The sequence below is a fragment of the Dromaius novaehollandiae genome, chromosome Z (genome assembly GCF_036370855.1).
Source record: "Dromaius novaehollandiae isolate bDroNov1 chromosome Z, bDroNov1.hap1, whole genome shotgun sequence".
Taxonomy (NCBI): domain Eukaryota; kingdom Metazoa; phylum Chordata; class Aves; order Casuariiformes; family Dromaiidae; genus Dromaius; species Dromaius novaehollandiae.
The window spans coordinates 8,797,537-9,039,056 of record NC_088132.1 but is presented as its reverse complement, the minus strand read 5'-3'; the positions used below and the strand labels follow the sequence as shown (position 1 = coordinate 9,039,056).

Here is a 241,520-nt window from a genome sequence, read left to right as displayed (position 1 = left end):
CTTCTTCCGCTCACTGCATGGAGTTAAGTTCGGAGACATTCCAGTCACTTCCTTTGCCTGCGGGCTTTTACTCTAAAAGACGCATGAATGTGTCCCGCTCTTCGGTTCTAAGAAGTTATAGCAGTCTGGATAATCTGTTAGGTACAAGGTGGAAGATAAATGAATAGACTAAATTAAGGGATGATAGAGCTGATAAAAGATTAATGGTTCTCCATACACACATTTCGAAAGGCCATAAGTAGATGACTGTACCTTGATTGATTCCTGGAGTTAATTGCCTCTTTTGAAGCACAGTCACTTGTTTTGACAGCCCCTATTTAGTTTTAGTCATTATTTCTACATACCATTACTACATCCAGCACAAGCCAAACTCAGAAAGTCTGTGAAGTGCTAGACCAGGACAGAGGAGGACAGCAGCTCAGCCTGCAGGCATGTGCACCAGATGGGCAGCCTTGGCTGCTTATAAGACTACTTAAAACCAAGTTATAACATGTAGTAGGCTTTCTACTCATGCAGTAGCACCACAGCAGGAGTAACCATGCACTCTGGGCACAGGCATTGTACATACCAGCATCCTCTCTAAAGGAGAAAACCTATGTCTGGCAGGCCAGACCCAGAGAGAGATGAAGACCAAATTTTTTACCATGTGACTTCGTATCAGGTAGTTTTTTGAAAGATTATGTGGGAAAAAAAAGTAACAACCCAGAAGTTACATATTCATCCCAATAGATCACAGTGTCTTTTTGAACCCTGTAAGTATATGGAGGGGAGGAACTCCTTTGCCATGTGAGATGCTCAGCAGTCCTAATGCTGCTAATGGAGTTACATTAAAAAGGTTTTTTGCTACTTCAGGAGGGAACTCTTGCTCTTTTCATTCATCCAGTTGAGACTCAAGAAGCATATTTGGCTCAGCTTTGGATAAGATTAAATCTCTTTTCTCCTAATCTCACCATTGACCTTGGAGTTGCCAAAAGGGGTAGATGGTGTAAATTTGCAGCACATCCCCTCCCAGGGAGGCTGGGAGATGATTCCTGCTCGATGGCCTGCATCTGTGACTTATTTCCACACTTATGGTATTTTGCTGGAGCAATGAGTTGTCAAAAAGCTATGCTCTAAGCTATTCCCAGCTTATTTATTCACTTGTTTTGATCTTGAGCTTCCTCCGCTCTTCCCTTATCAGTAACTCCACATCCCTGGACAGAGTACCAAGTATTTAAGCCTTGGGCTATATATCTCTGAGAGACAACTACAGTGAAATGAGAGATCTCACCAGTGCATGGAGATATCAGATCTGGTCCTTGAGTGTTTATGGCATGAGGATGCTAGAAACATGCATGTGGCTGGTCCCAAACCCAAGTATCTGAGGGCCTTCATTACCGGTGGTAGCACTACATGATGACAGGGCAGAGCGCTCCTAAGGCAAGCCAAACTGTGTGCAAACACGGTTACAGGTCCCGGCAATGTTGTCCCTAGGATAACCGCAGCCTCTAATGCTGCTCCATGAAACGATGCTAAGTGAACTAATGTCCCTAGACCTGGTTACTATTTCTGATTGCTCCAGTATCACAGGGGACCACTGCTCAATGCCCATGGTTTAAATACAGTCAGAATCAAAGTGATCTATTGACTTATTAATGACATGTAATCAGTCGCCAATCAACTTGTACTTCTTGTCTCCTAAGGAATCTAGTGCTGCAGTCAGGGAGGGCAGTCAGCAGGCACTGCCTCAGGCTGGGTCCCAGGTCACAGAGGGGTTCACTGCTCAGGAAAAAGCCAAGCTGGAAAAGACAGCCATGGCCGGTCCCTGCAGGAGGAAGAGGAACAGCATCGGCACCTTCCTGACCCAGGTTTAGGTGCCCCCAGGCCACAAAGAGAGAGGAAAACACAGCCCTGGAGGGTGATTTGCCTTCTGGGTTTAACACCACACACATCAGATGTTCACCCTGTGCTCCAGGCCTCTGCCTCTTCTGAAAAAGGGGGTCTTGAGGAATCACCTGCTTGCAGGGCTAGAGGAGGACTGGGAAGAGGCAGGAAAGATCCTCCACACTTTACAGGAGCTGCAAATACATGCAAGACCGTCCTGTGGGGCTACTGAAAACACGCAGGGGAATGAGGACTAGTTTTCTTCAGTAAGGTCATAATGTGCTTTTCAATCAGAAATGTTTTTGTGCTTGGCAAAAAAAAAACCACATAGCAGAGTTGTAACCAGCCCCTTCCATTACCTGGCAGTGGTTTTTTTTTCCAGAGGCGATACATGCACAAGCACCCTTAAACCGATGCCAAAATGTGTCCTAACCTCTTTGCCAAGGAGGAGACAATCTCTTGCCCCTCAGCCACCCCTTATGCCTTCCTGCAGCTGCTCCCTGCTTGGCTGCCCATGGGCTTCTCAGGGTGTTGAGGCGTGGAGCTGGGTCTCCAAGCCCCCTGTGACGTCCAGCCTCCTGCTGCCCTCCCTCCCTGCAGCTGCTCCCCTGGGCTGTGGTCTCCCCTCCTGGGCACTGCAGGCTCTGAATTCATGTGGGGAACTGGGTCTTCCTTCCACATCCCAAAATACTGTGCCGCTTTTCATTTTGCATTCGTTAGTTCTGAGGAATTAGGTGGATGAGGTACTCCAGTCTGATTTCCAAAAGAGGCTTTGGATTTTGCAGGGGAAATCTTAGGACCCTGTAACAGCGCACACACCAGGGAAATTGCAGAGAGGGCCCAACAAAGCCCCTGGTCTGCAGATGATCTCCAACATGGGTATAGGTGGCGAGAGTGACAGTTTTGACCATGGAGTTCAAAATATTCAGTCCTAGCGGAGCAACCAAAACTTGCCACCCCAAAAACTCAGTTATTTCAGTCCCTTTCACCAGAGTTCTTCCTGAAGCAGTTGTACTAGAGCAGTGAGACCCAAGCCAAGCTCAGCTGAGGTTTCCATGCAGAATATTTGAAAGACTATCGTTGTCCATATAGAAAATGCCTCTTTCAAGCAGCACTGGTGGGGACAAGTCCCATGCTGGCCCAAGACAAGCTGCTCAGTAGTGACTGACCTGGTGCTTGGCAGTGGGTTGTTACAGCCTTCTCCATCAATCACTAGTTGGCAGCTGCAGTTGGTCTCCATGCAGCTAGCCTGCCCAGAGCTTCATCACAAATTTTTGCACAGCAGTGTATTTTTTAGTAGAGGAAGGCAAAACAGCAAAGGCAGCTCCTGCCAAAGCCTACACCATCAGTCTGGTGGCTAGGGCTTCTGCAGAGGGATCTTTGCTTCCTCACTGTTTTCTGAGGAGACCTGAGGAGGGGTTAAGATAAGAACTGGAAAGGCAACACAAAAGGAAGAGTCAAGAGACAAAAGGTCAAGGGGGAATTGACAACCCGAGGCCCATGGGAACAAGAATCAGCCATATGCTGCTGATCGCACCCAAGCTGGGGTGGCACCTGTCTTCAGGGCAAGTGTGGCTGCACGGCCCCAACCCAGAGACCCACCAGCAAGTTTTAGCACAAAGATATTTATAAGAGAGAAACCTTCATGATTTCCCACCAGAGACCATCCCCTCTAGCGTCAGGAAGATCTGAGCACTGGAGTCCAGCCTGACTTTCCGTCTGAGACCACTGAAACAGAGCCATCTCCTTTCAGCCCATCTGATTTCAAACCCACATCCAGACAACAAGGTGTCAAATTGAAACTACTGCCACTTGGACTGGAAACTTTGGTCATCTTCAGCCCCAGTGTCCTTGGAGAAGGCATATTTCAGAAAGCCATGGATGCCGACAGCACTCCTGATGCAAACACCAAATGGGTGGCTGAAGACATTGTTGGAGAAGTTGTTGCAAGGGTAAATGCTCAGAAGGGCTCTGTTGGCACTTTAAAGAAGGCTATGCTGGACCTCAGGGACTCTTCTACAGGAGTAGACAGGTAACCCTTACACAGGAAACTATGGCTCTGCCTCTGTTTGCGGAGGCAACCTACTCCTTGCACCAGGTTCAGGACATGAACGACACCGAGTTAGAGACCCTTTTCAGACGAGACACCTTCTTAGCCTGAGTAGCGATCAGTTACCCTCCCTGATAGGGTCCGTTACCCACCATGAGCACTGAACTGTGCAAAATTCCCAATAAATGAGTTCTCCTTTGAACAAAGCCTCTGGCTGTGCCTGTGCATCACCCCCAGCTTCCTTAGCACAGCAACAGAGATTCACGTTCTGAAATGCTCTCCTGAAGACAGAATCGTGTGGGAAAATGTGTTCCAGGGCAGGCCAGGTATGTCTGAAAGCCACCTCAATGTCTGGGATGGGGGAACCCAGGATGATCCCAACCCACCCACACCTGGAGCTGCAGCTGCTCTTGCCTGGTCCACAACCAGTTGGGACACACCAAGGAGCCCCACGGGGTCCTCAGCTGAGATCACCCGCTGTCTCCTGTTGGCTGGAGGGTCTCTGCAAAGAGGTAACTCAGCAGCCAAGAGGCTTGAAATGACCACCACCTCCTGGGACCAGAGGCAGATGGAAAAGATTCAGAGAAGACAGGTCTGCATGCATAACACTGTGTAGGACCCGGTGCTGACTAACATAAGGCCACAGCTTCACAAAAGGAAAGGAAAGAAGGGATGATAGTTCTTCCTGAGCTTGCACAGGTCCTCAACCATCTTGTTCAGCTTAATTCTTAGTCACTTCAAAAATGTAATTATAATTTAAAAAAACAGCAATCCTGCATGTATCAAAAAAGTAAAACTCTAAACAGATATTTATTATTCAGTTACATTTGGTATTCATTGCACAAATGTGTTTTATCCCCATTTTTAAATTTTTTTTTTTTTACAAAGATACAAGGACTTTAAGAAATTTTTGAAGTGAACAATTAAGTCTATTCAGGCACAGTTCATTAACACACAATCCATTTTCTCCACTTTTTTCCTTTCTGTAAAAGATCTATGGCTGCATTTCAGCTCCAAGTTGAAACACATATCAAACTCTACACTTACACAGGCATACGATCTAAAAAAAAGGTTCTACTGAAGTTCTGATTAAGTAGTCTTTGCCCTTATAAAGGTTGCTAGCAAAGCCTAAATGAAAGCAATTTCTTTTCCATAAATCAGCAAAACCCTAAGCTGAGAGCCATGGTGGCTGAGCAATTTCTATGCTATCCACAGCATGAACAAAGAAACAATTCTCAAAAGAACATAAAAATCCCTTGGAAACAAACTGCTTTATCTTGGAAATAATTTAAATAATTTATTCTGTATGAAAAATAAGCAAAAACAAGGCAGTGCATAAAACACGTATGGTGACAGGGAAACCGCCATATCACAGGGACTGCTGAGATTGTGTCAAATGATCTGATAAGGATCCCTTGAAAAGCAAGGAGTGTTTGTGTCACATCACTGTGGCTTCACTCTGTGATAATGGCTTTGAAGTTTCAAGCTGTCGGCCTGTTTGACATGGCTAAAAAATCACCGGCTTCTCAATTTCTTTCTTACTTATCTATTCCTATTGGTGAGAAAGCCTGACCACTACTGGCCTTGTAAGATTCATGCACTGCTTTAAAGCTTTGTATCTGGGGAGAGCTGCTTTTGCAGGTAACTCTGTACAGCAGAGTGTTCCCAGGGTGCAGGAAAGTCCATTTTGAAATGAGCTGAAGTTTGTTTCAACAACTTTGTTATTAATATATTACTATCCCCTTATTTTTTACAAAAAAAGTGTAGTGTTAAATAAGTGACTGGTGCTAAATGGCTTTTCCTGAATGACTATCCCCTCTCTGTAATGTCACAGAGAACTTGTTTAGAAGGAAACAAAAATGTGACTTTTTAGCACCCAAATACATTGTTGCTACATAGAAATGCATGATATAGATATTTTTGAAAGCTGGGTGAAGTCTCTGCAGTAGAGCAAAAGGGATGCTCAAGTCTTTCTATGATTCTCATATAGGAGCATAGGAGTGCCCATGAGCTCACTGCTGGCTACTGCTTTCAGCAGTAACCAGAAAGGCATCTCGCATGAGCACTGGCAGTGCACAGCTCTTAGTCTCCTTGCTAAGAAGCCCTCTTTGCAGGGGCTTCTGTCTACACAGATTATTTTAAGCCTCTTAGAAAACATCAGGCTTCAGAGAACCAGCCAGGCATAGTATTCATACCTACATGCATCGCAACAGATATGTATAGATACAGGTTGAGCAGCGGTTGCTTGTTCTGCTTGAGGTTAGGACATCTCTGTGACCTCGGCATTTAGGGATGGGAAAAGCCCTGCTGCACGGGAGCTGCCACTGTGCCCGGGCAGGTGCCAGCGCTCTCCCCTCGTGCCGTGTCCCTACCCCGGGCAAGGCGGCGTGCTGGAAAGCCGAGCACTGACGAGCGTGGCCACCGGGCACAGGGCGGTGGGAAGAGATGTCACTGTGTGGGCACGGAGGGAGAGGCAGCTGTGGGCACAAGGACGTGCAATAACCCAACACCCAGGGAGGGCTGTTCGGGGCCGTCCCTTGGTCTCGCTGTGGGTAGCACCATTGCTGAGAGGGCTGCAGCAGGCAGGGGGTCCGACAGCCTCCCCGCTGCTTTTAATCCTTCCCAGCTTTGGCTGTCATCCTCCTGTGCCTGATGAGCACCGCAGGGCCGTCGCCCCAGGTCACCGCAGCTGGGCTTTGGCAGAAGAAGAGCACTGTCGGGCAACAAGGCCACTGACTCGGAGGACCCAGAGGCCTCTGCTGCGCCTGCAGCTTCTCCAGCGGGAACCAGCCCTGTAAAGCAGGGCCTCCAAAAAGACCAACTCTCCTTCTATCACCAAAAGTGCTGGGGAGAATGACCCCCAGCACTAGGCTGAGGCAGTTGGGGCTTCACCCAGCCATGTGCGAGGTTGGGTGGTGAGGCAAGAAGGGCGCATAAGGATTGCTTTGGAGCCAGAGCTGCCTCTGAAGCTCAGCTGCAGGGTTGTCTTCCAGGGCAGGAGGACAGTGGCCACGGGAGCTGCGTTGCTGTGTCTGGGGGGGTGGGAAAAGAAGCTGTGTCCACTCCTCCATCCTTACAGACGGGCAGCAAAACAGGTCATTAGAGCTTAACTAGTCACTTCCTCAGGATCAGAAAAGCAACATTTCCCAAGGTCTCCACTGCTATTAACACATGAGCTTCTGACATGAGTGAATGGGCAAGCAAGAGGCAGGCTGAAGAAGTGCAGCAAGTCCATCGGTAACTGCCTGGTGATGATTAGGGAAATGTCACCACCGCGAGACAGGGAAGCACCGTTGCCTGAAACATCAGTCTTTCCTCCAGCAAAAAAAACCAAAGAGTTCTCTGCAGGAACTGAAGTCTGCGCAGTTGCCAGCAGTGCAAGGGCTGCAGGCCACTGCCCTCAGTACCTGCCTGCATCCTTGCAGACGTTTCTGAGCTCCAGCTCCAGCTGTTTAATCTGGATGTCTCTCTGGTTTACCAGCTCACGTAGTCTCCGGATTTCTTCCTGTTGTCGGTAAAACATCTGCAAGAGCTGTAAGAAAAGTCACACTTTATTTCTCTGACACAGAAAACACAGACTTGTGCTCTTAAATGCAATCAGTCCTGTCACATCACTTCTGGGAGGAATAGCCTCTAAAGGGAGATCTTCCTCGAACAGATTGGCCATCAGCAGTGCTCCTGCTGACCACTAGCCTGGGCGATGCATGTGGGTCCTTCCCAACACCATTTGTTAAAGGCACAGCCCTTAACTCAGCAGAAAAGAACACAGAAAACGGTCTTCATGCCACTGTTGACTCAGAGCCTTGACACAGAAAATCTAAAGCCTAAGTTTCTGGATCTGCCACATCCCCCACTGTTACTTTGGGCAAATCCCTTTGTTTCTCTGGCCTCATTTTTCCTTCTGATCTTCCTTTGTCCTCTCCGGCTGGGACTAGCATAGCCTTTCACTGTGTGGGCAGTAGAGCACCCAGCTCCACAACGGTCCCATTCCCGCTTCTGTAACCTCCAGGGGCAGACTTAGAAACACCCAGAAAAAGACCCTTCCTCACTTTCACATCATGAGATATTCTCACTCATGAAGTTGTGTATGCCAAAATTTTGCATAGACGAAAACAGGGTCAGAGCAAGGCTATGGGAAATTAATCCTTCTAGGGCTTCTAAATGCAAACAAGTGACCAGTCACTCAAAAATGTCCCTGAGCTCCAAATGACCGGGGGTTTGCAAACTACCACAGAGATCTACCACTGTGCACTTCATGTGTTGCACAGGGCAGGGCTGGCCATGGCTGAAGACAGACCACAGACCTTTGCTGGAAGATAGACCTGCCTGGACCCTTGCTGGAGCCATTCCCAGCAGCAGGCTCTGACCAGCAGCCAGGCCTCAATGGCACTGCACTGCCAAAGGGTCCCTCAGTGGTGGGCTGGTAAGGCAGGAGCAGAGCCAGCCCCTGTCCCACTCCAGGGGCCCACAATACAGATGGGCAATTCAGACCAGCCACCTCAGAGAGCCAACCCAGCAGGCAGTATTGCTCTCAGAGCTGTCTCCTCCATGGACTCCAACTTGCTTAGGTGTTGGAGGACCGGAGAGAAGGAAAAGGGAGATGCTGAAGCACCACGTGCTAATGGAGTGGAGCACACAGAGCACCTTCCAGAGGGGTCCCTCCCACCTCACCTGGCTTTTTGAGTGCTGTTCATGCAGAAGGCTGCATTGCATGAACTCTCACCTCCTCCAGAAACTGGAGGTCACAAGAATCTCCTTGCCAGCAATCAGGCAGGTCTAATTCCTCCAGAAATATTAATTCCTCTCTCCCTTTCCAGAGCCCCTCAGGTAGGGCGCTGCTGGTTCCCACAGCAGCACATTTCTGCTTTTCATGTGGCAGCAAGGGCATAAAGAATTTCTGCAATTGCAAGGAATGAAGAGCTCACTCTGTCACAGGGGACATGTAAGAAGGCACAGCTTGACCCTGACACAGCAAGTCCTTCCATTTCCATACCCTCTGCTGATGGTGAAGGCAATGACACTGCTCCACCTTTGAGGGACAGGGCTCATTCATCTTGGGAACCTGAAGATGCGTATTGGAAGTGCAGGCCTCAGAGCTGGGGGGGGCTCTGAGCTCTGCAATTGCCCAGGCTCTGCAACACAAACCCTTCCAGATCCCGACATTTCATGAATGGCATCTTTTTGCCAGCTGCTTCTGAATATCCCCCCACAGCCCCAGACACTTTCACACCTCATTTTCAGTTTTTGGTGGTGGACACTCAAATATGTCAAAGCCATTGGACAGGCGCATTTGCTCTTTTTTCAGCAATGTCTCTTCCACTTTTAGCTGCTTCCTGCTGCCTTGGACCTCACTTCGCTTCTGCATCCCCTCCAGTGGCATCCTTCTTCCCCAGTCTTGGTTTTGGCTTGGGGCTGTAGTTTTCAGGAGTGGCTCAGGCTCGAGAAACTGCGGTAAGGAATTCACAGCTCCAGAGCCTGGTCTCAAGGATACCAGCAGAGGCCCTACAAAGGAGGCAGGTGTCTGGTTAGCACTCACAGACCACACTCAGAAATCAGCAGTAAGCAATGCATTCAAACAATCTGCAGGGATAAATATGAAAGCACTTGACGGGAGAGATTTCCAGAGTTCACAGTGGGGAGTATTTCAGCCACCAACTTATTTTGGTTTATAGCTATAATTTTTGTGTCTCTCATTTTCCTCATTTCCCACGTCTCTGGCAGTTAACAGGCCAGAGAGCCAGTGGCAGCTTACCCAAGCCCCGGGGAGCTGAAGGGCTGGGCTGCTCTCCATGTGCTGACCTTTGTTAACTCCGTTTAGCCACTCTTGTGCTGTCAGTGCTGGCTGGGCTCCAGTAGTCAGGGGGTAGATGTCTTCCTGGTATGACTCCGACTGCAAGCAAACAGGATGTCCAGAGTCACTACTTCAGCCCCTGGGTACAGCGAGGTTTGGCACTGTGCTTAGAGGGACCACGCGTGCCTGTGCGTGGCAGAGAAGGTCACTCGTTCTACCTCAGCACAGGAAGGGTGTCAGGATCACTCATCAGCATGGACACAAAATCTTCTCACCCGCCCTCACCCTCCCTCCTCCTCACCCAAATCATTGCTTGGAAGCACAAATCATAAGGTGGTTTGAGGAAAACTGGCTGAGGAGATAATGTTGGAGGAACCTGCATGACTGGTGGTTTCAACAAGCCTTGGCTCTGCTTAGGGTACTCACACCTTCCAACATTTTTGGAAGCGCAGGGCACGCTGCTGGCATTTCTGATGTACATCTGTTCACAAACCCATGGGCCAGCTACCTTGGCTGGCTACATATTCATCACCTGGGACACAGGGACTGCAGGAGTCTGAAGCAGTTGTGACTGTGGTTGGCTACGCCGAGCTCACAGACACAACCTGCAGACCTGTCTTGGTCAGCAAGACACCAGGCCATCCAAGCCTGGCTTCCAGCCGCGCCAGCTTAGAGCCTGCTGAGACTTCCTTTTACGGCACTCACAGTGCAATGGGTCGTGTCCTACACACTGCAGAACATCTGCCTCTCAGGCGGACGTCTCCTGTGCCCACTGGGTACAGAGCCGGGCACACACCGTTCCTTCCTCCCCAGGGGATTTCGTCTTCCTCCCTCAAGTAGCAGCTCATGTATCCCCTTAACATCACCCCAAACCCCCATCTCCCTTTTGTCATTATGACAAACAGGTGCCACCGACTGATAAAGTTTACAGTCAGCCAGCTGACCCAGCAGTCAGAGCACTTGTCTCATGAAGGCAGAGCAGTCTGATGAGCATGTCTTACCCAAGAAAGCTGGCTTTCGTAGAGACATAACTCCTCAGTTACACAACCAGGATTTATTGGCAAGGTTGCCCCACAAGCTGCCCTGCTCTGTCCCTCCTCCCAGGAGAGAGAAAATCCCTTTTTCCACCTGCTCTCCTGACCCCCAGGAGCCACAGAGAGGAGGTACTGCCCTCTTTTTCAGCAATATCTGTCCCAGAAACAGGTGTGACCTGAGGGTAACTCACCCGTCGAGGCACAATCATGGAGATGGGCTGAACGAGATTTTTAGTTGGGATCAATTTGTAGAAACGGAAAATCTCACAGGCTGACACTTCGAGGCCTCTCTTTGGCATTATTCCTGATGGGAGAGCACAAGAAAAACGGTGCACAAATCTTCCTAGGAAAGTTAATGTCATCCACCAGGAAAAAAAAGTGCCACCAAACACAGGAGTCACAGCATCAGCTCCTTAGCAGTATAGTCTAAAATCTGCACCCAAAACTGGCTCAGCAGAACAAATCAACAGGTGTGATTCAATCATTTATTTATGTCTGACCACACAGTTATGCATAGTGTCTGTATTTCCCATGTTAAGCCTCATAGTCCTTATTTATTTTCATGAGCTGCAGATAGAGTGACCAGTACTGAGCAAAATGTGTAGGTGATGCCACAGGATTTAATTATTATGATCACTGGGAAGGGATTTCCAGACACCTAAACAACACCAGAATAGCTGTACAGGTCATGGCAAAGGTCCTTCCAGCTCAACATACTATCCCCAACAGTGGCTGAAAGCAGGATGGAGTATCACAGTGCAGAAATATAATCTTTCAGACAACAACCATTTGTGACTCAGGGACAGGCCAAGCCAGACATGGTGTCTAAGTACTCAGTATCCTCAGTGGATTTCTCTCCCACGAGCTTGTGCACTCAAAATCCTAGAACCATGTCAACTGCCTTAACAAAAAATACTGCCTCTCCTTATAAAGCTCACTTCACTGAGTCCTGCAGAAGCTTTGCTTAATAATAATACCAAGCAATTTCATTAAACAGTAGATTCTACATGAAAGACTTGCTTCTTATCTTATGCATTCAGCCAAATGTGACTCTAAAGTCCATTCCTCTACCTTGTACTTTTTTTTGCAGTACTGAGAAAAGCTATTCTGCAGTAAATTTAGCAGTATTTTTGATCAGCTCAGCAAATTGTGTGAGCAGATTTGATAGACTCATGCCTTTTAAAAGCATTTGTACAATTCCATTTAATGGAGTGATTTTAAAAAAAACTGTAAGAACACAAAATCAGGATGCTGTATATTGGGGAGACTGAAAAAAATGAATAAAGGAGAGATCTTCCGGTTCAGCTGTAAATGATTTATTCCTTTAGAACAACAGTTTTCTGGAGGGGCCCCGCAAGCAAAAAATCCAGGACAGTGGCTGCTAAACATGTATACCAATGTTCTGGAAGAATGGGAGCATCTACAGGTACTATGGAGGGGTGGCAAATGATCCTAAACATATATCAGTCTACAGAGAAATTTCACTTACGGGATAAACTGGGAGAAGTTCAACGAAGAACTACCAAAAGGGTCTGAAGGCTGAAAGCCAATTCTGTAGCTTTAATAGGTTGGGGTAGGATGCAGGTAGGTTAATGAGCAATGGTCTCCAAAGGAGGTTGACCTAAGCACAGCAGGTCCATTTCTAACTGGGAAATGCCAGCGCAGGAGAAGTTCGGCAAGAGATAAGAGTGAAGGTACAAAGATATGGGGCACCCATAATGCACTGAGAAATCCCAGAGTGGAGACAACATCAACAGAGTTCGATGCTGTAAATCTGGGAGCAGATTCCCTACAGGCACTCTGAACCTCTAAATTCAGACAACTCTCCCCTCCACCTTAACAGAGGATGCAAGAGTTAAGCTGCCCAGTCCATGCTCAGCTGGTCAGAAGAGACCCAGCCAGGCTGTGACCCTGTAGTACCACCTGGGATATATAGCTGAGCTGGGCTAAGACAACAGTGGTGCGCACATAAAACTGGATGGAGATGGCAGTCTGACCCACTGTCTTTTATACAGATATTTTGAATACTCCTGCATTCAGACAGCCTCTAAGACAAAGAAGCCACCACCCTGCTGCGACACTTAACATACACACTACCACTCACCAATTCCCTTCTGCGGTAAAGGAGAACGATATTCCATCAGGTAGTTCAGGTATGGTTTCTCAGGGCTTATCTCATAGTACCGTATATTTCCATCACCCTGAAGGCAAAAAGAATGAACATAAGCCAGGCTCCACTGCTCTGCATGAGGGTCTGAGAAGAGTGCCTGGCCCCAAAAGCTCTGCAAGGTCATGAATAGGAGCACCTCCTGCCAAAATATTTACCCCCCAACTCCCGTGTGGAAGGTTAGGGCTCTGTAATGCACCTCTCTGTGGTAAGCATGGCATACCTGCAGTGGAATATGTAGCCTGATTCTGTAGGACCTTCAGGCCCCAACCCATCAGCTTATCATCTTGGGTGAACGTGCCTCAGGAGCACCTTTGACTTCACCCTGAGTGAGGTGGGTGATGCAACGCAGGCTGGGAGAAGAATCGGACAGGCCAGCATTCACCAGCATGGAAAGCACTTACCTTTCCCACAACGTAAAGCATGTGTGTGTCTGAGTCGTAGAAGGGAAACAGGATCCCCGAGGAGCCATCTAGATCCTCCTCCATTAAAGGCACAGAAAGGTCATTCTGGGCAGGACACAGGAAAAACAAACTGGTGGAATTGCATGTCAGTGACCTCAAATCGGGGACACCTAACATGAACCCCTATCAGAGGAGCCGATGTGATGACCCCAAGCCATGGACAGTTGCCCTGGGCAGAGGACTATGCACAGACTGTTTCATACCTCTATGGGTGGGAGACAGGTGCTCTCTCCCTGGCTCCCTGATGTTCCCCCGACTGTTGACAGAGGACATCAGTTCCTACCTCAGTATCTCAGGCACCTGGTGACACTTCAGGGGAAGATACAAGGAGAAAAGTGGCCTTGACATGAAGGCCATAGGGGCCAGCACTCTCAGTGAGTGTCCTTCAGGATATGTGTGCATTGCACATTGAATGTCAGGCTCCCTCATCATCTCTAACTGAGATGGGGACCTCCGCAACAGCGCACCATCCACCCTAAGAGCAAGAACAGTCTCCACTAGCTGAGATGCCTCCGCACTACAGTGGGAAGTTGCCTACTGCAAGGGGAAAAGCCCCCACTGGCCGTATGTGGGTAGGCCTGGTAACAGGATGGTGCCACCACTGCATACACAAGGCTGGCAAGTCTTGTGCACAGCTACAGGGAAGCTGAAGGGAGCAATGCAGGGAGGACCAACAGGGTAGAGTACAGCAATCCAAAGACAAGCCTGGTTAATGTCACATAAATACGTGTCGAGTGCAGGGTTAACACATATTTTGTTCTGCAGAACTGCCCAGCTACAGACTCCAGAAAACCAGAGCTTCTGTTTAGACGTGACAATGACATGGGCAGATGTGGTCCTCCAACAGGTGCCTGCTGAGCAGCTACAGGGCCAATGCCTGTCTCTAAAGAGGCTGCACATACCTGGCTTCATCAGCCTTCCCACTGTGCTCTCTAACATTGCGGCCAGCGCTGTTGGCAGCTCTGAAGGCAGCAAGACCCTGATGTGAGATCCTTGTGTCAGATCACCGCTCAGCTTTGCAGAAAGCCTTTGGAGAGCAGCACAGTGCCACTGCCTCTCACTTCTTCAAACATACTGTGTCTGAGCACAGCCCAAGAGCAAATCAGAGACCAAGTCTGCCAGCTTGTCTAGTACAAGGGTACCAATGCCACAAAGAGACAGAAGACCATGCCACAATGCACTTGACACAGAGGGACGAAGTGAGATGGTGACGGGGGAAAGAGTTTCACTGCATATGAAACTTCAGAGTTAGCAAAGGACAGCAAGGTCTCATCAGTCTAGCAGCCACCATGATAAGTGATTATGTCTTGCAGGGGGCTCATAAGAGCCACCTCAATACTCTAGTATAAAGAATCCTATCCTCAGAAATAAACAGATCTTTTCCTCCCTTGAGGCTGTCACCTAAGTAAGCTGTCTCCAGTGCTCATTTCTCTTCCAGTGCCAATGACAATTTGCCAGTAAGACTGCTAAGAGTTTCTTTTTACTGAGAACTACACTGATCACCCAAAGGTCCTTCGAATCATTTCTTCCTGTAGTTGACACAGCATTGCCTTTGCTGTGATGGATTTCTGTGCTTAAAGTTTTGAGCATCCTAACAGTAAAATCTATCCCTCTTAGGAGTTCAACAAGCCCCTTCTGAATTGCTGTTACAGACCAATTATTGGGTATTTGGCAGGTAGAAAAGTTAAAGTGACAGCAAAAGAGAGAAAACTGCAGCTGGTAAGTTAAGATTGCTAGTCCAACTCACTTGATCCCATAATGCAATCTGCCTGTTATTCCACCGAGATGTTCCAGTAGAGAGCAGCTTTCCCATGTTTCCAAGAAACAAGACTTTATTGACTCTGTGAGACTTGTAGCTGGCTTCCTATAGAGAGACAAGGCACATCACCTGAATACAAGAAAGCACGTTCCCCTCCTGCAGTAAAAGATTGCATGGGAAATCATATCATGACAAGAAACCACCTTCCATCGCCCATGAACCTTATCTGGGCTGGCTAAGGCACACCAGGCCATCTTTGTAAAGGTACATTTCATGTTACATGAGATCTCTGACTTTGGTCACGTCCAAAAGATCTGCTCAGCCTGGTTCAACTAGTAAGCAAGGTTTCATGAGGGTCTGAAAAAGGTGGCTTAAACTCTTCAGAGCCATTCCAAAAAAAACAACCCTTCTCTCTAACTGGTGATTCACATATTTGCAAGGGGGCAATCCCAGTTAGGTTTAGGTAGGAGACTCTCCGTACACAGATCTGTGCAAATACCTACAAAGGTAATCAGTTTCACCATTTCAACAAATACAAAGTACGGACAACAACGACAACCCTGGCAGTGGGACAAACACACTTGCATCCACCTGTCCACCTGATCTCTACCCAGGCATCCCAAGGCATCCCACAGAGGTACTTAGAGCACTGCAGGAGAGAGCTATTAAAACAGTACACTTCAAGAGGGGCTTCAGAGAGCAAGGGGCTTAATAGCAGGAGGCAGAAACCCTGTTTTCAACAGCGGCAGCAAGTGTTTCATGAAGGCAATACCAACATCTGGTGTCTTGGGCAATGCAGGGCACAGATGTGTCTTCATTAGTGGAAGTGAGTCTACCCAGAAGAGGAAACACACCCCAAGTGAGATAAGTTGGACCACAAACCTCCGAAGCCAACCTACTTGTAGGACTGCTCCTGCACGAGGGTCTATCAGACGAATATTTCTGTCCCGGCAGGCTGTGGCAAGGAGACTGCCATCTGTGTTGAATGACATGGAGAGGATCACATCTTTGTGAACGTCGAGGATCTTCACTGGGTTTGAGAGGACAGCCTCCTTGGTGTCGAGGTTCCAGACCATTATCTGGGGCAAAGGAAGAAACAATTAGCCCTTTGCTAACTGAACAAGTAGAGACTTCGTGCACCCTATTCCCCTCTTCTCTACACGTACAGGTCTTACCATCATGCATGGTTGTTCTCCAGCATTTAGAATCATTCCTGGTACCTTACAGCAATATATCAGGGACATGGCATGTGCTCAGAGGATCTAATAATCTCATGTCCTTTGGGACCATATTTTCTATAGAAAAAGGGCCAGGATCAGTGCAGATATTTACACTAACACACAAGAATGAAGCCACAGGAAAGTGCATGGCATTGGATATTGCCCATTAAAGAAGAGCAGACTAGACTGAAGTTCATCAGAAGACTGGAAAAAACAGCATTTCCTTTCTGGAACTTGTCACCATGTCCCTTCACCACACGGTGAAGTTACAGAATTTCCCCCTGCAAAAGGCTTCTGAACTTTTCAGCATTCTCTTACAGCTTGAAATAAAAAAAAAAAAATTCAAAATACTGTGCCAAACAGAACAGCTTGTGCCTTGTCATGGACCTATTTTTCCTTTTACCATATCACCATCTGGAAAGGTTTGTTTAATCAACCCCCAAATTTCTCAGCATGCTTTGTCCCACGTAACAAGTGCAACAGGGTCTCCTGCATGGCTCAAGCTGTCAGTGCAGATAGCAGGTGGCAACTACTGAGAGACAAATAGATCCCACCTGCCTGAGAACTCTCTGCATTCAAGCGAAGATCAGGAACCTTCATCAGCAGCACCCTCCCACACTGCCCTCATCCTCGATGCAAGAGAACATCTGCCACAGGAACTATACCCATCTGGTATAGGGGTATGAAGACCCATCTGAGCGGACCTTCTTACAACAGGGATGTGGAATAATATTTAGAAGGAACATATGAAACCATTTTCCTTTGGACAGACCCTGTGACTCCCCACTCACCTGCACATGGAGCCAAGCTCACAGGGGAGAACTTCACAGAGAAGAGACCCACCTTGTAGTCATAGCCAGAGCTGAAGAGGATGTTACTGGCAGTGGGATGCCACTCAATGAGGCCTACTCTTCGTACGTGCCCAAGAAGTTCCTTCTTTGGACTGGTGATGTTTTTTGTTAGCAGGTGCTTGGGGATGTCCCAGATCTTAACCTGAATGGCACAAGATGGGTCTGTGAGATCCCTGAGAAAGGAACTGATCTGGGACTTACCAATAACAAGTTATTCTTTTGGTGGAGGACAGACGTGCCACTGCCTTTATTGAAGAAATACCAGAATTTCCATGGGCCTGAAGACTCCCCTTTACCCTCTATCTTTAGCCAGCAGTTCCATCAGCTTGTTTCAGTTCAGCAATCAAACTCCTGCAAACTGCAACCCAGCAGTTCACAAAATCACGTCTGCAGTTCAGCAAATCACAAAAAGCTATTCCAAAGGGGATGAACTAAGCCACAGATTTTACAGACACCAAACCACTCCACCTGCAGTCTTCTACCTTGTCTCCTCACCAACTTTAAACAGGAACAGGAAATCTGAAATAAACTTCAACAGAGAGTCCCAGTACACATTACAGCAGTGATTGATCCAAGCAGCAGCTGAAAACCTGACAGAGAAAAGGGACTGTGGAAAAGACACACAGTCACCCCTCCAACCACAAGAGAGAAGATATTCAGCAGGCTTAACTCATACATGCCTGAGATCGGCTAGAAGGAACAGGAGGGGTCTGAGCATGAGCCCTCTCCACATAATGTCCAAATTCTTGGCCCTAGGCCACTTGCTGTATCCTCAGCTCCAAGCCCACTTGAAGCAGCAGTAGGAACCAGGGAGGGCACTGAGTGTTCACAGAGGCACTCCATCCCCTTTGGTGCCCAAAAGCACCATTCCGCATGCTGCACCTAGGGGCACAAAGGATGGTTTTGACAGCACCACAGCAAGCTGCAGCAAGGCTGGCCCTTTTGAAGGGCCTGGGTGGTGGGAAATGTCCACCTCTCCAGGACAGGGCCTGGATAAGACAGACATTGAGCCTCTGAAGAGATTCCAGTGGAGGCTACTGAGATGAAGAGCGGTCTGTGGCACAGCACAGATAGGAAGAGGTGGAGAGAAGGGCTTTTGTTCAGCCTGGGGATGAGAAGGCAAAAGGGCACTCTTCTGTCTGTCTTCAACTCCCCTGTAGACAGAGAAGATGGGCCCAAACTCTTCTCAGAGATGCACAGTGACAGGACCAAAGGCCATGGAGGAAAGTGGCAATATGTGTACTCTTCAAAGATCAGAGGAGTCTTTTTGTCCCCAGCAGGGTCCTCAACCCCTGGAAGAGAGGCCCAGTGAGGCTGTGGGACTCCCGTGCTTGGAGATTTTCCCAACTCGACTGCACAAGGCCCAGAGCAACCTGATTCATTTGGCATTGCTTAGAGCAGGGCTCACACTGGTGACCTGGAGGTCCCTTCCAGCCACCAGGCACCAAGAGTCTATGAAAGAGAGTCTGCTAAGTAGTGGGGAGGGAAGAGGTGTCCCTGCATTGAGTCACTGTGCAGGGAACCCCAAAGATCCCATTTCCTGGTGCCACAATAATGATGTCAGGGCAGTACTGAAGTGAAGAGCACAGTCTCAGAGGCAACACATTTTAGAACAACTTTTGCTGCTGAGACCAGGTACTGTGCCAACAGTTTCAGTAGAAAACTGGAATATAAAGCTGACAAAAAGCAGCTCCTCTGCAAAGGCACTGAGGTCCTGGTGGACAACAGCCTAAATATGAACTAGTGGCATGCCCTGGCATCAGTGAAAGTTAACACCATTCTGGTCGGTAGCAAAGGAGGATAGCGAGTAGACGGAGCAAAGTGATTGTTCCCAGCAATCATTAAACCAGAACTAGAATATTGCATTCATTTCTGTGCCTCCCAGTACAAGAAAGGCTTTGATAAACTTATGCAAGTCCTGCAGAGACCAGTAGGATTGCTCAGTGGCTGGAGCATTTGCCTCTGAGGAGAGGCTGAGTTGGGCATGTTCAGTCTGGAGAAGAGATGGTTTTGGGGGAAGCAGATAGAAGCCTTCAATACTTACAAGTAGGTTGCTGAGAAAATGGAGCCAGACTCTTTATTGAAGTATACAGTGGGAGGATGAGATATATTAGTCACAAACTAAATCAAGATAATTGGATATAGGGAAAAAAAATCCCCATGAGAACAGTGAAGGACTGGAACAGGTTGCCCAGAGAGGCAGTGAAATCTCCATCCTTGGAGGTTTTCAATACTTGACTCAACAGAGTTGAGCAGAAGGTTGGGCTAGAGACCTCCCAAGCTACCTTTGAACACAAATGGTTGATTGTGATTCTGTAATTCTAGCAGGAAACTTTGAAGCTTGTGCTCATTCCCCATCTGGGGCTCAAAGAAAGGTCACGGTGGTACTTTCCAGACACAAACCATTTCTGAGACGGTGTGAACACCTGGAATACAGCTTGGAAGATAAAATACAACCCCACAGGCAGCCTAGAAATTGAAAGAAGCCTTCAGAAAAGACATTAAAATCCAAAAAGCAAAGAAAGGTCACTAAACAGGGAGGAAAATTCAATCATGGATTTCCAATTCAAGACAGATTTTGGGTACAACTGAAGTGACAGAGGACACACACCAAGCTATGGCTGGCAGTATTAACATGGGAAACCTCCCTGTTGCAATGTGGCAGAGAATGATTATACCAAAGGGAGAAAACATATGAGAGATCTCTGAAAAAGAGCATGGGAGTTAGTCAGACTTCCTCACTATCACAGAAACCACACCACACTCATGATAGCACACTGAAAGCAACCTTTCAGTAGCTAGATATGGGCTGAACTGTCCCTTACAACCATGAACTGCTTTTTTCAATTCCTAATAACTAGACTGCACCTACACTGAAGTAAAATATGAGACTGCATCTTAAGTATACAAACTCCAGCTAAACTACTTATTGTCTAAAACTTAAACCTCACTCAAGGTATTTGATATCTTTTTATTCAGTTTGTGTTAGCATTAACTTCAGCACCTCTGTAGTCTTCTCTTTTCAGTAGGAAAATACTCGTTCACTCATGCCTTGTGCATAAAGTATTACCCAGGCTCCTTGGCTACCTCATAACTAACCCAGCAAGACTTCACAGAGTAACCAAGGGCAGAAACAAGCTCAAATTTGCTATACAGGCAGTTACTCTGAAATAGCCATTCCAGATTATGTTGTGTTGATGCTCTGATTCTGTAGTAAAAGAGCAGTTTCAAATGGATTAGCTTTGAATAGTTATTCCATTTTAAATTCATACCCTGTCTTTCTCATGCAAACACATCCAAAAAGACTAAAGCCCCAACAAAAACAGATCTTCCTCCTCCCACTGATTTTGGTATCTATTATGGCATCATCTGGAAGGGATCACGTGGTTCTGACCTCAAGAGAAAGACAGGGGATTTACTCTTACCTGACTTTCTTTTAAGTATATACATGTTTTCAAGTCTCATGCTTGGGCCTTTAGGTGTCTGTTTTATTTCTTTCCCCAAAAAGCACATTAGATAGGTAATAGCAAAGAATGTAAACTGGAAAACTTACAGTGGCATCTTCTGAACATGAAGCTATTACAAAGTCATTGAACGGGTTCCACTTGATGTCCAGAACATTCCCTTTGTGCCCACATATTCTGGGATAATGCGGGTCGAGCTTGCCCGTCTGGAAAAAACAAACATCAAACCCAAGGTGAGGCATGAAATTACAGGACATTTTCAAGTAAGACCTGAGCTAGCTCCAGAGGGAAACCTCTTTCTCCTTTATATGCCTCAAATGGCCCAGGTGCTCTCCGTCTGTTGAACATAGTTTTTTGCTGTCCCTGAAAAGCAAGTCTTGATGATATCACTGATAAGAAAGGAAGCTGGTGCTGCTCAGGCCTTTCTAAACACACATGGTTATTAAGAAATCTGCACACACGCAACAACCCAGACTGCTGAGGGAAGGAGATATTATTATTGATTCAGACAGCAAAAGCAAACTTAGACAGGAAACACTTAGGAAAGATTTGAATCTTCCACATTTTTTAAAGATTTCTGGGGGGAAAAAATAAAAATCTCTTATTTTATCCTTGATAACACATTTCTTACAAGCAGGGAAAAAATATTTGTTTTTAGCTTTTCTTTTCTAGCCTCCTCAACTAGCATCTATTCTATTTTTAAGGAAAATGACATTTTGAAACACAAACTACAAATCCAGTTTTTCTCTCAACAACCTGTTTCATGCTGATGGTTTTCAAATCCAGTTACCCACCAGATTCAATCCGCATTCAGGACTCTCCAAAACAATGCCAGGTTTGGGCAGCGTGCCCATGGATAAAAAAATCACCCATAAAGAAGTGCATTAAGGAGTAGTGAGAACCTTGCACCACATGGGGGCTGTCTTGAATCAGGATAAATTCAGACTGCAAACACCCCAGCTCCCATTAGTCTCTGTTACAGAGTAAAGTCAGTAGACGCATTACGTTTTAGAAAGAGTGCTGAGGATTTGGTTAACATGGGAAAAGCACTTGTTTCTTCCTAGCAGGAGGAGGAGTTCGTGGGGCTCCAAGAAAAACCCTCCCTGTCCAGACTTGTGTCCAAGAGCAAAGGTCAGTCACTCCAGGACAGAGGCAAGCTGGTCATGGTGGCCTCTCTACTTTTATGCCACCTGGAAAAATCACAAACCAAAAAGAATGCAAATACCCGCTCTTCTGGGAAGCAAGCACTTCTGCAGGCATACTCCCCACACCTCCCTAGAGATGGGCCTTACAAGCGTACAACGGAGGGAAATCGTCTTGACCTGAACAGGACGAGGATTTCATTCCCAGCCCTGAACTCCTGCCAAATGGAAGGTTTTGGATGTTGAACAGAACATAATGTATAACAATTTCGGCTTTACTGGGAAGTTAGTTGCTCAGACCAGGACTAACCTGCTTTAACTGAACAGCCAGAGGGCTTTGAAATGGAAAAGACTGGTTTTTTCAGACTACAATCTAAAAAACTCACTTTTATAACAGGGACAATACAAAGTGACTGAGGAAGACAGAAGAGAGATTAAAGGGCTTTAATAACCAAGCTTCCCCCACCCACTGTGTCCTTTTGCAGGCAGGTTCTTGCTTCAGGGCTTGATTTCAACCTGGCAACTCAGTGGGCTAGGCATCTACCTCCGCGGGATCCCTTGATCGCCATGGGTCCCCTCCCTGCTCCACCCCACAGACTCTCAGGCTGCTCTGCTGCATCCTCACACCCTGCTGAGCCCTGTCTGCCTGCCCCATCCTCTCCTGCCCCCTCCACCAGCCCTCAGAAAAGGAGCGCCGTGGTCCCCCATGCCACTTCCACCTTACCCAGTGTAACCCAGCAGCCTTGGGACACAGCAGAGCCCACAGGAAGAAACTGCCCACAAACATGTATGACAGATACTGCTGGTCTCAGATGCACATCTGCATGTAGAAATCAAGCTCTTCACATGCTGGGGGAAATTTTACTCCATAGGGCAAAAACTGTCTTAGTAAGCAGATGTGTTACCCTTCATGCAGGGGTACCTGACATTTCAGGGTTATCTGCAGAGCTGGAAAACAAGTTTAATTTTTCAACCGCTTGTTTTCTAAGTTCAGAGCATTTTTGAAAAGTAGAAGACATGGTAGCCAAAAATGGAGTTTCTTGATGAAACCCACTCCTATTGGGACCACTGTTAAAATTTCCCAGTATATATATATGGGGTAGATTACCATGAGGTGAGTCATGCCCAGTTCTCAGATGTTCTCCAAAGGGCATTAACACACCTTGTCACAGAATCACATAGTAGCTGAGATTGGCAGGCATCTCTGGAGATTATCTGATCCAATACCTCTTCTCAAGCAGGGTGACCTACAGCAGGTTGCCCAGGGCTGTGTCCAGTTGGGTTTTGAACATCTCCAAGGGTGGAGACTCCACAACATCCCTGGCAACCTGTTCCAGTGTTCAACCACCTTTGCAGTGAAGAAGTGTTTGCTCATGTTCAGACAGAATTACCTGTGTTTCAGTCTGTTCCCGTTGTCTCTTGTCCTGCCACTGGGCACCACTGAGAAGAGTTTGGCTCCGTAACCCCCAATACTCACAAGTCAGCTCAGTTAGGTAGAGCCCAAGGAGTCATCACAGGTTTTGTTTTACAGTCATTGTCCTCAGAGAGAAGGGAGCAGGAGCTCAGTCACATATATCTCCCTGCCTCTCAGGACTTGGCTCTTGGTCTGCTATCCCTTTGTCCTACTCTTCAAAGGAAGAGACAGATGAGGTGCAGTCCCAAATTAGTCTGGTCATGAGATAAGGAAAAGTGAAGGCCTTCTTCTTCCAAAGGAAGGCCACAAAACTGTCCTCTGAGTCAAGATCCCTCCTTGCATGTTCCCAAGCATGCCTGCATCAGTCACCAATCTACACCCAGAAGGCCACAATGTGGGAAGGTAGCTCATCTCCCAGTTATGCTCACTCTGCCCACATGTCCTAGGACTTACAAGATTTACTAATTTATTCAGTCTGTTCTGGGCACCAGGCAGCCGCAGCACCCGCAGCCTGTTCCTGGTCAGACACGTTGCTGTTCCACCCAGCCACCTTCAATGGTGCATTCTTCTTGAAGACATAACTGACTTTTCCTGCAGCAGGAGACCATTTTCCAAGCGGTTCTCAGTTAATTGCACTTCGGTTTGAACACGAAAGCGTGCACTTTTAGGCCTGCTAAAAGGAAGGTATCTACAGCAGAGCGACTTTTCCCTGTGCAGAGCTCTGCTGATCCCCACCCCAACCTGATCCCCCAGCTCTCAGAAAGAGAGGAAGAATGGTGCAGAAGGCAAGAAATGGCATTTCTTCGAGGAGTAGTGAGAGCACTCAATTTCCGTGACTCAGCAGGAGCAGGGAGGCAGTGTTAAACAGAGCAAAGTTCAGCCTGCACTCCAGCACATCCAGAGGTGCACAGCTGCTCCGCAAGCACATACAGAACGAACACGCAAAGACATCAGAGGAGCGAGAGCAGTCTGTCCAAGCAGCTGTTCATCACCCCTGGAGCATGCGCTATAATATGGGCCCCCCCATCCTGACCGGCATCTACTGCCTTCCTCCAGAGGAAGCAAGTGACCAGTGCTAATGGGAAATAGTATTTTCTGCCACGAGCAGGCCTGCAGCTAGCAGTGCCTGGTGAGGGCTGGAGTCAGCGTGAACAGCAGCACCCACATTTGACGTGTGTGGGACACCTCGCAAAAGGGGAACCGTTTGTAAGGGTTAAAACCCTGGCTGAATGTTAAGTCCCTGGCTCTCAGGCTTTTCCTCCATACTGCGGCATATTTGGGATGTGGCTGTTCCCTGGGAATCCATTCAAAAACTACCATGGATCAGCTGTCAGTCACAGGAAGGCAATGGTATCCCAATCACAGATCTCCAGACTGGGCAGCATGCTGGTGCCTTCATTTGTCTTTTTTTCGCAGCCTGATGAGACCTAACTTCCAAAGACTCTACTCACACGAAAGGAATTTCACATTTTCATTTATGTATTTTAATTATTCTTTTCTGTATCCTTTTGAGTTCTAATATGCCTTTGACTTCCACAAGCAGTATTCCAGTTCTAAGGGGAATACTTAAGCAGGTGTTAATAATGGAAAAATTGTTACTAAGGAAGAGGTGAGAAGACAGAAGAATTAATAGTAAGCAGCGCAAATGTCTTCAGCTCGCTTTGCCAACACTTTGAGGGCTGGGTCCCACCCTCCGTCCCGCAGTCACCAGCTGCCTGCTCATAGGTGCAGCTCTATGATAAAGACAAGTTCTTCAGCCTCAACAGATCACGGTCAAGGGGCAGAAGTGACTCAGTCAAGAAAAACAAGGTAGTGGTTGATTTTAGAGACACCGTCTCTGAACAGCACCAGTAGTGAATGAGCTGAATAAACAGAGTCTAGAAGGGCCGGGAACTGTACTAGGTTCTTCAAGCATAGCCAGTTCACTTTCATCCTTAACAAATACATATTGAAAAAGTGGCATTACAGTAACACTATCAACTAACTTTTAATTAAAGACTGAACTTTTGCCTTTCATCTGGTCTGCCCTGATTCCAGAGAGCTCATAATCTTATACTGAAGTTAATCTACATTAGTGCATGACTAACTTTGCAGATGCAATAAATATGAGAGAACCAGCTTCTCCCTTTCACAAGATCCCTAAGTCTTCATAACCCACAAGCATGGTACTTATTTCTGAAAGGAAAGTTTTTCCATCATCAGTGCTTGCAGCTTAAGAGCTTCATTGTCTGATAACTGCGTCTCTTCTGTTCTTTCACAAAGCAGAAGGTAGTTAGAACAAAACACACAGTATCTGCCTTTGGTGACAGCAGGAGCCATGCAGCTAAAGCACCTTTTCAGTTTTTGCCCTCTGCATCTAATAATTGCTTTTTGATTTGCCATTTGTTCTAGGAGTCAAACATCTGAACAACACAATTCCTACTGATTATACAAGGAAGGCAGTTCAGATATGAAGTGAAAGTAGTTGTCCAAAACCCACAAGCAGCTACATAAGATGTGTGAATAAGAAGCACCTGCTGGGAACCTGGGGCCCGTTCTACACATTTTGCAATTCAGGTGATGGCATTAGCCAAATACCCTCTTTGGGATCTATCCACGTATGCAAAGCCCAGCTCCCCGCAGCACCGCAGTCTGCTCAAGGCAGCCAGCTCCGTGTGCCACGCTCACCTGATGAACGGGGATCACGAGGAAGGCCCCACCTCCGGCGCACTCAGTCACCACCGCAATGAAGTGGGGGTTGACGGCACAGAACTGGTTGTCGTGGACGCTGAGGGTGATGGGCACGCAGTCGTAGCATTTGTCCTTGCTGGCGGCCTTGCCGTAGACGTGCCGGAACTTGGAGCTGCGGTACAGGGGGTGCCAGGACATCTGCAAGGCGACAGCACAAGCATGGCACCGTGAGGACCACCCTGCCCTTCCCAAGCTCAGCCCGGGCACCAGAGGCTGGGCACGGCTTGCAGACCTCCGTTCCCCTCTCCCCTGCACCAGCTCACCCTCCTCTCACCCCTGCTCTCGTCACCACCCACGTTTTCCCCTTCTCCTCTTCTCCCTGTCTACTGGACCTCTGTTTCCGCACCCGATGCTCTTCTTCATCTTGCAGAGATGACAGCAAAAGGGAAAGAAGACAGCTCTGTCCATCGCCCACCTGCTGCTCCCACACGGGACATGCTCCAGCAGTCCGTATTGCTGGGACAGGGCCATATGGCAGCAAGCTTAGGAGGAGAAAAATGTCTCCTGGCACAGAGCTGAAGCAGCATAAAAGATAAAACATCTTGGGTGGGGAAAGCCTGAGAGATGGTGAATAAACATGCCAGTCTGGATGTACACTTCATTGAGCCGTCAGGTGGCTCAGGCCCAAAAAGGAGTCTAAATTTTGCTCATATGAAGGAAAAAAAAGAAGTTTGACAAATCACACAAGTAGTTACAGTCATCTGGGTTTCTTCCCCACTAACAATGACATTCTGCATGTCTGGTTTATAACCACACCACAGCCCTCTGACAGACAGCATTTTAAATGGTAGTTAAATGAGATACATGCTTAACACAAGAATCACTTCCTACAGGGAAGCTTTATGAAACTGACACCACTGATTTCAAACAGGAAACTACTAGTGTTGGACAGAAAAGGCAGTTCAGACTATTAACTCCCACTTTTTCCATAAGACCCAAACAGTGAGATGTGCATGGAAGGTGTGATCCTACTGCCCAAAGGAGAGGAAATGCAGACTGGGCAAAAAAGTTAGAGGTGAACTAGCGCCTCACAGAATCAGTCGTGAGGAAGGGCGAAGACTAGGATAGTGCTTGGTTTTGCCCAATGTTGGTCAGTCTAAAGTGCATTTGGTGAATAGTATTATTAGTGATGCTGGATCTTAAAAGAGTGATATCCCAGTTTGACAGGAAACCCAACCAGGCAGCATTTGAGTTACAGCAGGATTTACACCACTCCCTCATATGGGTAAGCTTTTGTAGAATAATCTGCAAACAGTGGCAGAAAGCCAGATACATCATCACCATTCAACTCCACTTGACGAGCAGGAGACTAAGCAGTTCTAAAGAGAAATGTCCATGTTTCTGGCACATTTCAAATTGGCTGAGGATGACTATTAAACCCTGTGAAGCTGTATTTCCTGATCCTGAGGATCTGAAAAGGAGATCTACAGGCACCTAACAACCAAAGATCCAAAAAGCTCTCATCTCACATTGCACTGGGAGATGTTGGACTGAATAACATAAGTCCTGTCTTCCTCCTAATCCCCTAGCACAGCTCTGAGCAAACCCCACCTTGAACAAATACTCATATCTGCAAAAAAAATCAGTCCAGGCACATCCCAGGTTGCTTTTATACTCCTTTTTGTTGCTTATTTTTACCCTGGCAAGTTTTACCTATGCTAACCCTGCACTCATTCATAAATTGATTAAATCTCTTGTGCAGAAACCGCTAGGTGCAGAAGATCTCTCACACAGTGACAATTACATACCTCAAACAAAGATAAAGAAAGGCAAGGTTATTACAAAAAGAAAGCAGTGATCTTGGGAAAACAATTTTAGGTGGAGGGGTGTTCACAGCCAAAAACAAACTGGCTAACTCTCCAAAGAGCTCCAGAGGTGCAGAGCTCCCAGAAAGCTTCATGCTCATTTGGTAGTTAGGTTTAGTCATACTGAAAAAAAACCCACCACATTGTTTGGATGAATGAAGTGGCTCCTAACAGCAGAAACACAAGTTTTCCAAAAGGAAATTATTTCCTGGCTCCAAGGAACTTCTACCTAAGCCATTCTTCAGGTAGGAGAGAGTTTGTGGTCTGGAAGTCCTAGGTTTCTCTGCGACAGTGATCTCAGTTCAGAAAGGAGTCACATGTAGATAAAAACTCAATTTGGGGGATCATTCATAAGAAGAAAGAGCAGGAACAGCAGGATACTGATGTCCCATGCAGACTACCTGTAACATTTCAATGGTAAACAAGTGTAAAAGGAATTAAATGCACATTTTGGAATATACTTAGGAAGTGATAACTCTATCCTACCTCAGTTTGTAAAGTTAAGGTTCAGCTGCCACAGGAACGGACTTCAAAACACCTGCAAATCTCCCAAGGGATAGGAGGGTAGGATATGACCAGAAATTCCAGCCAATTGGCAAAGATAGTCCCAGTGGCACAGCGTCGCTCTGACAACACCACTCCAGTCAGAATAGAAACCTCAGTATTAAAAGAAAAAATCTTGGAAAGTATATGGAGAAAATCCATCTGAACAGGTGCAGCCTCAGCAGATTGCATCTGGTACAAATGGAGAGGTTGATCCAAAACAAAGCAGACAGGTGGACATTAGGAAAAGCATGTTTGGGAGGAGTGTGGTGCAGCTCTAAAACGGGTCACCAAGGCAGAAGGGGGGCAAGAGTGGAAGTCTCTGTCCTTGGAAATCCCCACTGACATCCCCGTGACTTGGCTAGACAATGTCACAGACTCCCTGATCCAGCGCTGGCAACAGTCCTGCTCTGAACAGGAGGCTGGACTGGAGACTGGAGACCCCTTTCTGTCAGCAGTCCTAGGATTCACGTAAGCGAAATTCAAAATAAGGATAAAATTACAATGCTTAGATGAAATTCAGGCAAATGAGTGACAACAAAATGCAGAAAGCACGAGTGTGCTGCAAAGGACCTGTCCAAGACTGGGAGAGTGCCTGAACAGTAGTGTCTCAATATCTTGGCATACAAGCCACTGCCTATGAATCTGCCTTGGACTTTGCCTAGAGAGAAAGATCTGCGATCAACATGAACTATTACATGTAAAATCCCAAAACGTGTTCCTTAAGTGGCCATAGCACCAGCAGATTTACCTGACATATCCACAGACCAAGGGCAGGGAGTGAATTTGCAGGATATGGAAAACTGATATCCCATGCCTGATGGGACAAGACCATGTTCTGAGGACTCTGGAAGTTCATCCAGCTGCTCCTACGCACCACAAGGCCTGAAAGCGACATATCCATCCCTTTGGGTAGCACACAGAACTGCAGCCAAGGAAGTGACAACATGGATCCAAGCTCTCTACATGTATGGGAAAAAAGGAGGACTGCAGCCAACCTCTAGCATGGAATATCCTGTGAGGAAAACCAAGGACATGGTGCCCTCAAACCAGACTGATACCCTACGATTTAGAACTGAAAAAGTCACACCTTCGCTACAGAAATTAAGTAGGGTTTTTGAGAAAATGAAATGTCTTTGAAACCTGGGGCCACTGAAGAACCGTTTAAAGGGGACCTGGTCTGACACAGATGTTCCTTGGAGGACAGAGAAGCAGCAGCTTTAACACAACCAAAGCCTAAGACAGAAACTGCACAGTCCTGTCCAGGTAAAGAAGGTGGTCTCTGAGCTAAAGCAGGGCCCCAGAATGATCCACGTGGCCTCACAATAACACAGAAATGGAGTTAGATCCAGGAGGTACTGCCCAGGAGGTATCCAGTGTGGGGAAAAGGATGACAGAAATAAACAGGCCGAGTCTGGAACAACTATCATGTTAAGGAAGACAGCACCAACCACTTAGGTAAAAGAGGCAGGGAAAGGAAAGGTATTTGAAAGCAACAGTTTCTAAAGTGAGCATGGTGAGAAGTTCAAACAATAGTCTTGCTTTGTTAGCTTGAAATTATTCTGGAGAAAGGGGCGCGTAAAAGTTTGAACTCATGCAATCTCTTCTGCTCCATCTGAACAGATTGTTCAAAATATGACCAGAGACCCAGAGGCATAGTGAGTAAATCCAGGGCTGGGATTTGCATATACTGGACTGAGGCTCATTGAATCCAGAAGGTTAATTTTAGGTGACTGTAAGACATAGAGACAGCACTGGTCCTGAAGAAAAGGGCTGGAGAAAGTCCTTAGAAGGATGAATGAGGTTTGGAGCTGCAACCAGGAAATCTGTACCTTGTTATTCAATCCATTCCTTTGCAGCAAAGCCACATACAACAGAAAGCAGAATACAGAAGAATTCTGGAGGCTTGATAATAACAACTGGAAAAAGTCTCATTTGAATGCTGAAAACTCCTGTGACCCAAAAGAAGTACCAACACATGCAGAGGGCATCTCCAAGAGCACTCTTGGAACTAGGAAAGCTGCAGAGAGAAGTAACATCCTGCACGCCCATAGAGCTACAAACCTGTGTACAGGAATTGTCCCAAATCCCTGCAGAAACTGAGACCACTTCCAGCCCCTGTATATACAGCCTGTTTGCCACAAGCCCTGCAGTGGATAAGATGTGGTTCCTCAGCAGGAGACCATCTTCCACCTGGCTGTTAATGAAAACAGCATAACCAGGGCTCTGACAGATCTCACCTATTAGACAGTGCAAGCTCTGGAGCCTGCAAGAAGATCCTCAGAGAGGGAAGACCGCAGCACTCCCAGAAGTTCTCCATCAGAGCTGCCAACACACCACATGCTTTGTATGTGTAAATTCAGGCCCAACACTGAATGCATACGTGGGTGTATAGATAGTGAAAGGACTACAAAGATACTTACCCCCCAACAGGTCCCCAGTGCAGATTGCCTTCACCCAGCCTCACCAGATATATCCTTCCACTGGTGTCAAGGTGGCACAGGAACCAGTCAAAGGCCACTGATGGCCCATTTCCATCAATAGTCCTCATCCCAGCTCTTTGCTCAGCTATTATGGGAAGGGGCCTCAGTTTATAGCTACAACCATTTTCCCTGCTCTTCTCTTAAAGCAGCAGCTGCTCCAGTCATTTTTTCTCCTCCTCATCTTTCCATCTTCCATAAGGAAGGTGTTGGTTCATCTATTCCCCATCTAGTACATCTTGACCCCATCTGCTCTTCCTTCTGTTAGATAGAATACCGTATTTCTTCCTGGGAGAGGCAATCTGACAAAGCTCCATGTCTTCTCCCCAGGACTGAAGGAGGGACATTTTGGACTGGCTAGAGTGAGGAGAGGCAGCTCCACTCCTTGCTCTCAGCAAACAGAGCAGAGAGCTCCAGAACAAAGGCAGAGCTGGGCAGGAAACAGCTGTGGCCAGACAAAGGGAGAAAGCATGGTTTTCACAACATCTCCCATCCAAGCCTCAGAAAACCTTTTCTGGTGGGCTAGCAAAGAGCAGGACTCCCCTCCTTACACAGGTGCCAGAGAAGGTAGCTCTGCAAATGATGAGTGGAAGAGGAGAGTCTCATCAGCCCGCAGGGTGCAAGGAGATCCCAATCTCTGGTATATCTTTTGCTCCCAGAAGGAGCCGTAGCGTGGCCCAAAGTGTCATGACGCATTGCAATGCAGATGTGCAGAATGTTATTTCTGAACACAACTGGCATGAGCCACCTGAAGAGCCAAGTAGCAGCCCAGATACAGAAGCTGGGAAGAGCTGGGCTGAGCAAAACACTTCTCTACAGTGCTATATTTGAGCAGCTCTAAAATATCTGTTTGGAAGAACAACACAATGTTATCTGCTGCATTCCTGTACCAGCCAGAGATAAGTGGACTTTCTTCTTTTATTCTCTACTCCTGCAAGATTGTCACCTAGCCAAAACAGCTTCCTCACAGAAAAGATATCCCTTGGTAGCTCAGCTACTCCTGCAAGGTGACCTCTATCGCTGAGGCTTGAAAAGCCTATACCAAACTGAACAAAGAAAAAGCACAGTTTTGACCCCACTTGAATAAGGCAAATAATTCAGATCCAAACTGAGCGCCAGCACAGACATTTGCCAGCCAGACCCAACTCTACCTAAAAGCAGGGTTGTTTCTGAACCTACACTACTGTAGGAATGTGAACAATTACTAAGATAGTCACAGCTATTTTTCCTAAGTGAACACAACACACATGCGCATTTACTGTGCACAGGAAATTCTGTGGGATGGGCAAACTGGTGAAGACAGATTAAGAGACCGTGCAACTCATTAGCTCAGATTCAAGTCATTCTAATTCAGGGCCTGCCAAAACACTGAGAGTTGTACAGGCCATCCCTCTCCATGTCAAAGGTTCATTTCAATCACCAGAGATAAGTCATCCTGCTCCATCACGTGGCTGTCCATCACTGGGTCAAAGGCAGCAATAGGAAAATGCAGACAAGAACAGGATGCAGCTAAGTAGCATGTCTATCAGCCAGATCAGGTGTTACCTGAAACTCCACCCATTTTAACCACCCACCCCATCCACCCTCACCAATTGAATTTCCTGTAGCCATCAAGGTGGGCTCCATCCCATATGAGCCCAGCTGCACAATCCCCATGTCGTTCCACAGGTGACTGAGCCCTCACAGTGCACCTAAGGGTGGTCAGGCCTCATCAGCCTCACAGACCTCCAGGTGCAGTTCATGCTGCCCACTTGACTCACCAGCATCATTCCCCACCATCCACTCCCAGAAGGAAAGACCAGCCTGAATCCTCTCCTACCTTGGGTAAGTCTTGCAGCAGGGCAGCCCCCACTCACCTGGTAAGGGCCTCTGAGCTCCCCAGATGAACCCATACTTCATTTTGGCAGATTTCACATCAAACAGATCCATCCAACTCTCATCAAGCAGAGAGCTTTCCATGCTCATCTCACTTGCTCCATACCCCGAGTACCACCTAGGCACCAGAAGAAGGGTCTTCTCACTGCTGGGAGCTGAGGAGCCCCATGGGGCTGCAGCATTGCCTTAGCTGACTCCACAGCCCAGTGGCAGCTGCAAAACCCTCCCTGGAACAAGAGGCACAGGTGCATTCATGGGATCCCCCAACTCCTGAGGCTCCAGCTGCACTTTCCACCTCCTCATTCAAGGCCCCACCTAGTTGCAGGACTCTCTCACCAACCTCCTCCTGGCCCTACTCACACTGACTTCCACTTCAACACGAAGAGGGAGCTGGATGGGGAGATCCTGGCAATAACAGGGCTGTGTCTGCTCACAGCTCCAGACAGAGTCCCTGGGCATCCCCTAGCTCCCTGGACCCAGTCCAAGGTGGTGGGATCTGCTGGGAGGCTCTGCTCAGTGTCCCCTGCAGGGTCCTTCTTTCTCATTTTTAAAACTTCAATTCCCACCTCTGTTTTCAGTTTTGGACACCACAATTATTTGGGTTTCTTCCAGGTTTCCTCTCCTTTACCACCATCCCTAATGCAGAAGAATAGCAGAGACATCAGGCAAAAGAGGTGACCAGGAAGGAAAAACAAACAAACAAAAAAAGGACACCCCTCCTCTGAATACTCTCCCAGCACTCAATCATTTGCAACTCAAGACTTCCCAAGTCAGAGGTTTCTGTGTATATTGTAACCCTTGGGGCTTTCTCTGTCTTCCCTTGAACCTGTCCAAACTCTTAGTACCCACAGCACGCTGGGATGAGGAGTTGCACAGTTTAGCTAGGTAGTCAGCTCTATCAAGGTAAAACGCCAACTCCAAAACCAAACTGAAGTCCACTTACCCCACTGTCCTGTACAATATGCCACTAGCAGAAATTCTCTGAGCACCTAGCAAGACAATTATGTCTCAAATACAGAGTTCTTCTCACACGCATCAAAGAGCAATGACTGACAAAGAGTGTGTAAATTTAGGGAACACATTTTCATAGGCTCCATCTCTTGGTGCTTTTTGCTGTATAAATCCTTGCAAATAATGTCATATAAAATAACACTTTATTGGTGTTATAAACCAATCAATTTCCACACAAAGGCATTTCAAAGTAGGCAGGGATCCTAAGTTATGATTACCAAATCCAAAACAAGAAAATGAAACCACTAATTGCATTCAGATCAGTAATAACGTCTCAGCTCCAAAACTCCCCCTAGCTTAGTTTAACTCTGACATGCTGGTAAACACACTCCACCTTTGAACGTCTGCCATAAGCTGTGTTTGCTTAAACCTTCAAGATGGTGACTGAGGTGAAAAACATGCAGTACTTCCTATATTACAGGACTTCACCCTCCCAAATCACATATTTTCACCCGCTCTGTGCTAGTAAAAACAAGTTGTACTCTAACAGTAATAAAACAGAGATGTACAGAGCTGACTTTACAGGAATTATGACAAATGACATGTGATGAATGTTGCCCTACGGGCCACAGGCAACAGCATGGATCAGGTCTGAGGTTCTTCGTCACTTTCAGACAAATCCCACACAGGCAGAGTAGTTTACCAACAATTTTCCCCAGGCAGTATTTGATATTCAGTAAGCCAAAGAGGGGATACAGTCTTCTGGGCCAGATATTTAGAGACAACGAAGAAGTGGCTGGGGATGTGAAGGTCAGGGGCAGCCTTTGCTGCACTGACCATGAGATGGTGGAGGTCAGGATCCTGAGAGGAGGAATAAAAGCAAAAAGCAGGGTGACAGCCATGGATTTCAGGAGAGCAGACTTTGGCCTCTCAGGGATTTGTTTGGGAGAATCCTATGGGATATAGTTCTGGAGGGAAGAGGGGTCCAGGAAAGCTGGTCGATTTTCAAGGATCACCTCCTCCAACCTCAGCAGCAGTCCATCCCAACAAGCAGGAAATCAAACAAAGGGAGCAGGAGGCCTGCATGGGCAAACAAGGAGTTCCTGACTAAACTCAAACATAAAAAGGATCCGTACAGGAGGTGGAAGAAGGGACATAAGGATGTAGAAGGAATATAGAATATATGCCCAAAGTAGCCAGAGACAGGCTTAGGAAAGGCAAAGACCACCTGCAGCTGAATATGGCCACGGACATGAAGGGCAACAAGGAAGGCTTCTGCAGGTACACCAGTAGCCAGAAGAAGACTAGGGAAAATGTGGGCCTGCTGAGGAATGGGAATGGGGCCCTGGTCGCAAAGGACATGCAGAAGGCTGAGTGCCTTCTTTGCCTCCATCTTTGCTGGTAAGACGATCCTTCTGCAGTCCCAGGTCCTTGAGATCAGAGGGAAAGTCTGGGGAAAGGAATACTTGCCTTTGGTGGAGAAGGACCAGGTTAGGCAACATTTAAACAAACTGGACATGCAAAAGTCCCTGGACCCCAACAGGATGCACCCACGAGTGCAAAGAGATCTAGCTGATGTCACTGCAAGACAACTCTTGTTTATCTCTGAAAGGTCATGGTGATCAGAGGAGGCTCCTGAGGAGCAGAGTAAAACAATGCCACCCCTATCTTCAAGAAGGCCAAGAAGCAGGCTCTGGGGAACTACAGACCAGTCGGCCTCACATCGACCCCTGGGAAAGGTGATGGAGGAAAACCTCCAGGAAGCCATATCCAAACATATGAAGGGCAAGAAGGTGATTGGGAGTAGTCAGCATGGATTTGTGAAGGAGAAATCATGACTCAGAAACTTGATAGCCCTCTACAATGATGGCCGGGTGGATGAGGAGAGAGCAGTGGGTGTTGTTTCTATTACTTTAGTATGGCTTTTGACACTGTGTCCTGTAAAGTCACTGAAAATCGGGTGAGGTGGACAGAAAACTGGCTAACTCCCAGGCTGGGAAGGTTGTGATCAGCAGCACAAAGTCCAGCTGGAGGCCAGTCACTAGTCGTTGATACTGGGGCCAATACTGTTTAATGTCTTAATCAATGACCTGGATGATGGGACACAGTCCACCACCAGCAAGTTTGCAGAGGACACGAAACCCAGAGGAGTGGCTGATACACCAGACAGCTGCGCTGCCATTCAGGATCTCGACAGGCTGGAGAATGGGGCTGACAGGAATCTCACAAAGTTCAACGAAGGAAACTGCAAAGTCCCGCACCTGGGGAGGAATAACCACAGACTGGGGGCCAACTGCCTGGAAAGCAGCTCTGAAGAGAAGGACCTGGGGGTGCTGACGGACACCAAGTTGACCATAAGCCAATAATGCACCTTTGCAGTGAAGAAAGCAAACAGCCTCCTGGGCTGCGCCAGGAAAAGCATTGCCAGCACATTGCGGGAGGTGGTTCCTCTCCTCTCCTCAGCACTGGTAAGGCCACATCTGGAGTGCTGGGTCCGGTGCTGGGATCCCCAGTACTAGAGAGGCATGGATTTACTGGAACAAATCCTGTGAAGGCCCGTGAAGATAAATCTGATACAAGGAGAAGCTGAGAGACCTGGGACTGTTTAGCCTAGAGAAGAAATGGCCATGGGGGATCTTATACCACAGAGGTATAAATATCTGATGGGGGGACATATAGAAGATGGAGCTAGACTTTTCTTAATGATGCTCAGTGACAGGACGAGAGGCAAGGGGCACACATCAGAGCACAAGAAATTTCTTCTAAGCATACAAAAAGCTTTTTTACCATGAGGGTGGTCAAACACTGGAACAGATTGCCCAGTGAGGCTGTGGAGTCTCCATCCTTCAAAACATTTAAAACCTAACTGGATACAGCCCTGGGCAACCTGCTCATGCCGACCCTCCTTTGAGCTGGGGGGTCTGCACTACACAGTCTCTAGAGTTGCCTGCCCCCCCCCCCCCCCCCCAGTTATTTGGTGATTCTATGATTTCAGGGCCTCTGAACCTCTGTTACGTGTCTCTTGCACTGCCCTAAAAGATATATCTGGCAACATGCCAAGATGCACAGTCATATGACATGGACTTTCAACCCAATAAACCTTGAGTTCGCCCTGTGACCTCAGCAATTCTTTCTGTTTCTCTGACAGGGCGCAGTGACAACATGTTTCTTTCCCATTCTATGAGAATTGTTGTTTGAAGGGGCAATCACTTTCAAAACTCTATCAAAGCAGCAAATAACATCACGTAAAAGACATGGCAGGAAGGAAAAGGGGAAAAATATGCCAACATTTTGTCAAGAAGACAGGACCATTTTTTTATTGCAAAAACCTGCACCACCACCCACCAAAAAGTGTTACATTCATGTATTTTAGAAAGCCTAAAAATGAAATGTTTGCATCGTCCCACAGCAATATGCTTGCCCTGCATGTATTGTGGGACTAATGGGGGTAGCTCTCCCACTGCACTAGAGGGCTGGACCCAAAGTAGAGAGGGCCCCTGTCCCCTGCACAGTCATGTCTGAGCAGGGCGATCCAGCACAGCAAAGCCCAAGTTCCAGCAAATCCTGCTTGGGCAATACAAGACACTGTTTTCCCTTCATTCAGCTCTCAAGACCAAATCCTGGGACCTTGTGGGTGTCATTCCCACCACTTGCATCAAAGAATATTAACAAGGTTTTTTTCTTCTGAAGCAGCCAAGAGGTATTGGAGGAGGATGAAAAGATCTCTGCAAGCATTTCTCACATCTCTGCTCACCAGGTTGGAGCAGATGATCACCACAAGCTTGCTGGAGCTGAACAATTTTTCCTAGACAGCTTCTGTCCATTGAGCTGTGCAGCCGTAGCGCTGGGAGAAACAACATTCATATGAAATAGAGTAAAATGCATCCATTTGCTTCATAGTTCATCACCGCTGGTATAAAGAGAGGAGCCAGCTCCTATGCCTTTTCTGCCAGCAGGATGCAATGCAATTGCAAGAGACACAGCAGGGACATCCTGATCGATATGGAGAGCCTCATCTGCAGAGCAGAGGAACCTTCATGCAAGCTTGAAAGGATCTCTTGCCTGGGGTGCAGAGCACAGCAGGAATGAGGCAGAGAAAGTCAGGTTATGGCTGCAACTTCTCACATATGCAAAGAACAGGTGTCTTTCTAGAATCCAAGCAATCTGACCATGAAAGCTTTGTCTGGTCCAGTCCCCTGTAAGCAGTAGGGATTGGGGCCACTGGCCCAGCACAGTGGGGTGCTGACAGTAACCAGAGAAACCTCTGGAGATGACTCCAATCTGCAGCACAGTGTGGAAGTGTCGGTGAAATACTGGGCTGCAACAGGCCCTACTGTCTCTGGGTACACACAGGTTAAATCACTGATGCAGCAAGCACCATCACAAATAGCTCATGCAAGGAAGATCAGAAGGGAACAAACCTAGAACTGATCTGTAGAACTGATCTGTAAGATTCTGCAACTGAATCTTGCTGCTTTACAAGACCTTTTGTTGACTTTTTTGATTTTTTTTTAAGACACAAAGTCATATTGTCCTTGGGTCAGCAGAGGGATCTGATATTTTAAGAGAAGCCAATGAAGCTGGAGCCATTCTCAGCCAAGTGCTCAGAACAGGTAGGATGTCTGTTCCAAGTGCAAAGGTGCTTGGAAAACCACTATGATTCCTGAGGACCTCAAACACATGACTACTCAGTCCTTTTGTGCTTATCAGACTTGAAGGTGGAAACACTTACGTGACCTCTGCAGAGCAGACAGTTGAAGATGGAGGATCCATCCTTAGTTAGCTTTTCATGACTCATCTGTGAAATCTGACTGCAACAGTCCTAGCTCCTTGCTGAGGGCCTGAGCTCCTAACGAGCTGTGAAGTCTAGGGATGTCTGCACCACTGAGGAGCAGTCTTGGGAGGTGAATATTGAGCTACTCTAGGCATACATATTGCCATCCAGGAAATGCTGGATGAAACAAATTGGCATATGCATGTCCAGTTGGCTGCACATGTGTTTCTCTGTAGGCCAGCATGTTCCCACTTAGCCACTTATCCCAAACAGACAGACTTGCCTGCACTGTGCCTGAAATTTGTGAATTGTGGATGAATTTCTCTTGCTAGTAGACAAAATAACCAGGTGAAAAAGGAGATCACGTTCGAGGAAACCCCAACATATGGCAGCCTAGCCCAGCCTTAACTGAGAGCACCTTCTCTTCCAGTGCACAGTATTTTGCGAAAGACTCACAACTGCCAGGTCAACCCTAGTGGTCTGGAAACTCAAGACACTCGGAACATTTTATTCTGCTTTTAACTGTCTTGTTGTAAATACTGCCAGGAGGTGGAGGGCTTACAGACTAAGGAGTTATTTCCCTTATACCCTGAGGGAGGCCTGGAAGAAGACTGATGGGCACTAATCTCCTGGAAATACCAGCTCAGAGGTGTGGCTCCCTACAGTGCCTTGAGCTGACCTCTCTGAGCAAACACTCCTGGTCTATTTGTGCACTGGCATTTGCCAGTTCCCTCCATGAGCTGCTTTCACTTGCTCAAAGAGCAGAACATTCACCTGGGGAAAAAAAGAAAAAATGAAAAACGTAATAACCCATCTGAGTGGAATCAGATCCCAGAAGTATCTGATGTGAGCCAGATGGGACGCAAAGGGATGGGGTGGGGACACTTCATGGCTGGGAGCAGCGAGAGCAGGAGCCATTCGCAGCCGTGAGATCGGCTCAGCTCACCCAGGGAACCGCAGCCTCATTGCATGCAGCCAGGAGGTGAGATGTTATCACAGATTGGCCTCCACTGCAGAAAGGGAGAAGTAGGTGCCAACTGAACCTTTCCTCATTCACCCGTGAATATGCGTACACGTCCCCAGCAGTGCTGGGAGCACCCTCACGGGCGGTGCTGCACAGAGGTGGAGCAAGGAGGAATTTGGACTACTCAGGATCAGATGCGAGATGCGTGTGTAACCTGACCGAGAAGTTTGGGGACAGGAAAGCCCACTTGGCAGGCCCAGCGCTTACATTACACACTGTTCAGTACATGCCAGCCTTCTGCTCCTTCCTGGTCCCAAGGGGCTAGCAAACTCCAAAGCACTTACCATCTGCTGCCCAGCACGTCCTATCCTGTCATGTGCACAAAATGCAACATCAGATCACCGCTGTGAGAGAGGAGAGGTGAAACCAGAAGACGTGCAAGCCAGAAGCTCACTGCACCCAACTGCTGGCTGTCAGGAAGAGCCCTTGTTTTCCAACTCCAAGGCGAACAAAGCAAAACTATCAGTTACCAGGTCCCTATCCATCAAACAAATGCCTTGTGTTATGTGCACCTGCGTACTTCTGGAGTAGAGTGTTTCCTCTGCTCTCCAACCTGATTCAGCAAATTGCTTAACGTGGGTGACAATTTTCCTTTGAATTTGTGCGAGAGGAAATGTTGAGCACCTGCCATTTATGACCTGTATGGTTTCTACGTATTTTCTTTCACTCCCAGGCATGTTCCCTGCTCCGAACATGCAAGCGGGAGGAAAGGTAGGCTGTCTCTCTGCTGAAATACTTAATCACAGCATGAACTGTCTGTATTTCCAGGACAGCAACATGAGGCCTGTGACAGGCAACAAATGCAAAGAGAGGATGAGCACTGGATTGAGTGTTCATGCCGAAGTTCCTGCACTGGAACTTCAGTTCAGCTGGTGTTTCCAGTCATCAACAAGACAAACACCAGACAAAAGACTTCAGCTCTGGGCATTATACTCCATAAAAAGTGCCACAAAATTAGAGGAGAATTCAGTTCGACCAATAATAGAAGAACTGTGACCTGATAAGAAAAATGAAAAGCTTCAGAGTGGAGATGAGAGGGAAGCCATGATAATAGGCTTCAAACATGGAAAAAGTTGCTGCATAAGAGGATTTGAATCATCTGCTTTCCATGTCTAGTAGGAACAGAGAGTCAAAAATCATGTGATTTAACTATATCAGGGAAGTCTCCAATTAGGCAGTAGTACAACTTTCTAATAGTCACAGGAGCAGAAAAGAGAAAGGCATGAATCTCCATCAGTGGAGACTCTCAAACAGACCAGATGAAAACTAGCAGCAACAACACAACTACAGCTGATCCTTTTCTGGACAGGAGACAGACTAATAGAGCTGGAACAGTAAAATAACATAATATTGTGATTTCATATGCAGTAAACCTGCTTTGTTCAGAACATGACAGAATTACATCCAACTGTATTGGCTTCATTGTCTCCTAAATTGGCACAATCTTCTGGTATTTTCAGGAACTCCTTGCCCAGCTACCACCCCATTCTTCAGCACACGGGCAGAACACTCAGCATCTTAATTTTAATCTATTTGCAATAAGACATTCTTAACATCAATGACAAAACAGGTGAATTAGACACAGCTCCTGCAGAGCAACCTGTTTCGTTGCAGTACCAAGAGCCATGCTGCAAGCCAAGCTGTTCAATAACAGCCATCACTCCTACTGATAACATGTCCGAATAGCTTCTTTTGGACATTTCACTGTACAGGGTTAATTTTAACAGTGGTATAATAGTAGAGGAAAAGAAAAGTTTAATTTGAGCTCCTGTGTTTGAATTAGCATTTGAGTTTAAACCTTCTCTATCGTCCTCTCCAAAACAAGGAGGCCCTTATTTGCCTCAGATTAACCTTGACAACTGTATGGGATTGGAAAAAGGATGTATAGGGTGAGGACACCATGTAGATGCAGAGCTGAAGATGATGGTGGGCAGAAGGAGTCTGGCCTGATCAGACCTTCAAAAGTATAGATTACAAAATGTCATTGAAAAGAAGGGAAGCAGAGGCACAAAAGCATTCAAAGAAGCACAAAACATCATCCAGAGCACCCAGGAGAGAGAAACAAGCCAGTGGGAAGAAGAAATTTCTCCTCTTGGCTGGGCCACCTCCAGATTCTTCAGGGGAGATGTCTGAAGGCCCTGGCCACAGAAAATTGTTCAAGCTAACCAGGCTGGAAACCACTTCTGAGGCTCATGGAAACGGTGTCCAAGACCACTGGCTGAGAGTTTTTCAGAACAATTAGGCCTGAAGTTGCCCTAAAAGGGCTGGTGTTCAAAGTCACTGAGCACACAAAATGTTTTAGGTAGCTGGGCCCAGAAATTTCCCCTGGGCCCTCAGGCTGGTTTCCAAGGCCTCAAGGCACAAAAAAGTTTTTCCTGAACCAGGTGAGACACATAACTGGGAAAGGGTGTTGCTGCTGCCAACCAGATGTTATCTCTGGTCTGCCTACCTGGGCTCAAAGCATTGCGCCATCGCTATGAGGAGGCACTCACCGTTTGATTCTATTATTGACACCCAAACCACATAGGATTTTCAGGCTCTTCTGCCCTCCTCTCCCAAAACACCCACCGGTTTCCACTCTGCCTTAGCCCAGAGCCCAAAACCAACATGGGATACAGGCCTCTGAAACTGTTCTTGGGCAGAAAGTAGATGTGGAAGCCCCAATCTGTGATTCCTGCAGTTTCGCTTATCCCGCCAGGTATCTCACCTCCCTGCGTGCCACCTTGCTGTACCGGCAGACACTCATCCCTGTGCCTCAGAGCTGCCTCCCCGTATGCCCCCAGCATCCCAGCACCCTTTCCCTGCTCAACAGGGTGCCGGAGATGGATAAGCCCCGCTCTGAGCTCACTCCACCTACCAGGCACAGCACGTCTAGGCCAGCAGCACCCAACAGGAGTCCACTAAGACACGAGTCCTTCGCCCCTTCCCTCTCCTCACAGCCTTTCTAACAAGCTTCATCCAAAACCAAGCCTGTATAAGCACAAGATCACTGTATGCAGAGCAGCCTTTCTAGTCTCTCATGAGAACTGTCTGGAAGTATCCAAGGAGATTGCCACAAGAGATGGATATTTCTGAGTTCTTAAAAATAAGCAGACTAAAACTGGCACAAGGACTGACAACTAAAAGACAGGCTCCAGAGAAGACACACATCTCCTTCTCAGTCCTGTACCAGCACTTCATAAAATAAAATATTTATGTGCATTCAGCTCCAGGTAATAAACCAAAGCAGGAACCACTGACCCTTCCCAAAATCTGCCTAGGTCCATTATTTCCTTTGGCCACCTCTCGCCTGATTTCTTTGTCTCAGTTTCATTCTCCTTATCCTTCTTCTCCCCTGCCAAATCTTCTCTCCTCCCTTCCCTGCCCTTTCCTTCTACAAAGCTGATCCTCTCAAAACTCACCACACCCCATGGAGAAATGAATAATGTAACTTGCTGCCAAAATACAAGAGTCACTCTGGGAGACTCAAAAAGCCCATTTGACTGTCCTGTTTCTGCCAATGGCAATTAGATAATGCTTAGAGCCAGATAACATGAACAGGACACACACAAACTCAGCTTCAACACCACACACTTTCTGCACCACACACCTGCACCACAGCGAGGCTGGGCACAGGAAACAGGAAAGCAATTCCTATCCAAGTACCCAGGACTTGTAGAAAGGAAGCAGTTAAATATGAATTTTTAAATAAAGCAATTAATATATCATGAAATACTGCTGGTTTTCTGCCTGACAGCCTCTTACATGCTCTATAAATTTCATGACATGACTCCATGCAGAAAACACTGTACAAAAAGGCACCAGAGAGGTAACCACTCTCTGCTCCCTCTGCTGTCCCCAAAATGCTTCTTGGCTCTTGCTTCTTAAAGCAAGAAGACGTCTGCTACCTGCTTCCAAACCCAGCTGGTGCAATCTTTGCACAAGCCCATGATCTTGGTTTCAGTGTCTCCACTTTAAACAGACTATTGACCTTTCTTCTGAAAAGAGACGCATGTTCTTGGTGAATCTAGAAACTGAGGCTCTAGACCAGCAGAGGACCAGCTGTGGAACAAGCTTCTCCCAAACTTTCTTCTCTTACCTAACCTGCATCAGGACACAGCCAGGGAACTGTACAGTACAGATATCAAGTCAGCAGGGCCAATATTTTTTATATCTTCTGTAGAAAACGTTTTACCCCCAGATGCTGCTTACTAGCAAAACACACACAGAAGCACGTTGTACTGAGAAACAGCTGTTAGCAGCCAGCTAACACAAATTACAGCTCCTCCCTGCTACAGCAGGCAGTTTTGGCAATGAGAGAAGGATTCTACAAACATCAGATCATTATATTTATTTTAAATAATACTACTGACGCTTCTCCCACACGACGAAGATCTCTCTCCCCAAGAGCCAGTACTGCAGGACATGTGCTCCAATGCGCCCTGTCACCACGGTTAAACAAGAGCCTTCAAAGTGATAGACACTGGGGAAAGAGCATGCAGAGGAACTTCTCACTCCCAGATGGCTTTAAAACTTTCAACCTCCTGCTGCTCCATGTGCAATTCTCACCTCTTCTTCTAGCTTACGCAGAGCAAAGGCTGTCTGCCGCAATCCTGACGGGAGCACAGCGATCACAAAACAAGCAGTGAAGGAGGTATCTGCTTGCTGTGCTAGTCTGAAGGTGCAAATTTCTAGACACAAGTGAACAGTACTGGGGTGTCAATTCACATCACACAGGTCCTTGTTTGTCACCAGCTTTCATGGCAATGAAAAGGGCTCAGGTAGAAATGGCAGTGGGCAAACCTGTCCCTGTTGCTAAAACAAGTATTGTAACAAAACACGATTTTCTGCAAGTAGCATGCACTCTTCCCTGGAGGGTTTTGTAAGACTGGAGGGAATTCCTCATGTGAGCATGGACCAGACTCAGGCATAAGCAGATCATTGGAGGTTCCTGAGGAGCGGAGTAATGCAACGCCAGGCCTATCTTCAAGAAGGCCAAGAAGGAGGCTGTGGCTAACTACAGGCCAGTCAGCCTCACATCGACCCCTGGGAAGGTGATGGTTTAACATTTTCATAATGACGTGGCTGGTGGGATAGAGTACACCCACAGCAAGTTTGCAGGTGATACAAACCTGGGAGGTGCGGCTGGTACACCGGATGGTTGTGCTGCCATTCAGAGGGACCTCAAGAGGGTGGAGAAATGAGTTGACAGAACCTCATGGGGTTCAACAGAGGTAAGTGCCAATTCCCGGACCTGGGGAAGAATAACCCCATGTACCCGTAGAGGCTGGAGGAACAACAGGCTGAAAAGAAGCTCAGCAGAAAAGAACATATATTCATAACGTGAGTGGCCCTGGGCAACCTGCTGTAGCTGAGCCTGCTTTGAGCAGGGTGGTTGGACTAGACGATCTCCAGAGGCGCTTGCCAGCCTCAGTTATTCTGCAATTCTGTGTTTCTATGAAAGGAGAAACCTGATCAGCATCTTCCTTGTGTGTTTGCTATGGAAAATTTGGGAGAAGTTCCCATTGCAGAACCCTGCCTTGTGTGGGACTCATCAGAGGATCCATCTGAAACCAAAATACAGGCAGAAGATGTTCATGGCAAAACAGAATGAACACAAGAAATCAACCAGCTCACTTAAAGGAGCAAGAATAGCTGAACTGCAATGTCCCCTCTCTCATTTAAAAGTACCTCTGTGAGGCAAGCAGGATAGCAACATGTTAGAAGGTTTTTAGAGAACACTGGGGAAAAAGAAGATGAGATCAAAGTAAAACTGGGAACAGAATCAGTGGATACACAGATGAAGATGACATACTGCCAGCACAGCTTCTATAAACCTCAGCAAGGCTTGTAAAGCCTCAGCACAAATGAAAGCCAAAAAGTCTGCGACACAGTCTGCTCAGATTTCCAACAGGTTTGCACCATGGTTCCTCACCAAAGCAATTAAGCAGCAAGAGATTAGCAAGAAAAACCTTAAATGGATAAGTGATTTGTGGGAGACAGAAGGTATCTGTTTTCTGAGTGCTGCAGGCTTAAGTTCAAAACAGGTTCTCACCACCTTCTTTATGAGCCTGCATGTCTCCCAGGAGGATGAATTCATGGAACAGAAGCAGATGTTTAGAAGTCTTGGGAGTCCATCTTTCTTCCCATTCTTCTCATTCATTTCTCTGGATCTTTCCCTAACAATCTTTTTCTAAAAACTTCCAGTGATGGACAAACAATCACTTTCCTAAGAAACTTATCGCAGCACTCAGCTACCTTAACTATTACACAGTTTTTCCTTACTTTCAAAATTAAATCTCTTTTCCGCTCTCTCCATCTGATCTGCTTTTTTCCAGAACAGTTGTGCACCCACAAGTGGCATACACTTGCTATACTAATATGGATTAAGAAATGCTTCCTTTATAATTTACCAGATATTCTGTTGTTAAAATGCATTTTCTTGCTACAACATGTCACTGGGTCACGTTCAGCCTGCAACATACTCCAGTTCCTGGACAGTTTTCCGCAGAGCTACATTTTGGCCAGAGTGTTGCCCATCCTGTACTGGTGCTGCTGATTGTGTCATCTTAAGTCCAGAACCTGCCACTACCAAACTGCATCCTGTTTTTCCCATGCCATTTCTTCAGCTCGTCAAGGCCATTTCAAACTGGAGTCCCGTCCTTCTGCAGGCTTCCTGCTCCTTTTGGGTTCTCCTGTTTACGCTTTATCTCTTTGTCGTAACTGCTAACATAAATACTGAATAGCACCAGACAACAGGGAGACCCCTACAAAATTTTTCTTAAGAAATTCTCAATTCCAGATAATGAGTTGTTCAAAAGGATGCCCTCATGTGCTCACATAAGCTCTCTTGTACAGTTCCCTCACCCAATTTACATACACCTTACCATAGGTAGGTGTAACCCAGTGCATATTCCCTTGTCTTGATTGTGTGATACAGCATTGAAAGCTTCCCTAAAGTCAAGATAAATAACATCATCTCCACTGTCCATCAGACTCACCACCCTTCTTAAGAAGAAATCGGAGTGCGCTGACATGGTTGTATTTGCCATGTTCATTCTGTCCCATCCATCTCCTTATTTCTCCTGGATGTTTCACACTTTACTGTTGTTCTGGTATCCTCTTTCTGAAGAAAGCTTACATTTCCTTTCACCGAGAGTTCAGGAACCTGCCTGTCCTCTGCAAAGTTCTCAGAGACAGCTTGCTAATTGCTTAGAGTTTGTTTTGTATGCATCCTCGGGTAAACGCTGTAAGCCTGTGCTGACTGGGGTCCCCACGCATCAGCCACAAGCACTGCCTAACCTCATCCGCCCAACTGAAGCCCAAATTCCCACTCTTTCATTTCGTTGTTGCAGAGGAATTTAGCCTGGTTTGGGATGGGCTCTGCATTTATCCCTCCAAGAAACTAAAACGTGTACAAGCTGTCAGCACTGCCAGCTGGAACCGAACTGTCTGAGGTGATCGACAAGCTTGCCAAAGTTGCTAGGTAGCAAGTTACTGGCTAAGCAACCAGCACCAGCCCGCAGGGATTTGCCGGCATGTGGGACAGAAGACGGCTTGTTGTTCGTAACAGCGCACCAGGGGTGCCAGTTCTCCGCAATCTCCAAGCTTTACTTCTCTTGAGACTGTGTTTTGGAAACACGGTTTTTTCTCAATACGTGACACTGAGCTCAAGGTCCAGCAGATCCAGGCAGACCATCTAGCTGCATCGTGAGCAGGATCCAAACACCAGGTTATTCGTACAAAGCTGCATCTGCCGCAGGAGGAGAGCTCCTGTCTCAGCTGTGGCTGGACATCTGGAGCAACACCGAGGAGTCTCAGTGTCCAAATTAAAAACCAGTTCGCCAGTATGTCCCCTGTCATAACACACCTTCTCAGGCACCACAAAACTTTGCCACCATGGGAAGTCAGACTGGCAGCTCTGTACATCCCAGTAGCTACCTGTAGGACAGACTGGGTTACACCTCTGTCTACCCTGGGTTTTACTCAGCACGCCAACAAATGCCTCTATGTAGAACTATAGGCAAAAAGGGTTTGAAAAGCATCTTCACCTTCTCCGTTGGGATAAGTGACCCTTTTGGATCAGTTTCTGCACATCAAGATTGAGTCTAATCTGACCAGCAACACCGGTGTGACTGTATTAATTTAAATACATGCTTTAGCTTATATTGAAAAAGTATTCCCACACAGATAGGCCTGGAAATCCGAATGATAGTAACAGGATAAGTAAAGGTGGCTGAACATGCTTTGCAGAACATGGAAAGCAAAAACTCTAGAAATCCAGAGAGTAACTACAGATTGCACATTTCTTTTCTGTGGGTATCACTATCAATCCCATTTTCTTCTTTTTTCCCAGGCAAAGCTCTTCAATTTCAAAATAGAAACTGTGTTTTCCTGTGCAGGAGAAGAAGGGAGAGGGGGAATAGCTATAAAAGCAGATTCTCTTCAAAAGTAGAAAATGTATGCACAGCTGCCAATTTGATTGCTTTTGCAAGTAATCTATCACTTGTTCAGCATGTCTGACTGTTACCCATTGCCAGTCATTTCCCTGCATCCAGCAGCGTGGTCGGAGCAAGGGCATATGTACAGAACAGCTACACCATATGGCCCTGCTGGTCTGCTCTAGGCAGCTCATTTGCCCCACTATGTGGATTTGCTGCAACCATGCTACAGACTGGCGTGCTGGCTCCTACACCTATCCAGATAACATTTTTCACTAATCTGACTGCTCTCAGGTACACATTTTTGAGATTGTATATTTTAAAAACCCGCCCACATGTTTCCATCCTCAAGGTTTTAAAACGTAACGTGAGAGTGTCTTCAAAAAGGTACCCCTGCAGGCAAACTGCAAAATGACAGCATTATCCACAGTCTGTAAGACTTACACATATAGAGCAGTCTCCTGCTTTTCTCAGATGTTTTATCATTATTTGTATTGAGCTGCTGCTCCGGGACCCAGTCAGGGCCGTCAGAGCTCCATCACCAGCCAGCAGCCTACTGAGTCAGGTGCTCAGTAAACACAGACCTTTTTGTTTCTGGTCCAGTTTTTCTCAGTGCTGCCACACAAAATGGTCTGTGAGCTGCAGAGCATGAGCTGGACCCCCTTCAAAGCCGTGGCCAGTCTTGCAGGCACATGAGCGAGCGAGCCAGTCACATACCACATGACACACCTTGCTGTCCAAATTCCACTTCTGCTGTTTAAGAGCACTATCAAAAAGGAATTATCAGAAATAAATACCTTTGCATCCAAAGTCTATCAGAGAGCAGGATTATGCAGTAACCAGAGTTTTAAATGCCATCTGTATTTGTCACTCCAAACAATACTACAAGCTGGGGGTTTATAGATTTACTGCAACAAGAGTAATAAACAGTCCAGAGGCTTTTCACCTCTTTGTTGGCTTCACCTATCACAGGGCAAAGTCATGCCCAGCAGTTTCGTCTTCCACAACTGCAGACTGAGCTGTCCCTGAGGATCCCCTGCCCTGGAGCCTGGCACTCTGAACCCTGCACTGGGTCCTCTCACGGCAGCCCAAAAGCAGCGCTGCATGAGCTGCCTCCTGCGACCCTGCTCCCGCTGGTGCTGCGGCATCCAAGTTCACCTGTGGGAATCTCCACGGATAAAACTACCGAGTATGCGTTAATGGAGAACCCTGGAAGGGACACAGTTGCAGCAGATGCGTTGCAGCAAACTGCGTGTTGGCACACGTCGCTCACCACAGCCACTTGAGACCCTTGTGGGAAGCAGTGTAATTTTTGCACAAGAAGAGAACCAAGTTACAGATGAAGTCTCATGAACAGGCCCAGTCTAGCAAGCAATTTTATTGGAAGAATGCATTCAAAACTTTTTTTCTGGTGTGAGTTTTTTATAAACAAGAAAGCAGGTGGTTAGCCATTAGCTAAGTGATCTCATGTTCCTTGATGTGCTTTATCAATCTCAGTATTCACAAAACAAGGTTAAGAGTAGCCCAGCCTCTCCAGTGAATCAACAAAACCACACAAAGGACTGTACCACTTCTCACAGCCTCCAGGCTGTACATGAGCTTTTAGCAAAGGTATCTACCACATGAATAATGCAGAATGTCTTCCAGAGCATCTGTACTCCAATCAATCCACAGTAGCAAATAAAAACCCTTCAGCGTGCCTGTCTGTCAGGCGGCAGGACCTTTTTACAGCTGCTCAGAGGCACACTCCAGGAAAAATAACCCTATCTGCTACCAAAGCTGGAAGCCTTTTAAATCCGCCAGCTGGGAACCAGGCCGCTGGGCCAACTCCTGCAATGCGCCTAGATTTTATCAATTGCCTTTCACTGCCTTTTGTTCTTAAAGGATCCACACCCACCGCTACGGAGCTCAGATTCAGGATTCAGTGCATTTTAAAAACAGGCATGTGCCCACCGCATCCTGCAACCTGCCAGCCCCCAGTGCCTCTCCTCCCCGGAGAGAGCAGGTATCTCCAGCAGCCCTAGCATCTTCTCATGCTGCACTGGGCAAGGAGCTGCACCGCTTTCAGTGAAGCAGCCTCATGATGCAGGTGTCCTTCCCCAAAGCGGGAGCTATGGGCAAAGAACCTCCTGTCTCAGTCGTACGTGCAGACCTCTGGATTTTCACACGGAAAGTGGGCGACAGGAAGCAGTGTTTTGGAGCCAAGAAGGCAGTGGGTCGCTTGCACTGCGCCAAGCTGGGCGCTGTCTGTGATCATTAACACCAGTCTGACCATCAGCCCTCTGCAGAAGCACAGCGGTGCCTTCTCCCGTGGAGCCTGCAGGGACCTGCAGGCCTGCTAACGTCAGCCCATTGCAGTAGTCCAGCTTGTAGCCAAGTGACCCCAGAGAGGACTTACTGTTCGTGCTGATGGATAAGGATCTCGGAGATCGTTATGGATTAAAATAACTACAGCCAGCAAGATCACTGGGACACTCAGAGGAGACCTTGTTCTGGAGATGCTTTTCTTTCTTCAGAAACTCCATCTCTAAATAACCCTGCAAATACTAGCAGTTCTCCAGTGTGGCAAAGACACTTAAATATAGTGCCCTGGAAACCTGATTCTGAAGAACCGTCTCTGACTGAAATGTAAACATTGCACTAACGCAAAAGACGTGAAGCAGAGGGTGAAGGAATTACTCAAGAAGGAAATGAATTCATTTCCTCATTCACAAAACATCAAGGCCTAAACCCTTGCCTTGCTAGGTACAGCCCCACTGAACACAACCATCCAAGCAAGAACAGACCCTCTTGCTCACTTGTTTTCAGCACAAGCTGGCCAAGGGAGGATGTAAGCTGTCATGCACATCCCTTGGAGGAAGGACATCAACATTTCCCAAGTGCTATCAGCAGCTCAAAGCTTACACAGGCTTGCCTGGGGCAACTCTGTTGGACGTTCCCATGCAGAAGAGCACCAGATGAACACAACCTCAGGACTGGTGAGACAGGAGTCCCTCAGCAATGAGGCCTGGCCCTCAGCTGATGCAGACATCATCTGCTCAGACCATAAGCAGAAGGGAAGTCCAGTACTTTTGTCCCCCGAAATTTCTTCTTGAGCCAGAGAATTCAAGCATTTCATAGAAACTTGGCCTGCACTGAACAGCAAGACTCCACTAACACACTGTGACACCCAAGGCAGCCCTGTACCCCACAAATGCCCAGTCACCAGCAGGTACCACGTCATGTCATCTTTCTAGCAAGAGGCCACAAAGCAGTCCACCAAAAATCAAGGACAAACCAAAGCCTCAAACTCAGCAAAATGTACATTGAGCAAATTTTACTTACTATAGCACAGACACCAAATATTATGAACCTCAAAATAATTTTAAGCATAGATGTTCAGGGCTAGGCTATTGCTACCAGGAATGAAACAAAACAGCTCTCCATAATACAAGGTGGAGACAGTGAAATCCAGAGTGTGACCTTCCTGATTAAGCCTTCCTCCTGCATTTGTACTGAATCAAAGCAGAAACCACATTGGTCTCTTTGGTGCAGGGAGAAATATGTAACAGGGAAGAGAATGAAAAACCTCTGATGGTGATACCTGCTGGCAGTATTGCTGCCTCCCCACTGTCTGGTATTACTCTGTGGTTGTGCTCTTCTGTCACGCCAGCACAGCAGGGAGATGGACGAGGGAGCAGATGTGGCTCACAAAAATAGCTCGGCCAGGTTATTTTTAAATGGATCACTTAGCACAGCTAAAGGCTAAGACCAGAACCAAGCAGTAAAGGGAAGAGAAAAACTGGCTTAAACCACAGCCTCAGGCAGCTACCAAGACACTATCACAAGAAAGCTCAGATTCTCCTATCATCAGACCTGGTGAGTAACATAAGACTGTATTTTGAATAGGATCCTCTTGAACATGTAAAGTGAAGTCATATCATGAAGTACAGGTTGAACTGCAACCTGTCCTTTATTTTACTGCTGAGGTCACTTCCAAGCCTTACACTGGATCTTTATGTTGAGCCATCCTTAGAAACTCTTCATACTGTCCAGGAACAAGTCAGAGAAGCAAAAGCAAAGTGACAGCAATCAAGGATACAGAATCATAGAAAACTTGAGTCTGGAAGGCAGTTCTGGAGGTCTCTAGTCCTGTCCCCAGCCCCAAGCAAGGCTCACTACAAAGGCAGGCCAGGTTGCTCAGAACCTGTCCTAGCTGTTTGGAAGACCTCCAAGGATGGAGATACAACAGCCTCTCTGGGAAACCTCTCTGCCTACAATTTTGCAGAGGTGGCCCAGGGTGCAGTTGGCCTCCTGAGACACAAGGACGCCCAGATGGCCCTGGTTCAGCTTGCTGCCCACCAGGACTGCCAGGGCCTTTGCTACAGAGCTGCTGTCCAGCCAGTCAACTCCAGCCTGCACTGCTACAGGGAGCTGCTGCAGATCATGGACAGAACTTGACATTCATCTTTTCTGAACTTCATGAGGGATCCTGTTTCCACAGAGGCTGCAGATAGGCAGAAAGTGGGCTGCTGATCTTCCAGGTCACTTAGGAAGCCCCAGGGCTGGGAAGTGCCCATGGAGGGTCTGTTGCCACCTCTTGGAGTTTGCCGCAGTGGCCACAGACAAGCATCCCATGAACAACAGCAATGATCCTCCCCAGAGCTAGGAGCCCGAGGCATCCATGGCACTGTCCCTGTTACTGTCAGCGAAGCCTGGAGCTCCAGTTCTTGGAGATTTACGCCTCTCTCACCCAGCCAAAGGGAGTGAAATACCACCTGGCTGCCTGCAAATTCCCCCAGGCCACAGGATAAGTTGTTTCATGCACAGCGCTAAGTCAACATCAACCAGAAATCACACCGAAGGAAGAGGTCCACCCTCCGTAGCATGTGAAGAGACTTGCTCAGTCAATCCAAAGTCCTTTTGGGTGGTCTGGGTCTGGGTCTGGGACTCTGAGTATGATGCCACATGCAGTGGCAATGCCATTTTCTGGCAGTTTAGCCTCCCCCCTCCCTACGTGTCCCATGCCTGCAGTGAGTGGTGCCCCTACTCTGCCAGCTCTGACACTAAGAAAGACGACCCACTGAGAAGACAAGTGGCTTCAGTCAACAAGGCCTTCAAGAAATACAAAAGTGGGACAGTGGGGTGACAGGCTGGCAATGCTCAGAAGGATCCCGAAACGCAGCGCAGCTTCATGGTGTTTATCAGAGCTCCCAGGAAGGGCGGTGGGAACCTGAGCGAAGCAGAGAGCAGGGACTCCACCCCAGCTTCTTAGAAGGGGGTGCCCCTCCTTCCCCTGGTTCACTTCCAGCTTTGCAAGATAGCCCACATACCCTGACAGAAAAGATAAAGCTGTCTTGCCTGCGTTCTCCAGAGACAATACTCTCTTTCACTTCGTTGGTTACCTGGCAGCAATGAAAATATTATTGCTTATCAACTTCCTTGTAAGTACTAATGTACTTCTGAATTCAAAGAGAGGGCAAATTCCACCTTCCAGAGCTTTTCTACCCTGGCAAGAACTGGTTCTGTTGTGAAAGAAAAGCAAATACAATGAACCTGGCTCAAAAAAAAAATCTCAAAGTCTCCCCCCAAAACTCAGTATAAAAAAAGGAAGTGGTGAAATGCACAGGTTTTATGAGACATTGCTGCATTTCTTCAAAGAATGGCCTTGAAAAACTCATCATCCAGCCCTTTGCAAGCTCAGCACTTTCTCCCGAGGTCAGAGCACCACAGTTTCGCTCTCTGGTTTCACAGTAGTAAGTTTCCTGCAGTTCATGGCCAGGGCAGCTTTCAAATTCCAGGCACTGAGTTTCAGTTCCCCACTAAACAGATGCAATATGATGCAGTTGGGTCTCAGCAGCCTGCCATGTTGTTTGGGAAAGCAGGGCCTCTTGGTCCCACTGCACTCTCCTTATCCCGAGGTAAAGAAGCTCTGCAGAGCTCAGTGTGCCTGCAAACATCTGTGACAGACTGTCCAGTACTTCTGTGCAAAGTCTGTCTCTATAATTATCTCTGCTAAAGGCAGAAAGATTTCCTTGCAGCGAAGCTGAATGTCACTGGTTTTAAGGTTTTGGCCACTTTTATGGAATCCCAAGCCCTTTGTTTGCTGCCTACAGGTGTCCGGGTGGGCTCCACTGTGGTGGTCAGATGGCTTCCCAAACCTCTGCAGCTTAGCCAAAGAGCTGTGGGTGCCACCAGGACCGGGGTAGGCTAGGGAACCAGAAGTGCCCAGCGGGATGGTGGGGCAGCGAACAGACGCCAAGTGCAGATATCTACTCAGCTCTGGAAGGCTTGGAGGCTACAGGCTTCAAGTCAGCATTTGAAAATACAGCCCCCACATCTAATGTGATGAGAGCTAATGAAACCACATTCCCATGGGGCTGAGGGTTTGCGCATCACCAGTCCACAGGCTGGGATGCGTGCGGGACACGATTAGATTCTTGCCAGAGGGGCCAAGCCTGGCCTCGTGGTCTCATCTCCAAAGCAATTTGGAAGAACTGAGAGTCTGACCAACCAGGTGAAATGGAAATTGCTACAGAGCTGGGACACTGACTGGGCTCTGCCTGTCTGGATGGGAAAGCACAGCACAGATGCAAGGACCTCCCCTTTGGAGGTCTCCAGTCCCATCTCACAGGAAGATCGGCCACAGCACTAAATCAGGGCAGCTCTGCAGTCTCCAGAACCCCCAAGGATGACCTGCCCCAGGGCTGTACCACCCTCCTGGTGAAAAAAGCTTTCCCTAATGTCTGACCTAATTCTCTCAAGCTGCAGTTTAAGTCCTTTTCTTTCTTGCTACATTACCTGGCACTGCCAAGAATAGTTTGGCTCTGTAGCTGTCCTTCCAGTACCTGCAGGCTGCTATTAGCAAATCTGTCTGGCAGCAACAGACACAGGTTTCTACTAACGCAGACTAGACAAAAAAAGAGGGTGGATCCCAGCAAAGAGCCCAGAGCAAAGAGAAATGACCCCTGCCACTCCAGGAAAGACAACAGCAGGACCTTCTTCTCTGAAAGAAGACAGGCAATATCAGAGGAGTTCGTTGAAGCCCAAGACATGCAGAATTCTTTCACCTTACTTACATAATCTCCATAGGGGAAAAAAAAAAAAAAACATTTATGGGCCCAGACAATGGGAAGCGTGGGGAGCTCTCCCATATATGTGTGGTGCTCATGGAATTACTTTGTAATTCCAGTTGAAGGCTTTTCTCTTAGACAGGCTGCTTAAATCAAAACTGACATCTCTGTTCTCTGGAATACTCCTATCAGAGTGTCACTCACTTATGAGCTCTCTAATAGCGAGTCCCACTATCTGATGCACGACAAACTAGCAAGAGATTGTGGCAAAGGCAGATGTTACAGACAAAAAAGCCACTACTTTCTTCTGCCAAGTCACAAATTTGAACATCAATTCACCCATTAGAGCAAACGTAGCAGGCCCAGGCCTTTTCAGTTCTTACTCTGGTTTTGACTGGTGCTGATTAAGCAGACAACTACCTATGCTTTCCTTGCAAGAGAAATGAGATTTGGTATCCATTCACTCATTCACTGGCCTTGGCAAATGCACAATCCCAGGGCAACCAGTGGCCTCACTCACAACCCAGTCCACCAGTGCAGGTGCAGAACTACTGTGCTGTTCAGACTGGGAGCACGCTTTTGAAGCAAACCTCCTAATCACTGCCTTTACTACACTCCACTTTGCATTGCAAAGTAGTCTTGGAGCACACAGACAGGATTCCTTCCAGATGAAACTAAACACGCTCCAGGATCACAACCCCATGTGCTCCACCTGCTAATGGGACCAGCTGGGTCAAATTAAAACCTTCAAAATGCCTGTGGATTTTCAGTCCCGACACCACCTGTTTCACTCCACAGATCCACTCTTCTTGTGTTGCAGGTGTGGCTACAGCTAACATGGAGGTGACCTAGGTGATGATTTCAGTATATATAACAACCAAATGATCACAAAACTGATCAGAAAGCCAACTGATATGTTCTGCTCCTCTTCTGAGAAATGCTGGAATAATTCTGATTATAAATTTATAGCTTGTTTTTAAAGAGAAAGTTCCCCAAATATCATACAGTCCTCGTATCTCAATCCCAGTCTGCTTGGATCTTCATCTGAGACTCCTCACCTTGCTCTAGGACCCACCTCTCCATCTTCACAACCCAGTCTGCCTGTTCTTCTTCCCCTCTGCCTGCCTGGGCACAGCCAAGAGGCAGAGACAGTGGGAGAGGGAATCTCTCCGCTCTCAAGCAGCCAATGGGCATGAAATTCTCTTGCATGAACTTGGGTGTCTTGGACTGACAATTTAAAAAGCTAGAGCTAGAGAAGAGTGGAGAAACTGTGTCTGGGGAGGACACTCTGTCCCACTGTAACGTCCCCTTCCTGCAGTTCTTCAGGCTGAGGAGCACCTCTAGCAGATTTGCTGCGACCCATCTGAATTCCCCTTCTGCAGGTTCCCTCACCCTCCTACTACTGTTACTTTCCAAGACAAAGTTTCTCCAGCTGAGTTGAATGCCTAGAGTCTGATCTTTCTATCTGTCTTTGACTCAGCTTATGGCCATCTGCACCTCAGGGATTTTCTGAGCTTAGCTTTCTCTTTAGCCAGAAGTCCCTAACAGACTTTTTGCCCGCAGATTCATCTCATTTCTTTTCTTTAGCCACATCCTCAATGTTCTGCATCAATGAGTTCCACAGTTTACCTGCATCCTTACGCAGAGCTCAACCTGCAAGACAGGCAGGAACAAGAGCATAAACACTAAACTGCTATACTTTTTAATATGTAAGATACAAGCTGTCATGAAGCCATGGAAAAGTTCATGTTGCAAATCACGCTGTCAGGGAAGAACAGGTGGGACGCTGGATACTCTTCTGGAAAAAACAAAACCTTACATAAAATAACACTTCGGTTTCACTGGTTTCTTAAAATCAGAGAAACAGTGATTTCAACTTCTTCTTGAGTTATCAAAAAGATCTGCTCTCAATTAAGCTCAAGAAATTCTGTTCCACTAACAGCCTCACAGTGGGCTGAGCACCAAAACCAAGTTCAGAACAGTAAAAGATTCCCTAAAATAACAGCAAGAGAGGTTTACTGAAGTATGCTTTGAAACCTCCAGGCTGACCACAGTATTCTCAAGGACATCCTGTGTGATGGAGTGGACCTGTAAAGCAGATGTGTGCTGTGACAGAAGTTTGGGATCATTGCCATTCATTCAAGTCTAGGGCTCAGCAATAAACCAAGAAATTAAAATGGGAGATGGGGACTAAGGTTCCAGGTAGACTTTGGCTATGGGTTGCCTTGGTTTAACTCCTTGAAAGTTTGTTTCCTGATAGCATTATCAGGCTTTCGCTTACATTGTAGTCAGAGAATCACAGTCAAATTTAGGGGAGGGGAGCCTGAGAGGGCCTCTAGCCAAGCCTGCTGCTCAAAGCACGACCAGCTTCGAAGTTAGATCAGGTTGCTCAGGGCCTTGTCCACGTCACTTATGAAAATGTCCACAGAGGGAGGTGCACAGTCAAGTGAACTGTCCTGCTGAGCCTCTGCCTAGTCAATATCTGTGGCCTCAGCAGCCAACACACACCAGCCGTGCAGGAGGGTATCTGTCCTACATAGCGCGCTACCTCCACGAGGACTAACCATTTAACATTGCCTCCTGGTCAGAGGATCTTCAGCCAATTCAGTCAGTAGAGTCCATCTCCTCTCACAGGAGATGTCCAAAGCAGCTCAGAGGATTCCTGCCTTCAAAGTGTCATCCCTCCAAGACCAGAAGACAAAGGTAGCTGTCCTTCTGGGAAGATGGACCCACCTTGGGTCCCTAAAGGCAAAGCCAGGCAGAACATGCTAGGAACTTGGAGAGTGTATGCTCCACCGCAGTGAGGGGGCCAGCTACACAAGTGATAACGCTCTGTACCCTACCTGGGAAAGAACTCTCTGCTGAGGGCTGAGGGACATCATCTACTTCCAGAAAACATTGGTCTCTGCGCTGGATGACATAATTTAGGAAAACATCCTGTTTGATTTTAACGTTTCTAGCAATGAGGTAGCCACCACCATCATGGAAAGTTGTTCCAGTGATTGTTCCTCCATGCTGCTAAAAACACAACCACCTCATTATTTTACCAGGCAGTAACTTCTGCTTACATTTACTGGATCTTGGTCAGCTTTGTCAACCAAACTAAAGCACTGTTGTCTAAGAAGACACAACAGGTTTCCAATCTTTTCAACTCCACAGGAACAAAGGTCACACTAAAACACAACCTGGACACCAGGAAAGATGAAAACCTGAGCTTTTACTAATGAGATGTCAGGATGGATTTGCTTGCTTCAAGAATTTGTTCGCCTGACAGGGTGCATCACAGCCATAGCTCTTGTGTAGGCCCTTAATGTTTGGCATGGAGAGGGGGAGGCATGAATCCCGAACAGATACAAGGGACCATAAAGTTAAGCCCTTCAGTCCCTAGCAAAGCCTTTAAATGAGTGCTGTGTTTTTTAGAAAAGTGATGCACCTAGTTCCTACCTGTTTCTGTGGAAGCCGTTGGATGCTAGGCTATCATTGGCAAAATTAGTCTTTTCAATTAAGACTTCAGGCACCAGTTGCTGAAACTAAGACATCAGTAAATCTGAACAGAAAAATGAGCTGTGTAGCCGTGACCACAGGTGGGAGGGGTCAGCACAAAGACTCTGGTCCTCCCTTACTGAAAGGTAGAGTGCCTCCATATGTAGGAGGGGATGAATGTTATGAGAGAAGGACCTTGGAGCAACGCTCCTCGGATTTTGTTTTTGTTCCTCTGCGTGTGTATTTTGGTATTCAAATTACATTACAGAAAATAGCAGAGAGAAAAAATAATGGAGACTAATTACATTTACGGGGATGTTAGCGAGGCAATCTTTGACTTCTTCTATTTGTCTACTGCAATTACAGAGCTGTCTGGGTTTTTTGTGCCTATTATCCTGCAATCCTGTTCCCAGCACAAGCTGCTTTTAGGGACCACATCCAGTGCATGAAACTAAAGGATGAAAAGGAAGACTGGTCTCTCCTGGCATCTTTCACATTACCAGAGTTCCCAGTAACTTCTTTATGGGGTTCCTTAGAAAGAAGCACTGCAGCTGAGCTGACAGGTCAGGCCAAACGGTAGCTACACTTTTCTGTGGCTACATATTTTATATTTTCCCCAAGATTTGCATAACCTAACTCATGGCCAACAACGTGAAACACTGCTTTAAATAATTGAAGGATCCAGCTTTATTTTAATAATTCAGGACCTGTGTCTGACAGTCAGAGCCTCACAAACAACCATGTGGAGGGTGGCTGACAGCTGAACAGCAGCTGCAGACCCAAACCTTTGGCAGTCTGAAAAGGAAAACCCCACGAATATTTTATGGGAAAAGAGGTGCTGTGCTACCAAGAAGGGCGAAAAAGCAGCTGCTGGACTCGGCGTGACAGCGCAGATCGCCCACGTGACAATGACACCGGGTGGTATTCAGGAGAAGCACCGATTCGGGGTCCTTTTGGCAGAGGGGAAAAACGGGCTAGGTACAAGGGCTCCCTGGCTGAATCCCCCCAGGCTAAGCCGCAGCAAGGCGGGCGGCTCCCAGGAGAGGCGAGGTTGCAGAGCCCAGCCCACTCCTGCCGGCGCCTTATCTCCGACTGTCACTTCTCCACTTCCAGCGCAAGCTGGAGTCACGAGGCCTGGTGTCGTATTTGGTTTTGCTAGCGTAATCGTGACCTGGACAGCCTCGTCTATCCTCTTTTTCCCAGGAGGAGCTCTCCTTTAGAGTTGCCTCCTGTCCCGTTTAAGCACAGCTCCCAAAGCTGCAGGAAGAGGAATATGGTGGAGTTCGGCCTCTCCTGCTTTCTTGAGAATTATCTAATCAGTTTCCATGGACTTTGTCTCAAGCTCAGTCATAAAAATACCACAAAGACGAGTTTCTGCTTCATTTTTCTTTCTTATCATTATCCTCTGCGACTTTATCCCACACCCAGAAAGAGGCAGTGCAGCCGTCCATGCACTGTTCATCCTCTCTGCAGGCCGGAGCGTCTGTGTTTCCCGGGCAGTGATAAACAGCTCACCGACTCACTAGACTGGGAAAAAAAGGCCTTTGCACAAACCAGAACCCAGAGAAATGCCCAAAGAGAGAGGCAGAGGGATGCCAACCTGTGGGCGCTGCTCTGGAAAATGTGAGACCGTGTGAAATGAAGCAGGGAGCAGGTAAACAGGGAAAGGGAGAACGGGGTTGGAGCCGTGCGTTATCAGCGCCGCTGCTGTGGGCGGCTGCACGTCTCCCAGCTCCACGAGGAGCTTGACTTGGCTGAGGGTTGGAAAATCCCATTCATGAATTTCAAAGTGCTTTGGAAATAGTAAGCAGCAGCATTACCCTAACACAGCGCTGCAGGCTCTATTTTCAGACTGGGGAATTGCTGGCCAGCCTGTAGCACCGCAGAGGGGAAATCCCTGGAAGTACTAGGCCAGTTTGGCTTCTCCTGGCAAGCCAGAATAACCATGTGTGTGTCACACCCCCTCAGCCCATCCAGCCGCCCGGAGGCTCTAAAGGTCTTTCCTGTTTTTTCTGCAAAGAGGCAGAAGGTGCGTCGGTGTAATTGCTACGTGCTGCAGGCTGCTTGCCTCAATCAGCTCTCTGCAGCCCGGGCAGCTTAACGTGCACTCAGCAGGAGAGAAGCCAGGTAACTATTGCATGCGAAACAGCTCACGTCACTGGGGTGCCACAGCGTGCTCTCGTCGTGGGAGCAGGAGACCAGACTGTCTGTTGCGCCGTTTTGCATCGGGAGGCAGCTCGCGCCTGCTGCTTCAAGGAGCAGCCCCTGTCCAGCCTCCCACGGGACGGCCCGGCAGCCCCTGCTAGGTCCGAACAGGAGTTTAGCGCCGCTAGCCTTAGCAGTTCACCACCTCCCCCAGCATACCCACTGGTGAACGGTGGTATTGGGTACTATTTTTATTGCCAAGAAACACTGCTACTGTTTATTAATGGCAGATGTGAATACTCCGATAAGGTGAGGGGGTTTTCTTTGAAGGAAACAGTTCAAGCAAACTTTCTTGGAGAGGGTTTACGTCCGAGAGCGGAGGAGTGGGTCTGGCCATTAATCATCAGGATGGTGCTGGGGTTCCCGCGCACGGGTGCACAGCAGTGGGCAGGGAACTGCCTGTTCTGGGACAGCCTCCTTCCCCCAGTTTCTTCACAGAAGCGTTGTTTCACAGCCCACCCTCCAACTGTCCCCCCAGTAAAATCCCTGCTGTTGAAATCAGGGTGGGATGGAGGCATCATGACTCCATAGTCGATGTGGACCAAGGAATATAAAAAACATCAGAGGACCACTGCATCAGTGGACCACAACATCTGAGGAGTCTGCAACATCACACAGAGCACAAAATCTATCCTAGTTTGCCCCTAAGCCAGCTGTACCTCCCTGCAGAAACTGGGGATTTACACGAAGCCTTCAGGTCTCTCACTAATGCATTTTAACACTAAAACCTCCATGCTGCCTGGGCACCTGCCGCTCGCAGCATGTAGACCTGCTCAATACTAAACGCAGGCCCCCAATGCTCGGACAACCAAGAAGTACACGCAGCATCCAGGCATCCAGCACCCCAGATACCCCACAGACAAGTAAAACACATAGGGACGACAAACCAGCTCCAAAAACCAGCAAAGCCTGCCCAGTGCCGACCCGCCCAGAAACAGACTCTCTGGAAAACCCCAAGAAACACACCACGGAGGCAGGCGCCCCAAAATCCACTTATCGTCCAGCTACTAAAAAACTTAACAGACGCAGAAAGGTTGAAAATATTATCCACCTATTGAAATTTGCTCCAAGAAATCTGGTCACAGGGGACAGATAAACACATTTGAGAGACAGGCAGAAACCAGCCAGTGGCGCAGATAGCGCGAAACCCAGCACATCTCCGGACACCCTGAAATCACATTACTGAACTGGCGACAGGCAATCAAGCTGCTACATCCACATGACCAGCAATCAGTCTGGTCCAGGGGTCTGAAGTGAGAAAAGCCTCGTTGCCGGCTGGTTTGCGAGGCAGCCTGACGCAGCCGGCAGCACAGAGGGCCCTGCCTCCCCTCTCCATCCCCATCCTTAGGAAGCAATCGCCCTGCTGCTCGAAGCACTGCTCTGGAGTTCCCCGAGATGCTAACACCCAAACAGGAACTGCCTGCGCGTCTCCTGCAGCCATCCCCTGCCTCTGATCGCACCACGAGGGATCAGAGCTCTCCACAGAGGGCTCAGCGGGTGGGAGAACAAAGGGAGCAGGGACACAGGCCGGTCCTTTGTTAGCCCCGCAGGCAGCCTGCATTTTGAAGCTTAAAAGGCAACCAACATCCAGCTCCTCTCCAGAGTTCTGCAGTTTCTCTTGAGCACCCAGGAGGCCAGAAGAGGTTGAGCCTGTCCAGGCAAATTTTATAGGGATTGCAGCAAGCACGGTGCATCGTTAGGAAACGCAAGGGAGAGGAGGATTGGGAACGGCTGGGATGCTGCAAAGCTGTTTTTCCATGCTCCAGAGGTAGGCAGGGAGGGCACCACTCCCTGCAGGGCGAACAACGACACGGAGCACTCTGCAAGGCTCTGCATACGGCTGGCTTTCCCAGGCTGTCAGGAACTTGCCTGTAAAGTGCCACACTCATTTCACACCCCTTCACAACAACCTGCCTTAGCCCCGGAGACGCAGGGTCAAAGCCAGGCGCACAGGAAGAAGCAATGCTCCAAAGCTGTGCTGCTGAAGGTCAAACCCCCTCAAGGGCTTGCCTGCAAGCAGGGTACCCCACTGCCAGAGACCATGGCCCAGGTGTCCCTTAGGTGGCTGTCACCATGGTCTGTGCAAGATGCCACCTGCTTCGGCATCAAGGAACCAAAAACCCCACGGCTCCGGCACAAGGGGGTCAAGCGTAATCACTCCTCCATCCCTCTCCACGCATGCATTACGTTTTTCGCTGTATCATAAGCAAAGTTATGCAAATGCTAAACTGTGCCACTTGTTGAACCAGCAATCAGGGCTGACAGGAAGAAGTACAGGCTTTCCGGGGAGGCAGCATGATGCTGACTCCAAGCTGTCTTGAGCCAGCACAAATCCATGTTGCTCTGGGCATCTGCTATGCACCTCTGAGTTGAAAACAACTCTAAGCAGATGCCCCAGAAACCAGTGAGCTCCAGTCAAGGGCTGTATTTCCATCTGTAACACTCCGCATAAAAGATCACCCCACAGTTACCTACAGGAAAAGTCCTATAACATGATGTAGCTGGAAAGTGAAATTCCTGCCCAGGGAAGGGCACAAACGATACCCCCTGCCCCAGGGAAACAGGTATTACTCCAACCATCAGCTACGTCCTGCCACAACAGGGAAAGCTCCCATAACATGCCTGAACAACCGAGGGAGCAGAGCACAAGATGCTTCCCTCCCACATCGCTCCCACCAGCGCTAAGGCACGCCTCTGTCTCAGAGGGATGGCTGGAGCCCTCCAGCTTTCCAGGGTGGTGTTTCCCTGACAGCTGCAGGTTCAAAAGCTGCGGAAGGGTTAACGCCTCCTCTCCTCCTCCGGGGAAAGCAGCAGGTCTGCACGGGGCTTGGCGGGAGGGCATGGGGGGGCGAAGCGAAGACCTCCGTCTCCGTCTCCGTGCAAAGCCTCACCCTGCCTGCACAAAGCAGGGTGGGGCCCTGCGGAGGCTCACGCATCCCGGCCTGCCTGCTGCTCGCCTGCCCGGCGCACGGTCCGGGGACCGGAGAAGCGGGGCCTTGCCGGGACGGTGGGAGAGGCGGTCTGCCTGCCGTCCCCCGGAGAGGTGGTCTACCTGCCGTCCCCCGGAGAGGTGGTCTATCTGCCGTCCCCCGGAGCGGTGCCTCCGCCGGCCAGACATCCCTGCCCTGACAGCGGTGCCAGCCTGGACCGCTCGCAGAGGAAAAGCGGCCCGCCTTGGGCCGTGTGCCGGGGGGGACGTGGGGCGAGCTTTCCCCTTCCCCACGCAGGGGGGGCACGGCTGCTGCCCTCCTCGGCGGGGCTAGCGCCGTCCCCGCCGCCCCACGCGTGTCCCCGCTCCCCACGCGAGACCCCCCCGTCCCCGCGACACCGGCTCTCCCCCGCGGCAGGCGCCCCGCCGCAAAGCGCCCGCCGGCCCCACGCGTGTCCCTCCCACGCGTGTCGCGGGCGGAGGCAGCGCGGCCGGCGCCCCCGCGCCTCCTACCTACCTCGGCGGCGGGTCGGCGCGCCCGGCCGGCGGCGCTCGGGGCGAGCACAGCGGAGCCGCGCCGGCCCCGCCCCGGACCGCCCCGCCACGCCCCGATAGCCGCGACAGTCGCGACACGGCCCCACCTCCCCGCGAGCAGCGCGGACCGGGAGGCGCCGGCGGCGCTTTTGCAGCTCGCCCCGCTGCAGAGCGTGCGGGAGAGCTGCGGAGCTGCCGTCCAGCGCGACCGCCCCCCGGAGCGGGTCTCCCCGGGAGGGGCTGCCACCGTCCGCCACCAGAGCGGGGTGTTTGCCCTCCTGCCTTTTGCGGGGATGGGGGCTCCGACTGCGGCTAACACGAAACGCTCACGCGCATCTCCTCTCCCCAGGCTCTCCGACCCGGCTTGCCCTCTGCGGTAGGCGTGCACGGCCCCTAACGCTGCGACCGCAACAGGTAGGTCCCGCTGGACTGCGCCTGGCCGTGCGCTGGAGCGGTTGGGTGTGTTTTCCCTGGAGAGCATCCTGACGTCTGAGGGCTCTGCCGGCATCTGCGTAGCACGCTGCCCCAAGACCCTGCCGTAGTTCATGCAGCTGCTGCGGACGCCCCGGCGTGTCTCTGTATCTTAAGGGTACTGCGCGCTGCCGTGCGCTGCGCCCTGAGCACTGCGCGCACCTGCGTGACCTCCATCAGTGTGCCAGCCTTAGCGAGCAGCCGCTGGCGTGCTCTGCAGTCCTTAGCGGATGAGGATGTGCTGGCCCATGAGAGCCTAAATCTGCAGGCCTTTGCACATGCCGAACAGCTCCGGAGACCTTCTCGTGATTGCAAAATTCACACGCTTTCTGGGATTAGCTGCTTCCTTGGCACACCAGGAGCCCCCCTAGTACCCTGCATGAGGAACAGGGCAGGTAGATGGCAATGCCCAAGATCAGTGAAAAGGGCAAGGAGATTTATTTGGCCAGGTTACCCAGCCAGCCAACATCACTGCTCCTGTCCGAACGGAGCCTCAGAGACAGCTGGCTTTTCCCCACACCTTAGTGCTCCTCGTCAATGGGCAGCACTGGCGGTTCCAGGCTGCACCAGGGAGCATGACAAGACTGTGAAGCTGGGTGTCCTCTGCAGGTGAGTTGCTGCAGTTAAGGTGCCTCTACTCTTGATTCTGCTGTGGCAAGATGGGAGCCCACTTAGTGCCTCAGGGCAGCTGAAGTCCTTTGGGGGTGGAAAAGCAATCCCACCTAATCTGTCGAGGGAGCTGAGCAGAACTGCAGAAGTAACCATCGGCCCCCAAGAGTGATCTCCATGCTTGGTGCCAGCTTCCAGGCTGTTACAATCCCAGAGACTGGGGCAGTCAAGCAGAGAAAGAGCTGTTGAGAAGCACTGCCCATGGATGGAGCGCAAGAAACAAGCCAGCTGCTGACACCAAGCCGTGGTGCTCTCGCAGCAGCTGTATTGGGCTTGCCCTAGGTACAGGGAAGACATCTGGAACATCTTCGCACCCTCACCAGCATGTGCTCATGTCTTCACCACAGGAGAAATACAGGACTCGTCAGGTGAAGAGGTCCATACACATCATCACCAGTGCTTCCATTCACACACTCTGGGCTACATCAGCCTGATTTAGCCATGCGAGATTGCACCTCGGGACTGGCAGGAGGACAAAGATGTCTTTGCTTGGGGTTCTGGGTGGGACACCTTCCTCCTGACTGTAGCCCTGTCCATTGTAGTTATCTCCGGCTCTGTCAGTCATGAGGATTTTCTAGAGGAGTAATTACAGAGAAATAGGTGTGCAAAAGTGCTGTTTCCCAGACCTTTTTTAGATGTCGACCCTGGAACAAAGTGAACTGCTGCCCATTCCCCTTTGCAGTCTGTAAGTCTGGATGGCTGAGACCCTGGTGTCTGCATGGGGGTCCCTGGCAACTGGGATGGATCCTGCTCTTTGGCTTTCCTTTCCCGGGACTGCTCGGCTGATGATCCAACAGCAAGGGCCTGCCTGAGCAACTGCTCCCGGCAGCCTGTGCCCACGGAGCTGGCTTGGAACAAGAAACCCTCCGAGGTGACCCTGGGATACTCTTCCCCAGCACAACTCTCCTAGCCTGATTTGGCAGCACGACTAGCCCATCCACAGAGCACCCTCACACAGCACTTGTTGTGCTCTGTAAAGAGCCTCCAGCAGCTCCAAGAAAATGCTGTTGTTCGCTCTTTCTTTTGCAATCCAGAAGCAAAATTTGGAGCAATGTGCCCTGGGGCTCTCTCCTGCCTCACATCCCTAAGTATCAGAAATCAGGCCAAAAGCAGGGTAATGTGATCATTAGACATCTACCCCCAGATTGTCCAAAATTAATGACAAGTGAGAGTACCACCACAGCCAGCAGAGCTCATCATGAAGGGGAGCTTGACAAAAACATGAAAAAACACCACTGTTGGTCCATTGCTAGCTAGAAATGACACATGGCCATACAGCCTGCTGCAGGCAGCCACAAAGAACAGAGCTGGAAACCATTGAGGCTGCTCTGCATTGCAGGAGCTACATCAGTGTAGTCATATTTGTGGTGTCCATACAGCTACAGCATAAAGCATCCCTTACATAGCTGGGTGCAGTTCCCATGGAGCAGAGTCCTGGCTTGCAGAGCTCAGTTGCAGAAGAAGATGAAGAGACAGAAGAAAAAACACTTTCTGCTTGGTGATGCCTCCTGTAACCAGAGGATGCCAGGTCCTGTGGGCATGGCCAGTTTGCAGAGGCAGTATCCTCAAGTAGGCGTAGTCTGAGGCTGTGTTATAGCAGCTCATGGCCTGGTACATCTGCACTGAAGAGAAGCTGCTGCAACAAGCGCCGTACAGTGCATGATCGCAGCCTGCTGAGGAGAAGGGGCCTGATGTGCCTGGCTGTGGTCGGTTTGGATGGAGCCCTTCTTGGGTCACTTCTAGTAGTAGTATACATGCACCTCCCAAAGGCTGGCTAGGGTCAGATTAGACTGCCACATGGAGGAAGCCTCTATTTAGTTAAATCCAATTAGTATCACATTTAATAAGAATGTCCCTGCTTTTGCCATTTCCAGCTCTGCAAAGTTCAAGATTGCTGTAACACATACACTGGCAGGTGGTAAGGGGTAGGGCAGAAGCTGGGGCCACTCAACACCAACCAGCTTTACAGACATTTAAAATGCTGTTGTGATTACAGGATCAAAATTGGAAGTCTTTTCAGAGTTCATGGCATTGGCATTTTCCCTTCGTGTGCAAGGGTTTCCATCGTGCTGAAAAATGTTAAGTTACTGGAAGCTAAAGCAAAAAATGACAGTTGGTTTTAATTCCCTTTTGGAATTTTTCCTCCTCTCAAAGTGTTACCACAAACAATACTTATCTGCTAATAGAATCACTTTAAAGAAAAATTAAGGTATTACTTTAAGCAGAGGACTCTGATGTTGGGCCTAGTATTATTTTTTCTCAACAGACTTTGAAATTTAATTTTACTGGGAGTCCTCTGTGTTGCTATGTTAACTTGTATTTTGCCTGAAGTCTCCAAGCTTCCTGCCAGCTTGGCACCAGAATGTGCCAACAAGGTTTGTATTACAAAAATTAAGCTTAAAACCAGGGCAGATATTGATTCACAAACTGGAGTCTCAAAGCCAGGTTTTGCACCTGGCAGGAAGCCATTGGTTAATAAGAGCAAGAAACCGGGACTTTTTCTCACTAGTACTGGACTGTGTGACTGAAGTGAGCACCTGGCTGCAGTGGGATAGGGGATCCCTCACTCCAGATGTGCTTGCTATAGTTAGTGGTATCTTGTCTTCCACTTACTAATGTGGTGCGCTGTTTTCCTCTTTGAAGAGCTGCTAAGCCTGAGCAGAAAGTGTACGGGGGTATTCTCACACTTCTATTTTCAAGCGTGGCCCATAGCCTCTGGTTGAACTCTGTGGAGGGGATTAAATTGCCTCAGCCCTGCCTCTGTGGCCCTAGAGAACCCTGGGAAAGCAGTTTGCCTTTTTGCACCTGAAATTTCCCTAGGCAAAACAGAGCTAATGTTCTGCAAAGGAGCTCTTAACACCTTAGAAACAGGCGGACAGCTTTGGCTCAAAGGCTGGCATCTCCCTGAAGCGAGGTGATGGGGCAGAGAGCCAGCACAGGGCTTTAAATAAGTCTGTCATGGGGGAAGGAGGTTGGCACTGAGTGAGGAAAAGCTCAGCCTGTGGGATAGCTTCTGCTGCAGGGGGTTGTCCACCCCCTCCTTGCCAATGCCTGGTCATTCGGCTCTGTCCTTCCCCCTCACCACTGGAAGAGAAGCTAGAGCTTGGGATAAACATTAACCCAACACACCGACAAGCTCTCTGTGAATGCCTCTTTCTGGGGCTGCATGCCCAGAACTCAGGATACAGGGGTGCAGGGAGTGGCTTTGCTGTGCACCAGCACTTTTGCTGTGCACCAGCATTTTCGCATGCAAGGGTGTAGCTGCAGGATCTAGAGATAATGATGGTTAATGGTTAGGTTACAACTTTCGGTTGTAACCACTAGGATGGTTATAAAGGTCCTTCTAGCCCAATATCCAGTGTCAACATGGGGTTAAAGCAGATACCTAAGTCTCTCAGCTTCTACCTGCTTGCAGCTCAGTGACTTACTAAGCCAGCAGTGTCCATGTATTTGGCAGCCCTCCATGAATTTGTCCCCCAAGACCATGCAAACTCCTGGCATCCCCAATGTCCTGCAACAAAGCAATCCACAGATTAATTGCGTATTCTGGAAAAAACAAACAAACAAAAAAACTAAACCATCCTCTTCTGTGTCAGGACTGAGATCCCATGGCTTAGATTTATGCAGAGAGAAGGGTTTATTTAAAAAGCAATGTCAGGCATGCAGCAAAACTCACCAAGGGTTTATTCTGGGGTGGAAAGACACTCCTATTCACAGATGCCACCACAGGCAGAGAGAGCTACCGGCCTCTGCAGGCAGGTCACACTCTGCTTTCCAACAACAGATAGTTGGCTATGGCAATACAAGCTATCCTTGTGTTCTTCTGGCCAGGGTAACCTCCACTCAAAATGCCCTCAGCATTCACTGATACTTTGCTGCAGTTCCTGCAGAGGCCCAGGTGACTTGCATAGGGCCAAGCTAATCCCTGGACCTGGCTCACGTCTCATGACACGAGCTCAGGGCTTTCCAGGAGCTCCAAAGTTTGTGGAGTGGCATGTAAGTAGAGAAGGGTCCCCAAGGACATGGTAACTTGGCTGCACTCTGCAAGTTTGCACTGGCCTTGCAGATGTTCCTGTATCCACCACAGTTTGGGCAGGAACCATCAAAAGTAATTGGATGGCTCTATAGCCAGAGGAATGGCCCCCAGTAAACAGACGTGTGGAGCAAAAACAAGAGCTGGCCAAGACACACCAAAAAACAAAGCAAAAACAAGGGCTGGCCAATTTCTGCACAGAAAATAAACTTCTAACAACCCTGAAATGTCCTTCCCTTCCTACTTTGATGGAAAACTATTTTCAGAATTTCCCATCGGAGACAACCTCCACTCGAACAGCTCAGCTATGTTTTCTTTAGAAAAGTTTCATTTATTTTTTAAGAGGTGATTATATAACACATCTAGACCCATGCATTTATACACAGCCTGGGTATGTCGGACTGTGGCTTGGTCTGACAATGCATGTTTACAATGTCTTTTTTTAAAAATGGAAGGATGGAAGAAAAGATTTTTAGCTGTTGCAAAAGGTGGTAGAAAAAAATACACTTCAAAAGTATCCTTCTAATTTCTATTGTCTTGTTTTAAAAAATAATGCTTTTTGAATGTCCACAACAGGAACACAAATCTGTACATGTATGCACACATTATAGTATGAGTAAGTTAGATTAGCAGTATCATCTTTAAAAAAAAAAAACCTTCTGACTTTCGGGCTTGTTTTTTTGAGAGAATGTTGTCAATCTCCAGTGACGTTTTCTTTTACACTTTCAGCGTGTGCAGCTCTCAATGACATGTAGGGGATCTATCTTGCTTTTGCCCATCTAGCCTTGCACAGGGTTTCTGCTCCTCCCAAAGCCTCATTGCAACTTTTATTACATCCATACAGTGTACTTCGCATCCAGAGGTCTCAACTCAAATTTCCTTGACTCTTTGAAATTGCTTGATCTGCCGGATCATGTCTAAGGCAGAGCTCAGGCAGACCATACATCTCAGATGACTAGCAGGCAGCACCGTACCCATCAGGTCTGTGATTTCAGCTACAGTCCACCTGGCTGAGAACAGCATGGACTGCAAATGTTCCTCCTCTCTTTCTGTACAAGCACACATGACTTTATACCACAGGTGGTTTAAAGAGCACCAACCAGGAGGTACAATGACCGAGTGGGCTCTCATTTCCAGCTTAGTCTAAAAACATAGAGCAGAGGCCTCACTTAAAGTGGGAGTTGCTGCATGCTCTGAGTGCCAGCACCACAAGCACACACAGTTTATTCCCAGGAGTCCATAGGACAGTGGGGCAGCAGAATCTGGCGCTGTGTGGGAAAACCACTGTGCTTGAAGCACTTAGCACTGCCTAGATCTAAGGAGGAGTGAGGTGCAGTAGGGCAACCCTCCAGTCCAGGGAACAGGGAGGGCAGGCCTGGGAGGTGGGGGAGGCAGATATCCAATCCCACTGCCAGAAGCAGGCAGGGTATCTGCGTACATGAGATCCCTGGAGGCCTGCTGCCAGTCCTGGGAACATTATCAGGTTTTCTAAAGAACCTGAAGCTACATTTTGTAACCTAGTCCAAGTGGTTCAGGTCCACACTCACACTGCCATAACCTTTGTTTAAAAGCACCTTCAGCACTGGAAACTTCAGAAACAGCAAAAAGAAAAGCATGGATTCCTTCAAAACCACAGGGAAATAAAACCAGGCCAAAAAGACATCCTCCCTCCCATGAGGATTATGAATGGGACCCAGCAACATCAATGCAGAAACCCAGCATAGTGGCAACATAACTGCAAGGCAGACAGAGAAGGCCACAAACTGACCCTGGCCAAGTGCAAAGCAGTCAGAAGATCCAGGCATCACCATTAGCCAAAGTCCCCATAACGCAAGGCCATAACATCAAATAGGCTGTAGTTTCACATCGAGACGAGAGCTCCTCTCTAGAGCAAACTCACCTCTGGACAGCGCATGTCTGCCAAGGTCAAGCTAACCCACAGGTGGCTCTGCTAGAAGCTAAACAAAGAGGATGGGGAGCTCTGAGAATTTCCCAGCCCCACGGGGAGACATACCTAGTGCTCACTGGCGCAGGGACCAGCCACCCACAGACTCCCATGGGAAACAAAATGAATTGGGGATGCAGCTCCTCCCTTCCACAGCCCATTTCATTTGTCTGAGCCTGAGTTTCACAGACAGACATCTTCCAGCTCCTGGGTCTCCCTCAGGATCCACTGTCACCTGGAGAATGTGGCATCGCTCAGACAGTAACTTCAGCATTAAACACACAGTATCCTGGCAGACTAGTGAAAGAAGGCAGCACACATTCAAAAAGCAGGTTCTCCCTCTAACCAGTTCAGAAGCTTTAGGCACCAGTGAGTGAGTGCTCTTGGTTCAATATTTTTAGTGGTTTTACTCGTACATAAAGATCTCTTTCAAGCCTCCATCAGAAAAGGTGGAAAAGCCCTGCCTGGCACTATGGGTCATTTGCACCATGTGAACTTCTGACCCAGTACCACAATTAATACTTCCTATGGGTCTTCAACTAGAGTCCTGAACTGCACAGGACAATGTGCACTGGATGGGGAAAGTGTGGGGGAGGACAAAATCCCTCTGAGACCTTCCAAACCATTACAAAGCCTGGCTTGGTCCCCAAGTGGTCCTATATCTACAGCCTTGCTTCCAGGGGCAGATGAACTCCTACTGTGATCACCTACCCCCGTCTGCTTCTTCTCTTACAGAGAGTTGCTACTGGAGACCTTCTGGGAGGTGGGAGAGGAGTGATGAGGAACTCTCTTTTTGCTAAATTTCTTCTTCCTCTTCACTAACAACCTCTTTCAGGTCCTGAGGTCCCTGCTCTGCTCTCTCTTTTACATAGGCTGCCTTGATCTGTTCCAGCTCACACAGCTCTGTTTCCATCTCTTCCCTGTGCATTGTCCGCCGGTTCCTCAGCAGTTTCATGGGAAAGGGATTTAAGTCATTGAAGGCGATGTTCATCAGCTTCCTAAGATGGAAGAAAACAGGTCTGATGAATCCATTTACTGGCAGAGATGGTACCAGATACCCAAGTGCTTTATGGGAATGCAGTTTCCCAGACCATCCCACTCCAGTGCAGCTTGCTATTCCCTACCCCAAGATGCTGCAAAGTATGATCTCAGATTTCAGCTTTCTGAGCTCAAAAGTCACCAAGCAGCAGAGGCCTAAAGGAACCACAGGCAATTCCTTCTTACACTAAACACTGGCCCAAGCAGCACTTAGAATAGTCTTACACCACACCACCTCTAACAACTGGGACACCGGTGTGCAGAGATCACCAGTCTACCCGGAGATGGAGGACTGGAAGCCAATTCTGATGGCCTCATGGGGAGGAAGATTCCCTACATTCAGCTCTTCTGATAACAGAAACCTTCCTCTCAAGTGCATGTTGCCATTAAAGCCTGCAAGTGGTGCTGCGTTCCTACATTACCCAAGAGCTACAGCTGAGACACCCAAAAAACAGCAGTATAAGCCTCAGCTGCTGCGAGAAGGAAGCTGACCCAGACCCTGTGGCCTGCTCTGCCACAGCATGCCTTTGCCCAAGCCAAACAGGCTTGAAGTAACAGCATGAAGAAAAAGTCAAGAAGAGGCATGTTGCCTTCTGTTAAAGGTCTGCCCACAGCTCTCTTTAGGCTGGCATAACACATAGGCAAGGATAGTCGAGGGATGGGGATCTGTCTACAACCCACTATCCTACCTGCCATCCACGATCATCCTTGTGAAAAAACGTAGGTACTGGTAGATCTCCACATTGTCATGAATTCTTAAGATTTCCTCCTCATTGTATTTAAAAATCGCAAGAGCGTAGCGGAAAATCACCTGTAGGATTGAAAGGCATTTGAGTGGGCAAAGTATTTGGCAGTGGAAGGACCAGGCCCTCTTGCTGTAAAATGTGGGGTGGGAGGACACCACTGCAGTACAGGCTGGATAAGGGGACCCTTCCGCTGTCTATAGGCTGCTCTAGGACAGGCCTAAAAAAGCACGGAGCTAATCCCAAGGCAATGATCCTCAGAAAGCTGTTTTGCAACCCCAGAGTATTACAGATCCCCCACAAGGACCACACAGGGATTCCACAAGGTTCCTCCAGCTCTCTGTATGCACAGGATCAGTGTAAGACTTGCACTTTTTGGGTCATGCTAACTCCCTGCCCATTTTCTGTTCCCTCCATCTTTCATACTGATATGCATGTGGGTTGCGAGCAGAAGACACCATGGCCTGTCACAAAGCTGTTTCATAACAGGACTCCACACTAAATGATGCCAGGCATTGTGCACACTGTCAGAGACTATGTCTGCCTGCAGGCAGCAAGTACAGAGACAACAGAGAGGACTGTGGGCTATTGAGGCACCTCACCGACCAGGACAGAACAAAAGGCACAACGCCACGTCTTGGATGCATGTGCATGCCCATCACCCTGGTGTCATGTCATAGGGGTGATGCAGATGGGAGGAAGGTCTAGACTTAGGTTTGCACCTTAGTTCCCTCATACAAGAAGGCATCCCACACTCGCAGGAGGATGTCGCTGACCAAGCTGTCCACAAAGGCTACCAGAAACCAATTGAAAGTGATGAGGGAGACATCAATCCGGTACTGCTCAAAATGAGACATGAGGCGAGGCAGCTTCTCTGACAGGAAGTCTTTGAAGACTCTCTGATCTACCTAAAGTTGACAAAGAAGAAAACAATGAAGTATCTGGCAAGAGCAGTCCTGGTGTTGGAGGAAAAGAGCGGTGCAGCAGAACAGTAGCCCACACATGCTACAGTACTCACTGGTGCTGCCCTCCCACTAAATACATCCTAGGAAGGCCTGAGGATCACTTGTCTCCCAACACCTCAAAAGAACTGAGCACTGTACTCGTACACTACAGTAGTGCAAGGTGTGGCACTAAAATAGGGCCAAGATACAAGCAGAGATGTGTTCCTCTCACACGGAGGATTGTATTCCTTCCCAACCTCAAAGCCAAGACAGAAAATGCTGCCACATCTCCCCATATCAGTCTTATTGTGATTTTTTGCAATGTCAGGAGTATCCATATGAATGACAGGAACTAAAAAACCTGTCCAGGTCAGAATGGCTGCATGTGGCCCAACAGAGTAAGCATCTAGAATCCTTCTGTGACTTGGCAAGCAGGAGCTGATCTTCTCACCTAGCTTCTCTTTGAGGGCTGAGCACTGCCTGTGCTTCACCTCTGGATGCATGGGCCAAGACAAGGGAGCACCTTTGATTGGGTCCTTGACTCAAGTTTATACAGGCTTCATCTCAAGGAGACTATGGGGAAGTGCTGAGGTGCAAGACCAAGGTTAGTGCCTTTTCCCTGCACTGTATAACTCTACTGCCCCAGCTCTGATAGCCTTTTTAGCTGTGGCACTGCTGTACAAGCCAGGTGAGGTGATGTTCTTGGTCTTGAAAACCTGCAAGGGCTGAACTTTAATTCTCCCAGCCAGCTCAGAGCTTTGACTTGATCAAGCCAAACCCACAAAGCATTTGCCGTTTCCTCCTTGGCTGTCACTACGTGCCAAGTATTGAGCATTGCTTTCTGAATCCCACTGCTAACACTATCTACTCCAGATCACTGCGCCATAGACATTTTGCTGTCTGAACAGTGATTTGGCTGCTTCCCAAGTCTTTGTGAGTTGGCCTGTCTACCAGTATACCACTGTCCCAGTAAACATTAGTCAACCAATTCGGTGGCCCAGTCAACTATTTTGAACACAGAACTGTAATCCTTTTCTCTATGAAAGGACTACATGCAGTAAGGACACCAAAGTCATGGGCAGGCACTGTAGACTGGGCACTGCTGGGTGTTGGTAGCATAGTACACAATTACAATGCCACTGAACTATAAGGAATTTATCTTGGTCTTGTGCTTACTTGAGACTACATGGAATATCCAGTCCAACACCCCTTGGAAACTATGAAATACAGTGAGTTAGAACCAGGAGGGCGAGCTTTCTCATAGAACAACACTATACATCAGATGGCTGAAGGGCTTTGTGATTTGTGGGCAACGCCAAAGCCAGAAGTAACACTGCATTTGATCACAAACTGAGGCAAGAGCAATGAATACAGAAATCTCAGTATTTTCTTCCAACTGCCCATGACACTCCAGAGTTGAGGTGTGGTTTCCAGACACACCTGAAGGCTCCAGACTAGCCCTAGTTCACACTTGGTTCTACACTCTGTACATATCAGGGTTTGTCGCTTCACCTCTACTGGGCCTTCTTCACAATTTATAACTGTGCAATTAATGTGCACCTTCCTTCTGACTAATCTGACCCTCAAGTGATAGTTCAGTAGTAGTGCCCAATTTCCTAGTGCTGGGGATCAGTTTTGCTGCTCCTATGTGCACAATGATTGCGTACATCTTGATAACGGGAGGGACTGCAAGATGAAGTCATCTGTCCTGTGAGAAATCAGACACACTGCAAGTTGACTGCATGCTTTTAAACTTTTAGTGTAAATCACTGTATCAAAGTTCAAGCAGATGTAAGGGTGCTTGGCTCACCTGTGATGTTATCAGTGTGTTGCTGTAGTAGTCTGCAGGCATTAGATTCTCCACAATATGGACTAGGCACCAGAATGCACTTTCCTCATCTTCCAGTACCAGGAGAGCAACAGCTGCCAATCTGTGATAAACAAGACATCACGAGGCAATCACACTGCAGGAGGAAGCACAGGCCAGCACAGGGACAAAAGAATCCAAGATTTCTCTTGGCAAGTCTTTAGCTCCAGAAGTGTCCAAAATATCATGTGTGGCAGGACAGCTCGTCAGAGAGGCATGTGATCTGCTCTGCAAGTTTCTGAAGGCACCAAGGGATGGCAAATTTCTTTCCTGTGTGCCACTAACATCTGTCAGCAACCAAGAAGCATCAAATGCAGAGGCACTGTGACAAAGCCAGATTACCTAGCTAATGGATTGTCTGTGAATCTGCTGCAGTTAGTAAAGTGTGCTGCTTTTCGCTACTTCAGTAGGGGAAAGAGCTCACTCTGTGATAATCCATTCTACATGACATGGGCCACCTTCTTCCCATCCATCCTTCTACAGTCCTTACCTTCTTCAGCTCTGACTGGCTGAAGCCAGACTGAAAGGATGAAATCTAACAGTAAGGACTCTCTAAAGTGGAAAATGTCTTTCTGAAGCTCATCCAAAGAGTAACAGCAATAGCCTACACAGACTTTCCTCACATGAAAATGTGCAACCAGAATTTCCTTTCTTGAAGCTAGTGCCCAGTGCCACTTTTCCTTTAGCTCCACACCTTTCAGAGGTCTGGTTTCATCTTTTCTGTAATCTTCTTTGGGAAGTGGGAGAAGCATTTAGATCCCCCACGCCTTTTCTTCTCCAGGCAGAACAAGCCCAGTTTCCTCAGCCTCTCCTAATATGTCATGTGCTCCAGCTCCCTCATCTCTAGCACCTCCCAGTATTTCCTCCAAGCCTTCTGAGCAAAAACTGGAATCGCCAGGATGTTCTTCTCCTGAGCACATTAAAACTTGGAAATTTGTCCCCAGTTGCTGTTGTTTCAGGACTGCCTCACCCCACCTTCCATAGTGTTCCCTCCTATCCTTTAACTATGGGGATGCTGAGTAAGTGCCTCCTACTGCTTGTTTGATCCCAGCAACAGCACTGAGTGAAAAAACCCACCAAATGCAAAGTCTGCAAGAGACAGGGCACATCTTTAGAGAGACAGGAGCCTAGACTGTGATTCAAGCAATCCCAGAGTATATGCCTACACCTTCTCAGTGCCATCCTGTGCAGAAGTAACACACCTGACTCCTCACCTGTTCAGTCCCTGGCAGTATCCGATAGCAGGATTGTGCCAGGAGAAAGCCAGCAGCACCCTCCGGAGCTTGGGGATGAGCGGGGAGGTAGGAGAGGAAAAATGTTTGTTGTTGGTCAGTGTGCGGGGCAGGTCAAGCTCAATTTGCCGGCAAGCAGGGTGCTCGGTGCTCTCACTCTGCCTTAACAACCGCTGGTAGTGGTCAGGGGGGTGGCTACAGTGTCGGCTGACAATCCACCTCCAGACCCGCTGGCGATGTTCCACAGGAATGCCACTTCGGATCAGGCTCTTCAGCTCTGCAGAGGGGCTCAGCTCTCCAACACTATTCCACCTGTCACGGAGAGGCTTCTCCACTACCTCCTGGCTCCGCAGGTTGTTGGATTTTATCTCCAAGGCTTGGATTTTGGCCAGAAGTTTCCAGTCCTCAACTTCATATTCAGGCACAGTCATAAATCCATACTCATCATACTCACTAGAGGGGTACAAGGCAGAGGTTAATTCAAAGGCCAGTTCTAGTACCTGCATCCAGGATCACTCACTGCTTGGGGCCAGGTCCACACCACAGCTCAGGTGCTCCTCCTTTGCTTCCCCAGCAGCCACTGGTGAGAGCCTGCCCACTGCCTCCAAGCCTTAGGAACAAATGGGAGCCCGCAGCACTGATGTAGATGCATTGACTCAAGCGTCACTTTGCTCTGAGCTACAGTATGACCTCACCAGTCCCCCTCTCATCCAGTCTGCTGTTCTGTCCCCATAGTGAGTGACTTGCTCTACCTATGTACCTTCTCCCAGCTCTGTCTCAGTACAGCAACAGTTCTGTAGGAAGGGACTGCAAAGGCTTTGGGATTTCAGACCAAACAACAGAGATCCACAGTCCCTTCTGAGGTCTCCCTCTACATACTGCAAAATTCCGTCTAATTGAAAAATTCCAGGAGTCCTGACAGCAAGGCTCGCTGAGGGTTTGTGCATTAGCAGCCCCTGAGCTGGGATGCCTGCAAGACATGATCAGATTCTGGCCAGTGACACCAAACCTGGTCTTGGGGTCTCATCTCCAAAGCTACCTGGAGAAGTTAGAGATCTGATCAACTAGGTAAATGGAAACCACTACAGAGCTGGGACACTAACTGGGCAGGAAAGCACAAAAAGAAATGCAAGGACACAGTCTATGGGAGCCCAGCAGGATCGGTGACAGGGCCCCTTGGAGGTTTCCAGTCCTGCTCCTCACTCACCACACAATCTTTTCCAGCACTAGATCAGGGCAACCACGGCTTTGCAAGGCTGAGTCTAGAAAACGCCAAGCTATAGAGATCCAACACTTCCCAGGGGACCTCTCCCAGGGTGGCACCACCCTTTGTGGAAGCAGTTTATCCTAATGTCCAACGTAAACCTCCCAGGCACTTGGTGGCTGTTGTCTCTTGTTATACTGTCTGCCACTGCTAAGAAGAGTTTGGCTGTCATATTTAACTGCCCCTTTCAGCAACAATATGTTGCTATTGGACACCCAGTGGTCTCCTCTCCACCAGACTAAACTAGTTCCCTCCACCTCTCCTCACAGGTCATGGTTCCAAGTCCTTGCTCTGGAAATGTCCCTGGCTCATTCTTGCCTGCACATTCCCCTCCACTGCCAGACTCCTGCAAAGGAGCAAATGTCTCGCACGCTCTTGCCAATTACCTTACAGGGTTCAGGTTAAGACCTTCCTCTGCTTCTTCCTTCACATCCCACTGGAGTGCTTCCTGGATGAGGCTCCTCACCAACTCAGCATGGGAGCTGGGCAGGAGAGGCACAGCTTCCTGCAGCTTCCGCAAGACCATCAGGTATTTGCTCTCCATCTTGCAGTTTTGGGCTTGCAGGCAGGCACACTGATGTGGAAACAAGAGCAACTGAGCTGGCTCACTGATGCCTGCATTGCCACTGCGCCCTACTGAATTCCTGCACCAGCCCACAGCATCCAGCCCTGAGGACTCCCACCGTTCTGAATGACATGTTGCTGGTGCTGGGGCTGCTGACCCCAGATCCCCAGTCTGCATCGAAAGTGAAGACCCCTGAACAGCCCCAGAAAGCATGTCTAACAGTTTTATACAGCCAGGGGAATTGTAGCCATGGATGAACCACCCTGGATTAAGGCCACTGAGCAAACACAAGCTGCAGTAGTAAGCATGCAACAGAAGTTACTTATTGAGTGGGAAAACTACTACACAGCATCACATACATTACCTACTACATTGGAACAGTGGTTGGCCGTATGTCAGGCAGCACAATTAAACAGCTATCATTCTAGCTGAGTTCTCTGCAGGTTTTCCCCCCGCTCCTCAGACAAGTTCTCTACCCCATACTGAGCTCTATCCTGCCAAAGCATGCTGCTGCAGAGACAGAGCTGGGATCATGCCATTTCCAGGACACACAGCAGCACCACAGACAACACGGACACATGTCCTTCAGCAACACCAGTCCTATGGTCCTTGAATACAACATTTCTCAGCACAGGAGGACCCACTGAGTTCAAACAGAGCCACACAGTGTCTCTGTCACCACCATACTCTTGGGCTACACAAAAAGCAGTGGGAAAGATTAAAATCCCCAATCCACAACCAGGGCACTGCAGCCGCACAGGTGATAGAACTCACCCAGTGTCTCACAGGAAGCACAACGAAGACCCCTGCTAAGTGTGAAGCAACAGTTGAAAACAAAAACAAAAGAGAAATCACAGAAAGTATTAGGCTGCACATAGAGGGGACAAAAAAGAGCATGGGAATATTGTAGCACTACCACTTTAGTCAGGGTTTTGCCTCACATTGAGCATGTTGATCTAATTACTTCCCTTCTGAAGGTTACAGCAGCTGTGGGATCAGAGCAGGACAGTTGGGAGTATAAAATGTTTCAGAGGGCTAAGCAGCAGAGATATATAAGAACTGCAATAACACTTCAGAAGCATCTATTTGCCCTCATCCAGAATCCAAGACTGTAGAGATATCCTCTGAAACCCAGGAGGGACAACCCAGGGAAAACCCACAGAACGAATGCCAGCACACACCACCAACCTAGGGAAGTCTTTCAAGACTAAAACACAGTATACCTGCAGGCAAGGATTAGACAAGTCTGAGGGTAGCCAGGTTACACAGACTTACAAAGCTAGAAATACCACCAGAGCATAATAAAACATATGAACTGTGAACTAGATGCAGAGCTGCCACCTGACAGTGCCAGGCATGGTAGAAAAATTTAGACTAGATCGAGCCAGGGCTCAAATCAGCCTGGCAGCTCCTAGGAAACATTTCTGATTTCCTAAGCATAGTGTTGCTATTTTATTTTTATCCAAACCCACAGCTGAAATCCAGAAGCTTGGGGTATGTTTCACCATCCCTATGAATAAGCTTTGCAGGTATTTTACCTTTACTGAAGAATGAAAATGATCATATCTAATTTGGGAGCAACACAATGCAGAGAAATGGACACACTGAAAAATGATCTTGTGAAGAAAGCTTCTTCCTGACGTGTTTCAGATCAAAGCCCTTTTCACTACCTGCTTGGAAAGTATTAAATCAGTAACATTCAGCAAGAGTCATTGTGCCTCACCTTCATCAGAAGTGCTTTCTCATTCTCAGCAACGCTTGTCCAGAGTCGAGTAACCTGGTGGATCTCTGAGTTCAGAAACTGGTTCTGTGTTTTGTATGCATCAATATCATCCTGCCACAAAGCAAAACAGTCACATAAGGGGAGTTCTTCAGGGGCTCAGAATCCCCTCCCAGTTCAGTTTTTAAATACCAAGAGGGATGTCAGGCTTGGAGGGCATTATGGACAAGAAAATATCTCAGCAGTTTCATATTATGCAGGGAAGACATGTCTCCCCAGGACAAATACTGCCTCCAAAGGAAATCACTAAATAGATGTGGCACACATAAAGGAGATATGTGGAATATGTTTCAGGCACCTCATATACATCCTTAGAAAACACAGAGAGATGTTACAGATATATGAAGCTATAGAGGCACCTAAGTGAAATGAAAAATATTTATGTTTTGTTCTATTTTCTAAGATCTGATGTGAACCTCAGCCCCACAGCTGGCAGTAAACACTCTCCCACAACATAAGTGGCTTCTCTGGCAATTCTCCACCTCATGCTAGTTGTCCATTACAACTGTGCATATGCTGACACTGTAGCAGGCTGGATTTGAAAGAAACATGATGTGTTGGGAAACTGTTTACAAGTGGGAAACACATGAACAGAGCTAGATAAGGCAGCAAGTGATACTGCAGCTGTGAAACAAAACAAGAGCGAACAAAGAGGCAGGCACTGAATGCTGAGACCCAATCAAACAAAACAGACACTGGGCTGAAGCTGAAACTGACCTAGATGCTTTTGAGCACCCCAATGGTATCAGCCCAGCCCCTTCCAGCCTGCCTCTGATTTGGAGACACATGGAGCAACTGGCAGAAATACATCCCATGCTTCCCAGAAGGAATGCACTCTCACTGACCCACGGAGTACAGAAACAGGAGCTGAGTGACCTGTGCCATACCACACACCTTCAAGTGCTCAATCTCCTCCTGCTGTTTATACAATGTTTCTACAGCAATAGTGTTGGTTTCCTGCAGAGGATCAGAGAGCTCCCGGGCCATCTGCTCCGTCAAGGCCATGATGACTTGCTGTTTGGCATGGTTCTTTTCCATCAGAAGCTGCACATGCTCTTTGAGTTCCTGGATGTGGCTCTCTCTCAGGGTTAGTGTCTGCTCCAGCTCCTTCTTTTCTTTCTCAAAAGCTTCCAGTCGACTGGTTAGATCTGCAATCTGTCTCACTTTGTGGCGCACCAGCTCCAGCCTGTCCTTATCCTCTGCTGCAGTGAGGTACATGCAGGACACTCGCTTCTCCTGTTGGGCTGCCTCCAGAGCTTTGTGGAGAAGTTTAACCAGCTCCTGGGAAGGGAATGTGAAGCCATCACATCACAGTGATGTGCACGGCACTGGCAATACAGACTCCACTGATAGTAAGTGAAAGAAAACAGCTGAAGATCCTCAGGATCTGGATACTGACTCCTTTCAGAAGCAAAACTGAATCACTGTACTTACCTGCTAGAGAAGCTCTGCTGTCAGAGCTGGCCCTAAGAGGTCTCTGCAGCAGGCAATAGGTGACTTAACTTTAGGCAGACAGCTAATGGGGGAGCTGCTGCTCGCACTGCCTGACTTCTGGCTTTCTACAGTAATCTCTGCTGTGAGGCCCAGCAGAGACAAGAGAATCTGGAGATCTGATCAGCAGTATGGCAGAATGAGAGGGAGGGGAATAATGAAGTCTACATCTATCTGTGCTACCAGATAGAAACTGCTGTATCCATTTTGACTTTCCCTCTGCCAGAATCCTCCCTCACTCCATCCCACACGAAAGCACACCAACTTGCCCCGGCACCATGCTGCTGATTTAATCTCAGCCACTTAAGGGAGCAAAACCAGGATGTAATGTACTCCAAGCAGTAGAGCTGCACCAGCATGGCATTTGCAGAATGCCCTTGGATTTGCTCTTCCTCCCCTTTCCAGCCTATCTGCTGGATGTCCTTCCTAGCAACAGCTGAAGCACACCTGCCATTCTCCCTTGCGTTGGACACAGGCAGGCAGGACAGCTCCATGCACACTGGAGTAACGCTAGGAGCTTCAGCTGCCCTTCCCTCTGCCTCAGTGAGTGCTGGCTAAGCATTTCTCAGCCTAATAACAAAGTCTAGGGAGTCCCTGCAAGCAGTTTCAAGGTCCTGTCCTTAGAAGCAGCAGGCTCCCAGGCCACACTCACCTTCTGTGACTTGACTTCTTCTGTGAGTGTCAGGATCTGTTGCTGTAGGACACCCACTTTCTCCACTGGGCTCCTCTCCCGATGCAACTCTTCAGCCAAGCCTGGGAAGCCACTGTTCATCCACTTGGCCTTCCTGGTCCAGTTCAACCTGGGCTCTATCCTCCCATCCTCCAGAGTACCTTGCTTAACTGAAGGGAAAAAGAGTGATTTACATAAAACTGGGTTTCTACTATGGATTCCTGTGTCTTGCTATGGGAAGGACTCACAGCAGTTCAGCCTAGAAGGCTAGCACACAAGATAAGGAAAACTGACCTGCTGGGATCCACAGGGCTGGAGCACAAACAGTAGAAAATAGGCACAGGTACCCCCAGAATAAACAAGGCTATGGTATTTTATGGCACCTGTCTACCTACCCCACACCCCACCTATCTGTCTTGCTGCAAATGCAAATTGGCACCAGTGGAGAGCAGAGGCTGAACCCAGCAGCCCCACTGCCTGCCTGGGAAGAGAAGGTTGAAGAGGATGTGAGTGTGCGTCAATTAACTTCTATTTCAAAGAAATACCAGTATGGGCTGGCACCATGGGTGCTATTTTTCCCTCCGCTATAGGTGCCAGAAGGTAGGAGATACGATAGATCCAGCCTGAAGCAGAGTCAAAAGTGTCATTCCTGCATAAGCAACACAGGAAGGGACCTGAGACAGTATGATAAAGTTTTTCATGTCCCAAGAGGACTTGCCATCTCCTCCCTCCCTTTTCTGCTAGGCCTCATGCCCCACTAGAAGAGTTTATACTCAGAACACTTCACGCAGAGCAGTAACAGGCACCTGCACACCCTGCCTCCATTTCTGCCTCTTGCTCCTCATCCGGGTTCTCGGGATGCTCCTGGAATTCATCAAAATTAAAGACATTCCCATTGTTCCCCCAGAACTGCTTGGAGCCACAGATATTGTAGACAGTGTTTCTGAAACAAGAAGTCAAAGACAGCCTAGTGAACAGGAGAAGTTACGATCACTGCAGCCAGCAACTTCAGACTATTCAGTGCTTTGCCAACAGTCTGTGCTCAGGGGCCCAGGACTACCTGTGTGTTGTTTCTCAGCAGAAGAAAATTTCCCACCCCTCCTCCCAAAATCCATCTCCTCCACGTGCTAAGAAACTGAACCGTCAATCAAATTGTTGGAGCCGAGGAAAGGTCTTCACTGGTGTTAATCAAGAAGGTGCCACAAAATCAGCACCAGTGTAGCAATGTGAATCAGCTGCTGATCTTCCCACCAGTCCTTGAGTCCTGTACATGAAGGCACCAGGTTGGACAGAGGCATCAAAGGTAACAGCAGATCAACCAAACAGCCACGTTCCTTTCCTCCTTCTCTCCCGTTCCTTAGGCCACTGATGAAATCCCCAGGTACCAACAAAAGCCCAGCTCTCTACAGCACAGCCAAAGCTGCCACAATGATTACACGTGAAGCTCAGTAGACTTTGATGCAGTAGAGAGCTCCAGGAACAGAACTACAATCAGACCTAGAATGAGTCCATCACAGACCGTTTGTTACAGCTCTTGCTTTCAGATATTTTCAGGAGAGCTAAGAGATTACTCTACAGCATCACGTAGAACCACCAATATGCAAGTGTTTTCTGCAAAACCTCTACAAGAAAGCAAGACTGTGCCTATTTCTATACAAGTCTTTTCCCTTCCCCTCCAGTATCAGCTAAAAGAAAACAAGTCCCTTGTTTTAATTTCTGGAAAAGGCTTGTTGTCAGCTACTTCCTGACTGTTAACAAAGCTGCAGTTTAGATATTGCTCTCCTTTTCCCTTGTTACTGTCAGACTCTGCAACAGAAAAGCAGCCATTTCTGACCACAAGGAACCTACTGGCACATAAAATCAGCAGACCTGCATCCCCTGTAGTCTGCAGTGGGTAATTAGCCAATGCAACTTTCCTCCCTTTTGCCACCACATGCTACACTGCTTTTCCTCTGAGACAGCAGCAGCTCAGAGATCAGATGAATTTAATCATATCCAACAAATTACATTCATGAAAACCCAATCACGAGAGTGATGGAGCCTTCACATATGTTCAGAGAGCCAGGTGTGCCATACAATTTGAAACTGAAAAGAGGCAAATGTTATTCAAACCAGCAAAAGAAAGGCTGAGGAGGAGATATGGTTATAGTGTCTTTACACGAAGTGAGGAGGAGGAAAGAATGCATAGCCTGCAATATAATACATCTGGTTGCGATCCTCTTCAGTCCCATGCAGGATTTTTCTTCCTATCGGCATCAGCTCAAAGCCTTGGTAGTGATGGTACAAAATGAGAAAAAAACGCTCCTCTAAAAACATTTGGCTACCATATCTGTGACTACTTACATACTTAGAGTTATTACATAACTGGCTGGGTTAGACTTAAGGAGATACTAACTGGGGTTGTCTTTGAGCAATTGAAATTTGCCAAAGTCTTGTAACTTACAGCCTCAACCCTGCTACCCATTCCAAGTGTACACAGGGTGCCACTGGAGGTAGTGAGACTATTCAGATGCTTGAAACTCAGCTTAGGGTAACAAGTTATGTAGTGTCAGGGCCATATTACAGGCTCAAGGGCCTTGTTTCTGGAATTTCTGCTTTGCATATTGCACATTTGCACAGTGCAAGGTGCTTTGAAACCAGTGGAAAGAGCTAAGGGACTTCTATCACTAGCCTAAAGAGTACACCTGAACCTGCCCATGTGCCCTTCCAAAAGTGATGTGGAGACACACCACAGTACTCATGCAGATCACCACCTGCATTGAAGAAAGCTTAACCAAGCTCTAGGCCTACTGCTGTGATCTTTGCTAAGAGCACCGGATGATGTGAAATGGATTGAAACAAGGGGACAAGACAGAGCTTCTTGTAGGAAGTTTACATTCATGTAGAATAACCTTCATACAGCTGCATGGTTCTTCCACCCAGGCAAACATCCCATTTCACACAATACAGACGAAAGAAGAGGAAGGCACTAAGTGGCAGGCTAACATGTCAGCTGCACTGCCGTTTGCCTTGTGTACTTACTGTATCTCTGTCCAGGGGTGCTTAAGGGAGATGTTCTGCAAAGCAGTAGATGTTTGGGGTGCAGGCAAAGAGGCTGCCTTTAAACCCACCGCTTCTGTTGGTGTTTTGACTGGGGGCAGAAAGTCTTCACTGTCAACAACATCTACATAAAAATGAACCAGAACACAAAAGCAAGTGAGCAAGACAAACTTCCACTGGAGTATGGAGTTTCCATTAGGCTCCTTCACATGACTTAGAAGCCATATTTTCTTACAGGTCGAAGTTCAGTGCACAATAGGCCAGGTGGAAGAATGACAGCAAATCAGGTTTTCTTATTTTTAGGTCAAGTTACAGAAGGTTCTATCTACAAACACATTCATCTCTTCATGGACAGTCAAGTGACTGCAAACATTTGCATATTACAATGACTAACTCTAAACTTTAACCTCCTAAAGGAATAAGGAAGAGGGCTGTTTCTGCTCCTGCACCCCCCTTCCCAAGCAATATTTGATAGTTCTGTCATCTAGGTAACACTCCCACAAACACATGTTATTGACATATTATTGCCTACTACAGAGGAATGTCAAGATAATCAGAACTTTTTAAAGTAGCCACTTCTGGGGGCTTTTTGTTTGTTTCAAAGAAAACGTGCACCTAGCCATAGCTAAACAGGTGGATACCCCATCTGTACCATGCACTGAACCACCACTGTGCGCATTCACATTTCTAGCAACAGACATCCTTATCCCCCCCATCCGCACAGAATAACTTGTTTGCTGTAAGCTTCACAGGCCTGGTAAGGCGAAGGGGACATACCAAATATGCAGGCTTGGCACATGAGGAAAATCAAAAGGGAATCCATGGAAAGATACCTGAGCATCTCATCATCACAGATGAGATGTGGATCAGCAGAAAGCCTGTTCAAACTCATCCATAATAAGGCCAGAAATTCCATGTATTGATCCCTGCACTGATAGTTGGCACCTGCATTGAAAAACCTGGCCAGTACCTCTGCCCACTTACTGAGGAGGTACACCATTCATGACTGAGAGCTGAAAGCAAAAGAAAGGCTGACATAGATGACACCTACTTGTTCTGCCAAGCAGTGGTTCATTCACAAGCTGGGAGCTGCCCACAGGAAATCTGCTCTGAGCATTGCAAAATTCCCAACGTCTCATTTGTAGCTGCTGCAGCCAGTACATCATTGCCTGTTTGCTGATTGCCTAACATAACACAAAACAGGAAGAAGGAGGAGGAGGATCTCATCAGCACAAGGCACATCCTGAAGGGCTGATCATCACTTTGCTGCCCTGGTCAGCAGAAATAAAGGCCCAGCTGTGTCATGCCTATGCTGCACCTTCTGATCCTAACTCTGATTTGGAGAGTGGAGTAAATCTTCAGTGTGGTCTCAGTCATAGGACCTCAGGGCAGCTGATCTCATTTTAACACTTTTGTGGTTTACTATGCTCCAAGGCTAAGAGAAAATGGCAAGATTACTTTAGCTGACAGTCACTCATGGAGCTCTCTTAACAGATACCTTCACAGAGATAAATACCTAGCAAAGGTTCCTGCTGGAGCAACCACTTGATAAAGGGAAATGCAGTTCTCTTCAGCAAGGTACATGTGGACTGCGGGACTCCTGCATGATTTTAATTCAGCATCCAATTCACCTTTTAATCCCACTGTGTTAAAAAAACACCTTTTCACAGCAAGTGGAGTCCCAGTCTTGCAGAAGCAGTGCAAGCAATTTAGGACCCAAAGGTAACAGCCTAGGCTGGCACTAAAGTGAAACTCAAGCAGCGTTATCTTAGCAGAGGCTTGTCCATCCTAACTGGGAATGCTTCATAACAGCTGCCAAAAGAAGATATTGCCCCTTACCTTCAAAGTAAAAACTCTGTTTGGTGTTTTGATCTCAAAAATCCCTTCCCCATTTTCTAACTTGCAGTCCAGACTGGCACTGGAGAGATCGATAGTCCCCAAAGGGTTGACATCCTGTGCAGTTCTGTAGTATAGTAAGTGGCATTTGTTTTCATCATAAAAGAACCAGCGAGACTTCCAAGTCTTGATTGGCCCTTTGATGCCCAGTTTATTTAAATAGCCACATAGTTTTTTTCTGGGTTTTTCTCTACTGGGTTTCAGCTGTACAGTTTCCAGTTCTTCAGGAGAAGGCAGGATGTCTTTCTCTTTTGCTGAGGCTCCATTGCTGGTGTTACTGTCAGGATTTGACCCTGCTAATTTGCCTGGAATTCCATCAAGGGAACACGTTACACTTTCTGGTCCTTTTTTCATCTCTTTCAGGAAATATTTATATGCAGAACTGAAATGAAGCAGGAAAATCACTAGGCAAATGAGTAACAGCAAATCCCAACTATATCATCATTATTACAGAACCTGCAGCAGACAAAAAATGAGGAATAAGCTCAGGCCTGGTGTATGACAAAAATCATTCCCTGGCTTTCAAACTACCCAGCCAATATCACTGATTTGGTCATTACTCCATCCCTTCCTGGGCCCAGCTGACATCTACAAATCTGTTTTATTCCTTTTTCTTTCCGAAATCAGCTTGGGCTAGCAGCCAAGGAGCAGTATCACATCCTCTGGGGTGAAAAATAAATACAGCCTGTGGGCATACCAAATAAATAGCAACAACTGGGGCATCTGAAGCCACAGACAGCAAAGTAAAGTAACAGTTGCAGAAAAACACAGCAAGGCAACAAGCTCTGTGGGGGACACATACGCAGGTCAGGGAATTTGAGATATGAATATCCTGACATTTGCTCCACATGTGCAGCTAATATTTTAAACCATGTTTTCTGGAGAAAAATCAAGCCTAACGCAGCATCCTAATAAATCATTTGTGTCAGCTGAAGACTGCTGTTGAAAAGTCTGCATGCTATCTGATAGGCCTCCATTCAGCAGGCCTCATCTGATGGATTATGCACCAGAAAAAGGAATTTTGCAAATCCTTGCAAACGACAGACTTGGTTACTCAATGGCCAAAGTCCCCTGCTGGTTCATAACATACATAACGTATAAGACAGTCACAGGAAAATAAGGCTGGAAGCGATGTGTAGAGGTCTCTAGTCCAACACCCCACTCAGAGAAGGGCCAATTTCAAAGCTAGATCAGGCTACTCTGGGCCACATTCAGTTGAATTTTGAGCATATCCAAGGATGGAGATTGTGCTCAAGTGCTTAATCATACGGCAGGTGTGATGTTTTGCTCAGAGCTGCCATCAGTGACACCGGTGACTCTTGTATAAAAAAAAACTAACAACATTCCAGACAAATATCTATGAATGATTTATTTTGTTAGGTAAAAACATAGCTTAAATCTCAGTAAATGAAAATACTACCAGAGCTATCAGTTCTGATACTAATGTAAGCAAATAAATTGTTCCAATATTAAGTTAGCAAGAATCAACCTGCAGCCACAAAACCACTGGACAAGACAGCCAGCTATATGAGGACAACAGGTAAATGGAGAATAATACAGCTGAGATTATGTGAGCATACAGACATGTTGCCCAAGCTCCCACTTTTAGCAACAAGCTATCCTCATGACTGAAAGAATGCTTACATTTCCTAGTGCTGGCTAAACCCCATCAACTTTATTGCTTCCTCCACTTGTTCCCCTTCTGGTTTTTAGAGAACTATAGACAATGCTCCCTTTTTTGGAAAGATACTGAATTTCCTTTAGTCTGTTCCTCTGAAATCCATCCATCCCGCTGCCGAACACACTCACAAATGCCAGGAACAGGCACATTCCATGGAGGTGCAGCTTCAGCTAAACTTTTGAAACACCCAGAAGCTTCCTTTCTGGGTTAATTTTGTCCTGCAAAAAGGAACTATCACTGGGGAAGGAGCAGTCTCAAGTCTCCCTAACAGACCCTGGGGCTTTCACGGCAATATAAGCAATATAAGCATATATAATAGAAGCAAAAGAACCTCGCATACTTCTCTGCCCAAAGACCCCAGCACACATCCACCACCTGCCAGCACAACAATCAAAGAACCATTTGGGTTCGAGAACCAAGTTGTAAGGGATCATGTCTGATCTGCATTGCAAGGAGATCTCCTTGAGTTACCTCACCTCCTTCAGAGCAGCGGAGAGACAGCACTGCAGACACCGACAGCTGGACAACCACGGCCTTGGGAACAAACCCAACAGCAACACAGGAGTGGCTTCTGCCTCAGGCTTCCGTAGGTCCACTCGCTGTCGGGGCACACTTTGAAAGAGATATTTAAGCAAAAGCAATGCTGACACAGACTTAACAATGAAAAAGGGAAGATGGGGATAGCTGGCACGAGGGCAATCCCCACACCAGCGCCTCCCCCCCAGCTCAGAGTTGCGGAGGAGCCTCCCAGTCCAGGCGGATAACCGCCAGAGCGCTGGAGCCTGGCACCAAGCTGCACCGCCAGCACAGGGGAACACTGGCACCGCTGTACACCCGGCCCGGGAGGGGGGAAGGGGGACCTCAGTGCCAGGCTGGGCAGTGGTGGGGGCAGGCTGCCAGGCTGCAGAATGGGGGACCCACAGTGTGTGGGGGCGGGGGGGGGGTACAAGGGACCAAGAGCCTCTGGCTAGTGGGGGAGTATGGGGGACCCACAGCCCCCTGACTGGGAGGGTATGGGGGACCCACAGCCCCCTGCCTGGCGGGGGGAGAGGGCGGAGAGGGGCAGCCCCAGCGCCCGCTTATAGGGCGCGGGCCCCGGGCCGGCCCGGCGGGGTACCGGTACCTGCTCCAGCCGCACGGGCCGCGCCGGGGACCGACCGACCGACCGCCCCTCTGTCGCCGCCGCCGCCGCCCTTGCTCGCGGCCGTCCGCGCCGCCGCCGCCGCCGTCCCGTGCTTCCTGCCGCCACTGCGGGGCCGGGCCAGGCGGGGCCGGGCCGCGCGGAGGCCGAGCCGTGCCGCCGCCGGGCAGCCCGCGGGGCGGCGGGGGCCGCGCAAGGCCGGAAAAGGCAACTGCGGCGCCGGCCGGGGAGGGCAGCGCTGGTGCCCTTCCCCCAGGCGAAGGCCTCTGCGCGGGTTTCCAGCACAGCAGCGATACTTAGGTCTCGCCGACACAACCGACTCTCCTCGGCGGGTCTCAGAAAAGCCTCCTCCGCACATGACGGGGCTCAGGTGACGCCCAAGCAGCAGAGGGCAAAGCTGTCCCAACCGACTGCGCCCATCCTGCCGCGTCCTGACCCAAGCTCCCGAGCTGTCAGCGCTCGCAGAGCTGGCCACAGCGTACAAACCCTGCACGCCATTTCCGTGGGCAAAACTGCTCTGTCCCACCGTGGCAGCTGGCACCTCAGAAGGCCATCAGCCCCGACCAGCGCTGCTGCAGCCTGGCCCCGCTGCATGGAAGGGGAAGCTGCTGCAGCTACAGGTGTGCCGGCACAAGGACCGTCTGCTGCCTGAAGCCGGAGCTGCCGTGCGTCCCCCCCAGTAGCTCTACGGAGACGAAGGGCTGCACAGCTTCGAACAAAACGGGCAGGATGAGGCAGTGCTGGCTCATATTAATGAACAAAATGGGCAGGACCAGCACAGCATTGGCTTGTATCAACCTAGGCTGCCCGGGAAGCACCTGCAGCCTCACCTGCACTTCCTCACCCAGTTTATGCCTCTAAAATAACCACCCTGCCCCCGAACCGAGGGGGAACTGAACTGGCTGAAAGTCAGGTGCTGGCTCCATCACCGCAACGGCAGCCCGAGGCAGCTTCGCGACCCCAGGCAGCAGCCTGCCGTGGGCAGACTTGCGCAGGGGCACAGCAGAGGGGGTGGGGACCCCCTGCCCGGCACGGCCCCCTCCCCCCCGCGCAGGCCGCCCTGCGCCAGGCCGCTGCGGGCCCGGGGCCGGCGGCGCCACCCTCACGGCGCACCGGCAGCGCCGGACGCAGCTCCCCGCACCGGGAAGGCTCTTGCACCTCCCGGAGCCCTTTGAACACTTGGGTGCGAGGCAGCGGGGCGACGCCGCCCGCACGCCCGGGACCGGCACCGGGACCGGCTCCCAGCACCAACCAACGCCCACCGGCGCTGCCAGGGGCCCCGCCGCCGCGGCGCGCATGCGCGAACCGCAGATGGCGCCTGCGCCGCCGCCCCGCGCATGCGCCACCCACGCAGGGCGCCGGCGTCCGAGTCGCACCGTGCATGCGCAGCCCGCAGAGGGCGCCTGCGCAGCCGCCCCGCGCATGCGTGCGCGCTGCCTGCCTGCCCGGCCGCCGCGGAGAAGATGGCGGCGCGCTGAGAGGTTGCTTCGCCTCACGCCCCGCGACCATGAGGAACCTGCGGCTGCTGCGAGCCGTCGGGCGCCGGCCCGGCCCCGCCGCCCCCGGCACCCCGCAGTGCTTCTGCCTCGGCGCCGAGCCCGGCACGGTCCTCGTGGGCTCCCAGCACGGCCTCCTGGAGCTGGGCCCCGCCGCCCACACGGTGAGGGCCGTGCCGGGAGCCGCGGCAACGCCACCGGCCCCGGGCCCTCTTCGGCGTTGTCAGGCCCGGGGCAGGGCCGGTGGCGTCGAGGGGGACCGGGGGGTCTCGCTGCCCGCCGGCGCCCGCGGGTCACTGCAGGCTTGTCGTTACGGGCGGCCTCGGTCCGCCCGTCGCGGGGCGGGGAGAGACGAGCATTGCCCCGGGGCAGAGCCGTTAACGGGTCGTGGAGCCTGTTTTTGCTGCCAGGACACGGTGCGAGACAGTCTCGTCTGCCCCGGGCAGCGCTTGGGCCTCTGTCAGTGGGAGCGCCCTGATGTCTCCCCGGGACCTCACTGCAGGGCAGGTCGCCGCTGCCCCCTGACAGCTCTAGCCCTTCCCGGCAGGGTTTCGTGGGGATCGGGGCTTCCTGCTGCTCCCACGTTGTGCTAGGAGACTGGTTGTTGAGGCTGTGCCGTGGGTTGACTGGCTAACTGATTTGCTGTTTTTAAAATGCAAAACTTATTCCCCCCTCCCCCTGATAGTCTGTATTTGCCCTAGGTTATTCCCATGATTTAGTCTCAAACATGACCCAGCGAACGGTTGTGTCAGGATTGCAATTCACAGGACAGAAGCGAATAAGCAAAGAGATGATGAAGAGTACAAGGGAAGTTTTTGAAACAGTGTTTCTCACTAGGGAGGAAGATACCATTGAACTGTACTCTGAACTCCACCTGAAGCTGGATTGTTGTGTTTTGTCTGGAGACAGACTAGGCAACTGTGAAGCACATGAATTCCTTGGACACAGCTCAGTTCTGCAGCAAGCTGACAGAAGAGCTGTTGGCTTTCCTGGGACCTCATTTTTAAAGAATGTTGTTTTCCAAAAAGCTCCACTATGATCAGTTTGCTTCTGCTATCAACTTTTAAATTTTTTTAGAACTGAAAAAAAGGCCTCTTTAAAGTGGCTAAATGTGCTTGCTTCCTTTTATTTTGTGGGTTTACAAACTCTTTCAGATTTTTGTTATTGTATTTTTCCCCTGCTGTTTTGCTGTGTGAAATACTCAAGCAAGCTAAAGAGAGTTGTTTTCGTTAAAACTTTGAAACCTATCTCTTTCTTATTTTGCTGTACCTGAATGCACATACAGATGTGGTTTTGTCATTTGAATTTTTTAATGAAATCTCACTGTAAAGCCTGAATAACCCTTTAAAAATATTGGGCCAATTAAGGAGCTACCCACACATCTTGAAGTGTTTGCAGTGCATGGATAAGTACGCAAAGGGGTTTGGTAGATGATTAGCAAGATAAATCAGAAGCCATAGTATTGCTATTTACTGTTTGCTCCTTTATGAGAGTTTCCTTGTTGTCTAGCCTTTTTAGAATACAAAGACCTTCATATTTTCCTATGGGTAGATGAGATATGTTCTTGCACGTGAGCTATTTCATTATATTATCCATGTGCTCACTTCTGCCTTACAGTGCTTTGTGTTTCTGCTGTAGGATGGGATATGCCCACAGCTGTTACTCTGTCATATTTGCAAAAAGCTAAATGAGTTGATAGGCAGTTAATAAGTTATTGGCCTTTCTGTGTCCAGGTGACCAGAGAAGTTTCCTTGATTGAGGAGGGTTTTATGCCAGAGGATGGAAGTGGCTGTATTGTGGGCCTCGAAGATCTTCCAGAGCAGGAGTGTGTGTGTGTTGCTACAGCAGCTGGAGACATCCTACTGTGCAATCTCAGCACAAAGGAGGTAAGCTGGCAGGGAAAGAGAGAACAGTACTGAGGGATTTCAAAGCAAAGGATGACTGTTTTAATTCTTTCTGGGCCAGTCGGATATTTATTATATATTGATTGTGGTTGGTCTCCATTCTTATCTGGACAGATGGGCTGATTTCTCTTGGTGTCCTGGGTATGGTCACGGGCAGAATATATATTTCATAAAATTACTGGAATTCCATTGGCTGTCTACAGCCATAGTTCTGTATGTTTGTTCGGGCGGGGGCTGTTGGCACACACCCGACAGCAGAGGACCCACTGGATGAAGAGTCCTGCAGGAATAGGATGTTGCTGAGAGTAGGTGCAGAGAAAAGCAAACCATGCATAACTTGTAGTTTAGCTACCTTTCTTTTATCGGTCATTTTTGTTATCAGTCAATACAGAACACTGTGCTGACATACGGACTTAATGGCAGAGGAGCAAAATTGTTTTATGTTGTGATTTGAAGAACATTTGGAATAAAAAAGTAAGACAGTAAGGGAAAAAGAAGATAACTGAGTTAGTATGGCAGGAAATGAGATACATGCTTTCTGTTCCTTGCTCAGCATCAGATTTGTACAATCTTCAACAAGACCCTTTACCACCACAGCAGTGCTCTCTGAAATCTGTATCAGCCCAACAGTGCCATTATAGGGAGGCATGACGTAACAGTGGTCAGTGTGGGCTAGCTGTCAGATTGTAGTTATTTGTGGCTCACCCATATTGATTCTTGCTTTGTTCAGCATCTTGGTTTGATTTGCCAATACCACTTCAATGTAAAAACAAACTGTCTGAAAAATACGCTCTGTGTTGTGGCTTACTACACGTTGCAGGGGAATAGAGACTGACAAAAGATGTAATACATGAGACTATTTTCTTGTGCTAGTAGGTAGATCAGAGTCAGGGTTTAACTTCAGATCCTTTATTTCAAGGCTTTTTGACTCACTTTCACAGCTTTAAATTTTTGTCCTTTTGATGTAGACTGGGCACCAAGAAACAGCCCTGAAAGTTACTCAGCCTGTTCTGAAATTCCTTACATGTAAGAGATGGTCATTCTGCATGCTGGTGCCCAGGGTTCCTCTCCATTTATGTGAAGAGATTGGGATACCCAAGCTTAATTCAGTGTCATCTTGCTGCTTATTACAGTTGCCCTCTGCCATGGCTGTCTGCAAATCAAGATAATGATGCATGGCAGAAGTTCTCTGCCCGTTGCTGTTGCTTGTGTACCCATGACAGCATAGTCATCTTTGAGTAGTCTTGTTTTTTCAAAAACTTCATTGAGGCAAGTGGAACTATATACAATTTCCAAGTTCAGCCTGCACAAGAAGCTTGTGGGATCAGAGCTTGAATGGATATACCATCCATTAATTACATATTGTAGCTCTCCAGACAAGACTCATTATGCCCATGTTTTGTTACGTAAAGCTGATTGCCTGATTGGATCTGTGGTTTCGTTGGTAATACTAGTTTTGAGACTGGGCATCCTAACCTCAGACCAACAGCTGCAGAACAGGGCTCTTGAGAAGCTGGATATGGTAGCAAATGTTGGTCTTTTGATTGTCTGGGCTGTCATGCATAGACATTATGGAACCTTCTTTAGTTAGAAATGTTTCTGTTGTTTCATTCAACACACAGGGTAAAATCTGACTTGTGGTTTTCCTAACTATGAAAGCATTTCCCTGGCCTGGTTACTGGTGGGTTTCATGCTGGGATATTGCTGCCACTGGTGTTCCTGCTCATCTGTGATCTCGTTTCTCTCTTGTAGGTGGAATGTGTTGGCACTGTGGACAGCGGTCTGAGCACCATGAGCTGGAGCCCTGATCAAGAGCTTGTTCTGCTTGTAACAGGTACCAACAGCAGTATGTAAGCTCACTGTCTTTAGGAGTGAACTTACACTGGTGGCTAAAATGTAAAATACAGTTAATTTTAGGATAGGGACATCAAAATACAAGATGCATCAGTCTTTCAGATCTTCCAAGGAAGTATAATTTGATCTTGCCTCCAAGACATGAGGACTTGTGTTATATCCCCAAGTGGTGTCTTAGTAACAAAAGTACCTTTTTTCCCTTTTTTCAACTTTACTACAGATGTCTCTCCCCTAGAAAATAAACTTAGCCTCAAGAAAAGCAGAATCATAGAATCACTGAGGTTAGAAGGTACCTCTAGAGGTTATCTAGTCCAACCTCCCTGCTCAAAGCAGGATTAGCTACAGTAGGTTGCTCAAGGCTGTGTCCAATCAGGTTTTAAATATCTCGAAGGATGGAGACTCAACAACCTCTCTGGGCAACTTATTCCTCTGTTAAACCACTGTCATAGTGGAAGAGCTTTTTCTTATATGTAAATGGAGTTTCTTGGGCTTTGATTGGTCCTCAGGCACAACTTAGAAGAGTCTGGCTCCATCTTCTTCACTCCCGCCCAAGTCAGGTATTCATACACATTGATTAACCCCCTTTCCCCACCCCACTGGAGCCTACTCTCCCCCTGGCTCAACAGTCCCAGCTCTCTGAGACTCATCTCCTATGACAGATATTCCAATCCCTTCATCGTCTTCGTGGCCCCTCACTGCATTCACTCCAGTATGGCCATGTCTCTCTTGTACTGGAGAGCCCAGCACTGGACACGGTTGCCTCACTGGTGCTGAACAGAGGGGAGGGATCACCTCCCTTGACCTGCTGGCAATGCTCTTCCTAATGCAGCCCAGGAGGCTGTTGGCCTTCTTTGCTGCAAAGGCACATTGCTGGTGCCTGTTAAACATGTTATCCACCAGGACCCTCAGGGCCTTTTCTGCCAAGCTGCTCTCCAGACAGTCAGCCCGCATCCTGAACTGATGCATGATGTTTTTTCTCCCCAGGTAATGCAGGACTTTGCATTACCCTCTGAACTTCATCAGGTTTCTGTCCACCCATTTCTCCATCCTGTTGAGGTCCCCCTAAATGGCGGCACAGCCCTCTGGTATATCAATTACTCTTCCTTGTTTTGTATCATCTGCGAGCTTGCTGAGGGTGCCCTGTGTACCAGTCCAAGTCATTAATGAAGATGTTAAACAGTGTTAACCACAGTATTAACCCCTGGGGTATGTCACGCCACTGATCACAACTTTTTTGAGCCTGATGCTTCAGTCAATTTCCAGTCCATCCCTCTGACCGCTTATCTAGCCTGCACTTCATCACTTTGTCTGTGAGGATGTTATAGGAGACAGCGTTGAAAGCCTTGCTGAAGTTGAGATAAACAATATCCATTGCTTTCCCCTCATCCACCAAGCCAGCCATCTCACTGTAGAAAGCTATTATATTAGTCAAGGGTGACCCCCAGGATGATTACTCCTTAATCAGCTTCTTGTCCTTTATATGTTAAGAGAAGTATCTAAGAAATGCCAGATAGTATTTTGAAAGTGGAAAGGACCTCTTAAGATTAGGCCAAGATGTTTGGTTTTCAAGAAAGAAACTGGAAGTTGTTGTTACACTTTTAAATGGTTGTAGTTTGGCTTTGAGAGACTTTCTGCTTTGAAGGATGTGTTCTCTTTTATATCATTTTACCATTAGAAACATTTCTATCTTAAAGTCCATGACAGAACAATAGGACAACACAGGAAAAAGGTATTTTTTCACCTGCTGGATATACCATTACTAATATTGTTTCATGTCTGCCCTGTAGGTCAGCAAACACTCATTATGATGACAAGAGATTTTGAACCCCTTACGGAAAAGCAAATTCACCAAGATGATTTTGGGGAAGGTGAGAGGTTGCACTGAAATAAAGTTGCTCAAACTGATTTCATTGGTGTGCTATAAACATGTGTTAAGTAAAGAAATGGAGCTGAGTATTTACTAGACCCCAGGGGGCATTGTAGGCTGTAATGTTGCTGGGCTGCTGAGAGGAAATGCCAATATTTTAATTGTCAGCAGAAATCCAAGCAAGTTCCCTGTGACTGAGGACTTCCTGGGCTATGTACATGTCCTGTGGCCTTTCAGAATTAAATCTGGGTGGAAGGTGTGGGTGGCTTGGGGTTGTATTTGTGTTTACTACATTGTGTAGAGTAACCCTGTAAATCTTCCACTGCTGTGATTATTTCTTCTTCAGAAAAGTTTGTTGCTCTTGGCTGGGGTAAAAAGGAGACACAGTTCCATGGGTCAGAGGGAAAACAGGCAGCTCATCGCAAGCAAACGGTACTGTGCTAGTTTTCTTACGTTGGGCCCATGTTTCCCAGAGCGGGGGCTTGTATAAAGTGAGTTTTCTCTTTCCTACGATGCCAATTTTCCACCACCTTTCCTGGTAGTCAGCCTGTTTACCTCTCTTTTCCTCAAAGTCCTTCTGTGTTTGTTTTCCTATCCAAAGTCCAGCATTTTTATCCTCCTCCTAATTCAGGACAGCAGTGGAAATACTTACAACTTTTCATATGGACCTTAATGCAAGGAGATTTGTGAGTGTTGGTCCTTGCAGAAGTAGAGCCACCCTTAAATCAACATAACATTATTCTGAATTTGTGTATAATATACCAAACCATTAATGTGGCCAGGAGCTGTAAGATACACAGCATGCATTTCAGCTGAGAAAAGGAGAAATAGCAGTGGGCTGAGCTCCTTGGAGGCCTTATGGCCTATCAGAAGGCAGGGCTTAGCCAGGGGTGTGAGTGAGGGCAACCACAGCCCTCCTGTGTCTCTCCTGCTGCTGGCAACCTGCAAGAGCTCAAGTATTTGGGCTGCTGAGCATCCCCAATCATATGAGGTGACTCAGTGTACCTGCACACTTCAGCTCTTTACTCCTTAGTCTGATGCTTTCGTATTTGGATCTTGCTTTCTGCTCCTTTAGTTTGGTTTAAAATTAGTTAACTAACCAACTCCACTGCTGGATTTTCCTTCTTGTGTTTTAAGTTTTCCAAAGCTCGAGCATCTGTGTGCTTTGTCAATGAAAATGTGAGGGGGAAATGTCACCCAAACGAAGACTATCCTGCTGAAACCTCTGTCTGCCATACAGACTGCTCAGATAGCATGTTCTTCTCTATGTCCAAGCGTTTGTGACCGCAGGCACCAGTCGTGAACAAACCCTGATTCAGCGTTGTATTGTGTCCAGTCTGTGCGCAGCTGGTCTGTAAGCAGAGGGCCTGGTAGAGGGGAAGGCCTGGTAGAGGGGAAAGCCTAGTGTATGATCATATGAATAGGCAGTGATGTACACATGCAGGAGAAAGAGACTGAGTTCACAGACAGTTTAATTTCTAGCATTTTTTAACAGTAACATTCTGAGTAAGAAATTTTTACCTTTATAGCCTTAAGATTATCTAATGGGTTAACTTCATGACAAGGCTCTTGAAAGATAAGGTTTGAAAGAGCAGTGAGCTCTATGTAAGCTAACCCAACAGTTGCTTTTTCAAGCTTTGATAGAACTTTCTTCTGTGCAACTTCAGGAAGTGTCACCTACTTCAGCCTGGGATGATGGCAGGCCTCGAGTGACTTGGAGAGGAGACGGGCAGTTCGTTGCAGTGAGTGCTGTCTGTCCAGAGACAGGTATGGGACAAATTTCTTTGAAATATCAACATGTGTAGGAGGCCTTCTAAGCGGCAACTACGCAAAGCAAGATCTAGCTGTTGTATATGGTCTCTTGAAAGTAGACCATGGTCACCTGAAACTAGAGAGTTGAACTAGTTATGCGCTCTGTCCGCTCCCAGAGTAAACATTTTTAAAACACGGTCTTTTGAGAGTTTGGTTTTCAGTCCACTGAGAGAGGCCGTGAGTACTACCTGACTTCCTTTTTTCACCGGTTTTGAATCATTGCTCAGGTCAGCTCACAAGCACAGGGTGGGGGTCTCTAGTGAGCTCCCAGTGCCAAATGGAAGGATCTTTTTGGGTGTCCCAAGACATACTGTCCCTCTTACCAGCAATTTAGTCTTACGCATTTTTGTTTGGGTACTGATAAAGTTTTTCCCTAAATTTTGCCCTAAAACCAAAGAGGTGACAAGCACATGAATTTTTCAAAAAACTGTGGTTGGTGTCTTCCATGATTAGTCTTATGGTGCTTTTTAAGTGCATTTAATCGGCTTGCTGAACTGTATCAAAGACCAGCTGTCCAAACAGTTTGGGTTTTGCCCTTCAGTACTTCAGATTAAGGGGAATTTGCATTCATAGGAAGGTTTTAACATTTCAGCTGGGAAAGCTGGAGAGGGAAATGGCCACCACTGAGTTATATTAGACTGAAAGTCCTGTTCAGTTTCTGCAGTCACTCTTACTTTGGGAAAACTGCCTGAAACGGGCAATAGTGATGTTCTTGCACCTTGAAGTGTGCAAGGGAAGCCACCTTTCTATGCATGTGCACCAAAATTTGCTCTCCTTGACCTCTTCAACCATCTGAAAATTAGAAGAGTCTCTTTCTGGTGCCTTCTTACACCCTTTTCTCCTTGCTTTGAAACCTGTAGGTGCTCGCAAGATCCGAGTATGGAACAGAGAGCTTGTGCTGCAGTCAACAAGTGAACCTATCTCAGGATTAGAACAAGCGCTGGCCTGGAAGTGAGTAGCAAGCAGTCTGCATGCTGGCAGCAGGATGCTGATTTTTAATCCCTAGCCACAGTCTTTCTTCAGCATTAATTTAATTCTCCTATTTTTATTTATTTTTCCCAAAACTTGAAGAAAACTTTCATCTGATCCAGCATGAGCAAGAGTAGACCCTTAAACCCTGAGAATCCTAATTCTTGCATTATGTTTGGGGGTAAAAGTGCTGGATTCTTTGTGCAGTCACAGTGTCACCTGTTTGGGGGCTCAACTGTATAAGGAGGAATAGTGCTAGTTGCTTTGCCCGTGCTCACACTTCCCTGCTAATCTGAGTGTAATGAGCCCTGAGAAACATTTGTGCAGTGCCCATGACTGTAAACAGTGCTGAAGAAAATACATACTCTGCTGCTCCTTTTTTTCATGTCTCTTTTGTGTGAAAGCTACATCTCTGGATAATGTTGGACTTGATTCTTGTTCAAAAAGACAGTGAATGTATTAGTAGCCACTTTTCATGTGATTCTGTTTTAAGGCCCTCTGGAAGCTTGATAGCATCCACACAAGAAAAACCCAACAGACATGATGTTGTTTTCTTGGAAAAGAATGGACTTCTTCATGGAGAGTTCACCCTCCCTTTCAAGAAAGGTCAGGTCAAGGTAAGTGTGTCTTGTCTTCTTCAGCCGGAATGTAATGGAAAGGAAGGACTACATCTTTCTCCACATTCTCCAGAAACTCCTAGGACAAAGTCTCTAGCTTAATGCTTAGTGCTGGTTCTAGTGAAAAAGCTGGTCTTTGCTTTTAGGCCTGAGAAGAGAATGGTGAAGAATCCCATAGAGGAGATGCAGTATCCTATACAAACAGCTGTAGTACAGAGAAGAGAGGGGATTTATAGAGATGCTTCTAGCTGCTGCACACCTTCTATTAAGCAAATGCTTCACAGCTGCTGTCTAGGATGTCAGCTGGTGCAGGAGTGAGGTGAAATACATTATCCCAAATAATACAAGTGAGAAGATAATGCTAGGCTGTTGTTCAGTTTCTGCCTTTGGATGCTGAGAGACCTTTTGGCAGGTGTTTTGTTGGTGCCAAGGAAAGCAAGAAGTGTGCAGTCATGTCTGTCCTTGTATCACCTCTTCAACTGTGTAGAACCTCTGTGAGAGGGGTTCTGTTTGACTCAGTCTGTCAGGAGCTTTGTAGTACGTGGATGCTTTGTCAGTTCCTTAACCCTTGCTCTTTACACTATTGAAAAATAAGGAGCGACTCAGATCTTGCAGACCAGTCTGGAGTGTGCCCACGCTGTGCAGAGGCAGGAATACAAATAAGACTCTTGTTTGTTTCTGCAGGTTAATGAACTACTCTGGAATGCAGATTCTACGATCCTGGCTATATGGCTGGAAGACCTTAAGAAGGATGAGAACTGCAACCCAAACAGTTATGGTGAGGCTTTGGCTCTCACATTTGTCTGATAACTTGGTCAGCATTGGTATTCCTTGGCAAGTTAGGACATGTAGAGAGGTTTGCCTACAGCCTGGAGACGCCCTGTGCAGTTCAGGAAGAACTGCTAGTTCAGCTTGAGCTCAAAGCATCTTCCAGGCTGATTTATCTGGAAGTAATATTAATGGAATGCTGGAGGTGTGATCCCTTCCTAAAACACTCACACCCTTCCCACAGCAGGGAACTGAAGGAATCCTAAGGCTTTGGCTTTTTTGAGTAAAATGTGCAGTTAAGGTTTTTTGGGGTTTCTTGTACGAAGTAGCCCATGGTCTGGAGGATATGAATACCATTTCCATCGCACTTGACACGCCCCAAGAAAGCAGTGGCAGTGGGAAAGCTTTCAGATGGGTCTCAAGCAGAAGTCTGTGGTAACCATTTGTTTTGCTATAGTTCAGCTGTGGACCACGGGAAACTATCACTGGTACCTGAAACAAAGTCTGCATTTTGGCAACTTGGAGAGAAACCAGTTGGTATCGCTGCTGTGGGACCCAATGATCCCATATAGACTGCATGTCCTCTGCCAGGGTTGGCACTATCTCTCCTATGACTGGCATTGGACCACCAACCGTGGGATGGGGGAGAATAGCCAGCATGTGGCAAACGTGGCTGTCATAGATGGAGGTAAGCATTGGGGCTGCTTTGGAGCTCTAGAATCAGAGGAGGTGCTGCAGCCCTTTGGATGCAGCCTGTCTGGGATTGCTGTGGTTCTTCTGTTACCTTCTGTTTCCACAAAGCTATTAGTGAGAGGGACTGTGGAATTGGTGGAAGCTTCAGAGGTGGTTTAATTGAATTGCCAGCCAGGGGCATTGCACCTGTCTTCTCCTCTAGTGGTGTTCCTGCTTTCAGTAAACAGCCTGACGAGACCCTCACAGCTGGACTGGACTACAGTTTGGTTTCTTTCTCTTTTCTTCCACAGACAAAGTGCTTGTCACAGCATTCCAGCATGCTGTGGTGCCCCCACCCATGTGTACCTATCAGCTCCAGTTCACACAGGCGGTGAATCAGATTGCGTTTCACACAGATCCCAAGCACAGTGGAGACATGGCTGTCCTGGATGCTGATAACAGAATCTCTGTATATAGATATGGTGAGAGAATATTGTACTGTGTTGTTAAAAGAAACTTGCTCTCCCCAAGAGTGATACAAGGTGGAGTAGTGTGGTGCTGGTCACTTTAGCCTTTCGTAGTCAGGAGCCAGATACAGCTGGTTCAGATATGGATCCCAACTCCGTCCTCATATTCCCAGCAGCTTGGGTGGCACAGTAGCATCTTGGTGGTGAGTTAACTTTGTGAGAAGGCAGTGTCCAGTAGTTGACTGTGTGTTCATGCTGGTGACATCCATCTGCATGGTTCCCACTTGAATATAGTGCAGCAGATGGCATCTTGCATAATCTGTTCTAATGGCGTGTTGCTGACTGGTGTTAGAAATGTCTGGGATTAGCCATCTAGGGTCTGTCTGAGCCACCCAGCACTTTCCAAAGCACTCGTTTATATGCTGTAATATTCAGTGTGCTGCAGGACCAGAGACTGTCACTGTTATCTTTGAGTTTTGTGCTGTAACATTATGAGGTAGTTCTGTTCCTCAGTGTAAGTGTTAATGAGGATTAGGCGGTGGTTTCACATGTGAGCATGGTGTATTATGACATTTGTAATAGCCTCCTGTAGCTTCCACTTTTTGGGTGGAATGAAGGTGGAAGTGGCTCTGTTAGCAGGATCCCTTAGCTCTGCTCTTTTCTTTTTTTGCCAGGACAGAGCACAGTGAAGGACTCCACTGTCAGGTTAGGAGCTGTAGGTGGAAATGGATTTAAAGCAGCTGTGGAAACACCATACCTGGATAAAACTTACAGGTAATACACAACTGGTCCAGTGGGGATGTGAGTGTCCCTGACTAGACGATTTGAGGGTCACAGCTCTGAACTCTGCCTCAGGCTGTTGAAGTCATTTGATAACATGGCTTCACCGTACAGAGGCTTTGTCTGCAATCAGTGCTAAGGGTTGGGTAACTTGGTGGGCAGCATGGTGCTCTTTCTCCTGAGATGTGTGCTGTGTGTCTGCATAGGCCAGCTGTACTACAAAAACCTTGGCCTTTTCCAGAGCACTGAGGTTCTGGGGTAGCCTACTGAAATCACGTTATTATTTCTCTGCCTCTCTTACTGTGTGACAGAGTTGATCTGGGCAGCAACACCAATGAGTTGATGAATCCCCTGGGGCTCCGATTTCTCACCTGGCTACCAGACGACAGCTTTCTGGTGGTTGGTCAAGATCAGCATGCTACTCAGTCTGTCCTTCACCATCTGACTGCAGCGCCTCACATGGCTGGAGCTGAAGAGCAGTGCCTGGGTTTACGGTACTAGAGAAATCTGTCTATTGTTAGTGGGGTCTGAAAGACCCTCCATACTATGCTTAAGTGAAATTAGGTCTCTCAGACATGCAGCCTGGAGGTTGAGGAGTGGGGGATTTGGCTCTGTTCCTACAGGATATCCAGAATAGCTCATGAAGCTGGCTACTGGACACCATCTCTCTATAGTCCTAATGCCTGTATTCAGCCTGATGAGAGGTGATACGCTAGCATGCCTGTGTTGATGTAGGACGTCTGTGTTCCTCTGTCTGTATATCAGGCCCTCAGGGGACTGAATTCCTCCATTTTCTCCTTTGTCCACCATTACCAAAGTCCAGAGGGGATTGTTCCCTTCATTATTCCTATTCCCCTCAAGACCTGCCAGGCTTTGTGGTTACAGTGGAACTAAAACCAGAACACAAAAGGAAGCCACCTGGGCTGCAGAAATCTGCTTGCCAGAGGGATCCTGAGAGTCCCTTTCCAGTGCGTTCAAACAGTGGAGGCAGGCTGATTTGCACATGAACTGTAGAGCAAAAAAAGTGAGCTTTGCAAAGTGCTGTAACTATGCAGACCATGACTAGCAGAGTTAGGTCACATACATGTTGTCTTAGGTTGCTGATACTCTGTAACGCCAGTGTCAGCTTACAGAGGTGTGAAAAGACTTTACAAAAGATGCTTAAATAAGCAAGGTATTTGTCCATTTTAGAGATGTGCACCCTTCCACCTAGCTCCAGGAAATGCAGAACCTAGGTGTTATATGTATCTCCTGTCACTCTGATGTTCTCTGTCTTCTGTGACTTCTCCCAGGTTGTCTGTGTCAGTAGATGGAGAAGTGATCAGCCTGTGCTGCAGCCCAGTGACCAAAACTGTAGCTCTGCAGCTGACTGATGGGCGGATCCTGAAGTACCTCTGGGGTGAGCTGATCCCTGTTCAGAGTCTTGGACTAGGGTATAGTCACAGACTTCTCAAAAGGTTTAACAAGATGATTTTGCTTTCAGGGGCATGGGTGGTTCTTGCTGGTATTTGATGCTGCATGTTCTTTTTGCTCCCAGAAACAGGTTAAAATTAGTGATTTGTTTCTGAAAGTAGTTGATGTTGGTAAGAATGATAGCTCTGACTTTGTGCTTTGAAAAGAAGATGGCTGATTTAGTGCTTTCAGAAATGCTGCCTGCCTGCCAGGTCCTTGACACTTCTCTCTTGTTCTGCAGTGGAATAAAGGTGCTGCTGGGCCCACAGAAATTACCACCCTCTTGTCTACTGTGTGCTGGCCTTCTGTGTCAGCATTACCTCCTCTCTCTGTCAGATATTGTAGCTTTCAAAAGTGCACCTGGCTACAGTTCCCTTGGGACACGGGTCTTGTGGTGTCATTTCTGGAGCTTGGATTAGCTGGAAAACAGTTTTATATTCTTTGCTCCTTAGAGGCTTCTACTCCTGTCCTTGAGCCCTGGCAGACCAGCAGTGGCTCTGCTGTTTGCTTCCCTCACCCTTGTGTGCAGACTTCCCTCACAAGAATCAGTGGAGAAGTAAGTAAGATTGTGAGCAGTTTCAATTCCTAACGGTCCCTGAATCAAATATCCACTCTGATCCTCTGCCCAGAGTCCAATGATGCTTCTTAACTGTTTTCTTCATAAAGAGCTATGCAGAGCCGAGAGCTCATCTTTTCTTGTCTTGTGGAGCATTTGTCGTGGTTTGTGGCTAACACCCAGTCTCCCCTTCCTATTAATACCAAAATGTGATTGAAGAGTGAGGAATTTCAAATGTAAAGTCCCCAGCAGTCACTGCCCTGCTGCGTGTGAAAATAGCATTCTGTTCTATTTTATATGAAGTTACCCCCTTAGCAAATACAACTGCACTGGGTTGCAACAGATCTCCTATTCCTGCTGTTTCCTGTTAATGATGGGGTTTTTTGATAATTACAACAGCTTAAGAAATGGCTAGCTATTGTGATGGTAGTTCAACAATTTCTTTACTTCAGTGTGCACCCAGGTGAATACTGTATGGAGTTGCTCTGCTCTTTACTAGTGCTCTTCCTCTGGTGCTCTGGAAGCAATGCTGTTGAGTAAAAAGCTGTGATTTGGCGTGGCTTCTGCTTCTGTTCTGCTACTGTAGAATTGCTGTGACACGGTAGATGAAGCTGGTGTCCAGGCATGAGTGTTTAAAGACACTTAAGGAAGAAGCATTCCTGGTACAGAGTTTGGATGACTTCCTGTACAGCTTCTCCAAGTAATTCACATGAGGTGCTCAGTACCTTATCATAAGGTACTTCAAACTAATGGTAATTAGCTGGTGACATTGGAGGTTGTAACACTGACAGTTTATAATTGTTGTCCTTTTCCTTTACAGGAGGTGATCTTAGGCCTTACAGATCGATGCCGATTTTTTGTTAATGATACTGAGGTACCGAAGTGTGTGCCCTTTTTTGTGTCCCTTTTTCCTTTGCCAATTGTTCCTGTTCTGCTCTGCACAATGATAAATTTAATCATCGTTCTGCAGGTAGCTTCCAATATCACCTCGTTCGCAACATACAATGAGTTTTTGCTGGTGACAACCAACTCCCACACCTGTCAGTGCTTCTGCTTGAAGGACATATCAGTGAAAGGTGAATGCTAGCTCTGACTGCCTGCTGCTAGCAGCTTGTGGCTGTTGTTTTGTAACCACAACATATCGCCATTTTTCTCTTCCAAACCTATGGCATTTTGGTCACTTAGAGCAACTGCTTAAGAGACAGAAGAGGGAGGCTGCTCACAAAAGTCTCACAGAGAGCAAGGAGCACAGGAGACTGGCTTTGTATACTATGTGCTCTCCTCAGGATTTGTCCCCTAGTTGTTGTCCCTTTCTCCATTTTTTAACAGTTTAGTTCTGCATTCTCTCCCTCCCCTTCCAAAGCCAAGAAAAGGCTCTGCGCTCTTTGAAGGGTGTACAGTAGAGAAGGAGTCCAAGCATGAACAGTTTCTGGTAGTATATGGCTCTGAGAGATATGGGCACCTTGGGAAAGGCAGGATGACAAGTAACTGGTCCAGTACACTTTTCAGTGCTGCTGTCATCTGGTCTCTTGAGTTTTAAGTTCATGAGGCATGGAGGACCTGTTTCTGCTTTGTGTAGAGCAGTGCTCTGCACTAAGGGGATGAGGATCTTGTCTGGAACACTTAAGCATCGTTGGTGTGTCATTCTTGACCGAATCAGTGTATGGGAGCTGCTGTACATCCAGCAGGACCTTGCAAAGCCACACAGTAGAGCCTGGCAGGAGCACTGTGCTGGAGTGTGCCCTGTGTGCTGATAATTCTGTTATCTTCAGCCCTTCAGACTGGCCTGAGCAGTGCTGCTGTGCCCAACAATGAGACTGTGCGCAACGTGGAGCGAGGCTCTCGTATCATCACTGTTGTGCCTCAGGACACCAAGGTCGTTCTGCAGGTCAGTGCTCTGCCCATGTCTGCTGAGGTCTGCTGTCAGGGATGCAGAGAAGTTGTCTCAGTGGACAGCTGGACAAGCTGCAAACAGCATGTGCAGTGCTACATAGCTGCTGTCCCATCCTGCTGCAGAACACCACCTCACAAATCTCCAGCTGTCTGGAATGATTTGAACATGTCTCTGGGAGTTAAGAGTTTCAGCACAGGCAGCTAGATATGGACAGAACTGGGGAGGGATGTTCAAATTCCTACTGGCTGAGGTAACTTAGTGCTGTGCGTTGACACCACTCCATGTGAATCTCAGACCTGTATCTTAGTATTTGTGTGTGCTAACAGCCCTTCATTAGTCTTGGCACCAAGCTCTGCTTGCTCTTGAGAACCAGCAGAGGTTCCTAAAACAGAGAAGGGTTTCATTTAGAAGGCATCTTTGGAAGTCTGTAGTCCAACATCCTCTTCAAAGCAGGGCTGACAATGAAGGCTGGATTAGGTTGCTCCGGGCTTTGTACATGTTAGGACATATGTGGAGTGACATATGTCCTAACATGGACAAAACAGTGGACATTTCTGTCCAACTAGAATATCCCTTTGTGCAACTTGTAGTTGTGCCTCTTGTGCTTTCCCCGTGCACTTCTGAGAAGTCTAGCTCTGTTGGCTCCAACCCTCATTAAATAGTTAAACCCAATTAAAGGATGCCCCCTCAGCATTCTCCAGACTCTGCCTCACTCAAGGAAATTTCTTCTCTTACTGAAAGAATTTTTTTTAAAAAAAGGTGTCTGTGTAGGAGAGAGAAATGTTCAAGTTGGTAATAAGCTGATGTAAAATTGCCAGCATGGGTATCCAGATAGATTACCTCTTTCTGGAATTTGACTTTGTTAACAAAAGAGCACAAAAACAGCTTAGACTGTTTTTTTTCTGGTTTGGGCGTCTCTGGCCTTGCTGGGTCACCCACGCCCCCGATTTCCTACCAGTACACAACTGCCCTTTCAGAAAGGCTGGAAACTATCTATCCCAGTGAGCCAGTGGGCAAGAGACTAGCAGGAGCAGAGTTAAGTTTTTCAGATAGATGCCTCCCACCTGTTAGAATATGTCCATGCAGTTTGGCATTTCCTGCAGCGTCTTGGGTCACAGGAAGAAAATTCTTCAGAGGCTGGATTTTTCCTCTTTGAGGACTGGTTTCATACCTCCTGAATTCCTCTGCTTGAAGAAGTGTCTGCTTCCCTTTCAGCTCTCCTAGGCTATCCCAGACCTTGAGGCCTTTATGTTTTGCAGCCTCCTGAGGAAGGAATGTTTCTGAACTGAGAGAATATTCACATATTTCTCCCAGATTCATTGACACTGTATGCACTTGAAGCAGAGACCCACTAGTAACAGACAGGTCTGGAAGAATTGTCCTGTTCTCACTTTGCCTTGGACATAGATAAAGTAACTGCAAGAAATAATTGTTTGAATCTTGTGTTGTAGATGCCAAGAGGGAATCTGGAGACTGTTCACCACCGAGCTCTAGTTCTTGCCCAAATTCGGAAGTGGCTGAACAGGTAAGGGGCATTTGTGTATTCTGGTCTTCCTTTCCCCACTCTGAGCTGTTCAGAGGCAACTGGCCTGTTTTTGTGGTGCTGAAGTCTTCCTTGAGAGGGGAGGGAGGCTAGACTCAAAGCAATAGATTTTTCGGTGGAAATGAAAACTGTTCCTGAGACTACCAGCCAAAAGTCCAGCTTTCAGCAGTCCCAGCTGACTAACTCTTTGCCCCTGAAGGACTGTGTGCCAGGACTGGGTGGGTAGGAGAAACAGCTTAGTCTGCTCCCTTCTCTAGACATCTAGGGCACTTCATGAAGTAGCATGCTATTTTTCATGACGTATTTGTTTAGTCTTTTTTACCTTGGAGTTTTCTGAAATGGAAGTTGGTCCATTAGACTCAAAGACAGTGACTTTTTTTTGGTCTATGTTCTTTTTTTTTCTTCTCCTTCTCCTTTTCTTTTTTTCTTTTTTGGTGCAAGGCCTGTCTCCCCTTCTCAGTCTAGTCTGCTGGCCTGCCCCACTGCAGGGGCTGGGAACGGACAGGACTGACCTTGCACATCTTGTCTGGAAGGCAATTTACATGGTTTGTTGCCTAACCTGTTATTCCCCTCCCGTTTTGTCTGTACTGTCCTCTGACGAGTTGCCTCTATATGTGGATATTGCACCTATGCAGTATGTAAACTGTTCTACTTATCTCATTCCCTCAGGCTTATGTTCAGGGAAGCATTTCAGTGTATGAGGAAGCTGAGAATCAACCTCAATCTTCTGTATGATCACAATCCCAAGGCAAGTATGCCCACCTCTGTTGTACCCTTTTCTGTATCCATCAAGCCTGGAATCCATTGGCATTTAGCAATGTGCTCAAAAGAGCAGGCAGTGCTGACAGTTCTGCTTTCAGAAGAAGTAACGGCTCTGCACTCCTGTGTCCTTATACAGGCAGATTGGGTTTAGCATTTCTTTCATCTTGCTTGTTGAAAGAAGGTTCTTAAACTTGCTCTGCCTACTTTACTACTTTAGAATAACAGTAGTAATACTTTTGTTCATTTCAGGTATTTCTGGAAAATGTAGAAACCTTTATCAGGCAAATAGATTCTGTGAATTACATCAACTTGTTTTTCACTGAACTGAAGTGAGTATAATTCTGCAAATGGGAGCATGTGTATAACCAGTGGTGGTGGATTGTTTTGCAAACATATTGGCTGCTTTGTGGTGTGGATGCAAGGACTCAGCCAGAAATCTGGCATGATGGGTCATAAAAAACCCAGCAAGCTCAGTAGTTTCAGGGACAATCACTATGTCTTGTTGGAGAATTCCAGCTTGCAGGCATTCAGCAGAATTTTGCCAAGAAGGGGTCAGCATCTGATTGCTTTGTTTTCTTCTCCAGGTTGCTGTACAAGAGTAAATGTGAAAAGAGAAGGTTTTGCGTCCTCATAAGGAAGGAACAGGAAGACAGCACTGCCTGTCTGAAATCTGAGGCCAAGATAGTTACTTAGATTCCCTAATCAGGCACCCTGACCTTTTTTCTCAAAGGTTTATGGACAAATGGCATTAAGCCATTGGTAGCCTCAGGATTTCTCAGGCTTGCTGAATTAAATGCTTGTTCGACAGCTGGAGCTGTCACTCAGTTTCTCTGTTTTATTTTCAGTTTTGACCTTAAATTTTTGTCTAGAAGTACAAGCAATGGCTTAATTTTGAGAAGTGTTCTGTATATAGCGTATCCACAGTGGATTTAGTGGAAGGCAGTTCTGTCTTGAAAATCTTGCCTTCTCATTTTTGTGTTCACAACTGTAGTCGTGAAATGTGCTCTGACCATTTTTTTCTCATGCCTCTTTTGGCTGAGAATCAGCTGGGAGAAATGGGAGACAGTGGGGAGCCTTCTGGTTCTGTGAGGCAGTATGGCAGGTTGCCTCTCTACGTTGAATGAGTATATGAACTATATTACTGTGCAGTTAATTTCTGTGATGTGTGTCCTTTGCTTTGTGCTGGGTTATGTGATGGACTGTGCTTGTATTCATAGTATTTGTTTTTATTTAGAGAAGAAGATTTCACAAAGAGCATGTACCCGTCTCTGAATGGTAGCAGTAATGCTCAGCCACAGCAGCATCCTGATCAAAAAAAAGTAAACCTCATATGTGATGTGATGAGAGTTGCCATGGAACGCATTGACCCTCAGAAGTGAGCATTTTCTTATTGTAGGTGAAGGAACAGTTGCAGGGACTTCTAGTAAGTCATCTGTAGAAAAGCAAAACTGTCCTTGCTGTCAGTTATTTCACTTCAGATCCTCTGAGGTGAGCCTGTGTTCCACTAAACCTATATAGCCATATGTTCTTTGTGCTGAGGATGCCTTCCTGAAGAGCACAATTAATGATTCCACAGGCAGCAAAACAACTATTCCCGTAAGAATTAGAGAGGTGGGGATATTACAAGGATTTAAGAAATACCACACACAATTTGAAATTGCAGGGGCAGTCTTTGTGGCATGGTGGATAGAGAGACATGAGTGAGATCATCTTGGAGAGATACTGGCTTTCTAGGGAGATGACCTTTCTGAAAAATCTTACATGCTTTGTCTGAAACTGGATTACCTTTGTAAACTTGGTGTGAACATTCTTGCTGCCTCTCTCTGAATACCTCCCTGAATAGCTGAATACCTGAATAGCTACCTTTTTATTGCCATCTTCCTTGGATAAATCAAGATCAGTCAAGGGCAGAGGGTGAGAAAGTAGGATAGCAATGTTGGTTATTGAAATACAGTATTAAACGATTTGCAACTTTAAATCTGAAATGGTGGATAGAGAAGCAACAGAGAGTGGGGTGCTGCTGAACCCTACTGTTAGACACCTTTAACTGAACAGTTTTGAAAAACAAGACATCCTCTTAGCTAGAAAAACTATTTTAGGATGTATGAAATAATAGGATATATGAAATGTGTGAAAGTGGAAATAACTTCCTGGAAGATTTTGTCTTTAGAAAAAAGAGTATTTTCACGCAAAATTTGATCTGGAAGATTGTTCTCAGCTATCTGAGCTTCCAGAGGGTGTTCTCTCCATCATGCTGGTTGGCGTGGTAAAGAAGCTCACTGTACTCAAAACACATATCCAGTTTTGTGACATGTTTGGTGAAACATGCTGAGTAGAATTTTCTTTCTGGTGTATTCTGTTCTCTTCTCTTTCCTGTCTTCCTTGGGGAGGAAAAAAGCAAAAAAAACTTGAGTAGTTTTTCCGTGCTAAAATAGGAATAAACAGAGTCTTTCTGCCATCTCATTTTCTTTTATTACTTCCATTTTCTTCAGATACTGCTTATCGATACTGACAGCCCATGTAAAGAAAAGTCCTCCAGAACTGGAAACTGCACTCCAGAAAGTTCATGATCTTCGAGGTGTAGTATCAGGAACCTGGAAGTGTTGAAAATTGGTGATCCTCTGTGATAGAGTTTGTAGAAGCTTTCACTGTTAGCATGGCTTCTTCTGAAAATTATTTTAAGGTGGCTCTTTGTGGAGCCAGTCAGAAAACAGAAAATGTGCTTGAAATTAGCTGTGTGATAATGGAACAGCAGCAGATCAGTTCACATGCAAGTTATGTACTTGCCTTCAGCTCATCCTTTGCTCTAGGTGCATCAGCAAATAGCCCTAGATTTGAGCTGTGTTCTCCTTCAGGGCTCTATTTTTCCCAGCCAGGAGTAGGAGGTTCCTGTTCTAGCTCCCAGTATCTCCAACTGGCAAACTCTGCTTTTATCCTGTCCTGATGCTTCTGACTTGTCACTGCTGCGTACTTCACAAATTACTGTGCTTGGGCCAGGCCTTGAAGATGCCAGATGTCTGGAAAGTCTCAGCAAGCAACCCAGGCAAAATAGCTCATTCTGTCTTGCAGAAGTGGTTATTAGATCAGTTAAGTTTGGTCCTTATCTGGTATTAAGAATGTTTAACAGTGCCATCCCTCCCTCAGAGAGGTGTTCCACTACTGTTGATGTAACTAATCTTACGTTTCTTTCTTTCTTTCATTACAGAGAATATTTCTCCAGATGTCACAGCTGTGAGTGCAGAGGAAGCACTTAAATACCTGCTTTTCCTTGTGGATGTCAATGAATTGTATGATTATTCCCTGGGGACATACGATTTTGATTTAGTCATCATGGTGGCAGAAAAGTCACAAAAGGTCTTGGCTAATAGCTAAATCATTTTGCTCCTTACCCAAAGGTTCTTTGTAGTCTGTGCATCAGTCCACTTGTTTTATGAGGAACAACTCTCTGCCTAGGCAGGATTCAGGCTGCCCAGAAAACCCATGTCTGTTTGGAGTGATGTTGGGAAGTTGGCATGCCTCTGCATCCCTTAGCACTTCTTGAGAGCAGCTTAGGAAACTCACTCATGCTCAAGGTGGAGTGGGGCTGTTCTAGAGCAGCACTGCAAAGCAGCTCTAGTGAAGGAGGAGACTGTGATCCAGAGCGTTATGTGCATTAGGGTCCCTGGTTCTGTAGTTTTGGGGTTTTTACTTGGTTGGATGGTGGCCATGACAATAGTGTGTATTTTCCAGCAGGTTTAATTTGAAGTTTCTCTATGGAAATACCAAGTCAATCTTAGGATCAGATTTATCCAGGTCTTCACAGAGTTTCCTAATGTTGGAGGAGAGCCTGCTGGCCATAGAATAAAATACCCTATTTGTGTTAGCAGGAATATATTTTTCATGACCTTTTATGTGGATGAAATTGATCAGCTTTACAGCTGCAAATGTATAGAAAATAGCAGCTAATAGAAAACAGTATTTGATACATGAATACTTTTGATACTTGAATTAAATTATCACCAACCATTAGATACTGGTGAAGTCCACATGGAAGCCTGTTAATTTAAATTAGGCATTCCTGGCAAGAGTACATATACAGAATTGATACTTCAGGATGGCTTATATCTAAAAAAAAAAAAAGTCTTTATAGTGTGTTATTGTATAATAACTGCAAATATGAGACTGTCAACAGAACAAGGATGTTATCAGATGAGCTCAACTGCAGTTTTTGTTATTCTTGATAGGATCCAAAAGAGTACTTACCTTTCTTAAATACCCTCCGGAAAATGGAAACCAATTATCAGCGATACACGATAGACAGACACTTGAAGAGATACACAAAAGCTCTTGGGCACCTTAGTAAATGTGGTAAGTGTCCTGCACGTGCAGCATCTCTAAGGAGAAATTCTGCAGTAGAGCATTTCCTTGTTTTAGAGCCTTTTCGGTAAAACAGCTGAAGAAAGAGCTCCTGTTATCTCATAGTTAGCTTTATTCTGCTCCCTGTTTTTTTAGTATGGGTAGAAGCAGGGAGAGAGGTGGGAGGATGCTTAACTGCTCTGTGATCTTGAAGTACAAGTCCTGTTTTGTTCAGGTTGTGGATGACTTGTCACCAGCTGATACTGTTGGCAAAAATGAAGCAAACCTCACAGAAATGAATCTCTTGCCTTATTTAGAGAAGTGGAATAGGTGCTCCTGTGCTGTTGTACCCAAGTACCTCTAGTTGCTTCTTAATGTAATGAACCCAAACTGGCTAGGAAGCATGAGAACCATATGCATTCTCATTTGTCGCTACAGAAAAATATGTTGCTTCCCCAGGTCCTGAGCACTTCTCTGAATTTCTGAACTTGGTGAAGGATCAGAATCAATATTATGAAGCCTTGAAGCTGTATCCGCCTAGCACCCAGGAGTACAAGGTGTGTGAGCAGTGTGCTGAACAAGCTTTTAATTCTCTTACGCATATGTATGCACATCCCCGGCACTTTGAGGGCAGGAACGAGACAGCAGCTGCTTGCATTCAAGCTCTGAAAGACATTGGTATTCCTGTGTGGGCTGAGATGCTTCTCCAGGATATTAGCTGGAAAAACCCTCAGCACTGAGCCTGTGAGGCCTGGTCATGCAAAGAATGGCTGTTGTTTCTTTGATCCCATGACCAAGAAAGTACTTGGTAGTCTAGTTTCTGCTGCATTATCTTTCTGTGTGCTGGAGAACTCTCCTGCTATCACAGAAAGACTTCTCTTCCTCTCTTGACCTTTGTGACACCAGCTTTCTATCTGGCCCTCGCAGGCTGTATGAGGGCACCTGGGCATTCTGGAGAATCTAGAGGTGTTAGGTCACTTGTGGGTGTGTCCCAGTATCCCAGAGAGTAGGTACGCTGTTTTTTAGAGTGTAGCATCCCTTGTTAATTTCAGTATTAGTGAACAATTTCTTTAGCTTACACAAGGCTAAGGTAAAATGTAAATGAAAGCGTTTAATTCTGATGCAAATATACAATACGCAGGTCATTGTAAAAGAAGTAGATGGAGAAATAAACGGCGAAATAAACTCAGTCTGTTTGGAATTAGGTGATACCAGAAAGGACTTTCTTCCTGAAGTAAATCTGTTCCTGTCTGGCTTATTGAGAGTCTGTCTTTATTCATTTTGTATTCTTCTGGTCAAATCCGTCAGCCCTTTCTTGGTGGAGCCTGTGAGCTTTGAACAGCTTTACAGCAGCTCAGTCTGTTGCTCCATGGCAACCTGTGCCTATCTGGTTGCAGGGCCTGCTTCCTCCCTTGTGCTAGTGTTCGACTCCTGGGATAAGCTAGTTCAGAAAGACATTCTAACAAAAATTGCTCATTTAGGTAGAGGAAAGGGATTGGTTTCCTGCACTCACATGGTGCCAGGGAGGAGCAGACCTTCACAGCCAGAAGCTAGGGAAGACAGACTGCTAGCCTACCCTTAAGCCTATTAGCATAGGCTGCTGTGGAACTGTAACGACTGTAACTTCTCTGTAGGAGATGAAAACATTACTTTGATAAAGAGGTGTCAAGTACAGGACATAGGAGTTGTAGTTTACCCAGCCTTTGGCTTGGAGAGTTAGGCACCTCCTCCTGTCTCTTGCTTCAGCTCTGTGTGAAATGTTTCCACGACCATCAACACTTGGGTTGGTATAAAGCTTGAAATGGGCTAGGGACATTCTGCCTGGAGCTTCCTCTGGGGGGAAAAGATAACTTGGGTTGAGAGGCACTTAAATCTTTTCTTATGGACAACTTCTGCTGACTCTCCAGCTGATCTTTTTCTCTCTTTTGTCCCTGTCTTGCAGCATATCAGCGATGCCTATGGGGATTACTTGAATCAGAAGCAGCTACACGAACAGGCTGCATTGATATTTGCTCGTGCTGGCATCTTTGCAAAAGCGCTTGACTCCTTCCTGAGCAGTGGCAACTGGCAGCAAGCCCTTTGCATGGCCTCACGGCTTGGTTACACAGAAGATAAGCTGTCCAGCCTGGCACGGAGCATGGCAGGTAGGCCTTGAGAAGAGGAAAGTGTGCAAAAAGTCAGCAAAGTCAGCAAAACTGACTGCTGTTATTTTTGGTTCAGTATGACTTTTTTTTTTTTGCTTCTGTAAGAAGGTTCTATAAGAACCTCAATCTTTAGCAACGTTTTTCTTAAAGGGAGTAAAAAGGGTCCCTGTTGCCCAAAGGTTTGTGTAATTGCATGTCATCTGCCTTAGGAGCTGAGCTGGTGGGTACCCATGACTTGCAAAGATAGTTGCATCATTTGCTGCCGCATACTGCCTCATTCTTGCACTTGTTCTTTGCAGCCCATTGCAGAATTGCTATTCAGAATTGCTTTCTTGGCCAGAACGGGCCTGGCCTGGTTAAGCTCAGGAAATGGAAACACTTTGTAAAGTGTCTGATATGTCTGAGGCCTCTAGATTTCATTGACACAAGTATTATGCCTTAGTCACTGACCTTAAAGGCTGTTGGATAATTCAGTGCTGTGTCTTCATGTTTTCTCCTCAAAGCTTGCTAGAAGCCAGGGCCAGCTGGTACCTGTAGGGCTATGTGCCGTCCTACTGCAGGGTAAAAGATGGCTCATCTCAAAGAGCTTGTGCTCGCTAGGACACAGTGGGCCATGTGCATGAGATGCTTGTCATGGACCTGGCTCGTATTTCAACAAGGAAAATGGAGCATCCTCCTGGGTTTGGCCTTACTCAGAGGCAGATTTTACAAAGCCCACTTTAAGCTGGGGGAATACAACTGCTGGGAATGTAGTCTTCCAGACTTGGATATTCCAGTATCTTACTTTTCTGTCGCTAATGCAGTCTGGATCCTTGATATGTAGTGGAAGGTACACGGTTCACTTTTTACATTAACACTCTTGCCTTTAACACCTTTCCTAGTGCACATCTTAAATCATAAGTGTAACTTAGCGAGATAAACAGATACATACCTGCTTGGATAAGAGTGCTTTGCTTTGGCAGTTTTATATTTTTTTTTCTTGCCCTATGTATCATTATCCCTCTTATACTGCATCCTAACAGACAAGCCAGTGCCAAAGGTGATTCAGAATTTAGGGGACTAGAAGCCCAAGGCTTGATGCTTGCTGTCCCTACCTCAGAGAGCAAGGAACAAGCTGCTCCTAGCAGTCAGCAAGACTGATGCACAAGCTTGCAGGAGAGAATTCCTCCTTACTTCCTTCCCCGCTTCACTTAAAAGACTTCCTCCTCACTGTTTCAGTCTGACTGTAAGAGGGAGGGTCTTCAGCTGGTCTTGAGGGACATGCATCAGCAATTTTACAAGCAGCTGGCTGATAATATTGGAGGTTAATGGAACTCTTGGCTTTGAGCAGCCCTTCTCTTTTGGGGGAAGACTGCGTAAGTGTGGGAGCAAGTAGAATGTGCCCCAGTGAGTGGGACTTTCCAGTACTTTGGTTTTTGGCATATCCCAGCTACTCCTGAAAAGCTGAACTCTGCCTTTTTATGCAGGAAAACTAGTTGAACAGAGGAAGCATGCAGAGGCAGCCGTACTCCTGGAGCAGTACACTCAGGTAACACAATCACTCTCCTGTCTGTGTCCCAGTAATATCCACTGTCCAAAAGCCAAGCCATCTGTGTTCTCTATTGTGCTGGGCCACATGTGACTGAGTAGGGACTTGCCCTCTGTGAGTGCTGAGCACAGAACAGTCTGTGCAGTCAGCCCTCCTGGGGAGGGCAGAGCTGGCCCAGGCAATGCCAATGAGCAGGGAGCTGCTGAATGCTGTGTCCCTGAGTTGCCATGCCAATGTAGCTGCCTCTGCTTTGGTATGAAAAGCTTTTGTACCAGAGAGCTGAAGCACGCGTTCTGGAGTAAGGAAGACTTGGTTCCATGGCCCTTTAGCCATGCAGTGGACAAGTCATTTTGCTCTGCTTTTTTAGTGGCTGGTGTGGGTTGCATGAATAGATGTTGAAAAATAGGCAGCTGGCCCTGTATGTTTGAATGAAGGGAGCCACAGGATGGCTTGTCCAAAGCTGCTTTGGAGCAGTGCAGTGATCGCTCTGGCTGTGATCGCTGTCAGAGATAGCTTTACTCAGGGAGTTTGTAATGCCTTGCCTTATATTTACATCTGCTTGCCTGTGGGCTTGTGACGTGTACCAGGCAAGTGATCGCCGTTTGAAGAACAGAGGCTAGCCATTGGAGCTATGCAGAAGTTACAGGACAGGAGGATAGGGAGACAGACCTATTGTGACTCCTGGTGGTCTTTGAAGTGGCTGTGTTTTTGCACGGTAGTTTTGAGCAACAGAGGAGAGGGAAGGGGAGAAGTGATAATTTTTTGTTTTTGATGTCAGCACTTCAAAAGTGCCTGGTACAGCAGGGTTTGTCTGTGCTGACTGGGATACTGCTGTGTAGGACTGTGCATCTGGATACTTGCTACTTGAATGTCTTTTACCAGCATCAATAGAAAATAGTAAACAGCACGTGGTTGCTCTTTCTTTCCAGGACTATGAAGAGGCTGTTCTCCTGCTCTTAGAAGGGGCTCTCTGGGAAGAGGCTTTGAGACTGGTAAGACATTTCAGAGCAGGAAAACTAGAGTGAAAAGATTTTTTGGAATGCAGGAGTAGGAGGATGGGATCTGGCTTACATCATTAAATAACACCCTGTTTGCTTTTTTCCTGATCTTTGTTGTCCAGATTCACAAGTATGGTAGATTGGATATCTTGGAAACCAACTTCAAACCTGCTATCCAAGAAGGTGAGTCTGTGCAAGAATTGAAGACTTCTTTGTGCTGTGGAAGAAGAAGGAAGTCAGTACTGGTGCTGTGGGAACCTGCAGCACTCCACTGTTGCCAGCTGTGTGGAAGGCCTCTTTCATTCTGCCTAACTGATGCAGACTAGTTAGCCACATTTGGCTCTGCTCAGTGCAGCTTGAAACTCTGCAGTGTCATGGGCACTTCTTAGCTTAGTTAAGCTCCTTTTGAGCTTTCCCAGGGCTCACAATCACAGGCCACAATGGGATTTGTGTTTACAAGTCCATGAACAAGCAGGACTGTCCTTGTTCCAGAGCAAATGTGTGGCAGCAGAGCTCTGGGCAGAAAAAATTACTGTCTGTCCTAGCTTTTATGAGAATATCTTTTAAAGTACGATTTGATACCTATAATTCCCCCTTCACTCCAGAAAGGCTGTTTTGATGCTATTGAGGATTTTTGTCTCTCTAAGCATCTTGTGCTGTGGGCAGTAGGCTCTATGAATTGAGGTGGAGAAGTGTTTAGCCTGAGCCTACTTAAATGTAAAGAGATTGGCCACAGAGCTTTCTGTTCTTCTTTTATCACAAATAAGCTTTTGTTCTGTAGGTGTTTCTTCGGCATGTTAATTCAGTCTGCATCCAGGTGCATCTTGTTTAATGGACTCATCTGTTATTCATGTGTTCATATTATTCCTATTCATATGTTCATAATATGTTTGTATTCATATGTTATCACATACAAGCTTTGAATTTCCTTATAGTTAAGAGTCCTTTTGTGTGCTTTGCACCTGACTTCTGAAATTCTTGAAGGACTGTGCAGAATACTTACACTCATGTAGAGATGGTCTTCTAGTTCCCTTGTTAAGATGTTCGTATTCTTCTCTTGGACCTGATTTTCTCCTTGAGCAGCTCAGAAAAGTCAGCTGGTGTTCCTAGATTCTCAGAAAACAGCATTCCTGCGTCATAAGAGTCGACTGCAAGTGGTCCGAGAGCTGAAAGAGAAGGGCTGTGGGGGCCTGCAGGGTTGGTATTGAAATGCATATGACTTTCTCCAGCATAAGTAACTGTGTCTTTGTGATTTCCATTTGCCCTGTGGATCTGTGCTTTCTTCTAGCTCCAATGGTATCCTTGGAACCTGCTGTAGGTTTTTAGAATGGGCGTTTGTCCTGGTTAGCTTGGGGGGTGGGCATGCAAGAAACAACAGTAGAAAGCATTCTTCTCTCCCTCCATCCCCACCTTGTACTTGGATTGTGATTGTTTGACCTTGGTCGTTCTGTAAAGACAGCTGTATTTTCAGGGCTGTCTTTGTCACAGTTTTCATGAGATCAGAATGCTAATTGCACCTGAAAGCTCTTCAGAATGAGAAAACATTGTTTACACAGTGCCAGCTTGGTTGGGTCAGGCAGTGCTCAGCACATCCTATGTGCTGCCTACCCACTAGGCATGTTCTCCTGCCAGCTTACACAGCCTTGGGGAAGTTTTCTGAAAGCAGAATGCTCTGTCACGGTGCAGATCTGCTGCCCTTAGATTCTGTCTTCCCTTTAATTTTGGTGTTTAATAATTACAATCCTCAGCAGGACAAAGGAGCAGCATTCTTCTCACAATTGCTGTTTCTTTTCCTGTGTGCTGGCTGAGCTTGGCTGAGAGCCATGAGGCTCACAAGTGCCTCCAGGTAAAAAGACTCTGCCCAAGCTGCTTCTCTAACAAGCTACATAGATTACCCAGATAGAAAACTGTGAATAACTGTGGCCTTTTTCCATACTGTGACAGTTGTTAATGTGTTTTGCAGATTATGAAATGCCAAGTTGTCCAGAATTGGATCTTATCTCTGAAACCAGCAGTGTTGTGACAGCCAGTGACATGAACAGCAAATATTCACACAGCAATTCAAGAATATCAGCGTAGGTATCTGCCTCCAAATTAGGTGGTGGCTTTCCTAGCATCAGCCCTTGTTTTGGAGGGCAGCTTGCTCATGCTTGGCATGCTCCTCCTAGCAGCTGTGCATGCTTTGAAGCTAGTTTTAATTACAGTCATTTCATGGTTAATTTGGCTCTTATTGGGAGGGAGAGAGCAAAAAACGTCGGAATCTAGTAGTGCAGCAGGAACTGAGTGCCCATTTGAGAAGCCGTGGGCACAGACACTGGGCAGGAGCTGGCTTTGTAGGTGTCGGGCACGTCAGAATAGCTCGCTGTAGGAGGCTTAACATACAATGTGGGCATAGTTCCTCGAACATTAACAGTTTGTGCGCAAGGCTTTGCTCTTTGACTTATATTTTCCATTTGATAGGTGGGTGTTGTTGCTGAGTCTCATCCTGGTCTCATCCCCTTTCCACCCTGGTCTTTGTTGCTTTGGAATGCTGTTTGGAATAGGAGCTGCAGTGTGGGGTGGGGTGTGTGCTTGTGCTACAGGCAGGGGTGTTTTGCAGGAACACTTCTGAATTCTTTGTTTGAAACATCTGGCCAAGATACAGCTGTGGAAAAAGATGGGCTTTTTAGGGCACCTTCTGTAGCCCAGATGAAAAGAGGAAAAGAATACAGCCTTAGTGTTCAGCATATGTGGGTGGGTCAGAGGTGCGCAGAATCATCTCAGGACTAGGCAGGTAATACTGGCCTCTGTATTGTGGTTGCTTTGCTGTGATAATTGGCAGCTGAGCTGCATTAGTGCACAGCTTGTGGAGACAGAAATGAAATGTGGAGAAATGAAAACATACACAGCCAAGCAGACACCCTGGCACCAAACTGTTTTAGGTGGAGCTCTGCTTTGCCTACTAGTGACCACTGTCAAACAATTTACCTTACTTTGTGCTTAGAACAATGCTTAGCCCTTATTGGAACACAGAGCAGTCCCATTTGTAGTAGATGGACTGTAGGACAATTTCTCAGCCCAGCTACTGACTTTGTATACCATAAAGTATATTGGTTGAGCTGCGCTGAAAACATTCACGCAAGATGTATCAGTTTACATGCTGCCCCCTCTTAGTGGGGACAGTAAGGACTTGAGGAATAGCATGAAAATGAAGGCTGAAATATACACTGGCAGACCAGGAACAGGGAATAATGCTAGCTCCACATGAGGTGGCTTCCTACCCGAGTTTCTTGCACCTTGTTAACTTTCTTTTAAATCTGCCCTGTTACAGTTAGTCCTGGTGTGCGCAGTAAAATAAGCATCCTTCTTCTCCAGGCGATCCTCAAAAAACCGGCGCAAGGCTGAGCGCAAGAGGTACAGCTTGAAGGAAGGGAGCCCTTTTGAAGACGTGGCCCTTCTGGAAGCCCTGGGAGAAAATGTCCGTGCTGTTGAGACTGTAAAGGGTAAGACACTTGATCATCTTAATCCACTTGCCAGCTTGTAAGACAGTCTAAGCAGTGTGTTCCCATCAAGAGATGGTTAGGCTGAGGAGATGAACTGCCTGGCCCATCTATACAACTGTCTGTGGTAGACTTCAATTTAGTTCATCTGTGTCTATGCTGCAAGAAGCACCCAGGAGTGTGAGTTCTCCAAGTTTATATTCTTGGCAGCAGAGAAATGAGGCCTTGTCAGTACCATGACTGAGGTTTGCCTCACATTTGTACTCGGACACTGTGGGTGCTGGGTAGGAATAGAGAACTGCGGTTCTAATTCACTGTTCCCCTTCCTCTGCCCTGACACCAGAGCAACACAGCTATTTATTTAGTATAACTGTCTTAATTCCCACTGCCTGGGCTTTTGTTCCCTGCTGCAGGAGACATACACGTCCTTCTGAAGCAGCTTGTGCTGTTTGGTTATGATGAGCAAGCTGGGGAACTGCAGCGAGTCCTTGAAGAGGTTTTGCACCTGATGGAGACCTCGCTCCCAGAAATCTGGAGTCCAGAGCTGCAGCAGAGCTCTCTCAACCCGGTCCGTGCTTATCCACAATAACCCATGGTGCTTGCCATACAATCCCGAGTGTTTAGCCATGTTTGGCATTCTTCAGGAAACAATCCAGAATCTTTCTCTGGCTTACCAAATCTGACCTTTTCTGCGGAGGTCAAATAGGTGTTCTGTGCAATACATTATAAGAGCACTGCACCTTCTGAATCGTTATGCACTAGATATGCAAAAAGAGGCATAGGCTGTTATGTCTCTAGGGCTGAATTGCTACATTGGACAAGAATAGGTTTCATAAAGCTTATGTCATCTTGTCCTCGTGGTGACTTTTTCTTGTAAGCACTATCTTTAGCAATTTGTAAAAGATAAGAATATTGTTTTCTTTCTTAGGACTAATGGTTGAAGTGTTAGTGTAGCTTTTATGTACTGAAATAGTGGTTTTCCATCCTGATGCCATGATGTGAAAAGTCATTTATGACTACCAGGACCACATTTAATTTAGTCTGAACCAGTGTAGTATACAGTATATATTGCAAAAAGGAGATGAGTTGTCAAGCTTCTAGGCTTCAGTTTGACACACAATTAGGAAATCATAAGAGTTGCGTTAGTTCCCTTCCTGAGGAAATGTTTTTTTCTGATCCATGGTTTCTGAGCTTGCAAGGTGAACACAAGATATTCCCCAGTATCTTGTCCATAACCCCTGATCAGCAGGCATTTAAGGGCAGATTAAAACCTTTTCATGTGGTAGGTAGCTGAAGCTCTCCAGTGGACTTCAAATATCACTGGCCTTATTAAAAAAAAGTATTCCTGTCAATCTGTGCCACTTAATGTGCTGTGAAGGAGCTGGTGTTGGGATGAGGTTCTTGCTTGTGTGTGCTGAGAGGTTGTCCCGATGGAGCTCTCTCTTTCTGCCTCTGTTGAGCTTTTGTGAGAGTTTACGAGGCTTTGATCCCATGTTCCTGACACTTCAGACTGTGAGCTCTCCTGCAGCCAGCTGCTTCTGCTTTTGGAAACTGGTAGCAAAAATCTTCTATGGGCATCCCTGCTCTCACCTTGTTTTGTGCAGGTTGGAACATGTGTGTTGCTGCTTCTTACAGGTTCTGGGACCCAATTCAACTGCAAACAGCATTATGGCTGCCTATCAGCAGAAGAGGATGGTGGCTCCTGTTGTACAAGGTTAGTTTAGACTCTTGGTTAGATGCGGGTGCTAGAAATGTGAGTGTATCCAGTGCAGTCAGGCTCTGAGGTTCACCAAGCATTGCTAGTTGTCATCAGTTGTAGCATATCTTCAGCTGTAGGAGTTTCTTGCTTTTCTTTATGGTGTCCCCTCCTTCCTCCTGGCAAGTGAGTAGCCTTCTTAAGACGCTTTTGTTTTATTTGCCCTGAATTCCTGTGCTAAAACTATTGTCTGAAATGTGTTGCTGGCTTCCTGTGTCTGTAGGCTGTCTGTTGTAAGGGATTTGGAAGCTCTGTGGATAGAAGTGGTGTTTCTGAGGGATGTGTTAGAGAATTCCTCTTGTAACATGCTACTTTGATTGCCAGGCCAAGCTAGGCTCTTGACCTAGTCAGGCTATGATGCTTGGGCATCTTGGAGCCTTTGCAACTAATGCAAATGTAGAGCAGCTGCAGCTGTGCCCATCTCACTTTCACCTTCCCACTTCCCCACTAGCCCTACAGAACTGTGTTGAGAAGAAATCCTCTAACAAGCCACTAGATGTGACCCCTCCATTGCTACTTGTCTGGGCTGGCTTCAATGAGAGAAAACCCTGTGCCTCTTGTTCACACTATACAGAGCCAGCTGACTGTTGTATGTGATAGCACAGCAGAGATGTCCCAGCTACTGACGAATAAACTGGGTTCTGCCCTCTGCTGTCGGTTGTTGCCTTCTCGTTCTGAATGATATCACTTTATGGAGAGAGGATAGATTTGGTAGCTGATTTGCTTTGGCCTGAAGAACATCTGACTGACAAATCTATAAGACCCAGTTTAAGCTTCTACACTGAGTGTACTGGGTTAGTGGTCTAAAAAAATGCTTCTCCTATGTAAGGAAATGTGGGATGGAATGGTCAAAGATGAATGGGAAGCTTTGCAGTACCACTCTTGGACTCTCACATAAGGAGGGAGGGAAGGTGCAGGCAAGCCAGGTGGAAGGAAATGCATGGGTTGGTTTGTTTGTTTGTTTAGCTTTAATAGCTTATCTAATAGAAGTTGTTTCTTTGCCTCATTACAGAATTAAGAGTAACACTAAATGATAGAACTTAAAATCTTCTGATCTGGATGGTTTGTTGCAAATGTTCTTAGGTTCAGAAGACTCAAAGTCATGAGTTTAACATGACTGGAGGCCCCAGAGAGTGATTTCTGTAAGCAGTCCTGCTGGGCATTCTTCATCGCAGGCAGGTGATCAGTGGCTAAAGAGAAATGCTTTGTGTCTGAAACTTCCTTGGATGTAAAGGAGAGTATAGGGCAGACTAGTGGGTAGCTCCTGAAGAAGCCATATCACTGTTATCCTGTGTGCTCACTCTTGTCCCATTTGTTTTTCAGATCCAGAATTACTCATTCCACCAAAACTCAATAAAAATCTCCAGTGGAAGCTGCATCTTCTCCAGTAATTAAAAGCCAAGGATTCCTAGTGGACTCTGAACTATAGGTTTTCATTTAATTTCATTACATCTTTACAGAAACCATTGTTGTCCTGGCCTTTATGATACACCATTCTTAGGCTGTGCAAGTATATGGTCCCTCCAGCTGATGTAACTGTGACCCACTTGGTATCTTGCTAACAAGGACAGCTGCTCACATGCCACTGCACAGATAATTATGAGGTTGGTGAATAACAGGATGTGCAGCTCTGAATGCTGCTGCCTGAATCCAGCATCTGCCACCACTGTTTCCTCCTTTCTGGATGAAGCAACTCCACCACTGCCATATGAGCTACTTTCTCTACTATAGCTCCCTCTTGCAGGTGGTACTTGCCATGAGGACAGGTCACATTTTAATGGCTTAAGGAACTCAGCAGTAAACCTGTACTAATTCAAATTGCTGTAGTGGCTATACAAATGAACACTGGCTCTGCTGATCTGCGTTCTCTCTTGAAGTTGGATGTTGGCAATAGCAGATTTTCACCAAGATCACTTAGTGCAGCAAGATTCACTCTGATAAAACAAACAGCAGCTACTGCAGTGAAAATGGTGCACTAGGAAGATCTTAGATACATAGTAACATGAATAAAGGGGGGGGAAGTGGGTGTCAGTGTCACACACTGCAGGGTAACACTACCCAAATATATTTGACCTTAAAGCAAATACAGCTAATGTTGCCCAGTGGCACTGGCAGCTCAGCAGCTGTACCCTGATTGTACTGTGAGCTATTAGGGAATTGTTTCACCTGGAAAGTGATCTGACCTCACGCCTGAGAATGAATTTTTACCCCAGAATACTTCTGTAGAGGAGAAGGACAAGTTCTGGAGCTGGAACTCTTTCAGTGGCCTCAGCCCACATTCATGCTAGATAATTTTGGCCTGGCAGCTGTTGCGTTCAGTGCAAACCTCTTCAGTTATGCACTGTGGGAAAAATGCCAGCAAAATCAGTTGCTTCCTGTTTCTTTCAGGTAGCTGCAATGTGCACAGCCATGACCTGTATTGTTACTGCATGCCATTATCCATGTATATAGCGCTGCCAGAGCATTGTTTTCTTGGCAAAAGAACTACATGCATAGTGACTCTGTGGCCCATGAGTAGCACTGGGATGGCCATGTGGGCCTGCACTGTAGCTGCTGTGCTGCCTTGGGCTTGTTGGAGTAAAGTGGTAAAATTATCCATTTTCAGTGCTGCATGAAGCACAGCAGTGATCTTATTTCCCAATCTGACTTACATGGCCTATTCCACATGCTGCAGGGATGGCTTAAGCCTGTGGTCAAGTACTGTGGTTAAAATGGGAGAGAGGTTCTCCAAGAATAAAGCCTTGAGATAACAAAACACAAGAAGTGCTGCACAGGCCTGAGTGTTTTACTGCATCTGAGTCCTTAAAATGGTAATAGCACCTTTCCTTTTGGACAAGGTGGAAGCCATCTCTCAGATCTGATGAAAGGAGTGGCAGAGTCTGCCTTCCTTTCCAGGCTATGGCTCTGGCCCTCCAACTGGAATGTGACACTGATATTCCTAATTCCTGAAACTCCCAAAACTGTTGCCAGGAATTGCTCAGGTTTTGTGCTGCCTAACCTGTTTTTTAGAGAGGAATTCAGTCTTTAAAAGAATCCAAGAAACAGTAAAACTCCTGCAGGCTTTGTGAGATTTTATGCTTAAACCTAAACACTCCATTTCCTTTAATGTGTCTGTCTTGGTTCTTCTGCTTCTCCAACATGGTGATGGTCAAAGAGGAAGAGCCTCTGGTCTTAGATGTGTTTTACTTTTTCCCCATCAAGGATAAAGCAGTTTAAATCTTTTGCCTTCCCAAGGGAAGATCTGTCTTCTAAATCATTCATCTTTTAATTTCTCTCTGAAATCCATTATCTCCCTCCAAATCCCTTTGTTGTGGGTGAACTTTGACAAATGAGCAGTAGAGCTGGAACCAGCACCTAGTGTCAGTAAGTGCCAAGAGTCCAGTGCTCTTTGAGCAGCTTCTTTTACATATTTCACACATGGAGGGTATAATGCTTAACATCAGATTTACTTATTTGAAGATATTTGATGTTACATGGGGTTTTCACTGAGCAGTGATACAGCAGTATACTGAAATCACAGTACAAGTGTAAGTTATACTTAGCAGAATGTAGCGTTTGCAATATACAGTTGAGTCATAATAGAAATGTGATTCCCATTATTGATCTCTATAATATGTTCACTGTTGCAACGCTGGGCACCCCAGTCCCTGGGAAGAAATATGTGAGTTGAAACTAGTTCAAGCCTATTGCTTCGAAATTCTTTTGTTAGTTATTTCAGTTTTTATACCCTGTGTTGGTCCAAGTCAGCTACCCCACTCCATGCTGGTCTGGCTAAATCAGGAGGACATTCACACTCTTTTGAATAAGTGAAAAAAATTTACACAACTGGTTGATCCACTCAGCTGTGATAGAGTCAGTTGATCCATTCAACCACTACAGCCCTTTATCCAAGACAAAGGCCACCTCTGGTCCCCTTTGTGTTGAGATAAATTCAGCTTTCTTTGCAACAGCTGTGGTCAGTCACTCCCTATATTCTTCCCTGAGCTTCATGGGCACCTTGCCCCTGCCCACCTCCTTTGAGCCTTCTTCCATTGCAGGGGCTTCTTTGTGGGTCGTGGTGAGCCTACAGTGGGGAAGTCCTGCCTCCTGCTTCCTACTTTTCCAGTCACTGGATTTTAGTCTCTGCTTTAGCAGCAACCAGTTTATTTTCATGTGACTTCTACTAGGATGCTCTTTGGCTTTCTCAGCGGTGCATTTCACCTTGAAATTTGCTCTGTATTAGCTGTTGTCTTGACAGAGACATTGAATTTGCTTTTTAAGTTCTGCAGAGGCTCTTGCAAACTGATGAAGTAATCAGTAATTGAGATAAGACACTAAGGCAAAAAGATGCATTTAGCCCAAGAAATGCCCCAATTCCTGAGCAGATATGGCTATATGGAAGTATATAGATAGAGTGAAATCTAGCCCCCTGCTATGTGCTGTCCAGCTTCATCAAATACAAAAGATAAAAACAATTCCAGGCAAAAATATTGTGCTGCAATATAGCTGCTGCAGAACTCTCTTAATCTACTTTAATAACAGCAAGGGAGATGCTCTTGGCTTGATTCAGGTACCCTTTGTCAACACTGGTCTTTCTAAGGATGTGCTTACCTAGCATCATCCTCAGAAGCACTTGTTAAAAATGCAGGAAGGACCATGTTCTTCATATTCCCTCCTGTAAACCCAGAGCTCCTGGAAGGATTGGAGTGAGGCCAAAATAGACCCACCAATCCAGACAGAAGACATCCTTTGAGGGGATGCAGCTATGGTGAAGTGGTCATTTGGGCACATCCAGGCCAGTTCACTCTGGAAGGGGTCAGCAAAACCAGCCATCATAGTGCTGCCCCCACACAGCAAGATGTTCCCCACCAATCTTCTCTTGAGGTCAGCATCACACTTCTTGAGATGGGTCATTGTCAGCTGTGAAAGCCCTGGCTCCTGTGAGGAAAGTAAGGCTGGGCTGAAGAGTGCTTCAGCACACAGGAACCTCTCCTTGCCTATGGTGATGATTTGTCCATCCGGCAGTTCATAATCAAGTTGTTGTTTCTTAAGAGGCAACCTCAAGTCCTGCGCAAGGTCCAGAGAGGTGTAAGAATATTTTTCTTTAAGATCTACTATACTTAGCTGATCGTCTGTGAACTTGTTTCCAGACTCATTTAGTAGCTTCATGAGATAACATGTGATGTCCAAGCCAGCATAATCTACTCTCCCAGTAATACTAGGCATGATATAGCCTTCATAGATAGGAACCACATATGAAACACCATGGCCACTCTCTACCCCAAGAGCTGAGGTTCTTCCGTAAGAGTACATGGATAACCGGGACTGGTAGGCAATGTGAATAGCAGGCACGCAAAATCCTTCAAACATCATTTCAGCATATTTCGCCCTGTTAGTGGTAGGACTCAGGGGTGGGTCTGACACCAGAACAGCATTATTCTCTGGCTGAATCGTCATCTCTGTGTGGAAAATATATTCCCAAGTATCTTGGACACAGTTCCAGTCCACCACTATACCATGTCTTAATGGGTTGATAAGCTCTAAAGGTATGCTGGTGTTCTGAAGCTCTCTGCCAACAAAGGTTTCTTTTCGCTTAGCCGCAGTGTCCTGTATGTGCTTGCCAACTGTCGATGAAATTATGTGGGAAGGCCAGGGGTCCCCTGCAAAGCCACACTTAGAGTAGCTTGTGCCAATGTCTATGATTATGGCTTTCATTTCTTTCACTGCCTTGAGGCTTCCCTTGGCCACTGAAGCATGACTGTCCCCTTTAGGCTTTGAATGGGTTGTGGCTGGTGCTGCCTTTCTTGCAGAGTTTCCCCGTACAGCTGTAATTTCCTTACGGCTAGTGGCGAACATGCTGCTCAGTATTGCCCTTCCACCATCCCACCTGAGGCCAAAGCAAGTGCCAGTTACATGACTGGAAGCTTGGTGCTGCTGTTGATGTCACTGATTTACGACATCAGACACAGGCTTGGCCCTCAGGTCAGCAGAGGGTTTGCAGAAGCTAGTGCTCTGTATGCAAGTTTGTGACAACACAGACTTTCAGACAGCTGAGCACTGCTTTCTGTATAGATGGGTTGCAGATGCTCTGTGCTTCTCTTTGACTTACTCTGAGAGGTTTTGAAAGACATGGCACCTGTCCAGTGGTGCTGCAGAGAAACTGCTCCATGGGGATGGAGCACAAACAATGCGTTTAACTGTGAAGCAGCATGGATTTTCCTCTGGCCTGTCTCTACCACACGAGGAAGACCAGAGTCTGCAGTGTTTGCAATTGCTGTTAACCCAGAATAGTTCCTGCTGCTAAGCATTAAAACTGCTTCACCTCTGGGGACACGTGAACCCCTGCTTACCTACCAGGACCAGCTTTGCTGCCTTCTCACCCCCCCAGAGTAATACTACAAACTGTTTTATCTTGCACATCAAGAGCTCTGGGTGCTCTTTTGCTGAAAGCCATTTCACCCAGATGGCATCTTAAGTCAAAGATGGGCTTAGCAGGACATCAAGCTCTACACACTGATTCTGGACCCAAAGACAGAGTTCTGCTACCAGTGATCTGCTGCCTAGCCAGCATGTCACATCATCACAGTAGTCAAGAGTCATGCTCATCAAAGCCTGGATGTGGGGAAACACAAAAGCACTGGGTCATGCTACAGTGCAAACCTTGATAATGCATTACTCAGGGCAGAGGGGTGCAGCAAAGCTGGTCCTTGCATACTTTACATACATACACACACACACACACACACACACACGTATTCAGTACATTTTTGTGCATGAAGAAATTGGGCCTGCCACTCTTAGACCGTAAGCAATGACTGCTTTGCCACTGGGTAAGGGGCTACGCCTGCTCCACAGCTAAGGGAAGTTTCAGCAGCACTGAAATCTCTGAGCAGGACTGTGTCAGTGTTGTGGGGATGCTGTACTTTATGCTCTTTTCAGAACACTTTCACTATCTTCCCATGATGGTTTTGCTGTCAGCCCACCAATCTGTTACAGCATCACTCAAGAGACACTTCAGTGGTAGGCAGAGACATCAAGAGAAAGACCTCCCCAATCACAGTTTGTTTCTTCCCCTTCTGTAGTCAAACTTAAGTCTGGAAAAGCACCTAGACTTTTGAATTAAAATAAATCTTTCTACCCAAACAAAACACTTCTTGAAGATTTCTTTTCACCATACAGGCAAGTATGGGTATGTCACAGCAAAACTGCAAACACATCTTCAATTTGAGAAGTCACTTTTATTTATTTTTATTTTTTTTCCTCTATGCTATTACAAAGTTAACATGCTGCTGCTTCCAGGCTACATTTTGCCATATTACATTTGTCATTACAGTTAACAAAAGACACCCACGTCCTGTAGCATTTCTGTCTTTGTTTTAGCCTGAAATCTGAACACAGATTCCAGGACAATTTTTTGCAAAGTCATTTTGGCCAATGATTCCTCAGATGTACCTTTAACTGTGGGATAGTAGATAGCTGTTTTTTGCAAAAGTGACATCTGAGGGGCATTCTGAGAAGATCAGAGAGGTGTTCTTTCACCATTACTTTTCCCTTGCTTCTTACCATCTCTATCACATCTGAAATAAGAAAGAGGAGGTATTGTGACCATGTAGCACCATGAAATGCATTTAACATGTAGAATCTATGCATGGTGCTTTACAGGACAGTGTGTCATTCCTGGTCTTTAATTTAAACCAGTCACAAAATTTAGCTGATTTTTACCTACTGCTATTCCCCAGTATCTGAAATTAGATAAAACCTTTCATTAATAAATGAAATTATTAATATTATATATATAAATAAATTAATACAATTTATGGCTTACACATTTGTTTTGGAAAAAAGCCCAAAGCCAAAGCCCACAAGCATTTTTATAGTTTTTACTTTTTTAATCATTACCTTCAGAGTTTAAGAAGTATTCTGTAGTAAAAGAGTTCCAGTGCTTTTTGGTTTTCATGGCAGGAGAATCAAAATCCTGGCTGATGACATGCAAATGCAGCTGACTGAAACAATGCGTTGTTTAGAAAAGAAAAAAACAGCTGTTAATGCTTGAAGTTCTTTTGCAGTACTATCGGTTGCAGACTTGATGATAAGAGTCTGACTGCCTCATGGATCAGTCTTATTCCATTATGTTTGACCCACAATCCTGCTACAGAAGGAACCCACTCTGTGCTTTGGAAGCAGTGTCCCCTGCTTAATGTTTCTTCTAATTATAAATAGTCAAGATCATTATTCTGCATAATGTGCTCACCCCCAAGGACAGTCCATTTCCAGAAAGACAGTGACAATAGTTTTAATAAACTAAAGGATTACAATTGGTGGAGTTCCTGACTAGGACTTTGTATCAGCAACTCAAAGCTAAGTCCAAGAACTGGAAAACAACTTAGGAACACAGACTGCAATACTCAGATACTCTACAGGCATTTGAGCACTGTAATCCCTGGACTTGTTGATACACGACTCAAATGCATGCTCAGTATCAAGCAGGGCAGGGTTTAAGAGTCACTCTCCCATCCCAGCTCAGTGTCCAGAGGGGAGATACATCCTAGCCCCTGGCTATTTGCAGTGCCACCACTTTCACCTGTACTGGACCACAGGGATACTGTGACCCCACCTCTGCTAGGGAACCCCAAAGGCATTTCCTACTTAACTAAGAAGGCTGTTTAGCCCATCAGCATGTAGGCAGTAGCATGCACACAGCTGCATCTAAAGGACTTGAACATCAAGCTGGTTTCTAAGTTCAGGAGGATCAGTTGTGCTACAGCAACACTGAATTGTCTTAAAGATTTAACCTCAAATCTGTATATCCAGAAGAATGAGTTCTGGACTGCTGAGTGCTGTTACCTGATGACTCGCTTAGGTCTTACCTCATACTGGGGATCGCATGGTAACCCAGTCTGAACTCCAAAGTCTCTCTATCAGGGCACTGCTCAATCATTTTTTCCCCAACTGCATGCATATGTTCCAGGAGTTCAAGATGCTCCTTTGTGACTGACCGTAGGCTTGAAATGGAGTCCCATGGTAAGATGAGCCAGTGGTAACGTGCTTTGGGATATTTATCTTTGATGACTACAGTCTTTTCATCTTTGTAAACCTATCAAAAAGAAAACTAGATTATTTATTGATTGGAAGTTAAATGTCTTATTCTGATAAGCACCATATTCAGTGGATTTTGAGACATTATCCCTCTGGATCTATTGTGCCTGCAAGAGTCCCTGAACAAACAGAGGTGTTTTTAATACAACTGGGAATGCCCTCTAGGGCTGACAATGCTCACGGCATAAAGACCACAATCAGTTTATCAAAATTTACCTTTCTCTGAACCACACAAAGTTGAGCTACAAAGTTTCCAGGGAGGTATGCAGATCCCTGAAAACCCCTGCCACAGCAAGCTTGGTAGTTTCTCTTTTCCCTTCATAAGGCAATCAGATGCTTCACCTATCCCAATGAAGTGTTTAACAGCCGCCAATAGAGATATACAAGGAAGAATAAAAGACTGGAAAATCTGTTTAGTTGAAAGGTATTCTGTAGAACGCATCGTTTATGTGTATGTTCCAATGGGTGTGCATCCATGCTCTACTATGAAGACTGGTTAGCATTTCCCCTTGCAGCATTCAGGGTACACTCTTGGCTTCTCCTCCTCCTGGCAGGTGAAACTGTTGCATGACAAGTCAACGCCAGCAAAAGGCATATTCTTATGCCAGTCCATCTTAAAATTCAGCCAGGGCTAGGAGTGCAGGAGAGACTTATCTAGCACTGATGAGGAATCACAGTACTTGGCAGACAACACTCCACAATAATCACGTGAGCCCAGGAGGCCTCTGGTCAACTGGCTTGGAGAAGGCGAAGGTAGCAGTTGTCTCAACTACAGACATCTTAGTTCATCTAATGCCAGAGCCAAGTGCTTAAATGGGATCCAGGCAGCGATGCGATCTAGACCAGACAGAGGCTCAAAAAGTGCACTCAGGTAAATGGTATCTTCCCCACAGCAGGCAAAGCAGCTGGGGTGCAGGTCAGAATATGCAGCAAGCCTCTCGCGAGTTGCACAAAGACAAAAAGGAAGGTTTCAGTGAAGGCACAGAAGTCTAAGAAGCCAGGAATGGTTACTACACAGACAGAAATATCAAGCAGAGCATTCCAATTGAAGGAGAATTTTGGCTTGATTTAAGTTGGTCCTGCATGTGCTCCCTTTTCCATACCATAAACCAGACAGGTGTGGAGAGATGTTCCAGCATCCCTCTTTAAACCCTGCAAGAAAAAAAGCCTTCTATTCTTATACAGCAAGGAATAACTTAACTATTGCTACAGATGGCTGTGAATTCTCTGGAAAAATCACCAGTGAGGTCTAGGAAACTCTACTTCCATCAGGCTTCATTCAAGCTTTGTGGTCACTGAAACAAAAATCTTGGTGCTATGCTCGGTATAAAGCACATAGGAATGCGCTGGGTTGACTCAGGCTTTGAAGATTCCTGGAGGGAAACACAGGTCTCAAAAGGTAATAAAAATAACGTGCACCGTGCTATAGACTTCCAGCAGCATTGCAGAGACAGCAAACATTCGACTCTGAGTGCTTGCAGTTCATGCTAGCCAGCGTGCTACGTAAGATAATTCAAATAAAGGAGGGCAAATTTCTGTCATCATGCTGTCTGTCCTTCCCATTTTCATTTTGTTTTGCCTTCTGCAAGAATTTGACAGAGCTTATCAAAAGAGTCAGCAGCAAAACAAGTGGAGAGCATGGGTACAAGACTGTTAATGGTTATTAAAATCTGTCAGGTTCTGAAACAGAAACTATGTGCTATGTGTGTGATCTCTTAGCAGCATGTCTACTATTGAAAAATGGAAGATTTCCTTCTCATCTTTGCTAATTATTTTCATAGGTTTATATACAGAACTGAGCAGTCTTGTTTTTCTTGTTCTGCATGAAAGACGACTAAAGTTTTATCAGCACACAAATCATAAGACTGACTCTTTCAGCAGCAAGACTAGTTCATGCTGTTGTATTTTTACATACACACATTAATGCCTGCATAGGCAGCCAGTGGGAATAAAATCAAGCCAATTGTGAAAAGTGTTTCTAAAAAAATAAAAAATAGAAAACGAACTGTCTGTTCTTTAATATTAAAAAAGAAAGGAGTTCTATTGTGCATTGAGTTCGTAACCACACCTAATAAAGCCAACACTAAGTCACAAATAGTTATTCATGTTCTAACATTCAAACAACAGATTTAAAACCAGATTATCTTTTGACTCAAGAAAGTGCTGTCTTGGAAAGTGTGAACTTCTGCTTAAAGGATCAAGATTAAGCCTCATGTTTAAAAGGTAAGTCGGCACTTCAATAGCTTTAGCATCCCTCAGAGAAAGACACATTGGAAACTGCTGGCATTTCCTGGATAATGGACGTTCAGTTTTCCTAAAACTCTATACAGTCCAATACTTCAGATTTGGATTAAAAAAAATTAAGAAATTGGGAAATTCTGATTAGGTATCAAGGAAAATATTTTCACCTTGAGGATGGTCATGCCTTTGAGAAGTCCAGCAAGGCTGTGGGATCTTCATCCTTGGAGATCATCCCAACCCAAACAGACAAGGGCTGGGGCAACCAGATCTAATGCAAGTGGTCAGGCTGGATGACTCCACAGATCTCTTCCAAATGAAATTATTTTGTGATTTTGAGAACCAAGGGTCACATGTTTCTGTGATATCTGTCCTCTCAGACACTTAAAATTGCTGAAAAGTGCAAAGAAAAAAAAAAAACCTTCTCCAGTGTTAAGATGGCCACATAGGAGAGTCACTCATCCCAAAGCCAAGCTAGAAGGATTCTGGCTCTACCACACAGTGGGGAGGCAGTGAAAACACAGAAAGATAATTTTTTTTCTTCTTCTTCTTCCTCCAGGTTCATCATCAACTTCTCTCAACTAACTAACACTTGCCAAAGGTGGTCTGGCCATATGGAAAGATGCATCTTTATGTAACACTGTTGGAGGAACAAGCAGCCGTACTCCTTTCCGTTTTCCCAGACTGGTGGGATGTGAGTGAAATTCCTTCTTTTCACCTATTTACAAACACTTGGAAGGTAAACATGATTTTGAGAAGTATTAGGTACTGGATTCCCCTCATCTCTAGTACAGCTCTTCCATCAGCCTTTGAAGTAACCTGTCTCTCTCAAGGTAAGTATTCCAGCACGAGTGCTGTTTGATGGACAGAATTCTTTGTATCCTGGAATTGAGCAGTAAAGCTTGTTTTGAGAAGAAGCAGGCTATGTATTAGTCATAACTTAAAAATAAAATTAAAGTGGCTTTTACTCAGGGATAGAGAAGATGCTCTCAGGGTTCTCAGAACACTAACAAGAAAGCGTGCGTGGAAGAGTTCTGAGATGTATATACACTAGGACCACAAGAAGCAGGAGTTGTCAGGTTTCTGCTTCTTCAGTTTGACCTCTCAGACAGCAGGCAGCAAACAAAACCAGAGCTGAAGGGGAAGCATTATGCAGCTAAAGGAAAGCAGAGAAGTAGAGGGAGAGAGATGCATTTGGAGCATGTGCAGAAGCTTAGCAGAAACCACCCAGGAATTCGTGTAGGCAGAAGGAAACAGGGTGGATCAGGAGCCAGTGGTCACACCCTGTCAGCTGACTCACAGGTTTTCCTCAGTTAAGAGTTTACTGGAAACCAGGAAACCGCATCACTCAGAAACAAGATAATGTTGATTGCTGGAAAAAAAAATATGAACTTCCACTACTTGATCAACTTCAACCCACATCATCCTTTTAGATCGTTTCCCCAACAAAACAAAGCAACCATACTGTTCATCTACTCTCCCAACAACCTTTTCCAGATCTTTTGGCCAAATCTGACAGAGTTGAAAGTTCAAGGATAATGACATTCTGACATTCTGTGAAGTCAGTACAGTAGGGACTTCCAAATTCATGCTACCACAGAGAAACATGCAAGCACAATTCAGCCCTTATGCCGTAGCCTGCTGGTTAATCAGATCATTAAAGTATGCTGCAAAAGGAAGAAAGCAAGCTCATTTCACTTTATTAAATGGGAACTACTGTAAAGTACATGTGTACAATTCCTACCTGCATTTTTGGATCTTGCATGGAGTGCTTTAGACCCTGACTCCAGTGTCCTAAATGTTCCTAAGATATAAAGGAAAAAGCATTTTTTAAAAGATAATTAAGAATCTAATGATACTTAAAAGCATTTAGCTAAATACTTTCATTGGAACTGTAACAACAAAATAACTGCTGATTTTTTTTGTTTAAGAACATATGCCCTGTGATCTCCCCCACAAAGCTCCTTATACAAATTCTTAACGAGATACTGTTGAGATTCAAAGTAAACCTTTCAAATGTTGGAAAATGTTATCAACAGGGTGTCCTAGATCTGTTTGAACTTTATACCTTGCTCACACACGTTATGACACAGACCTTGAGTATTATTACTGATGCCAGATCGTTTTACTACAAAACCTGTCACTTCATGGGTCACAGGGGCCAAAGGAGCTACGAGGATCTCCATTTACAGTCTCATCACACACTGCACAAAACAAGGAAACTCTGTTGTAGTGTCTGGCCCTACTCCTAGGTCTTTCGGTAGTGTGCAAGACAGTGGCTTGTACAGAAAAGTAAGGCACAGGAAGTAAAAGCCAATACCAGCAGATCTCTCTTAACTGTGAATTTCGTGATTAATGAATGCCTAACGGAAGACACATTGAGTGTACTTTTTCTAAAGCAGACAATATATTTCTATTCAGAACACTTCAGGCATTGCCAATGATGATCCTCATTGTATTCATGTACAGGAAGATGTTCAAACATTACTCTAGTGCAGAGAAAGAAACAGGAAAGTATAAGCCGGCTAACAGTTTGAATCACCTTCTCCCTCTGCTTATACTACCACAAATACAGCCCTCATACAACTAGCCTGAGGCTGCAAATGAAATAAGTGGTAAACTTGGGACTAGAATTTGGTCCTGCTGGGTTGTGCTTTTGTGCTGTCTCCTCCAGCAACCACACATTTAGTTCTAGAAGCCCTGAGTCGTCATTGCTTTTTTCGATTTTGTCCATGTCAGCCCAGCTAAAAACTCCCTTTCAGAAGTTTTTAGCCAGTAACACCCATTAAAGGGAAACATGGTTCAGCCATGAGAAATGACCAGAGAGGAGGTAAAAAAGGGGTGGGAGGGAGGAAGTGTTCCGCTGTGCGTGTAACCTTTTGATAACCACTGCTGTATTTGTAAACATGGCAGATTTCATCTCAAGCAGCAGCACAGGATCGTCGCAGGGCCCCAGCTAAGCTGAGCTCACACGGACTGCATTTCTTGCAGAAACTGAAACAGGAACCAGAGATCGGATTCACACTTGCTGCACACAGACCTCTTCACACACATACCAGCTCAGCAATCATGCTGATTTCAGCAGGAGCCTGTGAAGGACTCAAGCCACATTAGTGATTTTGTGGAAGATATTCAGGTTAGAAGGGAATCCAGGTAACTTTCTCAGGATCTGTGTGGTGTCAGGAGCGGAGTCTTTGCCTTAGCATATGTCAGCTCATGTACGCTGGATACTTTGAGGATCTGTGTTCACCTGACAAGTTTCCCCATAAGTAGTACCCACAAAAGTAAGAGAGCTCTGCTGGAGAAGACCACCCTAGGAGAACCAGCAGAAGTACTAATCCTAATACACTTACCTTTTTGCTAGAAGCCCCCTCATTTGGGGATACACTGGAACTGCTCAGTTTGTGATCTGCAAAACTGCCTGGTGCATCCACTGCCTCTGTCTTCATACTTTTCCTGGGCACGTTTTTGTCATCACTATTTTTGCGGGAGTCCTCACATGGCCTCTTCTCAGCTTGTGTTTTCTTTTCTACTTCTGTAATAGTTTTCGCTGATTCTTCGGAAAATTGCACCGTGTAGGGGTAAAGTTTGTTCACAATATGCAGAACTTGGCCTGGCTTCATTTTTACCTCTTTATCCTTGCCAATATTCATTAAATCCACAGTAGTTGGGTTAACGCCTATCTTTGGTAGGGACCAAAAGAAAAAAAAAAAGGAGAGAGAGAGAGCAGAGGATCTTGTAGCTGTCATCACCAGCAACTAACACTCAGTTGTCCTGAAACATCACTATCCTGGAAAGCAGAAATGTTTTGTATCCACTGCACACCCCTCCTGACACTGACCCACTCTGAAGGATGAGGGAAGTTAGAAGTTGGAGGCCCCATCTTGGAATCACAACTGCTAGCACACAACCCTCAGAGGCATCGTGTCCCACGGACAGAGCAGCACGGCTGGCTATACAGTTACAAGATGACCTATGCCTCACTGCCCCCTTTCCTCCAAAAAGGGCAAAGGAAGAGGAAAAAAAAACCCAAAAAACTCTACCAAATAATTGCTAAAACAATAACAGTTTTAACAACTACTGTTTTATCAGTAACAGTAGTTTTAACGATTATTTCAGTCCACCTCCAGAAGGCTCCCAATTTCCAATTATTTTATTTTCTCTTTCTTCTATATTTTGTTTTCTGTTTCTCCCAAATGCTGCCCTGTCAGCACATCAACCTCCGAACACATGGGACCACTCTTTCCGCTCATTTCAAGAGAGAAAGGAACCCAAGCTCCCAGCGGCTGGCTCACTAAGAACAGGTCATTGCCAACACTTTCAACTTCCTCTTGCACAGGCAAAAAAAAAAAAAGAAAAAAAGAAAGAAAGAAAAAATCTGGGCAAAAACAGTCTATAGAAGTCCCCCAGAGGAGTCCACTATAAAGGAACCAGCCCTTTGCTCCTGTCATTTCTTTTCAAGTCATATCTGATAACCCTTTCCCAACCCACACAAGACTATGTTTAAACAGAGCTGATGAGAACACTTTGTTTCTTTTAAGAGAGGCTTAACCTCTCTCTGTCCACCCCAGCATGTGTAAGTATGAGTAACCTACAGTGTTTGCTTGAGCGGAGACATTTTGCCTGATCACGAAAATGACCCTAGAGCAAAATGCTTTTGGTTAATGTTTATACATGGTACAAACTGTAGGAAACCAGATCACGCCTGTGACTGATGAACTCTGACACAAAGTGTTTCTTTAGCTTTGTCCCTGCAATACCTGCCTGTTTCACCAGGTGGTACTCTGCCTCTTATCAGTCAATACTGCCTGAGATAAATCCCCGATTCCAGACAGGATCTTTTCAGTCTGTAACCCACAAAGTTTCACTGACATCAAGCACATTTCACATCCCCCTGACCAATATGCTATTTAATAGCTGATCACTGGAACCTGGTGCTGCACATAAATCACAGGGGAAGCAGCTCTAGAACAGACTGTGGAAACATGCTAACTGCTACCACCAGGGGGTGCTCCCTGGCCTTAGATTCCTGTAACCTCATATTCAAACTGTTGCTAAGGCCGATTTCCATGAAACTGTGTCTAAGACTTTCTTGCAGAATTCACCAGATACCAGTGCAGCCAAGTACTTGCTGAGCTCTTGGGGCATTTTCATGGAAGATGTTACTCATCAGTCGACAAATGTGGATGCTGATGCTGAGGGCACACATACGTGCCCCAGCACCTGAAGCCAGAGAATTTTCCCTTCATGTTATCTCAGGGATACTGGTCCCCATAAATATGAGAGAGTAGGCCTGTATCCTCCCAGCTAATAACATCATAATGCTTTCAGTGCTCTTTCAGATCCCACCTTCCTTGGAGATGACCACAAATTTGGCTCTATCAGCCATCAAAACAAAAACCTTTGAGAACTGCCTAGTCCCATTAGTATAATAAGAACCATTTTGTCCTTCAATGAAGGGTTGCCTCATCTTTAGAAGTGCAAGGCTTAGGAGGAAAATCAGCAAGTTAACCTCTTGATTAGGGGAAGAACACTGAAATGTTCAAAATGTATTCCCTGGAGGAAGAACAGGCTGAGGATTTAAGACAGCGTTCCCTGACACTGCATCTCTGGTTGTCTGAGACAGAAGCATGTCTGGAAGGTGCATTGCAGCTTTTGCATTGAGGTAAGGAAATGAAAGAGCCCTTCTGAGGACCACCTGGCGTGCTCACCTTCATCATAAAATAGCTTGAGGCCCTTCAGACCCTGTGGTCAGAACCATCCCCTGCAGCATTTGTGGAGTGTAAGCATAACAACCACCTCTGTAAGTATCAGAAATATTGTACGTCCATTTGAAAACATACCTGTTTGACTGTGACATAACCCTCGTTACAATCTGCTTTTAACTGCACTGAAAAAAAACCAAAAAGCATCATAAAACAATGTAAATAAAAAGGCCCGAAAGGCAGAAAACACTCCTCCATTTTAAGCATGTACTATCTTCTAAGAAAAATTTCTAATAATATTTCTGCAAGAAGACTTTTGCCATGCTGTCTTAGGGTTTCCAGGACCACTGCTAAGATGGGACTAACCCACATTACTGAGTCATACCTGTGCATTTGATATTATGGATCAGCAAAAATTACATCAGAATAAAAGGGAAATCTACTGAAATATTCTACAAATTCTTGCTATTCTCATCAGCACTCTGTCACAACATGGCACGGAAAAGGGCTGTGTCCAGAATGGAAGAAATATAAAGTGGGGAAGGTGCAAAGGGAAGTATTTGACAGATTAAAATGCGATTTCTCCCAATGCATCTACAAAATACCAAGTCATACTATAAATCAATTGGTGGAAGACAGCAGACATGACTAGTGCCATTCACCACGTGAGAGCAAAGGCAGTGGAACAGGACTATGGACCTGAGGACTCATGTTAGTGCTCAATGTCTTAGTTTATAAAGGTGAACTTATCTTCCTTTTAGCAGGAAGGCTGCGTTTCTTCAGATTTTGTCAGGACCCAGAGGTCTGTGTAAGTGCTTGTAAGAAACTCTCAGTGGCTTCAAGAATCACACAGTTCTGTGTACCATGCAGAAGCTAGTGACTTCAGGAATAAGCTTATGGGAACCTGCTTAGATTTCAAGGAAGAGCTGTCCTCTCCATCTCAGCACTGCACAGAGCAGGCCTACAAGTAAGCCCAAAACAATGCTTCCTTGGTTTCACTGTAATTTAGCTAAGTGGAAGAAGAAGGTTTATTGATTATCATGAGTCTATCATGAGTGCTGTGCTTGTACCTCAGACTCTTCGCAAGTTGGGCAATCGCTGGGCTGAGAAAGCAGCACTTGAGCTAAACCTTACCTTGCTGCCGCGAACACTTCCTATCCGTTATCCCAGTCTCTGGACCGCGTCCAATTACCACTGCTCCCAAGTGCGGCAGCCTGATTCGGTGGCCGCATGTCTCTTGCGCCACCAGCCAGCACACGCGCATCACTGTGCTGCAGAGCAAAACAAACAGCCCATGACTGGCGCGCAGCCCCCCGCGCGCTGTCTCCCGGCGGAGCGGGGCCTGGGGGGGGGGGGGGGTCTCCTGCCTGCCTCCGCACTGCACAACCTGCCCCACGGCCACCTCACGCCAGGCAAGGCCTCGCGGCCTGCGGCGGGCCGCCGCCCGGCCGGGACCCCAGCTGCGGCGCCCGGGCACCGGTAGCCCCTCCGCGGGCCCTGGAGCCGCTGCCCCGGCAGGGCGGCCCGGGGGGCGCCGAGGCGGCGGGAGGCCGCGGCCCGGCCGGGCCCGTCCCCATGGCAACGCCGGCCCGCGCCCCTTACCGCGCGCCGGGCCCCGTCAGCAGCACGCCGCAGCACGCCCTGCCAATCACCTCCTGCCCTGACGCTCACGTGACCAGAAGGCGGCTCTGGCGCCAGCGCGGCGACAACCCCCCCTCCCCCGCAAGACAGGAGCGCGGGCGCCATAAACGCGGCCCCTGACCGGAAGGAAGGGCGTGCGCAGGCGCAGTGGGCCAGCGCGGGCTGCGGAGCGGGGCGCAGGCGCACTGAGCCAGCGCGGGCAGTGCGAGCGTGGCGCAGGCGCAGTGGGCCAGCGCGGGCTGTGTAAGCGGGACGCCGCGGGGCGCAAGCGCAGCGTGATGTGGCGTGGCGCAAGCGCAGTGGGCAGGGCTATGCCGGCGGAGGGGGGCGGCGGTGCCGCGGTCGGCCGCCAGGGAGCGCTGCCGCGGGGCGGCGGAGAGCCGGGCCGGGCCGGCGGTAGCGGGGGTCCTGCGCGCGGAGGGGTCAGCGCGGAGGCGTGATTGACTTGCTGATCTTTGATTCCGCCCCTTTCATTGCATATTCCGATTAAACGGCGCAGGACGGGGGGGGCCGCTTGCACGGTGCTTGGCCCAGGGGCCGCCCCAGTGGTCCGGGACACTATCTGGATGTCCTGCCCCCACTGATATATTAACCTGCTTCCAAAAGCAAGAGGTGGGGAAATATAACTAACAAAAAAAAAAGCAGGATTTGTGTTGTCGTTGTGGTTCTGATATGCACAAAAGCAGAGTGGGAATGTCCTGATGGCATGCAAGAGTTACAAAAGACTAGTAAGGAATGGGAGAAGCCAGTGTGGGTGCCCCAGCAACGAGAGCCACTGGCAAAGGAGCACGCTGCTGGCTGTGCAGTCCAGGGCCAGGGTGGGCACTGTGTCAATCAACAGGTACCAGGCAAAGTTTGGGATCCCGCAGCAAGGGACCACCAGCTATGGACAAAGACAAGGGTCCCCCAGCGTTCTCCCTGTAATGTCTCTGTGCAAGATGACACCCAGGACAACTGCAGAGCACTGCTGGAACTGAGTGGCAAAAAAGCAGGGGAGAGACTAGGGCAATGGCTAACGTGAGAGCGATGCAAATAATCAGAGCAAAAGCTCAAGTCCCATTAAGCAGAGGTCTCCGGCAGAATGTGTGCGTGTCAGCGAGCTGCATTGGTAGTCATTATGCTTCAGGGCAGCCAGCACAGCAATCGACTGGCTGTCCAGGGCCTCCTGTGCCAGAGAAGGAGATCCAGCACGCCCGTAACCCTCCCACCTTCAGGCAGCAGACACACGGTCCACCAGCTGGCTGGGGTCTGTGGGGGCTTTACCAGGGAACTTGTGTGCCTGTAAACACTATGGGGAAGCAATTGCACGGGTCTGCTAGGTGCCTGGGGTCTTTCATGCAGGCGAGGCCTCAGCGGAGATAAAGCATGCACTTAACCATTATGCTTAAACCTCACACCACAGCCAGGGTCCAACCCTTGGCCAAATTGTAAATTAGCTTGAACCTGACCAAGGTGTTTAAATTAAAAGGCAGCAGCAGCTGTGAGGGGAAAGGGGATTTGTTTGGCTCAGCTGCTCTGTGATGGCTCATCTGCAGGCTTTCCCAAATCCTTGAGGACAGAGCCTTGTGTGAGGTGATGGGAATTCATGCTTTTGCAAATGTACCCAGAGTGTTATAATTGATGATCAAATTGTATAACTCACTTAAGGAGTATATTCAGGAACACCTCAGCTATTTAACCAACAAACTATATTGGTCATAGAGCAGGCAAAGGCCCAGGAAAACAGGCTAACACCAAACCCTGTATACTCTGTTCCCTGGAAGATGGAAAAACAGTTACATAAATAAAATTGCAAAAGGATTTCCTCATTTAAAAGGAAAAGTCAGGCTATATGGGGCAAGATATGAAAACTACCAGTTCTGTTGAAAACCATACCTTTGGGAGGAAAAAGGTACAAATGTTAACTTCATTACCCTATCAAAGAAAATAACACCTATGACTCATAGGATGAGTGCAGAAAGGAAATGAAGTGAGAAAGAGCTGCTTGCAGGGATAGTGAACAGAGATGGAGGAGTTAAATGTTTGAAGGCTGGAAGTCAAAGCTACTGGAGAGATGATAGCTGATGCATGCTATCCTGCTGCAGAAGTTAATCACAAGAATGTGAGAAACATAAAAGCCCTAGAAGCACATTTGCAGAACAAGAAGAGGCCTATAATATGAAGAGTCAGCATCTTTAACTGCCAACACCATTATAAGAAACCAGAGGGGTTGGAAAATGCCTCAATATGGAATGATCATAAAGAAAAGTTGATATAAAGAAACAGCTCAAACTTAAGTAATGGATGTAAATAATCTTAAAAGAAATGGTTTCAGCAGTTACAGTTAAAGCCAAACTAGAATAGCCTGATGGTCTCGGTAGGTCTGTTTGTTTTATAAGGTCATCCATTGAAGAACAACTTGAATAGAAACAGCCAGACCCAATGATAAAATTGTTCATTTCAGCAATTTTTTTAAACAAGTGTGTAAGTAACAGAATGAATCTAGGAACTAGAGTAGAAGGCTAGATAGTAAAGGAAGATGGCATAGACAAGTAAGTATGCATACCTGCCTGGTAACCAAGCTTAACAGCTGTATTCTAGTGTTTCTAAAAGTTAACCCTGTATGATCCTACATAATGTGTCGACACCTTCCCTTGAAAAGAAATGAAAGAAAATAAATGAAAGTAAAATTATGCATAACAACTCTGGATTTTTAAGTGTAAAGTTGTCTGTTTATTATCGATAAGATGGTTGAGATGGAGGAAAGCAAAAGGAAAAAAGAGTTGTGACCAATTATATCTGAAGCTCCTACAAAGGAAAACATTCCAGCCTGGGGAACAAAGATGATTATTAATCTTTTGCTATCTCTTATCTTCAATAGGCAACACAGGAAACAGAGTATCCCATTCCAGTCTTATAGATATCAACCTATGTATGTTTTGTGTGTGCATATTTATGAGTATCATCACATATTTACAAAAGATGCTGCACAATGTTGAGAGAGATGGATTGCTGACAAACTAAACTCCTCTGAGGCCTGAGATTGGGGCCTAACTGCAATACCTTCAATAACTCTGCTACCCTCTTCACCATGTCATCAGTATGATTAACAACAGATTGGTAAAAGAGTCAACGAATGAGTAAATAGGTGAGCAGTCCAGAAGGGTTATTAATCACCAAGGTTATGAATAATTGAATACCATCACAAGCCTATCGTACATATAAGAAAAAAAATATTCTTGGAATAGTGCCCTTAAGACTGCAGGGCTGCTACACATGAAAACACATCCAATTGTAATGTTGTTTTTGCTAATCGCATTAAGTATTGCCTAAATCTATGTGGTTACATGCAGCATAACTCCTGCTGATTACAACACCTTATTTGGGGACTGATTCATCCTCCCAAAAACGCCTGTGAGGCAAGAGCAGACCTTGCCACAGCACAGCCTTATCGGTGAACAGTCAGTTGTTATGATTGAGGTGGGCATCTGCAGGGCCAACTACTGCGCTCAGGAGATTTGAGATATTGCTGGATAGTCATCATATTAACTGCATTGAACCCATTACAACACGTCAACGCAATCTGAGGGGTGGAAAACCCTACACTGAAGCCTGCATAAAAGCACTGTCCAGTTGAAAAGGTCTCACAAAAAAGTTAAGATTAAGAAGTAAATCCGTAACTCTGGATCTGAAGTACTGTGCAGTAAGTTGTAGCAGGTAAGTGAATTAATAAATCAGACTACAGCTTCCATATGCAAAATATTACCTGCCAAAAATACCTCAGCCTCCTTCTATGCAGCTGATTGGTTGTCATGAGTCACACTAATATGAACATTTGGAGGGGAACTGGCAACACTGGAGAGCCTTTGAATGGATGACATTGACCTTAAATAATATACAATCATTGCTTACAAAATGAAAAGCAGCATGATGTCATAGAAATACAAGTGTTACATTGGAATCAACGCATTATCCAGACTGCAAGGCAAGTAGCTAATGCAGCTCCTGCACAGTGGCTGGAAATCTTTGGTGGCTTTATTTCAGTGATACTGCTATTCTACACCTATTCTCGCACCCAGTATTTGTTTCACTTCTCGCTGCCCTTACATTATTAATCGTAGTAATCAGTTTGTAAGAATCTTTCTACTAGCCAAAAGGCTGCTGGTGTAACCTACAAATTACAGTATCTTCAGGAAAGGTCAACTGTGTGTGGATCAAGAGGTAGAGTGTAGTAATCCTAACTGGAATACATCAAGGAGTGTAGTGGTCCACGTAATAGTCGACCTGAGTAGGCACAAGCCTGTGCTGTGCTGCACATACCTCTCAGCTGCAGGATGGACTGAGATGGCTAATTGTAATGGAGGCAGCTGTAGGCAGCTCCCACTTGGCACCAACGACCACAGCACCTGCGTGTCCTTATCTTCATCTAGAAATGAAACAGCATTTTCTCATATGAATGTCCTTTTGCTGGACAGTAGGAGTGATCAATAGAACTGTTTTCCTCAAAAAAAATCCTGTAAGAGCGCTAGAGACCAAAACGCTGGTGAATCTCAGCGCAGTGTATCAGTGCAGTGTGCCCTGTCCTGAGAGGTCCATCCAATGCTGTATCACCTTGAAGTTCCCAGCATCAGAAAGGATGTAAGATTTAATTGCCAATCTTTTATTCCACTCATATCTTTGAATATTCTGATTAAACATCTTATTATACTCAAAGATTCAGGTGAGCATTCCTTGTTACTCAGCTAGAAAGAATTGGCACCTACATGGTGCACATTAGCATGCAGAGGCACTCAGCACAGGCGGCCAAGTATGGATCTCCAATTCAAGAGCTAGCTAGTGAAATACAGTGGCAGTCATTTGCATTTGCGTATTTCAGGGGTTGCAGCCGGGACAGGAAAATGTGCATGGTTCTGTGCGGAGGTGCTCTGAGTCACCACACTGCTGCTGTGTGAGCATCCCTGGCTATTCTTGTGACTGGCCCTTTCATTGCTTCTCAGAAATATCAGTTTGAATTCAAAGCTGCATTTCCAGTTATAGCCAGCGATAACTTCCTGAACAACATCAGAAGCATTTAAGCTTAGGAGTAGGCTGTTAATGGTTTAAGGCTTCTAATATAAACACGTGTAACATTTTAATGTGAAAATAGTAACCATTATTGCTCCTTGATACTTTACAGGAAAACACAGCACATGCACTGCTGAAGTGAGGTCCAAAATAGGGACATTTTTTCCCCCCCTTGCTTTCCTTTTCCCAACGGGGTCTGAGCACCCATAACCGAGGACTGTGTACTCCTCTAGGTAAAATGGGAGGCAGGAAGGAAAGGACAACATGGGTGAAGGCTTCGGGGTTTCGGTTTTGATATCCTCCCGTCTACAGCAGCTCTCGTAACCGACTTACTTAATTCCGCGGCAGGGTTTCCCCCGACCTTTCTGGAAAGGCCGAGGGTAGGGTTTGTTTCACCCGCTGCGCCGGTCACCCGGGAGCTCCCCGCCCCCTCAGCGGAGGCGGCGGCTCACATGATTTCCTCCTCTCCCGGGCGCCCTCACAAGGACGAGACTGGCGGCGCCGGCCCACAGCCGCAGAGCAGCCCGCCCTCCCGCCTCAGGCAGCGCGCGCGCCCGGCGGGCGCCGTTACGGCCGTTGCTGCGCAGGCGCGGTGACCCCGCCGCCTCCGCCCCCAGGGCATGTCGGGAGCCGTAGTTCGCGGGCGGCGCTGGGAGCATGCGCGGCGCCGGCCGCGGCCTGGGGGCGGTGCATGCTGGGAGTGGCGTCAGTAGGCGGGCCGAAGCGCTCGCCGGGCAGCGTGTCCTGGCGCTGACGGATGGGGAGAGGCGATTGGCCAACCCCCCTCCACCTCCCTCTCCCATTGGCTGGCCTCCCTTTGAACCCGTGCGGCCGGCGGGGCGGGATTTCCGGGGAGGGGCCGCGCCGGCTTAAAAGAGCCCGGATGCGGGGACCGGCTCGGAACTTTCCAGAAAAGTCAGGAGCTGGGTGAGGAGCCGCCGCCGGGCGCGGGAGCACCCGCCGCTGAGGGGGCCGGAGCGGAGCGCCGCGTTCCCGCCGGCCGCCGCCATGGTGAAGGAGACGACGTACTACGATGTGCTAGGCGTGAAGCCCAACGCGTCGGCCGAGGAGCTGAAGAAGGCGTACCGCAAACTGGCGCTCAAGTACCACCCTGACAAGAACCCCAACGAGGGCGAGAAGGTCGGGGGCGGCGGGCGGCTCTCCCGGGGGGGCGGGGGCTCTCCAGGGGGCGGGGGGTGGATGGCTGTGCAGCGGGGCTAACACGGGGGATGGAGTGGGGAGACCGGGGGAGGCATCATTTGGGGGGGCTGGCAGGAATGAGAGGGCCCTGGCGGGAGGTGTGGGGAGGGCGCTGACAGGGTCCTGTTTGGGGGCTTAAGGTCAGGGCGTCCGAGACATGACACATGTCTTTCACAGTTCAAGCAGATCTCGCAAGCTTACGAGGTACTGTCTGACCCAAAGAAGAGAGATCTGTATGACAAAGGCGGCGAGCAGGCCATCAAAGAGGGAGGCTCTGGTAGTAGCTTCGGGTCACCCATGGACATATTTGATATGTTCTTTGGCGGTGGTGGGAGGATGCAGAGGGAGAGACGAGGTAAGGTGCCTTCTTCTGACACTTCCGCAAACTTTCCAGTGTGATTGTTATGGCAGAAAGGATTGCAGTCGCTTGCACGAATGCTGTAGGTGTAACACTGCAAATAACGTTAAAATAAAGTTACAGGCATGTTCTGGAAATAAGATAAAGCATTATCCCTAACTCTTAAAACCTGAAATGAGCAGAAAGAGGCCATTCAGTTTATACAGTGGTAGTTTGATCTCTTATGCACTGTCTCATGTTAATATCTAACCAGATTTCATGTTTGGAAAACCTTTATCTAAGTGTAAGCTCAGCTTTTAATAACCTGCGTTGGACACAGGACAGTAGCCTATCTTAAAATGCTTTGCAACTGAGTTATCGTAAGTGTACTGTCCAAATGTGAATATTTACGTGACTTTTAGTTGAAGGTAACTACAGCTAAACAAGGCAACCAAAGCAGCTTCAGTCTGTGAAACCGTGTTTTCTAGTGATATTGAGTGGAGTTAGTCTGAAGCTACAGTAAAAATCTGCTCAAAATTAAAATCTGGATTAAACATACAAGGATTCTAATTGTAATTAAACTGTTTAAGAATCATGCTGCGTATCTCAATTCTCCTGGTAATAAAGAGAAGAAAAAAGTATTTGCATCAAAATGTTGTATTGTTTTGGTTTGGTTTGTTTTTTTTTGTATCAAGATATTCCTAGTAAGCAAGAACTTGTTATGCTTTTTGAAATTAAGCGTGCAGTAAGTGACTGCAGTAAGTGCAGTAAATTCTAATTGATTTCTGACTGTATTACTCAATTCAGTTTCCAGAAATCCCCTTGTGAGAGGGAAGTTTTGCTTGCTGTAGACTAGTAGCGTTTCCTACTTCCTCGTAGTTGTACAAATGTTCAGTCACTTTAGATAATACTAAAAGCTTGCATGTAATGCTTAAATTTGAGTTTACATATGTTTTGTTTTCATTATTATTTGCATTTTCATAGAAAAGTCTTCTGATTTACTCAGTTTGTAAAGATTTGTTTTAGTGTGACTTGAGCAGAGTGACATAGGAAATTTTCTGTTTTAAAACTAAACTTTCAGACGTGAGTAAATACCCTCTTTCTGTTACAGGCAAAAATGTCGTTCATCAGTTGTCAGTAAGTTTAGAAGACATGTACAATGGTGCAACAAGGAAACTAGCTTTGCAAAAGAATGTTATCTGTGACAAATGTGAAGGTAACTATCACTGAAACTACACATCAGTTACTTCTGGAACTGCAAGTTAATTTTTGCTGTTTGCTTTCTTCCGGTAATACATAATAATCCATCTCCAATTTTTCCTCTTTTTCAGGTCGCGGTGGTAAGAAGGGTGCTGTAGAATGTTGTCCTAATTGCAGAGGCACAGGCATGCAAATCAGAATTCATCAGATTGGGCCAGGAATGGTGCAACAAATTCAGTCTGTGTGCATGGAGTGTCAGGGGCATGGGGAGCGTATCAGCCCCAAGGACCGGTGTAAGAGTTGCAATGGCAGAAAAATTGTTAGAGAGAAGAAGATTTTAGAAGTTCACATTGACAAAGGTGAGAGGATGGTGATAATTCGAAGTTCTAAATTTGAATATACTGACACTGACTTTGCAGCACTAAAACAGAAGCTTTAGTAAGTGCATGGTATTGATTTAGTATTATGGTGAGTAATACTACTGAATGCAAATTAAGTAAAGTAGCCTGTTGCTACCTTTAGAAAGTGGGAGGCTTGTTTTAGGGAAGGGCGATTATTTCTGTATTGGTGTTTAATTTCTTCACACAAAACTAAGAATGAATTCTAAAACCTGTGTTGTGATAAGCAGTAAGTTGTTTTTGTCTCGTGCAACTGGGTAGGCAAAAATCTTGGTCAGTTAACTAGACCGATCAAATCAGATGCAGATATATTGTTTGTTGGTTCAGCTTGCCTAGCGAGTTTTGTTAGCCCGTTGGGAAACCCTGCAGACTCCGATCACTTCTACTGTGCTTCAGTGTGAAGGGGAACCAGGTCTGCTATAGTAATAGGGTGCAAAGACAGTACTAAGCCTATAATGCTTAGTGCTAAGTTTGCTATGCAACCCTGACAGTGTTGCTCGGTACAAGTGTTCTTTGTTAGGCAAAATGTAATTCAGTATGTAAACCCTCACAGCGATGGGGTCATGTGAACTGTCGAGTGACAAATGCATCTCCTCTGAGTAGTCTGCTCGAAAGTTGGTGGGAGAAGTCTCTGGAATGATAGGGCTTCTAAGACAGAACATGCTGACACGCACGTGGCTTGCTACAGATTTGCACCTGATCATCATCTGTAACTATTTTACATATATGTGCGAGCACACTTCTTGTAATACCTTTATTTTGTTGTTTTTTTTTCCCCCGAAGGAAAAATCCTACAATATTTTGCAGTTCGGTAGGAATATACTGTGGCCATTTAAAACATGGAAATGATGAAAAAAGCTAAATCTTTCCATTGTAGAAAGCCAGACTCCACAAGCTAGCATGAGGCAATATATGGTACAGTGATTTCCCTGTAGGTGAAATGTTTTTCCTAAGTGATGATTACTCTGCTAGGAAGAGCGCTTCTTAGCCTTTGCAGGCACTGATGTTTCGCGTCACAGGCACAGATCATGTTTCACAAGTAGCTCTGCTGCTGATACTTACAAAACTCAAGAAGCTGATTGGTCGTTTATTCTCCAAACAAGCTTTGTATGCAGTATTGTTTCTATGTTGTTTTTGTAGTGCTTGTGCATGTAATGGAAGCTATTTTGATAATGTTTCCCTCAAGGATTTTATCTTGGCAGGTGGCTGTTTTGAACTACAGTTAAGCTTAATGATCATGAGATGTAGCTCAGGATAGCAGCACTAAAATCTTTTGGACATGTGAGTTGATGAAGATATGTAATGCTATAAGGGAAGGTCCTGATGTTCCACTTTCAAGATCTAGAGATCTCATAGTACCAGCTTGTACTTACTAAAATAGTTCATGTTGTTGCTTTTAGTTTAAAAGGCTGACATACTTGTTTTTCCTGCAACAGGAATGAAGGATGGTCAGAAAATAACATTCCATGGTGAAGGGGACCAAGAGCCAGGACTAGAGCCAGGGGACATAATTATTGTCTTGGATCAAAAAGATCACTCTACATTTACAAGGTAAATCTCCACAAGTCTTTTGTGTTTACTTTTGAGATGCTTATCCACAAGCTTTCTTGGTGACCACTGGCTTTTTAGTTAATGGAAACATCAGTAGGTAGGATCATATAGCTAGAATTCATCCATGAGGTTTTTGTTGGTCAGAGGAACATTGACTTGTGCAGGAATACTGGTACAGCTCATCACACTATTGGTGTTCTGACAATGCAAAACATTTCTGTGAGCCTTTGCAGTAGAAGGGGAAGGAAGGCAAATAGAATGGAGTTACAGTTATTGAGCGTTTACAAACCTTGAATTTTAAGAACTCTTAAGTATTTTGCTTAATAGCTGTGAATATCTGCAAAAGTTGTTGTCCTCAAGATTCCTTGTTCTTTCTAGGATAGTTTTCCATCACTTAACTCAGAAAATTGATCTTTTGGTGTAGGCAGCTGGTTATTGCTCATTTAGCTTCAGGGCAGAGGGAGCTTCCAGTGCTTTACTTTTCCTTAGGGATCCTGTTTATGGCAAACTTGTGTATAGCGTATTCCTTTCTGATGAAAGTCAAGGTGGTCTATCTGCTGGCAAAGGTGGTTCTCCCCCATTCATTCAAGTTGCTGTTTGTGGAATTAGTCTGTATGATTTCTTTTTTCCAATAAAAACACTGGTCACTTAACAAATTTCTTTTGTGGTACTTAGTATCTTACTGGTTCTGTTTAGAACAGTAACAAGGTCAATTGATTTGGGAAGGCATTTGTGTCTTGGAGGGAGGGGAAACATGTCTGACAACGGTCAATCCCTTTGGTTGTCCTTAAGTACAAATGACAAATCAAAAGTTCTTATTAAACATGTAGCTGGTCTGAATGACTGTCCTATATGGTGCTGAACTCTGGGAGTTGGTGCCAAAACTCTGTGCTGAAGCGCATTGAGCTCACAGGTTAAACAGTCGGTTCTGACCACTTTTGATAAGCTTAGTGAGCTGTTTTTCTTAATTCTAATGAAACCAGACATTGAACCAGCTATGCCAAAGAGTCATTCCGGGCCATACTTCTGCATGGTACCTGGCACTTGAAGTTGTCCATTGCTGTCCGTCTTCCTGCCCACTGCCATCAGCTCTAGTGTCTTTAGGTTTCCCTTGATATTTCTGGTCTTATGGGGTTATGCTGAAGTCATGCTGCTTCTAGGACAGATGTAATGTTTCTCCTGTCCCTTCAGAGGCTAAAATTATCTTTGCAGGCAAGTCTCCTTCCAGAGACCTTTAAAATAGTGTGCGTGAGGTAGCTTAAGTTCTTCTAATGTGCTTGAGGTTTTCTCAGCCCTTGGACACATACAGACATCGCTTGCACTGTCTTAATGAAGTCAGGATGGGCAGTTAAAACAACTATATTTTCTGTTCTAGGTATTTCTTGGTGTTGTCTAGAAGATGGTTTCATAATAACCCATCACTTTGATTTGCCCCCTGTTTAATCTTCCCTGGGAGGCTGAGAGATGAACTTTCCTATAAGTGGGAAGGAGCAATGAAATAAAACTGAATGCAGTTGAGCCTTGCTCTTCTTATTTAAACAAATAATTTCAAAAACTTCTACACTTTGAATAGCTGGTTTTGCTCAGTAATGGCTCACAGCATGGGTATTATTCCTGTAATTGCTGGTTTCTGGTGCTGCATCAGTATTTGATATTCTTTAATTGCTCATGCTTGTTAGTATTGGTATGTCAGTTATTTTCCTTGGATATGGTCTTTTCACTGCTTCCTTCTGTCTGACTCTTTTTGTTTGGTTCTGCCTTAGACAAGATGAAGATCTTCTTTTATCCATGGATATACAACTGGTTGAAGCATTATGTGGCTTTCAAAAACCTATCACAACGCTGGATAACAGAACTATAATTATTACCTCCCATCCTGGTAAGTATTGGTTTGCTTTCTCCCAAATGTCCCTGTATCCAACAAATGTAAACTGGAAAGTAAACAGTAAGTTTAAGGGAACAGAAGCAACTGACCAACTTCACACAAGAGATGTGCTGGTACTGAGTATTTTTCCTAGTCTTTACAGTACAAATTTTTAACAAACAGGGATTTTGGATAGTGGCCAGCACTAGCTAACTCTTTCTTTGCGTGATATAGTAACAGACCTTACCTCATGGACATACTTTTATCCTGAGGATACCTCATGAGAATTGAAGGCCGTGGGTCTCTGAAAACTACTTTTTCAGCCTTGGAACTGATGGAGCACTTAACATATTTGTAAGTATGCTTCCCTTGGGAAGCATAACAAGGTTAAAAGAATGTAATGTAGATATCAACCTGGTCTCCTACTCAGAAGTTACCAGGCAGTAAGTCCCTGATAGACTACTGCCTATCAGTGTAGCTGTCTAAACCCACTGTAGAAGGCTACATGAATACATACCTAAGGGAGTTAAAAGTAAAGCTGCTTTTGCTGCCTGTATGACTCCCCCCCCCTTTTTTCCTTTTGACTTTTCTTTTTTTAGGCCAGGTTGTCAAGCATGGTGCTATTAAGTGTGTGTTGAACGAAGGTATGCCAATTTATCGCAGACCATATGAAAAAGGACGTCTGATCATAGAGTTTAGGGTAAGTGGACCAGCTTACTAGTGTGGCATTCTTCATCACTGAATATCCAACATATATCTGAATATCTGACAACAGTCGGAAAATATGATCTAACAAACAGGGTTATAGGCTAGACCAAAGCAAAAGCTTCCCAAACATCTCTATACTGAATATATATTAAGTACCAGAAGAATTTCTTTGGATACATTGCGAATTTCCGTTTGGTTGATGTGTTTAGTTTGTATCATCTTGTAGGAAGGACTGAATTGTACTCTGTGTTAGAGCAAGGGAGTAGGCTGGAAAACACTGTCTTCTCTGGAGAGAAGCTTGTGGGAGCTGTGGCAGCGGGCTTTGCTACAGTTTTAGGGGAGACTTAAGCATGTTTGTTATGTTGGGATATACCCCTGCTTTGCTTCTATGGGGATTCTAGATGATATCCTGGGGCAGAACAAGTACTAAATAAAACTTGGTTAAGTTGCCAGATCTAGTAGAAGTTAACTTCCTGCAGCCATGAAACACTGGCACAGTGACTTAATCCCAGTGATGAAGAAATAACTAAGTCATCTGTGATAAAGCTGACTTTGGCAGAAATTTGACCTGTAATTGCAGATGGAGAAAGGCCAGTCCAGGCAAACTACAGTAACTGCAGCTTTTAATGATTTCAGGTGAACTTTCCAGAGAGTGGCTTCCTCTCCTCAGATAAGCTGTCTTTACTGGAAAAACTCCTACCAACAAGGCAGGAGATAGAAGAAACTGAGGAAATGGAACAAGTGGATTTAGTGGACTTTGATCCATCTCAAAAAAGGAAACACCACTATAACGGAGAAGCCTATGAAGATGATGAGCATCACCCCAGAGGTGGCGTTCAATGTCAGACATCATAAAAGGGCCAGTGAATAACTTGTGATGCTTGTTTTGTATGCATTAGTGGATGAGTGAAGGACTACAAGCAGTTCACCCTCACTTCCTGCTATTTGTTGTTTATTCAGCCATAGTTGTTTCTAAAAGCATAAAGAAATAAACTAAGTAATTAAACTGACTTTGCAATTTGTATAAAGCTCCAGGATGCAAACTCAGATGAAGTTGATTGCACTTCACCCCTGCCTGTTGGTCAAGAAAACTCCCTTCCCTGCTTGTTTTTATTTCAAGCTTTGTAATTCCTGTATGTGTGCAATTGCCCAGGCTTAGACTAAGATTCTGTGGTGTTCCTTTTGGTATTCTAGATCTTATACTCTGTTAATAAAGTATGCACAAGTACTTATAATTCATGGTAAGATATAGTTAAATTTTGTACTAATTAGGATAACTTGTTAATGCTCTGGGCTTTTACTGGTGTTTATCAAGTAAGGACTGGCTCTAATGCAACCATATAATATGTGAACCTGAGAAGGATGTGGTCAGTCTTCACAGGCCCATTAAAGTTGTGCAGGTCACCAGCTGTCTCAAGTTACTGCACTTAAGGTCAAATAGTCCCTTCCTTTGCCAGCTTTGGTCCTGATCTTTGAGCTAGATGTGAAGCTTTGTTTCATCACTGACTGCTGTTTGGTTGCTGTTCCACAGTGGGCTCTGTGTAAAGCTGGTGGGTATTTGGCTACTGCAGGAGCTTCTTTCACTACTATGCAGGAGTAAAAACCTCCAGGGCTTATTGACTCAGTGTGTTGTTTGGAATCTGTTCAGTTTGCTGGCATGTGAAGCTTGACTTCCACCTTGATTACTGAAATTACATACCCTTAAGTGGTATGTTAATGAAAGCTGTAGCAGCCCTGCTGTTGGGAGCATGTGAGCCTGTAGAAGAGAGAACCATAGATGTCAGTGAATGCAAGCAACTGATGCATCTAGGCTGTTCTGAAATTCATGTATTGTGTGCATTATTTTAAGCTGACTCTTGAAAAATTCTGTATGAATGTTCTAATTATTGTAGATGAAACATTTCCAATATAATTACAAAATTGTTCACTGCCTCTTTTCTTAGACCAGATGTTGGTTTAAAGAAGCCACCCCCCTCCCCGACTTGCATTTTAGACTGCTATTGACAGAAAAATCCTAGCAAAAAATGCTTTCATAAAAAATGCTGAGAAGGCTGGTCCAGATTTAACTTCCAGTATGGTAGTTTAGTCTTGTATTACCATCTGCCTTGGGATGCAGCATATACTGTATTGCTCTAAGGCAGAGATGTCATGAGAAGAACTGTCTTCAGTTTTTCTTGTTGGGAATAGCTGGTACAATGACCGTGTATGTGCTGTAATTTGAATCTCTGAAGCTGGGAAGTTCGGACTAGAAAGCATCTCTTGAGCAAGCTTGTTTAGCTAGCCCTTGCCATGAGTGGTATGGGCATCATTTTATGAAGACAGCTATTGAAATGGCTCTTGTCTCAAATGTAGTTCCTTTTCAGAGGCCTGCAGATTAGAGACACTGATTCACCTGCAACTTCTGTTCTGTTCTACAACCTTTTGCTTCCCAGAGGTGTTGTGTGTCCTCTCACCCCACCCATGGCTGCAGCAACACAGCTAAGGTAGTGTTTCTCTTGTTGCCTTTCTTTCAACAACATGGTGGCCCACTCCTGCTCCATGCTAGATGGGCAGGTAGGGGATCGGTCCCTGGCAGTGCAGCCTGGAAACTGATGCTGCTAATGCTGGAAGGGCAGCAGAAGCAACACTGGTTTATCATGCTGCTTGGAAACCACAGAATCACAGAACAGTGAGTGTAGATGATCTTTAAAGACCCCTTCCAACCTCATCTACTCCAACCCCTGTGCTCAAACAAGGTCACCTGGGGCAAGTTGTCCATGACCAAGTCTATGTGGCTTTTTAATATCTGTAAGGATGGAGACTTCACAACCACCCTGGGCAACCTGTTCCAGTGCTGTCACCCTCCCAGTAAAAAAGCTTTTCCTTATGGTCAGACAACTTCCTGTGTTTCAGTTTGTGCCCATTGCCTCTTGCCCTGTCACTGGACACTGCTGAGAAGAGTCTGGCCCCATCCTCTTTACACCTTCTCTTCAGGTACTCACACACATGGATAAGATCCCCCCCAGTCCTCTCTTTTCCAGGCCGAACTGTCTCAGCTCTCAACCTTTCCTCATGAGAGGTGTTCTGTGCCCTTAGTCATCTTTGTGGCCCTTTGCTGGACTCGTTCCAGTAGCTCCCATGTCTCTTGTATTGGGGAGCCCAGAACTGGACACAGTACTCCAGATGTGGCCTCACATTTCCTCACATACATCCTAATGCTACCCAGGACACCACTGGCCTTGGCCGCTGGGGCCCATTGCTAGCTCATGGTCAACTTGTCGTCCACCAAGACTCTTGGGTCCTTCTCTACAGAGCTGCTTTCCAGCAGGCCAGCCTCCAGGCTGTACTGGAGCATGCGGTTATGCCTCCGTGTGTGCAGGACTGCGCTTCTCTTTGTTGAACTTCATGAGGTTCCTCTCTGCCCATCTCTCCAGCCTGTCCAGGTCCCTCTGAATGGCAGCCCAGCCCTCTGGTGTATGAAACACTTCCCAGTTTTCTTATCATCAGCAAACTTGCTGAGGGTGCACTCTGTCCCTTCATCCAGGTCATTATGAACAAGTTTAACAGGATCGGCACCAGTATTGATCCCTGGGGTACACTGCCAGCTACAGGCCTCCAACTAGACTTTGTGCCACTGATCACAACCCTCTGAGCTGTGCCTTTCAGACAGTTGTCAATCCACCTCACTGTTTGCTCCTCTAGCCTGTACTACATCAGCTTGCTGATGAGGATGTTATAGGAGACTGCCAAAAGTCCTACTAATGTCAAGGTAGACAACAGCCACTGCTTTCCCCTCATCTACCCAGCCAGTCATCCCATCACAGAAGACTATCAAATTGGTTAAACATGATTTCCCCTTTGTGAATCCATGCTGACTCCACTGATCATCATCTTGTCCTTCATGTGCTTGGAAATGGTGTCCAGGGTAACCCACTCCATTAGCTTTCTAAGGATGGAGGTGAAGCTGACTGGCCTGTAGTTCTCTAGGTGCTCCTTCTATCCTTTTGAAGACTGGAGTGACATTTGCTTTCTCCTGATCACCATGACTTTTCAATGATGATTGAGAGTGGCCTTGCGATGACATCAGTCAGCTCCCTCCACACTTGTGGGTGCATTCCCATCAGGATCTATGGATTGTGTATGTCCAGTTTGCTTAAGTGATCCCTAACACAATCCTCCTCCACTGAGGGAAGTCTTCCTTTCTCTAGACTTTCTCCCTAGTCTCCACAGCCTGGAATTCCTGATGGCTGGGCTGATCTTACCAGTAAAGACCGAGATGAAGAAGGCATTCTGCCTTTTCTCTATCCTTTGTCACCAGGACCCCAGCCCCATTCAGCAGTAGGCCCACATTTCCCCTAGTCTTCCTTTTGTTACGGATGTATTTATAGAAGCCCTTCTTGTTGTCTTGGACATCTCTTGAGAGATTAAACTCCAGATGGGCCTTGGCCTTCCTAAGCAAGCCAGCGACTGACATAAAACCCACATCCCTCCTACCGATCTCATTTTGTGCTAGTAACACCATTATGGGGAAAAACAAAGCACTCGCCCTTATGTATTTCAGATACCAACACGAGGAAGGGCTACCCGACCTGGATGTCTACTCTCAGGAGAGAGACGACCTCATTTGGCCCAGCAAGCATCTGCACTCAGCCAGGCAGTAACATGCTGAGCCCATTGCCCTGACAGCAACAGCTTTCCTACTCACAGCACACACGCTATCTGGACACACAAGCCTTGTGGTTGGTGAGGAATACACCAACAACTTGGGATATCCACCTCAACTACCTGCTGCTGCAGAAACATTTATGCTCTTACTCTCGGCAGCTGAAATTCCAGGAGGTTACAGCCCCCTGTTCACCTACTGCTCTAAAGACCTAGGCCAGGCCTGGTAGTGGGACTTTGGGGAAACCACTTGCTCTAACCCACAACTGCACAAGTTGCAATAGGTAAGTGTCGGGCAGCTCACCTCCTGACTTCAAATGATCCCAGGATGGTGCAGCAGAGGACCAGCAGAGCTCAAGTCACTCTGCTGGTTATTAGGATAGAAGGTGAAATAGGATAAGGAGTACAAATTGTTTTTATGGGAAAAGCCATTGTCTTGTGATTGTTACCTCTTGCCTGCAAATTTCCCACTGAGTTGATAGTTGCAGTTACCTTCACTTTCATTTTCCACCACAGGGAATTCATGCCACCAGGTCTATAGATCTAGCCCATTATAACAAGTCTTCCCACTGTGCACCAAGCTTGTAGAACCGCCTTTTTTCCCCCTAGAAATTTAGCAGCTCTACTGTACTACAGCTTTGCTGTAACACTGTAGACTCCTCTAAGGGCCTACCTTCTTTTTTGCTTCTCTCTGCACAGCTTCAGGACCCCAACTGTCCTCTCTTTCTTGTGCTTTGTCTAGCTACTATCCAGCACCCAGCAGCAGTGTGAAAAGTTGGCTCAGGCCAGGGGAATAAGCTCCATGACCTCATCTCCTCTTTGGACTTGGGATATGACCCAAAGTAAGTTGCTCTATGATTTTTCATTGGCAACCTAATCTGGGAAGAGATGTTCCTGCTTCCAGCTGTGACTGTTGCTCAAAGCATGAGCAGGGCATACTGAGGGAAGCTAGGAGCATGCTTGTGTTTGATTTAAACCATTCTTTCCAAAACCAGGGATAAAGCAATACCAGGTTCTATGTTTTCTTTTGAAGCAAGATGAGTGCTATTATAGTTCCCAGAGCAGTAAAACTTAGTTGTCAATTTTGCTTTGTAAGTAAAGCTTCAAATTTGGGATGACAGGAAAAGCTTAACTATTTGGCAGCAGCACATACCTGCTTCCCAGATGAGCATGTGCTGGTCAACAAAGAGTTCACCTAGACCCTAGACTTTTCCCCTGATATTGAGATCTGAGTTCACTCAGCCTATGTGGCATAAGCTACAATCATGCAGAAAGGTCTTGGGTCTATTTACAATCCCCTCCAATGAAGGGTTCCTGGAGCCCATGCCACGAACAGGAATTGGAGATGAAGTTGCCATTCTTAAAAAGGACTCCTTAAATCCAAGCGGACACTATCCAGCAAGAAAAACCACTCATTACGTGTTAATCACAAAAGCTTCTGTTAAGCACTTATACTATGAACAGCTATCTTTAGGGAGAGCACTGCTGGAAACAGTACTTGAAGAACATTTATAATTGATTTTCAGTATCATTTTTCCTATAAGTCTCTGCTAAAGATTTTCTGTCCCTTCTGGTCACAGACTGAACCCAGGTACTATCAAGCTGCCCACAATCCCAGGCAGGCCCCTCACCTGAGGGCATAGTTTTAAATCCTCTGCATACACAGGTATCACTGAGGCTGGAAGGCACTTCTGGAGATTATGTAGTCTAACCCTAGCTCAAAGAAGAGTAAACTAGAGCAGGCTGACCAGGACTTTGTCCAGTCAGGTTTTGACCATCTCCAAGGATGGAGACTCCACTCTCTAAACAGGTTGCCTAGTGTTTGATCACCATCACAGTATGTTTAAATGGAATTTGCTTTATGTGTTTGTGCCCACTGCCTGTTGTCCTTACATGATTATCAGTAATGACCACCTGATTCCTAGCTTACCAAGCAGAGGTCTGCAAGATTTTCTCTGCACTCCCTAATTTAAATTGCATTTCATCACATTCTTACTTGCATTTTCATTTAAGAAATGGAACTTCTGCAGTCATTCACTAGTCATACTGCTGGTTGCAAGAAACTAGTGACATATTTCTACTACTGCCTATTTTATGATGATCCTGAACTTCCATAAAACACTTCTCTTACCTCATAAGAATGTAGCTGCTTTAAAAGACATTTGCAAAAGATTTTCCTTTCCAGAAAGAGTTTCCACAGAAGTGACTAAGTCTTCAGCTGATCTGTCTCTAACTTATTAGGGATCAAGGGAGGGTTTGATTTTTCTTGCAGATGGCAAGCTGGTTATGGTATCTGAGCAGGCCTATACCTGGTATCTAGACACACACACTACTTGGACAAAATACTTCCCCAGAAATATAAAAATCAAGTTCTGCCCACACTTACAAAACTATGCGGGAACCTAAGGTTACTTATTTTTTGCTAAGATGGCAGCAACTCTTCTACATTCTGCAGCTACATATGGACAGGTGCTGCTTCCTCACAAGCCAGGCTAAAACTCATCGATCCCCACTGCAGGTATAGGAGGATTAAATCGCTATCTAATGTGTGAACTGACCTACAAGACCTTCATTGCATATCACTCCGTAGGCAAGGAATTTTGCAGATCTGTATGTGCAAAAGAACTAGCTAGCTCTAAGAAAAATAAGCCAACAATAAATTAAGGCCAACAGTCAAGCAGTGAACAATATTTTCTTTAATGCTAATTAAAGCATTAGATACAGCCTTGTTCAAATCTTACAGATAAAACAGCATGACACCTGGCATATTTTCCAGAGTTAAAATCTCTTTTCTGGACTATCTTAAAAAATGAAGAACATTTTCAAGAATATCATTGTAATTTTGTGCCAAGTACCAGCTATTTTAGAATGGCTGCATCCAAGAAGGTAAGTCTTTCCACTGGCTTTCCATAAACATTAGTACATTTCCCTTTTCTATCTCTTGAGTACTTAAGGCAAGAAAGACTCTGAAAATCTTAAATAAAAAGGTAAGAGATGCCAGATTTTCTCTCTCTTGCATTTTAAAACTAGAAAATGTATTTCAATCTTCAAACATTCAGGATTTTGACAGACAGGTCTAGTTGCTATAACTACTTTTCTTTTAAGGAGCAATGAAAAATCTAGTTTACATTAAGGACTGGCAGCTCCATGTAATCTGAAGCAGAAGTGAGTCACACGTTAGATAATATTGAAAATATTTTGGCAAGATCCTCTCCTGTATGAGAGGTACAAACTGCCAATGGAGCTTGTGAATTATTTCTGACAAACCAGCATATTTTCACTTAGGAAAAAAAATCACTTTTTGCTATCTAAAAAATAACTTTATTGCCATACCTAAGGAAGTAAAAAACAACTTAAGAATTAGAACATTACAGCTTAAGCAGAACTAAACACTACAGCTGTAGTGAACAAGCAATACTATGCAAGAATTTATGCTAAAAAACTTTCTGCATTTCCTTAGACACGAACACAGATCAAATAAGTGTACAGGTCAATGCTGAAAGATGTCAGTCACAGGCTGATGACTGATACTTGCCTTAGGACCAATTCCATCAGCTGAGAAAAATGTGAGGTTATTTAAATTGGAATTTATTAACTCACAGAGAAATTATTACTGTTTGAAAGGTTACTGTTGCAGGAAAGCATTCTACAAGAGATGAGGACAGAAAACAGCACATCAGATTCAAATCTACATGTATTTGTACAATCATTACAGACAAAACCTTGACTTTAGCTGCATCCTAGAGAAACTATGGTTGGATTTTAGAAGATACTAGTTCACAATGGTCTGCAGTAGCCAGGATCTCAGACAGAACCATCACCTTCTCCATCAGGCCTAAAAGCTTCTTTTATCATAGTGTGGGACCTAAGTATCACTAAGTGTCACCCTTATCTATGTCCAGGAGGATGTGCAATTAAAAAACTTTCACAAATATTATTTAAAGCTTCAGTATGCTGCTCCCTTCTGCAGGAAGAAGGAGGATGAGGATAAACTTAAAATCGAAGTATTAATGTAAGTGCAGCATCACAGCACTGGGAACTTGGTCTATGCAAAACAGGCTTTTGCATGCCATAAAACATTGATCCCCTGAGGCCAGCTTCAGTCTTAAAGCTGGTCTGAACATATTATGCACTCATAGGAAGAGGGCCCAGGTAATTCTTTTTTTGCCTGGAAGGAAAATTAAAAAACAAAACACAAGACACAATAATATTACAGCTCACTGCCACATGAGGCAGGTTTTTAGGGGGAAGTTCTGGGAGATGGGAAAGAAGATGAGGAACGGTTCCATTCTGAGAAAGCTCTACAATGCTACTTCATAGGTATCGTTGGAAGAAGTATAGGAAAAATGAAACACAGCAAAACACACTGGCCTAGAAATGCTTCTGCCTTGAAGCTAAGGACAAGCAGGTTCGCTTACACTCCCTTCGTTTCGAGAGTGGAGAAGAGACAGCCTTCTTATTCCACATCATTCACTCAAATAAAAAAGCAGTTGACCGCATTCTAGGAAGTCAGTGGCCACTTATAAATATGAGTAGTTTCTAGCTCAATCTCTTTTATAAACAACGTAAGAAGAGTACAGACTTCAGGAGACAGAATAATCATTCCCACAGAAGTTGTTTCAGCTACTCTGGTAAAAGTATTTGAAATTAACTGATGCTGTATCTAGCATCAACCTAGCTAATTTTAGACCAAGAATTAAAAAAGGTGTTTTCTGGAAACCTGAACTGAAAATTGAGCAAGTATCAAGCTCAGGGGATTTAGACCTCGTAGAAGCACAAACATCAATATCCTGCATACAACAGGCACACTCCATAGCTCATTGAAAAGCAAGTTATGGTTTCCAGAGTTTGAGGAGCCCATCCTCACTGTAAGTGGCAATTAGGTTCTGGTGGGGGTGATGAGCAATGCCAATGACATCTTTTTCATGAACCTAGAGAATAAGCACAAAGAAGCATCAGCAGATTCTTCTTTTAGCAGTGATGCAAGACAAATAATCTTTTCAAACAAGAATAAAATCTCTTCAAACAAGAACAAAAAGAACAAGAAAACAGGACTAAGGGTTAATATGCTTTTTGCACACAGCAAAAGCAGAGGAACACAATTCCTCAGTATTAAGTTCCAGTTTCACTTCCAATTGCTAGTTATAGGGGGAGGGAAGGTTTAACCACCTACATCCACTGAAATGCACTACATCAATGTGTCACCCATTAAGTTTATAGACATTCAAGCTGGTATCTCTCTTTAGTTTATTTAATCCAAAGCAAATTTAAAAAAACTTGGTCATGATTCTCCATCACCTGGAACTCAGGTCAAGATTTGCTCCAGCTCAACTAAAACTTTGAACCAATTCACTCAATAGTCTTGATGGGTAAAAGTTCTCTCAACTTTTAAAATGAAAAGTATTACACAAAAAACTAAGCACATTCCACAGCCAAATGTTCAGGAACACGTTTGTCACTGAAGATGGTAACTTACATGGCTGCTTGAGATGACAGATTAATGAGTACAGAACTTCTCCTTATGGACCTTGCAAACAACCACACTTAGACCAAACCCTTATTAACAATATTGCAAAAGCTCCAGCTAAGGACTTACCGTCAGAGTTCTCTCCAGCTTGCCAGTCACCGTGCTAAAGCAATAGAGCACAAAATCCTCACCAACACAGTAGATCCATTCACCACGAGGAGAAAGTGCACAGCAGACAAAGTCACCACCTTCCCTCTTACCAGAGCTGAAACTTCTCACAATCTGTAAAGATACCCCACAAAAATATTGCACAGAATTAAACCACTGTACATCAGTACTATGTTCAAGGTAAAAATATTTAGCTAGTACAAGGCCTGTTTACAAAACAAGATCTCTCCATATCTGTAACTATGTACTGCAGATCAAACTGTTCTAAAAAGCTGAGTACAGAGTAGTTTGTCATGAAAGTAAAATGGAGAAACAGGGTTTAACCCAAAGCTAAGTTATTAATTCTGTTTCTGGCATTCTTAAAAATGACTAAGGGATAAACTTGAAAGGACACCGGTAAGGTAACATACTTGTCCCTGCATATTCATAATGACGACCGTATTGGATCTGTTGCAAACGACGAAGTGTTCTGGATTTTTAGGCAGCAGAATGACACTGTTCACAGTAATGTCTGTCCCAGCAGTGCTGCCAAGGGATTTGAAGGTGTTTGAGCACTCTGTCGTCTTCACGTTCCAAACCTAACATGAAAAATAAACATAAAAACAATTAGAATTGGAAAAAATACAGGAAAACGGACTGTTTTTGGAGGTGAGTGAAGATACAGGATTAAGATTTTTATTTAAGGCTCCAGAAGAGAAATATGAATTCCAAAAATGGTATTTAGAAGCAGATTTTAAAAACAGAAAGTTATCACACTTATTTTTGAAGTGTAGATATCATGAATAATTTCACTATGATTGAACTGAATTTGAATTTCTATTACCTCAATGAAAGCAACCCAGGCTGAATTTAAGTCCTTGTCTCTAGGGATAAGTCCAGATTTGCTTTCTGGTTTTAGGTGGCATCTGTAAATACCTGTGTGGTCTCTGCACATGCAACCTACCTACCCAAAACAGATACGAAGAGCTGCTGGAAAAGTAAAACCTTACTAATAGGAGAGATGTCCCAGCTTAGAGCCATTTCAGCCACTACAGCTACAGCAGGCTGTTCCAGCCATTCAGAAACAGGAAATGGAACTACTTGATGTCTAAAGTATAACTAACAATCTGCAGAATGTTCTTGCAGATTACATACTAGTACAATCAAAATGAGAGATACCATCTTCTTATGCTATTCCTGCGATTACTGGCAGCCTGACAAACAGTGCAAATTTAAAGTATCACTCCATTTAATACCAGCAAGATCGATCACATTGCCCTTTCCCACATCTACAAACTGGGTATGTTTACTCACCTCTCATATGCTGGTTCAATACTCTGTTTAGTGTATCTATTTCTACATTCATCTCTTCAGTCAGTAGTAGTCAGTTTAACCAATAAACTCTTAACAATTCTATACTGAGTAGATCCATTCTTTGCTGAGATTACAAGGAGAAACTATCAGTTTCATTATCAATTTCATTAATGCTGGATTATCTAGCTTATACGGCTAGGGCCTCCTAAACTCTAAGAAATAAACAGATATCCAACACAGTAAGCAAGAAAAAGCCATTATTTCAGACAAGGGAACCCCCACATTCTAGGAAAGAGGTTTCACAGTCAATTCTATTTCTAGAATAAGGCAGGAACGGGCAGGTGACTGACTACTCGTTTCATAAGTACAGCAGAAACGAGTTGTGCGGCAGATTAAGTACAGCAGGAAACCTCACCACTTCTCATTTAAATCAATCTACAGAAGAGATCACAAGCAAAAAGAGATATTACGCAGATGACCCCAAGAAATAGTTTCTCCAAGGACTGCAATAGTTGTAACAGACCTTCTAGAACATGCAAACACTTTACACGTTATTTACAAAGAGTAGATGCTATGTTACCTTCACGGTGCCATCAGAGGACGCGCTAATGATATAGTGACCATCCTGGGTAAAAGTAGCTTCATTGACAAAGGAGGAATGACCACGGAATTCCTTTAAAGTTTTGCCAGATTTTAAACCATGAATCCTGTAACACAATAGAGGTCACAACTGAGCAAGCTGAACCACCCTGCAGCTTAACTGTATTTTAAGTCTGAGTTAGCTTTAATGAACAAAGGCAACAATAAAATGTGCTAAAAATCTGTAAAACAATTATTACAAGCTCCTTTCAAAGACAACATGTGTTCCTGCAAAAAGTTTAGAGAAACACCATCAACTTTCAGTCTAAAGGACATTCAATACATTCTGTACATATTAGAAGACAGGACTACAAAAAGGGAAATTAGGAAGATGTCAAAGCAACAACAAAAAAAACCCCACAAGACGACTTAGTTTGGAAGGGACTTCTGAAGGTCTCCAGTCCAATATACTACTCAAAGCATAGCGAGCCTTTAAGTGAGGTTAACATGCTCAGGGCCTTGTCCAACTGAGTTTTGAACATCCACAGATGGAGATTTTCTTTGGGCACCTGTCTCAGGACTGTGTGACCCTCACTGTGAAAAATTCTTTCTTTGCACGCAACCAGAATTTCTCTTTTACAATTTATTTCATTCCCATTGCCTCCTGTCCTTTTGCTATATGCCTCTGGGAAGAGTTTGCTCAGTCTTTCAAAAGGAAATGATATTATTAATCTATTTCAGTCTTAAATTGTAGTAGTTACTGGCTACAAAATACAGTTTTCAAAGGGAGGCCTAAAGCCTTGAAAATGACATATCAGAATTCCTCATTCTATTTGTAGCTTTCCAGCCTTGATTCAGCATCCAATCTTACATAATGTCAATTGAAATGCTTTTGCTCTAATTCATATACACTACAATTTAAACAGATTAACATCTCCCATTAAAGTGTTTCGTAATGTGTTCACTGTACAGTTGCTTCCAGATCTACATAGTATCATCATTTTCATCTAAAGCAGTAATGTAACTACCAGAGTTTTAGAGTACAGACAACAAGCTCTTGAATATATTTCATAATCACTTTCAGTTAAACATGAAACACAGCCACCAAGCACTGGATCCATTTGATTTGCAATACAAATCCCATATCCTACAACTTCATCTCAAAAAGCACAGGTCTGAAGAAATGATAAGGAACTTTGAAGCCTTGACAATCTGGACAGATAGGCTGACAAAAACCTCATGATGTTCAGAACAGGTAAGTGTGAATCCTGCACCTGAACAGAACAACCTCAGGCATCTGAATCAGCTGGGGACTGACTGACTGCAGTGGAGCTCTGCAGAAAAGGACCTGGGTGTCCTTGTGGACAACAAGTTGAAAGCCAGCTGTGTGCCTTGGCAGTATGGATAGCCAGCCACATGACAGGATGCAACAGGAGAGGCACTGTCTGCCTATCAAACTCCCCCTCCACTTGGCAGAGGTATGGCCACATCTGGAGTACTGTGCCCAGTTTTGGTCTCCCAGTACAAGAAAGACATGGTCAAACCGAAGCATCCAGTGAGGAGAGGCTGAGGAGGACAGACATATTAAGCCCAGAAAAGAAAGCTGAGGGGGACTGAATTCCTTCCTTCCCATAGGCAAAAATAAAAATTTAAATTGTATAAGTATTATAAGTCAGAATAACCCCAAAGAAGAAAAGAATTTGTAAACTAGATAAAAATAATCTAAGCAGCTTTCAACTGTGCCAAAGTGCTTGTGTAGCAACAACAGAAGAGCTTTGTTGCAATCCAGATCTACCCAGCAGTAGCCAAATTCTACTCAGGAACAAGAACAGTGCAGAAAATGCCAGATAGGTTCAGGGTCAGTATTACTGCACCACACAAACGTTGAGAAAGACTTTCCGGATGCCAAGAACTAAGGAACCTGGCTTAGATGAGGTTGCTAGTCATCTGGTAAATTAGATTAACACAGAGAGCATTTTAGTGACTAATCCTAGTGTTAAAAATCTCAATCAACATTCATTCTTGCTTTTATTCACTCTGCAAGGATCCCTGAAAAAGATGTGTAAGCTTGCTAAAATTGTAACCCCTTACTGGTCATCTGAAAAATTCTAACAATTTAACACCCTGCCTAACATGGTCTTAAAAAGTAGATGGAGCCAGATTCTTCTCAGAAGTGAATGGTGAAAGCACAAGAGACAAAGGGCACAAGTTACCAAAAAAAAAAAAAAAAAAAAAAGGAAAATTCTCTCCTTATGTCCAAGTGAGAATTTTCCCACAATGAGGGTTGTGCAGCTCTAGGATCTAGGACAGATGTGCAGGGAAGTGGTGGGTCTCAGCCTGTAGGGATTTTCAAGACTCTACTGGACAAGGCCCTGAACAAGCTGAGAGATTTGATGTGTTTTGAGGAGCATATTGGACTAGACACCTCCAGAGGTCCCTTCTAAACTACATTATTTCATAATTCCACGTCTAGTTTGCCTTATGTGAAGGTTTCAGAGTCACTTTCTTAGAGAACAGATGCAAGCTCATTCACCTTCATGCCTGTCCCACACCAATCCATCACTTAATCATGAAGTGCATTAATGATATTATTGCTTAAGAGATTATCTGCCCATCAGCTAACCTGCAGTAACTGTTTGTGCCTAAGTCTTAGCCTGTGGAAAGTGTCAGGTAATGCCAAGCTCACTCAGTTTAGCCTAACTGCATTAAGCAAGTCGCACTTCCTGCATTTTCTGCACACAGAACTCACCCACTTGCTGCAGCTGAGCTGACATGCTACTAACTAGCTAAACTACAGTCCGGACTGCATACCAGAGGAACTCTGAAGTATCTATAAGTCATCACTCCTTCTTCTCAGATTCCCAAGATCTCAGCTTGTCAGCCTTCCATAGCAGAAACAGCTCACTGCCCAAAAGGACTGCTACAGCCACCGGGAAACTGACCTGTACAAACTAGGTTTAAGAAAAACAGCTCATATCCCAGCACAGTACTGGTGCTACCTAGTGGAGGAAAGTCTGCATTAGAAAGAAAGCATCACTTCCTGGATCAAGGCTTCAGGGATCTTATGTCCAAAAGCAGAGCTGTGGATACAGCCTGTGGAAAAGAGGATTATATGCTGGTAGTGGTGAGAAGAGTGATTCTTTCTCTATGGCTCTTTTTGATCATTGAAAGAAGTTATATCCTGACATCGCAGTTGTACAAGCAGTCTAGCCACATCCCTTTCGTGTAACAGCAAGTCCAAAGCAGTGGTATATAGAGTATCACAGAAAAATGTAGACTGAAGGGACTTCTGGAACTAGACTAGGCATCTCTAGTCTAATGTTCTCCTCAAAGCAAGGCTAACTTCCAAGTCTGATCAGGTCACTCACAGTCTTGTCAATTTAGTTCTGAATGTCTTCAGGGAATGAGATCTGCCCACCCTGACCCAGCTCTATGGACCCTGCCCAAGCACTGTACCTTTCTCAAGGAGAAAAAGTTTTTTCCTTTGTATATAACCAGAATTTCCCCTTTCTGCACCTCCTGCTCCTTTTAAGAACTGTGCACCTCTGAGAAGAGTCTGTCTTATTCATAATTATCTCTAGATGACAGCAATTAGATCCCTTCCCAGCTTTCTCTTTTCCAGGCTGATGAAACTCAGCTCTGCTTGTACATCATGTGCTCCAGCCCCCAACCATGGGGGGTCTTCATGGACCATCTACTGGAGTCACTCTGGCTTGTCAATGCTTTTTTTGTACTGGGTGGGGGGTAGGAGGAGTGCAGGACAAACTGGATACAATATTCTAGATATGGCCTCACTGATATGCAAACTATTTTGAAGAGATACTTAGATGGAAACAAACACCCTAAAGCAAGGAAAGGGCTATGCTGCCTGTTCCAGATACAGATTGCAACTGTTGCCCTTGAAGTTCCTAGAGTCCATCAAGGGGGCCATCATCCAGGGCTGGATTTCTGGTATTCCATATCAGATTGCTTTGGGAGGACTGATGCTCATAAAACATTTTCTTTGGGCTCCTCCTCCTTTCGCCCCCAATCTAAAGGAAGGTTCTGTGGATCCAGCAGATATAGGGGAATGGATCTGGGGGCATGGACCATAGATTTCAGGACAATGTGGGCGCAGGGTATGAGCTGGGACAAGAACCCTTTCATAGCTATGGCAGATATTGCATGAGCTAAACAAGTAGCAGCAACATGATGTGAAATGATTGTCCCAGACTACATAGAGGAGCATCTTCTTTCCTCTCGTCCACATGCAGTTCTTGGGGATAAACAGCCCCTCATTCACAGCTCACTGGAGAGCCAGGAGCACCACCAACAAAGATTCCCAAGCACATGACTTTTGGAAACTTTGCTCTATTCTGCTGCTATCAGGAGGAAGCAGAGAAGTTGCACCAATATACTTACTACTCCTCTCAGAGCAGAAAAAGACAAGCTCACAGTACAGCTACACAGATAAGATGAACTGGATGAAACCAGTTACTGTCATGTATTAAAAGCTAGGGAGTGTTGGTGATTAGGCTGTTCAGTCTATCTCAAATAATGCTATCATCCTGTTAGCCCTAGACTGTCTGTTTCCTCTCTAAGCCTATTACAAAAATTACTACTTTTAAAGGCACAATTGCTTCTTAAGCTATGAGGCTCCCAGAAAGAAAAAAGAAAGAAAGAAAAAAAACACTCTTGGCCAATTTAAACAAGATACCACAAATTAAGCATTTGGACCCCAAACCTGGAATAAAGCAAGTTAAAGCAAAGTAAAAGGTCAAATGTTCCAACTGTTCCTCTCTCACTTTCCAGAGACTCTCCTGTTAGCATTAAAACAAAAGGATCAGATTCCAGGTCAAAACAAACCATATTCAAGAGTTTAACTGTTCAATGCGAAACTTCTATTCTCATTTCTCTTGCAATATAGCCCACACCTTCTCTCTTTATTCTTACCTGATTGTCTGATCAAAAGAAGCACTAAGAATCTGGCTGCTGTCTTTAGAAAAACTGAGGCAAGTAACACCTTTACTGTGCGCTCGTTCAAACCTTCGCAGACACTGACCACTCTGGATTTTCCACACCTAAGGACGAAACAGCAAATGAAATAGAGGTGGTTACTATGTTATGAGATCACAGAAGCTTAAACATCCAACCCAATGTGTATCTTAGTTTCTGGATCACACTAAACTTATTTCCACACGTAACCACAACATTACTGTAACTGCAAGAGAATCTTCCTGATTATGACCTTCACCTACACGTTCCACAAGAAGATTTGTACCTTGATCTTTCCATCTTGTGCTCCAGTTGCTAGCATTTCTGTATCTCTGCTGAAGCACATGCACAACACTGCATCATCCATCATCATAAAATTGTCTTGTGCCTGGTACTTCAGATCCTAAATGAAAACAGAAGACCCACTAGTCACAATAATGAATTATATGAAATGTATTTTAAGCCAACACTTTATAGCCTATCATCAAGTAGACTACGCAGTTTGGTCATTCCGGTAATAGATTGATTAGGCTGGGAAGCATATTCTGCTTATTAGCTTAACCTCAAACATTGGCCAAGACAGGCTGCCTACTACAATACACACGGACAGCATTATACGGTATTTCTATAATGGAATTCAAGTGCTCATGATCAAACGTATTCCTCACAGCCTTACAAAAAACAGGAAAATGCTGCTGTCATCATTTTAGAGGCAAGAATTAGAGACCCAGTGAGGAAAAAAACACATGTTGCACAGGGAAGTCCATGACAGAAAAGGCAATTCCAGGCCAGTACTTGAATCACCAGAATAGACACCCTCTTCAGATTCACTGTCCCTGAGAAATGAAAATGAACATGAATCCTAATCTCAAAGAATAAAACCATGTACTCTGCCCACTGTACTATCCATTTGAAATAAGAGGTAACTTACCTTCCTGATCTTTCCAGTAGTGAAGTTCCATACTTCAATGAAACCATCAACAGAGCCAGTGACCAAATACTGACCATCTGGGGAAAACCGAGCACACTCCACATGTGACTTCTGCCCAAACTGTTTTATAGAAGAATACAAATTAAGTTTAATAAGACTACAGTTTTAACTCTAATACAATTTGCTTACTTTGGCGACAAAACCAGTATTTTCTAGAGCTACACAATCATATATTTATTATTACAGTACAGAAAACCTGCCAATAGCTGCACCATAGCGCTTAAAGTCACCCCTCATTCTGATCTGGTAACATCCATGAAACTTATGCCACCACTCCATGCTTACAGAAGTAGTCAACTTCATTGTCTTCTGGCAATGAATTGTGAATGTTAACCAACACCTTTCCAGGACCCAATATGTATTCTTAGCAGGTTCCAGAAATTTCCAAAGTACTACAAACGGCTTCATTTGTAATGATGTTTCTTCAGTGAAATTTTTGAGAGACAAACATGTTTAGTGTTCCTTCTTTTTCAGTAGGAGAAAAAAGATGAGCAACCATGACAACCGAGTATAAAAATGTTTTCATTAATCAATATAAAAATCCAAAAATCAGAACTTGTTTTGTTTACTAGTACTAATTATTTCTGTCAAGCTACCACTACATGCAACAAAGTGATTTCACAAACACCAACTCATTCATGACTTCTGAAAAGTAGTATCTTCCATTCATATGAGAGCCAGCAGAGCTACTGCAATGAGCTGAAGTTTCTGGGTGTGGAGAACTGCTTGACCTAGTTGAAAAACATTCACAGGATATGACTGCCTACTCTGCATTGGAAGCACTACAGGACCACTATGATGTTACAGCACAATTTTGTTGCTCTTTTGAAATCTGTATAATAAGATTCTTAGAAAAGAGACACTAATTATGATGTTATACCTGGTGTAACTCATGAACAAAATTTCAGTGGTTCCCAGAAGTTAATATGCAAGCACAAAAGTTAAAGATACTAGTACTTCCTTTCACAAATAAAGGAGGGGTCTAAGCAACCATTTCTGAAGACTGAGTGATTCTGAACTGTTAAATCTACAGCTAATGCGTGAGCCATAGTCTTGAATACCATAAGCACTCAAATCTTAAGAAACATCATTTCACACTCTCAAGAAGAGTCTCCTGATGAGACTGAAGGAGAGCAAGAAATTCTTTATAGAAAAGACAATGTAAAAATGCAATAGGTTTATTTTTTTACTCCCAACGTAAAGCACCACAAAAAGAAGGAACAAGCAACGGTATAAAGAGTAAATAAAATCTCACCTTAATATGTCTGCTCAACTGTGTGGGGAACTTTTCTTCCTCCACATCTTTCACAGCTGCTTTGCCTCTGAACAAGTCAATTGTCATGCCAGGAGGAAGCAGGCCCTGATGCTGTTGCCACTTCAGTGCCTTTTGAGGAGTTGAAAGCCATACAGTTGAGTATCAGTTAATAGAAGTCTTCCTCATCAAAGTTTTGGCACAATAAATACAATACAGCAATATTTTCTTGTACCCACAAAGTGTGCCCTGAACAGTTTGTGACTTGACCCTACCACAAGTAAGATTTGTTAGGTTATGCTTCTCAAACCATGACTGCAAACAGAACAGGTTATTCCCCAATGATCTTTGCAAGTGACACAGAATGAGAAGCACAGGTCTGGAGTCAGTCTTTGATACTTAGTACACAGTATGCACACAGTGTGATGAGTTTGATCTTACTTTAATTTAAATTACCTGGCCAGTTGTCTATTTGCTCATAACTGAACGCACTAAAGTTAGCAAGGACTCGTAAGCTTTCTTGGAGTACACAGATGAACTTAGTTCAAAGGACGGAGTCTTGTAAAACCCCTTGAGCAGATTAGTTGCCTTGTGTCACAGGACACATTAGTTAGTCAGGAGAATTTATTCAGCATACTTATTAGTTAAAAAAAAGAAGACATAAACCACAAAACAACAAAATAAAAAGTGCTGCTTACACAGAGTGTAAGTGAATATACTCTGAGAATCAGCAGTTATAAGAATAACAACATTAAGCATAACTTTTGCATGCGTTAGTATTTATTTTAAAAATAATCATTCTAAGCCTGAGCATTAATTCTATGGGAAGAAATCTGCCCCTGGAGTGCTGAATTTTCCTACAGCTATTAAATTCTTGCTACAAGGATAAAAGATCATTTTTTAACTACAACGCACGTAAGTGTGCAATATTAAAGCTTTATTTCTACAGAACTGGAGCATCAACTAATCAATGTTACACAGTGAAATCAGTTTCTTTATCTACAGAAACTGACACATCAACTAAAACATTTTTTTGTTAAGATTACCTGGCCCAACAATGCCATAAGACGAGATGGAGGTACCACGCTGACTTCTCCAGCTAAAGCTTGCGCAATAGCAGCTCTCCGTTTTTCTTTGCTACTTCCATCTGGGTATGCCTAGAAAGAAGTTATTTTTTATGAAGTTGTTCTTCTGAACTGTTTGCCAAAGAAAGTTCTATTGCATTGAGCTAAATCCCCCTCAGATTTTCTGTGAGGCCTTCAAAATAGCCCTTCTCTTCGTCTCCAGCCCTTGAAAAGGCTGGGATGTGTTTTGACTAAAAATGCCAGATTTACACATTCAGTCAGAGATAATACATTGTTGTTTTTAATACTATTACTGTATTATTGCTATTACTATATAGCAATAGATTTATTCATAAGCATACACTGTTTTTGACATATGAAGGCAGGAAAAGCAAGGCAAACACATCAAGTGACTTGGCCAGTATCATCCTGTGGCAGGATACAGAAGTAAATCCCGAAACTCCCAGCTTCACTATCCTTCCAAACTACTGTTCTGCCTTGTAACAAACCATTAGACATCATTCCCCAAACACTTCTCATAAAACCTGTACAGCCATCAAACAATGAAGTTTCACTAAAAATAATCTAATCTTGAATGCTCAGGGGAATCCCAGATCTTACACCCAAAATGAAAAACAGATGATACTGTAAGCATCCCTAAGCAACTTGGGCCAGTGTCAGGGGTCATGCAAAATAGCGTCACGAGGTCTCTGGGATGGGCACAGCATACCTCACGAGGATCAAAGTAAGATCTGGCCAGAAGGTTTTCGAGGTGGATGTACCGCTCTGGCTGAGTCTGCTTTAACATGATCATGGGATCTGTCTGCCTCAAGAGGGACCTGGCAGCACCCAGCTCCCGGAGCTCGATCAGCTCCAGCACCACCTGAAACAAGAGACAAACATCCGCATCAGCGAAGGGCGGCTGGGAAGCACCAGGCAGGGCTTCTGGCCCGGACAGACCAGGAAAGGCCATGCATAGCCTGCCGGCCCCAGCCCTCCATCACCTGCTCGTAGAGATCGATGAGGGTCTTGTCAGGCAGCTTGAGGGACTGTATGGCCTGCAGCACCGTGTCCCAGTGCCCGCTGTTGATATCAGCCACGAAGCTCTCGATGCTGTCCACGGTGTTGAGGGACACGGTCGTCTCCTCCTGGAGGGTGGCGAGCGCTCGGTGGAGGCTGTTCTCTTTCAGGTACTGCATGATCAGCCGGATCACGCTGCAGGGGAGCGCCGCATCGTCACTGCACCGTCCCGCACCGCCCAACCGCCGTCTCCCCGCCCGGCCCGGCCGGGGCCCCCAGCGGCCTCGGGGCTGCCACCGGCCCTGCAGCCAGAACCCCCCCCCGACCCCGACCAGCCGCCTGCCCCGACGGCTTCCGAGCCGCCCCGAGCCCCGCCCGACCCCGCCGCCGCCACACGCACTCCGAGGACTCGATTTCGATCGACATCTTGAACCGCCGCCGTCGCCACCACCTCCAGCAGGCCCAACACCGCCACAGCTACTTCCGGCCTCGCGCGCCGCTGCTTCCGGTCGCCGCGCGGCCGCGCGCGCCGCTCGGCTCCGCCCCCCCCCCCCGCGCCCACGTGACGGCGGCGGGGAGGCGGCCTGCGTCACGTGGCGGGGGCGCGCGCCGGGGCCGCTCTGCGTCACGGCGGTCGCGCGCCGACGGCGGGGGAGGGGGGGGCGGGGAGGGTGCGCGCGCCCTCAGCGGGGAGTGACGTCACGTGACGTGGGGCGGGGTGAGGGAGCGCCTCGAGGTGGGGGAGGGGGTAACTGGTGCCCCTGGGGGAAGGGTAACTGGTGCCCCAGAGGTTTGTGGGGGGGGGTAACTGGTGCCCTTGGGAGGGGGGTAACTGGTGCCCCTGGGGGCTGTGGGGGGGGGGGTAACTGGTGCCCCTGGGGTGTGGAGGGAACTGGTGCCCCTGAGGGGTGTGGGGGGGTAACTGGTGCCTCTGGGGTGTGGGAGATACTGGTGCCCCTGGGGTTTGTGTGGGGGTAACTGGTGCCCCTGGGGTGTGGGGGGAACTGGCGCCCCTGGGGGGTGTGGGGGTAACTGGTGCCCCTGGGGTTTGTGGGGTGGTAACTGGTGCGCTTGGGAGGGGGGTGTGGAGTAACTGGTGCCCCTGGGGTTTGTGTGGGGGGTAACTGGTGCCCCTGGGGTTTGTGTGTGGGGGGTAACTGGTGCCCTTGGGGTGTGTGGGGTGTGTAACTGGTGCCCCTGGGGTGTGGGGGGGTAAGTGGTGCCCCTGGGGTTTGTGTGGGGGGTAACTGGTGCCCTTGGGAGGGGAGTAATTGGTGCCCCTGGGGGGGGGGGGTGACTGGTGCCCCTGGAGTGGGGGGGGTGTAACTGGTGCCCCTGGGGAGTGTGGAGTAACTGGTGCCCCTGGGGTTTGTGTGGGGGGTAACTGGTGCCCCTGGGGTGTGGGGGGAACTGGTCCCCCTGGGGAGAGTGGGGGGGGAACTGGTGCCCCTGGGGGGGGTTGGGGGGAGAACTGGTGCCCTTTGGGGGGGTAACTGGTGCCCCTGGGGAGTGTGGGGAGTTGATGACCAGGTGCCTCTGAGGGGGGTGACTGGTGCCCCTGGGGGATGCATGGGGTAACTGGTGCCCCCAGGGTGTGTGTGGGGGGGTAACTGTTGCCCCTGGGGTGCATGGGGTCCCTGGCGCCCCTCGGGGTGGGGGTCAGCCCCCCTGGGAGTCCCTGGGCCGGGTTCAGACCAGGTGCCGTCTCTGCCCCTGCTGTGCCTGGCCGGGGCCAGCACGGAGCCGAGGCCTCCCATGCCGCCCAGCGCTGCGGCCCGCGGCAGGGACACGGCCGAGTCCTAGCTCCGCCAGAGATGGTGCTGTGCGCTGTGTTAACGGGTGCGTTTCGTCGCTTCCCCACAGGCAATGCCGGATAACTCCATCCGGGAGATAGCGGAGGAGCCACCAGCCGCAGCCGTGCCGGGTGGGAGGTGCAGCAGAGGCTCCTCCGCCAGAAGCAGTGCATGCAGGAAAACTCTGCAGCCTTCCCGTGGTCTGATAAGTTACTCTTTAAAAACTCTGGCAGCCCGGTTCTGTTTGCCAAGCTTGGGGGTCAGAAAAGGCGATGGAAAAATGCAGCATGTGCAGGAAGACCGTAGCTATAAAGCAGTTATTGATCAGAGGGGAAATGTGGGCTACACTGTAAGCCCAGTTGCTTAACACTGTTGAATCTCACTGAGAAAAACTGGTATTTTCCGACTCCTCTGGACTGGGGAGGGGTAGTGGAAGAGGATGAAATTTAAGGAACTTAACATGATGAAAAATCACAGTAATACAAGGCTGGAAATTTTTTCTGAAGCTAGAGGCAATGTTTGGGGCTGGAAGTACAGTTTGAAGATGGCCTTTTCTTGTCATCATAGGAAAACGAAGTTACTTATTGTCCTTGTTGTTGCTTGTCAGGTAGGTTGGAATGAATACTGGACATAAGATCTGTTACGGAGCTCAAGGCCGATCCATCTGAAACACTTGCAGCTCATCAAACCTGAAATATTGATGACCTGAGCACAGCATTGGTCTAACCAGGAAGGCTGAAGAGCAACCATGTGTGTGCGTGGTGGGTCACGCTCTGGTCAGTGCCTGCCAGACAGAGACCCGTAGCTGCATGTGGTAAGGATGAGAAGAGGCAGGGCATCTGCTGGGGTGGGACAGTTTGGCTGGGCAGTTTTGTTGTGGATTTGAGGAGCAGGGCTCAAGCTCTGAGCTTTTTAGACCACAAATTTTGAAGAGGCTGCCAAAGAGCTTGGGCAGCCCTAAGAATTGCTGGCAGTGGAAGTTGGTGCTGTAGGAGAAATGTGCAGCTCCTTTGCCGTGTGCTTTTCGTGCACAGAAGAACACATGAGAAAAAAAGTACAAAGGGTGGGACTAATATTTCCGCAAGGTGGCCATCAGTTCTGGGAAATAAAAGTGTGTTTAGTTTTGTTTTTATCCATTAAAATAGCATTTGAAACAGAATGGCCATTTAAATGACCAAAGCAAGTGTAACTTTAAGGCAAGAGCACTAATACCAGTGCTTACATAGTTATTCTGCCAGCTGGCTTTTCACTGTTGTCTTAGTATGGTCTGGTCCTTCAGCGTAACCTTGTTTGTTTTATAGTTTGAATACAGAACTCTGGTTTTACAGCTGGTTTCCTACAGAGCCGCAGTGCACCGACCATCCTTTCCTCATCAGGATTTCAGAAGGTTTACTGTGGTGGCACTCACGCATCAGAGTGTAGATCTACCTTCCTTTTTCTCTAGGGCAGGAGCTGCTGTCGTCTGGTCAGTTGTGGCTTGGATGTGGAACAGCTCCTTGGCTGCCTGTTTGTTTGCATGTGCAGGTTTCCAGGCATCAAACTAGGGATCTTACTGCTGTTCCTTAGCCCTAAGTCAACCCAGTGAGAGCTCTGCATGTCAAGGGTGTGATCAGGTAACAATGAATAACACTGTACAAAGTGGTATTTCACTAGTGGGGAAATTATATCTTGACTACATTAATTATGGAGTGTGAGAATTGTGGAAAAATGCCACCATACAAAAAAATGCCATGGTACCAAAAAATGCACTTGCAGAGCCCTCCAGTGGTGAGGGAGGGACATTGGTGACAGCTGTCCTTTCAGCACACCCAAAGGGTGACTGTGGTAGTCTGATCGTGCTGCTTGGACTGCCACTGAGGCCAAAAGTCTTTAAACTGGAATAAAGCTGACGACGTCCCTCCTAGCTGCGTGCAGGTTCAGATGGAGTTCCCATGAAGGAGGCTTCTCATGTAGGATGGATAGGTCTCCCGAGGATCTTGCTGCGCTTGTCTCCCCTCCATGGGCACTTGCCAACTGTTAGCTGTCAGTGCATATTTCAATGTCTGATATCAGTGCTGGACTGCCAGCGCAAAAGCATGTGAAATCCACTGCACTCAGCCTCTCTTGGATGGACCTACTCCTTGCTGTTTTTTTAGGCTTAGTGCATGATTTGCTGGATGAGCCACGGAAAATAGAACAGAGTGTGAGAAATTGCCTACCTTTGCCAATGAAAGCTGTTCTTCACCGTCTCTGTCCCCAGAGTGCTTAAGAAAGTAATTCAATAGCACGAAGTTGAAGAAATACTGAGCAAGGCACACAATGAATGCTTTGCGTGCTATTGTTTCCTTTCAGTGATCCAAGCTTGTTTGTTTTAACTGCTGTTACAGAGGTATGGGGATTACTGTAGAGATGTATTAATGAATCATTCCAGGCATATTTGTTTTCAATGAGAGGAATATTTATGTCTGTTTAAAGTTGGTTTGAAAACAAGTGTTGTCCAGGCTGTAACAAAGCAAAGCCAGGTGTCTAGCTTAGCCATTCTAAGCTGCATCAGACTGTAAAATCCAAAGGTGACAGCTATTTTTGTGTTGGCAGCACATGGGAATCTGACTCAAACACGTAAGTGAATTTAGCTTGAATGGCTAATACTTTCCTGCCCTCCCTCTCTCACCATGTATTACTGGTGTATAACAGAAAAAGCCAAACAGACATGCTACCTACTCCTCAGCTGTCTGAGTTCTCAGACCAGCGTTTTTCTGTAAGGTAAAACTGGCACAGGAACAGGTTAACAGACTGAACGTTGGTGGTATATGCCCACTGTGGCCTTCTTTGGTAACTCCAGAAGGAGACAGACTCCTCAGCTAAATCCTTCTGTGTGATGAGTCAGAGCTCGTAATAAACTTCTGCAGAAAAGAGGGTCCCAATGCACGAAGTACTGCATGAGCACACTAGAACCAGACTTTGGCTTTGTGGCTAGACAAAGCGACAGCCAAGCCAGTCTTGTGCTGGCAGCAGTCCTGCTCTGAGAGAGGTTTGTCTGGAGACCTCCAGAGGTCCTCCCAACCAACACTCACAGCATGCCAGCTCTCATAGAGCGTTGCATAAGAAAAGGAAAGATTCCAATTTTATTGTTTGGCTTGAGAAGTGGATGCAAAGGGAGGTAAACAATCCTGCTGAAGTGATGCAGTGGGGCTGGGCTGTTGTAAAGCGGGGTTGAAACCAGACCTCGTCAGTCCCAAACCAGTTCTTTAAGTGAGAGCTAAGCATGTGGTTTGGAATCAATACTACTAAGGAAGAATTTTACTTCTGTCTCATGGCAGAAAATTGTATAAAATAATTTGAAGATCTCTCTTGGTTCAAAAGCGGTCATTTTTCTTCAGCAAGTAAGAGTTCAGTCATGGTTTGTCCGTAAGGTGTGACACTGGCAAACACTGTGTCCTGTGTAGACTGTGGTGTTTGGTGGTGTTACCCAGGCCTTGAGCCTCCATGCACTCCCTTACTGCGTCTTCACTCCGCCATCCCTCCTGCTCTCCGGCTTCCCTGAGAGAGCAGCTTGAGCACAGAGCCAGGAGTAAGACATGACTTGCTCTGGCTCTGGTCACCAGTCTGTAGTGGCTGGGGAGCAGGATCCAGGAGTCTGCTTTGGTGCAGAGCCACCACCCACACTTTAGAGGTAGCTGTAAGTACACAGTCTCATTTTCCCTGCAGTCAGTTGCCTGGCTTTGTGCGTGACTAGCCACTGTAGTGCAAGCTGCAAGACTTGGTTTCCTATGTTTCCAGGTTGTGCTACAGCATGAAGAGGCCTCATAAACTTATTGTGACTGTGATGTCCTTCCCTTTCTCTACTAATTAGGATCTAGTGATCTGCAAAATAGTTTTGGTTTTCTCAGCTCTCTGACCACAAGGCTGGAATTGAGTCCTTCTGTCAAAGCATATTTACTGTAGTCTCAGAATAAGATGCACCCCTCTAAGGCCAGCACCTTGAGAGAGATCATAGGAAAAGATCTCTGTCATTTCTGTTTCGCAGTTCTTGAGAATATTTTAATGAGTCCTGAGAAAACCCCGAGACCTGTATCTTGTAGAGAGAGATGTGTCTTGAAATTGCCATGCAGTTCCAAACCCTCCTTGAATCTGTATAAAAGCAGACCTTGCTTCTTACTGCTAGTAGGGCAGACTACATGCTGGGCTCTGTTAGGAGCACTGGGGCTGGCAGATCAAGGGAAGTTGTTATCCTGCTGGGCACCAGAGAGGGCCCCAGCTGGAATATTGTGTCCAGTCGGGAACCCCCAGTTTAAGAGGGATGTTGAGAAATTGGACAGGGGCCAGCAAACAGCTCCAAGACGGGAAAGAGCCTGGGGGGCACAACCTGTGAGGACAGCTGGAGGGAGCTGGTTGGTCTGGTAAATGGGAGGCAAAGGGGGGGGGGGATTTAATGTCACTGGAGAACTACTGGAGGGGCATTTGCAAATGGCTAAATGTTTCTGGGTAGTGCCTGCTGGTATAACGTGGGACAACAGCCGCAGATGGCAGCCCTGGGAGGTTCATATTGCAATAGGAACAGCTCCTTCCCCAGCAGCCCTGGTTCAAGGTGCTGGGGAGATGGGGGCTGTCTGTGTCCTGAGGGGGTTTGTAGACGTGGCCATACAAAGCCAGGGCTGCCCCGAGCAGGGGACCTCCTGAGGGCCTGCCGCCAGCGCTGTTGGGGTTCTCAGAAGCATGAATTATATTCTGACTTTATTTGAACCTAGATGACACTGTGGGCTGGATTTGTAATTTAGGCCCAAGCCGATGAAATATGACTTGGACTAATTAGGCTTTAGGGCTCAGGAATCCATTCCAGTTGCTTGGCCTCTGTTTTGACCCGTCTTTTCTTTGAAGTTCATAGAGAAGAGGGGAAAGGAAATGAGAGCAGAGGCCCTGCTTTTCCTGTAAAATGCCTCATTCCTTATAAAATTGTTTGGCAGGAATCTCTTTCAGCTGGACAAGCTGAATGCTTTAAAACTTGCCTGCAGTCATTCTCCTCTCTTGTCTAGTTCCTGTGCCTGCTCAGTCACTCTTCTGTATTGATAAAATCATGAATGTACAGACAGAAATACCCCTTGGAGAGCTAGCACAGAAATTTCCCCAAAGTGTGTTAGGGGCTTGTGAGTTGCAGCAGCCTTATTAATTCCTGAGCTGGCTGGGGGTGAGCTGATGTCAAGGCCTCGCTTCACAGCACTGTGCAGTACAAGGTGGCCAGTGCCTGCTCAGCTCTGGCATTTCCGGCCCTTCTTCCAGACAAACATGCTGGGACATGCAGGTTACAATCCTTGCCAGGCCGTGGAGAAACCACACCTACCTTCCTCCCACCCTTGTTATGTTGTGTGAAGAGGAAAACAGCTCAGGACTGCTGACGGAGGCATGTGTTTGCTCTCTCCCAGGCACTAAGGATAAGTCTGGTGAGAGGGGCTGAAAGCCCCAAAGCAGCGAAAGCCACTTGTTCTTTCCTTGTGCATCTCTGAGAAGAATCATGCTCTGTTTTCTCTGTGTCCTCCGCTTAGTCAATGGATAACTGCTGTGAAGCCTGTCCCCTGTGCCATCTCTTCTCCAGGCTGAACAAAGAGATCCCTCAGCCTCTCCTCCTATACCCTGTGCTCTAGCCCCTTCACCATCTTAGTAGCCTCTGCTGGGCTCTCTCCACTTTGTCAGTGTCTTCCTTGTACTGTGTTGCCCGAAACAGGACACAGTATGCAGAGGTGGCTTCAGCCGTGCTAAGTAGTGGGGAATGATCCATTCCCTTAGTCTGCCGACTGTTCTTCTGTTGCAGCCCAGGATGCTTGTTGTCTGTCTTTGCTGCCAGGGTCACACTGAATGTGCTGTTCCCCAGCACGCGGGGGGCTTTTCTGCAGAGCTGCTGCCCTGCTAGTGGGTCTCCAGCCTGTACTGGTGCATGGAGTCATTCTGTCCTAGGTGCATGACTTTGCCTTTGTCTGCACTAAATTTCATCAGGTTCCCTCTGGCCCGTTTCTCCAGCCTCTTGAGGTCTCAGATCTGCTACTGTTTGTTGTACTCAATGACAGCTCTTACTGCAGGGCAAAGCAGCTTTCTTCAAGAGACAGCTGTGCTGAGCTTGTGTTGTGGAAGGGCCCAAAACAAAAGGAATCACCAAGAAACTCTTTACTTCAGACTCCTCCATTTTATGTTTTGGGGAAGTCCTGTGGTTCAGGGTGGCCTGATATATGCTCTGCTGTGCTACAGTGACCCTTGGAGCAGCCTGAGGTTGGTACATACATACTAGATTAGGCTGTTGATTTCATGGCAGCTACTTAAGTCAGGCTCTGCACCCCTTTTATAATGATGATAATGAGTTAGTGGAAGTACCTCCTGTGCCTGGAAAGAAATTGAGAGCACGGTGAGATAGGGCAGAAAAGAGAAGGAAGGAGCAAAAGGGCACCTGGTGATCTTGATCTTGAGAAGCCAGGTCTCCAGTGGAGAAAAGACCTTCCCTCATGCCTCCCTGCAGGTTGCTTTCCATACTGACTGCCTTTGGGAGGCATCATACTGTGTCTTTCTGACGTGCACATGATGAAGTTGTTGCATGCAGAGGGTCAGATGGTGGCAGGGGCTGGACAAGATGGCCTGAGATCTGCCCAGTATTTCCTCATAAGTCAGCCACGCATCCAATAAGAGCAGTGGGAATTGCTGGTTCCCTGGAAAGTGGGTGTGCTGCAAAAGCCACCTCATACTAACTGTGGTTAGAGCTGCAGCCACTCTTACTTCCCCTTTTGAGAGGTGAAAGGACAGCACGAGTGTGGTCAGAGATTTCCCACACCTAGATTTGGTCAGGGGCCACCTGCAATCCTTGAACCAGGAGTTTCACATCCTCTTTCAGACCAAACCTACCTGTTGCTATGAGGACGAGGCCTGAATCTTGCCATGGCAAGGCCTGAGCTCTGGTTCTGGTGCATGTCTTGTGCTGAGGAGTCTTTGGCTTGTCTGGTGTTTCTCACATGTGCCCACACCTCAGGAGGGGCTGGTTTGTCTGCCTCTTATCTACAGTGGTGCTTTTCCCTGACTTTTTTTTGGTGGGATCTGAAAAAGAAGCAATAATTTACAGAAATAAAGATCTTTCCCTTCTCTTGCCGCTCATCTCTGAGCAGAGCTCTTTTGAAGGACTGCAGGCTGGGCAGTGACATTGCATGTCAGCACCTGCTTGTGTTTGTGGTATACACACATTTACCCCCAAGGACCCAGACTTGCCCTGAAGTCTCCACCAGAAGCAATTGTTCTTGGTGAGGAATGGAATAAAATATCTCTATGCAAGACCTACTGATGGGCAGGGAGGCTCTGGGAGCCTGAAAGAGTTTATCAGAGTATAAGGAGCCCATCCTCAGACTTGCGTCTTGCTGACTGCCCACAGAGTTCATCTCGGCCCTCTGGCTCTTGGCTTGGGCATTTCAGATGGCAAGTGATTTGCCAAGGCCATGACAAATGTGACAAATGTAGCACTGGTTAGGGAAGGAAGTTGCTGGAAGAAGGAGGCCAGGGGAGGTTAGGTTAGTACCTGATTCTGAGGGAAGTTTTCTGCCACTTGCAGCCAGGAACAGTACCTGAGGAGTGTTAGATCCAGCACAACTTGCAGATGGCCAGGTAACTACCACATCAAGCTGAAGCTCCTATGGAAGACAGCTTTAAGTGTTAGCCTTGTAATGCTTCTGCATGAAATTTGTGGAGTGCCTGGGGAAACTGTATGCACAATTGCTTACCACTGCAGGGATACTGACGTGCATTACAGCAATAAGGTTCCAGATGTACCTGCTCAGTTGTCACAGAGGTACCTGCTATGCTCCTTAACTGCATAGTTTCTGAAGTCCTAAATAATCTGTGGCCTGTGGACAGCCAGACATTTATTTGGGCATGTATGAAGCAGAGGAGACCATCTGAAACAGAACATGACATGATGTTATTAGGCTGTGTCATCTTATTATGCAGGTGCTTGGAGAAGGAAACCACATTATAACTTTAGCTCTGAAGCTGAACCTTGCAACCAGTTAGCATGACTTTAATATGTGACTTAGGTCAGCATTGCCTCCAGGTTGGAAAGGGAATTAGAAATTGGGGTAAAGGGCTTTTGTTCACAGGCAAGAATTCTTTGGAAACATATGCCTTTCATTCTGAAGACTTCAGGCAGGACAAAATTATGAGAAAGTAATTTCTATGTAACTGGAGACTAATCATGAATAATGACACTCTCTGGTGACGTTAAATAGAATTAATTATATTTAACTTGCAGGCTGTGTGGTATTTCCAGGTTGTAATCTTGGGCTGGGCTCTTGGACGCTTTTACACATGAGGCAAGATTTGATAACCTGAAAGGTAGCCAAAAAGCAGTGAGTAAGTGTCAGAAAATGGTGTTAGCAACTTGACAGGTGGCAGCCTTTCTTTAGAATTAGCGCCATTAGTCTCTGCCCAGGGATCTTTAGCACTAAAACAGCTTTCGTCTGTTTTCTGCTGTTCTGGCAAACAGTTTCCCGGATGTGATCTTGCTGTTCTGTCATGAGTGTGAAATGCCCTTGTGTGTAACTAAGGCTTGACTCTGTAACAAGGAACTGTTTGACAGTGCAGTGAAGGTAATCCGTGCTTGGTTTATAGACACACAGAGCTGGGTTTTGATATTATGTGCTGGAAACTCTGCTTTCCTGTGCAGCATGTTGAGAAAACATCCACGTGGCTGGGATTTCAGGCACCAGCAGTATTAGCAAGAGTCCTGTCTTCAGGCAGTTTCTCCCTGATATATCAAATAAAAGCTATTTCCGTGCCTTAGGAGATGTCTGACCTACTTTCCATTCATCTGGCTTGTTTTCCCTCTCAAGATGTCTCTCGGAGGGTGCAGTGGGGAGGACTTGCTGCTGTCCTTTTGGATGAGCAGCATCCCACTGGAGAAGGGAGAGAGAGGAACAGGACAAAAGACACTTTCTCCCACATTACGTATGTGTGGGCATGAGCAGCTCTTCTCACCCACCTGTGTAGGAGCCTTTGCAGGAGGAACTTAGAAGGCTTTTCACTACCTCCTTTCACCTAGTCTGCAGGTAACGCTGGGCTAACAGGAGGGACTGAGACCAGGGCGAAGACAACACCTCATGGCACTTGTGCACTACAGCCTCCACTGTCCAGTGTCCAAGACTGCTGCCAAGGGTAGAGGGAGGCAGTGTGGGGCTGCCTGTCCTCTCAATGCTCTGTACGTAGCCTGGCCATAACCAGCCTCAGAGTTGACAAGGCATGCTTTGGAGACAAGAAGAATTCATCACTTAAAAAAGATATTAAGATCTGCAAGATCAGCATGCAGCAGTGTGGCTGGATGAACTCCACAAGTGTCCTGTCTCTTGTCTAGGAGCACACACTGAAGTGAAGTTGAGTCATGGAGAGGTCTACCAGGACACCTCCCCTTACCATTTTAATAGCAAAGTCCCCAAGCCAGGGATGAAGCCAAGCTCCCCCAGACTCCTGTAAAAGTGAGAGAAGCTGGCAACTTGATATTTGGCAAAAAGCAAAGCTGTCTCTGAGCTATCTTGTCTCTCTGTAGAAGACTCCCTAATACAAGCTGGGAACATCACAGCTGCCTGGACCTTTCACCCATACCCTGAAACAGAGAGAGAGTTTGCAGAAAGTTCCACCTGAGCAGGGTTTTGTTGTGACATGAGAAGCTCTAGGCATTGCTTAGTGACTTAATTTGAAGGTTATATGTCAGACTGTGTTTTGGTCTTCACTGTATAACTAACAAAGCAGATTCAGCTGTTGCTGTTTATGACCAGCTTACCTTGCTCTTCTGGTCACAGGACCCCAGTAGTGCTAGTGGTGAGACCCTCTGGGGGTCTCCAGTCCAGCCCCTTGCTTGGACCAGCACAGGGCTCAGTGTGCTGAAGCAGCTCAGCTCAGAGGTGACAAGGTCTGGAAATGGCTTCAGGGTAGAAAGGAAGCAGAAATATTGCAGTCAGTTTGAATCCCATTAGGCTGCAGTGGAAACACAGCCTAGCAGTCAGCTTGAATCCCATTAGGCTGCAGTGGAAGCACAGCCTAACAGCCTCTCAGGCTTCAAGTTGCTGAGTGATGGACTTCCCTCAAAATTAGACTATTCTATACTTTTAAGAAGGCATTCTGCCACCTCTCATTTAAAGACAAGTGATAAACATTTCTGTGCTTACAGGATGCACTGTGCACAGACAGAGACAAGCTCCAAAGACCCTCCCATGCCCCAGGAAATAGTCAGGATACTTAGCAGACACCAGGAGAATAGCTAGCCCCTACCAGACAGGGGCACATCCGCCTGTCTTGTGAAAGGCCTGACTCAGCAGATCATTTTTCTGCTTTCTCCATTCCTCAGCCAAACATCTCAGGAGACATGTCAGGCATAGCACACTCTCCAGGACTGTCCCCAGTGCTAGGTGAGGGCAGCTCTGGCTTTGTGTGAGCTTTGAAACCCCCTCAGTGATGGTGACACCCCCCCCCAGCCCTAGTGCCCTGTCCATCCTGTTGCCCTGCACCATCCTCCTGGGGAAGAAGGTTTCCCTAAGGTACAAGACCAGCGTCTCAGGGCTGCCATTTCTGGCTGTTGCCCTTTCTTGTAACAGCTGACACTACTAGGAAACATTTAGCCATTTGCAACTGCCCTTCCAGTAGTTTTAGGTTGATATTAAGTCCCCCTCTCACCTGGCCTTTGCCACCTTCTCCAGCTCTCCTCACAGGCCTCGTACCCCAGGGCCTGGCCAGTCTTGGCAGATGTTCTGCTGTCCCCTCCTCAGTTTCCCCACGTGCCTTTTAAATTGGGGGGACCCAGACCAGAAACAGTACTCCTGGTGCTTTGTGGCCCTCACCTCCAGTACAGTATGACCCTTGGCCGATCTAGATGTCAGCAGTCAGAGTTGAACCAGGGTCCCTGGGGCTCTCTGAAAATGCCTCCATGCTAAGGGCGTCTGCAGCCAAGTTGTAACGGTTCGGATGGCAGATTTCTCTGCTCACAATGGTGGCAATAATACAGGTTTAACAGTCCTGTTCTTCCACAACACGTATTAAGTGAGATTCCCTATGAGGAAGGGCAGTCAGTCTACTGGCTGTGTGGTTGCCAGAGTCGCACAATTACAAATCTACCCACAGTATCTGTCTGCACTGAGGCTATTTGGAGAAGCACACCATGCAAAGACTGCTGGATGTGTGTCTGATGTTTGCACTACAGAGAAAAGAGACCTATTGCAGACCTTGGAGATTTTCACAGTTGACTGCATAAGGCCCCAAGCAATCTGATCTAGCTTTAAATTTATCCTTGCTTTGAGCAGAGGTTTGAACCAGACATCTCGAGAGGTACCTTCCAACCTAAATTTTTCTGTGATTCTTGTAGGTTTGCTCTGCTTTTGTTCTTGTTTCTCTAAAGCAACAGAGATTTGCCATAACTCAAGTGCTGTTGCAATGATACACCTGTGACCCAGGATCATGCAGCTGGGAAGGCAGCCAAGGTGTGAGGAAATGCAGGGAGAAACCTCCACAGTTGTCCCCTCTTCACATGGGGACTGCATTTCAGCTTGAGCCCAGGGCCCTGCTCCTCATCTGAGCTATGCCATAGGTGTGCCTGTGCCAACAACACAACTCACTGATCCAGGCCCTCAGCCTGATCCAGTGACTGGACTTCTTGGCTTGCCCTGGGACTTGCCTCGTCACTCTGGAGCTGTTGCGTGATCACCGGGCTGCGGCTGACCCTAGCTACTGTCACCACCCTTGCCCTGGCGGACTGTGTCCTGGCAGTGGGGGCAGTGCCTGGCCTGCACTGTGGCCGCCCTCGACTCCCAGATTGCCTTCCCTTGTAGGGCAGCCCGGCTCTGCAGCTGCGGTGTGCTGCACCTCCTGCAATCACCTCGGCACCTTGCCTGAAAAAATTTCCTGCGACCGGTAGGATCGGTGCACAGACTCTTTCATTTTTTTCTCATTATCCTAAAGCTCTTTGGATACAGGGTGCCAGGGATTTTGCAGTTTGTGATGTGATGATCCGTTTGGTACCTTGGACATAAAGTCCCTGTCTCAGCTGCCTTGAAGAGGGCTGTTACTCAAGTGGTCTCTCCTGGATGCTCAAGAGGAGCAGCCTTAGCTGGTGGCCATGTACTGCAGTTGTTTTCCATGGGCCAGCAGGCTGCAAGAAAATGCCCTTCAGCAGGCTGATCTGTGCTGCTAGCGTGCCAAGGATTGTCTGTGCACGTGTTTAGTGTCCATCTGTAGTGGTCCTCTGTAGTGACTTTAATTGCTAACCCTGGGAAAGTTTTCTTCTGGTTTATACTGAAAGGGCAACATTTTGTCTGTGCCTCTGAGCAGAGGTCTGTGTGTCCTAGAGATCTTTTGCCTGTAGTTCAGCTGCTTGCCAAGTCTAGCATGCCACTAGGTTAGAAGCCATGTCTGGCCCTCAGCCACTGTAGCCTGAGGCCTCCTGGACTTGTTGGCCAAGTCAAGTGTCACGGCAGCACCCCTGCCACAGGCGCACAGAGCCTGCAGCTGATCGAGACACCCCGGTGCCCTTGGTGAGGACTCTGTCCCCACTGGGATATTGGGCCTAGCAGATAGTGTCCACCATCTTCAGCAATATCAGGGCCACAGACTTGGCAGAGCATGGGAAGATGGACCAAGAGATTCACTGTCGACTTAATGAGAACTGCTCTGTACCTCTGCCATGACATGCGTGCCAAAACAGGGCATCTTCCCCTTCCCAGCCCCGCAAAACAGAGCACCTTCCCCTTCCCAGCCCCGCCTGTCTGCGGGGAAAGTGGAAAGTCAGACTTGGAAGGCTCTCCATGCCGTAGCTCCCCTCTCAGGTTGCGCAGACACATGGCATCCCCAGCTCTGAAATCCCCCCGCCCTGTGAATCAAGGAAGGCCACTCCTTGACCGAGATGCATGGCCACTTTCCGAAGGCAGTACTGTGCTCTTGTTCATGTAGCTGAACCAAGGAAAATCATACAACAAATGCCTGTGCTTGCTTTGCTGCTCTGTAACAGAAGTTTGGGGAACTTCCTCCAAGGTATATTAAAGTTTCGTGCATCAGTTTGCTGTGCTTTTGCTCACTGGCCATACACTGCTGGTGGCAGAAGAGTTCCTCCAGATACTGTTCTGTAAGTGCCTTGGTTACCGGGCTCATGCGTTCGCTGTCATTGTCAAACCAGTACTGGCGTTGAAAAGTTTAACATCCTGTGGTCTACCCCGGTCAATTTCCAATTTCTTTCCTGGCTCTGGAAGTGTTGTCTCTGACATGTGGGGCAAACCATGGAGCAGGGACAGTGCAGCAGAGCCTGGGTCTGTCCGTACCCTCCCATATGGCTCAGGAGAGAGGGCCAACAGGGCAGGAGCCTTTACAAGTCCAAAGAAAAAGACCAGGATAAAGAAGAAATGCCAGTCTGGAGAAACCTTGCAGACACCTTTATGGGGTGAAAGACCAAGACTAGGGTTTATCTAGTGCTGATACTGCTCAGTTATAGGCTGGCTTTTGACACACAAGAGCAAATGTTGGCAAAATGATTATGGTAACCATTTCACGAATAATTAAATTTGTTGATTTGCAATTGCTTGCATAAAATACCAACAGCATCACATCTCAGAACAAACCCTGCTACCCAGAGTTTTACTGGTCAGGGAAATGATGATAAGCATCAGAAGTCAGATATCAGGACTACAGGTAAGACACTGAAGAAAGTTCTGACTGCCGTTGTTTTTCTCTCTTTTAGGTTGGGTCTGAATATTTCTATTTTTCTTGCTTCTTTTGCCAGGGAACATCAAAAAACAGAAGTGCAGCAACACAGGTCTGCAGACAAAAGGTTTGATTGCAGCAAACCGGAAATACATATATATATATATATATGTATAGAAAAGTATTGTATATATGTGTGTGTGTATTTATGCATATATGTGTGTGTGTGTAAATACATACATACATACATATATATGTATTGCCATGTTGGAAATAATCATTATGAAAGAGTGTCTGACATGATGAAAGGCAGAGCCTTAATCCAGAGGGACCTCCATAATGTGGCAGACTGGACCACCGGGAAGCTCACAGAGCCCAGCAAGGAGAAGTGCAAGTGGTGCTCTGGGGCAGGATAACCCTGTACATTGGTGCAGGCTGGGAAACGACTGACCAAGCTACAGCCTTGCTGGATAGGACCTGGTGGTAACTGTAGACCTGAGCTTGAACAAGGGCAAGGAGTCGCTCTCACTGCGAACAGTGCAGACTGCTTATGGGGCTGTATGAGGAGGGTATGGGTGGGGCTGCAGAGTTTAAGAGGGAGGTGGAAAGGAGCCCGCGGATGGTGCCTTAGGTCATGAGAAACACATGATGTGGTGGCAGAGTGCAGGAAAGATTTGTTCCTCCCGAGGCCACAGTTTGTCAGACCACAGGAAACTCAAATGTTTGAGCAGGGAGCCCGAAGTGGGCGGGAAAGCTGGCAGAAGACTACAGCAAGGCACTGGGCTATTTGTTCGGCATTAGAGTTAGCAGTCTACATGGCTTGCCAGCATGGCCTAAATAACTCATTTGCCATAGCTTGAATGGGGCAGCCGTGAGAGGTGTGCTGGGGTATTCAGTATGAACAGCACTGTCTTCTCTGCATCCTCACAGGGCCACTGCTCTCAGCACGCTCGAAAGGCAAAGGCTGGAGCAACTCTTGAGATGCAGCCTGTTCTCTTCTTAGTCAAATTGGAGTTGTTTGGCAAGGTCCGTCTTCTGCAGGTTGTTCTCATATTTTGCATTTGCTAAGCATTGCTTTCCTTGGAGGTCTGAGGTCCTTGTCCACACCATGTTTCCTCAGTCACTCTTGCTAATTTCACCATGGTAGCTGCTGGCTTTTTAATGGTTGCGTCACCTCGTGTCAGCTGAGCACGGGGAACAAAGCGCTGTTGCTGAAACACTGGAGCAGTCTCCACCCTGAGTTGCTGGTGTTAGAGCAGCCCGTGGGGTTAAATGCTAGCAGAAGTTATTTATTTATTTCCCCTAAAGGAGGATCGTTACAGCTCTGCCCTTATTTTGTATTGTAGTCCTAGCAATACTGTAACTCTGACAGCAGGGTTTAGAAATTAGATTTGTTAAGACATTGCGATGTCATTATGTCTAGTACTTTTTCAGAGTTTCCTGGATGTTAGTTGAAACAGGATAATCACTTACTCATGTGCAATCAAAGACCACATGGAAGCTGCTCACAAAAGAAACCTCAACTTTTGTAAACAAAAGAACTCCTTTCTGTTTTATTTTTCCAACCAAAGTTCCCCAAACAAATTAATTAAACTTCTCCCTTTGTTCTGGCTTTTGTGTTTGCTCTTGGATGCAAGCAACCGCAGTGGGGGGATGGAAGATATGGGACTTTGGTCATAGAATAAGGAGGCTTGTCTGAATTCGTTTCTGTAGGTAACTGTTCTTAGTCCAAAAATGTCAGAATAAAGAAGATTTTTGCTCTTTGGTCTCATTTTTGCAGTGCATTCACATTACCATAGATGGAATACTTTGGAGAAGATACAAGAGAAGGATTTCAGCTTAATCAGGTCCAGGCACAAGTTTTGGACCCATAGCTAAAACAGCAGAGCATCAGCAACATCTGTCTCCTCTCTGCACTGAGATCCAAGAGGACTGAAGAGCTCTCCAGGCATTTTTATGACAAGAAGATTTGCATATTCGAGAACCACCTTGCCTTTTCTCCTCTTTATTTTTCCTCCTCTTTTCCCAAACACAGATCAGTAACCTTTATTAACACTGGGTCTGAAAAGCATGTCCATGTTTAAATATGAACACAGATGGGCGTTTGTTCCTGTGGGGTTTTCATTCAACAAGGAATGTGTAATCAATGTGTGTAATGAATTATATCCATTATCACGGTTTGTTGGGACAGCTCCGGGAGCCAGGATCTGGGTCAAGTCAGGATTCCCAGAAATGAGAACAATAAGCCGAGGTGGCAAGTAGGTGGACTGTGGGGGTGAGTCAGCTGCATCCCCCGCTCAGAAGCACCGACCTCTTTTGAGGGGAGGTTTTTTAGAAAGTGCGCCGTGAAGATGGGGAGTGCTTCATGACCCAAGCTGCAGCCTTGGCCATTGGCTTACCCAGTCCATCGCTAGCTCTTGCTCTTGATAAGTAGTTATTTATACAAAGCAGAGCTGCTCCAGCAGAAAAGAAAGCTCTGATGAGTCAGAGCAGAGGCAGCTTGCACGTGAGCACAGCTGGAGCATAGGAGACTTAGCTGGAAGAAATGCTGATGTGGGGAGACTATAAATGGTAGCTGAGTAAGACCCAGATGTGCCTCAGAGATGCCTAAAGGGTGAGTGTAGGTGCCTAAGCAGGGCCAGGTTTTTGGCCCCAGGCAGGTCTGGAGCACAAGCTTAGGCGATAAGTGTGAAGCAGACACCAAATTCGTCAGTGCCAAGATTTGGGTGAGATAAACCTCACCTTCATTTTCACCAGGGGTTGTTATAATCTTCCCTGGAGGATGGAGCAATCTCCCATGAAGGATAGCTAGTGACAGTCAGTTCAGAGGGTGAATTCGCTCCTCCTCCTGGGAAGAACACCAGCATATGTGTCCTTCCATTTCACATTTGCTCCTCTCCCATGTAGTGGCAGCCTCTCACTCTTCCCCCATTTGCTCTCTGTGTTTTCAGACATCTGTGACCCAGTGGTTGAGACCCTGGCTGAATTAGTCCGTTTTTCAGACAGCAAAGACTTTCTGTGCACTTTGACATCTCCCTAATCTTGGGTCACCAAAGGATCCGGAGAGGAGCACTAGGGTCCCTCCAATACTAAGGCTGTGCTACAGGTCTTACCGTCACCCTCTTCATTGCATCGTCCTTTTCACAGCCTCACTCCACAAGAGAGATGTTTTTCTGGCTTCTTGTCTTTCCCTCCACCCCCACCTTTGCAGCTCATTCAAAGAATGTGGGTTTTTGCCAGAGGCAGCCAAGACTTTAAATGCATCTGGTGTTAACCATCCACCTCTTATAAGCTGAGGTCCTAAAGCTGGGGGACCCTTTGGATTGGGCTGTTGTAACCACTGTGAGCCACTTTTCTCTTTCTTGGTCACATCCTCACACTGTGAAACATTGCATCATCCGAGCTCAGCTGGTCCAGAAGCAGGGATGTCTGACCTGGACATTTTGCATACTACGGTCCTGAAGGTAGAGAATGGGGGTGTTCCACAGCACATTTCTTTCTGATGTCCTATGAGACTGTGACCATCTACTGGCTCAAATTAGCAGTGCTCACAGAATCAGAGAAAAACTTAAATCAGAAGGGAGCTCTGGAGGCCTCTAATCCAATCACCTGCTCGAAGTAGGCTAACTCCAAAGCTAGATCTGGTTGCTCTGGGCCTTGTCAGACTGAGTTTTGAATATCTCTGAGAGCGGAGATCTCCCCATTCTCTGGTGCCTGTCCAAGGGCTGCACCTCGCTTGCACAGAAGCAGTTTTCCCTTAAGTCCAAACAGACTTTCTCCTGTTGCAATTCTTGCCCTCTCCCTGTGCACCTCTGTGAAGAGTATGGCTCCACCTTCTCTGTAAACCTCTGTAGATGGTGAGTGGTGACTGCAGTCAGGTCCCCTTCACTGTCCCTTCTCCCAGCTGGACAAGCCCACTTCCTTCAGCCTCTCCTTGTACATCACGTGCTCCATCCCCCAGCCATCTTTGGGGCTGATTTCAACTCTGCTTCAGTGGCTGCCTGAAGACGCCCTGTTGCAGGGTGAGCAGGAGGGGTGGCACAGCCCAGTCGCTGGTGGAGGGGCCTTGCCGCACGAGCTCCTCACAGGGGGACATGATGCACAGTCCAGCTCTTCCACGTGTTCGGTGCCTGGTGTGGCATGAACCAGCAGCTGAGGCTCAGATATATTTGCAAAACAACTTTCTGGAAGAAGGGAAGGGAGGGAAAGCATGTGCCTTGGGAGAACAGCATTCTGGTGCGTGGACAACTCCAGAAACCGCCATACTGAGTCACTCGGGGCCCTGCTGGATGGTGTCAGTGGGAACTCTTTCAGCTACACCCTTGTTCCAAGAATGAACGCTAGCACTGTGTGTAGCCAAGGTCCTACGCTGTTCCAGATGCTTTGGCCAGATGACGGTAAAGTGAATGTGTTCTTCCACCATGCCAATCTTCCTCCTTGGGCACACATGGACTGAAGTGTGACATGAAGTCATGAAGTGCTCTGGCGGGTAGATATACACTGTCTGACTATGTGGGGAAGCAGCAAATAAATCCAGTCCCTTGGTCGGTTGTGGGGCTGGAGCTGTATCACCACGTGCTCTGTCAGGAGGTGAGAACTGGACAGGGAATGGGGCAAGCCACAGCTGGCAGGGGCATCTGACCATACAGGAGGAGGCAGACAGCACCTTAGACTTAAAACCTGTGGCATCAGTGAGAAAGTGCTGGCTCCAGATGGGTGATAGAAAAACTCTCTTCCTGAAGCTCAGATCTGCCTTGTTCTCCTGGATAAATGGCTGCTGCCTTCCTGTACTGCCTAACTGCTTTGGGGCCACAAGGGAGAAATCACAAAAGGCAAGAGGGATTTCTTACTGACTTTGGCAGACAGCAGTGCCAGGATGAATCTTTCCCTGCAGCATCAGCTGCTGGCTGTGGATTCAAGCAGTATATCAAATGAAGTGGTTTAATCCAAGGCTGATTTTTTCCAAGGGCAGCAGAAGCATGGGTTGCAGAGCTGAATATGACAGTATTTCCAGTGGTGATGACTGCAGTTTCCGCAATGACGTGGAAGCGTGAGTCAGCGTCTGCATGCTGCAATGCCTGGGAGCGCACAGCCCCAGCCGTCTCCAGCTTTGCTCAGGGTATGGTGTACCAACAGACAGTACTCTGGAGAATGCAGGGAAGGTCTGGGCTATCCTGGGAGCAGGAAATATAGCAAAGAAAGAATCAAATCAGCTTTCCTACCAGCTAAATCTGGACATCTCTTTTGCAGAATGAGGACTGACTGCAAGAGAGCCACACAAAACTGAAGGACATACACCCTCTTTAGTATTAAGGTCTCCTTTTAGCATCCTCCAAGCGCATCTCCAAAACCTGCTTATGTTCTTACCATGCGCTGGCTGGAGCTGTGCAAGCATGAGAGCTGCAATACCTGGATACGCACTGGTTCAGAGCACTAGGCAAGAGCAGCAAGGGAGCCGGAGCATGGTCCTTCCCAAGGCATAGAGGAAGGATCTCTTGATCTTTGCAGCTGCGGCTCAAAAGCAGTAATAACCATTGTGAAAGACTGTCCAACATCACTGTGCGCTCTGTATGCAGCTTGTGGCAGCTGGGGCCCTGCACAGAATAGGAAGCTGCAAATTACCAGCAGCAGCAGTGGATGCAAACTCTACCCTCAGGTTTTTGTGGCAGTCAGAGGGCCCAGACTCCGGGCTGGTGCTCACATAACATCATCCAGCCCTGACATGTGAGCACCTTCTTGCGGTGAGAGAACAGGAGGGTCAGGAGAAGACCTGGCCAGAAAGGCAGAGCTTCCCTCAGCATGGACCAACAGCTCAGCCCCAGGCAGCCCCCAGGGCCATGTGCAGGGTCTGGGTGCCGGAACAGTTTCAGTGCCTTTGCCCACCATGCACAGGTAACAAACGCCAAGCCAGTAGCAAGTCCAGAGGCTATTCCCTCTCCCAGCCACTGCATGGGCAGCTTCAAATTACCAGTGCATTGTCCCCACCTGGGCAGCAGGTCTGGGCAATAAATAGAGCTGGCAGGATATGGGGAAGTCCCTGAGTGTCTGTTTTGAGTGCTGTGTAAATACCAGTGTGCTTAGAACAAGTTGTATTTGAAACATGATGCTCCTCTGAGAAAGGTCATGTATTTCCTAGGTGCACCGCAGGATTACTGGCTGGAACCAGCCCAAATAAAGGCAGGCCAGAAAAACCTGCCCCACATCCCCTCTCCAGGGCATTGCCGTCCCCTACACCTCTCTGCTTGGCCACACAGTCTGCCTTGGTTCCCAGCCGTAACTCTGACATGACTCACTTATTTTGGCTGGGCTGCCTGGTGCTGGGAAGAGACTCCAGTGTTGGCAGCCCCTCTCCTGCCAGAAGTGAGTCAGCACTGCACTTCTCAGGGACTGCTGCCCCCAGCTTAGTGGTTTTAGTCACCCTGTCCCTGTCCGACGGCCTGACCAAGCAGCTTTGCACTGTGCATCCCCGCAACTGACAAGCTATCTCATTGCTGCATCTGAAGCACAGGGCAACAGACCCAAATGACCGTGGACCCTGCTCTTGGGGTCAGGGCAGTCCAAGGTCCCCTCCCCAGCACAGCTATGGGTCCCTGGAAGCTTCAGCTGTCTCACAGTGCATCTGTAAAAATCTGTGTTTGCAGTGAAGCAAGGCTAATTTATTTCTTGGGGGTTGCCCAAGAAATATTACAGCTCAGGCTTTCTCTGCCATACGTTTTTCGTACAGTGCAAGATTTTGCTTCTCTAATATACCATGACCCAGAGGTCTGATCCTTCTGAGTGTGGGTTTTACCCTCCGTCACTACCCAGATATCACAGCGCGAGAGCTGCGAAGACTCTTTAGCCCAGCAACCTCATTTTCTTCCCTGCAGTCCAGTGCAAGTCTGTGTCTGCTGGCTTTTTATATGCTAGAAGCCTGAAGTGACATATATGTGAGCAGGGGCAGACTTGGTCATCCTTGGGATGTCGTTCTGCCAGCTGCTGCAGATCCAGATATAGCATGGACCCACAGCGGGGTGCCGGGTCTGGGCAGGTGAGTGTGGGCACAATCGTGGGTTTTCTGCCTCAAATCCCCATCACATTGTCTGGTTCTTGGGAATCTCCCAGGATCTGTTTCCCTTCTCCTCGAGTTCATCTGATGGGATCGGCCTGCAGTTCAAAGCACTTACCCCTGTTCTTTTGAGGACCTTTCTGGCAGATGAAGTGCATATGTGACTGAAAAAAACACCCTCTGGAAACAGCACAGCAGATTTTCGGGGGCCTAGCAGTCATGCATCCAGACCGTCTACAGCATATGGATGTTTGCGCTGTCGCTGCCAGCGCGAGGAGTGCACCTAATGAAAACATGCTGAGGTGGAGAGCTGCATGTCCCCCCGCTAGCCCGTCCAGGGTTTCGAAAGTGGGGAGGAGTTTTGTACGTGTGTGGCATAGCTCTGTCCTGTGCATGGGCAGGTTCAGGCATCTTCCACTCCCCAGCAACGTGGCAGGCTAATCCCTGATCTGTGACAGCGATCTGCTCTCTACTCGCGCAGTCTGCTGCTGGCATTATCCTGAGATATAAAGCACAGCTGCTGAATTCAGTGCCAACAACTTCTCCCTCCATCCAGTCTTCTCTGGGCCAGCCTGCTCCTTGTGTGCTTGATTTGTAACTGTCTCTCAAGCAGGTCATGATTCTACACAGCTGTCCTGATGTGAAAGATGTGCAACCATATGTCAGCCTCCCCCGCTTGACTCTTGATTTGCTGGGACACAGTTTTTTGGCCAAAAGACTGGCCTCCCTCTGAGCTTGTTCAAACAGACCTGGACGCCCTTATCCTTAACTTCATAACTCCTGTGCTCGCAGACTCCACAGGCTCATCGCTGATTGCACTGCATCTCGCAACGACCTGTAAACCTAGTGGGCAATAAGGAGATATGGAGCACGGTGGCCACCGGCGAGAGCAACCACAGCGACGTGCTCGGCAGCACCGCTGCCAGCTCTGTTATGTGGAGCCTGCAGACCTGCTGGGGAAGTGCTTTCTCCCTCATTTTGCCCCAGAAAGGCTACCCAGTCCTGGACCCTAGCCCTAGGATTTGGGGCGGTGGGCCTGGGGGCAGTGGGCTGCCTGGCTGTGTCGCCACTGCTGTGCACCAGAGCACTGGACGGCGGAGGGACCACGAGTGATGGACCAAGTCTCCCACACTTTGCAGTAGCAGGACAGGGAGCACGGGGAGACAGTATTGCTCCCTCTGTCACCTCCGTGGGCCCAATGCACGTAAATGTGGGCAGCCTGGCACACAGGACCAGGACGAGTGCGACCTGTGCCCCCAGCCCCACTCTGGTGTCCTCCCAGATTTTGAGTCTGGAACTGTCCAGGAGGGGAATTTGTAAAACACGTGGTGCTATTTGAGGAATGCAGGGGGAAAACAATCATAACAGAGATAAGGACAACTTCAGGCGACTTGTCGGCTGCACCCTGGCTGCTTTAGGACCAGGAGGCTGTGAGCTGCCTCCCCACTCCAGTGCCCCCCGCACCATCAGCCCAAGCTTTGGTGATGGAGATGCGACTTGGACTGAGGGGAGACTGCGAGGCAGAAAGTAAGGCAAAGAGAAAGCACGGGGTGAGCAGCACCAGCACAGAGCAGGAGGGGAGGCATCCATGTGCCCTCCTCAGGCGGTGCAGCAGCTGCGGGGAGAGACTTCCCCATCACCCCCAGGTTGCTCCTGGAGATGTTCAGTAGCGGCAATGAAAGACGGGAGATACCTCTGCTCTCCCAGTAGCTCTGCTCGCGTTAGGGCTGCAGGGCTGTTTCACCGGGGCACAGGCAGGTTTTCTCCCTGAAGAGCTTCCCCAAGGCAGGTCCGTGCAGCTGTGTTGCCCTGTCCTCCCTGAAGGCTTTTCTGGACTTGTCCGCTTTCCTCTCCGTTCTGGGCTTTGCTACGCTCTGCTGCCACAGTCCCCACTTCCTTGCCACTGCTTCCCTTGGGGACCAGCTCTGTTTAACGTCTGTCTGGTCACTCGGCATGCCGCTGGCAGACCATTTAAGGCCTTGCATAAATTTTCTGCTGGAAAACTTCCTCAGTGGGGAGACTAGTCCCTTCCTCCCCCCCATCTTCAGGGACAGAGAAAAAAAACGGATAGTTCTCGTCTCAGAGCTCAGGAAAAAGAATCAATTTGCTAAAAACAGATGTCTTTATCCATTTCTGCTGATCCCACATTGGGGCTTTCGCACCTGGTGCTTGCAGATAGGCTGTTTTCTCACTAACAGCGCGTGCCTCGGCAGAGCCATGATCGTTCTGGCAGGACTGTATGTTTCTGTGACTTCAGAAAGGTTAAGGGAAGGAGTGCCCTGGCTGGGCAGCTGCAGAAGGACTGATGGATGGGCAGCGCTCGGGCAGCTGGAGCTCAGCTCGGCACGCTCAGGTCATGAGTCTGGAAACGATGCAGATATCGCACGTGCTGAGATTGGCAAGAGCCTGGATAGACAAGGCTAGCAACGAAAAAATCCAGCTCTGTGAGCTGAGACTGTCCACCTGGAGAACCTGCCTCGGAGGTGCAGGTCCGGCCAGCTTGCAGGGGTGCCCAGCTCTGCCTGTCCACATGGTGCCTTTGGAGCATCGTGTGCCTCTTGGTCCTGCCCAGGCACACCACCCTGCCGAACGTGTGACCAGCACTTACAGGAAGTTCATCTCCAACAAAACAGTTGTGGGGGTTGAAAACAGAGACTGCAGCTAGCCAGAAAAGGGGAAATTCTTGATGTGCCCTGCAGATAAGCAGCAGTGAAGGCTGAGCTTTCGTTTGACGTCTCTGTCACAACACAACGCTGCAAGCATTACCTGCAGATTTGTCAGTTCCCCTTCCCTGGAGACATGCTAGTGTCAGGGCATGAAAAGGACTAAGGGGGACATTACTGATTGACTCGGAGACTGCAAGGCCAGGAGGGCTGCCACGCAGGGTGTAGAAACTCCTCCTCCCTCTGATGCACAGCATAAGGCAGTCTTAGTGCTATAGCATTCCTCGCTCGTTCCTGCAGCCCCTTTGAATATGCATGTTTCCATGTCCCTCTGGAAGTGCAGACAGCAGCTGAGCTCTTTTCCTACCGTGGCAGTGCGCAGAAGCAAGCTCTCTCTGTGCCTAACGCCGTGTCCCACTTGCACACATCTGGAGGCTGCATTACCCCTGTTAGCTGCAGTACAAGGAGCTCATGGTGCTACCCAGAGATATACTTCGGTCTCTTCGGGACAACTGCTTTCTCAGGCAGAGCTCACATCCAGCGTCACTGGCCTCCAACTGTGTTTCTGTCATTTATTTATTAAAGTTAATTTCACCAGAGTGTAATGATTTATTCAGATTCAGAGCCTCCTGTAACAGTGAGCTATTATTTGTTATGCCACCATGTTTCTGCCATCTGCAAACTGCATAGAGATTTTGTAACAGCTACTTTTTGAAAGGTCACTGAACCACTTTTTAAGCCTTATTTCTTTTTCATAAGGCACGAATCTTACCAAAGCATCAGGTGATATTAAGTAAAAAATGCTTTGGGGAAATCTGATTATGTAACAGAAACACCATTCCCCTTCCTGGACGGAAGCAGTAATCCTGTTCTGTTTTTTCAAAGGAGAAAAATAAAGGAAAACAAGTTTGACAATACTGTGCCTCAAGGCTGACTTTGATAATAGTTTTCAGCCTCTTTGCTGATCCTGAGTGCTATTATTTACACAGGACTGATGTCTGCGTAAGCGGCCCACTATTCCCTTGCCTGGGGATCTTCGTGCTGGAAATACATTGCCAGTTTTCTTTTGCTGAGGAGAGTTGCACTAGAAATATTAAGACTGGTGTGGGCAGAGAGGGCACACAAATGCCAGACATGGATGCACCAGCGGGAAGAAGTGGCTACCAGCCAGGCAGGAGCCGATGGCACCTGCAATAGCAGGACACTGGGCTCCTTGCACTTTCCAAAACATCCAGCTCCGGTAAACAAGGGATGGCCTAAAATGTGCAACAGCCCAAAACAGGTCAAACTGAAGCTATTAGAAAACGATGGCAGGAAGGCAAGGAACAAGGCAGGGGTCACAGTAAGGAGGCAAAGATAAAGAGGCAGAGGACAGTGGGCGAACTGATCCCCAAAGTGGAGCAGGATGAGAGGCAGGAGGACACAATCATCATCAGCTCCCAGAGGCTGCAAAAAGGCAGACTGCAAACCAGCACGCGGTCGCCAAGGCAATAACCCAGGAGCCGTGGTAAAAATCTCAGTAGCCAGTGTCCCTTGACCTACACATCATCACTGGTGGTCCTGGACCAGCTACTTGGATTTTGGTGCTTGCAACCAGGACAGATCACTTGGACGCTCATGTCTTGGACAAGCCTGCGAGCATGAGGGTGTGGGAGCGAGTAAAACTGCTTTCATTGTAAAATAAAAGTTTCCCTCTCTTATACCTCTCCCACTGAGCTTTGCTAGTTGTTGCATCATTGATTTTGCCAATCTGGCATTTTCTCGGTGTTCTGAGATTTCTGGTTTGCTTTTTGGCAATCTGTTGTTGTTGTTGCCAGTGGTCTGCTAGGAACAACGCTGCCAACACTATTAAGAGACCTGGTGCCTGGTACTGCCTGTCTCCTGTTATCAGTGTGGCGTTACGTGTGGGATAACAGTAAAGGCCTTGAAAATCTTGGAGCAGGTCAAAACCAGAGGCTCCAGGGCTGTAAATAACTCACCAGTGGTCAATTAAGAAGTGCAGCCTCACTCAGAAGCTGGGAAAAGTCTGTGTTATGTGTAACAAAGAAAAAAAGCTGAGCAATAAAAAGCACATTTGAGCAGCGGGATAAGGCACCTGCTGCGGCGTGGGAAAGTAACACCAAAGGCAGGGAGGCCAAGGGCTAGGAGCTGCCTAGAAGCTCGAACACCTTGAAGAAAGGTGAATTTTGAATTTGGTGCGTTTCTGGGGGTCGCTGGTGCAAGAGTGACAGCATCAGTGTGGGATCGTGGGAACGGCAAGCGCCCCTCCCTCCCTGCTCCCTCTGAGAAGCCCAGCTGCCCCCCTCACCCCACGCCTGTCTGCAAACCCTGGCAAAACCTTCTGAACCTGCCAGTCGTGCATTCAGGACTGCAGTACAGGTGTGTCCGGGTGTCTGTTTTTCTCCAAAAATTCTGCACGTTTTTCCTATCTAATGCTCTAGCCCCTCAATTAAGCCTTATTACATACAAACTCAGTTTGACTAATTATGATTTTGGGCAACTTTATAATCTAACACCAGTGTGGCAGAACACTCCTTAGCAAAGTCCTTCAAAGGTGGGCCACTGGGAGAGATGTAGACTTGCTGATTTTTGAACCAGTTAATTTTGCAGAGGGCAAACTCTCAGGCTGAGCATCATGTTAGGAAGGTACAGCTCTGCAATTAGCATTTGTCACCACTCACTCTGCTTCTCAAGTGACCTGTACATACAAAAGTTTGTCCCCTCACTGACTTCACACCACCTCTGCTATCACCTGGCTTCTTGTCTACCAGAAATTCTCGTTTCTGTGAGAGCACAGTTTTTGAGGCCACTGGGTGAACCTCCATGAGCAGTCCTGACTTTCTGCTTACCTCTCCCATGTTATCTGGGTGATCTTTGCCTGTTATCTCAACTGGGCATGTTGGGAATTGGCTTCTGTAGGGCTTCTGGTAGTACCAGAGGTAGTATCCCACTGTCCACACGAGGTAGAGTTAGCCAAACCGCAGTCAACTGGCACTTCAGCAAACAAATTTTTAAGAGAGTGATGGCATTTTAGAACAATTTAGGTTGGGAGGGAGCTCTGGAGGCCTCTTGTTCAGTCCCCTGGCTTAGAGAAGGCGTACATACAAAGTCACATTGAGTCACTCTGGGCTTTGTCCCGATGAGGTTTGCATGTCTCCAAAGCTGGAGATCCCACCACTCTTCTGGGCACCTGTACTACAGCTGCTCCACCTCCACTGAGGACATTTATTCCTTTTGTCTAATCAGGATTTCTTGTATTGCAACTTGTCTGCTGCCTCTGAGAAGATACTGGTTCTGTCTTCTCTGAGTCAATGATTTCTACCTGAAATGGGCAAAACTTAGCCATTTTGAGAGAGTGACTGCATCTGTGGCCTTTTTCACCTTCACTTCACATCTCATCTTTGCCACTGGTGTCTGAGGCACTAGGGCAAGGCCTCACACATATGTCTCATTTCCGTGCCTCAAACCTGCTTCCTAAGCATCAAAGCTTTGTGATTGGATGCGTAAACTGCATGGAAACCACAGTGCCTGGGCCGGGCTTATCACCGTTTCCCCTGCAAGGTCACATCTGCCTTGGTCATGCTGCGGCCTGAAATTCCAAAGAAATTGGGCCACCAACAGAAAAATGATCTCTTTTCCCTTTAAAGCCAGTTTTCTCCAGTGCTCATTCTCTTCTCTGCCTCACTCACACTGCAGATCTCTGAGAGTATTTCTGGAAACGAGAAGGAAAACAGTTACCAGAGATGTTGCAGAGAAGTTTCTGCCCAGTCTGATAGAGCACATCCTGCCCAAAGAGTGCTGATGTGACCCCAAACCCCCTTGATCAGCACTGCTTTTTCCTTGAGAGGACTCACCAGTGCATCTCCCTGCGAATGACCACTAAATCCCACAGGAAGTGGATTTGGTGATGATGGCTTCTTTTTCTTTTGTATTTGTTTCAAGTTAGGGTTTTTTTTAATTTTCAGTTTGTGGTTTGGAAAGAAAACTGGTACATTTGATCGGTGGAGTATTGCTGGATGGTTGATTTTCCTGCCCCTCTCTGTTTTGCATGGGAGTCTGCCAACGTCTCGCATTTTTTGATCAAGCTATTTCTTTCCCTCCCAAGAGAAGGTGGGAGGGGAAAAAAAAACAGTCAGTGAGCTCTTATTGCAAAATGTCCTACATGCCAGCAGCCAGCACCTCCACGGACTCCTGGAAGAAATGATTCCAGACATGGGCTTAATGTCCCTTTACCAACCCCAGCTGAGTTGGACCCAGGTGTGGAAAACATTACAACTCCTCCCTTTGTCTTTTGCAGCTGGGCAGACTCTCCCACAGTGGTGAACACCACACGGCGCTTTGGCTTTTGAAGCATGGTGCAAAGTGGGTTTGGAAAACACAGGCAGCAGTTTGGCCCTGTGCCCTTTCCCAGGCCCTGCCTTGAAGGCTTCTCCAGGTTTGCTGGCATCACATGGAGGCCTATTTCTTGGCAACCAAGCCAGCAGTGTGCTTTTGCCCAGGGACCACTTCCTCCTGCTGCTCTGTCAGCTCCAGCTTTCTACTCCTAAGAGGCTATTTTGCCACAGCATCCATCACACAACTGGGAAATGGCAGCCTAGGGCAGCAAGCTCCTTGTAATACAAGAAATTCCATTTAAACATAAGAATAAAACTTTTCTTTTAAGGTGAGAGTGGTCAAACACTGAACAGTTTGCCCAGAGAGGCTGTAGAGGCTCCATCTTTGGTGGTATGTAAAACCCCATTGCCTCTTGTCCATACTGAGCAGTCCGGCTCCATCTTATTTGCTCACCCCCATCAGATATTCATACACATGGATGAGATCCGCCCTGAGCCTTCTCTCATCCAGCCTAAACCATCCCAGCTCTTTCAGTCTCTCCTTGTATGTCAGATACTCCAATCCTTTCATTATCTTGGTGGCCCTTTGCTGGACTAACTCCATGTCTATCCCGTATTAGGGAGTCCAGAACCAGACACAGTAGTCCAGATGTGTCTCACCAGTGCTGAGCAGAGGGAAAGATCACCTCCCTCCATCTGCTGGCAATAATCAGCCCAGGATAGCAGTGACCCTCTTTGCTCTGAGGCTGCACTGCTGGTCTGTGGTTGACTTGATGTCCACCAGGACCCCCAGGTCCCTCTCTACAGAGCTGCACTCCGGTCCGTACTACTGCTTGGGGCTGCCCTCCCCAGGTGCAGGACTTTGCATTTCCTTTTGTGAAATACAGGAGGTTCCTGTCAGCCCACCTCCCCAGCCTGTCAAGGTCCCTCGGGATGGCAGCACAGCCCTTGGGTGTATCAACCACTCCTCCCAATTTTGCCTCGTCTGCAGACTTGCTGATGGTGCACTCTGTCCCAGCATCCAGATCATTCATGAGGATGTTAAGCAGTACTGGCTCCAGTGTTGACACTTAGTGTGCACAGTGACTGACCTTCAGCTAGACTCCGTGCAGATGATTACCTTTTGAACCGAGCAGCTCAACCACTTTTCAGTTCACCTCACTGTCCATTTATCTAGCCTGTACTTCATCAGTTCCTCTGAGGATGTTATGAGAGGCAGTGTCAAAAGCCCTACTAAGGTCAAGATAAATAATACCCATTGCTCTCCACTTATCCACTCAGCGAGTCATCTCACTACAGAAGGCCATCAGGTTGGTCAGGCATGATTTCTCCTTCATAAATCCAAGCTCACTACTCCCAGTCACCTTCTTGTCCTCCATATGTTTGGAAATGGTTTCCAGGAGGATTTGCTCCACCACTTTCCCAAGGATCAAGGTGAGGCTGATTTGTCATAGTTCTTCAAATCTTCCTTCCTGTGGATGAGTAGCATTTGCCTTCTTCCAGTCCTCAGGAACCTCTCCCAATTGACATGATCAGCATGACAGTCAAGAGTGGCATCAGAGTGGCATTGGTCAGCTCCCACAGCACTCCTGGGTGCCTCCCAACAGGGCCCGTGGATTTATGCATGACCAGTTTGTTTGTTTAATATTTCTTAACCTGATCCTCCTCCACCTAGTGTAAGTCTTCCTTGCCCTGGATTTTCCACTGGTCTTAGGGACCTGGGATTGCTGAAGGCTGGTCCAATCAGTAAAGACAAAGGCAAAGAAGGCACTGAGGACCTCAGCCTTCTCCATGTCCTTTGGCACCATGGCTCCATTTCCATTTAATGGTGGGGCCACTCCCTCATCTTATTTTGGCTGCTCATGTACCTGCAGAAGCCTTCCTTATTGCCCTTCATGCCAGTCACCATATTCAACTGCAGGTGGTCTTTGCCTTTCCTAAGCCTGCTTCTGCATGCTCAGATTGTGTCTCTATATTCCTCCAGAGCTGCCTGTCCCCCCTTCTACCTTCTGTACCCATCCTTTTTATGTCTGAGTTTAGCCAGGATCTCCTTGTTCATCTGTGCAGGCCTCCTGCCGCCTTTGCGTGATTTTCTGCTCATCAGGATGGACCACTCCTGAACTTGCAGGAGGTGGAACTTGAATACTAGAGAGCTCTTCTGGAGCCCTCTTCTCCCCAGATGGTCTCCCATGGGATTCTCCCAAGCAGTTCCCTGAAGAGGCCAAAGTCTGCTCTCCTGAAGTCCAGTGCTTTCATGCTGCTTTTTGCCTCGGTCCCTCTTCTTGGGATCAGGAACTCCACCATCTCACAGTCACGGCAGCGAAGGCTGTCCCCAGCCTTCACATCTCCCATCAGTTCTTCCTCATTTCTAATAGTCAGGTCCAGCAGAGCATCCTCCTTGTCAGCTCCTCCATCACCTGGTTAGGAAGTTGTCCTCAACGCACTCCAGAAACCTTCTGCATTGCCTGTACCCTGCTGTGTGGTCCCTCCACCCACCCTGGGGTGGTTCAAATCCCCCATGAGGACCAGTGTCTGCCAGTGTGAGGCTTCTAGCACTTGTCTAAAGAAGACGTTTCTTCTTACTGATCAGACGTTCTCTAGCAGACACCCACAGTGGCATCACCCACATTGCTCTGCCCAACAACCCTGACCCATCTAGCCTGGCTCATCATCTGTCTGTCCCCAGGCAGATCTCCATGCAGTCCTGCTGCTCCCACATAAAGGGCAACGGCCCCCCTTGCCTTCCCAGCCTGTCCACCCTAAAGAGCTTGTATCTCTCCATGGCAGTGCTCCAGGCAGAGCTATCCCATCACATCTCCCTGAGATCATAGTCCTGCAATTGCACAGAGCTCTCTAATTCCTCCTGTTTGCTCCCCAAGCTGGGAACCTCTTTGGGGCTCTCCAGCTCAAGAAACTGGAGAAGGGCCAGCAGAGAGCTGCCAAGACCAGCGGGGCCCTGGGCACAGGCCTGTGAGGAGAGCTGGGGGGCTGCGCCTGCTTGGTCTGGCAAAGGGGAGGTGAAGGGGATCAAGCAGCAGCAACAACTGCAAGGGCAGTTGCAAGCAGGACCGAGCCAAACACTTCCTGGGGGTACCAGGTGATATAACAAGGGGCAGCAGCCACAGATGGCAGCACGGGAGGTCCATGTTTGGCCCTTGGGAAACTCCTTCCCCAGGAGGTGGAGCAGCCCTGGACTGGGCCCCAGATGTGGGGAGGGTCTCCATCCTTGGGGGATCTGAAGACCCAGATGAAGCCACAGCCGCCCTCACCTGGCACTGGGGACAGCCTCGCTGTGAGCAGGGGGAGGGACCGTCACCAGAGTTGCCCACACACATCACCTCCTCCCTCAGATATAGGTTCAGGGTTTCCAGTTTGAGAGAGATTAGAAATATAGACAAGTCTATTTTGTGTTGAGGGAAGCATTGGTTTGGTGATAAATGAGCACTTAACCAAAAAGAACCATTTCTGGCTTCAGAACTGGGAAGTTGTCACTAAAACCACCTGTGGCCAAGGAGTACAGGCTACGCACATAGGCAGCTACCCCTGGGGAGGCTTTACTCTAGTCCACCCAGGCTTTTCTCATTGGTCTCATGTTCCTCCTAGCCCACTCCCAAGGTTAAAGCAAGGAGGGTCTGGATGTCCAAGGATTTCTTTACAGCCCCTACAGGAGCCTATGACAGAACCAGAAATTTAACCCCAGTCCCCACTATTCCCTGTACAGCTCCTTCACTGTAAGATCTAGCCCAGGCCTGAGAAATCAGTCACCACTGGCTCTGCAGAGATCTTGTCTGTGTGTGCTAACATCTGTTTTGCTGGCAGTGACACTCAAAGCAGTGAGTGGGAAAATAAAACAGGCTCTGGGAGCAGAGCTGCTGCCTCGGTTCAGACACAAAAAGAGGTCTCGTATGGGTGCGTTGTCCTGAAGCGCATAGACACCCTGCAAATGTGACGTAGGCAGATAAGTACAGATCCAGTGCCAGCACTGATGTACTAAGAAATATACAGAGCGAGAGCAAAGGGCAAGCACGCCCACTTCAGATTCCTTCCAAGAGGGTGAAAGGGGTCAGCAAGCTTCAGCTTGGTCCTTTTTTTCCTTCTAACAACAGCCTCCCTTTTGTCTCCTCAGGCTGCAGAGGAGGAAGGTGTAACAGGGCAAACACAACCGTGATGCACGTCAGAGATCCCTGCTCACCCTTCTTGGTCTTTGGCACGTAGGTCAAGCTGGAGGTGGGAAAGGAAACTGTGCTAGAGCAAACATGTTCTCACAACAACAAAAAGTAATGGGATCCTTTGCAAGTATGCATGCCGATCTGATCCAGGAAGGTCTGGCAGCACTGGTGACCGCACACAGGGCCCAGGGTGGAGAGAAGGGTGAAATCCTAGTGACACTTCTCAGCTCTGCTGCTGTTTTTCAGCAAGGGACAAGATTTCCAGGTGGGACTTCTTACAGCCACCGAGACGGGTGACTCCTGCCCATTTCCTCGGCCACTTACACCCTTCTGAAGCAGAAGAGGGGAGGAACAGCTCGATACTCTGAGGACAAAAGTGGCAGAAAATGGAAGCGCCCCTTGACTTTCTTATGTCCCTCCCAGATCATTTTTCTGCCCCATAGGCACCCAACAAAGAGAATGCTGGGAAGAAAAGGCCCATTATTCCTAGGCAATGCCTTTGAGGGTCCAAAAACTAATGGAAGATGCGATAGGGACCAACAGCACTCATCCGTCACATCCCTACACAACCCCCCTGCTGCACCCACCCATCCATCTGCTAGTAACTTCTAAGCGATGACGCTCCTGCCAAGTGACATCCTGCGCTGCCCTCACTCCCCCACTGCTGGCCCTGGAGGGACTGGCTCTTTTCCCTCGACTGACGAAACAAAATAGGCAGAGGTCAGCGCCCTGTTCCGGAGCCCGCTATGGATGAGGTCTCCAGAGCTTGCCTCCAAGCCAAGGTACACGTTCGAGCACGGACCGGGCTTCCCCCTCCTGCCCAAGGCATCCCCGTGCACCCAAGGCGCTGCTAGCTCTGTGCCAGCTGGGAACAGGACCACCTCTCTGGAGAGCAGCAGGGACCTCAGGCTGACTGGCCTGCCTTAGCCACCATCTTGCAGCCAGAAAGATCTCCTCTGTGGAAACGGTTTTCATGAAAAAGTGCCAAATAACACAGGCAAACTTCTTGCAGTCACACTTGCATCAGTTTCCCCAGGATGATTTCTCCACTTCCAGATGCTCCAGCCAAATCCACAAGCAGCGACCTGCCTCCCCCCGAAAGCTGACAGCCCGGGGCTTGTGTCCTTCATCTGATTTGGGGGGGGGGGGGGGGGGTTGTAAGCTGTCCCCCTACCCAAAGGTAAATGAACAAACCCTAAAGCTTCTCAGTGTTGTCTAGGGGGGTCAACCTCTTCTCCTGGATCCGTTCATCTAACGGCACAAACAGTTCACAGGGCGGAGAAAGAAACTGACTCTAGTCCAGCTGTTGCTCAACAGAGATAGGTTGGATTTACAGAGGGGAACGGATGCAGATGCTTTCCCTAACATCTGGGGGGCAGCCAGAGGGGGGGAAAAAAGCTGGAGAAAGTTAAGACAAGGAGGCAACGGCCTGGCCCAACTCCCCCGCCAGCCAGAAACCTGGCCAGCTAGAGAGAACAGATGGACAAGGCTGTTTCTTCGGAGTAAAGCTGCTAAACACTGTAAATGAAAATACTTTATTTGACATTGACAGTAAAGTAGGAACATCAGATTATACATCTGTTGATACATAAATGATAAAAAGGCAAAGCAAAATCATCTTTCGGAAACCCATAAGCAGTCCAGTAAATAAGTAACATCCAGGGGAAAAGCTGCATGCCAGGACCCTCTCCTATCCTAAACAGCAATCCCAAAGAAACCAACCATTAGCATTTCCTTTGCAGCTATTTGTTCTGGATTTGAACCCTTACACACAGTATCACTGAGTGTTGCTGCCAGTACTTAAATGGAAAAAAACATCACCCAGTACAGGTCACGGTCCAAATTTATTTCTGTGTAACATCGACCCCTGTAGCAAAGGCTCCTGAAAATCCCAGAGAGAGAAATTTCATGGCCTGGTTGAATCAAGAATGTTTCACAAGTTTGACCTATACAGTTTACACAGGGACAATGAGATCAGGAAATCATGGGTCAGCACCAAAGGGTGAAACAAGTAGGGACAGAGAGTTTCAGCTTTTAAATGGCTTTTGGCTTTAGCATTAGAAGAAAAAATAAGTGACTGTTTCTTGCACCACTAACGTTTCCATGCTGAAAATGGTTTTCAGGTTTCCTGGTTTTCCAGTTTCCATTTCTCCCCTCTTTCAAGGCACATTTGCAGAAAACTTTGATTGCAACAGCCAGAAACAGTGTTCATACCACCTGGATGATATTCAATTATTTCAGCCTACGGCAGAACAAAAACTCAATACACTAACTTCTTCTGATCTTCAGAAAATCATAAGGCAAGAAAAAACAAACAAACAAACATCAAATACAACAGATAAGCCCTTTGCACAGTCTGTAGAGCAGACAGGCATGAACATCGTTGAAGGTCCCAACTCCTCAACTTACAAAAGGCTCAGAACAATATCAGGGGTGATCTCTGCAGGGACCTGGGATTTTCAGTGGAGCCTTGACGAGTTTTGGTACTGATCTGCCACATGTGGGAGCTTTGAAAAAAGCTTTGAAAAAGGCACCTTTGAAAAAATTCCTCACCTGTGTCTTAGTTATTGGCACAGACTACGGTTACACCAAGGTTTTACTGATTTCTGGAACGCATCCTACTCTCGTACCCCTTTATACTTGCCAGAGCAGCAGCCTGGCTTGCCAAAAAGGAGTAATTTTTTCGATGCGACAATGAGCAGAAGAGAGCTGCTCATAGCTACAAGCCTGCCTTCTCCAGCTTTGCTGTTGCCTGCTGCCACGCTCAGCAGACGTGCAAGCCCATCTTCACAAGCTCCCAGCAGGGCTGAAGCAGTAATTTTGGCTAGTAATAGCCTTTAGGTGAGGTGGGTAAGCTTGTTTTAGAAACAAGACATACCAGGCAGCTGGGTATCTCTCTAATAATTAGAGCCTCTGTTCATACCTGGAGGCATTATTAGCCTAAAAAGAAACTTGGAGGCAGTAACCAGCATGCCTGACAAGTTTGGAAAGCAAGGCCCTGATCCCCTTGCCCAGGTCCCCTCCCCTGCAACGCAAGAGTTCAACTAAACCTTCAGGTCACGACAAAGAACAGGTAGCGCTGAAGATGATCCCCAATATATCAAGTGTCCCTGATTTCAGTAGCCTTCAGCGCAGGCCAAGGAAGTGCAAATTGCTGTGGTCAGAGCTGGTAGCAAAACACTCACCAAAACCCAGAAGGGATTAAGTTCTCAGTCTTGGCTGAGAGTTTTAAATCATTTAAAGGAGCTCTGAGGGCATCAGCACGTGAGGCTTTCATACAGTTACAAGGAGGGAAAGTAGGGTGTCCGTACAGCTTCTGCTGGTGCCTTGGTGCATTGACAATAAGCACTCTAAAATGTGCATGTCCCTCACTGCTGGAGAAAATTAAAAGGGAATTTCCCGCTACAGGACATACATCACAACAGGCTTCCGACAAAAAAAGATTAGCTGGATGTCAGCCGTCCCGCGAGCATCTCAGCACTGCAGGAGATCTCATAGACAAATATGCAGAGCAAATACAATACATGGCTTTTACATAATGATGCACATAAAATGCCTACTAGTCTGAAGATAAAGGAGGCTTTGAAACATCCTATTACGCTGCACCCTATTTTACTCAGGTATTAAATATACTGCTTATGATATACAAATTACTTTAAAAAGTTACTAAAATGTTACAACAACAATAGTAATAGTGAATTCAAGTTTTAGGCACAACCTGGCAAGCACAAATCTGTTTTTGGAAGATTCAGGCAATGTTTAAATACTGTGATAGCTTTTTACCACTGTTAACAAGTGTCAGCAAATTTCATCACACAATTAAACCCATTTATCTTTATTACAGAGGAAAAAAAGCCCCGAGTATCTTGTTGTGTTAAGGCAAAAAGTCACCATCACATCCAGAAGTAAGGTTATCTGAAGCCAGCAGTTTTGCAGATCTCAAAATAGATACCATCTGTGTTGCTCCCACCCTATACACAGAGCTCACTGGCAAATTCTGGCTCAGCTCACTCAAAGCCTCCTTTGAGACTAGAAGAAATATGACATTCATTGAATCTAGACTATATTATTCAAAACTTGCTCTGCACACAAACAGAGAAGGTGTTTGTTTTGGTCACTATTAGAGAAAAATATATGATATCGTCTCCATTAAAAAAATCTAATGCAAAGTGTAAACTTGTACAATTTTAGCAGCATTTTACAGTCCTTCATAAAGTAAAACCAAGCACAAATTAAAAGGAATGTTTTCATCTACCTAATTTAAAACATCAGAATAACATGGGCAGTAATTGCTGATGCATCACAGTTGTAACCAATAAAATTTGGGTCCAGCAATTAACTTAACATGGGGGGAGCACTGTAGCAAATATATCAGATTCAACATTATCTGGCAAAGTAAATATTTACAACTCTTATGTACAGCTTCTGGACTTACAAAACAATGGAGAGCTAGAAAGTTGTGTAAAGTCAAGTTTGGAATAAAAAAAATGCATTTGTCCAACCAATTTGGAGAGGCTTTGGCATGCCAAAAGAGGCCTTTTTTTTTTTTTTCTTCATTACAACTGCAAAAGAACCAGTAGATACAAAACATCAGCGAGACCAGATGTCCCGGGCAAAATACACAAGGTCTCTCTTGTGTCTGTGACGTTAGCTATTTGGTGAGCCAATATCCACTGTGATCTTTGTGTACAAAGGGTATTTGTCATTTTTTACCACCTTGTATGATAGCGTATTTAAGCCATCGGAGCTCATTGTCTCCCTTGTGTGAGCAATTCGGTCAAACCTGGGGAAGGAGAAAAAGAAAGAGAACTGTGTTTGAACAACCCTAACTTCACATTTTTATAGCTTCACAGATGGCAGCTTTAGTGTTTTAAGATCAACTTCAATGTCAGCGTGGATCCCATAAATTCCCAGACTTGGCCAGACAGAGCAGTGGGCACACGCGTGTCTGAGGAGGCCCCGAGGGAATAGCTTTTAGGTAGAAAAAACAGCCAAGCCTGTAGGCACGCAGATCCCTTTTCAGGACCGTACTAAAAGCAAGGGTTTTCAACACCAAAGATAAGCTGGGAACAATCGCTCAGAGTTTAATGTGACGTATATCAGCTCGGATGCTTGGGAAAGGAAAGGTGTTTGCGCAGCAGGGAAATCTGGGGGTGACAAGAAAGATGGGTAATAAGGTAAAAAAGCTGGCTAGGGGGAGGGGGGCAGTTTATAGCCTGTGGAACGGAGAGCTCGGCAAGAGGAGATTATAGCAGACCACAGTCACCAGGTTTTTACACCGACGAGAAAAAGCTAAATACGTCAGAGCAGCAAGGACACACCCCTTGAATTTGTCCGAGAACATGCAGACTCACGCACGCACCTTTCTGGGTTGGGTTCGTTTTTACGGTCCCTGGAATGACGAATCATTCTGCATCTTCCAATGACCGCGTCCGGCCGAGATATCCCCATACCTTTAAATACCAGCCTGTAAAAAAATGAATGCATTAAACATCTGTGACAAGCTACGTAAGCGGGCCGTTCCACCAGCGATTCCACAGGCTTCTGGGGGCCTTGTGGAAGGGATGGGCAGAAAAATAGCTCCCCACCCATACAGTAAAACCAAGCTGGAAAAAGGGATGTGCAGAGAGAAGGCAGCGACAGTCAGATCAGCTCAAAGAATTTCTCCTGCAGCTCGTCCTACTGATTGCTCCATTTTCAAAGCCGCGTCCAGGCCGGTCACAAAAACCACCTCACCAGATCAGTATTAAAGCATCCTCACCACCCCTGGGCCTCATGTTCAAAATTCCCGAACTTCCTCTTCACAGCTCACAAGCAACCCCTCTTCCAGACCGCCCGGGGACCAGAGACGTTCGGCGGGCTGATAAACTCAGCCCCTTCCAGTCCTGCCCACCCAAGCTGTCCAGGGCAGGCAAAAAGTGACCCTGGGCCCAAGGACAGCTCATCTTCATCTGTGTGCACGCTGCGTGCAGCAAGACACCTACAGATCGCGGATACCAAGGCTGAAAAAGTACACAATTTCTTCCTCTTTTGGCCTCCCTTTTCATTTTTATGTGGCACCTTCTAGTCTTCAAAATCAGAATGCCAGAAAAAAGAGGACCACCACTCTTCTTTGAATGCCGTGGCCCACTAGAAGCTGTCTTTTATTAAACAGAATTGCTGAAAATCTGCAGCTGTCTCAGGAAGGTACAAGCATTTTTATGAAGATTTTTCCTGAGCTCAGGAGAGTTCATAACTCCCAGGCAAAAGACCATGCAAGAGTCCATTTTGCAGCCAAGAAACTGAAGTGAAGCTTCTCAAGTCCAAGCTGCCATGATGATTTCTCAAAGTTACTGTCCTACCTTTTCAGGGCATGTAACCCTAACCCACAGCTATGCCCTCCCTTGATCTTTAGGCATTAACGGGTGCAACCTACACTGTGCAAATACCTTACTTCTATTCTGCAGTTCCGAGCATTGTGTGTTCACCTTTGTTCCAAACAGGAAACAAAGGCTCACGGTGTTATTTAGGACTGGTTCAAACTTGACAAACAAAGCCTTCTCGGGTACAAAGGCATCCACCGCCAGACTTCAGAGCGGGGCACGTCTCCGACCGCGTTAAGTTACGTGGGTAACCATCCCACCTCCCTCTCCCGCAGAGGTCCTGGAGCGACATGCCGGCCTCACCCCAGGACCGAAACCCCTTTCCTTCGGCCAACGCTAGGAAATTCAGAAGCGCTGCACTCCAACCAATGCGCTGGCACAAATGGTTTAGCCCACCAGGCAAATCAGCGTTCGTAAGCGGTGTGCGGGGGCGGGAGTGTTGTTTTCCAGCTGGATTCATTCCTGGATACGTCCTGGAAGCTGCAAAACCAGGCGCCAGCGCCGGCAGGAATGAGCTGCACCCTCTTTGCAACGGGAGGGCTCTGCTCCATCAGGAGGATCCAGTTGGGCACGCTCTGCCTCGGTTTCCTACCCGCACCGGACACCGGCGACATAAAGCCGGTCCCGTTTCCCCCACATACGGCAAAACAGGGCCCTGCACCAGCGGCAGCGCCGACCTGGAGCCCCGCGGGGCGATCCCAGGCTGTGCACGGGGCGCGAAGGCGGCTGCGCGGCCCCAGCCGAGACCCAGCCCGGCGGCTGCCCCAGGGCGAGCGGAGGAGCAGCGGGGCGAGGAGGGTCAGGAATTTCCCGCGCCGGGGCTAAGCCCAGCGGGAGGCAGTTCAAGGCGAGATGGGTGTCGAGGCGGGTGCTTACCTGTTATAAATGTCATCGTCTTCGCCACCCCAGCCCCAGTAGTTGTTTGGAAACCCGTTGATCTTTGTGAACTGCTCTTTGCTTAGAGCAGACACGCCTCCGAAATACTGGTTGTAAGGTAACCTGGAGGAGGAAGAAAATGTCATTAACTGCGGAGGTTTGCTGGTGAAAAGGCAGAAGTCCCCTCCATCGAGTGGGTATTTTTCCCGCCGTCCCAACCCATGGCTTGCCCGTGCCAGCCGCAAGCTATGGTCCCAGTGCCAACCCAGGATGCTACTGCAGCTAAATTACGAGGGAAGCTGGGGCGAGTCCTGGGCTGCTCCCCTTTCTGCACGGAGCTGTGCGTGCCGCAGCGTAACCCGGGAGAGACGTGTGGCCACGCACAACGCGGTCCATGCTGCCAGGCCCAGCCCAAGCCGAAGGAGCTGGTAGGCTTGGTCGTGAATACGGCTGGAATGTATTCTGCCACTGGCAAAGGCTGGAAGTCTTTACTAAGAAATACATTGCCCACAAAGGACAGACTGGCAAGACCCCTGACATCTAGTCGAAGGGCAACGTGTGATGTCCCCAGGATCCCGAGCGGCAGCTCATCGAGGCATCAGCCCCAAGAGACGCGGCAGACGCTTCCTACAGCCTTGCCTTTCACCTGCACTTTCTCTAGTACCCCAAAGGAAAGTTTGCAACCCAAAAATGAGCTGACAGGGTAATACTGCATGCACAAAGCCAATTAGCTCCCACTTTGAACTAGGGATGATTCACCGGGGGGTAGTAGGGATGGAAAAAATGCAGACCCATAGCACCAAGAGAAGGCCCACACAGGAATCACAAGGACCTACCACAGATCTTGGTTCTCCTTCAACAAGCAGAAGGACCCCTGGGGCCTGCATTTTTGCTCTAAACTTCATCAAATTCACCTAGCTGTAAGAAAAAACTGCGACTGCCCCAATCGAGTGCTGATGGTAGTCCCACCCTGAGCAGGGTTTGTGTCTGGAGCAGAGACACATAGAGGGCCATGCCACCAGCACCTCCACAATACCTCTTGCACTGCTGGCCACATGGGGTCACAAAAGGTATTAACTTTATAGATGTGCTTTTAAACTTCTCTTGGGAGATTTGGGAGAGAGGGAGAGGAAAAAAAAAGAAGAGAAAGCCACACTTTCATTTGCAGCAGTCTGCTGAACCAAAACGTACGCTGAAAGGCATTTAGTTTTGCATTGCCCTCAGATACCAGGGTAGATCCCCCAGTGGCCCAAAATCAAATAGACAAAAATATTTGGTTTTGTTCTTAAAATAGCATCTGATGCAGTCTTTTTAAAGTTGCAAATAATTCTTACTGTGTGAGAATGTCTCATTATTCAGACTGAAAAGAAACACTAACTGTCTTCCAACTTTCAGCTTGAAATACAGCAACAGATACACAGCTATCTGTAAAAGGACAGCTTGTAGTTTGGCCTAGCCCTACGTTTCACTTTTCAGGAGCTGTGAATTTTAATAAATTGCTTAATTCTGTTTTCCCCACTTCTTCCTCTCCAAGTGATCCACCTCGCAGCTATCCATTCCCTGCAGGAACACGCATGCCAAGACAGACTTCTGCCAGAGACATTTTCCCAGGCTTTCAGTAGTGGGTGGGGATGCTGTAATCTTGTGCCTGCTGTGGAATGCTAAAGGCTATATTAGGAACAAAATGCCCCTTCAAAAGGCATCTCACCGAAATCCGAATTTATCCATGGACACAGAGAGGTGCCTTGGCTGGCTGTAACATTTGTAGATGTTCCTGTCATCCATTGGGATTAGGTCTACGTCACTAAACACAAAGCAATCATAGTCATACTCTTTCAAAGCCTCTGCGAATCCTATATTCAGCAGTTTAGCACGGTTAAATTCTTCTTCTCCATCCTAATTCAAAACAAAGAAAAACTGTTAAGTGCCTTGCATCAAACAGTTGGTATCAGCAGTTTCCTACCTGTTGCCAGATGCCGGCGTTGCCACACCATGTGTGCATTGCCTTCGAGGGACTGAGTTTGAGCCCGCACGCCCTTCCCGCATCCACGGGACCGGCCACCGCGGAAGTCCAGGGCCGCCGTCCCAAGCGAGCCAGCCCAGACCCCGTTTGCCGGACGACCCTCTCCGAGCAAGTCGCAATGCATGGGGGCAGCCGAAACAGCCAGGGAACGAGCCGGGGCTGGAGGGACTCGGTTCCCCCGCTGGGCCGTGGCACCGGGAGCAGTGTTGCCCCTCTCCGGCAGGGAGGCTGGCCCCATACGTGGCTCGGCCCCAGCCACGCGGAGCCGAGCCGGTGCGAAACCGCCCACGCCTGAAATAGGGCATTTCGTGCAGAGCGGTATTGCCCTCATCGCCATTTCGGGACTGAATTTTATGGGGGGACTTATCTTTGCGACCGCGGGGTTAGAGGGAAGCGGTCTCAGGTGAGGGCCACAGGTGGGAGAGGAGGAAGGAAGGGTGCAATGGACCATTCGGGGAAAGCGGCTAGTGTAGGAAAACGACAAACCCAAACAAAATGAGACAACCCAAACAACACACATGGAAGAAGAGACCCTTGGCATGACCAGCATGGAGGGAAACCTTGGCGATGCTTCCAGTTACATCCAGGATAAGGAACATGGAAAAAAGGGGTTTTGGCCAGGTCTTTGATACTTCTTTCCTAAGCTCTGTCAGACACAGCTCTGAGACCCTGTGGTCTCAATAACGTGTTTGAGTGCACACAAGATCTGACTTGCAAAGCACGTGACAGCCCCATAAGCCAAGGTCTCAGTCTGCTGCTTGCTCCTTCTCCCACTCCAGCTTGCACCAGCCTCTGCGAGGTTGTGCAGGAGCTGGATCAGGGAGCAAAGACCCCAAAGCAAGGGCTGCCTGTCTGGTGCACGGCTGCGATGTCTGGATTCATTCACTTGTGCCAAGACTGGGACGAGGTGCTCTCTGGGAGAAGGACTACAGTTCCTCTGCCAGACATCATGGAGTCAACAACCTCACGAGAAAAAGAAATTGGGAGGGCTGTCACCATGATGGGAAGGACCTGAAAAAAAGCTGATACCACAGCGGAGCACAATTCTCTCAGGCCAGGCACAGTTAGGAAGTGATCTGCAGAGATCAGTGAGCTGGGATGGAAATTCCCCTCTCTCTTCCCCAAGCAATGAGGAATCTGAGGAGAAATTGGTTTGACCTCTCTCAGGGAGAAACATTTCCAAAGCACACGTGGCTCTGAGAACAAGTACAGGCTCTCTAATCACACTGGTACTCTTCAAAACCAGTATAACAACAAAATTATACCCGGAAATCCTAGAATACCAGTGGTTTGAGTCTAAGTTGAAGTTTTTGCCCACCAGGAAGCAACACTTGGAGATGTAGAACAGAACCACCAAGTTCTCCCTATTCTACTGCAATCCACCTTTCTCTCTGCACACCCGAAGAGCAACTTTGAGCCAAAGGATTCCCCTGCTGCCCCTGGCTCTGGGGCCCAGGAACGTGTGCAAGCATGTTGGCTTGCAAGCGTGCTACATGCTCCAGAGCCGGCATAGAGCAGCTGGCGTCGGATGCTGATCAAGAATAGATAAAATACTGTGTCCAACGAGCAGCAGTTTAAAACATCCCATTTACCTCCTCCCCTGAATGGTTTTGTTTTGCCTGGTTAATAAATAATCTGTTTGGAAACTGATTGATGCAAACCAGTTAATGGATCTGTGGCTTGAGAGGCAACACAGGTTCTTGAAGAAACCTCAAATATTTTTAAAATGAAGGATTTAACATGTGAGTGCCAAACCAAGGTTTTCAAAAGCATTCAGCACCTGCCTCAGGCTTAAATGACTTCACAGGGAGGAGTGAGTTTTAGTGGAGGTGGATCTGAGCAAATTCTCAACACCCGCACAGGAAATAAAAGTGTTCATGCAGTAACTAAGGTGGTGGGAAGATGATCCTCGTCATGCATAAGCAAGAGCGTGAAGACTTGAGCACAGAAAGTGAAGCAAAGTTGAACAAGAGGGTTGGGGAAGGCAGCAAGATGGGAAACGGCACAGCTGCTGAGGCCACGGGAGCAGAGAATATCCTTGTCGGCAAAGGGGCCACCGAGTCCCAGCCGCAGAGCACCTCACGTCCTGCAGGGAACCTCCCAGGAAAGCCAGCACCCTCAGGAAAAAGCGACTTCAAATGAAACTGTTCTGGACCACGCCAGAGGCTGGTCCTCAAAGGTAATGCTCGGGGCGGGGTGGTTCGAGGTACTCCCTCAGCTCCAGGAGTTACGCTTGCTTTCAGGCTACCATCAAGCTGCAAACAAAGGAGTAATGGCTCTCTCAGCAGCAACACTCCTGAAACCTGGCCTCCTCGCCCCAGAGGAAGTTTTTCCAGGTGCTGGCACAGGGATCACTTTGTGGAGGGCAATACACTCACACCTTAAACCACTTGTCGGCCCCACTCTGGGAGGAGAATATCTTCCTTTTATGCCCTTTGGCTGCTATTGTAATAATGAAAAAGGCGAAAAGAGCTCCTCACACTGATTTTGTTATCAAGAAAGACTCGATCTTATCTATCTCATGCCCTTGGGTAGACTCTAAGTCATCTAGATAATCTTTTTTTTTTTTTTTTTTTAGCAATGCTTAGGGACTAATGCTGTTACAAGGATCTGGATTTTTAACCTCTCCCAAATAATGTTTTAAAAAACAAAATGCAACGACTGGGCTATGAGCACAGTTAAGCACTCAGCTACCATATGGGAATCCTCCCAGGTTTCCACACCACTTCACCCATCTGATCTCCAGCAGAGTCCACACCACTGGCCTAGTGCATGTGGACGTGGCAGGCAGAGACCGATTACATGGCAAATGCTTAACGTGGGCACTACCTCTCTCGTCCCACACAGCTTAAAACTCTGGGACCCAAAAGACAAGGAACTTAGATGATAACACATCAAAGCCATTTGTGGTAACCTTATGGCAGACAGGCAACCCATGCAGCAAACCTCCTGGCTTTGCATCAGTTGCCTTCAGAGCAGGAGGTGAAAAATGGGAAAATGGGAAGTAGCGCTGACACCTGCACCATGCCCTCCCAGGAGCAGGTTTCTGTCCCAGGGCTTCACGGCCTGGATCAGAGGGAAGAGTGACAAGGGGTTTTGCTTTTTTGCAGGAGCCTCTGCCTCTTAACCTTAAGGCAATGCAGAAGCGGTGGCATATCTGGAGTATTTGGGACTGAAATCTCTCCAAGCGTGAAATGGTGCTACAGGCTTCCATCTTTGACTGTTCCTCAACTTTTTGAAAGTCGAGGAAAACTATTCCTCCACTTTGAAAGCTGAGGGGAAAAAAGCAGACAAACTGCAACTGAGAAAACAACAAACAAACTGCAGCGCTGGGAAACCTTTCTCGACCACTGTCCCCTCCAGGCCAGCGTAGGGCACAGTGACACAGGTGATGCTCGAGAAGGAGCAGATAAAGGAGAATTACACCAGCCTCCAGCCCTTCCCTTGGCTCGGCAGCGCCCGGTGCCCTGGTCGGTCCCTCTGAGCGCTGGGGTTTGTCCCCAGGCGGGGGATCGGCTTGGCCGTGCCTTGACGGAGGAGCATCGTCCTGAAGAACGATGCAGCCCAGGGAACCGCTGCGTCGACACCGCAGCCAAGCCCTCGCCGCAGCCTCTACGCTCGCTTTTGGGCTTCCAATAAGTAAACGTGTAGTCCAAGCACATTTTTGCTAAGACTAATATTTGTTTTTCCTGCCATTTTTTTTTTCTTTTTCCTTGAGCTCTGATCCTGGTACTTGACTCGTGTCAGGGTTCAGTGCGAGTGTCCAGCACCCGTTTCGGATTCCCGGCTCGACTCCCCGTGCCTCCCCGCAGCACGGGCAAGTTCACGGCCCCGCTCCCTGCCCCACAACGGGCTGATTTGCGGGAGGCCACCCGTGCCACCTCTCTGCTGCAGAGCCAGACCGAGCGTGCAGAAACCCCGGGCTCCCCGGATGGCAGGAGGGAGGGCTGGCAGCCCCCCTCCCGCGTCCGCCCAGCTCGCGGGGACCAGAGCATCCAACATCGCCGCTGGCAACAGGGCAAGAGCGGGAGACAGCGGTTGCGGGGCACGTGGGTCTTCCCTCCTCCCCTGCCAGCGAGAAACGTGCAAGGTAAGCCAGGAGCACGTCACCCCCAACTCCTCCTTTTAACAGCGGGCGCCGGGCCTGCGTGAGGGGTCTGGGAAATAACGGGACAAGCGTGATGCTCCAGCCACCCCCCCACACACACACGCACGCACACGACGTGGAAAAAACGCCACCGAGGATGCTGCCGGTAACGCCAGGGGCCCGTGGAAAAACGGCTGAGCAAACTGCACCGCTCCCGCAGAGCTCGCTAGATCCTCTCTTCCCCAAGCTTCATTTTGGCGCGCGAGGTCGCCGCCGCGCTGGCGTTTCGCGCGGGCTGGACTGCAGCGAGGAAACTCATTTTGAAACCCGAGCGCGCAGCGGCTCGCGATTCAGCTGCCTCGCCGACAGCGCGAGGCAACCCCGACCGCACGGCTGCTGCTCCCTCGAGCCTAGTGGGTGGTGGATCCCCAGCAGCAGCAGCCGAACACGTAAGGTAACGCGTAAGACTGCTGCAGGAGTGGACGGGACGAAAAGGAGATTTCACAAATTCGATACTGCTTTTTAATTTGACAGTCAGGTTTGTGTGTCACTGAACAGCTGCTGCCCCCCCAAAAAAAACCCCAAAATACAAAAAAACATGCATTCAGCTGTTAACCCCTCATCTCACATTAAAATAAAAAATTCCAAAACGGCTACTCCGTGTGTTGGGTTGGGGTTTTGCTGGGAGGGTGTGGGAAGCGCGATACATGGTATTTTCCACGGGCTCCTGTTATACGCTGGACATTTCACAAACACCATTCTTCTGACCTCGGTCAAGCACTGCTCTGGTGCATTCGGACACACAAGAACAGACCGGCGAAGACACAACGGACTCACGACTGAAACGTATTGCGCTGAAAGGAAGAAGTTTGACATTACCAGTGTAGCAGTAGCAGGGCTCAGCACTCCTCTTTCTTTCTATGAGATGCAGAGTACAGAAGAGCACGTAGGCAGCGTGTAAGAATCAGATCACACAGTAATTCTCCTTGCTTCAGTGATTGCTTTGCTATAGACAGGATTAACAAGTAAAGGTAATATTTCCCCACTAGAAGGAAAAATAAAATAAAAAAAAAAAGGAGGACAGATGCAAAGGGAAGGACAGACAAGAAAAACAGAAAAGCAATTGTCAAGACAGCAGAGAAATAAGAGCATTTTCCTACTACACTTCTGGCAGAATTAATACATTTTCTGCAAAACTCTCCATTCAGCATTCCCACTCACCCTCAAGAGAGGCACCTAGCTGGTTTACCAGCACCGACACAACTTTTTAAAGGCATGCAGAAGGAGTGCATTTATTTTGCAAATCAGGTAGTCTCACCTGCTAACCTACATCCAATTGTAGGACATATCTAGAGTGCACATATACACCTTGTGTACAGGGTGTTACACCCGTCCCAGATTTGCTCAAGGGACATTAGGTAATTTTTCTGAAGGTTAATTTCAGAGCGCGCAGCCAGCCCCAGAGGTCTAGCACTGGAGGACAGGACCAGAGAAGAGGAGGAGCCAGAAACGCAGGGCGATGCAAGCCAGCATGCACGGTCGCAGCAGCAGCAGGAACTCAGCTGGGCTTCTGGGGACTGCCTGCCTCTACAGGCACCAGCGCTGCGTGGTCGGGCCCTGTGCTTTCCTCACCCTTGAGCTCTACCGACGGGAAAACACCCATCTGTCCCAGTTGTGCTATCGGCTTTTTACGGCAGAGACAGCTGCTCACTCGCAAGCAGCGCCCTTGAGGTCACCGGCAATTTTTTGAGTCCTCTGAAGAATTAGCCAACAAGCCACGATCGGTAGAAAAAGCAGCAGTTCCAGCCATCGGACTGCCGGGGAAGTCATATTCCCATTACATCCTAATTTCTAATCAACACATGGAAAATGGAGATGCATTGCTGAGACACCCAACCCCCCTGCACCCAAATAATGTTTGGGGACCGTGGTTCAAGTGACCCGGTAACCGAACACCAGTAACCACACAGGCAAACGCTAAGGCGCTCGAAAGTGCGGCCTGAAGGAGCACGGGCTGGGTTTGGTCATCGTGGTCAGTCTGAAGAGCCGAGCTACGAGCTGCTCTCTGCATTGCACATGGGCAGTGTCACCAGGGCACGACTTCAGAACACGGCTTGTCACCTTGCATGTTGCAGAAATGCACGTCAGACTCGGCAACCGTGGCCTGGTATCCACAAATACGTTCAGGGACACATGGAGAATATCTTAGCTTCTGCTCTTAGGAGCTATCCCTAATTCCCCACAAACCATTTTTTCCCCCCAGTTCTGTGGAACCGTGGAAATGAGCAAAGTCAGAGAAATAACAGTAATAGAATATCGGTTTTCTTTCTAGAAAAAAAGCCTCCCCTTATTTCCGTTTCTGTATTGAAATTCATCACTTGGGCAATAATTTTAAATATTCAAGATGTCTGGTACACCCAAATACACTGGCAGATCTGAAAATTTAAGGAGTGACATTTCAGGAAGCATATTCTTTCTCAGATTCATAAAAATTCATGTTAAACCAGGATGCAAGTATATACTCAGGAGAGATACAGTGCTGGAAGATTTTCCAGGCAGAAGTCTTTGCTGGAACTGTCAGCACTACCATCCCCCTTTCGCACTGCAGTCCAAACAGCAGTCTAAACATTTTAAGCTCCTCCACGTGTGCAAAACACCCAATTGTTTAACCACCATCATGATGCAAAGTAAGACCGAGATTGTTTGGAGAGAAATGTGCTGTTTTTTAAAGACAGCTCCACAACCATCCAATCTAGGGAAAAAAAACGGTCACTATTTTCTGTTCTATTTGCCTGAGGACAATCACTCACCTGCTCCACCGTGACAGCTTTGTCCATCCTGACACTTGGTGCACTACTGCTAAAACGAACAGGACTTGCCCAAGGACGTGAGCAGAACCCTACGGCTTTATGGCACACCTAATGTCAGATTAGGCATTAATGTTACCTTCTCACCTGTAAGACCTGTGTATGCAACTCCCGCAGCCATTGGGAGAAAGGAACATTTGGACAGACTAGGTCGTGCTAGTATGATTTTAATCCCCTCTCACTAAGTGGTTTCTTTAAGCAGAAGCTCTTTACTGGTATCTTTGCCTGACTGGGGAAAGGGGATTCCAGGTCTTCAATCAAAATTATCGAAGCAGAACTGTTCGTCTTCATTTTCACATTCTCTTACTGTACTACAGCTTTTTTTTTCTTTTGTTTTTAATTTGTTTAGGGACCTTACCCCTCTCCACCAGCCCACTGGCATCAGGATAAAGAAACCAATCCTGTTTTAGAGTAACGTGGGCAAGTGTTTTACAACCCTACGTCTTCAGCATCTTACCTGATTGATAACATACACTCCATAGTCCAGCTGCTGCCTCTGAAGAATTGGGTGTAGGTAGTAGAGCCAGTATTTCAGGTGTTCCTCGCGATTCCTGAACGGTATAATAATTGCTACTTTCTGAAGTGCTGTACAGTCCTTGGGAGCAAAATGACCTCCTGTTCGCACCTCGGGGTTGGTCCTCGCCACTTCTTCCAGGTTCACAGGCTGGGAAAACTCCACACGTAGCGTGCCAACTGCAAGGAAAGCACAACAGGGAGCAAGTTAGCAAGTCCCCAGGGCCATATGCAATACACGAGGATCGGCTCTTCTACACAGGCAGCGCCCGAAGCAACCACGAAGGGAAAAGAGGGAGAATGCCATTCACAGGAAACCCACAAGAGCCTGTGGGTACCCAACCCTACAAACGCCGGAGATGTATAAGGAGCCTGGAAAATCCTCACGTTGGCGTGGCAGTCCAGCAGATGCACTCCCATTGGCACATGCATCATGAGACCAGCCCAGCGAAGAGCGTGTCCTCTGGGTCTTCTTCCACCTCACGCAGCATGAGAGTCAGGCACTGCAAAAATAGCCCAGCTCTCCTATCAGCGTAGTTACTTACGCCAAGACTAGCCACATGCAAAGCGAACAAAACCCCCTTTCTGTCACAGATACTTTCAGTGTTTTGTAGGCATACCTATTACTTTTTAAAAAAAGTCCTGTGGTAGAACTGCTAAGGAAAAAAAAAGAAATCCACATTTGCATGCAGGTTGGCAATTCCTACATTCGGTTTCAGCATGGCAGGTATTGAAACTGCCAAAATAACCTCTGCCAAAACTAGTGCGTAAAACTGAGAAGCCCCCACTGGCACCCCAGAGAGGACAAGAGCTTCGGAGCTATTTAAAGGTGAGGAACACGCCGTCGAGAAGGGTGGAGAAAGATGTGCTGCTCCCACCCGGCTTGGGCCAGCTCTTGATACGCTGCGTCCAGGCTGGAGAAACCCGAGGAGCCTTGGTGGCAGCAAGAGCAGAGGGGAGAGCACGGGCTGCCGGGCAGGAGACGGCCGACCAAACGCTGCGGGGACACGCGGGCCGTTGGCTGACGTGGCCTCAGCCTTCCCGAAACGCCGGTGTTTCCTGGCGCAGGGACCGGGGACGACTGCGCGCACGAGGACGGCTCTGCCGGCAGCGACCGCCCCACGTGTGCCGCGTCCGTCGGTGCCCACCCGCACCCAGGAGCCGCCTCGGCCCGTGCCCGCAGCCAGCTCAGGTGCCGCGTCGCGGAAACCTGCCAGAAACGCAGGAGAGGAGCCTCCTCCAGACCCGGCGGGGCAGAGGGAGCTGCCTGCGGAGCCGGGGCTCTGGACGAGTCCCGCGAGGAGCGGAGCGCCCCGCCGCTGCCGTACCCCGCGCTAAACCACGCTGTCGGAAAAACGGGTCGGGCTGGCTGATGGTGACGTTATTACACAAAGCAAAGTGCACACTTCTGCTGGGAGGCTTACCACCAGGATTTAATGATCCACCAGCTTCCTTCCCTCCCCGGTACTCCCAGTCACGACTCTTGCACGCATACGCCTTCAGCTGAAGGCCAGCGAAGGGTGCTGTTTTGCATACGAGCAAAATGAGCAGCTTGCCACCCTCACACCTCCTTTTGGCTCCCCTTCTGCTTCTTCCCTCTCCCTGCCCCCAGCTGAACAACTGTCCTCTCCCGCAACAGGTCCAGAACCTACCTGGTCACAGAATAAGCCCGTTCGTTGCACTAAACTCAGCAGAAAACGGTTCACCTTTTGCAGAACTTGCTTCTGGCTACTTAAACCTGATGACCTGGCATGCCACAAAATCTGAGCACCACCACAACTCCCTAGAGGAGCACCTCCCGCTTTGCCACATGCTATTCTCAGCGATGTCGACCTAATAAATCGGTTTATGGCATCTCTAAAGCTGTGCTTTGCGTGCACACCCAGCCAACAACAAAGAGCAGCCCGTTTGCAGCGGATCGGAGTGCTGCGGCCCCCGTGCCGGCAATGCCACTTATAAAACAAAGGTCTGCAACCTAAATGCTAGGCTGTGGATCAGACCCTAGAGATCTGGCTGCTGCATCCTCTCCCCCTCCTCCAGACGGCTGTGAACACACACAGGTACGTGAGTTTTGTCTTAGAGTTACCAGTTTCTCTTTGCACTTGTTGAAGGTGTTCCCAGGACCCTTTGAGAACATGCATGACACACATAGTTGTTTTATATATTTACATATTAGTGGTGGGAATACATGTATTCGCAGGCTCTGTAACACGCAGCACAAATGATCTGTGTGACCGCTAACGTGATTCACGGATCAGGGGTCAGGGAGTCCACGATGAGGCTGCACTTAGCAGAATACATCACCCCGGAGCCCGCTACGGACATCAGGTTGCAGACCCTCTCGAGGAGGGGGCACCAGTGATTTTAGAGCTACGTAAGACAGCGTCTCTTACAGTCAACGCTGTGCACGCTCCAGTATACGCCTACTAATACAACTAGGAAGTGGAAATAATACTTGAGGCTAGTGGCCTTTTTCTTGGTCATTCATCTAGAAGAAGATATTTCCGTCCAGATGTGCTGCCCTCCAAATCTGTGCTTGCTCAGGCTGGAGATGAAGGAGACCTGCCCAAGCACGCAGAAGTGCTTGACGTACCCCCAGAGGCGGCAAGACCCGACTGTTAGGAGGCTTTGTTACCTGATTCACTCACCGAGCAACGGAAATAACATCTTGCAGAAGCAGGTGCCACGGGTGAGATTTGACAGGGTCCACTGACTGCATCTACGCTCATAAACTGAGCACGCCTGGAGCTGTCCCCAAGGGCTGAGGCCGACCTGCTGCAGTCTGGGCGCATGCTGGTCGGTTCAGCCTCCAGAAAGAGGTGGCTGACCGCAGGCGGTTTTCTGGGAAAGGCCCCTGCCCAGCGACAGTTCCCGAACTGTGCCGAGGGACTGCTTGGAGGCGCGCCAGGAAGCGTGTTAACAGACGGACTGCATCAACAGCTACGACGCAGCGTCCACGCTCCGGCTCTGTCCAGCTTTGCAACACAGCCAGCACAGTTTTGAGCTCCGATTTTTGCATATACATTGCAGGGCATCCACTGGTGTGTCACAAAGACCCACGAGCAACAAAAACAGACATTTACAGTTGCGTGAAAGCGGTTGAACCGTCTTTCCTTCAGGAAGGCAGAGCTTCTCCAAAGCATCCTCTCCACCTCGTTGCTCTGTGGATTTCCCAGCAGGGAGAAGGGCTGATAGGGATGAGTTTGCATGCTGCCCAAGAAGAAGGGGAGAAAAAAAGATGCAGGAGAAAAAAATATATATAACTCTCTGTCCCCAGATGATGCATTTCGCATGGGTAATATTACATTAAACAGACAAGTCTCCATGTTTTCCTCTCACACAGGAAGAAGGAAGTTTCTCAAGCTGAAGCAGTTAAGATCAGTTTGTTGACAACTGTGCTTTCGTTACTCATGGATAACTCCTGCCTGTCCCAGCTGTGCCCCAGTGCTGCTCGCCTGGTTCTCGACCCCTGTTATCACACTGTGCCAAGCCAATTTCTGTGCACGCCTGGCCCGTGACTGCAACGTAGGGGCCCACACGGGCTTAAGCTCCCCCAGCTGAGCGGCGGCTTGCACACAAAGTTCAGAAGGGCATTTTGCAGCGGGAGGAAGAAACAAGAATGGGAGGAATTCGGGCAGGAAGCAACACGTGGCAGCGCGATGGGAACTGAGGCCGCGGCCAGGGCTGGGGCCGGCAGCCTCCCGCTGCACCTCCGAGGGGACGGAGCCGGCCGCGTCCCGGGCGGACAGGGCTCGGGTGCACGGCCGGTGATGCCCGGCCAGCAGCGGAGGCGGGAGGGGACAAGGACACGACGTCTCCTCCAAAGGCTGGTACTGCATCCTCGCGGTGGCCGCTCTCCCAGAATGGCTTCTGGCTTTGGCCCGGCTCCGTGCCCATTTCCCTGCTCTGACACACGTCTGTCTGCCTCCTTTGCCCCATCCTACCCTCAGTCTCATGTCCTTTAGAAGATGGCATCAAGGGAGGAAGAGGCAGAAAGCGTTGCTGTAACAGCACTGCTGCTAAAGTTTTGTTCACTGAGAAAGTAAAAGGCTTACTAGATAAGAGTGCACTTCAACATGTTTCTTGCCGAAGTCCATGCTGCTCTAGCAACACGCTCCAGCAGTTACCGATATGATAGCTCTGGCATCCGTTCTTCATACGGCACTGCATGACAGAAAGCCTGTGAAGCAGCCTATCTGCACTTAAAAAAAAAAAGAAAAAAAAGGACAATCTGGATAATTACAGTTCTTCATCCCAAAGACAGTGGGAATGGATAAGCATTTGCAGCACTGGAGTTTTAAATATGAAAGAAAAGAGTCAGGCACTACATTTGAGATGAAAAAAGAAAGTTTATGCACAAACTTAACGAGTTCTTCTCTTCCTCACGTTCTGTCACCAGGAGCGGCATTTCAAAAACCGCCCGGACATTTTCCGGGCAGAACCAGACTTTGTGACTCTCCGTGTTGGCTCTGCGGGGAGATCTGACCGGTCTGCAGGACGCTGCAGCAAACTGACCGGCGGAAGCAGCAGATTGCAGCGCTTGCAAATCAGGCCAGTTTCCACACACCAGGTGGCTGCAGTCCCACCTAAAAACTCTTTCCTGTTAAGGCAAAAGTACACTTTTTGTGATTGTTTCTCAAGAGAAACAACTCGGAAGCACATCCCATCAGCCCAGAGATGCTTTCTGGTTTAAACACAAAAGCTCTTTTAATGGCTCACATTCACTCATGCAGAGTACCAAATGCCAGGAACCAGAAAGTTTGCCAGTTAGGCTAATTTAAAAGGAAATCTCTCTTCTGCAGCTTGTGTGCCCCAGCCAGACAAGCACAACCACAAGCATTTGAACATTACACGGTGTTTTTACAGCCTGGCAGTCACCAGCCCCCAAGCCAAACCAAGACAGCTCATCACACTAAAGCGAGTGCAACACTGCACTTGGTCTCGTTTGCCTTCAAGAAACTGGAAGATCAGAAACAAAAAAACCGAGAGAAAACACACACACACACACACATTTATGGTTAAAAAAAAAGCTGCAGAAGATGGAGGTTTAAGAGCTTCAGATTCTTGAAGGATGCTGATGAGAAATTATCTGTACTAGTCACGATTTCTGCTTAATAAATCAGCTTTAAATGTCAAATGCATCCTTGCAAACACTATCCTGATACAGCCAATGTTAAAGTCTGTAAAAACATTTTAGATATTGGCTCTGTACATTTCAATTCCAATTGTTTGTAGGAAAAGCTTGACACAAATCATGCAGTTAATAAATTTACTGGTGTCAGAAAGAATGCAGAAATGTAAAAATTTGAGTAAGTGCATTTTCAAATACAGAATGGCTAAAATAAATTGGTCTAGACTTCATAAAGCCACCAGGTTAATAAAAAGCAATGCCAAAATACTAGCCAACCAAAAAAAAAAAATCACAATTTTCCGTTCATCTCCTAAAGAGAACAAGACTAAGAGCAAACCTGTCAATGAGGGCTTTCCAGCTGGTGACCAGAGTCATGATTTCAGCTGCTAATTTTAAATCACGTTGACTGAAATGTGATTACCTGCATAGCAGCCTCAAGGGTATTGCTTCCCAAGGACGCCGACCGAGGACGTGGTCTGCGGATGCACGGAAAGGGATGCAAAGTTTGCTGTGAGTGCTGTCATACCCGCCAAAACTCCCTCCATATCTGTGTTTACCAGGTGAACTTTCCAGCTCGATTCACCCCACCTCGACCCGTTCTGCTTTTGTTCAAGGCGACCGCCTGACACAACAGCCACCGTGTGTCACACCGCAGCAAAAAACACACGCACACGACTGAGCTCTGCTGACACGCAGCTCGGTTAGTGCATTTGGCCCCGGGATTTGTAGGCAGACACCGTTTGGGATCCAAAATCACAAAGCCGCAACACAGCAGCTTCACCAACCTTAGTGAGCAAGACTATACAGTTTTTGCCAAAAAAAAGAAAAAGTCAACACCCTGAAAAGTTGAATAAGCAATTCCCGTAAGTTTGCAAAGAGACAAGAGCTTTACAACACGCCCGACAGACTGTACGAGGAGGTTTTAGGTGGCCCTGGTAGGAGAAGGGAAAGAAAAACATCTTTCACACCCAGCAACACTTCCACCCAGCTTCAAACGAGAGGTGCAGAGGAAAGCTGTTTTGCAGAGAAGCAGATGTCGGAAGAGCCAGTGCGGTTAGCGCGATACAAACAGGAAGCTGTTTGTCAAATAAAGGCAAAAGGTGAGGCTTGCAAAAAGTGACAGGGAAACAAGGGGCCCAGCGCACCTGGAGAACACGCTCCACAGGCTCGGTGCCCTCTTCGCTCCCAACAGCCACGTCCGAAACCCATCGCGCCGCAGGAGCTACCCCCTCAGCAGACACCCCACGTCCGGCGCTGCCAGAGGCGTTGCGGCTGCTCCAGCCTTCGCTGGGGAAAACGCTGCTGCGACGCCCTGCGCAGCTCGAGCTGCAGCCTCTGTGTCTGCGCGCGGAGCTCAGGCCCCAAAAAGCGGTGTGACTGCGGTCTGGACATCGGTGAAACACCTCCTCCAGGGCCCACGTCCCCTTGCACGGGCACTGGTGCATACCGGCAATGACGCTGGACCCCCCACCATGAACTCGGACAGCCCCATTCAACATGGAGAAGGGCCAAATTCTGCACCGGGGTGGGGAAAATCCCACGCACCGGCGCAGGCTGGGCTGAAAAGCACCCGGGGGTGACCGGAGGTACAGGGCTGAGCAGAGCCCACCCGGGCTATCGTGCGCAGCTCAGGACCGGAGGGCATTTCACCAGGACCTGTGAAAATGAATCGCCCTCCCAAACACTTCAAAAAAAAAAAAAAAAAAAAAAAAAGATCTTTTGCATGCTTTAGTACGGGCACAGATGTCAGATATATTTAACTGCGTGAGAATGAAAGTGAAAGTGTGCAGCACCGAGGTCCGAAACACCCAAGTTCGGAACTTCTCACTCACTTCCCCCATCACCACCACCACCACCACCCTCGAGCGAGGCGAACGAGAAAGGTCTCAGCTGCGGGCGGAGGGGAGCAGCGCTCCGAGGAACGGCATCCGCGCGCGGAGGCCTAGCCGGAAAGGGACGGGGCCCGACAACCCCTCTCTGAAGAAACCACACAAAAATCAATTCCTGCTGGTGAGGGGAAAAGAAAAAAAAAAAAAAAAAGAGGAAAGAAGAGAAAGAAAAACAAACATAAACCAACCCCACCCCGGAAGATGATGGGGCGAGTCGTCCTGCTGGGGTCCCGGGGCGTGCAGGGAATTGCATCCTGCTGCTCAGGTGAATGACTTTTTTAAAATAAAAAAAAAGGAAAAAAGAAAGTGCGGGAAGCGGCTGGGATGGAGGCCAGGCAGCGAGACTGCAACCGGCGCCCGAAGCCCCGAAATCCCTGCATGGCCACGGTGCCGCGCGGGGAAAGTCCGGCGCGTGCAGAGACGCGGGCGCCTGGCTGCACGGCACATCCCTCGGCCGCGGAGGGCCGCGGAGGGCAGGGTTTGCATTAAATACAACCAGAAACACGTTTTATGTAGCCCCAGACATTGCCGACACTGGCACGAGGTGTCTCTCTCGAGCTGGCACGCGGTGCCATAAACAAACAAACAAATAAGTGAGAGAGCGCTTTGCCATTTCCACAAGAAAGTGCTTTTGGGGAGGGAAGAAAAGCCCTAGCTGCGGGCTCAAAACGGAGCAAGCGCTTGATGAAGCAGCTTTGAACGTGCTCCTTTGGAACGGGGTGATCTGTGCGTTATTTAAGCTTATTTACCCCAAAGTTAGCTGCGGGCTGCCGAAACGAAATGAAATTCCAGGCACTTAAAGAACAAACAAAAGGAAAACCCAGCTGCCTTCATCAAACGAAAAACAAAAAACACCGAAAAAACTCCCCAAAACGGAGCCCCCCCTCCCTGCCAGGAGAACGCTCTCCGCAGCAGGACGCACGGACAAGAGGCCTCCCGGACGCACGGCATCGGGCAGCCTCCCCTCCCGGGGACGCGTTTCTGCGAGCCCCAGAGCCTCCCGCCCGGCCCCATGCGAAACCACCCATAAGAAACTGTCCCCCCCCCAATCCATCTCCGTCCCCACGCCGCACCTGGAGCCCCCCCGCGAGAACCGGCTCCGTAAACAGCAGGGGCGGGCACGGGGCGGCCGTGCAAAATCGGTAACCGAAACCGGATGGCTCCCCCGTGCCCACGTTTCTAACGGAAAATAAATAAATAAATAAATTAAATTAAATTAAAAAAAAAAAAACCCCGGGACGCGGTGACAGCAACGCCCCTTCGGACAGCTCGCAGGGGCTGGGGGCTGCCCCGAGCCCCCACAGCCCGGGGCGGCAAGGGTGGGAAGGCGGTGTGCGGTGTCCTGGTAGTTGGTGGATGATCCTCGCAGCTTGCCTGTCTCTGGAGGTGCTAATTCTCCGTCAGGCCGGCCAAGCGCCTCTCCTTGCCCGCAGGGGCTGGGGGCACGGACTCGCACAAAGGAAAAAGAAAAAAAGGGAAAAAGAAAGCAACAAGCAAAGAAAAACGCCCCACACTTCTCTCGTGGGGCTGGGGACAGGGCTCTGGGGTGAGACCTCCTCCCACTTGGAGAGACAGATGCAAACTGGACATTAACACTGCTCCATCCACACTTGGGGGGGGACAAAAAAACAGACAAAAACAACCTGAATCCCCATCACCGCGGCACTGAAGCCGGGTTTGTTACCAGCCGGCCCCATGCACCGAGCGGCTCCGTCCTCTGCTCCCTGCTCGGCGGTCAGGAGCCGGGGCTCCTCCTGCCCTAGGGAGAGGGGTGGTAGGATGGAGGACTGCAGGATATGCACCGGGGGGAATAAAAAAAAGTAAAAAAACAACCAAAAAGGACATGGGGATGGGGAAAGCAACCAGCTCCTACATCCCGGTGCAGCCTGGGAGGCTGCAAACGGCTGTCTCGCTCTGAACATAAACTTGGCCCAGTTTCCAAAGAAACTCGCTGTTGCCTCAGATCAGTGCTGGCAAAGAAGCAAGCACGTTATAAAACCCTAGATGCATGAGATGGAAAACTTTTCTTCCTCCTCTCCAGCGCATCCCGCCCGCTGCGCCGCGTCCCGGGAGTAGCTGCGCTCCAGCACGGCGCGGTGCCTGCAGGAGACGGCTCACAAGCCTGACCGTGCTCCAGGACCTGTATTTTAGCCAGATTACAGGATATAATGGATCACTCTGGGTCAGGGATGCTCCCCTCGCAGGGGCTGCTCCCTGTCTCCCGAGAAAGCCTGCGCTTTGAAAATAAATGCGCTCCAGATGACACGGATGTGGGACCGGTGTCTCCGGCGTGTTTCAGGAACGGCTGACTCCGCCGAGCCGCGGAGCCACCAGCCCCGCTGCCAGGAACACGCGCTTACCCCCCGCCAGACATCTTAAACGTACTCTCTGGAGAGGTTTAACGCGGCTTCTCCAGCTCTCTTTCGAGGCCAAAGAAGCACAAGCTGGAGCGAACGGGTCCACGTGTCACCCCTCCCCTCCCCCAGTCCTCCCCGCGCTCTCCTCTGCAAGTTTCTATTTTACTTTTTCAAAACGGCATCGCCGAGGGGCGCGTGACGGCGGAGGCACCGCTCCCGCGCCAACTTCCTCCTCGCCGTCTCCGCAGTTGCACAACCCTCCTTCTCCCCCGCCGCCGCCTCCCTCCCGGACGGCACCCGCTGCCGCCCAGCGCCGTGCACCAAACAGGCTTGCGGCACGGAACCGGGATCCCGGCGGCACGCGGGTCCGGGAGGAGCCGAGACCGCACCAAGCCTAGAGAGGCTTGAGAAAACAGAAAAGCAGAGAACAGCGAGTTAGAGGAGAAACCGGGGAGGGGGAGATGCTCCGCGCAGGGCAGATGCACTCTCGCTGATGCTGGATGGGGCAAGCGGCCCCGCCGAGGAGGAGCCGCGAGTCACTGCCGCGGCAGAGCTGCCGTCGGGGGATCGCGACGCCCCTGCTCCCCCGCCGGGAGCCGAAGGGCCCGTGGCAGGAGGTGGGCAAGGTACAGGAGCCGGAGCTCAGACGTGCTCCACAACCCCCAGCAGCAAAGTCCCAACCAGAACCTTTCCTAAAAACCGACGCTTTTGCAGCTTTTAGTGCTTGGTTCTCCCACCCTGAATTCTGCTCAGCTAGGATGCAATGTTCGTAAATACCGAGGCCTCAAACGAGAGGATTATTAGTGCGTTCGCTGGCTTTTCCTGCAGCACACATCCCCTAAGAGCTTCTGCGATACAGACATTAAGGATCACCACCAATTTGGCAGGCCACTTCTCTTCCCACTTCTACCGCCTCCAAACAAACCTGAAAGCATCAAAATACCGTCGTTACTTATCTCTAGCATTTACAGCTTAAAACCACTGCTTGCGCTGACTACCCAGCCATCAGTAACAGCGCATTAAAGAAAAAGGCCATGCCCTAGGGCTCTCCTCCTCCAGCTGACAGTGCTGCTTACAAGCAAGCTGGCAGAAGTAGTTTTTCTTTCCTTTTTTTTTTTTTCCTCTAAACATGCCTTTCTGACAGTGGAAAACATCAGAGTTTCTATCCAAGACTCTGACATCGGGAAGAAACGGTTATTCTTCCGGCGTGCCCAAGATCCCCCACCAAACAGACAACCGATCAGAAAGTGTATTCGTTTTTAAACATTACTGAAGGACGAGCACCTATCTAGTGGTTTGTGCTCTGGACTATTCACCGATTCGTACGTTACCATGGAAGTTATTTTTTCTCGATGTCCACTGATTTCAGTGTCTGGTCCTGTCATGTTTTCTGTCTCAAACCTGGGGGTAAAAAGCTACTGATCCAGGCACGTTGCCGCAGCACGTTTTGGGCGCGCGGGTCATCGTCACCACGCGATGCCCAAGGGGCTGGGAGTGATTTCTGTCTCCCTGCTCTACGGTCCCTTGCCAGCCACCACACCTGGTACCTAAACGAGGGTCAAAAACGGTTAAGACAACAGCTGTATTCTAAAATAACTTCCATAAACAACACGTGTTCTCCATCAGGCAGGACCTGAAAAATGACATCCTTGAAATACAGATAAGCCTTTCCACAAGATTCTGCTTTACAGATTTCCGGCACCGAAAGATACGAGTTGCTTTCACGTCAGCTGCTCTGCTGTTTATGGAAGCTATTTTAGAATACAGCTGTTCTGCACGGGGATACCTGCCCCCTTCCCTGTCAAAAACAACAAGCCGACACCAGCGCCAGCACCCAAACCCAAATATCTGGTGGAAAAGGTCAAAGAAAATCACTTGACCTTTCTGAAAGCATTTAGGCCAACATATTTACTGCTTCTTTAGAGCGACCGATTTTTTTTTCTTCTGTTCTGTTTTTTTTGTTTTCTTTTTTTTGCAGTGTTGTTCTGCATCTCATAGAGAAGGCAACAGCTTGGGGAACGGCCAGGTACACAATACAGTCGGATTTACTTGCCTTCACCTTTAAGGCTTCTCAGAAGTTGAATTTTCACGATGGTAAGTGGTCTCTGCTCCTACATACACACATCCTATTTAAGATATTCACCGGCACGCAGCTCTCAACTGGAGCATGCATCCAAAATGTATATATCACCCTATATTAGAGGACTTTCGCAGCTGCTAAGGACTTTTAATTGAGGGCTGATTTATGCTATTATTTCCCCAGGCCTGATTTATGCTTTTAAATTATAAATAAGGATAACTGAACCATAAAAGCATTTTAAAGTTGGCAGTTGCTTGTGGAGATTAAACCTCATTCAGCTAATGCATTTGTTCCAGGGCCAGCCAGCAGGGATTGTAAACCACTCTCTCTGAACTTTGCTAGAAAGAAACCTCTGGGCCTCAAAATTAGTACCTGGCTATCTGACTGTTCAAAAAGCCAAACCAGCTCAGTCACACGGATCCTGCATGATTCATCACATGCTTCCCAATGACATAAAAAAAAAAAAAAAAAAAAAAAAAAAAAAAAAAAAAGAGGTGTGTTTCACTGAATTTAGCACTAAGGAAACGGAGCAGATTGAGCTACCTGGCGATACCGGAACATTTTCCATGAGTTTGGGAAGGTGGGAATCCAAGGAAGATCCCTGCTCATTCCTGCCTGTTACATTTACACCAGTAAGAAGCTCTGGACGCACAAAGAAGAGTTTTTTGAATTCTGGGTGGTTGAGTGAAGTGCCAGAAATGCCTGCAGACAGCATAGGTCCCCACTCCCTACGCTGACCTTAGAGATACACGAGAAGTTAATCAGAGCGGACCCATCTCTCACCAACATCTGAGGTATGACAGGATTGTTTTGTGAGTGCCATTTGCTATCAAAGTCAGAAAAAGCAGAGGAAAACTAAACACCCCAGACCGGCCACGTTTCTTACCTACGTGAAGGCTACAAATCTTGAAAGCGTAACGTTATCAACCCGCATCCGAGTGCACACCCCACATACTGAGTCCTCCTTAGCTGAAAATCATCCGCTGACTGCGCTGTTAGGGGCTACTTTCTGGGTAACCCTACAACTCCCAGAACAGCTGCAACCACTTCCAATCGCCTCCTTCGGCCTTTGACAGATTCAGCAAGTCGCGCTGAGGATGATGCAAAGGGAGCATAAAATACTTTGTTCAGTCCTTCAGCCACCAAACCTGGCAGTGCTTTGGATCCTGGAGATACTGGGAGCATTTCTGCGTATCGCGGGGCATTTCAAAGCACATGACTGGCTGCTGAGAGGATCAGGGTAAGCGGAGATCACTCAAAGCAAAGCCGCGTTCACGAAGGGCTCCCTCCCACACGCCCGTTGGGAGCACAGACTCATGCAGCCACTTTCAGGCTAAAGCGATCAAGGGAAAGAAGTGAAAGACACAAATCAGAAACAAAACAAAACATAAACAAAAAACAAAAAAACTGAACGCAGTTCCTTTCAGAGACCTCAAAACCGCCTTCCTACAATAACAAACCAGTCATTTGTTATTCAGATGCATCGATCCATGAAAAGCTGACCAGCGAGTACTGAGAGAAACTATGAATTTCTGTGTCACTTTCGAAACGCGAAAAACCACATGTAGCTTCTCAAAAGCCTCTTCCCCGCTTATAAATCTCCAGCGACAAAGGTGTCCGTGCAAAGGCGGCGCACCGATGCGGAGTGAGGGGATCCCCGGTCCCCTGGGCGTGGGTGCTCACGGCCGAGCCGCCGACACCCAGGATGCCGGCAGCCCAAGTGATAAACTCTGCTTCGTGCTTCCCAGGGAGCGTCTATTCGAAGGGCAGCAGCTACAAATGGCAAGTTTTAAGAGCCTGGTTTGGGCGGGGAGGGGGCTGAAATTCTCCTTTTTTTTTTTTTCCTCTTTTCCCCCCTCCTGACGGCAATACGAACTGAGCGGACCAAAGCCGCTGCGCTAGACCGACGCAGAAACCACCGCAGCACCGCGCTGCAAGGCTGCGGCCGGTCCGTGAGCCCCGCAGCCCCCGAGCAGACCCGGGGGAGGCCCGCGGCCGCGGGGCCCCGGCTCTCGCAAAGCAAAGGCCAGGCCGCCAGGCACCAGGGTCCCGCACCGCAGCACCAGAAATGCCCCGCTCCCCGCCCTGCCCCGCGGCCCTCTCTCGACCCCCCGGCTCCGGCGCCCCGACGGCGCGGGCGGCACTCACCCAGCAGCGGCGAGGGGTCGGCGCAGGGCGGCGGGCGGCCCGGCGGCGGCGAGGCGGGGCGGGCGCCGGGCCCCGGCGGCGGCGGCGGCGGCGGCGAGGCGGGACGCGGCCCGGGCGTGCGGGGCCCCGGCCCCGGCGGCGGGGGCGGGCGGCGCGGCGGCGGCTCGGGGTTGCGCGGCGGCCCCAGGGCGCTGCCCGCCAGGTAGTAGAGCAGCGTGGCCGAGAGGTGGAGGGCGCAGAAGGCGACGAGGAGGCGGCAGGCCCGCTGCAGCGACGTGCCCGGCAGCGCCGGCTCCTTCATGCCGCTCGGCTGCCCGCGGAGCGCCGGCCGCGCCGCGCCGCGCCGCGCCGCTGCGGGGGCTGCGCCGGGGGCGGCCCGGCTCCGCCCGCCGGGGGCGGCTCCGCGCCTCCTCCCGCCCGCCCCGCGCCGCCTCCCGCCCGGGGGTTTCCCGAGGGCGCGCGGGGCTGGAGCTCGCCGCCGCCGCCGGCCCCACCAGCAGCACCAGCATCCTCACCACCAGCACCACCAGCAGCACCAGCACCCCCACTGTCCCCACCACCACCACCACCAGCAGCACCAGCATCCTCACCACCAGCACCACCACCAGCACCATCCCCACCACCACCACCCTCACCACCACCAGCAGCACCAGCATCCTCACCACCACCAGCACCAGCACCACCAGCACCAGCACCACCGTCCCCACCATCCCCACCACCACCACCACCACCGCCATCCCCACCAGCAGCACCAGCATCCTCACCACCAGCACCACCAGCACCACCAGCACCAGCACCACCCCCACTGTCCCCACCACCACCACCACCAGCAGCACCAGCATCCTCACCACCAGCACCACCAGCACCAGCACCATCCCCACCGTCCCCACCGTCCCCACCACCAGCAGCACCAGCACCAGCACCAGCACCACCCCCACTGTCCCCACCACC

General features: G+C 47.5%; 8 protein-coding genes and 1 long non-coding RNA gene across 16 annotated transcripts; 3 read left to right on the top strand and 6 right to left on the bottom strand.

Annotated features, from left to right (window-relative positions):
• Positions 1-4,693: 4,693 nt before the first annotated feature.
• Positions 4,694-64,049, bottom strand: CORO2A (coronin 2A). 3 transcript variants are annotated; one of them, XM_064501208.1, is made up of 12 exons: positions 64,008-64,049; positions 25,887-26,087; positions 20,753-20,869; positions 17,192-17,341; positions 16,028-16,207; positions 15,117-15,233; positions 13,310-13,414; positions 12,843-12,939; positions 10,930-11,042; positions 9,713-9,803; positions 9,144-9,415; positions 4,694-7,445 (listed from the first exon to the last, which is right to left on the bottom strand). In XM_064501208.1, the coding sequence occupies exons 2-12, from the start codon at positions 26,085-26,087 to the stop codon at positions 7,314-7,316; spliced, it is 1,575 nt and encodes a 524-aa protein (XP_064357278.1). In that variant the 5' UTR covers positions 64,008-64,049; the 3' UTR covers positions 4,694-7,313. The 3 variants fall into 3 exon arrangements, with proteins under 3 accessions (XP_064357278.1, XP_064357279.1, XP_064357280.1); XM_064501209.1 differs by lacking the exon at positions 17,192-17,341; XM_064501210.1 differs by lacking the exon at positions 4,694-7,445 and having other exon boundaries at positions 9,256-9,415; positions 9,666-9,803.
• A 1,360-nt stretch (positions 64,050-65,409) lies between these two features.
• On the bottom strand, positions 65,410-91,775 carry TBC1D2 (TBC1 domain family member 2). 2 transcript variants are annotated; one of them, XM_064501288.1, is made up of 15 exons: positions 90,476-91,775; positions 89,829-89,951; positions 87,615-88,053; positions 86,827-86,959; positions 85,758-85,899; positions 83,543-83,679; positions 82,719-82,906; positions 81,470-81,856; positions 80,519-80,629; positions 78,617-78,804; positions 76,949-77,419; positions 75,678-75,798; positions 73,646-73,831; positions 72,870-72,991; positions 65,410-72,140 (listed from the first exon to the last, which is right to left on the bottom strand). In XM_064501288.1, exons 3-15 carry the CDS (start codon positions 88,023-88,025, stop codon positions 71,939-71,941), a joined length of 2,799 nt encoding a protein of 932 aa, XP_064357358.1. In that variant the 5' UTR covers positions 88,026-88,053; positions 89,829-89,951; positions 90,476-91,775; the 3' UTR covers positions 65,410-71,938. The 2 variants fall into 2 exon arrangements, with proteins under 2 accessions (XP_064357358.1, XP_025966955.2); XM_026111170.2 differs by lacking the exon at positions 90,476-91,775 and having other exon boundaries at positions 89,829-90,027.
• Positions 91,776-91,910: 135 nt separating this feature from the next.
• On the top strand, positions 91,911-125,609 carry ELP1 (elongator acetyltransferase complex subunit 1). Its single transcript, XM_026111161.2, has 36 exons — positions 91,911-92,153; positions 93,723-93,875; positions 95,646-95,727; positions 97,535-97,615; positions 97,961-98,046; positions 99,282-99,381; positions 100,287-100,377; positions 100,889-101,012; positions 101,697-101,790; positions 102,238-102,468; positions 102,764-102,934; positions 103,594-103,693; positions 104,011-104,193; positions 104,992-105,098; positions 105,604-105,707; positions 106,528-106,581; positions 106,678-106,783; positions 107,480-107,595; positions 109,053-109,126; positions 109,814-109,892; positions 110,156-110,235; positions 111,141-111,281; positions 112,399-112,484; positions 113,112-113,260; positions 114,130-114,253; positions 114,701-114,798; positions 116,184-116,385; positions 117,852-117,913; positions 118,843-118,905; positions 119,034-119,094; positions 119,995-120,108; positions 120,875-120,986; positions 122,266-122,393; positions 122,804-122,958; positions 124,026-124,104; positions 125,470-125,609. Exons 1-36 carry the CDS (start codon positions 92,001-92,003, stop codon positions 125,535-125,537), a joined length of 4,011 nt encoding a protein of 1,336 aa, XP_025966946.2. The 5' UTR covers positions 91,911-92,000; the 3' UTR covers positions 125,538-125,609.
• Positions 125,610-128,748: 3,139 nt separating this feature from the next.
• On the bottom strand, positions 128,749-129,981 carry ACTL7A (actin like 7A). Its single transcript, XM_026111162.2, has one exon. It carries the CDS (start codon positions 129,979-129,981, stop codon positions 128,749-128,751), a length of 1,233 nt encoding a protein of 410 aa, XP_025966947.1.
• Positions 129,982-131,343: 1,362 nt separating this feature from the next.
• APTX (aprataxin) lies at positions 131,344-142,952 on the bottom strand. Of its 2 annotated transcripts, none has more exons than XM_026111168.2 (8): positions 142,817-142,952; positions 142,299-142,435; positions 141,303-141,349; positions 138,813-139,142; positions 137,204-137,263; positions 132,993-133,219; positions 132,025-132,128; positions 131,344-131,702 (listed from the first exon to the last, which is right to left on the bottom strand). In XM_026111168.2, the coding sequence occupies exons 2-8, from the start codon at positions 142,426-142,428 to the stop codon at positions 131,548-131,550; spliced, it is 1,053 nt and encodes a 350-aa protein (XP_025966953.1). In that variant the 5' UTR covers positions 142,429-142,435; positions 142,817-142,952; the 3' UTR covers positions 131,344-131,547. The 2 variants fall into 2 exon arrangements, with proteins under 2 accessions (XP_025966953.1, XP_025966951.1); XM_026111166.2 differs by having other exon boundaries at positions 142,767-142,921.
• A 5,759-nt stretch (positions 142,953-148,711) lies between these two features.
• DNAJA1 (DnaJ heat shock protein family (Hsp40) member A1) lies at positions 148,712-157,029 on the top strand. Its single transcript, XM_026111163.2, has 8 exons — positions 148,712-148,988; positions 149,226-149,403; positions 150,497-150,601; positions 150,717-150,944; positions 152,420-152,534; positions 154,298-154,413; positions 154,998-155,098; positions 155,743-157,029. Exons 1-8 carry the CDS (start codon positions 148,857-148,859, stop codon positions 155,959-155,961), a joined length of 1,194 nt encoding a protein of 397 aa, XP_025966948.1. The 5' UTR covers positions 148,712-148,856; the 3' UTR covers positions 155,962-157,029.
• A 5,396-nt stretch (positions 157,030-162,425) lies between these two features.
• Positions 162,426-177,104, bottom strand: SMU1 (SMU1 DNA replication regulator and spliceosomal factor). Its single transcript, XM_026111171.2, has 12 exons — positions 176,956-177,104; positions 176,540-176,750; positions 176,266-176,418; positions 175,518-175,628; positions 174,475-174,603; positions 173,160-173,279; positions 172,515-172,631; positions 172,187-172,314; positions 167,256-167,382; positions 165,793-165,960; positions 165,344-165,496; positions 162,426-164,678 (listed from the first exon to the last, which is right to left on the bottom strand). Exons 1-12 carry the CDS (start codon positions 176,979-176,981, stop codon positions 164,580-164,582), a joined length of 1,542 nt encoding a protein of 513 aa, XP_025966956.1. The 5' UTR covers positions 176,982-177,104; the 3' UTR covers positions 162,426-164,579.
• A 142-nt stretch (positions 177,105-177,246) lies between these two features.
• On the top strand, positions 177,247-194,192 carry LOC135324624 (uncharacterized). 3 transcript variants are annotated; one of them, XR_010385934.1, is made up of 5 exons: positions 177,284-177,345; positions 178,419-192,010; positions 192,102-192,134; positions 192,953-193,048; positions 193,803-194,192. It is a non-coding gene; the product is annotated as an uncharacterized LOC135324624 (long non-coding RNA). The 3 variants fall into 3 exon arrangements; XR_010385932.1 differs by having other exon boundaries at positions 177,247-177,291; positions 178,419-192,134; XR_010385933.1 differs by lacking the exon at positions 192,953-193,048 and having other exon boundaries at positions 178,419-192,134.
• Positions 194,193-211,755: 17,563 nt separating this feature from the next.
• B4GALT1 (beta-1,4-galactosyltransferase 1) lies at positions 211,756-240,930 on the bottom strand. Of its 2 annotated transcripts, none has more exons than XM_064502080.1 (6): positions 240,570-240,930; positions 226,909-227,144; positions 219,183-219,370; positions 217,475-217,597; positions 215,599-215,703; positions 211,756-215,019 (listed from the first exon to the last, which is right to left on the bottom strand). In XM_064502080.1, the coding sequence occupies exons 1-6, from the start codon at positions 240,868-240,870 to the stop codon at positions 214,884-214,886; spliced, it is 1,089 nt and encodes a 362-aa protein (XP_064358150.1). In that variant the 5' UTR covers positions 240,871-240,930; the 3' UTR covers positions 211,756-214,883. The 2 variants fall into 2 exon arrangements, with proteins under 2 accessions (XP_064358150.1, XP_064358151.1); XM_064502081.1 differs by lacking the exon at positions 240,570-240,930 and adding an exon at positions 229,613-229,646.
• Positions 240,931-241,520: the final 590 nt, after the last annotated feature.

Coding starts and splice junctions, on each gene's coding strand:
- CORO2A (XM_064501208.1), bottom strand. CDS start 26,087: ATGTCCTGGCACCCCCTGTACCGCAGCTCCAAGTTCCGGCACGTCTAC. Junction 17,342..20,752: donor CATGTTCAGAAGATGCCACT/GTAAGTTTTCCA, acceptor TGTGCCATTCAG/GTTAAGATCTGGGACATCCC. Junction 16,208..17,191: donor GCTCTGGCTATGACTACAAG/GTGGGTCTCTTC, acceptor CCTTTGCCCCAG/ATAATGGTCTGGAACCTCGA.
- TBC1D2 (XM_064501288.1), bottom strand. CDS start 88,025: ATGAAAAAAGGACCAGAAAGTGTAACGTGTTCCCTTGATGGAATTCCA. Junction 82,907..83,542: donor AATGGAGGCAGGGTGTGCAG/GTGCCTGTTACT, acceptor TTTTCCCTTCAG/TTAAGCAAGGTACTCTGGAG. Junction 80,630..81,469: donor AGGAGATTGAGCACTTGAAG/GTGTGTGGTATG, acceptor GCTTTGTGGCAG/GATGATATTGATGCATACAA.
- ELP1 (XM_026111161.2), top strand. CDS start 92,001: ATGAGGAACCTGCGGCTGCTGCGAGCCGTCGGGCGCCGGCCCGGCCCC. Junction 97,616..97,960: donor CCAAGATGATTTTGGGGAAG/GTGAGAGGTTGC, acceptor TTTCTTCTTCAG/AAAAGTTTGTTGCTCTTGGC. Junction 118,906..119,033: donor GGGAAGAGGCTTTGAGACTG/GTAAGACATTTC, acceptor TTTGTTGTCCAG/ATTCACAAGTATGGTAGATT.
- ACTL7A (XM_026111162.2), bottom strand. CDS start 129,981: ATGTTCGCCACTAGCCGTAAGGAAATTACAGCTGTACGGGGAAACTCT.
- APTX (XM_026111168.2), bottom strand. CDS start 142,428: ATGCGCGTGTGCTGGCTGGTGGCGCAAGAGACATGCGGCCACCGAATC. Junction 137,264..138,812: donor AGGGGGCTTCTAGCAAAAAG/GTAAGTGTATTA, acceptor TTTATATCTTAG/GAACATTTAGGACACTGGAG. Junction 131,703..132,024: donor ATACTTCTTAAACTCTGAAG/GTAATGATTAAA, acceptor TTCTTATTTCAG/ATGTGATAGAGATGGTAAGA.
- DNAJA1 (XM_026111163.2), top strand. CDS start 148,857: ATGGTGAAGGAGACGACGTACTACGATGTGCTAGGCGTGAAGCCCAAC. Junction 150,602..150,716: donor TATCTGTGACAAATGTGAAG/GTAACTATCACT, acceptor CCTCTTTTTCAG/GTCGCGGTGGTAAGAAGGGT. Junction 152,535..154,297: donor GATCACTCTACATTTACAAG/GTAAATCTCCAC, acceptor GTTCTGCCTTAG/ACAAGATGAAGATCTTCTTT.
- SMU1 (XM_026111171.2), bottom strand. CDS start 176,981: ATGTCGATCGAAATCGAGTCCTCGGA. Junction 173,280..174,474: donor AGTTGAGCAGACATATTAAG/GTGAGATTTTAT, acceptor TCTATAAAACAG/TTTGGGCAGAAGTCACATGT. Junction 164,679..165,343: donor AGCTGGAGAGAACTCTGACG/GTAAGTCCTTAG, acceptor CTTATTCTCTAG/GTTCATGAAAAAGATGTCAT.
- B4GALT1 (XM_064502080.1), bottom strand. CDS start 240,870: ATGAAGGAGCCGGCGCTGCCGGGCACGTCGCTGCAGCGGGCCTGCCGC. Junction 215,704..217,474: donor GACGATGACATTTATAACAG/GTAAGCACCCGC, acceptor ATTTTTTTACAG/GCTGGTATTTAAAGGTATGG. Junction 215,020..215,598: donor AACGAACCCAACCCAGAAAG/GTGCGTGCGTGA, acceptor CTCCTTCCCCAG/GTTTGACCGAATTGCTCACA.